Source organism: Neolamprologus brichardi, chromosome 9, assembly GCF_056152115.1.
Source record: "Neolamprologus brichardi isolate AB-2024 chromosome 9, ASM5615211v1, whole genome shotgun sequence".
Taxonomy (NCBI): domain Eukaryota; kingdom Metazoa; phylum Chordata; class Actinopteri; order Cichliformes; family Cichlidae; genus Neolamprologus; species Neolamprologus brichardi.
In genome coordinates, this window is record NC_142112.1 from 36,210,539 (window position 1) to 36,442,319 (window position 231,781).

At 41.4% G+C, this 231,781-nt stretch overlaps 10 protein-coding genes and 2 long non-coding RNA genes across 20 annotated transcripts; 6 read left to right on the forward strand and 6 right to left on the reverse strand.

Moving 5' to 3' along the window:
- Window positions 1-1,332: 1,332 nt before the first annotated feature.
- On the forward strand, window positions 1,333-25,617 carry LOC148101582 (uncharacterized). Its single transcript, XM_087846474.1, has 7 exons — window positions 1,333-1,585; window positions 2,682-2,787; window positions 4,248-4,844; window positions 5,827-6,052; window positions 7,481-7,860; window positions 23,723-24,319; window positions 25,310-25,617. Exons 2-7 carry the CDS (start codon window positions 2,770-2,772, stop codon window positions 25,385-25,387), a joined length of 1,896 nt encoding a protein of 631 aa, XP_087702600.1. The 5' UTR covers window positions 1,333-1,585; window positions 2,682-2,769; the 3' UTR covers window positions 25,388-25,617.
- Window positions 25,618-28,392: 2,775 nt separating this feature from the next.
- LOC148101583 (uncharacterized) lies at window positions 28,393-47,691 on the forward strand. 2 transcript variants are annotated; one of them, XM_087846476.1, is made up of 7 exons: window positions 28,393-28,620; window positions 30,487-30,592; window positions 32,097-32,861; window positions 33,870-34,298; window positions 35,313-35,909; window positions 44,489-45,085; window positions 46,770-47,691. In XM_087846476.1, exons 2-7 carry the CDS (start codon window positions 30,575-30,577, stop codon window positions 47,445-47,447), a joined length of 3,084 nt encoding a protein of 1,027 aa, XP_087702602.1. In that variant the 5' UTR covers window positions 28,393-28,620; window positions 30,487-30,574; the 3' UTR covers window positions 47,448-47,691. The 2 variants fall into 2 exon arrangements, with proteins under 2 accessions (XP_087702602.1, XP_087702601.1); XM_087846475.1 differs by lacking the exons at window positions 28,393-28,620; window positions 30,487-30,592; window positions 32,097-32,861; window positions 33,870-34,298; window positions 35,313-35,909 and adding exons at window positions 41,119-41,515; window positions 42,038-42,143.
- Window positions 47,692-60,788: 13,097 nt separating this feature from the next.
- LOC102783850 (phospholipase D1-like) lies at window positions 60,789-115,429 on the reverse strand. Of its 2 annotated transcripts, none has more exons than XM_087846482.1 (26): window positions 115,353-115,429; window positions 90,951-91,121; window positions 90,695-90,858; window positions 89,204-89,343; window positions 88,946-89,051; window positions 88,778-88,843; window positions 87,329-87,387; window positions 87,007-87,099; window positions 85,388-85,540; window positions 85,156-85,305; window positions 82,457-82,540; window positions 81,433-81,514; window positions 81,159-81,269; window positions 80,307-80,489; window positions 79,522-79,741; window positions 74,542-74,670; window positions 74,350-74,468; window positions 74,061-74,174; window positions 71,865-71,975; window positions 71,522-71,610; window positions 70,360-70,473; window positions 70,033-70,082; window positions 68,433-68,567; window positions 66,425-66,578; window positions 65,565-65,682; window positions 60,789-65,305 (listed from the first exon to the last, which is right to left on the reverse strand). In XM_087846482.1, exons 2-26 carry the CDS (start codon window positions 91,087-91,089, stop codon window positions 65,081-65,083), a joined length of 3,108 nt encoding a protein of 1,035 aa, XP_087702608.1. In that variant the 5' UTR covers window positions 91,090-91,121; window positions 115,353-115,429; the 3' UTR covers window positions 60,789-65,080. The 2 variants fall into 2 exon arrangements, with proteins under 2 accessions (XP_087702608.1, XP_087702606.1); XM_087846480.1 differs by lacking the exon at window positions 115,353-115,429 and adding an exon at window positions 100,676-100,913.
- A 15,389-nt stretch (window positions 115,430-130,818) lies between these two features.
- On the forward strand, window positions 130,819-146,370 carry LOC102779142 (uncharacterized). 4 transcript variants are annotated; one of them, XM_006807932.3, is made up of 9 exons: window positions 130,819-130,871; window positions 131,463-131,537; window positions 134,516-134,789; window positions 136,414-137,396; window positions 139,404-139,563; window positions 140,970-141,148; window positions 141,248-141,340; window positions 141,615-141,740; window positions 143,563-146,370. In XM_006807932.3, exons 3-9 carry the CDS (start codon window positions 134,524-134,526, stop codon window positions 144,009-144,011), a joined length of 2,256 nt encoding a protein of 751 aa, XP_006807995.2. In that variant the 5' UTR covers window positions 130,819-130,871; window positions 131,463-131,537; window positions 134,516-134,523; the 3' UTR covers window positions 144,012-146,370. The 4 variants fall into 4 exon arrangements, with proteins under 4 accessions (XP_006807995.2, XP_035771305.2, XP_087702609.1 ...); XM_035915412.2 differs by having other exon boundaries at window positions 134,519-134,789; XM_087846483.1 differs by lacking the exon at window positions 130,819-130,871 and having other exon boundaries at window positions 130,910-131,537.
- A 1,588-nt stretch (window positions 146,371-147,958) lies between these two features.
- On the forward strand, window positions 147,959-151,496 carry LOC148101584 (leucine-rich repeat-containing protein 34-like). The gene is made up of 10 exons (XM_087846485.1): window positions 147,959-148,081; window positions 148,801-148,907; window positions 149,005-149,069; window positions 149,158-149,244; window positions 149,483-149,611; window positions 149,688-149,783; window positions 149,854-150,008; window positions 150,091-150,246; window positions 150,879-151,005; window positions 151,090-151,496. Exons 1-10 carry the CDS (start codon window positions 147,975-147,977, stop codon window positions 151,264-151,266), a joined length of 1,206 nt encoding a protein of 401 aa, XP_087702611.1. The 5' UTR covers window positions 147,959-147,974; the 3' UTR covers window positions 151,267-151,496.
- A 6,706-nt stretch (window positions 151,497-158,202) lies between these two features.
- LOC148101585 (uncharacterized) lies at window positions 158,203-166,013 on the reverse strand. Its single transcript, XR_015719667.1, has 5 exons — window positions 165,701-166,013; window positions 160,849-160,954; window positions 160,558-160,667; window positions 159,323-159,466; window positions 158,203-159,062 (listed from the first exon to the last, which is right to left on the reverse strand). It is a non-coding gene; the product is annotated as an uncharacterized LOC148101585 (long non-coding RNA).
- A 655-nt stretch (window positions 166,014-166,668) lies between these two features.
- On the reverse strand, window positions 166,669-172,124 carry LOC148101586 (uncharacterized). The gene is made up of 3 exons (XR_015719579.1): window positions 172,027-172,124; window positions 167,224-167,367; window positions 166,669-166,963 (listed from the first exon to the last, which is right to left on the reverse strand). It is a non-coding gene; the product is annotated as an uncharacterized LOC148101586 (long non-coding RNA).
- Window positions 172,125-176,970: 4,846 nt separating this feature from the next.
- Window positions 176,971-184,854, reverse strand: lrrc31 (leucine rich repeat containing 31). The gene is made up of 10 exons (XM_087846510.1): window positions 184,601-184,854; window positions 181,889-182,086; window positions 181,137-181,280; window positions 180,733-180,900; window positions 180,360-180,524; window positions 179,009-179,191; window positions 178,733-178,900; window positions 178,490-178,654; window positions 178,205-178,360; window positions 176,971-177,944 (listed from the first exon to the last, which is right to left on the reverse strand). Exons 1-10 carry the CDS (start codon window positions 184,611-184,613, stop codon window positions 177,556-177,558), a joined length of 1,749 nt encoding a protein of 582 aa, XP_087702636.1. The 5' UTR covers window positions 184,614-184,854; the 3' UTR covers window positions 176,971-177,555.
- Window positions 184,855-186,135: 1,281 nt separating this feature from the next.
- On the reverse strand, window positions 186,136-194,003 carry eif2s3 (eukaryotic translation initiation factor 2, subunit 3 gamma). Its single transcript, XM_087846524.1, has 12 exons — window positions 193,898-194,003; window positions 192,791-192,854; window positions 192,585-192,712; window positions 190,852-190,973; window positions 190,566-190,660; window positions 190,156-190,314; window positions 189,524-189,658; window positions 189,348-189,442; window positions 189,110-189,254; window positions 186,897-187,066; window positions 186,635-186,807; window positions 186,136-186,526 (listed from the first exon to the last, which is right to left on the reverse strand). Exons 1-12 carry the CDS (start codon window positions 193,964-193,966, stop codon window positions 186,463-186,465), a joined length of 1,419 nt encoding a protein of 472 aa, XP_087702650.1. The 5' UTR covers window positions 193,967-194,003; the 3' UTR covers window positions 186,136-186,462.
- A 2,285-nt stretch (window positions 194,004-196,288) lies between these two features.
- On the forward strand, window positions 196,289-204,250 carry klhl15 (kelch-like family member 15). Of its 2 annotated transcripts, XM_006807929.3 has the most exons (10): window positions 196,471-196,510; window positions 197,526-197,613; window positions 199,179-199,287; window positions 199,588-199,726; window positions 199,819-200,007; window positions 200,097-200,321; window positions 202,472-202,633; window positions 202,763-202,972; window positions 203,170-203,360; window positions 203,448-204,250. In XM_006807929.3, exons 3-10 carry the CDS (start codon window positions 199,268-199,270, stop codon window positions 204,205-204,207), a joined length of 1,896 nt encoding a protein of 631 aa, XP_006807992.1. In that variant the 5' UTR covers window positions 196,471-196,510; window positions 197,526-197,613; window positions 199,179-199,267; the 3' UTR covers window positions 204,208-204,250. The 2 variants fall into 2 exon arrangements, with proteins under 2 accessions (XP_087702620.1, XP_006807992.1); XM_087846494.1 differs by lacking the exon at window positions 199,179-199,287 and having other exon boundaries at window positions 196,289-196,510.
- A 3,254-nt stretch (window positions 204,251-207,504) lies between these two features.
- On the forward strand, window positions 207,505-219,905 carry apoob (apolipoprotein O, b). 3 transcript variants are annotated; one of them, XM_087846544.1, is made up of 9 exons: window positions 207,505-207,649; window positions 210,224-210,334; window positions 210,515-210,640; window positions 211,609-211,641; window positions 213,504-213,558; window positions 213,664-213,759; window positions 214,747-214,838; window positions 219,029-219,118; window positions 219,202-219,905. In XM_087846544.1, exons 1-9 carry the CDS (start codon window positions 207,632-207,634, stop codon window positions 219,244-219,246), a joined length of 666 nt encoding a protein of 221 aa, XP_087702670.1. In that variant the 5' UTR covers window positions 207,505-207,631; the 3' UTR covers window positions 219,247-219,905. The 3 variants fall into 3 exon arrangements, with proteins under 3 accessions (XP_087702670.1, XP_087702668.1, XP_087702669.1); XM_087846542.1 differs by lacking the exon at window positions 207,505-207,649 and adding an exon at window positions 209,794-209,881; XM_087846543.1 differs by lacking the exon at window positions 207,505-207,649 and adding an exon at window positions 209,794-209,881 and having other exon boundaries at window positions 213,507-213,558.
- Window positions 219,906-226,866: 6,961 nt separating this feature from the next.
- LOC102777910 (diamine acetyltransferase 1-like) lies at window positions 226,867-229,669 on the reverse strand. Its single transcript, XM_006807928.3, has 6 exons — window positions 229,432-229,669; window positions 228,387-228,438; window positions 228,226-228,306; window positions 227,451-227,552; window positions 227,333-227,373; window positions 226,867-227,247 (listed from the first exon to the last, which is right to left on the reverse strand). Exons 1-6 carry the CDS (start codon window positions 229,492-229,494, stop codon window positions 227,071-227,073), a joined length of 516 nt encoding a protein of 171 aa, XP_006807991.1. The 5' UTR covers window positions 229,495-229,669; the 3' UTR covers window positions 226,867-227,070.
- Window positions 229,670-231,781: the final 2,112 nt, after the last annotated feature.

Here is a 231,781-nt window from a genome sequence, read left to right on the forward strand (position 1 = left end):
CCTTTGTTACTTTGGTCCCAGCTCTTTGCAGGTCATTCACCAGGTCCCCCCGTGTGGTTCTGGGATCTTTGCTCACCGTTCTCATGATCATTTTGACCCCACGGGATGAGATCTTGCGTGGAGCCCCAGATCGAGGGAGATTATCAGTGGTCTTGTATGTCTTCCATTTTCTGATGATTGCTCCCACAGTTGATTTTTTCACACCAAGCTGCTTGCCTATTGTAGATTCACTCTTCCCAGTCTGGTGCAGGTCTACAATTCTTTTCCTGGTGTCCTTCGAAAGCTCTTTGGTCTTGGCCATGGCGGAGTTTGGAGTCTGACTGGTTGAGGCTGTCGACAGGTGTCTTTTATACAGATGATGAGGTCAAACAGGTGCCATTTATACAGGTAACGAGTGGGGGACAGAAAAGCTTCTTACAGAAGACGTTACAGGTCTGTGAGAGCCAGGGATTTTCCTTGTTTCAGGTGACCAAATACTTATTTTCCACCCTGATTTACGAATAAATTCTTTACAAATCCTACCATGTGAATTCATGGATTTTTTTTTTCACATTCTGTCTCTCACAGTTGAAGTGTACCTCTGGTGCAAATTACTGACCTCTGTCATCATTTTAAGTGGGGGAACTTGCACAATCGGTGGCTGACTAAATACTTTTTTGCCCCACTGTATCTACATATGTAGATGTAGATGTTAAATTAAGAAGTCTAAAAAAAGCAAATGGTCTCCAAAGTTACTGTAGTTATTAGTTATACTGTGATTTATTTTGCAAATAAACTCTTTCGTGATAGCAACGCCAAGGTGCATTATTGATGGGGGGGGACACACATTTGGCAGCCGATGCCACACAACCTGATAGATTTTGTATCCCTCCATAACTTTTGCTGTGAATATGACATCGTCTCCAAAGTTACTGTACTTATTGGTTATACTGTGATTGATTTTGCAAATAAACTCATTCGTGATAGCTTCGCTACAAAGTGTAAACAGAGTGTAAATTCCCTGGAGAGCGACGTGTTTCCATGATCGCGTCTGGTTTTACAGTATTATAGTATCAAAGTCTTTTTCTAGACAAAGTATTCCCAGCAGGTTATTTCAGTGTACAGTTTAAGGTAAATCGTCTTCCACACGGCACATTACAATGTCACGAAACTAATATTAAATTCATCGAGTATGCTGTTTTCCAGCTTTTACTCTTTATTGCGTCGACTGCAGATCAGTGACAAGTAGCGTACAGAACGGAGCTGGGCAAGTGGCTCCTCCTACTTTGCACGCTCCCATGAATGGGGAAACAATTTTTGACAGGGGTAACTACTTTGGCACAACACCGGTACGGATCGGGTAGTGAAAACGCAGACGGAGCTACCGTTTATTCCTAAGCGAGTAAAAGAGTGAATTTGGATGATTAAACAAACTAAACCGACGTTTGGATCGATATCTGCATCGATCTGCCCACCCTTGTCTCCTGGGTCGTAGCTGAGATCAGCGTGAACCACGTGGGTCTCTGCTCCCTGATCTGTTTCCTGTGTTTGGAAAGAGTTCCAGCTTCATCACGGAGTTTCTCTCGGTTTGTGGGCTCATCTAAAGGTAAGCACCGAGCTAACTTTACTGTGAGTTCAGTTCATGTTGAGTTTAGCTCCTGAATGAGGTCTTCTGCTGCTCTCCTCGGTGGTTAATGTGCAGCTCTTGGTGATTTGGAAGAATCGTGTTTTTAATCATGTTGTGGATTGTATGTTGGGTTTGATTTCACTTTGTCTACAGAAGTTTTTCCCACCTGTGATCGTTCAGATTGATTTGTTGGGTTGACTTGAATCATGTGAAGGTTTAAAGCTGCACTTCCCCCAAAAAGAATAAAGTATAATCGTGAAGAATGTAAAAATGTCTTCCTGTGTCAAACACAGCTGCAGTCAAAGCAGGAAGGAAAGCACTGAAACCACTGATCAATGACCACGAGTACTGTGGGAAATATAAATGTTGTAATTTTAAATAAGTGCCATATTAATCAAGAGGTTATAGAAGGTTTAAACTGGAAGACATTTAAAGTAGTGTTTTGCTTGTAACTGCATACGTGCCTGTGCAGATTAGAACAGGATGTACTCAGGATGTGTCATATACGATCATGGGGCCTCACAACGAGAAACAGGAAACAGATGGAGACGAGAGAGTGTCGAAACCGTTAGTGAGGAACAAACATCAATAATATAAAAGGAGTTGCAGACAACTGCCGCGCATGTTATGTTATCTACTTACGCATGAAGGGGCGTGAACCCTGACATATAAAACTGTGTATTGAAGTGCTTCCTCTTTGAGATCTACTGGACTACGCTGAGGGTGGTGTCGTGTACATCTCCCACAGATGTGCTTACAGCCTTACCTGTATCATAACAAAGTGTATAAACCCCAATCCACCTTTAACATGGTCCTTCTCCCAAACCTTCAAATAGGACTTTCTGGCCCTGTCATAGTAAAGGGCTGCTTAGAATATTAGAGCCAATGTCACAAAGTTCCTCCTGAAGTATAAGTGAGTGAGAGAGTTTCCTCACTTTGCAGCACAACACGTCTCACAAGATTTCTATAACCAATCAGAGTAAAATTTGTACTTTGTGTTGTCAGATGAACATATGAGACACTTTGACTCTTCAGTGCAGTGTGGAGCCTAACAAAGATCTGTTTTGTGTCCCAGCTGATCAGCAGGAGGAGAAGAGTCTGACGGAGCAGCAGAGGAACATTTTCAGCTATCTGGACTCAGCTGAGTCACTACAGAGGAAACAATGAGCTCAACACAGAAGGTGAGGAAAATATCACAGTTTCACCAAATAATCAGTCACGTCTAAAACTCTCATACTCCCAACCTGTTATATGACTGTGTCGTATATTATGTTGTTTTTTAGAGACCACAGCACATGTTAAAATAAGGAAGGTTTATTCATCAAAATTATTAATAATCAAATGGACATAACAGTTTTTGTGAGAGTTTTACCCCTGATACTGCTGGATAAACAGAAACTCACTCAGGAACGAGGTCACACAGAGCTCAAGTTTTCACTCGAGGGAGGAAGCAGTTGTCTCCAACCCACTTCAACTTGCTTTCCCCCTGCAGGTTGTTTTTATTGGTTACACACATGAATATTCATAAAGCTTGTTGCTGTATTACCTATGAGAAACTACTATAACTGGTTACAAAGTGATTGTTCTGTGCAAGCGTGATTATACATTGTGTCAGCATCATGAGCTTCAGTTTAAATGAATCTCTGCTACACTTGATGTAATCTAACTGTGACATGAGCACCACAGTCACTGTGCACCAGTCACACACTGTTCTTTACTTTAAATCCATCACAGTTCAGCAAACTAACCTGTTTATCCTGCACTAACCTGCAGAGGATCTTCATGCAGTCTTTAAATAACACAGTTAATCTGCCTCAGATTGTTTTGCAGCATCTTTCACTATCTGAAAAAACATAATGTCACATGTACAGACCCAATGTCTGATTTCCACACATGAGGAGCTTTAATCTCCAGTTGATCAAATCCCACTGAGCAGTCCTTCCCTTTAAATCTAACCTCTCTTCTTCCTCTCCTGTCCTGTGTGTCTTATCTTTCTCCATCTCTGAGTGAAGTTAGCTCTCTTTCTTTTCTCTCCCTGTGATGTACAGCAGCTGGACCTTTAGCCAGCAACACACTGTGAGACAAACTGCACACAAACAGTTGTGTGTTTGCTGATGTTTGTTGATAGAAACGCTGCATTTGAAATTACCTGTTTGTTCAGGTGCTGTGCAAAAAAGAAAGAAGAACAACGTCTCACTTTAACTCCTGACTATGACTCACAGTTTTGCCTCTTTCATCTCTTTTTATGTTTCATACCCTGGTGATTAGTACATGATCAGGATTGTCTTTCATGTGTTACTTTTCAGGCTCAAATTGGTTTGATGTTTGAAACCAGAAGTGAAAAGTCTATTTTGAAAATATAATGAGTAGAAAGTCCTTCTTTTTCTGTAGGGAGTAAAAGTAAGGAAAAAAAAGAAAAATGATTTTAGAGTGTTTGAACAGTCATGAATTATTTTTAACACCAGGTTGGATGTAATGTGTTTCTACTACCAGCAGGTGGGGATAAGAGACCTTTAAGGTGTTTGGTGCCACACTCCACCTTCAGGTTTAAAAGTAGTGTTAATGGAGGGAGTTTGAAGGTTGAGTTTGTTCCACGACTGCATTTCACTCACTGAGTCTGTTTGTATCTCTGTCACTGCAGGACCAACATGGAGCGAGAAGTCAGTGCTCTCAGGAGGCCGACAAACCTCACAGAAGAAAAGGAGAGAAAACATACACCTGTGACGAGTGTGGGAAGGAGTTTACTCTGAAGGCTAATCTAAAACTTCATCAGGTCATCCACACTGGAGAGAAACCGTTCAGCTGTGACTTGTGTGGAAAGACTTTTTCCAGGAAGGGTTACCTAAAACATCACCAAGTCATCCACAGTGGAGTTAAAGCGTACAGCTGTGATCAGTGTGGCCAAGCTTTTACTCACAGTAGCTACTTACAGAGGCATCTAGTTACCCACTCTGGAATTAAGGCATACAGCTGTGACATCTGTGGGAAAACCTTCAGTCAGATAGGGCACCGAAATATACACCTACGCATTCACACCGGACATGATGTGTACTGCTGTGATCAGTGTGGCAAACAGTTTATAACAAACCAAATGTTACAATACCACATGTTTACCCACACTGAGGAGAGACCTTATAAATGTGACCTGTGTGAGAAGACTTTTAAAGCTCCACATTACCTGAGACGACACCAACAGATCCACACCAGAAAGAGACTCTCCAAGCGCAGTTACTGTGAGGTATGTATTTATATTGTTATCTTGTCATTTTAGCCTGACTGTTTGGAACAACTCTGCAAATCAAACTGTGTTAGCATGTTAGCAATTCTACCGCATGGAAAAGGTTGCATCTGAGGCGGCACAGTTAATCTGCCTCAGATTGTTTTGCAGCATGTTTCATAATCTGAAAAAAAAAACATAGTGCCACATGTACAGACCCAATATCTGATGTCAACACATGAGGACTTTCCTCACGTTGATCGAATCCCACTGAGCAGAACCTCTCTTCTTCCTCTCCTGTCCTGTGTGTCTTATCTTTCTCCATCTCTGAGTGAAGTTAGCTCTCTTTCTTTTCTCTCCCTGTGATGTACAGCAGCTGGACCTTTAGCCAGCAACACACTGTGAGACAAACTGCACGCAAACAGTTTGTGTTTGCTGATGTTTGTTGATAGAAACGCTGCATTTGAAATTACCTGTTTGTTCAGGTGCTGTGCAAAAAAGAAAGAAGAACAACGTCTCACTTTAACTCCTGACTATGATTCACAGTTTTGCCTCTTTCATCTCTTTTTATTTTTCATACCCTGGTGATTAGTACACGATCAGGATTGTCTTTCATGTGTTACTATTCAGGCTCAAATCAGTTTGATGTTTGATGCCCTTAGTGATGAAATAACTTCCCTCAAATTTCTCAAACCAAAAGTAAAAAGACTGTTTTGAAAATATAATGAGTAGAAAGTCATTTTTTTAATGTGGGGAGTAAAAGTAAGGAAAATAAGGAAAAATGATTTTAGAGTGTTTGAACAGTCATGAATTATTTTTAACACCAGGTTGGATGTAATGTGTTTCTACTACCAGCAGGTGGGGATAAGAGTCCTTTAAGGTGTTTGGTGCCACACTCCACCTTCAGGTTTAAAAGTAGTGTTAATGGAGGGAGTTTGAAGGTTGAGTTTGTTCCAAGACTGCATTTCACTCACTGCCTCTGTTTGTATCTCTGTCACTGCAGGACCAACATGGAGCGAGCAGTCAGCGCTCTCAGGAGGCCGACAAACCTCACAGAAGAAAGAGAGAGAAAAAACACACCTGTGACGAGTGTGGGAAGGGTTTTACTCTGAAGGCTAATCTAAAACGGCATCAGGTCATCCACACTGGAGAGAAACCGTTCAGCTGTGACTTGTGTGGAAAGACTTTTTCCTGGAAGGATACTCTAAAACATCACCAAGTCATCCACAGTGGAGTTAAAGCGTACAGCTGTGATCAGTGTGGCAAACAGTTTATAACCAACATGCAGTTACAACAACACATGTTTACCCACACTGAGGAGAGACCTTATAAATGTGACCTGTGTGAGAAGACTTTTAAAGCTCCACATTACCTGAGACGACACCAAGAGATCCACACCAGAAAGAGACTCTCCAAGCGCAGTTACTGTGAGGTATGTATTTATATTTTTATCTTGTCATTTTAGCCTGACTGTTTGGAACAACTCTGCAAATTTAACTGTGCTAACATGTTTGCAATTCTACTGCATGGAAAAGGCTGCATCTAAAGCGGCACAGTTAATCTGCCTCAGATTGTTTTGCAGCATGTTTCATAATCTGAAAAAAAAAACCATAATGCCACATGTACAGACCCAATATCTGATTTCAACACATGAGGACTTAAATATAAGCTTTAATCTAAAGTTGATCGAATCCCACTGAGCAGTCCTTCCCTTTAAATCTAACCTCTCTTCTTCCTCTCCTGTGTGTCTTATCTTTCTCCATCTCTGAGTGAAGTTAGCTCTCTTTCTTTTCTCTCCCTGTCATGTACAGCAGCTGGACCTTTAGCCAGCAACACATTGTGAGACAAACTGCACACAAACAGTTGTGTGTTTGCTGATGTTTGTTGATAGAAACGCTGCATTTGAAATTACCTGTTTGTTCAGGTGCTGTGCAAAAAAGAAAGAAGAACAACGTCTCACTTTAACTCAAGACTATGACTCACAGTTTTGCCTCTTTAATCTCTTTTTATGTTTCATGCCCTGATGATTAGTACATGATCAGGATTGTCTTTCATGTGTTACTATTCAGGCTCAAATCAGTTTGATGTTTGATGCCCTTAGTGATGAAATAACTCCCCTCAAATTCCTCCAACCAAAAGTAAAAAGTCTGTTTTGAAAATATAATAAGTAGAAAGTCTTTTTTTTCTGTGGGGAGTAAAAGTAAGGAAAACAAGGAAAAAATATTTTAGAGTGTTTAAACAGTCATGAATTATTTTTAACACCAGGTTGATTGTAATGCGTTTCTACTACCAGCAGGTGGGGATAAGAGACCTTTAATGTTTTGGTGCCACACTCCACCTTCAGTTTTAAGACTAGTGTTAATGGAGGGAGTTTGAAGGTTGAGTTTGTTCCAAGACTGCATTTCACTCACTGCCTCTGTTTGTATCTCTGTCACTGCAGGACCAACATGGAGCGAGAAGTCAGCGCTCTCAGGAGGCCGACAAACCTCACAAAAGAAAGAGAGAGAAAAAACACACCTGTGACGAGTGTGGGATGGGTTTTATTTGGAAGGCTGAACTAAAACGTCATCAGATCATCCACACTGGAGAGAGACCGTTCAGCTGTGACTTGTGTGGAAAGACTTTTTCCTGGAACCGTTCCCTAAAAAGACACCAAGTCATCCACAGTGGAGTTAAAGCGTACAGCTGTGATCAGTGTGGCAGAGCTTTTACTCTCAGTGGCAACTTACAGAGGCATCTAGTTACCCACTCTGGAATTAAGGCATACAGCTGTGACATTTGTGGGAAAACCTTCCGTTGGATAGGGCACCGAAATACACACCTACGCATTCACACTGGACATAATGTGTACTGCTGTGATCAGTGTGGAAAAAGGTTTTTAACAGACAAAAAGTTACAACGCCACATGTTTACCCACAGTGAGGAGAGACCTTATAAATGTGACCTGTGTGAGAAGACTTTTAAATCTCCACATTGCCTGAGACAACACCAAGAGATCCACACCAGAAAGAGACTCTCCAAGTGCAGTTACTGTGAGGTATGTATTTATATTTTTATCTTGTCATTTTAGCCTGACTGTTTGGAACAACTCTGCTCATTAAACTGTGTTAGCTAGGGGTGGGTTTTGATAATCGATTTACCGATTAAAATTGATTCTGGCTTGGATAACGTGATATCAATTTATTAAAATCCTGAATCAATTTTTTAATATAATTTTATTTTGCCCGAAACGCCCGGATCTCAGGTGAAACCTCACAAAATTTCGACAACCACCAAACAGTAAATGAGAGAAGGTACACGGATTCTGCACAAAGACGTAAACACAAAGCGCCGACCCGCAGATCAGAATCAGTGAGATGTCGCCTTTCTCACCCGACAGCACGGACACAGTCGGGGCTGAAAGCTTGCAGCTCACTGATTCTGATGTTTCGGGCAATTCTACTGCATGAAAAAGCAGCTCTGAGTGATTATTCAGATTTTCACTTCAATTATGATTTTTGTGTGTTTTTTATTTGCTCTTTATTTCAGGCGACGTTCAGGATAAAAATTGTGAAGGACTGACTTACACTGTCTTTGTGTCTTTGTTTAGAAGCAGAGCAACACAGATGGATCCAGTTCCCAACCCTGTCATCACTGTGGTGGTGGGAAAGTATTTCACTGTGACCTTTGTGGAAAAACTTTTAGTCACCAATACACCTTAAAAGTACATAAACGTAAACACACTGGAGACAAACTGAAATACTGCAAAGAATGTGGGAGAAGCTTCACCACATCAAGTGGATTAAAACGACATGAACTCATTCACAGTGGGGTTAAAAAGCACATCTGTGATCAGTGTGGGTCATCTTTCATTACTGCAAGTGGGCTTAAAACACACAAACAACTCCACACAGGAGAGAAACCATACAAGTGCAGACACTGTGACAAAAGCTTCTCACAATCATCTCTTCGTAGTCTTCATGAACGTACACACATGGAAGGAAACTACAGCTGTGACCAGTGTGACAAGAGCTTCAGGAATCTCAGTTCATACTCCAAACACAAACGATCCCACGTTACTAATAAACTGTTTCACTGTTACCAATGTGCCAAAACATTCACCTCATTGTCTGCTCTGTGCAAACATCAGCGTGATCACTCAGGGCTGAAATCACTCCCATCACTGGATCACAGTGAATCTAAACAGACAGAAAGATATTCTTCTGCTTTCAGGGTCAGACTCAAAACCCTTGAGATCAGGCTCCACAGAGTTCAGATTGAATCTCCTATAAAGATCTGATGAGGCAGCTATGAATGACAATGGTTCTCTAGTCTCATTTTAAGCTTTCTAAACTGTTCTGCTTCAGTGTTCATGTCGAGTGGTTCGCTTTGTTCCAGCAGTTGGATGAAGAATTCTGAGCTGTGATTTCATGTCCTGTATTTCAGAGTAAAGACTGAAGTGACAAATGGAAACATGTTTACAGTCAGAGTCAGATGAACTGTTTTCAGTGGCACAGACGGAGGTTTATCAGACGAGGAGACTTGGCTGTTCTCCACTCACACTGAACAGGGTTCCTGCAGCTTATTAAAAATCTGACCTGAAAGTTATGAAAAATTTCCTTGTAACACTGAGTTACTAGAATAGATATTTTAGAATAGATACAATATAGATATTTTTGGACAATCCCATAAAAAAAGCATGTAAGTGCCATCTGCTGTTTTATATTTGAGAAAAAAGGTTGAAAGATCTTTAAAATCTTTTATTTTTCCTTAAACTTGCTGTACGTATTAAAACTTTTGATTTTGTGTTTAAGATGTCGAAACAATTAATTTTGGGAATTCATTTTTTAAAGTTGTGGTTTCATTTGCTCAAAGTTCATCAATGTTTTCCTGATACAAGGTGGGATGGATCCATGCTTTTATGCTGTTTAAGACAAATTCTGAAAGCTGAACGTTGCAGAGATTGAGACCCATTAAGGTGTGTTCACACCGAACACGAATGATGCGACCAGAGCGTCAGGTTTACATGTAAAGTCAATGGAAAAGTTTGATGACGCATGATTGTGGGTCCTGCGAAAATTCAGAAGCAGACTTGCATCGCGAAAACGCATGAAACGCGCGTCAAAGTAGCACGACTGTATGGCAAGCCATAAGTGCCAAATATCGCCACTTTTCCAACCCGTATGGTTAAGAAATGGCGTAAAAAAATTCTGTTTAATTAGTCCAAACGCCATAACAAACTGCGTTCTGTCAGGACAAACGCCACTTTTTTACCTTGAACGCCCCATCTAAGTGGCAGAAAAAACACCGTTTGTATCTGTCTTTGAACGCCGTTTTTTACGTCACTCGGCAGACAACGCCGTTCAAAGAGACATAAAAATGGCGTTTTTTACGGTGTTCTGCGTCAGCTGTAACGGCGTTTAAAACAGCGTTTTATTGAAATTATGCAGGGCACTCCCCATGGTTCCCTCATCCAATTACTTTCAACTCATTTCACCAAATCAAAACGAGGAAGTGCAGACCACACTAATGCATCACCGATTCACCTTGCTGCTAAGTGATTGCCTATTCAGTACCAGTGCTTGTCACAGTATTCACTTGTATTATAATCCCACTATGCATTTGGATGTGTTTAAGGCATGATCAAGCAAACAAACGACAGAATGCTTTTTCTGAAACCTTAACTGTGTTACGTGTTATGGCAGCTCTGCTCATTTCTAAGCTTCTTTCTTATTTTCCTCTTTAGTTCTCTTAACCTTTAACTTATGTCTTAGCAATCAGATTCTGCCATCATGCATTACCGCTTCGTGCTAGTTATGTTGACTTTTCTCTTCTTTTGTCTCCACTTTTTTCACCCCTATTTGGATACCCGGCGCATGGCTGCTTTGTTTATGTTAGGGATCAGCTGTTAGCGTTGCACCCTGCAGCTGCTCTACCGGCAGACAGACCCGACATCCCCAGTGAGCTGAGGGTGAAGAGACGGGGGTGATTAGGGTTGCCAACCGTCCCTTGAAAAACAGAATCAACCCGTATTTAGAAACAAAAGTACACGTCCAGTATTGTGCTGAAAAGGGACGCACTTTGTCCCGTAATACAGTGAGAATCAAAAGTAGTCTATAACTTTTAATGGAATTAACGCTTTGTTTGAAAACATAATTCCCAGCCCCTCTCCTGCTTTGTGACCAATGAGCTGAAAGCACACTTATGACAATTCAGATTACCGCTTATCTCATTGGTCGAGGAAAGGTCGCTTGCGGAGAAAATACCATAAGACAACAGATGACCACAACAAGAAGCATGGACAACAGGGAAACAAACACCGACACTGCGGTGCAAGTCTCGGACGACAGTACACCTAAAGCTGGGCATACACTGTGCGATTTTTTTTCAGTCGCGTTATTCAGCTTCTGCTCAAACTGCACGATTGACTCGCAGGGGTTAGAAGTTCGTAGGTCACGATGCAGGGTCTCACACTATACGGCCCGATGCTCTGATGCGACCCGAGCGCTCACACTGTGCGTCCATAAAATGAAGGTTATAACAGAAAATCTGTCGCTCGCTCTCCCTCTCTGTTTTTCACTCACACAGACACACCACCACCATCAATTTTGCTAAATTGCTAATGAAAAACATTGATCAGGCAGCTGTGATTGAGCAGCAATGTCCATCCAACTATTTTCACGGTTGTTGTGGTCGTGATAATTTTGTGAGAACATCGAAAAGGCTCGGATGAGCTTTCCAAAGTTCTACAAGTGCCTCCATCGCTTGTATCCAGATCACACGCCGTGCTGCGCCGTCTTTTTCGCTGACATTTGTGTTTGCGCGTGCGCAGTGTGAGAAACTGCGGTGACACCCTCACGACCAAGCGATTGATGGTCGGGAGCTGGTCGTGAGGTGTTAATCGCTTCTCGTTACCCCACGTATACTACACGACGATGCACGACGCACGATGAAGGCCAAAATCAGGCCGATCACCAAATCGGTCGCACGACTCAAAAATCGGCTCAAAATGGGCCAAAAATCGCACAGTGTGAGCCCAGCATTAGACCAGCAATGTTGGTTCCCCTCCGAGGAAAAAAAAAAAAGGCTGCAAAAGTACGGTGAGGAATGGGAAAAGGAAAACACCTGGCTGGAAAAAGTGCACGATAACACCTATAAAGCGCACTGCACTGTGTGCCGGCGCACTTTTCCGTAGGCGTGGTTCTAATGGTGGGCACATGAAGAAAATGAGGGGCGTGAAATTTCGGGGAACCCTTAACCAATTTTTTGTCCACCAGGCCACGGCAGAAGCAGATATGGTATATAAACATTGGTTTGTTTGTTTTAAACCCCCTGGTTAAGGTTAATATGGGCATGTGCAGTGAATATCAGCGCTATGTGGCCAGAAGTGTGATAATATAATTTATTTTGTGTAATAAACAACTGCAAGGATAGATGATTACAATAAATAGATGACTAATACATAGATGAATAATGATGATGAGTTATGATGCGTAATTATCGTAACAAGCGGGTTTACAAACGGGAGCAGCGGATTAGCATTAGAAAAGCTGAAATAATGCCTCAACTGAAGCCAATTGCACTAAATGCACTTTATGTGCACTGTTACAAAAAAAATTTTCTTTCTATTGTTTTCTATTATTTTATATAATTTTAAGTTAAGCAGGACAGAGTTCTTTTAAAGAAAGATTTACTTATATTCTCAAAAGTTAAGCATGACAGGCTTCTGTTTAAGAAAGAGACCTGTTTTATTGTGTTAATGTTAAATCTAAAAATAAATGGCTAAATGATCATTTGTTTCCCATGTGTTCATATCACAAAGAATATGCATCTACTTAAATCAACTTCAAGTCAAATGGTTAAAAAAAATAATTTCACACGCACAAAAAAAAGAGCTAAAAAATTCACCACACTGGGAAGGGTGAAGACAATTGGGTTGCCCAGCCTTGGCCACGAGGTGTCCCATATTTATTTTTCAGGGAGTTGGCAACCCTAGGGGTGATGTCTCCCGAGAAGGACACCTTACACCCCATCTCTCCTTCCTGTAATCACTGTAAATGTGAAATCGCTCCCTGATATGATTGAGGAGCTAATGACGCTAACCCGGTCACAGTGGCAGTACCCCAGCACTGCCCGGCTTCCAGCTTCTGCGGGCGGACAAGACGAGAGACAGTGGTGAGAGGAAAGGAGGGGGACTGGCAGTGTAGGAGCCATAACTAAATGTATTGAATTTTGATGATCACTGGGTTTTCATTTGTTTGGTTGCTACGGTGATGTGTAATGGGAGTCACGTGGGTCCTAGCGGTGACATTAAGAGGGCGTTGTCAGTCTGTCATTCACTGGGTTTTGATTATGACAGAGAGGAGGGCTGGGTAGCCATAGTTTTTGTTGACCGCTGCACAACGAGTTTCCCCTTGTTGCATTAGAGCCTGTGATGTTTTAAGAGTCTGAATCAGGAGCCGATGACTAGTGATGGGCAGATGAAGCTTCATGAAGCACTGAAGCTTTTCATCCAATTGGTTCACCCCAGTGCAAAGCGTCTTGAAGCTTCATTTGCTCTAGTAGGACACCTACTGGACCTTAAACTATTAGTTGGCATGAATTTGAAGAGTGTGGCCTTTTGCACACAGCCTGTAAATGTCAACAACAAAAGGAGTGTGTAAAACATCTATATTGTAGTGATGGCAGTATACTGTGTATATTTATACTGGCAGTATGGAAAATGATTATTTGGAAATGCTTAAAATGGAAATGATCATTTACTGTGAGGTGAGGTGTGGTTGGGGTGTGGACAGTAGTTGTGCTTTTGTAACGTTGAGGTATGGACAGCTACACAGTCCTGCCTGTTCACATTTTATTCTGTAAAGACTAGATTTTCACTGATTTTATGGCCTTTTTAGTGGGGAGAACATAGCTAGGATTGAATGATTTAACTAAATCTTTTAAATCCTTTGTCCTCCACAATGCTAAATGGCTGGGAGTCCTCATCACCATGCTAACCAGGTCTTCATCTATTTGAGATTGTTCTCCTGAGGAAAGACAATAAAAACAAAGCACAAATATAAATATCACACACGTAACTTATTACAGTTGTATAATATTGTTATATCATTTAGTAACATTACTGCATGCTATATTATCATGGCATTTGATGGCTCACCTGGTTTTGCTCCACAATCAGTTTTCCCCCTATTCTCATGCAAAGCTCTGTAGTGCCTAAGCATGGATGAGGTGTTGTTGTTATATCCCAGCTCCCTGGCGCATGGCAAACACTTCACCTTGTACAAAAGTAAAGACAGCTTAACATAAGTTTTATTGCACCATCAGTATTATGAAAATACATCTTCTGTAGAAATTTACATACCTTGTTGGGAGGAATAAGATCAAAATGTTCCCACGCAGGGGAGGACATCCTCCTCTTCTTAGCTGGCTCCATTCTCTCCTGACTTTCTCTCCTCACTCTCATAAACCTCCAAACTGTCTCCAAACTCTCACTAACCGCAACTCTCCATCAAACACCCACATTTTGAATGAAGTCTGAGGGGTTTATATCGCTGTCATATCTCGCGGCAAAGTTCGAATCACTTCCTGAACCAGTCACGTGGTACAGCCGGGCAGCGAGGCTTCGGACGTCATCATTTTCAGCTCCTCCCACAAATGAAGCAAGCCTCGATACGCTCATCGCGGAAACGCCCCCTCCATTACTCGACACAAGCTTCGATACAGAACGTCACATCACTACCGATGACATTACTCTGTAAACTCTCAAAGTACTTTAATAAACAAGCAAACAATTCCACCTCTCGCATTATTGCGTAAAGTTGACAGCGCGTCAGGCAAATTGGCAGGCTCCGTCCCCGGCCTCTAGCGACTGTGGAAGTCGCTACATCTTTAGTCAACATAAAACGGCATTCTGGAGAAGCAAGCCGCAAGCAGGATCAAAGAAATCAGATCAAGGAACCTGAAAGACGCCAAGTAAGTGCAGCGCATCTGAATGAGTGAGCCAGCAGCACCGACACACCTGACGCAATTCTGAGGAGCGCAGGTAAGAATACCTGTGCATGTCTGGTTGTGGAAAAGGAAGCCACATTGCATTAGCGCTGAGATGTTTCAAGAGGAGACACTGAATGGAATGAATGTTGGTTAAACGTGCAACGTTTTTGCTTCGCTCTTGGATTGATGACTGCGCTGCGTCTTATTAATTATGCTGCTTGGATGACGTTCAAATGGACAATTAAAGTGCCGTTACGTTGAAAGGATTTTATGGTCAAAGTCTATTGTGGCTTCCAGTGGATATATGTTTTAATGGATGATCACTGAACTTTTAAATAAATTTAAAAAAAAAAAATCGAACAAACAAACGGGAAAATCATGAGTCAAACAGGTGGTGATGATTGTTCCTCTAATGATTTGGGGGGAAAGAGACAAAGAAAAATGACTGGAAAGGCATTGTTGAATAAAATCGAAAAATTACACGAAAAGAAGAACAGGAATAGGGAATTTAATTTAAACTTACATACAGTACAGACTTACAATGATCAGTATTATAATTATGTACAAATATATACAGATGCATCAAAGAATACAGCCAGTCAAACCGGGGTAGCATTTGTTGTCCCTGAAAAGGATCAATGGTGGACCGTCAGTACACACTGGAGAAATGCTTCCAGTACTGTCAGCTGTTCAGTGGGTAGAAGACATGTGACCGTTACAATCAGGCATTTGTTCAGACTGAAGTTCTTCATTGGACAGTTTACAGTGTAGCTGCTCAGAAAGTAGAGCAGATGTACTAACAGAGGTTCAGCAAACATTTAACAAAATACACATGATGGGACTTATAGTTGGCTTTTTATGGATTCCAGCTCACTATGGAGTCAGAGGAAATGAAACGACAGAGTTGTGAAGAAAGCCACAAAACATGGGTTAACTGACCAGGCTATTAACTTCTGTCAGACAGAGATAACGAGTATAATAAGGCAAGAAATAAAGGAAACATGACAAAAACAGTGGGAGGGAGAAAGAAATTTAAGGAGGGTAGGAGAAATGAGAAGGACAGGAAGGAGTAGGAGAGAGGAGGTGGTCATATCTGGAATAAGATTTGGACATATTGATTTGAACACTACTATTGGTGACTGTCAAACCTTTGAGTCGCTGAGAAGCTGAATAGGGGGATAATGTTGACACGCTCGCTGTTCAAAATGTCAGTTTACTGCAAAAGGGTTCAAGAAGTGAAAGTTTTCAGGCCTTATTCCAGTTTTGGGTGTCGACGTTCCACTCCACACCAGTTGGTGGCGGTAATGCACCATCTTGTTGTTTAACAACCGCCAAACAACAAGATGGTGCAAATAATATAACGAAGAAGAAGCCTGTTCCCCGATCATATGCCGTACACAGTTTGCACAGACGTTTCATCCAAAGCGAGTAAAGTAGTGAACTTAGAGGAGAGAAATAAACTAAAGTATCGATCATAAACCACTACCAACGTTTGGATCGATATCTGCATCGATCTGCCCACCCTTGTCTCCTGGATCGTCGCTGAGATCAGCGTGAACCACGTGGGTCTCTGCTCCCTGATCTGTTTCCTGTGTTTGGAAAGAGTTCCAGCTTCATCGCGGAGTTTCTCTCGGTTTGTGGGCTCATCTAAAGGTAAGCACCGAGCTAACTTTACTGTGAGTTCAGTTCATGTTGAGTTTAGCTCCTGAATGAGGTCTTCTGCTGCTCTCCTCGGTGTCTGTTCACAGTTTATTGTGAACACGTTGAGAGAAGAGTGAGAGAGTGTTTGGAGAAAAACACCAACTAATCATTAGCTCAGCATGCTGGGAGAAGTTGGAGCAGAAAAGTCTTTTCATTGTCCCTGCAGCTGTTTTTCTGCATGCACCAAACCTCTACAGCCTCATTTCTATTTGAAGTGATAACAGGAAATGGATGAGAGCGATCTGCTGCAGTATCAGAGTCAAAATAAACTTTATTGTCCAGCTGCTGTGGATGAACACATGAGAGGAAGTGAACTCCTACAAAGTCTCATTTTAATGAGTCTGGCTGCTGTAAAGTGATGCACAGGAAGATGTTAACAAAAACTAATGAAACAGAGATGAAAGTAAACAGTGTTCATATTTGAAAGCATAGAGAATAAAAATATATTGTGGTGGTTAATGTGCAGCAGAGTGTTGAATGTAATAATGTCTTCCTGTGTCAAACAGCTGCAGTCAAAGAAGGAAGGAAAGCTGGTTAAAAGTGTTGAGTTTAAAGGCCCCATCATTAATGTGCAGGTAGAGCTGACTAAGGCAGAGCAGTTTGGCCAAAAATATTTATCACGATATATATTTGAAAATTTGCGATAACGATATAATTGACGAGAGACAAAAGACTTTACATCTCCACAACTTGATTAGTTCCAGAAACCCCCCATCAATGTATTTTCACTTAAAAGGAAGCCCGATTATTAAGACATGTTTGTGCTAAAATATGTACTGTGCTTTCAATAATGTTGTATTAAAATACGCCAAATGTTTTTCTTTTAAGCACATTTTATATAAAACCTACTTACTAGTAGGCCGCCATTGTTATTTACTTCTCAACGCACTCTGTGAGGACGTCATACGGTTGCACCGCATCGAGTTTACAGTTAGCAGCGCACTGGAAATGGCTTCTGTTCAACCTTTCCAGTTTGAACCAGAGCAAACTGAGAGAGAGGATGAAAATAGTCAACGACTACTTAGTTTAGATGAAGATGAAAACAATCCATCAAACGTGGACGCGAGACTGAGGGAAACCTACTGGTGTCTATGCGGCTACTGCTTGCCAATGGCAACAGCGACTGAGAGCGTTTGTTGTAAAAGAGCTCAATTTTATGGCAGCGACTATCCACGGTATCGCATAACCGCATGATAAAATAAATCACGCAATATGGTTAAAAAAAAACAACATATTGTACTGTTTGATTTAGGAGTAATACTGTGTTTCTGGTGTGATAATTACTTATCTTCCCTTCCCCCCCAGCTGAGTCTGTAGGCTGGATAGTTTGTTAGGTATCTGCTAAACTATGTTTGTTTGTTTATCAATGACAAAGTGTCATCTAGCAACAAAACATCTGAACCTGTGATTTAAAAATTCTGCATTGTCAATACTTGATGTTATGAGAGGGTCTAACCACTAGGTGGCTACCTATTACCAGCAGACAACAAACTTCACTCGTTGAAGTCTTCAAGTAACAGAAAAATATATTATACTAATTCTACTCGCATGTTTATGCAAAAGGTTAAAAAAGGTCAAGGGACTTTTCTAAGGTCGATTGTGGCTCAAGAGTTGGCAGCTCGTCTTGTAATTGGAAGGTTGCCGGTTCAGACAGTCTCGGTCGTTGTGTCCTTGGGCAAGACACTTCACCCGTTGCCTGCTGGTGGTGGTCAGAGGGCCCGGTGGCGCCAGTGTCTGGTAGAGGTGGGAATCACCATACATCCCACGATACGATATTATTGCAATTTTTTAAAATACTTAGCGATATTCAGATTCTGTACATAAAGGTAAACTTTATCAATATTCAATTTATCTAATAACAAAGTCTCACACTCAGTCTTTCTCTCATTTCAGTTTTATTGTTGACAAACTTGAACGGTTTGTATTACAGTCTAGTCCAACTTAACTGAACGCAACCATCTGGTACAATTATAGCTATTCTGAACTATGCAATTTATGAAAACTATGCAGCCCATTCAGCAACTGAAGAATTTGAAAGTAAATTAAAACAAAATATAATTTTACATTAAATAAAAAAGTTTTAAACTTAATTAAAATAAAACATGTCTTAAATTAAAATAAGTAAACTGTCATGTTTATTGCTGCCAAAAAAAAAAGTTAAACACATTTGGACAGTGAAGGAATGTCAGGATTCTTGCTCAGAAAAAGGATCAACATGCTCTGAAGTCAGAGCATGTTCCAGTCCACGAAAAAAATTTTTGTAACAAAATATCGATTTCTGCTGTCCCTGTATCGATACATTATTAGCAAACAAAATATCACGATACTACACAGTATCGATTTTTTCCCCCACCCCTAGTGTCCGGAAGCCTCGCCTCTGTCAGTGCTCCCAGGGCAGCTGTGGCTACAATGTAGCTGACATCACCAGTGTGTGAATGTGTGTGTGAATGACTGAATGTGTAAAGTGCTTTGGAGTGCTTAGGGACTAGTAAAGCGCTATACAAATACAGGCCATTTACCATTTAAAAACATTAATAGAATTCTAATTTTTATTATACAGTGAAATTACGATATCATCATTTTTACAGATTCTCCATGCAACACAGTGCACCAACACTTTGAAGCCATATATAACACAAAGTGTATAAACCCCAATCCACCTTTAACATGGTCCTTCTCCCAAACCTTCAAATAGGACTTTCTGGCCCTGTCATAGTAAAGGGCTGCTTAGAATATTAGAGCCAATGTCACAAAGTTCCTCCTGAAGTATAAGTGAGTGAGAGAGTTTCCTCACGTTGCAGCACAACACGTCTCACAAGATTTCTACAAGCAATCAGAGTGAAATTTGTACTTTGTGTTGTCAGATGAACATATGAGACATTTTGACTCTTCAGTGCAGTGTGGAGCCTAACAAAGATCTGTTTTGTGTCCCAGCTGATCAGCAGGAGGAGAAGAGTCTGACGGAGCAGCAGAGGAACATTTTCAGCCATCTGGACTCAGCTGAGTCACTACAGAGGAAACAATGAGCTCAACACAGAAGGTGAGGAAAATATGGTCCTTTCTCAAATCTCAAGTATGATTTGTACAATTGGAACACCAGCATACTTGATGAGTTTTTTACTGAGGTTTTACTATTATAGCACAGTAAATAATAGGGGACCTATTATTTAACTGTGCTATAATATGTTATATGAGGCTTAACTTTAATCTCAGCCAAACTGATTTACTCAGAAACAATAAAACAATGAAATAAATCCAAGACACATATATATTATGTTTAACCTGCGGGGGTCTGAAAAAGGTTTGTGGGAGTCCGCTGTTCTCGCCGGGCTCAAATGATCCTCATCATCTATCGAGCTGGTGGGTAACAGACGTGTTCGAAAACATCTGAGCACTTTTGTAAATATGTGATGTCTTCACCCCTAAAGAACACATAAGTTTATTAGTAAAAGTTGAAGTACTGATTTAACTTCTTTACTCAAGCTAAAGTGAAAAAGTACGGGCTCTGAAATGTAATCAGAGTAAGAAAGTAAAAGTAGCTCCTTGAAGAACATTTTTACCACCTGTTTTTCTCCAAAGTTAACTGAACCTTGTGCTACATTAATGTAATAATAAAATAAGATTAGTAGATGAAATACAAACTATTTATTTCTAATAAAGGTGTTTGAATCAGTTAAGTGGAAAATAAAACATATGTATATTTTCTGTTGCCTACATTGTAGAGGGTGACTTTGCCTCTAAACAGGAACATGAGCAGGGAAGAGGTTGAAGTGGGATTGAGCAGGTGGGAACCCTAAAATCAGCTGTAGTGGTTCAGCGTGGGGAAAAGAATCACAGCCCCTCCCATGATTTAAATGCACTTTAGAACAGCACACAGAAACACTACATATGAGTGGGTGGCGAGAGGTATGGGGTCTTCACAGCCTGTTCTCTGTTCGCCATGAGGGGCCAGGAGGAGGAGTCGCCCATCTAGTCGGGGTCTGGGATGCTGGGCCTCTCTGCTGCTGCAGGACTGGGGACGGTCTGCTTGTCTCCACCCCAGGGCACAGGGCAGCATCTCCTGGGTCTGGGAGCAGGTTGCCCCTCTCTCGGTGATGGCACCTGGACCCGGGGTTACAGAGTGGGGGAGTGTTAGTGTGTGCACAGTGTATATTTGTGTTTGTCTCCACCTTGGGCGAGTGCTGAGTATTTTTATGGGTGTGCATGAAAGTGGGGATTCATGATTGTGCCTGTTTGCCTATGCTTATATGTCAAGTCGGGTCTTAACTCCACCTCTCTGGGAACATCTCAGGCACCCCAGGTGTGGTGGTCTAGGCGCTCAGCTGTGTACTGGCTCACTCCTGTTGGCTGCTTGGTGGTGCCTGGCACCTGTGGCTCGGTCGAGCCCCTTCCAAACATTTTCTTTGGCCTTGAGACAATATTTGATTTGATATACCTTTATTAGTCCCACAAGGAGAAATTTCATAAGGCTTTCGACCTATTGCACGCAATGGCGGCGCCATCTTACCCTCCGACCATACATAAATTACACAAAATATCACATGGGGAAGACAGGTCAGAGAGGTATAACAATGGAAAATGCACCACATGAGGAAAGATAAGGAGAAAAAAATAGTGAGAGGAATAGTGAGATTCCTGACACGCCCCACCCACCCATCACCTTCACTCAATACCAGGCTGAGATGCAAATGAGGAGACTTCACTCAACCAGACGGAGTGAGTCCCCGCGTCCTCAAGGCCTGTGCCCCCCAGCTGTGTGGAGTCTTTCATAAACTTTTTATGCTGAGTCTGAGTCTGCAGAAGGTACCAGTGATGTGGAAGACATCATGCCTCGTCCCTATTCCAAAGACGCCACGTCCCAGTGGCCCCCAGGATTACAGGCCCGTGGCACTGACCTCCCACATCATGAAGACCCTGGAAAGGCTCATCCTGGACCAGCTGCGACCCATAGTAAGACCACATCTGGATCCCCTTCAGTTTGCTTATCAGCCTCGTCTCGGAACAGAGGACGCCATCATCTACCTGTTCAATCGTGTCTACACCCATCTGGACCAGCCGGCGAGCACTGTGAGGGTTGTGTTTTTTGACTTTTCCAGTGCTTTCAACACCATCAGGCCAACCCTCCTGGGTGATAAGTTAACAGCAGGTGGATGCTTCTCTGGTGTCCTGGATTGTTGATTACCTGACAGGAAGACCACAATATGTACGTCTCCCACAGTGTGTGTCTGACAAGGTAATCAGCAACACAGGGGCACACAAGGGACTGTCCTCTCCCCCTTTCTCTTCACCCTCTACACCACAGACGTCAGCCACTGCACAGAGACCTCTATCTTCAGAAGTTTTCTGATGACTCTGGGGTGGTTGGATGCATCAGCAGGGATGATGAGACAGAGTACCGGGCTGTGGTCGACTCCTTTGTCATGTGGTGTGAGCAGAATCATCTGCAGCTCAACATAGCAAAGACCAAGGAACTGATAGTGGACTTCAGGAAGACCAGGAAACACTTGACCCCTGTTTCAATCCAGGGGGTCAGTGTTGACATTGTGGAGGACTATAAATACCTTGGAGTACACATTGACAATATACTGGACTGGGCTAAAAACACCACAGCACTTTACAGGAAGGGCCAGAGTCGTCTCTATTTTTTGAGGCGACTGAGGTCCTTCAATATCTGCCAGAAAATGCTCAGGATTTTCTACGAGTCTGTTGTGGCCAGTGCCATCCTCTATGCCAGGGGTGTCGAACTCCAGGCCTCGAGGGCCGGTGTCCTGCAGGTTTTAGATCTCACCCTGGGTCAACACACCTGAATCGCATGATTAGTTCGTTACCAGTCTCTGGAGAACTTCAAGACATGTTGAGGAGGTCATTTAGCCATTTCAATCAGCTGTGTTGGTTCAAGGACGCATCTAAAACCTGCAGGACACCGGCCCTCGAGGCCTGGAGTTCGACACCTGTGCTCTATGCTGTTGCATGCTGGGGGAGCAGGCTGAGGGTCGCAGATGCCAAGAGACTCGATAAACTGATCCGTAAGGCCAGTAATGTTGTGGGGATGGAGCTGGACTCCCTCAAGGTGGTGTCGGAGAGGTGGATGCTGTCCAAGATAAAGAAAATGTTGGATAACACCTCCCACCCACTCCATGACATGCTGGTCAGTCACAGGAGCACGTTCAGTGAAAGACTGAGATTACCGAAAAGCACCACTGAACGACACAGGAAATCATTCCTGCCTGTGGCCATCTCACTGTACAACTCCTCCACTTAACACACTGTTTACTGCAACAGCTACACCCTTCTTGCACATGTTCTTTTTCAGCTATTTAATAATAAGTGACTTTTATGTATATATATGCCTGTATATATTGTGCTATTCTTAGTTAGTGTATTGTCTGTCTTTGTTAATGTTTGTTTATAATAGAGCACTGTAACGAAAAATAATTTCCACTAGGGATCAATAAAGTATTCTGATTCTGACACCAACTGTCTGCCATCTATAATCCAGTTTTGAGAACCCTTCACAGACACCTTAACACCCACTCACATCCTGGGCCTTTTCACTTCAGGAAATCACATGATAGGGTGGAGTTAGGTTTCATAATAGATTCACTTGAAACCTTGGCTGACTGTGACCCACACCTGTTTTTACACCATGGCTGGTGTGATTAGGTAGAGGATCAATAGGGGGTCCATGACCCTTTTGGGGGACACTCACATTAGGTTTAAAATCTGGGACTCTCCACCATTTGACCCTAGAACTGAAGAAGATTCTGGGATGAGAGGTGAAACATCTTCAAGCAAGCTTGAACATGTTTGCCTTCCAAGCTCCTTAGAGTACGATGACCTGAATGACTAAGAACCTGTTAACTATTACAATGGATCTGTTGTCATTGAACAAACTAATATCAGGAACAGGAAATATAAAAAAGCATAGACCTGTAAACATTTTTTTACTATTATGAGTGTTTTAGCATGTTAGCATTAATATTTGTGTACAAGTGATGGGATGGGCATGATTTTACTGTTTGAACATCCATGAATTATTTTTAACACCAGGTTGGATGTAATGTGTTTCTACTACCAGCAGGTGGGGATAAAAGACCTTTAAGGTGTTTGGTGCCACACTCCACCTTCAGGTTTAAAACTAGTGTTAATGGAGGGAGTTTGAAGGTTCAGTTTGTTCCACGACTGCATTTCACTCACTGCCTCTGTTTGTATCTCTGTCACTGCAGGACCAACATGGAGCGAGAAGTCAGCGCTCTCAGGAGGCCGACAAACCTCGCAGAAGAAAGAGAGAGAACAAATACACCTGTGATGATTGTGGGAAGGGTTTTCCTGCTAAGTCTAAACTAAAACGTCATCAGGTCATCCACACTGGAGAGAAGCCGTACAGCTGTGAATTGTGTGAAAAGACTTTTTCCTGGAAGCGTTCCCTAAAATCACACCAACTCACCCACAGTGGAGTTAAAGCGTACAACTGTGATCAGTGTGGCAGAGCTTTTACTCACAGTTGCAACTTAAAGGCTCATCTAGTTACCCACTCTGGAATTAAAGCATACAGCTGTGACATCTGTGGGAAAACCTTCAGCCGGATGGAGAGCAGAAATATACACTTACGCATTCACACCAGACATGATGTGTACTGCTGTGATCAGTGTGGCAAACGCTGTACTACAGACACACACCTAAAACGCCACATGTTTACCCACACTGAGGAACAACCTCATAAATGTGACCTGTGTGAGAAGACTTTTAAATCTATACATTACCTAAGACGACACCAACAGATACACAACAGAAAGAGACTCTCCAAGTGCAGTTACTGTGAGGTATGTATTTTTATTTTTATCTCGTCATTTTAGCCTGACTGTTTGGAACAACTCTGCTCATTAAACTGTGTTAGCTAGGGGTGGGTTTTGATAATCAATTTATCGATTAAAATCGATTCTGGCTTGGATAACGTCATATCGATTCATTAAAATCCTGAATCGATTTTTTTTTAAATATAATTTTATTTTGCCCGAAACGCCCGACTCTCAGGTGAAGCCTCACAAAATTTCAACAACCACCAAACAACTCAAACAATAAATGAGAGCAGGAACACGGATTCTGCACAAAGACGTAAACACAAAGCGCGGAGCCGCCGACGGATCAGAATCAGTGAGATGTCGCCTTTCTCACCCGACGGCACGGACACAGTCGGGGTTGAAAGCCGACAGCTCGCAGATTCTAATGTTTCGGCGGGTCCGCGCTTTGTGTTCACTCCCTTTTTGCGGTGATTCTAAAGCTGTTAGTTTGATCTCCCTCCAAACAATATTGACCGAACCAGCAGCAAAAGAAGATCCAAACTACGCTTCACAAAAACATTGTCATGAATTCCCTCTGACTTTTTCTGTTTTGCTTCCACCACAATAAAATCACACTTCATGCACAGCTCTCTCTCTCTCTCTGTCTTTCTCTCTCTCTGTCTCTCTCTCTCTCTCTCTCTGTCTCTCTAACTGCACAGTTACAGTGTTATAAATGCAGTATTAAATTAGTATTATTGCAGTGTTACTTTAGTAATTTAGCACTTTGTTGATAGCCTTTAAACATAAGCATTGTAGTACTTCAGTGTTATTCAGATGTTACTGTAAACATAAATAAGTATTACTGTAGTATTATAATGGTAGTATTGTAGTTACTGCAGCCCAGTAAACTGAGTGTGTTAACTGAAACAGTAAAATGAATTGGACGTCTGCAGAAATGCTCTTTATTTCAGGCAACGTTCAGGATGAAAATGTTGAAGGACTGACTTGCACTGTCTTTGTGTCTTTGTTTAGAAGCAGAGCAACACAGATGGATCCAGTTCTCAACCCTGTCATCACTGTGGTGGGAAAGACTTTCAGTTTGCAAGCTGACCTAAAATGACATCAACATAAAGACACTGGAGATAAACTCACCTAGTGCAAAAATAGTGGGAAAGGCTTCACAAGTACATTAAAATGCCATGAAGTCATTCACAGTGGGATTAAAAAGCATCTCTGTGACCAGTGTGGGTCATCCTTCACTACTACGGGTCACCTTAAAACAAACAAACAAACAAACGTGTGCACAGGAGAGAAACCATACAAGTGCAGACACTGTGACAAAAGCTTCTCACTCCCAGGTAGTCAAAACTTTCATGAACGTGCACACATAGAAGGAAACTACAGCTCTGACCAGTAGGACAAGAGCTTCAGGAATCTCAGTTCATACTCTAGTTCTTCTCTTGGCTCTTGACAGAGGCGGTCGCACTTTCTCCTTCACCCTCTCCTTCTCGCTTATCTTTCCTGTTTGGCTTCTCATGTCCTTTGTATAGTCTCACGTATTCTCTAACCCTAAGAGAGTCGCATGTACACTGACACAGACCTACACTCATCCCCACTAGGGCTGGGCGATATGGCCTAAAATTCATATCGCGATATAATTTGAAGCATGTGCGGTAATGATATATATAGCGATATATTCTTTTCTTCTGTATAATGTATTTTCCACACTATAAGGTACACTTAAAATCCTTTAATTTTCTCAAAATTCGAGAGTGTGCCTTATGTATGAATTCTGGTTGTGCTAAATGACCTCGAACCGATTTTGGCGTGCAGAAATCTGTTAAAAATGTTTTAGTACAACTTTGGTAAGTCGCACTGCTTGATGGATTGTCAGAGCATTATGGCTGCCGTAGTGAGGAGCTTCACAGAGTAATCTGGGTCCAAAACTCCGTCCGCTTTAGGTCCCAAAGTCAAATGAACACTGAGAGTTAAAAACGGTCTAAATTCTTTCATCTTTAATAGAATCATCAGCGTTGCTGCTTTACCAGGTGTAACAATTAAGTTTAACATCCAGGCATCCATAAAAACCGAATTTATTAAATTTAACGGAGTTAGAAGTTAACAGGAAGTTAGTTCGCTAGTTTCCACCTAAACATGACATACCATGTTTTGACTGAGATTTTTGAAACTAATTAAAACGTACAGCTCTGCTACCACTTCCAACATAAATGAAGACAGAAAACTAAACAGCAGTGGCGTTTGTAGGGTTACTGAAGTTGGACTACCTGGTATATAATGTTGTGCTACGTGATTGCTAGCGACACAGCTATGTTAGCATAACATTAGCACAGTGAAGCTGGAGGATGAACGCCAACTTTTTTTCCACTCGATAAAAGTTAACGTGAGGGATTCTGGTGGTCAGGGACAAATGCAATCGCATTGCAGGATGCTATACACGGGCCAAACTTCAGTCAGGAGAACAACTGAGATTATTCATCCACAATACGAGGTTAGTTATTAATATACTGCAACAACATGGGAACAGAGCAGCTGCGAGAGAATTCAACATTAATGAATCAATGTTACGGAAGTGGAGGAAGCGCAGTTTTTGGCTTTCCCCATATTTCAAAAGTGCTTCATCTTTTTGCTGTGACTGTCCCCGGCATAATTTGCAGATGATAATGGTTTTAGCCGCTGCGATGCTTTCAACCAAAACAGGCGCAGCTTGATGACATCATCAACATGCGCTATCGCGATAGAGCGATATAGTCAAAATCTCTATCGCTGGCCAAATTTATATCGTTTCTATCGTATATCGTTTATATAGCCCACCCCTAATCCCCACCCCCACCACCTCCAAACACCTTCAAAGCTTATGTCTTCCGTGTTGTGATATGTGATGATTCATGTGCTATGTGCTGAGGTGGGTTTTTTTGGGTTCCCAAACTGATCTCCCTGTTAGAGCTCAGTCTGGGCGGAGTTCTTCTTTTCTCCTCATTTTTCCTCATGTTGTGCCTTTTCCATTGTTGTTCGGTTTGGGTCGCTGCCTGTGCGGAGGCAACTGTGTTAATCCCTGAATCCATCTACAATCTGGACATCACAGGTTCTGTACAGCATGAGGGTTAATAAAACCATACTCATATGAATGTGATGTGTAAATTGATTTATTCTTGTACCTCCATGCACCAGTGGCTGAATTCTTCACCCCAGTGAAGAGGTGATCGTTATCTCCTGATTTTAATGAATTGAGCGGTTTGCACTTTTGTCCCTACAACATATCATAAAAAAGTTAATTTTAAAAAAATCAATATTAGCTGTATGTAAACAGCAATAGATGAAAAACCACAGGACCCACCGTACAAGCTAGTTTATGAGCACTTTTTTGCAAAGATTATATTAATTAAAAAAAAAATAACCATATGAAAATGCCCAAAGCCTGACAACGCAACCACTACAAAAATGTAACTTTTGTACCACAAGATTTTCATTTAAAACGATATTCCTCTCCAGCATTAACTCCTGCTTTGTCTGCAATTGTTATGAGAAAAATGGAGTAAGAGAAAATTAAATGACAGTTGTGAAGAAAGCCACAAATAATGGGGTAGTTGACCTGGCTATTAACCTGTCTCAGACAGAGATGAAGAGTATCATAAGGCAAGAAACAAAGGAAACATGGCAAAAACAGTGGCAGGAAGAAAGGAGGAGACAATGGTTGAATATGATTTAAAGGAGTGTAGGAGAAATGAGAAGCACACGAAGGAGAGGAAGAGAGAGGAGGTGGTCATATCTGGAATAAGATCTGGACATACTGGTTTGAAATCTACACTATTCATGACAGGGAAACTTGATACAGGGAAATGTGATTCCTGTGGACGAGCGGAAACTAGAACATGTTATATTACACTGATTCAAAATCTCAGTGACATAAAACTGAAACTGGATCTTTTTGATTTACTGTAAAAAGACTCAAGAAGTGAAAGTTATCAGGCCTTATTCCAGGTTTTAAAAGAGAGTAAATTGTCCACCAGTTGGTGGCGGTAATACACTATTTTGGTGTTTGACAACCGCCAATAAACGTTGTAAAGAAGATGACTCGCCTTTCAGGATGACAGACGGAGCTATTTTTTCATCCAAAGCGAGTAAAATCCTGAATTTGGATGATAAAACAAACTAAACTACCGTTTGGATCGATATCTGCATCGATCTGCCCACCCTTGTCTCCTGGATCGTAGCTGAGATCAGCGTGAACCACGTGGGTCTCTGCTCCCTGATCTGTTTCCTGTGTTTGGAAAGAGTTCCAGCTTCATCACGGAGTTTCTCTCGGTTTGTGGGCTCATCTAAAGGTAAGCACCGAGCTAACTTTACTGTGAGTTCAGTTCATGTTGAGTTTAGCTCCTGAATGAGGTCTTCTGCTGCTCTCCTCGGTGTCTGTTCACAGTTTATTGTGAACACGTTGAGAGAAGAGTGAGAGAGTGTTTGGAGAAAAACACCAACTAATCATTAGCTCAGCATGCTGGGAGAAGTTGGAGCAGAAAAGTCTTTTCATTGTCCCTGCAGCTGTTTTTCTGCATGCACCAAACCTCTACAGCCTCATTTCTATTTGAAGTGATAACAGGAAATGGATGAGAGCGATCTGCTGCAGTATCAGGGTCACAATAAACTTTATTGTCCAGCTGCTGTGGATGAACACATGAGAGGAAGTGAACTCCTACAAAGTCTCATTTTAATGAGTCTGGCTGCTGTAAAGTGATGCACAGGAAGATGTTAACAAAAACTAATGAAACAGAGATGAAAGTAAACAGTGTTCATATTTGAAAGCACAGAGAATAAAAATATATTGTGGTGGTTAATGTGCAGCTCTTGGTGATTTGGGAGAATCATGTTTTTAATCATGTTGTGGATTGAATGTTGGGTTTTATTTTATTTTATCTACAGAAGTTTTTTTTCTCCTGTGATCGTTCAGATTGATTTGTTGGGTTGACTTGAATCATGTGAAGGTTTAAAGCTGCACTTCCCCCAAAAAGAATAAAGTATAATCGTGAAGAATGTAATAATGTCTTCCTGTGTCAAACACAGCTGCAGTCAAAGCAGGAAGGAAAGCACTGAAACCACTGATCAATGACCACGAGTACTGTGGAAAATATAAATGTTGTAATTTTAAATAAGTGCCATATTAATCAAGAGGTTATAGAAGGTTTAAACTGGAAGACATTTAAAGTAGTGTTTTGCTTGTAACTGCATACGTGCCTGTGCAGATTAGAACAGGATGTACTCAGGATGTGTCATATGCGATCATGGGGCCTCACAACGAGAAACAGGAAACAGATGGAGGTGAGAGATTGCTGAAACCGTTAGTGAGGAACAAACATCAATACTATAAAATGAGTTGCAGACAACTGCCGCGCATGTTATATTATCTGCTTACGCATGAAGGGGCGTGAACCCTGACATATAAAACTGTATATTGAAGTGCTTCCTCTTTGAGATCTACTGGACTACGCTGAGGGTGGTGTCGTGTAGATCTCCCACAGATGTGCTTAATAAATAATTGTTGTTGACTGGACAAGATCTGAGTAATGTTTTTTTGTTCTCAGCCCAACATCAAAGAATCGGGACAGTACCGTTCACAGAGAGTTGGGGAATGGCTGCACAGAATCAAACTTTTAGGAATGGAGGGACTGGGGGGCTGAAGGAGTTGAAAGTGTGGGGTGGGGGAGTAACAGGTCTGTCCCTGTTTGTGGAAACCACAGGAGGAACTGTTCAGGCTGTTGCTGGGTGTGAATTGTTGATGGAGTCTTTAAACTTGTAGTTGCTGTTTTCCAGACTGAAGCAGAGTCGTTAGCTGAAAACTGGTTTTAGAGGTTCATTCAGGACACCTTCTCAGGCTCTTACAGCCTTACCTGTATCATAACAAAGTGTATAAACCCCAATCCACCTTTAACATGGTCCTTCTCCCAAACCTTCAAATAGGACTTTCTGGCCCTGTCATAGTAAAGGGCTGCTTAGAATATTAGAGCCAATGTCACAAAGTTCCTCCTGAAGTATAAGTGAGTGAGAGAGTTTCCTCACTTTGCAGCACAACACGTCTCACAAGATTTCTACAAGCAATCAGAGTGAAATTTGTACTTTGTGTTGTCAGATGAACATATGAGACACTTTGACTCTTCAGTGCAGTGTGGAGCCTAACAAAGATCTGTTTTGTGTCCCAGCTGATCAGCAGGAGGAGAAGAGTCTGACGGAGCAGCAGAGGAACATTTTCAGCCATCTGGACTCAGCTGAGTCACTACAGAGGAAACAATGAGCTCAACACAGAAGGTGAGGAAAATATCACAGTTTCACCAAATAATCAGTCGCGTCTAAAACTCTCATATTCCCAACCTGTTATATCACTGTGTTGTATATTATGTTGTTTTTTAGAGACCACAGCACATGTTAAAATAAGGAAGGTTTATTCATCAAAATTATTAATAATCAAATGGACATAACAGTTTTTGTCAGTTTTACCCCTGATACTGCTGGATAAACAGAAACTCACTCAGGAACGAGGTCACACAGAGCTCAAGTTTTCACTCGCGAGGGGGAAGCAGTTGTCTCCAACCCACTTCAACTTGCTTTCCCCCTGCAGGTTGTTTTTATTGGTCACACACATGACTATGAGAAACTACTATAACTGGTTACAAAGTGATTGTGCTGTGCAAGTGTGATTATACATTGTGTGTGGTTATATGATGGGAGTGCAGCTCTCCCAGATTGTTGTTGGTAGAATCTGTTCTTCTCAAGGCTGCTTGTTCCTCTTATCAATGTCATGCACGTAGTCATATGTGTAGGTTACCTAGATAGCAAACAGAAGCATTCTAGCTTTCTAAATGGCATTGTGTAGCTTTTTAAATGGCAACCTGTAACACATACATTAAACCTAACAATTTTTTCAACACCCCAAAAAATACATGTTCAAAGCACCACAACAGCAGCCTGATATGAAACAGAAGCTGTCACCTGAGCTCTGTAGGGTGGGCAATTATAATGAAGCTCTTTATTATAATTTGTAGATTCAAGCTGCTCTTCATATTTTTGAAATATGCAAGCGTGATTATACATTGTGTCAGCATCATGAGCTTCAGTTTAAATGAATCTCTGCTGCACTTGATGTAATCTAACTGTGACATGAGCACCACAGTCACTGTGCACCAGTCACACACTGTTCTTTACTTTAAATCCATCACAGTTCAGCAAACTAACCTGTTTATCCTGCACTAACCTGCAGAGGATCTTCATGCAGTCTTTAAATAACACAGTTAATCTGCCTCAGATTGTTTTGCAGCATCTTTCACTATCTGAAAAAACATAATGTCACATATACAGACCCAACTGATTTCAACACATGAGGACTTACATGTAAGCTTTAATCTCCAGTTGATCAAATCCCACTGAGCAGTCCTTCCCTTTAAATCTAACCTCTCTTCTTCCTCTCCTGTGTGTCTTACCTTTCTCATCAGTTTGATGTTTGAAACCAAAAGTGAAAAGTCTATTTTGAAAATATAATGAGTAGAAAGTCCTTTTTTTCTGTGGGGAGTAAAAGTAAGGAAAATAAGAAAAAATGATTTTAGAGTGTTTAAACAGTCATGAATTATTTTCAACACCAGGTTGGATGTAATGTGTTTCTACTACCAGCAGGTGGGGATAAGAGACCTTTAAGGTGTTTGGTGCCACACTCCACCTTCAGGTTTAAAAGTAGTGTTAATGGAGGGAGTTTGAAGGTTGAGTTTGTTCCACGACTGCATTTCACTCACTGCCTCTGTTTGTATCTCTGTCACTGCAGGACCAACATGGAGCGAGAAGTCAGCGCTCTCAGGAGGCCGACAAACCTCACAGAAGAAAGGGAGAGAAAACATACACCTGTGACGAGTGTGGGAAGGATTTTACTGTGAAGGCTAAACTAAAACTTCATCAGGTCATCCACACTGGAGAGAGACCGTTCAGCTGTGACTTGTGTGGAAAGACTTTTTCCTGGAAGAGTGGCCTAAAACAACACCAACTCATCCACAGTGGAGTTAAAGCGTACACCTGTGATCAGTGTGGGAAGGATTTTACTGTGAAGGCTAAACTAAAACTTCATCAGGTCATCCACACTGGAGAGAGACCGTTCAGCTGTGACTTGTGTGGAAAGACTTTTTCCAGGAAGGATGCTCTAAAACATCACCAACTCATCCACAGTGGAGTTAAAGCGTACACCTGTGATCAGTGTGGCAGAGCTTTTACTCAAAGTAGCAGCTTAAGGAGGCATCTAGTTACCCACTCTCGGACTAAGGCATACTGCTGTGACATTTGTGGGAAAACCTTCAGTTGGATAGGGCACCGAAATAGACACCTGCGCATTCACACCGGACATGATGTGTACTGCTGTGATCAGTGTGGCAAACAGTTTATAACCAACACGCATTTACAACAACACATGTTTACCCACACTGAGGAGAGACCTTATAAATGTGACCTGTGTGAGAAGACTTTTAAATCTCCACATTACCTGAGACGACACCAACAGATCCACACCAGAAAGAGACTCTACAAGCGCATTTACTGTGAGGTATGTATTTATATTTTTATCTTGTCATTTTAGTCTGACTGTTTGGAACAACTCTGCAAATTAAACTGTGTTAGCATGTTAGCAATTCTACTGCATGGAAAAGGCTTCGTCTGAGGCACAGTTAATCTGCCTCAGATTGTTTTGCAGCATGTTTCATAATCTGAAAAAACATAATGTCACATGTACAGACCCAGTATCTGATGTCAACACATGAGGACTTGCATGTAAGCTTTAATCTCCAGTTGATCAAATTCCACTGAGCAGTCCTTCCCTTTAAATCTAACCTCTCTTCTTCCTCTCCTGTCCTGTGTGTCTTATCGTTCTCCATCTCTGAGTGAAGTTAGCTCTCTTTCTTTTCTCTCCCTGTGATGTACAGCAGCTGGACCTTTAGCCAGCAACACACTGTGAGACAAACTGCACACAAACAGTTTGTGTGTTTGCTGATGTTTGTTGATAGAAACGCTGGATTTGAAATTACCTGTTTGTTCAGGTGCTGTGCAAAAAAGAAAGAAGAACAACGTCTCACTTTAACTCCTGACTATGACTCACAGTTTTGCCTCTTTCATCTCTTTTTATGTTTCATACCCTGGTGATTAGTACACGATCAGGATTGTCTTTCATGTGTTACTTTTCAGGCTCAAATCTGTTCGATGTTTGATGCCCTTAGTGATGAAATAACTCCCCTCAAATTTCTCAAACCAAAAGTAAAAAGACTGTTTTGAAAGTGTATTGAGTAGTAAGGCATTTTTTTAATGTGGGGAGTAAAAGTAAGGAAAATAAGGAAAAATGATTTTAGAGTGTTTGAACAGTCATGAATTCTTTTTAACACCAGGTTGGATGTAATTTTTTTCTACTACCAGCAGGTGGGGATAAGAGACCTTTAAGGTGTTTGGTGCCACACTCCACCTTCAGGTTTAAAAGTAGTGTTAATGGAGGGAGTTTGAAGGTTGAGTTTGTTCCACGACTGCATTTCACTCACTGCCTCTGTTTGTATCTCTGTCACTGCAGGACCAACATGGAGCGAGAAGTCAGCGCTCTCAGGAGGCCGACAATCCTCACAGAATAAAGAGAGAGAAAAAACACACCTGTGACGAGTGTGGGAAGGGTTTTACTGTGAAGGCTAATCTAAAACAGCATCAGTTTATCCACACTGGAGAGAAACCGTTCAGCTGTGACTTGTGTGGAAAGACTTTTTCCTGGAAGGATACTCTAAAAACACACCAAGTCATCCACAGTGGAGTTAAAGCGTACAGCTGTGATCAGTGTGGCAAACATTTTATAACCAACGCGCATTTACAACAACACATGTTTACCCACACTGAGGAGAGACCTTATAAATGTGACCTGTGTGAGAAGACTTTTAAATCTCCACATTACCTGAGACGACACCAACAGATCCACACCAGAAAGAGACTCTACAAGCGCAGTTACTGTGAGGTATGTATTTATATTTTTATCTTGTCATTTTAGCCTGACTGTTTGGAACAACTCTGCTCATTAAACTGTGTTAGCATGTTAGCAATTCTACTGCATGGAAAAGGTTGCATCTGAGGCGGCACAGTTAATCTGCCTCAGATTGTTTTGCAGCATGTTTCATAATCTGAAAAAAAAAAACCATAATGCCACATGTACAGACCCAGTATCTGATTTCAACACATGAGGACTTACATGTAAGCTTTAATCTAAAGTTGATCGAATCCCACTGAGCAGTCCTTCCCTTTAAATCTAACCTCTCTTCTTCCTCTCCTGTCCTGTGTGTCTTATCTTTCTCCATCTCTGAGTGAAGTTAGCTCTCTTTCTTTTCTCTCCCTGTGATGTACAGCAGCTGGACCTTTAGCCAGCAACACACTGTGAGACAAACTGCACACAAACAGTTTGTGTTTGCTGATGTTTGTTGATAGAAACGCTGGATTTGAAATTACCTGTTTGTTCAGGTGCTGTGCATAAAAGAAAGAAGAACAACGTCTCACTTTAACTCCTGACTATGACTCACAGTTTTGCCTCTTTCATCTCTTTTTATGTTTCATACCCTGGTGATTAGTACACGATCAGGATTGTCTTTCATGTGATACTATTCAGGCTCAAATCAGTTTGATGTTTGATGCCCTTAGTGATGAAATAACTCCCCTCAAATTCCTCAAACCAAAAGTAAAAAGTCTGTTTTGAAAATATAATGAGTAGAAAGTCCTTTTTTTCTGTGGGGAGTAAAAGTAAGGAAAATAAGGAAAAATGATTTTAGAGTGTTTAAACAGTCATGAATTATTTTTAACACCAGGTTGGATGTAATGTGTTTCTACTACCAGCAGGTGGGGATAAGAGTCCTTTAAGGTGTTTGGTGCCACACTCCACCTTCAGGTTTAAAACTAGTGTTAATGGAGGGAGTTTGAAGGTTGAGTTTGTTCCACGACTGCATTTCACTCACTGCCTCTGTTTGTATCTCTGTCACTGCAGGACCAACATGGAGCAAGAAGTCAGCGCTCTCAGGAGGCCGACAAACCTCACAGAAGAAAGAGAGAGAAAAAACACACCTGTGACGAGTGTGGGATGGGTTTTACTGGGAAGGATTCACTAAAACAGCATCAGTTTATCCACACTGGAGAGAGACCGTTCAGCTGTGAACTGTGTGGAAAGACTTTTTCCTGGAAGAGTGCTCTAAAAAAACACCAAGTCATCCACAGTGGAGTTAAAGCGTACAGCTGTGATCAGTGTGGAAGAGCTTTTACTCACAGTAGCTACTTACAGAGTCATCTAGTTACCCACTCTGGGACTAAGGCATACAGCTGTGACATCTGTGGCAAAACTTTCAGCCAGATACGGGATCGAAATAGACACCTACGCATTCACACCGGACATGATGTGTACAGCTGTGATCAGTGTGGCAAACAGTTTATAACCAACACGCATTTACAACAACACATGTTTACCCACACTGAGGAGAGACCTTATAAATGTGACCTGTGTGCGAAGACTTTTAAATCTCCACATTGCCTGAGACGACACCAACAGATCCACACCAAAAAGAGACTCTCCAAGTGCAGTTACTGTGAGGTATGTATTTATATTGTTATCTTGTCATTTTAGCCTGACTGTTTGGAACAACTCTGCTCATTAAACTGTGTTAGCTAGGGGTGGGTTTTGATAATCGATTTACCGATCAAAATTGATTCTGGCTTGGATAACGTGATATCAATTTATTAAAATCCTGAATCGATTTTTTATCATAATTTTATTTTGCCCGAAACGCCCGGATCTCTGGTGAAACCTCACAAAATTTCGACAACCACCAAACAGTAAATAAGAGAAGGTACACGGATTCTGCACAAAGACGTAAACACAAAGCGCCGACCCGCAGATCAGAATCAGTGAGATGTCGCCTTTCTCACCCGACAGCACGGACACAGTCGGGGCTGAAAGCCGACAGCTCACTGATTCTGATGTTTCGGGCAATTCTACTGCATGAAAAAGCAGCTCTGAGTGATTATTCAGATTTTCATTTCAGTTATGATTTTTGTGTGTTTTTTATTTTCTCTTTATTTCAGGCGACGTTCAGGATAAAAATGTTGAAGGACTGACTTACACTGTCTTTGTGTCTTTGTTTAGAAGCAGAGCAACACAGATGGATCCAGTTCTCAACCCTGTCATCACTGTGGTGGTGGGAAAGACTTTCATTGTGACCTTTGTGGAAAAACTTTCAGTTGGCAACAAACCCTAAAAACACATCAACGTAAACACACTGTAGACAAACTGAAAAACTGCAAAGAATGTGGGAGAAGCTTCACCACATCAAGTGGATTAAAACAACATGAACTCATTCACAGTGGGGTTAAAAAGCACATTTGTGATCAGTGTGGGTCATCTTTCATTACTGCATGGAAGCTTAAAACACACAAACGAGTCCACACAGGAGAGAAACCATACAAGTGCAGACACTGTGACAAAAGCTTCTCACAATCATCTGTTCGTAGTCTTCATGAACGTACACACATGGAAGGAAACTACAGCTGTGACCAGTGTGACAAGAGCTTCAGGAATCTCAGTTCATACTCCAAACACAAACAATCCCACGTTACTAATAAACTGTTTCACTGTTACCAATGTGCCAAAACATTCACCTCATTGTCTGCTCTGTGCAAACATCAGCGTGATCACTCAGGGCTGAAATCACTCCCATCACAGTGAATCTGAAGAGACAGAAAGATCCTCTTCTGGTTTCAGGGTCAGACTCAAAACCCTTGAGATCAGGCTCCAAAGAGTTCAGAGTGAATCTCCTATAAAGATCTGATGAGGCAACTATGAATGAAAATGGTTCCCTAGTCTCATTTTAAGCTTTCTAAACTGTTCTGCTTCAGTGTTCGTGTCGAGTGGTTCGCTTTGTTCCAGCAGTTGGATGAAGAAGTTTGAGCTGTGATTTCATTTCCTGTATTTCAGAGTAAAGACTGAAGTGACAAATGGAAACATGTTTACAGTCAGAGTCAGATGAACTGTTTTCAGTGGCACAGATGGAGGTTTATCAGAGGAGGAGACTTGGCTGTTCTCCACTCACACTGAACAGGGTTCCTGCAGCTTATTAAAAATCTGACCTGAAAGTTATGAAAAATTTCCTTGTAACACTGAGTTACAGTAGGGGGGCTGCTCCGTAATCCAGTTCAATAACACATCTCCTGACATTAAACATAAGCTTATTTAATAACCTGGATCTCTTTTGTCCAGATTTTTATTCAGAGGCAGCAACCGTGGTAAGAATTGACCCGGATGTTTACAGATCTTAAAGTTTAGTATCAAGTTCATTTTCTTGTTGATGCAGAGAATTTAGATATTTTTGGACAATCCTATAAAAGATGCATGTAAGTGCCATCTGCTGTTTTATATTTGAGAAAAAAGGTTGAAAGATCTTTAAAATCTTTTATTTTTCCTTAAACTTGCTGTAGGTATTAAAACTTATGATTTTGTGTTTAAGATGTTGAAACAATTAATTTTGGGAATTCATTTTTTAAAGTTGTGGTTTCATTTGCTCAAAGTTCATCAATGTTTTCCTGATACAAGGTGTGATGGATCCATGCTTTTATGCTGTTTAAGACAAATTCAGAAAGCTGAATGTTGCAGAGATTGAGACCCATTAGACCAGGCAGCATTTTTCAATCTTCTATTGTCCTGAGCTGTGGCCTCAGTTTCACTGGAAGTTGAACCCAAGTACGGTGTTCAGCTGTGGACTGGTCCATGGACCCGCCTGTCCTCCAGGAACACAGGTACACATCCTGGACAAGGAGGAACGCCGGTTTGAGACCAGAGTCAAGGAGGCCATTTACGTGAAAAGGGAAAGACTCTGAATCAAGGAGGGGGCCTAAAGGTGCATTTATTTCCTTTGCAACGTCCATTTAAATTTCCATTTAAACACAGACAACAAGTAACTAGACTAAGCAAAGTAGGAAATGGTTTGCCCCTTCTCATCAGCAACACCTGGACAGAATTACCCTTGACCTTAAATAACCCCGTACCTACCTCTGTTATAACCAGTACATAAAATGAAATGCAACCCTCTAGTGGTGATAAAGACAGGGAAATAGGAAAAATGGCTCCTACACTCCAACTCCTAATTACATGAGGCAGAGGACATAGCAATTATCGACTTAAAGGAGCCATGATGAATTCGACTATTATGTGATAAGAACAAGTAGTCTGATGTCCTGTAATCATGATGACGCTAAAATTTAAGATACAATAAATAATATAAGTTTTTCACCATTCTCCTGTCACTCACCACCACTACTGGGTCCAGAGGACATCCTAGAACAGAACTGGCCCTTCTGATCAGCCTGTTCAGTCTCTTCCTGTCCCCAGCAGAGATGCTGCCGCCCCAGCAGGCCACACCGTAAAAGATGGCTGAGGCCACCACAGAGTCATATAAGGTCTTCAGGAGTGGGCCCTTCACTCCAAAAGACCTGAGTCTCTGCAGCAAGTACAGCCTGCTCTGCCCTTTCCTGTAGAGGGCGTCTGAATTATGAGACCTGTCCAGTTTATTGTTCAGATGAACACCAAGGTACCTGTAGATGTCCACAGCCTCAATGTCCATACCTTGGACCTCAGTGGTTGCAGTGGGGGATGTTAGTGCCTGCGGAAGTCTACCACCAACTCCTTGGTTTTACTAGTGTTGATCTGGAGGTAGTTCTGCTGGCACCAGTCAACAAAGCCTTTGGTCAGTTGTCTGTAATAATAATAATAATACATTTTATTTATAGGCGCCTTTCAGACCGTCAAGGTCAACTTACAGTAACATGTAAACAATACCATAAAAAACATAAGAAAAATGTATATATAGCAAACATGGTAGATAAAATTTAGACATAAACAGTCATAAAAGTATAAAAGCAAATATAAAAACTGAGCAGATCAGGTGTATGCAATTCTAAATAGATGATTTTTGAGTAGTGATTTAAAGGTGATGTACTTTTGTACTATACTCCTTGTCGTCCCCATCAGCGATGAGGCCGACTATTGCAGAGTCGTCAGAGAACTTCTGCAGGAAGCACTGGGTGGAGTTGTGGGAGAAGTCTGCAGTGTAGATGGTGAAGAGGAACGGTGCCAGAACGGTTCCCTGTGGGACCCCGTACTGCAGACGACCCTCTCCGACACACAGCCCTGAGTTCTCACATACTGTGGTCGGTCAGTAAGGTAGTCCAAAATCCAGGTGACTGACGATATCGTTGATACGAGACAAAATACTTTACAACTTTATTAGTGCAAAAAAAACCCATCAATGTATTTTCACATAAACAAGCAGCTGTTTTATGTGCATTACAGTTATATAAAAATTAACAGTGCAAATGCAAATTCCTTGCTGACAGTTTAACCAAAAGGCATTTCCAGTGGAAAATGGCCAACATATCTTCAGCATAACCATGTATAATATCCACAAAACTTAAAAGGAGGTTATACACTCACAATAGGGTAATATTATGTTGAAGCGCAGTTTTTATCACCCCGCGAGGCTCCTGCCTACGATAGCCGTAATGCTCCAACAATCCATCAAGCGGTTCGTAGCTTAGAAAAGTCGTAATAAAACATTTTCGAGCGCCGTGTACCACATAAAATCATTTCCAGGTCAGTAAACACACCCAGAATTCATACATCAGGCACACAGGATTATAAGTGGTACTGTCGATTTTCAGAAAAATCAAAAAAGGATTGATATTAAGTGTGCCGTATTTTCCAAAAAAACACGGTAATAATGACGGCCCGCTAGCATGCGCTACCAAAAATAGTGCTTTGTTGTGTATCTGAGGGACGAAAGCTAAACCAGTTCCACACCACTGAAGTTGCAGCATTTTTTTAAACCAGTTTTTGCTGCTAGGCAAACTGAAGTGGGTCCAGTGATGAGCTCGCCAGGCGCCGAAGTGGAGCCAGGACCAGCCGCTCCAGGGTCTTCAATGTTGTTCCTGGGATCTGCTTGAGCCAAATCTACTGATGCCACAGTAGATTTCACATTACACAAAAAGAAGAACAGGAATGGGGAATTTAATTTAAACTTACATACAGTACAGACTTACAATGATCAGTATTATAATTATGTACAAATATATACAGATGCATCAAAGAATACAGCCAGTCAAACCGGGGTAGCATTTGTTGTCCCTGAAAAGGATCAATGGTGGACCGTCAGTACACACTGGAGAAATGCTTCCAATACTGTCAGCTGTTCAGTGGGTAGAAGACATGTGACCGTTACAATCAGGCATTTGTTCAGACTGAAGCTCTTCATTGGCCAGTTTATAGTGTAGCTGCTCAGAAAGTAGAGCAGATGTACTAACAGAGGTTCAGCAAACATTTAACAAAATACACATGATGGGACTTATAGTTGCCTTTTTATGGATTCCAGCTCACTATGGAGTCAGAGGAAATGAAACGACAGAGTTGTGAAGAAAGCCACTAAACATGGGTTAACTAACCTGGCTATTAACTTCTGTCAGACAGAGATAACGAGTATAATAAGGCAAGAAATAAAGGAAACATGACAAAAACAGTGGGAGGGAGAAAGAAATTTAAGGAGGGTAGGAGAAATGAGAAGCACAGGAAGGAGTAGGAGAGAGGAGGTGGTCATATCTGGAATAAGATTTGGACATATTGATTTGAACACTACTATTGGTGACTGTCAAACCTTTGAGTTGCTGAGAAGCTGAATAGGGGGATAATGTTGACGCGCCTGCTGTTCAAAATGTAAGTTTACTGCAAAAGGGCTCAAGAAGTGAAAGTTTTCAGGCCTTATTCCAGTTTTGGGTGTCGACGTTCCACTCCACACCAGTTGGTGGCGGTAATGCACCATCTTGTTGTTTAACAACCGCCAAACAACAAAATGGTGCAAACAATATAAAGAAGAAGCCTGTTCCCCGATCATGTGCCGTACACAGTTTGCACAGACGGTTCATCCAAAGCGAGTAAAGTAGTGAACTTAGAGGAGAGAAATAAACTAAAGTATCGATCATAAACCACTACCAACGTTTGGATCGATATCTGCATCGATCTGCCCACCCTTGTCTCCTGGATCGTAGCTGAGATCAGCGTGAACCACGTGGGTCTCTGCTCCCTGATCTGTTTCCTGTGTTTGGAAAGAGTTCCAGCTTCATCACGGAGTTTCTCTCGGTTTGTGGGCTCATCTAAAGGTAAGCACCGAGCTAACTTTACTGTGAGTTCAGTTCATGTTGAGTTTAGCTCCTGAATGAGGTCTTCTGCTGCTCTCCTCGGTGTCTGTTCACAGTTTATTGTGAACACGTTGAGAGAAGAGTGAGAGAGTGTTTGGAGAAAAACACCAACTAATCATTAGCTCAGCATGCTGGGAGAAGTTGGAGCAGAAAAGTCTTTTCATTGTCCCTGCAGCTGTTTTTCTGCATGCACCAAACCTCTACAGCCTGATTTCTATTTGAAGTGATAACAGGAAATGGATGAGAGCGATCTGCTGCAGTATCAGGGTCACAATAAACTTTATTGTCCAGCTGCTGTGGATGAACACATGAGAGGAAGTGAACTCCTACAAAGTCTCATTTTAATGAGTCTGACTGCTGTAAAGTGATGCACAGCAAGACAAAACAAATTAACAAAAACTAATGAAACAGAGATGAACATATGAGACACTTTGACTCTTCAGTGCAGTGTGGAGCCTAACAAAGATCTGTTTTGTGTCCCAGCTGATCAGCAGGAGGAGAAGAGTCTGACGGAGCAGCAGAGGAACATTTTCAGCCATCTGGACTCAGCTGAGTCACTACAGAGGAAACAATGAGCTCAACGCAGAAGGTGAGGAAAATATGGCCCTTTCTCAAATCTCAAGTATGATTGTACAATTGGAACACCAGCATACTTGATGAGTTTTTTACTGAGTTTTTACTATTATAGCACAGTTAAATAATCGGGGACCTATTATTTAACTGTGCTATAATATGTTATGAGGCTTAACTTTAATCTCAGCCAAACCAATTTACTCAGGAACAATAAAACAATGAAATAAATCTAAGACACTTAAATATTATGTTTAACCTGCGGGGGTCTGAAAATGGTTTGTGGGAGTCCGCTGTTCTCGCCGGGCTCAAATGATCCTCGTCTGCTATCGAGCTGGTGGGTAACAGACGTGTTTGAAAACATCTGAGCACTTTTGTAAATATGTGATGTCTTCTTGCCTAAAGAACACATAAGTTTATTAGTAAAAGTTGAAGTACTGATTTAACTTCTTTACTCAAGATAAAGTGAAAAAGTACGGGCTCTGAAATTTAACCAGAGTAAGAAAGTAAAAGTAGCTCCTTGAAGAACATTTTTACCACCTGTTTTTCTCCAAAGTTAACTGAACCTTGTGCTACATTAATGTAATAATAAAATAAGATTAGTAAATGAAATACAAACTATTTATTTCTAATAAAGGTGTTTGAATCAGTTAAGTAGAAAATAAAGGAAAATAAAACATGTGTGTATTTTCTGTTGCCTACATTGTAGAGGGTGACTTTGCCTCTAAACAGGAACATGAGCAGGGAAGAGGTTAAAGTGGGATTGAGCAGGTGGGAACCCTAAAGTCAGCTGTAGTGGCGGTTAATACAAATGTTTGTTCTTTCTGTTTACAGATGACCACACACACCCATATACACACTCACACCCCCTTTACCTGCATGTGAATACTCTAATGCAATAGCCTCCCTACCAACGCTATACATCCTGTTGATGTCATCTGCCACCTCCTTATTAAAGTTATTTGAACTACATCACTGTGGAGTACCATTCCTTCTGACCGAGGACGACTCAGTTGAAGCGTGATCGGCAATCAGTGCAAACAGCGTGGGGAAAAGAATCACAGCCCCTCCCATGATTTAAATGCACTTTAGAACAGCACACAGAAACACTACATATGAGTGGGTGGCGAGAGGTATGGGGTCTTCACAGCCTGTTCTCTGTTCGCCATGAGGGGCCAGGAGGAGGAGTCGCCCATCTAGTCGGGGTCTGGGATGCTGGGCCTCTCTGCTGCTGCAGGACTGGGGACGGTCTGTTTGTCTCCACCCCAGGGCACAGGGCAGCATCTCCTGGGTCTGGGAGCAGATTGCCCCTCCGTGGGTGATGGCACCTGGACCCGGGGATACAGAGTGGGGGAGTGTTAGTGTGTGCACAGTGTATATTTGTGTTTGTCTCCACTTTGGGCGAGTGCTCAGTATTTTTATGGGTGTGCATGAAGGTGGGGATTCATGATTGTGCCTGTTTGCCTATGCTTGTATGTCAAGTCGGGTCTTAACTCCACCTCTCTGGGAACATCTCAGGCACCCCAGGTGTGGTGGTCTAGGCACTCAGCTGTGTACTGGCTCACTCCTGGTGGCTGCTTGGTGGTGCCTGGCACCCGTGGCTCGGTCGAGCCCCTTCCAAACATTTTCTTTGGCCTTCAGACAATAAATCTTATTATTATGGTGCCAAACTGGACAGGGAAAAAAACCCTCAGGAAATCACATGATAGGGTGGAGTTAAGTTTCATAATAGATTCACTTGAACCTTGGCTGACTGTGACCCACACCTGTTTTTACACCATGGCTGGTGTGATTAGGTAGAGGATCAATAGGGGATCCATGACCCTTTTGGGGGACACTCACATTAGGTTTAAAATCTGGGACTCTCCACCATTTGACCCTAGAACTGAAGAAGATTCTGGGATGAGAGGTGAAACGTCTTCAAGCAAGCTTGAACATGTTTGCCTTCCAAGCTCCTTAGAGTACGATGACCTGAATGACTAAGAACCTGTTAACTATTACAATGTTGTCATTGAACAAACTAATATCAGGAACAGGAAATATAAAAAAGCATAGACCTGTAAACATTTTTACTATTATGAGTGTTTTAGCATGTTAGCATTAATATTTGTGTACAAGTAGGAGGGATGGGCATGATTTTACTGTTTAAACAGTCATCCAACCTGGTCTTAATTATTTTTGACACCAGGTTGGATGTAATGTGTTTCTACTACCAGCAGGTGGGGATAAAAGACCTGTAAGGTGTTTGGTGCCACACTCCACCTTCAGGTTTAAAACTAGTGTTAATGGAGGGAGTTTGAAGGTGTCGTTTGTTCCACGACTGCATTTCACTCACTGCCTCTTTTTGTATCTCTGTCACTGCAGGACCAACATGGAGCGAGAAGTCAGCACTCTCAGAAGGCTGACAAACCTCACAGAAGAAAGGGAGAGAAAACATACACCTGTGATGAGTGTGGGAAGGATTTTACTGGGAAGTATAAACTAGAACGTCATCAGGTCATCCACACTGGAGAGAAACCGTACAGTTGTGATGAGTGTGGAAAGACTTTTTCCTGGGAGGATTCCCTAAAAGCACACCAAGTCATTCACAGTGGAGTTAAAGCGTACAGCTGTGATCAGTGTGGTAGAGTTTTTTCTCGCAAGAACAGCTTACAGCGGCATCTAGTTAGTCACTCTGGAATTAAGGCATACAGCTGTGAGATTTGTGGAAAAACCTTCAGCCGGCCGTTCAGCCGAACCATACACCTACGTATTCACACCAGACATGATGTGTACTGGTGTGATCAGTGTGGCAAACAGTTTATAACAGACACACAGTTACATGACCACATGTTTACCCACACTGAGGAGAGACCTTATAAATGTGATCTGTGTGAGAAGACTTTTAAAACTCCACGTTACCTGAGACGACACCAAGAGATCCACACCAGAAAGAGACTCTCCAAGCGCAGTTACTGTGAGGTATGTATTTATATTTTTATCTTGTCATTTTAGCCTGACTGTTTGGAACATCTCTGCAAATTAAACTGTGTTAGCATGTTAGCAATTCTACTGCAGGGAATAGCAGCTCTGAGTGATTTTATTCAGATTTTCATTTCAGTTATGATTTTTGTTTACACGATCATGAAAAACTAAAAGTGCTGAAAATAGATATTATGGTGTCATTTAATGTTCAGGTAGTTTGGTGCCTTATCATGGCATTAGGGCGGGACAATATGGCCCAAAAATATTTTTCACGATATATATTTGAAAATTTGCAATAACAACATAACTGATGATATAATTGACGTGAGACAAAATACTTTACAACTCCACAACATTATTAGTGAAAAAAAAGACATGAATTTATTTTGTATATAAAAATTTAATGTAATGCAAATTTCTTGCTAACATTTTAACCAAATGGCATTTCTAGTGGAAATTGGCTGACATATCCTCAGCATAACCATGTATAATATCCACAAAACTTTGTATCATAAAACTGAAGTGTGCCGTATTCTCTGGACCATAAGGTGCATTAAGCAAAACAAAACAGTCAGATAAGTCAAGCTTTACTCATCTCATTCTTCTTGCTTCCTCCACTTCCATACCATTGATTCATTAATGTTGAATTCTCTCGCAGCTGCTCTATTCCCATGTTTTTGTTTTTGTTTTTTTGTTGTTGTCTGAAGACCAACAAGGATACCCAATGGATTAATTTTGCCAAATGGATCATCATGGCATTGCCGTATTGGTCCATTTGATCGACCTTTGTTTTTATTATTTATTTTATTTTATTTTCAGTTGTTACAGACGGGACAGACATGAGTGAGGGATAGGAAAGGGAGAAAGAAAGAGGAAGGAAAAGAAAAACAGAAGGGGAGAGGGACAGTGAGAAAGGGGGAAAAAAATCTCCTGGATCACCTGTTGAGAGAAAAAGAATAGAAAACAAGCAAAAAAAACAAAACAAAGCAACATACTAAGTGAACTAAGTGTAAACAGCAGTAAATACTAAATATTGAATGTTGTTGTGCAGCACACAGGACAGACAGCGCTTTGAAGTAGCAGCCAAGAAAGGTGTGATTTAAGTCTACGAACAGTGAACACCCGTGTGCACACCTGTGTGGATCGGAGCGCTTGTATTCAAATGGTTTCCCCATGTAATGGTCTGCAAGAGGATGTAGAGAGCCATAGCCCTGTCCCCCAGGGCATGAAGCAGGCGAGGAGGAGATCCAGGCCCCAGACATCCAGAGGCCCCAGAGTGCGAGAGCCCAAGGAGGACCACTGGAGGGGCATCCGTGCCACCCTCATGGGAAGGGCTGAGGATCCCCAGACGAGGGGTCACCCAGTAGCCACCGGGCAGAAGCTAGAGGGGGCTGCACCGGCGTGCCCGCCGGCTCCGCCGGCAGCCAGCTGTGCCAGAGTGAACCGAGCCGCAGGTTCTAATGCGTGGCTGACAGCCTTGAGTTTGAAATCAGTTTCATAAGCATGTCTCTTAACAGGTGTCATTTTGGGTTCCTTATACACACAAAATACGGCAATATTATGTTAAAGCACAGTACGTATTACTCTGTAAGGCTCCTGACTACAGTAGCCGTAGTGCTCCAACAATCCATCAAGGATGCGGCTTCGTACTGTCTTACACTGTCTTTGTGTCTTTGTTTAGAAGCAGAGCGACACAGATGGATCCATTTCTCAACCCTGTCATCACTGTGGGAAAGACTTCCTCTGTGACCTTTGTGGGAAAACTTTCATTCTTCAGCGAAGCCTAATACTACATCAACGTAGACACACTGGAGAAAAACTGAAATACTGCAAAGAATGTGGGAGAGGCTTCCCCAAACCAAGTGACTTAAAACAACATGAACTGATTCACAGTGGGGTTAAAAAGCACCTCTGTGATCAGTGTGGGTCATCCTTCATTAGTGCTGGTAGCCTTAAAATACACAAACGTGTCCACACAGGAGAGAAACCGTACAAGTGCAGACACTGTGACAGAAGCTTCTCAAGTTCATCTGCTTGTAACAAGCATGAACGTACACACATGGAAGGAAACTACAGCTGTGACCAGTGTGACAAGAGCTTCAGGAATCTCAGTTCATACTCCGAACACAAACGATCCCACGTTACTAATAAACAGTTTCACTGTTACCAATGTGCCAAAACATTCACTTCATTATCTGCTCTGTGCAAACATCAGCGTGATCATCTGAAATCACTCACATCACTGGATCACAGTGAATCTGCAGAGACAGAAAGATCCTCTTCTGGTTTCAGGGTCAGACTCAAAACCCTTGAGATCAGGCTCCACAGAGTTCAGAGTGAATCTCCTGTAAAGATCTGATGAGGTAACTTTGAATGAAAATGTTCTGCTACTTAAATTTTGAGCTTTCTACACTGTTATGCTTCAGTGTTCGTGGCGAATGGTTTGCTTTGTTCCAGCAGTTGGATGAACAAAACTGTTGTCATGTTATCAAGTTTTTATTGCATGTGTTTTAAAACATGTTTTGCAGCTGTTTTCTTGTTCCGGTTGTGCTCTGAAATTCTGGAACAGTAAAATAAAAATTTAAAATGTTAAATAAACTGTTTGAGCCGTGATTACACTTCCTGTATTTATTGTAAGCAAAGGTGTGCCCTTACTGTGTCAATTAGTTCATTGTTGTGGAAGCAGGTAGGGATTCTCTGCCATTTTTGTTTCAATCCTTTTCTCCTGTTTTTGGCTAGACAGGGAGCTCTGCCATTTTATTTTGTTTTTTGTTAGAGAGTTCTTGGTTTGATTTGTTAGCTAAAAGGGTTGTTTTGTTTGTTGTTTTGGCCTTGGAGACCCTGAAGAAAAGACCTTCCCAGTGTTCATTTTTACTTTAGTAGTTTTGTGCAATAAATTGTGTTTAATAACATCTATTTTTCAGTAGTTTGTTTTCTTTTTTCACTTTGTGTTACCCCCCACCCCAGTCAACACTTCATTTTTAAGTGGGGCGTAACATAAGTGGGGGCTCATCCGGGATTAATTTTGAATATGGCACAGTTTAGCCTGGATGATTATATAGCTAAGCCTGCATTAGACCAGCTTGATGCATGTAGGAAGGAGGATTTATGTGCTGTTGCCGTGCATTATGTGGCTAAGTCCATGAAGAAGAGCGAGTTAAAGTCTCTTGTGGTCAGTGGGTTGGTTGGGAAAGGTGTCCCGGCATCCCTAGTGTCCTTTGGACGCGGACACTAGGGATGCCGCGTTGGTCGTTGAAACCTCTGATCAGCCTGAGGTTTGTGTTACCAACATTAACAGGCCGCTTACATTAGAGCAGGGGTCTCAAATCTAAATGAGCTGTGGGCCACTGCTGGCACTTTCATTACATTGGAGGGCCACTTTAGTGTTCAAGTAGTACATAAAAAAGACCAAACAAACAAGAAAACACCAACAAATATTTCCTAAAATGTAGTGTTTTGTTTAAAATATTGTATAATAAGACTAAACTGCAAACATGAACACAATTTTTTTTTCTCACTCTTAACTGAAGCCTTTCATTGAACTTCCTAATAAACAAACTGGTACTCTCTTTTTGGTAGACACATGGCACTAGCTTTACTGTCTGGGTGAACTTGGCGAACGAGAGACAGAGAGAGGCGTTGAAAGGCTGCGCCAATCGTACTTTATTGGTTCAGAGGAAAATAATAATTTTTGTAAGTATTTCTTCACGTTAATGTGCGAGCCGCAAGTATTTTTTAAAGTCATGGTTTCATTTGCTCAGATTTCCTGATACAAGGCAGGATGGATCCATGCCTTTATGTTATGTTTAAGACAAATTCCATCAGACCAGGCAACATTTTTCAATCTTCTGTTTTCCACTTTTGTTGATCTCATGTGAACAGTTTCCTGTTCTTTGCTGACAGAAGTTGCACCCAAGTGCGGTCTTCAGCTGTGGTCTGGTCCATGATCCCCCTGTCATCCAGGCCCAGCACCTGCTTTTTTCTGTCTCTCTCTGAATGGAAACTAGCTCATCTGTTTTTCAATGGGTCTCCAGCAGGCCAGGATTGCCAGGATTTATACATCAGGAAAACCAAAAACCTCTGGCCAAGCAGATGGCATAACACAGAAGAATCAGAATCAGAAAGGGTTTTATTGCCGGATGTTGAGCAGGTATTTAGTGCAAAACATACTGTCAGATAATGCTTAAATAAATAATAAAAAATAAAATTAAAAGTGCTAAGTAGATAGATATATACATGAGTGCAGGTGGTGATCAGTGCAAACATGGAGTGATGCAGTGAACACAGTGTAGGGTCATGTGTTAGTGGTGGGAACAGTCATATGGTTATTGTTCATGAGTCCAATAGCAGAGGGGAGGAGAAGGAGGAAGGGTAAATGTTTCGCCATTATACAATGTTGTGATTGCAGCCATTCCCCAACTCTCTGCGAATGGGACTCATGGCCATTGATCAGTGGGCTTTGATCAGTGGTTGCTGAACAATGGCTGTGACAATTTGCATATTAATGATCAAAGAACGGACCTCATAACATTGGTTGTTCACCTGCTTAAAAAAAGTTTCAAAAAGTTAGTTACATCAAGTTGTTCATTTATGAGGAACCATTCGGTGCGAGGCATATTTTTCCACTTTATCATTAAATTCATGAGGCAATGTTTCCCAGTTTAGTGACTGTTTCTCTAAAAGAACCATTAGCTCTAGTTTTGTAGGGATAAACTCAATAAAATGTTTCTGAAACTCAATAAACTGAATTTGCATACGCAGGGCACAAACATTCACCTTCCACATGTAGCAGGTAAAGTCACATCATTTGTCAGAAAAGTTGAGATGTGGCAGCAGTGAGTGAAAGGTGAAAATGTTGACTCAATTGTGAATTTAAAATTATTCAAGTAAGACACGAAACTGCAGAACAAAGTAATCTCATGCATGAAACAACACGTCCGGCCTTCAGAAACAATCCCAGAGAATACGACTGGGTCCGTGGCCCCTTCAACCCGTGCTGACATCAGCGCATCGTAGGAGGAACAGTTGATTGATCTCATCTCTGATTCATCAAAGAGGCTGCAGTTTAATTCAAAGACTCTGGCTGCATTTTGGATTGGAGTCGAGAAAGATTACCACTGCTGGGTAAAACTTCCTTCCTTCTGCCACATCCTACTTACTCTGCTTTTCTGCTGTGGCTTCAATCAAGACGAAATATCGATCAAAGCTGGACATTGAAAATTAAACAGAGTGGCAGTCTCAAAACTGAAACCCAGGTTTGAGAAGATCTGGAGCAACAGGCAGGCTCAAACCAGTTACTCAAAAATGTGAGGATTAAATTTGTTATTTTTGCACAACAATGTTGTTTGATTTTTCTTCTCAGTGAGTTGTTTATGTTTTTAAACCCATTTTGCACAGAGAGGCATTTTTTGAAAAATGTATTGATAGCAATGTTGAATATTCTTACACAGGAACAAAACCCAACTACACAAAAATAATGACACCATAAAGATGTTTTTTCTTTCTGTGATTTCAAAGACGTAGTTTATTGCAACCTGTAATTTATTGCAGTTTACTATTTTTTTTCCAATTGTTTACTAAATGTTTAAGGTGTGGAAGTTTGGGAACCACTGTGTTAAAAGCTGTGACACGACGAGGTAAAACAATGCACACAGAGCTCATCGTCCCAACAACAGCTCAATCTAACTAATGAGATGAGGAAACAAAGAACATAACCTTCCAAAATAAAACATGTGAAGTAACTGAATAAAGAAAATCCAGATTATGAATGAAGTAAATACAAAGGACTTGACACAGAGAGTGACAGAAGCTTAACTAAACAAAAAATAATGATTATAAACTAGTACAGAGCAAGATAGTAAAAACTAGCAGGACTCAAATTATATGTGCATTTAGAATTACAATGCTTGTTTCACTGACTTACTTGCCAAATAACCAAATTAATGATTTTCTTCAACATTAATTTCCTGTGTTGTTTGCAATAATGTTGAATTGTACTGTTAAATTTGTTTTGTTTCTCTTTGTTTATATTATATTAGTATAACCATTCATCATAATTTTATAATCTCTCTGATTGGAGTAGGCAGTATGCATACATTTGAATGCTTGTATACTCCATACATGCATGTATACATGTGCATGTAGGAACATAATTTCTTTATAATTTTCCATTACTTAACAGCATAAATTGATACTTTGTTGTTCATACCAGTTTTGTTTTGAGGTTCAAATCCTGAAAATTGTGCCTTCAATTGCATTTTAAAATCTTTGTAAGGTCGTCTCATTAAAAAGTGTTTCAGAGGCAAAGAAGCTAAAAACAATTGACAGCATCTTATAAAAACGCATGAAATTACAGTGTAAATGTAAGTAATTTATGTAGTTTGTAACTTCTAAATAAGTGCAAAAACTGGGTCACCCTCAGTACCATGCCATAACCTTACCATCTATTATAATAATTTACTATATTATAGAGTTGTTTGCATCATAACTGTGCTTCATTTTGGTGTGCACAATGAATTTTCCACTGCTTAAATATCAAATAACAGAATTTGTAACATATTTTCCACCACTATCATGAGTCTGAATGATTAGATGCAAACAACTTTGTTACCTAACACAGCATACCTGTTTTCAGCGACGTTTGAGGTTGAGGTTTATCAAATGAGGCGACTTGGCTATTTTCCAGATTGAAATTGCTCTTCGTGCAGGTGTTCTGTAGGAGTGGCAAAGTTAACTTGGCAAATGATCAAAAATCTCAAGTGTCAAAGAACCAGTTTTTCTGAAGCAGAACAAAGTTGAAAAGAGCAGAAAACTGAGGACATTTCTGATTTGGCTTTGGGATGTTGGAGGAGAAGCTGAAATCCAAACTACAGCTGAGGGTAAGTGCTGACAATGCTGCAGTCAGAGCGGTATCACAGTGTGTTTGTGTAAAGTTTGCTTCCTGTGATTCTCTTCTCTATCAGGAACCATTTTTGAAAGAAGAATGAAACTGTTATTATTAGTTTTATTGCCAGATTCACTAAAACTCGATCATCAGCCACACTTCAAATGCCAGAAAGGCCCAAAAGCCTGAGCTCATAAGTATGTATGAGATGGTTTATGTTACACAATTTGAAACTGGTTAAGTACAAACCTACTGAAACAGACTTTGGAGTATCAAAATGTTCTATAGTTAAATTACAGGATCAGAGATTCAAGATTTTTATTTGCCATTTGCGCAGAGCTCTCCAGGTCAAGTTACATTTTTACAAGATAAAAACAAAGCAACTAATGGATCAATCATAGTGTTTATGATATACAAAAACACTGTGCAGAGAGGGTGGTAATGCACTTCTTAGTACTGCATGCATAACATTGCACATTTTCACAAATCTGTTTCAGTGAGTATACTGCAACATCAGTCAGTGACTTAATCCCAATGTACATTTGAAGTGAGGTAGTGTTGTGTTATTTAAAGTGTTCAGTGTTTTTTGTTTTGCCATCAGTCGTACAGTGGCGGGGAGGAAGCTGAAAAACCTTGTTCTGTGTGTGACGATGCTGTGCGATCTGTTGTGTCTCACGTTGTATGTGCCGTTTTTGTGTCGGAGCAGAGGGTGAGCTGGATGGTGTGAGGAAGAAAGAAAGTAATTATTTCTGCAAATCTCATGTTTTCCAGCTAAATCTGTGACTTTTAACATCTTACGCACTAATGCGCATCAGTTTCTGTGGTGCAACAAATGGGTGAAGTTTGTGAACCACAGTTTTGTTTTGTTTGTTTTGCCGTTATTTGTGTTGGGCATTGTGGATCAGCACCTGCCCTCTTTGCTTAAAAAAGATCAAATCTCTTTATCTCTGGCTCTTTATAGCCTGATCCCACTTTCAGAGTCCAGAGTACAATGAAGCAAATTTAACTTTTCCAAGGTTTCTTTTAATAATAATAATGGATTGCATTTATATAGCACTTTTTGAGACCCTAAAAGCACTTTACAGTTGAACTATTCATTCACAAACTGGTGGAGGTAAGTTAGAGTTGTAGTCACAGATGCCCTAGGGCGATGGCCAACACCAGTGGGCAGCAAGACAAACACAGCTGGGGATCGAACCAGCAACCTTCTGGTTACAAGAGGAGCAGCTCAAGCCCCTGAACCACTTTTCCATAGATGGTTTTTCTGACCTGCCTTAATTTTGCTGTGCAGCTCCTTTTGTAATCTAGCTAACTCAGTTTTTGTCTGCTGCTCAGTGGGAACACTAAATTACAGCAGTTCAACAAGCTTTTCATGACCTGTGGTGCACTCCCACGCTTCTCTTATTTCTTTAAAAGTAAAACCTACACAGGTACACATCCACTCAAAATTTGTACAACAACTCTCCAAACTAGAGATGCATCTGAGTTGAGGTTAATCTGTTAGTTATTCTCCATACTGACTGATTAGTTGTTTGTTTGGTTTATATTTTGTGAAATAATGAAGAAGATGCATCAAAACCAAGTTGTTGTTTCACTGACACAAAGATAATGAAATTTTCTTGCTAAATCTGAACAACTGAGATGGTGAAACAGCAACATGTTGTTTTGGGGTTTTACTTTTTTTTTATTGAATTCAGCTGACAACATAGAATAAGGAGAAGAAGAAGAAGAACAACAATATTATATGAAAGATAGCCGTCCAACTTGCTTTTCCATGATCTCAGACTTCAGATTAAGTGGAAATATTTTGGGCTTATGAAACAAGACTTGTACTGGTATTCTAAGGATATTGCCTGAAAGTTTTAAAACAAGAACAATGTTTTCAACCGCTTGCAGCCAACAGGGGAAAAACTTAAAGTTGCTTCTAAGAGAATTTTGTATCAGTGAAAGACAAAAACCTACAACCAGGCGTTCGTGTTACCTGTGCAAAAGATGGTGACAACAACTTTTTCCAGCAATGTGATTGGAAAATATAAATGCTGGGAAAAAAGTAGAAATTCTTGTGGCTATAGGAAAATCATTATTGATTTCTAAAGCTGGACAAACATGAGGAATTCAAATGAGAACAGAGGAAAGAAAGGCAAGCTACGCTTAATTGTTCTGCACCTTTCAGACACGAGCTCGACATTCTTTACATAACCTGAGGTGGAAAATAATGATCTTACCTGGAAGAAGCACGAATGGGATGGATGGGATTTTTGTGAGAGTTTAGGCTTGAGTTTCCATGACAGCCTTCGCCTTAAGAGTATTATTTGTTTTGTTCTTTTTTTTTACTTCTCTGTCTGGAAAGTGGAGTTAGGGGCGTGGCCAACTGGATTAACACCTGTCCTAACCAGACCTGGACTGGCACCTTTTTAATGTAATCTTTTAGTTTGTTAGGGCCCGAGCAGTGAGAGCGCGAATTTTGCACACATGTCAGGTCTGGTGAAATATTTTGTATTTTAATGGTTTTACATATGAGCATTGGAAAATGGCTCTGGAGCGCCACCTATGCGTTGTTAAATGCAGCCCTACGAACACATCGATTGAGCTACATGAATGTATTTTGGCACACACGTGTATCATGCTGTGACGGACAAAAAAGTCAGTGGGACCACTGACGCAAACCCAACAGGAAGTCCGCCATGTTGGATTGAAGCTGACATTTTGGCTCAGTTGTTCCCATTTCCATGTCTCGTACTTTTGCGAACTCCTCCTTGGGATTTGATCGTATAAGCTTCATATTTGGACAGTGTCAACTACACACCTGGGCCATGTTAAATTGCAGAACTTTTGAGTTTTCGGGATACGGCGTGATCGTGGTGCCACAGCGAATTTCGATGATTCGCCATGAAAATCTTATTGCCTCTCACTCTGTCATACATTGTCCGATCTGGACCAAAGACCACACATATGATAAGGCTCCAGCCCTGAACATATTTCAACTGCCATATTTGACATCAAGAACAGCGCCACCTAGTGGGAACAGGAAATGCCATCTTTTCCTCTTTGGGGTACAGTATTGTGATGGGTGATATCTGCAGCCTCAAATTTCTCCAGGAAAGCCTTAAGGAGTTGGTCTTGGGTTACAGTGAAAACTGTGAATTTTCGCAAAAGGGTGTGACCCCAAAACCATGGCGAACTTTGATGTCTCGCCATGAAGAAATAAATTAGTATAACTCAAAGAAATCCAGTCTGATCAGTACCAGACTTTACAGGCATGACGTCAGACCCGCCCTGAACACATTGATGTGCCCATTGTCAGGAATACGCAGGGCACCACCTAGTGGCAACAGGAAATTTCATGTCTTTCACATTGATATACTGATTTTAACAGGTTCATCAGGTCCACCTCAAAAGCAGTGAATATTAACATCAGTCCCTCATGATGCTTCAGTGCGAAAATTGTGAGTTTAACCTGAACAGCGCACGCTGGTGGCAACGCAGTTCACCATGAAAGATGAAGTGGCTTTTGAGGGGCCTGGAAAGTTTAAAAGCTCTTGAAATTTGGCGCACACCTCCAATGTGATGAAGTCTTTCTTGTTATGTGATCATTTACATGGAATATTGGAAAATGGCTCCACAGTGCCCCCTACAAAATTTCAAAACATCAGCCCCTGCTCTGTGTTTCATCTATGAGTCTGAAACCTGGTAAGCTTAGGTAAGATATCAAGATGTACAAAAACGTCTCTTGGAGCAATATCCCAAATCCAACAGAAAGTCAGCCATTTTAAAATTAAAGTGTCATTTTCGCGACATTTTCCCCTCTTTTCAGGCCTCATACTTTGACGAACTCCTCCAAGGGATTTCATCAAAATGACGTGATCTCCGGTGCAGGGAATCTAAAGACTTTTGTGGTGTTAAATTGCGAAGCTTTTTACGTTTAGGGAAACGGTGTGGTCATGGCGGCACGTGGAGTTTCAATCACTCGCCAAAGAGCAGTAATCTGCTGTCACTCAAAAACACTATGCCCAGTATCTCCCAGACGTCGCAGGCATGGGAAATTTTAGCTCGTGGTTCTACGCATGAATTCCATCAATGTGACATCGGATCAGACGTGATGGGTGTAGGTGTTGGGTGTGGCTCGATGCGCCGGGGTGCGAGGGCCCTCATAACGCCTCTTACAGCTTTAATTATAAATGTAATGAAGAAAAATGGAGCATCTAAGAAATAACAATTTGCAACTGATGAAAATATAAAAATATCAAATAAATATAAAATTACTTTTGTATAGGCTCATGTTTACTTACAGTCATGTTTCCGACCACCTGTTTAAATTTTGTGTCTGAAGAAAACGTTGTCCAGGGTGAAAGCAGGTGTGGGAACTTAATTGTGCTGTCAGTGAAAATGAAACAGTTTCTACTTGCTTCTACCTGATGCATGACCAAAGAACTCTGCTCTTCATTCATCTGTGTAAAATGAAACTGACATTTTGTGTGTTGACTTTTTTTTTTAGTTTGTTAGCAGCTTGTAGTCTCTCATAGAGCAGTTCTGGCTGTTCAGCCCATATTTAACACCCCTGCTCTGAATCATTCAGTCACTGAGTGTGACGCTATCAGTGTGAAGTACTTAGCTGCCTTTGCTCAGTTATTCCTCTGTTTTTTTTTTCTATTTTTGCATTTAATATGTTAAATGCAAAAAATAGAAGGAAAAAAAAGAAGATAAAAAATACAGTTGTTGTTTTGGAGGTGGTTAGCACTGTTGTCTCACAGCAGGAATGTCCTGAGTGTGATTCCACTGGCTGGGTCCTCCTGTGTGGAGATGGCATGTTCTCCCCATGTGTCCAAAAACATGCATTTAGTGGGGTTAGGTTAATTGGTGATTCTAAATAATAATGAAAGGGCATTAATATAAAAAATATTAATAATAAACCAACAAAATGTTTTTTAAAATGAATAACTATATGGACGATGGTTGTCTCTTTCTATGCGTTAGCCCTGTGACAGTTTTGGATGGATGGATGTCATAAATCACACGGACGCAGCTTTATCTCAGAAATACTTAGATGCTATGCTGTAACTATAATTATTCGTGGAGCTCATGAGATGTTATGAATGTAATGAAGTGGTTCCACATTCTTACAGACTAAACCATCTGCCTACTTCCTCTAACAGTGAACAGTAGTTTTGCTCAGTTATTTATCTTCCTGATCTCATTCAGGTGCTTTGAACCAGTCAAAATGGCGCCCCGTGAAGGATACGAGGATGGAAACATCGCAGAGAAGCACATAGCAGAGACTGGAGCGACCAGCTGGTCCACATTCACAAAGCGTCCCATCAGCCGGTGCTTCAGTTATCACCGCAAACATACAGAGTGAGACAACATTTAACATTCAGCTGTTAGAGTGACACGAGAAGCTGGCTGTTCCGAACGTGGATCCGTACATGTGTAAAATCACTTAATACCAACCAGTCGTGAGAATAAATGCACTAAATGTAAAGGATGATTAAGAGCTGGTGGTCACAGTGCCCGTGCATGATGTCCTTGACTTTCTATTTGAAACTATCTGCAACTGACTATAGATTGATGCCAGCTGTATGTAGAAAATGTCCCAAAGAAGTAACATGGTGCAAACTGTTAAATATAGCTTATAACTTCTAAGTAATAAAACACAAACTTGTTTCAGTTCAGCACACTCCGAGGGCAGCTGCTAAATCCTCAACCCTCGAATGACTCTGACTTTATTGATCTTCTGTACTTTTACTGCAGCCAGGCTACATTTTTCTCTTTCAGCCAAAGTGACTGAGTGAATCTGTCTTTCAGTGATGAGCTACAGATGGATGCACCGAAGTTTCCCACAGCCAAGTTTCTGCTGATGAAACACAACTGCAACCAGGAGCTGATCGGATCTAAATTGGAGAATGAAATTGTGAAGTAAGCATGATTAAAGGTGCCTTAATTCCCTGTCTTTGTCTTGCTTTCTGATATCTTTATTGAGAAAATGCTAGCTGGTCTAAAATTAGAGGTAACTCCAAGTGTACAAAGCTCATGAAGCAAAACAACAACCAAACTCCAGCAAACACCAGGATCAAACAGGCACAAAGTCAAAGTAAAATAGGACGTGACCTAAAAAGGGCTTGAGGACAAGATTCAGTGTGACCCTGTGGGGAGACTAAAACATAATACAAAGAAAGAGATATAAATACAAATCTCAACCACTCTTAACTAATACAACAACTCAGTGCTGATGGCTGTTCCTCCCTGAGCCTGGTTCCAATGGAGGTTTCTTCCTGTTAAAAGGCAGTTTTTCCTTCCCCGCTGTCGCCAAGTGCTTGTTGTGATTTTCTTTAGGATAAATTACCTTTCAGTAGAAAGTCCTGTTGTGATTTAGCGCTGTATAAATAAACCTGTACTGAACTGAACTTTCTTCATTCTTTGGGTAGTTCACGTGTTTCCCTGTTGTTTTTCAGATTTTGTGCAATGCTAAGCTAACCGGCTTCTAGCTGGAACGTCATATTGACAAACTGCGTTGTGTAACAGTTTCAGTGCACTGTTTATAAATGCATGACTTCTTCTTTTTACAGACTTCTGTGTGTGAGGACAAACAGTAGAGGTTTTCTCACCAATTTATAGATTCCACCCTGAACCTTTGAAAAGACACGTAAGTTTACTTCCTCCTGATCACATTAAACCATGTTGTCTTTTTAATCATATATGCATAATTGAAATATATTTCACAGGTTATGCCTAAGATGAGGAATGAAATCCTTGAGAAGCTCGATCGATTCTTGTAAATCTCCTGCCAAACTCAGCGGGGCATGAAAAGCTAGACTGCCGTTACAGTTGCTGTAAAAAGTAACTAGAAAAAGACATAAATGCCAACAAAAATAAGAGGTTCAGTTTTGATTGTGTAGATTATATTTTTCTACATCTGTATTCTCAAGTGTCAAACGTGGATTTGAAACACATCCAAGAATTGGGCCTTAAAGGTTTATTTCACACTGTGAATGCAAAGATAGAACTGGACCTGTAGTTATTTAAAGCCTCTGTGTGGTTTATTTCCATAAAATATGTAAAAACCTGTGAAGTACTGCAGGTGTCTCTTTATGGTGGATAGTCTTTGATACCCAGGTCACGGTTTCCTACCAACAGATTGATTCCCATCATCTTTCCTTATAAGGCAGTGTTGGATGTTTGTTTGTTATGTGTTTTTCATTTCATGTCAACAAATTCCATAAGAAGATTTCTTTAATACTTCAGGTGATTGCTGTGAGTTTTATCAAACAGGGAGAATTTGTCAGTGCTCACTTTCACATCTGGAGTAATCCACATCTGAGTTTTTTGACATGATCAGCCCAGCGTCACAGAGGAGTGACAGTGTTTATGGGCTTCTTGTGGAATTTAAATTGTTGCCATCTGAACGTTTCCACTCTACTTATTTCACTGATATGCTGTTTTTCTTTCATAGAGTTTGTTTGTTCTTGTTGTGGATCCAGTTCAACTGATGTTTGTATTGCGCATCACAGTTTTGTTCCATTTGACGGGAGATTTTTAAAAAGCAGTCATGTAAATAAAAACATTTAAACTGGTGTGTGTCACAGTAGATTTGAGTAAAAAGAAACTAAAGCATTGGTTTGTAACAGGGACTCAATCTTAAATGAGCTGTGGGTCCCTGCTGGCCACTTTAGTGCTAAAGTAGTACAAACAAATAAGAAAACATCCAGAAATCCAAAAATGTAGTTTCGCTGTTTCTTTCATTTTAAATTGCAAATGTAAATGCAAATATTTTTCCTCACTCTTAACTGACGCCTTTCATTAAACTACCAAATAAACAAACTTGTATTTTGCCTTCATATTAAATCATGTTTTGCTTTTTAAAGAAGAACAACAAACAAATCTCCCTAACAAAAAAAGCAGCTTCAAGGGCCAAATTGCATTGTATTCCTTCACATACACGAGCCACAAGTAGGGGTGATTTTCTTTAGGATAAATTACCTTTCAGTAGAAAGTCCTGTTGTGATTTAGCGCTGTATAAATAAACCTGTACTGAACTGAACTTTCTTCATTGTTTGGTTAGTTCACGTGTTTCCCTGTTGCTTTCAGATTTTGTGCAATGCTAAGCTAACCGGCTTCTAGCTGGAGTTTCAAACCAGGAGTTTGAGACCCCTGGTTTGAAAGAAAGGATGTTTTTTTAAAGTAACACTTCCATCATGTGACAAAAGAAAGGCAGGGAAACAGAATGAAATGATTAATATTTAAACAAGTTTCCAAACATTTACCAATAAATGAAGCCATAAAACTACTCACATTAATTTCAGCATTTCATGTTATGAATTTAGCGTTTTTGTCAGTTTTAAAGACATTTATGCATTTTATAATTTTGAGAAATAGATGATGAGAATTTAAAAATGTATACCATGTTATTAAGAAATAAAAGGTGTTTTTAAAATTTATTTAAAATGTATTTTTCTACAGTGGCTTTCTTAGCTGGACGTTCCTGTTTTTCACAAACTTTAAACTTTCCATTTTAATTACAGGAAAAAAATGTTAATCTTTTATGAATAAAAATAAATTTTTAATTTCATTCAACAAAAAAGAACAATTGTGATATCATGAAAAAATATGTATTTCCATATAAGGGTTTAAATCCTAAAGAATTAGACTTTGATAATGAAAACATTTTAATATTTAACATCGTAGGTGCTGAACAGCCCATATAGATCCAGCACAGTGAGTGTGCCTCTGTGTAGATTGACAGAAAACTCTAAAGATGCTACTGAGCGACTTATACTAAGGAATCACTGAACAACACGATCAGATGCTTTTCAATGACTTGTTAACACCTCATTTATTTAATCCATCATTTCAAAAAGCAACACATGATGTGGTACTGCAGATCACTTTAAGGGGCTGCCACAAAGAAACAAACTGTGCAAATAGTGCATTTTTATAGAGATACAGCAAAAACAAAGGCAGACGAGAGAAAAGCTGAGATTCAAAGAACACGAGCAAACAGTCAGATTTCAGCCATATTTCTGTGTTTAAGTTGATTTATTTGAGCTCAGCCTTTTATATTTTAAGCTTCTGATTTAGATTTAATCTGATATCACAAAAGCTGAAAAGGTGAGGAGCTGAGAAAGCGCTGGACCAGGAGGTAGAAACAGAAAGAGCACACTTAAGGTCCAATTTCCAACAACATTAAAGTATCAGGTCTATCTTACAGACAGACACACCGATTAGCTTCAACAATGGCTTTAAAGAAAACCGTTCAGCTTATAAACTTCACACGTTTGTCCGTGACGGTTTAATGGCAACGAGCTGCTGTCATGCTGTCAGCTGCAGTCAGTAGAGATCCTTACACGTTTCAAATTTACAGCACAAAACAGCATCATGCAGAGGAACAGACCAACGAGGAAGACACTAATAGCGATGCTGCGTTCCAGATGTGTTAGAAGACCAGAAGATTCTGATGCATGAGGCTTCAATCATCAGAATCTGGTTAATCAGAAGGTATTTAACTGTAAATATTCCAAACCTGCAATAATATCTTTTGGCAACTTGAGGGGAGCAGAAACAAAGTACAAAGACAAAGCTGGTGGAATATCTTCTTGATAATGCACTTAAAGACACATTTTCTACAAGGTGAAGCCATGTTTGCATCCACAAAAGTCCTCTTTTAATCACCAGAAGTTAGGGTTGATTTGAGCAAGAAAAGGTTAAAACTGAAATTGTCTACTTTGACTGATTTATGTCAAAATCTGGGTAAATATCACCGTGACCATGTCAATGTCAAAGTCCACAAAGTCAATATGAAATCATGAAAGTCTTGTGGTCCGACTTCGTCGCACTTTACACCAAAGTGCAGTTCTGTTCCAAATAGGACCAACACTTAATCCAATTTCAAAGGAACGCCACAAGCATTGAAGGCTTTTGTTTGTTTGATTCTCCTCAGCTCTACACAGACTATCTAAGTAGCCGATCAGTATAGTGTTACATGCAGCAGCTGAACTGTAAGATGCAATTCTTAGAGTAGCTGGAGACCAAATATGCAGCTGAAAGAGTGAAAGTTTGACTTTTGGGGTGAATAGTTGATTCAGGACTGTGAAAATGTGACAGAAGCTACTCTTTTAGATCCCCCATGACTGTTAACACCGGATAAGTTAAAATGACTAAAAGGCAGAATGCAAATAGTATCACAGCCCACAGGCTAGATGTCCTGATCTAAGATAAGAGAGCTTTGATTGACTTCATGGTAGCAAAAACATGTGACTGCAGTGTCTCATGGTAGCAACGCTGCACACACAAGTTCACCAAGGGGAGATCTATCCAAGTACCACTGTTCAATCGTTCAGTCAACCAAACATTGGGAATCACCATCTGGAACAGTGACAGACTTTGGCATCATAACTTTCCAAATTAGATTTGATGGATATTCAGCAGGTGAACTCAGTAATGGACAATCATGTGTCTTTATTCCTGCTGCTTGTCTAAACTGGCAACAGTTTGCAGACACAGTCATCACAACAACTTACTAAAGTGGTAACATGTTGTTCTACCGCCCCCTGGTGGACATAAAACATCCACTATACCAGTAACAAACCAGTATTACCTGTTAATGCAAAGTTAGCCAATTCCGCTTTCTGACACAAAAGGAAATGCAGCAATGTAATAAACTCTTCATGCATGCTTCTCCAAATTAAATAGCTTTGTACAAGTCTATAATTTCCTAATAGTTTCCTGGAAATAGTGACACGTTGTTTGAATTGATCTCAATAACTGGAGTCTTTCTAAAAGTCAACCAATGAAAATAATTTATTACATCTAGAAAAATGTTCCCAATTACACACAAGTATTAAATTAATATTTATTATTATTTAAATCCCCCAATCACCAAGTTACAGTAGTGGTTTCCAGAAACTTATTATTAGGAAATTAGAAACCAGCAACATAGAGCTATATCAGTACAGCTGGTATAAACGTAGGTCACTTGAGGCTTAAGTCATGCAGAATCCACAGTATGAGGAATGTGTGTTAACATCAGCGTACAGTCCGTCATCTTTGGCACGTTTGAGTTCCTGTTTGACATAAATATTAAAAGCAGCCACATGAGACAAGTTTAAAAGGAAAACATGTGCAGAGACGCCCGACAGCTCGATCCGGCTCTTCATCCCCGCCTCTGCTCTGCTGGATTTAACGATTTAGTGTCTTTTGAAAGCAGAAGAGTCAGAGCTGGACGTTGCATAGTGTTGTTAGAGAACAGAGGCTCAAGCTGTGCTTAAAAAACAAACAAAAAAGGTAGAGTAATAGCTTCACGGTGACAGGGGAATTTCATTTTTTCCTGTAAACACGAGGCCTAGATTTTCAGGCACTGTAGAGTCCATCGCTCCCTCTGTTGCTGGTTTGTACGCCCATGTCTGTTGCTTCTGTATGTGCACATATGAGCTCTGGGAAGCTGTGGAGTCTCTCAGTCTTTGAACATTGTAAGGTTAGGTTCATAGATGTTACGTCACAGCTGACGCCATGCTGGAGGTGACGTTTACAAGGCTGTAAACAAAACTGTTGTATGTCTGTAACAAAGAGTCGATTCTGGTTTTTGGAGCTACTAAACAGAAAGTAACACACCAATGAGCCACAACATTGAGGTGGACTGGTCTGTCCGCTTCTGTCATAAATCAGATGGTGGATAGTCATGTTAAACATGGCTGAGCCCAAAACTCACACTGCTCCAAACCCTCCGTTTATAAAAATGTTTCCACTATTGGCTCTGTATGATGTCACAAAGTGGGGACAATCATAATGTGGTCACCCCAGGCTGTGAGAACAGAAGTCCTGGCAGTTTAAATGAATAACATTTATAATTTTGATGCAATTAAAGATTCTGCCCCAGGACCCTGGTATTTATCACGATTTCTGCAGACCAGGCTCATGCACATCTACATGCTACCACCCGTTGCAACAGCAGTGGTCTCCCCCACAAACAAAAACTGCCCATGACTTGAGGTCCATGCCCGACCCTAATGACTGTCCTTTAATAATGTGGGCTGCATTGATTGCTCTGCCTGCTCTGGCTCATCCTGCTGATGGTCGAACAGATTTTAGTGGAGTTTAGAAGTTTTGGCCTCTAGGCGGAGATCATGTTCCCAGGAAGGTTTTGCGTCATGTTTCATCATGCTGGGACGAGACCGCTGCTGTCAGGGAGTGTTGGTAACATAAAAGGGTGTATGCATTTAGTCTGCAACTATCTTTTAATGGGATGCCAGGACTCAAAGCTTCTCAGCAAAGCGCTGTTTTTTCACAAGATGTGATTCACTTCACCTGTCAGAAGGTTTAATGTTGTGGCTGCTTGATGTATGTTCAGGTGTGGTCTCGTATATTCGTTTAGAAACTGGAGCTTATTAGAGCTTTTTCAGATTAGTGTAACTCAAACAAATGTGGGTTTGAACAAACACACAAAAGCCTGCTTGCACAAAATTTGGGGAACTGACCGCATTTTAGTTCCTGCTTTATTGACATGAATATTCAGAAATATTTCTGCCTTAAGGGCAGACATTCCTCTAAAGCTGCAGCTTAAAGCTCATCACAGTAATTAGTAGGTGTTTCTAAATCATCTCTGATTTCTGTGATTTCCTTGTGTGACACAACCATTTTAAATGGTTTTGACCACACCTGTTTTCCTGTGGCACGCCTGTTGAGTAATCTATTTAAATCACATAAATTGTCTGTTGTCAATACATTTATTTATCATTTAAACTTCATGTATGATTTTATCTATGATTACTTCATTTTTCCAGTGTCTGCTCTCTGTGAACATGTCAGCATTCTTGACATGAGTCTGTGTGTTTGTGGAGAGTCTGAATCCAAATACTCACCACTGAGAACTCCTCGTGTAGCCGTGATCAGATTACAGTTTAAGAGTAAATGTCTCCTGAGAGTCTCAACTCAGGGAGGTGCTGTCTTGTTAACATGCAATCATGAGCTATAATCTATGGTGTGAAACAGATCATAACATTTAAAAAGCTCCAGCATGACCTCATCTGTTTCTGGTCAGAGCCCCGTCAGACCTCCAGAATGGCGTCAGAGTGTTTTCTATCCACCTTCCACTCAACGAACACAGACGTGCTCCCACTGCCTCAGGTCCAGACCTCCATGGGCACCATAGCCTCCTTGGAGCCGATGGGTGGAAGCAGGTTTTGTTCAGACAGGAACTGAAGAGGAAACTGAACGAGGAAGCCACGGATCTTCTTCAGCTCCTCCTGAGCCCGAGCCGGGTCCTCCTTGTCGAGGCCGGCCTTGGCCAGGTAGCCCTCCAACTCCATTATGTTACGGACGTCGCTGGATGGCAGACAGCGGAAAACCTGGAGGAGCAGGACAGAAACAAGAGATTGGAGCAATTTTTTAATGTCATTATTCAGGATCTATGACTGATTATGTATTTAAAGTATTCCTCCGTGACTGTGTGACAGCAAGTGGAAAAGTTCAGCTTTACCTTCAGCTGATATGCTTGTAATTTTAATATTGATTAAATCGTCCATTAAATAATAGAAAACTCATGTAAAAAATATATTTTATAAAAAGAAAGAAAAAGTTGAGCTGAATACAAACGAGTACACTCACCCGCTGGTAGATGGAGGCGTTGCGAGCGCTGGTGGACATCCAGACCTCCTTGTAGAAGTGATCGCTGATTGGATCCGAAACATCGATGGTGGGATCTGTGTAAGCGCCGAGGATCGTCCTGATGGACACAGGAGGAGGGTGAGACACACAATATAATAAGTAAAATCTTTACATTTCATCATATCATTAAACAACCAAGAGACTTAAAGGGTAGAAAGTGAATATAATAATCATACAAAATTTGCACATTTACTTCGAGACTAACTTGAAAAGAATTTAAAAGGCAAATAAGAACTATGTTTAAAAATGGATACAATATAGCGTAACTTAAAGCTTAAAGGCTGCACTTCAGTCACATCTGGATTGTTTAATTTCATGGATTGAACCAAATATTAAGAAGAAGTGACTCTGTTTGCACTATCACACCTCTTTTTATCTGTTCTGTGGTTTCTTTTTTCTTTTTGAAAGAAAACAATGTAACTAACTAATCAGGACCTAGATGTCAGTATGGATGCAGAAACTCAAGTCGTGCGTGATGTGAAGGGAAATTTCCAAACTGGCAGAGGTGTGCAGTCTGAGACTGTTTGAAATCTGCACCCAGTGAGAGGTGAAGAGCAGAATCCATGTCAGAAAACAAGGAGGTTAGGAGAGCAGCAATGCACTAATATTAAATGAATCTAAAAGAGGGCTTTTGCCTCAAACACGCTCCTTCAGGCTGGGACTGAACCTCCCATTCTGTCACCACTTTAGCGTTGGACAGCTGATTTGAGAATGTACGTTTCCAGTTATCATCATCATTAAATAATCAGTGTTTCTGTCAAATAAGCCTTTCTAATGTGTAATTGCACATTTTTCAGTACTTGAAGCACTCGAGCCGGAGCTGCAGGGCGTATTTTCCCGCCTTGTACGGCTTTCCGTCCATCACCGAGTCCACCATCTCCGAGTCCTCCACGATCACCGCCACCTCGCTGTCCCGCTTTCCCAGCATGCTCCGGTCGTTGATGTTGGCAGAACCTGAAGAAACAGAGGATCAAACCAGGCGTCAGGGGACAGAAGGCACCAGCAGGGGGCGCTGCAACACTGGATTTTAGACTGTTTATGTTTCTGCTGTTCAGGCTGTTTGCATCTCTCTCACAGCCAGAGTGTACTGGAGGTTTCTTCCTCCCCATTTTCACTTCACTTTATGTTAGAATCACATCCTAATCATAAGACCTGCAGCTAAACAAACACATTTCACTAAAACTACCACAAGACACTAAAAGACTTAATTACAATTAATTCAACAGGAGAGTTTTTTTTAATAAAAGTTTACTTTTACTTTCTTGTGCTAATTCAGCTTTTTAGGGAAATGTTCGTCTTTTAAATTTGTCTTTGTGGGTGTGGGCAAAATAAAAGCACCAACTTCCCATTTAAAAACAGAGAAAAACGCATTTATTCCTAAATTTACTTACGACGCAAACAGCAACAAAACAGTCAAGACATCAGCAACATATCCTGACAGTAGGATGCTGACACTGTTCAGTGGTTAAGAGTTACTACCAACTATCACCGAAACTTAGAGATGATTCACAGAAAAAAAGATCTTGAGATGAAGTTTGGAGATTGTTTGAAAGAGGAAGTTCTGCTCCCTCAGATTATCTCTTTATTCTTCTGTGGCCGAATATTTTTATTATTTTAACCATCACTTCCCCACATTGTCCACCAATATTTATAATACTGATGTCACCACACTATCAGATAATTCTGCCTTTGAAATCTACTGTACTAACTCTCCTCCCCATCACCACCACATCCGTCAACGACTCTCAGATTGTCCGTACACAGCACTCTGGGCCTTTCTTATGAAAACATCCGAGAAACTCAATCATTGCCTCCCAAATTAACCCATCAGAGTCTCATTTTATATCTCGATATATAAAAAAGTGGCTTTAGATGATGCCACTTGTGGCCACAAGTGGTGCCCTCCCACAGTGGGTTTAAAACCTGAACTAAAAACCTCGAGATTTTAATTTAAGCGCCTGAAACTTTCCACAGTAAGAAGGTAACATTTTTAAACAGCATCATTTAATATTAAAACAAACAAACAAAAATGTAATATCCTGCCTTTGGTTGTTTACATGAAATGATCCTGATGATTTTATAACACACAAACCCAGAAGTCAAATCTTTTTTCTTTTTTTTTTTGCCTGTCTCATTTGGTTCTTTAGTCGTCAGAATTGTTGTCTGAAGACCAACAAGGATACCCAATGGATTTATTTTGCCAAATGGATCATCATGGCATTGCCGTATTGGTCCATTTGACCTTAGTCGACAAGAAGTCAAATCTAAGGAATCGACTTCAGTAATTTCCTTAGATTCACTCATTTTTGTCTTTTACTTCAAACATTTATTTGCAAAAATAAGAAAACTTATTGTCTTTTACAGCTACTATGTCATGATATACTAACAGTGATCAAATTAATGTATAAATTATACTATTTATTGGAAATTTATAAGGAAATTCTGTAATTCTGAATTAAATGATTAAAACTCTTATAGTAATTTCCAAATAAAACTAGAGTTGTGGAAGCACGCGTCTTTAAATGAACTTATAAACCGAATAGATCATCAGCTTCCTGTAAAGCACTGCATCTTCCACTAACCTGCACAAAAGACAAGCTCTGATCAGAAACAGGTGTTTGATTTCATCTCTCCATCTTTGAAAACTGTCTTATCTTGTGGAAACTGAGTCGTGACTTTGTTTTGAACCATTTTTAAAAACATCTAAAATCTTCTGACACGTCTCACTCTGCAGCTCTCATTTCTCGCTTCTCTATTATACATGTTCAGGGTGGAATTTAATTCCTATACTCAGTTGAAGCTGCTCACCGATGACGACGGTGTTGTCGTCCGCGATGAGCATCTTGCTGTGGACATAGATGAGCTCAGTGACGAGCTTCCCCTCCAGATCAGTGTGAGTCCTCAGACCAGCGATGGAGATGTAGTTTATCCAGTTATCTCCCACTGCAAGCAAACGCCACACAGTTACAATCACATCATTATGTTTTTATCATTGAAACTGTATAGAAAGATCAGAAGATCCACAACGTCACCTAGTGTTTGCTCATAAAGAACTGACTGATGCGCTTCTCTGGCTGATACTATAGATTATTTATTAGGGGTGGGGGAAAAATCGATACTGTGTAGTATTGTGATATTTTGTTTGCTAATAATGTATGGATACAGGGACAGCAGAAATCAATATTTTGTTACAAATTTTTGCTCTGACTTCAGAGCATGTTGATCCTTTTTCTGAGCAAGAATCCTGACATTCCTTCACTGTCCAAATGTGTTTAACTTTTTTTATGGCAGCAATAAACATGACAGTTTACTTATTTTAATTTAAGACATGTTTTATTTTAATTAAGTTTAAAACTTTTTTATTTAATGTAAAATTATATTTTGTTTTAATTTACTTTCAAATTCTTCAGTTGCTGAAGGGGCTGCATAGTTTTCATAAACTGCAGAGTTCAGAATAGCTATAATTGTACCAGATGGTTGATTCAGTTAAGTTGGACTAGACTGTAATACAAACCGTTCAGTTTGTCAACAATAAAACTGAAATGAGAGAAAGACTGAGTGTGAGACTTTGATATTAGATAAAATGAATATTGATAAAGTTTACCTTTATGTACAGAATCTGAATATCGCAAAATATTTTAAAAAATTGCAATAATATCGTATCGTGCGTTAAGTATTGTGATAATATCGTATCGTTGGATGTCTGGTGATTCCCACCTCTATTATTTATCTTACAATATAAAAGTGTTAGTTGGTGATATACAAATGAAACTGAAGTGAGCGAGGGAACTATGAATAAAATGTTCAAATTGACTCAGGTAAGAGCTTCATTGCTACAACTACAATTTACAGGAAAACATTGCTGAAGTTACTGTAACTGTAACAATCTGCACTGTAACTGTAACAATCTACACTGTAACTGTAACAATCTGCACTGTAACTGTAACAATCTACACTGTAACTGTAACAATCTACACTGTAACTGTAACAATCTGCACTGTAACTGTAACAATCTGCACTGTAACTGGAATCCCATTTTAACACTGCGCTGCAATGACTTGAATGGTATGGACTGTTTCATTTTAGGGATAAAAGGAGTTTCTGGTTACTACACAAGTTAGGACGTAGATTTCCAGCAGAAGTATAAACCAAGCTTTAGGCATTACTGCACAAATATACACGATAAACAGGATTTGAGATTAAAAGTCTATCTAAGATTCAGCTGACTGTAAATAAACTGCTTTTTTCAGAACTTGAAGTTAATTTATTAACTTAACCCTACATATGTTAAAGGCTGTGACACAATGATGGAAAATACAGTGGATACAGTGCAAAGAGAGCTCATAGTCCCAACCAGAGCAGCTACGTGACACCCTGTAACTATCAGGGTGTTGCAGTGCTGACTTACTCTCTCTCTTGAGCTGGGAAATGATGGAGTGGTCTCCTCTGTTCATGGTCCTGCAGGGACAGAGAGACAGAGGAGGTTTAGCAGCAAGTCCACATTCCACACAACACAAGGCTCTGTGTGTGTCAGCATGGTTGAACAGGAAGCGCTGCCTGTTTACTCAAGAATGTGGGCGAGGAAAAAATGCTTCAACAAAAAAAGGAACGGAGTGAAGGCACACACACACACACACACACACGGCAGATATAACAGGTGTGTGTGTTAAAAGGTAAGGTGTGGCAGTGGTTTAACATGGCTCATTCTTTGTTACTTACAAAAACACACACACACCTGTAGTTGAAGTGCATGACAGCCTGGATGGCGCTGCCGCCTCCAGTGTTGATGTCTCCTTCAAAGCCCGGCAACAGCGGCGTCACCACATAAACGCGATACGTTTTACCCTCCCTAAAATCACACATAGAAAATCACAACATTTCAGTGTATTTATGAAGCTTTTCACAATATTTTAGACTCTTTTGTCTTTATTTGATGACGTCCAATGATTGGCAGCTTTTCCCTCAACTGCAGAGTTCGCTACCAGGCTTGACACCTCAGATGGTGATTAAACATCCATTAACTGTCCATCAATTTGGCAACCTTATCCGAGATGCCATCAAACAAAGATCAGTGCCTCCAGGACCAGAACATCCAAAATATCCAATAGCTTGGTAGAGGGTTATATTCGCGCTTGATTCATTAAAGGCTATTTTAATGAGCTCAGTAACTTGAGAGGAGGAAGAGGTACTTCAGTCCTTCTAAACATGACTATAAAATCAAAACAATCTTCTAAATAACTGTACAACAACAAGCAGTCCGTGAATTTTCCAGAATGGACATTGTTCTTGTGCACAACTTTGACTTTGAGCCCAGGAAGTTGGTGCAAAAACAGATGTGTCTTCTCAGAAGCATAAACTCAGATAAAAACGTGTCTATGCGGGTAAAAAAAACCACATCTGCTATAGTGTAAATACAAAGATTCGATTAAGAATTTGAACTTCAGAGTGTGGCCATTTTAAAGATCTTTAAATGAATTATGCATTAAATATGCTGCACATGTTTTCCTGCGTGTGCATCCACTAAAGCTGGAAGGTTCATCAAAAACCATCCTGGACTGTTTATAAACTGAAGCCACAGAGACGTCGGGGCAGGTTTGTGTTTCTGCAGGATGGAATAAACTCAAGTTCCCGCCGGCAAAACATCACAGAGAGGAGAACCATCGAAATGGAAAGTATCCAACGAGCTCTTCGACTGTGTCAGACCGAGTTCATCTGTTAAACATGTGGAAGGTACACAGAGCAACACAAACACTGTGTTTCCAGGAAATAATGTCACAATAAACCAGAGCGAGTGTCGAGTCCATCGGAGTGTTTTTACTCTAAACACACAGCAGCCACACAAACATCGACAAACTGTGAGTTCTTTCAGCGTTACGCTGTGTGCATTTGTGTTTTACCTGTACGCACGAATGATGCGCTCTGCAATCGCGTCTCCTATCTGGTTGAAAACATATTTGTTGTCGGCACAGCTGATGAAGAACTGATTCTGGGAGATAAAAACAGAAACATTCTTATATCCTGTACAAAGGTCATAAATATTTTCTGCGAAGTGCTCCTGTGGATATCAAAGCTTCATGCTGCATACGCAGTCCTGATTCTGCAAGAACATGAAGCCAAAATAAGGCTGAAGCTTTAAAAATCAAGTTGGTATCTTTCTATGTTGTAGCTTTTAGAAACAATTTCTACTTTTGTTGTTATACTTCTACTACAGGAAGGTGTTATATCTGTAAAAATGAAAACCTCTATGTAGATGAAGTGCTGGCTGTTCTTGATGACGTGGACGTAGGCATTGTGGATGGACTCTTCGTGGTATTTGATGCCAGCAGACCAATCTGAAGCTGAGCGCAGGATCTGAGGGAACACAGATTAGAGATGGGAACAAGTCACAGGACTCTGTTTCCTGTCACTCAGAGGAAACTTCACAGACAAGATTTATTACTTTTTTGTGTTTATTTCAGCTTCAGCTTAGTGATTGCTAAACATTTACAAAAAAAAGTTGGAAACTCTTCCTTGTGAACATGTTTCTATATTTGGTTATCAGCTAGTTGTATTCCCATTTATTCCCATATTTTGATTTTATTCTGCTTAATTTTTCCATGCTGGATAACCTGATGTGGGTTAGCAAATGAATTACAAACAAATAACTATGTGGGAAATTTATAACATTTCCCATGATTTTGTCTTTTTTATGTTTTGGGAACCTCTGAACTGTAACTCATAGGGATGGGTATCGAAACCCGGTTCTTGTTGAGAACCGGTTCCCACTGTTTCAATTCCTTGGAATTGTTTGCCATTTTTGCAAACGATTCCCTTATCGATTCCAGTCGCCCCGAATGACGTCACCACGTTGCGGAGCGTCATTTACCTGGCAGGAAACACGGCGCCCAAAAGTTTGATTATACTTTACGAGAACGGATGACAACGGGGCAACTTGCAAAGTAGATACTTCATGTTTTTAATTCCGCTCCGGACTCGTGAATCTCAACCCAGCAGCAGCGGTAACGTTTGCACGTCCTCTCCCGTTAATGCGGCAGGTAAATAATCAACTAACAGTGTATATTATGTTAGCGCGATCTGCCTTATTACAAACCTGCCATTACTGTGCATTTAGGTGACCATGATGAGACAGAGTCTGGCTCAGATGCTGGCAGTTCTCACTGCAGTCTACCGGTAGCGTCTCCTTTCAGGCCAGGATAGACGAATGTCACCGAGCAGTGACTCAGTTTGTGGTCAAAGGCTTGCACCCATTTGCCACAGCAGATGATTTTCAGTAAGTGAATGTGTTTAATTGTAGGCAGGGACATTACTGGATATTCTTGTGTAATTGCTACAGAATAATTTATGTTATACTTTGTTATTGCTACAGAAGAATATTTATTTTATTATTTTACATTTACAATTTTTTTTCCTGGGGACCCTGTGACACCCCATTGAAGAGCCGTAGGCTGTGGATCTCTCAAGATGTCACTGTTGGGTTTGTAAGGCCATGTTACTCCTAAATTTCTATCTTGTTCGAAGAGAAGATATAAAACAAAGTTCTAAGCTAATCGACCTTAGTGTTCTCCTTTTTTAAAAAGAATCGATAAGAGAATTGATAAAGAATCGAATCGTTAAACAGAATCGAAAATGGAATCGGAATCGTGAAAATCCTATCAATACCCATCCCTAGTAACTCAGATGATGTTTTGTTGGTTTGATTTGAGTGTGATCTTCAGCAGGTGCTGGGGCATTTTGCAGTTGAACGTGAAGCAGCTGGAATGAGAGTCAGCACCTCCAAGTCTGACCTTGTACAGTTTCCAAGTACGAGGTCTTGGTTCTCTGCCAGAAAACAGTGGATTTCTACCTCTGAGTTGGGGAAGAACCCCAAGCAAGGACAATAAAGATCTTATTCACAACTGATGTGATCCTAAACTGACCACAAGACAACGCAGTCAAACTCTACGAAGGTTATTTGAGATGAATCACTGAATATTATCTTCATGGAAATGAAAGGATTGGTGTGCAAAAGGAATCGTGTACAATTGTACGATCTACTGTACAATACAAAGCGCCTTGAGGCGGCTGCTGTTGTGATTTGGCGCTATATACATAAAACTGAATTGAATTGAATAGAAACATAATTGGACCTAAGACAGAGCTCTGGGGGACACCACAAAACAACATGTCAGTTCAAGTGGCAACGTTCTGGCCTAATAATCATAAAGCTCCTGTCTGAAAAGTGAGAAACAGGCTGATCTGGACACAACAAACGACATAATAATGTATATTACAGTATATAAACCAATGTTTGTAGCTTCAACTTTTTACAATTAATGTAAAACTAATTAATTCACCGAAGATTAAGGCACATAACTGACACCAGATGACTATTAGCTAAGCCAGCAAAAGTAACAACAACCCCAAAGTAGCCTACTTGGGGGTAGTACCTCTACTAACCTGTACTTTGGTGGGGATGCAGTTGGGGACTTGGTATCGCTGTTCTCCAGCTGTGGTGTGAGACTTGGGCAGCAGATATGGGTATGACAGGGAGCGGTACTTTGGCTTCACAAGCTGGTAATGCAACAGAAAAGAGATCTCATCAACTTTTTCTTCAACAGTCATGAAAATCAAGCAGACTTTGTTTAGTCCAGGTCAGTTCAACCAGGGATCACATCATTTTTGATCACAACTTTCCCAGTTCTGTCATTTTTATTCAGACTGAAGCAGCAGCAGCATGACCCCCAACCTTAGTGAAATTCCACCGCTGGATGAAGTGTCTGGCCACATCCCGAGCTGCTTTCCCATGAACCACTGAGGCGATGTCATGCCAAGGCATTCTGGGAGTTTTGTGCCTGTCTATGAAATCTAAAGAAGCAGAAACAGGAAGTTCAGACCTAAAGAAAAGCATCAAGAGTGAGACCATCAATGATGTGCTTACCATCGAAAGGCTTATCTAGCTGAATCCAGTCCTTGTGCACAAAGTTGCAGTAGTCTTTCCCGTGCCAGAATCGCGTGTTCCCATGCAACTCTCCGACCCCCGCAGGCTCATTTTGCACTGGGACAGAGGCTATAAAACAATTGATATTGATCAATTATCTATCATCAAAAGAAGACAATGAACTATTTCAGTGAGTTCACCCAACCTGGGTTCATTTTTGACCAGTTCTTATTATACTTATTTCAAACCATTATATGGTCAATATACAATGATAACAACGGTCTCTTCTTTGAGCATTTCAGTTTTCCTGATGTTGCACCTGTGCTGTTTAAACAACGCACCATTTTCAAACATGGTGGGATCTTCAAGGATACTGCTGCTGACAAAAATACACATCCAAGCACACACCACAGTTAAACTGTATATCAGAGATGGATGGCGTCAGCACGGTACGTGAGATTTATTGTCCAAAGTGATACAAATAAGGACCATACTTTAATAGTGGCCATGGATCAATAGAGGCCATAAACCGATCTGGAAAGTGTTTACTGAGGTCATAGATCAAATGAAAAGCACACTTTCATACAATCAAACAAAAAAAATCCAGCCATTTAAAAATAAGACTGGTTTAATACCTTTACATGAGCATTGGATTTTTATTAAATTATTAAATGTTGTTTATGTAGCGCCAATTAACAAAAGCAGTTCTTTCCAAGCTCACCTGAAGTCGTTTTATACGTTTTTATGTGGAGTAAAGATCCCACAAGTTGGACATGGACTCTTTTAACAAGCATGTAATGATTACATTAAAGAATAAAACCACCTAATTTAACACACATATCTCTTTAGGCGTAAACTGACAGTGCCAACAACACACATTCAGACACAGTAATAGATGATGTTTTTAATACTATATGTGTTAGTCTAATGTGGTTGTATGGGGTCTGCATTGACCTTCTGTGTTGTAAGTTATAATGGCTGCACAGCTATTAAGGATCAAATCAGCTTCTAAATGGTTTTTCTCCCTCTGCTTGCTTCTTACAGGCTTTGAGGCTCAGGACCAGCACAGCACACATTACATAAAAAATAATGTGATTTTTTTTAAGTAAGTTAGCACAAATCATTTTTTAATTTAGTAGAACTTGAAAGGATTATCAGAGGGTAAACATTTAGTATTGTGCCAGAAACATCTGGCTATTCTTAGTACTGTATACCTGCAATGGACGTTATCTTAAGTAAACTTCACTTTGTTTTTTGAGGCAATGAGTCTTTTTAAGTTCTGGGAACCAATTTAATTTTACAGTGCAGCTTATCTTAAAGAGCCATGGAGACTCTGTCAGTGATATATGGGTGTTGAAAATGCTTCAACAGCCATTTTAAAGACATGAAACAGCAGCTGGAAGGAGGACAGGATATAAACAGAGACTGAACTCCACTCACCCTGTTTGCACTACAATCACTTCACCTACCCGCCAGGCTGGAGGCTCATTTTAAAAACATATTCATACGGTCAACTGCGTCAGATGTGCAAACAAAGAGAAGAAGCAACAGCAGGGGTGATTTTTCTGCCCTTATTGTTTAATTTGCATCACGTTCCCTGTGATATGACATCAGCAGGATTAACGTAGATGAACGTGGCAAACAAACAAAATGCCTGCAGCAGCTGTTTTACTGCAGGAAGGAAACGCGCTCAGAAACGTGTTTGTTTAAAAAATAAATAAATGGAGTGAAAGTGATTACAGGCTGTGGTATATCATTAAAGGGAAAATCTGAAACAGGCCACAATCAGACTGAGCTGTGAGTTATTTAAGAGAAGGCTGATTCCTTATCATTAAACACGTTTTCACCCTCTGTGTGTTTTCTCCTTACTCCCCCATTTCTTAGCTTTTTTTGATGTTTCTGAATGTATTTATGTTCTCAGCTCACTGAGCATGCAGGTGCAATGGACTAGATAACAGCACTGAGTACCTTTGGTCGTTTGATCAAAACGTGTTATTACGTGCCCTTGCATACAGCCCCACAATGTTTCTGTTTCAATGTCTCTAATGCATACACCATGTATATAGTTCACTCACATATATGTATATATGTACACATACATATTGCTTTTGATTTTTCCCTCGTTGTATATTGTTTTCTCATTTCACTGTGCAAGAAACTGTACAACAGGGGTGTCAAACTCAAATACACAGTGGGCCAAAATTCAAAACTGGAACAAAGTCGCGGGCTAACGTTAATATTTATTGAAATATATTTATTCCTCCAGATATAAGAATGAATCTTTTCTTCTTTTTTTTTTAATTGACATTTTAGAATCACTATACAATACCATCATCTTCAGCTATCTGTCAGTACATATATTTTTTCTTTTTTTTCTATATTTAAACAACTAAAATATCCATACAATAAGAATGAAAGAAAAGGAAGAAAAGAAAAAGAAGCAAAACAGGAAACAACAAACAAAATAAATAAAAAATACATAAGGAAAAAGAAAAAAAAAATAAACAAATAAATGTAGGGAGTGTGTTTTTGTTTCCATTAATGTAACTAATATTTCCTCTAGTCTTCTAGTAGTTAACAAAGTCAAAATCTAAAGCAAAAGCAAAAACTGGCCTGTGTTTTTTAATGTAGTCCATCCATTTCTTCCATCGTGATACAAACAGGTCCCTCTTGTATGAATCTTTTTTATGGACTCAAACACGTTTTGCTGAAAAACTGAATATGGAACAAGCAAAGCTTAATACTAAACAATATATATATTAGCTGTATAATACCAGTAGGCCAGCTCTGATAGTAATTTGGTATGGCTTCGCGGGCCAAATGTAATTAGTCTACGGGCCAAATTTGGCCCGCGGGCCAGAGTTTGACACCTATGCTGTACAATGACAATAATGACAATAAAAAGCTCCAAGCCTAAGTCTCTCTAAGTCAGTCGATCAGGAACATTAAACTTTTAGACTTTTGAGTGAGATTTTTGTTTTGTTTAGAAAATCAATAGAACAAAAGTGTCCAAAAACTCATTAAAATAAAGAGAAAATAATTCCAAAGACTGAAAAGCCAGGACACACTGGAGGCTCTCAGGTATATATTATCGTAGAAGCGGGTTTTGATTACTTCCATTCTTCTATTCTGAGTTGCCATCTGAAGGTTTCCCATTCGTGGCCAGACCTTTTTCTCTACATGCCCAAATTATGAATCAAAACCCGACTATCCCACTGTAACGGGACTTATGGTTCACACAGAGGCCTGTTAGATGGAAGCATTAACCTCCTAGGACCTGGTGTCCACATATGTGGACATAACATTTTGGGTTATTTAGACTAAAATACTCAATTTTGCTCTACATGGGCCTGATATCCACTTACGAGGACATTGTACTGCTACTGTTCTATCAACATTTTAAATGAATATCCTCATATGTGGCTCTTATTTTTCTTAAAAACAAAAATAAGGTAAAAAAAAAAAAAAAAAAAAAAATCTGGTAATTCTTTGTTTTTACATTCATTGGGCCCCAATATCCCCAAATATCAAAGAGAAATTAAAAATGCATGTCGTGGAAGAGTTCGGGTCTTAGGAGGTTAAATCAGGTCTGTTAACGCTTGCTTGTTAGTGATAACTCATACAGTAGCGACTGCATTGGCACACTAAAATTTCTACTAATTGTTTTCCTGGTATAACATTTATTCTTTTGATTAAATGTCTTGTCTTAATTTAAGTTAAATAAAAGAATAGAAGCTTAGATTGACCTTTGACAAACAGAATCAAATGTCAGTCAGTCAAGCTCAAACCACAGCAAAGCACACTGCAAAACAGGCGATCTAGCAGCCACCCTGCTTCCAACTCACCAGCCTGGCACAGGCCGAGCGGTATGGCCACCCTCGGCTCTGACAGCCTGCCGGGGATCAGAGCCTGATGGCTGCTGATGCTGTCAGACCAACCTAAACGCAGCGCCCATGAAAACACACATCAAATCACCTTCTTCCCTCTAAGCAGGACCATTTGAGTTCATGTTAATTAATAACACCTCATTAACTACAGGTTAATTTCAGCTGTTCTTGATGCAGTTCTGACGGACACATAATACAAGAGACTGACGAGACCAAGGCAGATAAGAAAGCATCAGCACGAACGCCACCATCAAATATGATGAAAACAATGTAAGAAATGTTTTAATTTAACAAAAAGAGAGTAAAGAAACAGCTAACAAGAAAGAATGCATGTATTGATTTAATAAAGATAAACAGATAATAATAAATGTTTTTATTAAAGTAATAAAAAGAAAGGAAATAAAAATAAATCAAATAAAAGCAAGGAATAAATAAACCTAGTAAAAATTTACATTTTAAGATGAAATGTATTTAAAAGAAAGACAAAAAATAACCTAAACTAATAGTTTTAGATTCATTTGTCTTTAATTCCTGTTTTCTATTTCATTAAACTTTGCAAAGTTTTATGGGGGCAAAGCTGATGCTTTGATTATTGATGATTACCTCACTCTGTCACCTATCATCTTCCATAGGAATGTCATTCCCAAAATGGCATGAATCGTACACCAGTAGCACACAGTACTGTTTACCTAACCCATGTGTTGGCAACCTCCAACATCAAAAGAGCCATTTTAGATCATCCTATGAAACTACATTTAAAAAGAGCAGCATGTGATGGAGACATGGAGGCAGAAGATACCAATGTCATTAGCCGATAGAGTCCCATGTGGCTCACAGTCTCCCTAAGCTAACCTAAACAAATTGCATCTGTTTCATCAAAACCTTGTAAAAATACTGAAGGCAAGGATGAAAACACAATATAATTTAAGCGCCGGTAAGCAAAAACCTTTTATTTTTGCAGAGACACACACTCTGCACATAAAGTCGAGTAAGCAGTTTTTGTTTTTTTTAAAGTGAAAGTACACCCATGCACCCTGACATAAGCGTGTTCTGTGCATCTGCTGTGTTGTGCATGCACTTTTGCAAAACTCACACTCTTCGTGCTCCAGGTCGCTGTCGCTATCGGCGTGGGCCAGCCCGTGTTTCTGCAGGTGTCTTCTGATGCTCATCCTGGTCCTCCTCAACCTCCCGTGACTCTTTAGCCTTGGCTGGTCCATCGAGTCTGCCACAGTGAATACGCCTTTTCCGTTGCTCTGGGAAAACGTACCACTGCCGTTGGCTTGGGCAGCCACGCCGGGAGAGGCAGCTGCAGCCTAATAAACAGCAATAAAACAGATGTATTATCACTCTTGTACTGCTTTCTTTAATGTAAATCTGATCCAGTTAATTCAGTTAATTTATATTAATTATGACTATTGGGTTCAGTTTTAGATCATTTTCTTTCTGTTATTTTTGGGTTTTTAATATTTTTTATTAAGAAAGTTTTTAAAAAGTTATCCAGTTTATAGAAAGCTTGGTTAGAAGAAGACTTTGAGCAGCAGATCATTCTATCAGAAACATAAAAGTTGGAGTAGGCATGTGTGATATTGTGGCTAAGACTGTTATTAATTTGAGAGGCCCTAGAATGGATCCCTGGGGAACACCCTTGGTTATAAGGAGGTTAATTAGCACCTAATATCAGAACATGGGATGAGGGTTCTAAACACCTGTCTGGGTATGTTTCTGTGCAGGGTTTTCTCGTTGTGAGCAGAGCATTAAATCCTTTAGTCTATTTGAAAGAAACGAGATAAGTATCTGTGGAGAGTGATGATGGGAATTTAGGAGGTCTATGAAATGTTTTGATTCTTGCACAAAGTGACACTAAACTGAAGAAGTGACCTGCTCCAAGTGAGAGAGCGTCACACTCCCAACATCGGTGAGCCGGTGTTCCCTGTCATCCCAACGTCCATAAGCGAGGTCAATCCCACCCACAAAGGCCACCGACTGATCAATGACGATGATCTTCTCATGATGCGCCCACAGGTACACAGCGGAGGAGACGTGGTCTGGGTGGCGCATCACCTGGTGAACAAAATATCCCAAAATTTAGAGAAGAAATGCAACGTGTCAGCCATTATGAACCTGCAAAAGACCTTTACACTTGTGTACTTGTGTAACAGGGTCATAAATCACATTGTTATAATTACCCAAAATGTGTCCTAAACCCCCAAACTGTTCCTTTTATACCTGACTTTTAGGACCTCCAAGCCTGTAGTTATGTTCATTATCAGTTAGAGCCCCTCCTCATTCTTTTCTTCTTCTTCTTTGGTGCAACCCTATAAATACAGTGTACCCCTTTTGCCTCTCCCCTTTTCTACAATTCCCCTGTGGGAGAGGTTGGTGTCATTTCTTTCCCAACACTTTAAAACACACACATAATGCATATTTAGCCACCTGGATGTTTCTGATTGCGATTTTAGTTCAATTATTGTCACTATTAAGCCTGTTTTTTGTTAGATGTTATAAGTGTGTAGTATGTGTGTATCATAAATGAGATTTAGGTGCCATAAATGCTAGCATGAATATATACTCCTTGCTAGCTTGGAAGTTGCGGTGGGTTGAGCTAACCCTCTTCCCCACTGTTTGTATTTGGTCGTAGGAGCTGGAGTGGGCAAATTATTTACTTGGAGGTCTTTCTTTCTTTTACCTTTTTTAACAGACACAACGCAGAATCACACCGGTTACACTTGCCTTGATGTTGGGGTGGAGGCGCAGCAGCGTTCTCTTGCTGTATCCTGAGTTAATGCCCAGAGCTAACTCCACCTCCTTGTAGAGCATCACAAAGATTCGAACTCCTTGTTGCTGTGGGGGGAGAGCAGGGAAACAATGAATCAGGACACAACCTTAGATTTAGCTTTCGGATGAAATAAAAGAGGGAAAAATACTTTGTATTATTATCAATATGGAGAAATTGACATGGCAGCTCTACTTTTGCTATAAAAACTAAGAAAAATGTCCTTCTTACCGCTTTGCGTTTCAGTATGCAGTCGAGACGCCATCGGTTTCCTTCAACAACCGGCCTTTTCAAAAAGATCTCTGGACTCAGCCTGCGGGACGAAACAGGCCAAAAAGGTTTTTCCCCTCATTTCACTCTGACTGTTACACTTCCTCCTCCTTTCCTTTCATTCATCTTTTCTGTTCCTTCCTTTGCTTGTTTTCTGGTTTCCCTTTTCTCTTTCCTTAACCTTTCTATCCTTCCCTTGCTTCTTCTTTCCATTCCTTGTTTCTTTTCCTTTTCAATATTCATGCACAGATTATGTAAAAATAATCCTTCCTTTACTTCCTCCCTAGCTAATCCGGAAGACTTAAAACTGCGGATTGCGGCCTCCAGGATACTTGATTACACTTACACACTTAAAAACTGTACTTTTGAGTTAAAATATATATCTATAATTTTAATAAATGACAAATTAAAAAGGCATGAACATTTTTTTTGTATGGAAAAAATATCGAACCGAACCGTGAATTTTCGTTTTTGTTTTGTTTGTTAATCGTTGCACCCCTAATAAATAAATAAATAAAAATAAATAAACAAAATAAATAAATAAATAAATAAATATATATATATATATATATATATATATATATATATATATATATATATATATATATATATATATATATATATATATATATTTATTTATTTATTTTGTTTATTTATTTTTATTTATTTATTTATTTATTTATTTATTAGGGGTGCAACGATAAACAAACAAAACAAAAATTATATATATATATATATATATGTGTGCAAGTAAAATGTAGTATTTTTGTTTAGCGGTAAGACTGATTTATAAAAACAAATACTGTCTGTAGAGTTAATGGGTGTGTGTGTGTGTGTGTGTGTGTGTGTGTGTGTAAGTAACAGTAGCCGGACAGTAACTGATCTATTTGACCAGAAACCTCTCTTAGAGGTGACCGCCACATGCACTCAGTGCACTATGAAACACACACACAGACTCACAGCTCCGTGTGCGCTGAACACTCACCACCAGTCGGTGATAAAGATTTCCTCCTTGGCTTCTTCGAGAGCATTGGCCACATCCTCCATGTATGTTTTCCCGTTCACGTACCTTCAGAAGAACCACAAACAAACCCACAAATTACACTTCAATCATCGCCTTCTCAAAATGGGAAAATCAGTCCAAAACAGTTTTCTTTTAAATTTCATATTAAAAAGTACAAAAAAAATAAATAATTGAAGGAGCACAAGACATTCCCATTCAACACTTTCTTTATTTTCTTTCCTACTGTGAACAACAACACAGAAGGCATCAGAACTAGTTCACCACATATAAAATTATAAAATAAGTACAAAGGCTCCATCACCTGGATTCTTTTATTTTGAAAGTGTGCCCTTCATAAGCTGAATTGTCCTTCCTTTACTCTGAACTCCAACTCATTCCAAACTGTCTCAGCTGATTTTAACTTGGGGGATTATGAGTTATGCGTCGAGCCTGGAGGGGTTTCTAATCAGGGTCCTGATGAAGGGTCCCACTTATCTATAACCTGACTGGTCATCATGTTGCTGTAGGACAGGGGTGGGGCAACTCCAGGCCTCGAGGGCCGGTGTCCTGCAGGTTTTAGATATCAGCCTGGGTCAGCACAACTGAATCAAATGACTAGTTCACTATCAGGCCTCTGGAGAACTTCAAGACATGTTGAAGAGGTAATTTAGCCATTTAGATCAGCTGTGTGGGATCAAGGACACATCTAGAACCTGCAACCTTGAGGCCTGGAGTTCCCCACCCCTGCTGTAGGATGTTGTGGAAGCCATGCATGCTGAATTAAACTGCAACACTGTCCTCACAGACCTCCCTGGCATCATCACATCTCCTGCATGTAATTACCATCTGCCCACCTTCTCTGACAAAGACACAGCTGCGGCGGATGTGATGTCTGCTGCTTTAACTCGCTGAGATTGACTCTTATTTGAGTTGCTTTTATTTCTATTTGACTCGCGAGTGCTAACTTTTTTATTTTTGTAGGAGTGAATCAGGGGCAGAGTAGGAATAGAGTTTTTTCTTGTGCTATTTGAATTATAACCTGCGACGTGCACTTCTTGCCCTCCCTCCTCTTTGTTTCCTCTCCCTGTCACACCCTTCCTCATGTCCTTCCTCCAACTTCATTTCCTCGTTTTTTCTCTCTCTCTTGTGCACCAGGTGGGAAAACTTGCTGATTGCTCCGTCTTCTGTTTAACAGAGAATGGGAGCGTGTTCTCATCCCTCCTCAAACCCAGCTGTTCCAGCTTTCCCTGACCCCTGACCCTGTCTAAGAGACAAAACAGTTTCTGCAGGAGGCTGTAAACATGTTTACTTCTGCTGTAAAATTAGGCATTTTAACATGGGAGTCTGTAGGGAACTGACTCACTTTTGAAGCCAGCCCCAGTGGACATTAGAGGACCTGCAGTTATTGGAACTTGAGCACTAGGTTCATTTTTCAGCCTCCGAGGTTTCAGCTTTAGCCGTCCTCTGGTTTCATTGCAGTGTTTGATGCTTTTTGCTCTTGTTTGGACAGAAAGAAAAATGAAACAAACACTTCTCCTCTCACTTTTCAATCTGTCCATTGCCTGTTGAATCCTTATGCTCTTGACAGCAGGCACACACTCACTCACAGTGTGTCTCACAGATGGTATAGGGTTCCCCAGCGGGAGGACAGGTGATGAGCAGGTGAGTCTCACTTTCCCTTGCTTTGTGTCGGGTTACTCCAGCGCGAGACACACATTTGTGCATCTACCTTGTGAGGATTGCCTCTTACATAATGCTTTTTCTTTGTGTAACCTCGCAGCTACAGTCTTTAAATCTCTAAAAGTGGGTCATCACTTTCTATAAATGTCCTCATGTTTAAAGTCTAAACTTCAAAGCGGTTCCCACAAAGGCAGAAGTACACGAACACACACTAACCTGCACGCTGTGCCAGCTGGACCGGGTATCGTCTAGACTTTTTTTTAAAGTGATCCTGGGTCTGGTGATTGGCGCTAAAGTGCTTCAGTTTAAGGTTAAGAGGAAGATGTGAGGCTGTTTTTATCGCTTGTTAATAAATTAAAGAAGCTCAGCTCATACACAGATCAGCTCGTATCCATGAGTTTTACGTTGCCTGAATCATCAGCGTCACAGCAGTGAAGAAAAAACTGACCTGTATCCACATCCTGTTCGCTTGCTGTTAAGGAAACTGTGCTGTAATGCTTTATAATGGCAGTGGATTTTACCCGCTGTTATCCAGAAGTTCAGTTTAAATGGTGATGTGTTCACTTGCAGTTGAACTTTGCAGCCTTCACTCACTCTTTCACTTGAGAGCATCATTAAATAGCATTTTAACAGCTCTGCATTCACTTTCTGTAGCAGGCGCTGAGAGCTTTCCAGTTATGATGCACTTACCTATTGCAGCAGAATAGTGATGTGTGTTTTGGACGTATCCATTACTGAGGTTCTCTTATATTGTTTTGCTGCTTTTAAACTGAAGTAAACACAGAACAACAAAGAACTGAAATAAAGAAATCGTCTAAGAGTCTGTCGACAGGATCGGCCCGATGTACAGTCCAAAAATGTAGATCGGTGTATCCCTAACTTGGTCTAATGTGACTCAGGAACTGAAACTACTTTGACTAGAAGTGATCTGAATGTTAAATAACGGGTTTTAAGATGTCAAATGTGAGTGTAACTACAGCAGAAAGAGTAAGTGTGGTTACCATTTGGCAGGGATGTTCACTTCCACTCTAGCGAAAGATCCAAAGCGGTGATCTTTGAGGAAGGCTGAGCCATACTTCTGGACAAAGCCTTCGATGGACTGACCCCACCAGCGGGCATGTCTGTAGCTGTTGCACTTGAGCACCAAAGACCTGCACAAACACTACTTCAGTTTCTGATTTTCTTCAAGCCTTAAAATATTGAACATAAGCAGTAAAAATAGCCATCGCAGACCTGGAGAGACTGTCCACACGGACGCCGTGTTTGGTATCCGTGTCCTTGGAGTCCATCTTGATGCCAAACTCTTTGTCAAACAGCATTACAAAGGAGATGGCGCCTGAATCCATCTTCATGTACAGCAGAAACGAGTCCTTCACCACCAACCAGCTGCACACACACACAGGCAGTATTTTAAGTAACTTCCTTAAACACCATTTGGCTTATGTAAACATAATCGCTCCCCTTCAAAATAAAAAAAAATCCATAAATAAATAAAGCTGACGAGCTTCTTAGATTCAAAATGTTTATCTGTTATGATGGATCACAGCATTTTAAAAAGGTTAAATACCCTATTTGGCGTGGCACATATTTAACTGGTTAATCATCGCCTATGTCAACTCTTCCTACATGTAATGAACCAAGCAGGATGATTCAGGAAATCCCCTATGAAGCGCAACAAATACACAGAGCAATGTTTCTAATATTCTCATAACCTTCTGTTCACCCTTTCACACCCAGGGGTTCATGCAATTAGTTCCTATCCTTGCGTGATTGAGTGTGGATTTGCATTTAACTTGATGCACATCCTGGGAATAAGATCAAGGATTTAAATAAAAATAAAAGGTAAATTCTACTGTTTGCTAAAGAAAATGAATCTAAAGCTAAATGGAAAGAACTTTACTGCTTTTGAGTCAGTCAGCTGTGGCAACACTGATGATCCTAATCAAAGTTTCCTCTTGTTGTTTAGGGCAGCGATCTCCAACCTTTTTTGCGCCACGGACCGGTTTATGCCCGACAATATTTTCATGGACCGGCCTTTAAGGTGTCGCGGATAAATACAACAAAATAAAACTAGTACCGGTACCGAAAAAAAGAATTTCTTCATAACACACGTGAAAAGACCCAGGAAAACCGAGTAAACGATAAAAACGATAACAAAATAACGCTGAAAACCGATAAAAACCCTGAAAACTATACATTTCACACCTGAGCCTCAACTCTCGCGGCCCGGTACCAAACGACTCACGGACCGGTACCGGTACCGGTCCGAGGCCCAGGAGTTGGGGACCGCTAGTTTAGTGGACTTACCTGTTAACCCTTCTTTCCTGCCATTAATAAGAGGCTCTGTTAAAATGACGTGTCAGCATTTTACTCCGTATCCAAGGCATTAACGATTCTGAACTGCAGTTGTACAATTTGCAGACCGTTACAGTGTTTTTTAACTAATTTCAAGTATAAATCTAAGGAAGGTTTGTACAGATAAGGTTCCAGATAAGATAGCATAACTTAAACATTGCTTTAAATGCTTTATATTTAAATCTCATCTTCAGGACGTTTGTTTTGTCAGCTACATAGATAGATTCAAATGTTTTTCTTACACGAGTACTAACTTTTCACTTCAGAACCCCCAAGAATTGAACCCTTTCCTCAGATTAAACAGCCAATAAATACAGCATTTCATCTTCTGCATAGACGAGGTGATGCACCGGTAAAGATGTCTCTAAGCTTCCCCGTCATTTCCTGTTTTACCTAAGCTGCTGTGTATTTGTGGCATATCACAAGCGCACGTTGAAAATGACCAAGACTATTAAGGCGAAGCAAACATCCTGTAAGAATCCTGATTATTGACTGACCGTTTGGACCAGCGGTAGCACATTCTGCTGCGACCACAGCAGTTCATGCCGGGGATCCGATGGCCGCCGGATCTCTTCAGCACCATTCCCTCTCTAAAAGACAAAAGGACAGTTCATAATATGGAAAAATACTTAGAAAGGATTGGTTAGGAGAACCTTATTATACAAAGCAAGACAAGATTAAATATTTTGTCATTAACTTTAACCTGCACTCCCCACCTTCACCATCTTTGAGTAGAAATTTCAGAATTTCACTGGATATATTTCTTAAAGTGCAAGATTTCAGTGAAAAATTGACATATTGATAACAAATGATTCTTACAGTCCTTTTGGTCCCAGGTCGTGAATGAAAGACAATTGACTAACATCAATGAACTCCATCTGAAAATCAAGCAAAAATATTTATAAACTCACTTTCACAAGATTGTTGTCTACTTATCATCTTCTAAGTTGACCTGAAAAGGTCGTCAGTGTTTTCCAAAATATATTGAAACCTTTGAAGGTTAACTGTTATGCTTTTCTTTATTATATACAGTGTTACTACAGTGGATGTTCATATTAACCCTTTGAGACCTACCATAGAACCAAGTCCGCCAGAGCTTATATTATATTTTTACATGCTGTGGAGCCATTTTTGGGAGCATTTCAAGTTGCTATACATCAATACAACCATTATAGCCCAGATTTTAATAATATGTCTGCATTAAGTGCATAGTAATTACATAAATTGCAAAAAAGTGCAATAAACTACAAAAATGTAAAATCGTTTTTGTTTTTTTAACATATATTTCTAGTTAGAGAAATTTAAGAGGCTTATCCCTCAAAACTGTAAATACAAAAAAGTTGTACAAAATAGTTTCCCACCACAGGAAATTTATTTTAAGTGTCTTCATAGTATTATTTTTGAAATACACCAATTTTTATATACTGCAGGAAAAACGAAAATAAATATTATAGTGCAAATTTGCAAAAAAGCAGCATATGCATCAAAATAAACCATTTCCAGCAGTGCAATATGAGTCCTAAGCATCCCAGAAACGACACAGAAAGTCATAAAGTCAAAGATAACTTTTAAAAACACCAGTATAGGCTCATGAGGCCCTGATGGTAAAAAACTACATTTCCGCGAAAATGACATCACTTCCAGTTTTGGGCAGGTCATGGCGGACATGCGATAGTTTGTGCCGATGGACATAGGAAGTGTTAGGAACAGCTGATCGGATCAGCAAAGCGTGTTTCTGGAATATTGTGTTTTTGTTGCTGCAAGTGGTTTTTATGCAGTTTTTGCAAAGCTATATGTGGAAGGAAACTGTGACCGAGGACAAGCTGATGGCATAAGATGTAAGTACAACTCCTCCGGTTTCATATGCAAAAAAAATGATTGCGCTAGCTTACGTGGTTGCAGTGCTACCGGGATTTAAAAATAGTTACGCAAAACGGATCGTGCCCGCTCCGACCGGCTTTAAAGGGTTAATCATTGCCAAAGTTTTTGAAAATGAAGCTCAGACTCAGTTTCTTTCTTTCTTTTTTAACCCGGTCATGTTAGATAAAGAAGCCCTGCCCACTTCTTACTTAAACCTGTTTGCAAGATGTAGCCAATCAGAAGTTGGCTTAAAGGGGGTTGGACCTAAAACTGAGGAGCCAAGTTTAAGGTAAGAAGGATTATTTGGAACTGTGAATAATGCAAAGTGGCTCTGATAGAATCCAAAAACAAAAACATGGAGCTGAAAATGAGCAGAATGTAGTTACTTTGTAACTTTTGTGTCCTTACCGTAGCGTGGTAGTTCCTATACATCTGCATCGCTAGCACAGTATTCAAGTAATCTTCCAGTTGTTTCTAGATCAAGGAAACAATGAGAAATATTCAGTACAATTTAATATATGTAGTACATAAATCTGGTACCATAAAATTAAATATCGGCCATCAGGAGCAATTTACCCTTCGACTGGAAACTCCTCTGTCCAGTTCGCCATCGCCTCCTCTGGGGAGTTCTGGGATCTGGCTCACCTCACTCCTCAACGGTATGTTCCTCTTCACCGTGTGACTGCAGAGAGAGAATAAAATAAAGTTTTGTTAGAAGGCTGTGTGTTCAAATCCAAGAACATGCAGTGGAAATAAAGGCAGAAAAATGAGCTCTGCAAAGCACAGTGAAGATAAAATATGAACTGTGAGTAGGCACAGGAGGCACTGAGGTACCTGCGTGGAAGTGGAATCTTCATGAAGGTCTTGTATGTTCTCAGTTCTCTGTGGAGATCGATGAAGTGCTTCTCCTTCCTCTTCACCAACCATGTAAACTCTCCATGTTTCATCTCAATTTTATACACAGCTGGCATTGACTGCACACACAGCAGGGCCTCCAGTTATTTACATTCAGTGTTTATCATTTCAAAAAGCTCATCAAATAAATGGGATTAAAATAAAGTTTGGGATTTAGTCCAGAATTTTGACATCATTTCTTTTGTTTATGGTTGATAAACTGCCAACTTTTACTACGTTGTTGGAATCTTTAAGTAATCGAGTCACCTGGTTTCCCTTAAACACTGGAATAATGACTTTTTCTGCTTTATCCATGGCTGTAGATGCCATCTCAGCTGCTGCTACACCCAACCTCAGCTAAATCAAGTTACTAAAATTGACCTTTTCAGTGCATTTTTACTGCTGGTGCTTTTAAGAGCATTTTAATGGACAAATATTGTGCCTTGTTGGGAGGTAAAAACCATCACCTATGTTACAGTATTGGTAAGCAAAACTCTGGTACTCCGTTTCTTGCTTAGCCCTAATCAGCAGGTATCTGTGGCTGTATCCCAATTCAGGGTCTGCAGCCTTAAAGTACGCAGCCTCAACGATCCTCAAAGACCGCTAAGGCCGGAAGTGCGAGGCTTGTGAAATGGGACGGTCTAGCCTCCGTTGCGCTGCCCAGGTTGCCTAGCAACCATGATCTAACAGCTGGAAACGTTTCATACAGCTTTGTTTGACAGAAATGAAGGAGAAAATCTTTTGTTCATTTGTTTGTTTCTACATGAGCTTTGATCATTCTCTGTAAGATTAAGCTCAGCTATTGAACGGCGTATATTTTAAAGTAAAGGCTTTAAAACCAAGTTAGTACAAACGTCACTAATGTCACATAACTTTGCTGACATGTGGCCAACAGGAATGTTTTAATGTTCTTCGTTATTAAACATTTGCACATAAATAAGTGACATAATATTCAGTACTTACTTAAAGTTCACTCTTCGGGCGCCCCTCATCCGCCGTTTTTATCGGCAAAATTATCCACACCCACTGCTGCGCTATGCATTCTGGGATATGTTGGGCCACGAAGTCTACACCGCCACGTCCTTAAAATTCAGGGAAATGAAGGACGCATTTGAAGGCCGCATTTCGAGCAGCCTTCGAATTGGAGCAGCCTTCGAATTGGGACAGCCTTCGTCGCGTCGCGGTGACGTAATCGGCCTTAAAATGCGGCCTTTAAGGCTGCAGACCCTGAATTGGGATACAGCCACAGTCTGTGTTGCATCCATACAATATACAGATGCAGCTTGCTAACCATCTAGCTGCAACTTAGCACCCCATCCTCTTCTACAAATATAGTCCCTTCTGGCTCAAACTGTGACGTCACATGGCTACCTCCATGTTTCATGTATAGTGTATGGCTAAATGCATTTTTTCAAACAAAAAGCTCTTCACCTTGTTGACGCTCCTCTGCGAGGTGAGGTTGAAGCGGTCCTGAGCTGAGGTGAAACGCTCCACCTCCAGGATTTTGACAGTGATGGGAGAGGAAAGGTAGACTTTGGCCTCCGTCTCCTTGAAAGCCACTGTGTTGTAAATCTCTTTAAAAGGCAAACCCTCTGCTATTGAAAAAAATATAAACAGTTACACAAACAAATCGCTTACACAACAAGTAGAGAAACACCTGCACAGAGTGCAAAGTGATGGCAGGTACCAGGTGCGTTGTTGTCTGTCGTGTCATAATCTCCATCGCCTAAATCGAGATCGCGGGTGTCCAGATTGTCCATGATGTCGCTCATATCACTGGCAACCAGCTGCAGGGTGCTGGACGATGGCTCGATCTGCTGCAGCATGGCTAGCACTCAGTCTGGAGCCCGGGGCTCACCTGGACAGACAGGTGATGAGGGAATATGGTGGTTAAGTCAAAGGTAAGGAACAAAACGGGATGTGGTCATCTAGAGTAAAACAAATCAGAATGTGCCAATTAAACTTTTAGATTTTAAAAGATAAAAAGATAAAACTAGCTCTAAGAATCCTGTTCTGATGTGTTTTTAAAACTCTTTATCTGACATTAATTGCTTATTACAGACTTCAGGTTCAGTCGCTGTGGGGGAAAATAATCAGGAAGCCTTGAGTCTGGTCTGAATCCACAGAGAAACATTTGATCTCAGAGTCAACATGTAGCCGCTCGCTGCTTGTGCACTGAAAAGATACGTCAGGGTATCATTAACTGCAGCACAGCGACCAACATCAGAGCGCTCTAAACCCATTGCACTTCCTGTCTGACGGTCAGTTCAGTTCACTAAATGGATCGTTTCATATTGCCTGAAAAGAATTTCAGGTGAATTTCTTAATTGGAATTATGCAAAATTCCCGCTCCACATCCCAAATTTTGGATGAGTCATCCAGCCAACATGACAAGCTTCACCCACGCACAGCATTTCTCTTCACATTCATGTTTCTGGGTCAGTTTGTGTGAAAATCCTCTCCAGTGAATCCTCTTCATTCATGAGTGCACACGTGAACACCACTGACCCCTTTTTGTTCGTTTTTCCTTTTTTTCCCAACTCTTGCTCCGCATGCTAACACATACAATTGTACAGGGGAATATGTGCTTCCTGTGCTTCTCCTCTGTTAATCCTGATCTTTGGATTAGTGTCTTATGTGAGGTTAACTGCCGCAGTGGGAGAATAAAGGAGGAGGAGAATGGACCGGTAGGCTGTAGTACAAGAAAGGGGATTAAAGAGGAATCCAGGAAAAGAAAAGATTTGTATAGAGGTTTAAAAATGGATAAGAGCGCTTATAAGAAAGCACGAGAAAAGGTTTCTGAAGTAAAGCAATGCTTTACCGTGTGGCAATCCTGAAATCATGACTGACATCACTGATATAAACGTCCACATTATCATATCCAGGTTCCATCTACCTGCCGTTTGGAGCTGAGTAAAGCCCACTTAGATTAAAGCTGTAATGTTTAAAGATCTTTCGGGTGAAGTTTGAACTTCATTTTATCAGGTGATCAGCCTGTGGTCAGAGGATTGTTGCACAGTCTTGATGCATGCTCAATTATCCAGGGAAGGACATCCCGAAAGGTTGATTCTGTGCATTTGGATGTAATGCTACGTCCAGATGAACAGAATCAACCTTTTGGGATTGTCCCACAGATTTTTTTTGCAAACATTTTAACCGTTGGGTTTAGGTCACACGAATCAAAATCCGATATTTTCTCTCTTTTAGCTCAACGTTTGGTCTCCACCACATCCTCAGGCTGGTGTTCCCAAGGCAGAAGAGAAACATGATCTCCCCAGTGTGTTCTGGGTGTGCCTCGGCGCCTCCTTCTGAAATAACAAGGTGGTGTCCCGGACACATCTTAGTCAGACGGCGAAAACTGGCTCTTTTCAATTTCCCTGTTTATATATTTTTATATGATTCTACACAAAAAACTCAAGTTAGGTCATTATATGCTTTCAATGATTTATCGTCTTGATGCATTCTCAATCATCCAGGAATCTCCAAAAGTTGATTCTGTTCATCTGGACGTAGCGTTTTGTGGGAGAAACGTTTCGTCACTCATCCAAGTGACTTCTTCAGTCTCAGCTGACTGCAGGTTTCTTCAATCTTATAAACAGTACATTTGCATAATGACTGAAACCAGCCCACTGAAGGAACAATGGGCTGGGAGGTCTCAGTTAAATTGCAAATAATATGTTACTGATAAACTTCTTTATTATTGCAGAAAAGGTATTTTCTTTCAATCAAAGGAACCAAGGCGATGCTAACCAACTTCCTGACTGGCCTTCAAAAAACCCAAAACAAAACAAAACATTAAATAAACTGCAAAGAACTCCGGGTCCATGATTTCCTTCTTTTTTCTTTCTTCTCTTTTCTCTGTTCATAAACAACAATTTTACCAGTCGAATGATCTTAGATTTATGATATGTTTATTAATTGGATACCTTCAGATTGCAGAGGACTTCCTCTTTTAAATTTAACCTGAAGAAAGAAAAACATTTTTAATTGCCTTTCACCTCATCTCTGCTTATATTTTAACAGAAACATTGAACCAGTAATATCTCACATTTAGGTCCGTCAAGGTCTCTGGTGTGAAGCTTATTTGTAAAACTGTCATCATGTTTGACTAAAAACACGTCTATCTAAAGGTTTATTCTAAGAGGCAGCAGAAATACAGTCGATAATAAGATTGTTACTGTTCTCTGTTTAAAAAAATAAACCATGCAGGAGTCAGATTTCTGACTTTATGATGCAATTCCTGCCGGACAACTTCCAACAGCTCATTCTTAGGAAGAACATGGGTTATGTTTGGGTTTAGTCAGAACTGCTTTCACTTCCTGCGCCAACAAAACACCAAGAACAACCACACAAGCAGGAAAACCACACCCCGCTGAACGCCAAAGAGCATTTCTTTGCTTGCAATGTTTATTCACAGATAAAAAATCTGGCTAAATAACCGTTAATCCAACTCTCCCACAGCCACGCAAGCCATCACAGTTTACACACACACACACAAATCATGCATTTTAAAATAGATGATTTAATCCAAATCCTTTTTATTAAATTTGAGGATTTCACACAAAGCCCCCTATTAAACTATCCACAAATAAACAATAACAAAAAATAAACAGCAGCCAAGTACAGAACTAAAGCATGAAGGAGTTACATAATGATTTGCTATTCAAACTCCATCAGTACGTTGGAATTATCACTCCAGCCCTGTCCTTTGCATTTTTAGTTAGAAAAACTGTCTGAACAGCTGCTTTGCAAGCTTAGGAGAAATATGAGCAACGCTTCCTGTTTCATATTGAAAGTCTAGTAGTAAAGGGAAGGAAAGACGACGACTCACTGAAGTGTCATTTGCAGTTTCAGAAAGAACACAAACACAAACAGAAAAAACTGTACTGTCTGCCACTAAGCACTAACTTACTAAAGGAGAAGTTACCAACTTTGAAGTTACCAAGTTGGGTCATGCATGAGCCCGGAGGGGTGCAACTATAAAGCTAGATTTATGGGTTAATGAGATATGTCCAGTTTAAAGTCAGACTGGTTAGTGTCACAAAGTTGCTGGCTCTGTTTTTACCGAGCTAGATCACTATGGTAACTTATGCTGTACACATATCCCAGACTGGAGCAGGTTTCATTTAATTTTGGTTTAAAAATCACCCCAAAGTGCCAAATTTGTGCGAAATCCTATTTTTTCTGCTTGCAGAGTATGTTTTGTAAATGCAACATGTTGAGCAGTAACTTACTAATATCGCTGAACAATGCCCAGCTGCACAGTTAGAGCCGTCAAAACAGCTTAACTGACAGATATTAACCATTATTAATGAAACTGAGCAAATATAAAAAGAAATATTGTCAATAATGTTTGTGCCTGATATAAACAAGTCTCCAGTCGATCTCTGTGCAGCTGAGGTAAATAAAGATCCACTATTGGAGCATTTATGATCGCCCACATAAAGTTTTTAAGGACACTGAGATCATCGTGGATCATCAGTGTATTCTCAATGTGAAAATAGCTTTTTTCTAATTACTAAGATTGAATGGAGTTTTGTGGGTGTTTGTGGTCCTCTGCTGCTGTGATTTTCTACTGTAGTTGCAGATTTTTGTTTCTAATTTGTCGGTTTCATCCACCCAAACATTTCATCTCCAGTTTTAAAATATGTTGTAAAGAAAAAAATATTATAGTGTTATATAGTTATCAAACAATGGACTACAATAAAGGGCCGTGTCAGGTTTCTGAAACTGGAGGTTGTGAAGAGCATCGGTTCACTAAATCTGGACAGAAAACCTTCTGACAAACTTCATTTATGCTGAGACTGCAGACAGCAGGGTCACTGGGCTTTAAAAAGATGACTCCATGCTGTTGCCAACAATACAGATAGACTGGGGAATGTTTTCTTGGCACACTTTGGACACTTAATTTACCAGTAAATTGTGGTTTAATTGCCACGACATGAGTGTTTCTGCTGACTCTGTACAGGTTTTTTTATTGCCACAGTTTACCATCGTCTAATGGCTCCTTCCAACACGAAGTCAGAAGTCAAATTTTATGAACATGGAAATGCAATCAGTGACTTCCGTCTCAAGAGAAGACGTCTAATAAACTGCATGCATGTTGAGATATTATGTACTAATTATGTTCTAATAAGTTAATTAGCTTTCTCTTTAGCAGTCATGTACAGAATCACCTCTCACTTGTCAAATCTCATTAAAAAGATGGTGAAAAACGTTGTTTACTCAGCCCCAAAATAAGTATTTAATTTTGCTCATTTAAAGCAATGGTTCTCAAATCTTTTGTTAACCCTTACCCTCCTGAAGCCCCACTTTAGGAGCCATAAAAAGCTCACGCACAGCTCGCACAGGCTGAAAAGCTTGGTTCATTTATAGGGATGGGTACCGGTATCCGGCCGTCGTTCTTCTCGGGCGAGTAGCTTAATGTTGTTCGTGTGTAATTTACGTTGAGTAGGCTAACCATGTTATTAAATTAATGCATGTAAGGTGAACTAGCAAACACCGTCGTAGTTACATGCGGCTGTCTTCTTGTTTGATGGCAGATACATCCTTCACTCTGGCCATAAAGGCTAAAATGACCAAAGAAAAAGTGGTGGAAATTCATAGGGCAGTGACAAAATTTAAAGTCAAAGATCTCCATCCATTTTCAACGGTGGAGTCAAAGAAAAAAAAAAAAAAAGACGGCTAAAAATAAAAACATAAGAGGACAACGTTTGTGTTCTCCATTGTTTAAGCACGAGCACTGTTTCAAAAGTGGCACCGGTATCGGATAAAACCTAAACGATACCCATCCCTATTCATTTAGCACCAGTCACACAGGCCTGGAGACTGGTCTGCAACCATTTGGCAACCATTCGTTAGTAGAGAAAGTGTACCTGGGGGTTTAGCAGTCGCTGGGTTGCAAAAAGGTTCTGCCCCAAAAATCTTCTTACAATTTCTTTATGTGGAAGATGCCAACAAGCAGACAAGTCAACATCTTCCAAGCAAACTACCAACCACAGCACCCTGCTGGCAACTAAATTCACCCAGCAGCAGCCAGCAGACTACAGCAACAACTTGTCAACTGCTTAGGGAATACCTGCAGACAACAGAGGTTGCCAGAGGGTTGACAGCCAATCAGTAGGCCTCTGAGCTGTTTAATAAACTGGTTTAAAACCAACGTAAACAAAACGTCCAAATACGTTTCCTTGTCAGCACTTGTATTTAGCTATTAGATACTAACCTTTCACCCCAATAATTTAAAAAGCTTAAGAAGGTAGAGCATCATGATTCTACTAGTACATCCTGCATCTGTCTGTGGCAGACATTTACTACATTAGACTTTCCCCTTAGTACACTACTGAGTTAAAAAGTACACACTCTTGATTATATGTTCAGTTGCAAACTAAAAGCAAATTTCACGCAAATACTGTAGCCTTTACTGAACCGTAACACCACAAACAAAGAAATTACACAGTCCTCACAGAAAGATACACAAGCGCAGTACACTGCATGTATTATGCAAACGAGCTACGGAACAAAGATCGTGAGTGTTTCTGGGTTTTTTTCCTCCATCAGAGTCGGATTGAAAGTGTGAGGTGTGTCTCAAAAACAATAGCTGCTGGTGGAACCGGTGGTGCAGGGATGGAACAAGAGGGGAAGAAATAAAGGAGAGGTTAACTAAGGTGAGGAAAAGTGGCCTAAAGTCAGATTAAATCAATAATCTGAGGCGTGATGGCATAAAAGAAAAGGTTAGCCCAGAGATTTTACACTTAAATCAGAAATGGCTTCAGTTCTGCTAAATTTTTCATCCACTCTCATGTCTGTGCAGGAATAACGCAATAAGAAATCTTCACTTCTAAAAATTAAAGAGGAGCTGAAACTTGCACTGTGTGCCATTTCATTGCTCTTTTCAGTTTCTATATGAACTGAATCTGACATGTTCTGGGTTTGAAATATCCAGTAAAACAATCAACATCGAATTAACTCGCTGCGCTGGTTTCAAGATTATTAAAACGTTTTATTTTATGATGTTTAAACCTTAATTTTTCCATATCAGAATTAAAAAAAAGTTTTGGTTCAACTTTGACTATGGAGCCATTTAACAATCTTCATCTGAAAATAATACTCAGCACACAAGGAAAAAGTGACAGCATGTAAATCTGTTGAAATAAACTTGAACAGACAGTGAAACCCAGATTGTGCGGATTCATTTTTGTGTAATAGACTGACGTACCACCTGTTGTTGTACTGCTACCTATAGCACAGCATGTGTTACTTAATCACAGTAATATTATGTAGTTCAAAGGCTTATCACAGTTTCTCTTAAGTGGAAAATAAATGTCATAACACACATACAATATCACAATATGACTCATTCATGCTTTAAATACCTGCATTAATGCAGGTATTTGGGACACATTGTCTACAAGCCGTTTGGTTTATTTCTGCCAACATGCCAATGTTGCTAACATCAATGTTAGAAGTTAATTAAACGTACAGGTTTGCAGTCACACTGCAATTTAAAACCATGTTACACTGACATTTATCTGAAAGTGGCGGTAAATTTGAACAGTCCCAACTCCAAACCAAATAAAAAAATATAACATTTCATATCCCTGTCTCAGGGTGCTGGATTTGGGGCAAAACCATCCATTATTTACCTTTTATTGTAAGGACTTGTCTTGATGTCAGTGGTTTTTACATTATGTTTATAATTTTTTAGATATTAGATCATTTCTAAATTAAAGACAAGTATCAGATTACTTTTTAATAATGATTCCTATGATATTAATCATAATCATATTATATCTAAGAAGACCCACCTTAACCTCTTTGTTTTTCATGAAGTTATTTTAATGTTTTAAATACAGTTTATTGAAGAAGTGACACATTACATTAAATTAAAAAGATCTGAGTATTTTATTTCATGCAAACATATTCAGCAGTTCGAGAGTAATCTTATCTTTAATATGTAGTACTAGTTATGTCCATCTGACTATTATATTTCCTCAGTTTTTGCTCCAACTTTGGTCTCCTCCACCTCCTAAAAACAACATTACCAATAAGACTGGCTGCTTTCTTCCCCAGCTTGTCTGTACCTGCCTCCACCTGCAGATTTATAGCTTTTCTCTCTGTAGGTTAGAACTAAAAGTGAGCTCTGTGTTAATATAAGACTATAGATTAATGGGGCTTGCAGAATAAATCCTCTCCATTTAAGGCTGTTTTGTGAGGACATGCCCGGAGCTGCATTATAATAAATCTCAGAATCAGGGGAGGAAACTGGGCTTGAAGGCCCACTGTTGACCTTGGAAATAACAAAAGAGTATTTTAAATTGATTAATGCAGACAGTGTGTGTGTGGATGTGTGTATACATTATGTCTGGCCCACTGAGCACTCACATTAATTGGGTACAGTGTGGCCCATTACCCCCTTACAGCATCACTCGCCAGCCAGGTGGCAGGATGCTGAGCCCTCTCTCACACAAACACACTTTACTCAGACGATATAAGAGTGTTCTTTGTTATTTAAAATGATATCAGAATGTATCAGAGCTCTTATGCTAAAGAAAAATGTCAGGATTGCCTTAAATATTTGTTAACTGCACCCAGAAACTAGCCTGAACTTAAAGGAATTTCATAACAATTCAAATAAAGTTACTTTAAGTTGAATGAACCGTTAGTCGCATGGACAGATATTTAGGTTGTTTCTTTTTTGATGAATACAGTTAACTTATAACCTCCACTAAAGTCATTTTTTACCAAAGTTTGTACACTGACAGCTTCAGACAGTGAGATGCATGATGTCTGTACAAAGGCAGGGACTGAGTTCAGTCCCAACCTTCATCACGGTTTGCATTAGGATGAAAACAAGCCATTGGACCAAATCTAAACAAACACGGCATGTTTCTGTTGTGCCAAGTCATGATAAACAACAGTCTCTGGGGAGTTTAAATGTGCTTTAATCCTGCTTTCACGAACTGAGTTTAATGAAACGAGTGATTGCTCACCTTATCTTAAAGCCAGAAGAGAAGAAAAACACTTAAATAATAATGAGAAAAGGATTCAATAACTAAATAGTATAAAATAAGGACCTTAAATGTAAAATGAATGCAGGTAATTGGGGATGATATTATTTTTAGATTATATGTTGGAGAAGACAAGGAGTCAACTGCCTGTTCAGTAAGTGATGAGCTGGGTGGTCTGGACACACTAATTGTTCACAGCCACTCACCAGAGTCACACTGCTGATCAAACTGATTCAAACACCAACACAAACTTCACAGCTTTCCTCACTTTTCTATCACAAGTCCAGTCCCTCCACATTTTTTCTTGCTGTTTAGATTGATGCCTCTGTCAGCCCAAAAAGCACAGCTGCACAGACTAAAGATAAACCCAAATATATCATCACGCCGGTGGAAACATTTCAGAAGCTGCACCTGGTTTCCTCTTTGGACACAAGTGTTTCAGCTTCTTCAGTCTGACTTTCTCCTGCTTGTGCAAGCTCATCACTACTTTCACTGCTTCACCTGGAAGTAAACGTGTCTCCTTAAATAGAGAAACGGAGCTGCAGACGCCTGCTGGTTCATGAACCCAGTGGTAATTTTGCATACACACTTTAAGTGCAGGATAAGAGCATTTACACAAATATTAGTAAATAAAGGCCAATGAACATTTAGCCTGTGCAAAAAGTCTGTTATTTGCTGACATTAACCATCTGACTATTATCAATATGCACTTTTATTTCATTCATTCCACTTTTTTGCTACACCAATAAAGAAAACTGACTCAGTTTAAGACCCTTCAGCTGTGGAAACATCCACTGGCATCTGTTTATGGACTTGAATAGGACTTTTCTTCTCTAATTAAGCTCTCAAAGCACTTTCACCCAATCACACACACATTCATACTGCACTTTATTCCCTGATTCAGCACCTTCTGTAACATTCACACACTCTAATGAATGCATTCAGTTCAGTATCTTGCCAAAGGATGCATCTCCATGCAGACTAAAGAAGCCGAGCACTGAACCGTTGACTTTCCGATTAGGAAACGACGTTCAATTATTTGCTGATAAGAAGACTTTAGCCTCTGATATTAGTTAACAAAGCTTTATGAGCCAGTTATTGACATTCGGCCAACATGTGAGTGGATCTCTATGAAAAACTCTTGGATTGACTGTTTGCCAGCCTCTTACAGCGCTGGCTGTAGCGCAGATGCACACATACACTGATGCCTCAGCTGCTACTCAACCAAATCTGGTGCACTAGAAGTGCAATACAACACTGCTGCATCTGGGTGTAAAACTCATACAAAACATGCAACAAACAAAAAATGGAGAGGAAGCTGGCAACCAGAAACAGGCTGTTTGTGACAATAGGAGGATCCTGAGGAGCACGCACACATAAATGCCACAAAACAGCATCCACTGACCTGAGCCCGCGGAGGTCGAGGGACACCCATCATCATCTTTAACGTCTTTATAACCATCATCATCATCATCATGTCTTTTCTTCCCAGCGAGAAAACACACTTCCTCTCAGAAGAAGAAAAAAGAAGCTGCCACTTCACTTCTAAATCTGTTCACACGTTCATGCACACGCTCTCTGCGGTGTGCAGCACACACACACACACCTCCACACGATCCTGACAGCCAGTCTGCAGGTTGAGAGCAGAGTGCCACAACGAGGCAGACGGACAAGGGAGAGATTCAAGAGGGTGGGACAAAGGGGGGAGGGAAGAGATGGTATTGGCCAGAGGGACACTTGGTAGCCAATGAGAGGGCTGCTCTTATTCCAGTTTGCATTAAAGGGCCAAACAGTTAACATGAGAACCAAATTACATAATTTTCACGTTTTGCCTTCAATTCAGGCTACAGCTGAAAAAGTCCATCAGATTTTAATCAGACAGTTTTGTTTTAAATTGTTGACAATTAATTAATTGTTAGCTGTCTAAGCCTTTTTTAAAAGAAAAACAAAATTCAATCATAATTCAACAACGCAGCGTTTGATGAGAGCCAACTCTCTGTACTCTTCTCACTGAGCCAGAGTGAGAATGATAAGGAACCAGTGCAGGGGTGTTGAACTCCAGGCCTCGAGAGCCGGCGTCCTGCAGGTTTTAGATGTGTCCATGATCCATCACAGCTGATAAATGGCTAAATGACCTCCTCAACATGTCTTGAAGTTCTCCAGAGACCTGGTAATGAACTAATCATGTAATTCAGGTGTGTTGAACCAGGGTGTTAGCTAAAACCTGCAGGACACCGGCTCTCGAGGCCTGGAGTTGGCCACCCCTGAACCAGGAAGGGTGCTTATGAAGCTTTCTTTGTCATATGCTGTAGTTCTTTAAAGTCTGAACGCCTAAAATCACCACACCTAAATCTGCACTGCACAACCCATTATTGTGTTAAGACACACCTTGTTAACACAGGTTATAATATAATATCCAGCTCCACCCTTTTGACCTGAAAAACCCAGTTTTTACCAGAACACTGAGCTTTCAGAGAAATGAACCAGTTTAGGTTGAAGCTGTAGTTCTGCTGCTTTACAAAGCATTAACTGTCATGTTAAAGGCGATGGCTACACAACACACATGGATGTTTCTGCTGTAAATACATCTTAGGGTAGTGTGTGTGTGTCCTTTTCCAAAACTTCTGCCAGTCAATGAGTGTGCATTAGTAAGACATGCTAGTATTTTGGGGATGACACCAGCTTCACTGTATTCTTCCATTGTGAAAGAAATATGTGTGGGTTTGTAAAAAAATGTGTTTTTTCGACATCTTCAGAAGATAGCACAGACACCTGCACGGTCACATTTTTCTCTGAGTGAATGAGAAATAGTTTCAGGCTAAAAAATAATACAAATTCTTGAACTAAGTGAGAGTAAAGTTGAAAGGCGGAGCAGCTATCACCCGGAACAAGCAGTGACTCATTTTTGACATTCCAGAAAAGGACCAAAACATTCCGACTCCCACCCACATGTGAGCCACTGCAACACACGCACGCAGACGCACACACACACGCACGCAGACGCACACACACACGCACACACACGCACGCACACACACACACAAAGCTGGGCAGGAAGATGTATGAAGCCTGAGCCTAAATTGCAGCATTTCTCTATGGAGTCTGGTGCCTGTCACTTCCACCCCTGAAGGTACAAACTAGTCCTTAAAATTACGGTGCTTGTTATTAATTTCCTGCCTGCTGTATTTTATAATCTCACATCACTAATTAATATATTTTCGTCCTGAGTTTTTTTATGAGCTGATCAATATTTACTTAAAGCCCGAATGAGAAACAATGTTTTATCCAGATTAAAGTTAATGATTAAGAGTTTATAACCCAAAAGACATTCATAGATTATCCATCCATCCATTCGCTTCCGCTTATCCTTTTCAGGGGCGCTGGAGCCTATCCCAGCGGTCATAGGGCGAGAGGCGGGGTACACCCTGGACAGGTCGCCAGTCTGTCGCAGGGCCAACACACAGGGACAGACAACCATTCGCACTCACATTCACACCTAGTGACAATTTGAATTATCCAATTAACCTATCCCCACAAGCTGCATGTCTTTGGACGGTGGGAGGAAGCCGGAGTACCCGGAGGGAACCCACGCAAACACGGGGAGAACATGCCAACTCCACACAGAAAGACCCCGGCCTGCTGTTGGAATTGAACTCAGGACCTTCTTGCTGTGCAGCAACAGTGCTAACCACCGTGCCACCGTGCTGCCATTCATAGATTATCTTAAGAGAATTAGAGAATCAAGGGTACATAAAACATAGCTGACAGCAAACTAATGAATCAATGACACAATATTCTGAGTTTATACAGTGACATAGAGATAATCTAAAAGTAGTGGTACTAGGGCTGGGCCATATCATACTGCTCAGGTAATGTCAGCATAATGTTAGGCAATGATAAGAGAATGAAATATGGCGATAGAATATGGGTAAAACACGCATGCGTTTGTTTTCATACGCACATGGTGGAAAAAGCATTTCGGTGACGGAGAATGAGAAGAGCGAAAGCAGATCGTTGAATGAAACGGATGAACCAGAACTGGTTTGTAAAAATGTTGCAACTTCAGTGTGGAACCGGTTTAGCTTTCGTCCCTCAGATAAACAGCAAAGCACATTATTTGGTAGAGCATGCAAGCGGCCGTCGTTATTACCAAACTGATTTTACGTGGCACACGGCGCTCAAAAATCTGTCAAAAAATGTTTTAGTAAGACTTTGCTAAGCTACGAACCTGCACTGCTTGATGGATTGTTGGAGCATTATGGCTGCCGTAGTCGGGAGCCTCGCAGAGTGATGCGTGCTTCAACATATTACCGTACTGTGTGTGGATACATTTTGTGGATATTATACATGGTTATGCTGAGGATATGTCAGCCAGTTTCCACTGGAAATGCCTTTTGGTTAAACTGTCAGCAAGGAATTTGCACTGTTACATTTTTATATAACTTTAATGCACATAAAAAACAGCTGCTTGTTTAAGTGAAAATACATTGATGGTTTTTTTTGCACTAATAAAGTTGTGGAGTTGTAAAGCATTTTGTCCAGTGTCAATTATATCGTCAGTTATATCGTTATCGCAAATTTTCAAATGTATATCGTGATAAATATTTTTGGCCCTGCCCTAAGTGGTACTGCAACAAAATGATTCCTGTGCAGCCCGATAAGCATTTTCCGTCGCAGAATGATTATGAAGGACGCCACCAGCTGCACACAAGGTTGATTATTGCAGTCTCTAATTATTCTGTGTGTTTTTGGGGAGTTTTTAAGTTACAACGCTATGAAAAGATGGCAAGATGGATGCTACACTGACTCGCTGTACCATCTTGTGGATTAATATGGTATTACATGAGATTACAGCCCCGTCCCAGTTCAACTTTAGTCGATATCTCAGCAACACATAACATCACAGCCGCTGTTTCTTCACACTGTAATGGTATTTTAGGTCATGTAGATTTAGCCAAACAGAAAATGTTGACTTTAAGCCCTAAATTAGTAAACCATGACTTCAAACGTCAAACCATCTCTTTTTCATGAATTGTAATTTTGGTGACAGATAAAAAATTCTTATGAAAGTAGCTTTGAAATTAATTTTTAAAAAAAAGAAAATCAGCTGCAGTGTTAGTAGGATGGTGTTGAACGCTGGAAAGCGTGCAGCTATTTTAATCTCATCTTTTTAATAAGCATGTAGGGCGGCCGTTGCGCTGAAACACTTTCTTGCAGAGGTGTCATGTCAGCTGCTGAATTTGCAGAGCTAAAGAAGAAAAAAGTGAGAAAAGTCACAGGATCCTGTGAAATGATCTTGTGAAACCCAGGCCTCTGAAAACAGAAGAATGTTTGAATGTTTATGAACCAACAACAAGGTCCTAAAATAAGAAACCGACTGAACACAATCTGCCTTAAAAAGGTCATTAACAAGTTACATCAAAGGAAAACACCTGGCACGATAACAGGTCTGCGTGTAGAGCAGCATCTGCACCGCATGCTGCTATTTTCTGATACAGCTCAATGCTCCGACAGCTCGTCCTTGTAAAAGACGATCATTAGGCGACAACCGGCTCCACTATTCCTCTTAGCTGACACGGTGATGATGTTCCTGGCTGATCTTACAGGCCATTAAAGACACCCAGCTCCTCCCTGAAACACTCTGACGAAACACAGCCTTAACTTGTAGAGAGGCCAAAGCATACCTGAATTCATATCTGAGCAAAAACAGCCGCTTCTAATTTGACCGTTCAATTTGTTATTGCAAGATGAAAGAAATGTCAGCATGAGGGGTTTCCAGACAATAAGGCAGTTATTGTTTGTTTTGTAGGTGGTGGACAGTCTGCACTGGTGGTTAGCTACACACAAGGAAGTTACACATTTTCCCCTTATTAACATGTTCACTGTCACATAGAGCCATTAATGTGTCACACTCTCATAATTCCCACCAGCAACTGTACGAACAGGCCGGCGTTAACTTTGACAGATATTAGGAAGCACAAAAGGCCATCAAGACTACCAACAGGCTACAATGATGCTACATTTTTTTAAGGATCATATTATTTTAATTTAAAGACGATAACATCTCTTTCATATCCAAAATCCAGAATACTCATCACATATGTATGGGCATGTAATAATAATGATAATTCCAACAGGGCTTTAATAATTCACAGCTGTGTACCATGCAGGGTTTGGTTTGTCACTCCTTTTGAATTAACAATAAGACAATAACGGTATTTCATGTGCTGCAGCTGCCTTTGTTTTTTATTGCTTTTAATGGTTTTAAAGAACAAAATGTTGAAATAAGGCAGCAGTTCTTTTACTGACTTCCCAGCATGCATGTGGAAAGTTCTGTTTCAGGAATCAGAGCCTCTCAGCGGTCTAAAACAATGACCTGCTTAAGTGATTTCCTTCCACAATGCACACGCTATCCTGTAATTACTGAGTAGAGCTGCTGCAGGAAGCTCAGCTCCTCCATGACTCAGACACAAAACACACAAGGTAATAAAATCACACTGTTAACATACACAAACCCAGGATATGGTGATAATTACACTTTACTGAAAGGGGACTCAAAGGAAAGCTTTTAAAGTGCAGGAGAAACACAACTGTTCACTAAACGTGACGACAATGAAGACAACACGACAGTGACACTTAGTGGTCAGCTCTGACAGCTGCACCACCTGTCACACCGATCAGGTCTGCACACACCTGGGCAACATTTCCTTCTGGAAGGACAAAGATGGCATAAACACGGGGCCGCACATCATTGCACACATGTCCAGGACTGCACTGCTCTGTTATTATCAGCATGCTCTAAACACGGCATGAAAACCCGTCAGTTGCTCTACAAAGCAACAACAAGAGTATTAACAGGAACTACAAAGAGAGATCGAATTTCTTCCATATAAGCTTCTCTTCACTGCCTCCCCGTTAGACTCAGAACTGAATTTAAATTCTTCGTCAATCAGGAGACAGACACCTTTAAAGATTAGGTTTTCCTTTTCAAGTTAGGGCAGGTGACTTTATCCCTTAGTGATTCTGCCATAGGGTCAGACTGTTGGATGAATTCTCATCAAGTCCCCCACTGAGCACTTCACTCATTTTTATCTGCAACCCATGCATGAGTATCTATGCCAGGGGTAGGCAACTCCAGGCCTCGAGTGTCCTGGAGGTTTTAGATGTGTCCATGATCCATCACAGCTGATTTAAATGGCTAAATGACTCCTCAGCATTTCTTGAAGTTCACCAGAGGCCTGGTAATGAACTAATCATTTGATTCAGGTGTGTTAACCCAGGGTGCGATCTAAAACCTGCAGGACACCGGCACTCGAGGCCTGGAGTTGCCTACCCCTGATCTATGCTCTTCTTTTGTGGTCTGAAAAGAACAACTCGGGATCCCTGGGCTAGAAAACATCGCTGGGAAAAGAAACACGTCTTATTAGCCTGCAGCCAGTATGAAATAATGGATCTGAATTCTCCGATTATCTGAATGACCCTTAAATGTTGCAGCTTTTATCAGAATAACAGACAGTTTTAACCGGGCTGGACAGAACAGGAGGAACTGATATTGTGGACGTTTGTCTCAAAGGAGGTCAGATTTAAAACCACAAACTATGCAGGTTACAGCTTATCTGAATGTCCAATCTCTCTCTCTAGGTGAAGAGAGTCCCTTTTTTCTGTCCGTCTGTAGTTTCCATCATTTTCCACAGAAATCTGCGCAGCTTATGACTGTCTGCTGACTCAATTCCCCCTCTTAGGCAGCAAAAGACAGCGACATGTTAACCCTGCTTTCTTCACAGCCATCGGCTAAAAGCCAGACTTTAGAAACGTGTCCGTCCTGTCGTTCTTCTGTAAACTAAAGACAACACTCACATTTAAAGCAGGATAACCTGTTAATCTTCTGATAGAGTTGAGTTAAACAGCAGCACAGAGCCAGAGTCCATCAGTCGACTTGAGTTTTATTAACACGTCGTCCTCTTTTCCTGCTAAACGCTAAAAAACGAGTGAACGTGCACCTGTTTGCGCTGATTTAACAGAACACACTGGTAGGTGTGCACCATCTGATCACCATTATTACTTAAATAACTATCACTGTTTGATAAATGCTAAATGCTTAGAGCCAGAAAACAAACACACAAACAAACAAACAGCAGGCTGTCTGGTTTAGCGTTTGCTCTGGGCTGGTTTACGACCTCACTAAACTATTTCCTGGTGAGTTTATGATCGCTGTCACTAGATTTGAGTCTTATTAATCAGCGTGTTGTTTATTTTGCAAAATGTGGTCCCATTAGAGGCAAAAAGCATGTTAGAGCAGGGCATGCTCCACAGCACGCAGCATCAGATCCAGCTCGTTCTACTGAAATCTGATTTTTGAACATCTCCAACCGAGGACGTGATATATAGAGGGTGATATCTCTTTCTTTATCTCCTACAAAGTTGGGAGCGTGGAATTGTCCAAACTGTCTTGATATGCTGAAGCATTAAGAGTTCGTTTGGCTGAATCTAAGGGGCTGAGCCCAACATGTGAAAACAAACTCCCCCCTCAACCAAACGTTACATGTACCGGTCTCCTGGCAACCGCCAAACCCAGACTCATCCGTCAGATTGCCAAACAGAAAAGTGTGATTCATCACGTCAGAGAACGCGTCTCCGCTGCTCCAGAGTCCTGTAGCAACACGTTTTACATCACTGCATCATTGGTGATGTAAGACTTGGGTGCAGCTGCTCGGTCGTGGAAACTCTTGAGCTAATTGTGAAGCTTGGAGGTCTGCAGTGGTTGACTGCAGAAAGTTGGCGACCTCGAACCCACTCTGTGATTTCACGTAGCCCAGCACTTCGTGACTTCTGTCCCAGATGTTTGTAGAAGCAGTCTGCACGCCTACATGCTGGCTTTTCTACACCTGTGGCCATGAGAGTAATGGGAACACCTGAATTCAACTGTTTGGATGGGTGGAGGAAATACTTTTTGAACTGTAGCGTAGATTGTTTGAGCAACATTGTTGAGCTCAGATGAAGACAAACTGCATCTGAGCTCAAGGTTGCGACACACTTCCTTTTTCTCGCAGTAGAAATGTGTCGCTGAGAGTGTGTGCGTTTGTGTGTGTGTGAGTCTTATCGCTGGAGTAAGAACGAGTAGGAAAGACGCCCGATTTGTATCCGTCTCTTTCAGCATCAGAACACTCAGCATTTCTTTCTCGATAACATTTCTTGACGCCATCTTTCACATGATCATAATCTCCTGGCACAGATCGTGAGAGCTCACCGGCCAAACCAGTGGCACAACGGACTCTGTGTACAACTCAATTTACTAAGAGATGTCAGGCATCCAGCTGACACTCCCACAGCAAACTGAGTCACATTTCCAGTCAGAACTGAAGTGAAACAACTGGATTTCATCAGGATATCCAGCAAATGTATCCATTTGACAGAAAACTGCTCAGAAACTACAAGCCTGAGTAAATTTTGAGGCCAGTGATTCCTTTTATGACACCACCAAACATTTAAAGAGGACTTATTCTGCATTTTCTGTTGCACTGTTACAGATGCTCATATTAAAATGCCGGTTAAGAGCAGCGAGACTATAAAATCAGCAATAGAATAATAGTTAACAGATGCGTGTAACGTCTTCAAGCTTCTCCAGTTATTTTTAGTTAGCTATAGAAGGAGTGATGTCGAAGATAAAGGTCCAAAAATAGAAAGAAATCACCCGGCCAACAAAAAGCACCAGCTGAAACGTGCATACTTTTCCTGTTTGCGCAATGAAACGCTTGATGCATGTGCAGGTTCAGGAAACGTGTGCAGTTTCTGAGTTTGGATTCACGGGAGTTAAAGTCATGTTAGTAAAACACATGTAGCCCAAGCTCATCCTCCCATCATTTTATAAATCAAAAGCCTAAAAGATCTCACAGTTGTGTCGCATTACAAAGAAATCCTGCTGCACCTTTCTTTCACCTCACACTCAACAAATAATAAACCAGTGAAATTAGAGAACAAGCACAGAACAAGTAGAAGCAGAAGTTATTTGTGCACCACAGTAAATGTCTTGCATTGTTTAAAACAATACAAATAAATAAATGGAGATTTAATGCTGCATCTGTAGATGGAAAAACAGGAACTTTTTGGAAGTAATTGAATACTGACGATGAAAATATATCTCACTTTGTTATTTAATGGTTTAAGCATCACTTCGTCCTTTCTGAAGAACAGAATACAGTGAAAAAAATGGTTTTAATCTAGTGGCTCAGATTGGACTCTTCAGCGAGCTGGTTCAGCCACATATGAAGAACTAGCTGCTTAGCATGGACCAGTTAGTTTGTGCGTCTTGTCTTTGTATTGGTTAATAGTCAGAGTGAGGTTTACTGTTACACCTGCAGATACAGCATGAACACAAAAACAACAATCTGTTGGTCTGCCTGGGATGGAGTCAGATTCCCAGCTTGAGTTATTCTTTTAGTCGGCCAACAGCTACAGTTTCTAATAACGAGGTCAGTGCATGTACAAATACTCCCTGGGAGCCAAAAGCTCATTTTTCAGCCTCCTCTGAAAACTTTTTCCATGTCCGAGCTCTGAATGATGTCAGCGAGGGAGGTTATCCTGTACGTGGTAAACTCAGGCTGAGAAGCTCCACCCGTCTGTTGCTCAGACCTTCTACTACGAGGAGCTAAAACAGCCAGTTTCACACAGATCATAAACTGCATCAAGGCTCAGTATTAGATTAGAAAGGTTTATTCTGAATGTGAATCATGCAAAGCTACTCTAGTAGAGTCCACGAATGTAAACAGGGACCAGAAAATGAGCACTGGAAGAATAAAATATGGTAAATGGCCTGTATTTGTAAAGCGCTTTTCTAGTCCCTGAGGACCCCAAAGCACTTCACACTATATTCAGTCATCCACACATTCACACACTGGTGATGGCAGCTACATTGTAGCCACAGCTGCCCTGGGGCGCACTGACAGAGGCGAGGCTGCCGAACACTGGCACCACCGGGCCCTCGGTCTTGCCCAAGGACACAACAACCGAGCCGGGACTCGAACCGGCAACCTCCCGATTACAAGACGAACTGCCGCCAATACCCCCAAATCTTTTATTTTCTGTATGATATGCATCTAAAATAAAAGTACTCATTAAGGAGTGAACCTTTTTAAAAGGAGATCCTCCGGGTGACCTTCTGTGTTAACCTCCTCTCCCAGCCCAACTCAGTGATAGGTTAGAAGGTTTTCTGTTAAATATATGCTAGTGTAACTTATACTGCTTTTTTAAAATCATACGGCTTAAACACATTAATATAAAGAAGGTATTTTAAATGTTTTAATGGCACCGTCCCTCTATCCTCTCGTTTCCAGACTGCTGCTGGTTTGTTTAACACCTTCAGCTTTACCGAAAAGCTCAGCAGCAGATTAGCGTCAGGAGCTTCAGGCGGGTCTCTGATTTCTAACAGGTTTGCTCACGGCGTTGATTAAATCTTCTTCTGATGGCTGTCTCGACTGCAAACAGACACAGGCCACATTTTCCTTCACGGTGATTAGATTCTCCTGAAAACACCAAATAACTGCAGTTTGTGCGACTCCTGGCTATTCAGATTCGACTCGATGGCGCTGATGGGAGCAGAGACTTAATTCAAGTCGACGTCCTGAGGTGAAGCTCAAGCTTGCGACCTTTCAGCTACAAGATCATCTCTTTAACTCTGAGACACAGTCAAGGCACATTAATAAATCAGAATTTGTTTTGCTCCCGTCTCAGCAAATTCAGTGTGCTTTATTCAGAAAGAGACGTGACTAACTGTGACTTGACGGGCAGCTCTCCTTTAGGGATATCCTGCCTGATCGCCAAGTCCCTCTAGATCAGGGGTGTCAAACTCAAATACACAGTGGGACAAAATTCAAAACTGGAACAAAGTCGCGGGCTAACGTTAATATTTATTGAAATATATTTATTCCTCCAGATATAAGAATGAATCTTTTCTTATGGACTCAAACACGTTTTGCTGAAAAACTGAATATGGAACAAGCAAAGCTTAATACTAAACAATATATATATTAGCTGTATAAAACCAGTAGGCCAGCTCTAATAGTAATTTGGTATGGCTTCGCGGGCCAAATGTAATTAGGCTGCTGGCCAAATTTGGCCCACGGGCCAGAGTTTGTCACCTATGCTCTAGATGAAAGTCTCAACACTTGGCAGCCATGTTTAAAACATCTCTGAGCGGCTATTTGAAGCTTCGATCTAAATGAATCGTCTTTCCTCATTATCATATCCGTAACAAAGACACAAAGACTAAACTAGCTCTACCTCAAACAGATGCAGCAGTACTGATTTTAATACTTGAAGCATATTCACTTCTGTATTTGTTCAGGGCCTTTTGTTCCAGTGAAGAGACAACACGACGTTACTTGAGACCAGAGTGCTTCCAGCTCCGCATCGACAGTCTGCCCTGTGCGGCCATAAAGCGCACAGCCAGCTCCTTAAAGAAAGGCTTTGCCCAGTTTGGTGCGAAGGAGTGTAGTAGAGCTGTGACCAAAGACTGTATATAATAGATGGCTGCAGCCACTGTCACTTTACCCACTACCATATCTTATACTGAAGCCTTGGAGCACTTTGAGCTTTGTCATGTGGTTGTTCTCAAACCAAACGTGCTGAGAAAGGGCTCACAGGGCAGCCACGCTGTAAATCATACCGCGCTTTATCCTCCTCCATAACTCTAATGAGACCTTAACTACCAAAACAAGCATCACGATGTGTTAATAAGACTTTAAAATAGCAACTGAGGCCATAAACCCATAAGGAACATGTGTCCTGATGTCGTAAATCAAGTGAGAAGTTGGGTCATTTTATCATTGACTTCTATAGGATCTGACTTCTTTTTGCAAACAGAGGAGCCGACACTTTGCAGCAGCACAAACTCATTTTTAATATCACTGATGGATTTTTCAAATATTTAAATGACACACAAAGGTTTGTCAGCTATTTTGCAAGATATTTAAAGAAAAGCATAAAATTAAATTAAAATTATTTTAATTTATCTAAAAAATAATTAAAGACACAGAATTTTAAAAATAAATGTACTTTTTTTTTTAATTTAATTTGAAATAAATCAGAATATTGTTAAGTTGTGGGTTTCATTAAATAAACTAAAAAGAAAAACATAATACAAAGCCTCCCTTTAAAACACACCTGGGGGGTTGTATTAACAAAATAATACAAAACATTTAATAAACTGAAAAATGAGAAAGATTATTGGCCAATCAGCTGATCCATGTGTGTATATTTTGCGTGTTATCAGTTGTTTTATGTGCCAGATGTATTTGAACTTCAGCAGCTGTATCTTACTGCACTTTACTGTATCTGTCTTCAGTTCTGCAAAGTCATGACATTTAGCTACTGATAATATTGATTAAAGGCTGGACCAAACCCACCGCTCCCAGTGCCCCTTGAGCTCTGTATCAGCATGTGTGTGTGTGTTGGCTGGAAAAGCACACACGCCCACAAAGTCAATTAAGCACTCCCCACGCTGCGGCCTGTGTTTTGCTGGAAGCGCCAATAAACACAGGCTTATCCTACCTGCGTACGAGCCGGCCCTATTAATCAGCCTCGACAGTCTCCATGGAAGCGAGCGAGTCAACTCTGCTCCGTTTAAATCAGACCAACAAAAATAAAACCCTCCGACACACTGGAAGAGCAGGTCTGTGTGAAACAACACAACAAGAAAAGAAATCGCGTGTCACTTTTCCCGCACTTGTCTTCAGACTTCCTGCTTACACTTCCTGTCCATCTCATCGCATCCTAGCAGTGTCTCAACAAACCTCATCACTGACCTGAACTGTAACTTTGTTGCCCCACAACAATCTTGCAGCAGCAGCGGTGATGCAACTCTGTTAAAAGGAACTCTCTGCAGACTTTCTGAACTGTGAAACCTTAAACACTGGAATCTTTTAAAAACAGGAAGGTGATGGTGAACTTAAACGTTAAATTAACTATTTTGATTACGAACTACAGGTACTGTTTAAATACACTTAAATAACCAGGTGGGGTCATTTGTGACTTTTTGATGGTTCTGTTTGTTTAACACTGAATGTCATTTATGCATCAGTCACGTTCTGCAGCAGTAAATCTTTCTATTCCAGGTCCATCAGCAAACTATCACAATGCAGTCGTGAAAAGTGGAAACTTTAAAGCAATCTGAGTGAATAATGTCAAACTTCTTTACATGTAGATATTTTTGGAACACTAATGATCCAATTCCTATAAAAGTACCTTACAGCTGGCCTCATATATTTACCCACTTGCAGGTTAAAGAGAAAAAAGCTTATTATCTCAACTCAAATAGTTTCACCTGATATTCTGCTTCGTTTAGATACTATACAGTCACAATGCTGTGACACACTCACTCTGGACACAGCAACGCTGCTGAAAAAGTGCAGACTATATCAGACATGCAATCTGTTTGTAAAGTGATGACGTATCGACCCCGTTTCCTGCTTTGGATGAGCCTTTCGTCGTGTGTCTCTCATTTTTCTGAGCAAACATGAACTTCCAAAACCTGTTTAGCTATTCTCTGTGTTTTCAGCCTTTTAAAGGGATTATTTAAGAGCAGGATGTCTTTAAGTTTCTAAAAACTCATCATTTATATGACAGCATCAAATGTTTGAACGCTTTCAGTGTGGACGTTAAGCTTAGGATCAGGACTTTTTCATAATTCAAATCATGCAGCAACATATTAATGACGGAGCTCATGTTGCAGATGGACCTCAGACACTCTCTTGACTCGAGTTTGGTCATTTTTTAGGGACCTTTAACCTCTTCAGCCTTAGCTGTGCTAATATGTTTATCTCAGCCTAAATGTAGCTCTGTTAGCTGCATCACGTACACATAATCTGCCAACTACCATACCCAGAGCCCTTCTGCCTCTGTGTCCATCCAGCGTTACATACTTCAGTCAGAACACAGCATATCATCTTTAAAATCTACCTTCTTGCTTAGCTAAAGCTCATAAATCCTCGTTTTCATGCATCTCTGGATGTTAAACAGCAGGGAGCAAAGCCACACTCATTATTTTATTATAGCTGAACATGTTTAACGCTCAGGCGCCTCAGCGTTTGATAGATTTTGAGGGCTAATTGAGCATTTGGACTGGAAATGGTTAAAATGTTAACAAGCAGATCCTCACATTTAAGCAGGCGTTATCTAACACGACAGAGGCTGGCTCAACCCCAAAAAGAGAAATCTTTAAGTTTACACAACATAACCGGTTTGATTTCTCTGAGCATGCGTGTTTAAAGTGTGGAAGCTGTCCCTTAGGGTACCTAAAGCGCCAGCTGAGTGTGTGTGTGTGTGTGTGTGTGTGTGTGTGTGTGTGTGTGTGTGTGTGTTACAGTGCCACATAAGCTGTGGAAACAGACACGCAAACAAGAAGCAGAGAGCGCAAACTTTCGCGCTTTAACCAGGAAAATGGGCTCTGAAGGCGACTCAAAGGTAATTTTGCTTATTACAGGGTGCTGGGTGAGGATGGTGAGTTGTGTTACACACTGACTGCTATGGAGGAAGTGTTTCGCTGCAAAATAGATCTACGGCTGAAAAAGGAAGAAGCGCGCAGTGACAGGTCGGCGGAGTGACGCACCGACACGCCGCAGCTGCAGCAGCTGAGTCGCTCCTCGGTACTGGTCTGACCCGTTCCCCGTGCTTCCCTGAAAACGTTGCCTGAGCCCTCCTCCGGGCCAACGTTGCGCTCCGTGGATCTCCGCATTCGATTCAAGCGACACTGCGAGCAACACATGGCTCATATGTGCTCGCTGCCTCCCAGGGCAACCCGCTGATGATGTGCACGGGCACTGCGGTGAGGAGGACGGATGCCAAGACATGCCAAAAAATCCCAAAACAAAACAGCGCATCCACCCACGTCTACCCCGCGCTTCCACTCCACCACATCAAATTTTACGCGCAAAGCCACGGCTCCACTCTTTACGCGTTTACGCACCTGCGCGACCACATCAGGGGTAAACTTTGCCGACAGTCACAGATTTAATCTTACACACAAACATCTGGATGAGCCACAAACGGCACAGCTGGACCCCAAAACGAAGGCTGAGTGTTCGTCTTACCTCCTGATGTGATGTGAAGTGACGGCAGCCGGAGATCTGCTGTGGTGCCGCGAGCCGGTGACCAAAAACCACCAAAGTGCGAAGACCTGCGGCAAAGACTTACAAGACTTCCTGTTCAGTCCCTGTCAAAATAAAATCCGCACAGGCAGGACGGTGAGCGTTCTTCCATGTATTTCCAACTTGGTGACATAAAGCTACTATGGTAGTTCTATTAAAAAAATAAATACATCTAAAATAAAATACGAACTAAAGCTTGTTTTAATAACATTTCAAATAAATACAAATTTAAAAAAATAATTAGCAAAGCACAATTAAAGGACTCTATAATTAAATGAATAATCGATTGTTTTATTAAAAATAAACATAAAATAAAATAAAATAAAATAAAATAAACAGTAACATGATCAAGCTGAGGGGTTTGTTTTGACTCATCACACATGAGTCTGACTGTCAGTCTGCATACTTTACAGCCGGTATTGAATGTAAAAAGGTAAGAAGGTAAATGTGAGTCCTGAGATGACCCACTGGCAGGAAAGAAGGACCAAACACCAGCGTGTTGTCGTTTTGATTACTTTCTTTTCCTTTTAAAAGTAGCTAGTAATTAAGAATAATGTCATTTTTCTTTTGTCTCCAATTGTTGAGTATTTTAAGAAGCGACACACAGTGTTGCCTTTCGCTCAACTTCCAGTCTTCAGTTTGTCAGCACGTATTAAGATCTCTGAAGACACTGGAGTAAAACAGTGTAAACAGTAATAGACACTATTTAAAGTGCCACACTGAAGGTGTTTACAAGAACTTTACTTAATTTAAATCACTATTAAACTGAATTTACAAAGGTTACCTAAATATACTCAGATATATGTCTGCGTACTGATGAGTATGTTTGGGTCACATTCATCCACCAATCCATCCACCCATCCATCCACCCATCCATCTATATTTCAGTTTGTGCTGTTTTAAAATGCCAGTCTGGTGTTTGTGATGGAGAAATACATTTTTTGGCAACAGGAGTGGCACAGACTCAGTCAGAGAGAGCATTAAAAGGGACGTCAGGTTTAGGTGGCTTGCAGGTGTGCACAAATTATAGCAAAGGTTAAAGGAACTTAATTAGCATATCCTATATGAGATTTTCCTGCTTAAAATAAGAATATATCGAGTTGTTCACTTTTTTTGTGTTTTCAGTTTTGTGGAATGACGTCAAGGAAACAGCGTTCAAATTTATTTCTGACTTTACTTTGAAGAGCACACTGCGATACTTCCGGATCACGCAGTTTTTCTGTCTCTACCTTGATGAAGTTGATAAGACACAGTGGCTTCCTCTGTGAAACCACGCCTGAAAACCTCTGTAGCTCATTGCACTCAAGAACAAAAGTTACTTGCCGTGAATTTAGAAAAAAACAACAGACAAACTTCATCTAAAGACTGAAATATAGAAACAATGAAGAGTTACTCACAAACTGAAATGCTGACTTATTCATGCTGATTGCCACACATGCACTCTGCAGCTGGGCCACGTAATCTGTGTTTATGTGGGAGAAGAGGAGGAGGATAGGACAGAAACACAGTACTCATTTCTGGGTAACTGTGTTGTTCCTTCCCTTTTTTGGTTACGTCCCTTTATCTGTAGGATATGTGAGAAGTTTGGTCTCTGATGGTAATCAAATGTGCAAATACTCCCACGGGAAAGTGAGAGATTACTGCAGCTAGAGGGTTTGAGACCAGAGTTTCTGGGTAAAAAAGAAACTGATATCACCATTTTGTGGTGCAATGCCACATTTGTTGCACTCATATGTAGTTGGGGGCAAAGATTTGGACAGATGTTTACAGTTTTACTAAGTGTAGAACCAAATTAAAAGAATCATAAACATGTCTGTTTATACATGGCCACAGGGGGCAGACGTTTAAGCAGAAACTGGCCTTTCCCTGACCACCTCCTCCAGCTCCTCCAGGGGAACTCCAAGCCAGCCGAGAGACGCACCCTCAGACCTGAGGGTGTCCCTGAAAAGCCTCCCATGCTCCCCTCAGCTTTCTGGCCAGTGATATTATCTGACCAAATCATCTGATGTGTTTTGTTAATATGTTGAGACCACATCAGGTGGTCCTCATTCTGGAGAGAGCCCTGACCCCCTTTATATTGCATAAGGGAAAAAAAAACATTTAAGGGGCCACTGTTCTCCTGAAAGTGCTCCCATCTGACATGGGAGAGGCATAAAAATGTGTATACTGTAAATAAAAGTTGGACATGTATTCTTTCTAAAGTCCAGCTGTGGAAACTCTGCTGGATTCAAGTAAAAGTTAGATTTCACTCGATGGTGGGCTGGAGCTACTCTTCACCTGTTCTGTGATCTCAGTAAACTCAGTAAATATCAAGGTGCCTACGTGCATCTGCACACGTCAAATCTTTCTACACATTCAGATGACAAATCTCATATTTATCATTCATCTTATATTTAACCTCATTGATTCTGTTTACAGATAATACCACAAACATAAAAGATCATTAACGGGCCACAAGACGAGACCTCAAAACAAGGCAGGAGAAAAACCTCCAGAAACACAAACAAACAAAAAGTAAGAAAATTGGCAAACTTAAGGAAATGCCTGAAAACTCCCGTAGGTGTTGGGGGGGCAAACAGGGGTGTAGATATCATGGAAAGCGATTAACTGATTAACATCAGAAAACTGGAGTAAAATAACAAAGGGAGCGCAGGCTCAGCCAGAAACTGTTTATAAAGGAGGAGCTCGGGTGGAGGTGACTTACTAAATGGCTTAAAGGTGTGGAGCAATGGTAGGTGTAGGCTAAAGCACCTGAAATATTGTACCCTATAGGAGATTTGCCCTCCTGACTAAGGCTATGCTGGATCTGTTTACAGTTTGGATGCTTCCTGTTTTGTTTCTGTCATGAAGTTGACTTTTATTTTGACCGCTGTTACTCTTCATTTCCTGTTTTGCTTTTGCCTGCTTTTCCACCTCTGTTTCCCTGTCAGTCATCTCTGAGTACGTCAGTCGCTTCTGCACAGGGAGTTTGCTAATGAAATGTAGTATCTGCAGTCAAAATAGGAGCCGGTTGGCTTCTCTAATTACTGCAGATGGGCAGGTCAGTGCTTCCTTTATTACCTCCTTTAGCAGAGGACAGACTGGATCGAGCCACACCTGATAAGTCACACAGATCAATAAAATGTTAATTCACCATCTGTTTCCCATTTCATGCACTGACCTGCTGCTGAACTTTAAATGGATGAACTTTGAAATCAGCTTCTCGGTGAGGTGTTGTTTTGTGTGAATAAAGATTATTAGCTATTTTAAAAAATGCTTGAAGTCAATCTCATATTTGGTTTGACCAATTTGGTTTTTTCAGTGGTGCTCTGTATTATGAACTGCATGAAATGACACAGCAAGAACCCACTGTGCCCACTGTACAGTTGTTTTCCATTTGTATCCCTTTCTGTTTTAATATATATCACACTGTGTATCATCATAATTAAGTTTTGGCATAAAGGTGTGACATTGCTTCAGTCACAGAAAAGATAAGGACCTCAAGTGGTAGTGGGCTGCGAGCCACTTTGCATTAACTGAGCAAGCTAAGTCTCCTCTTTTTGAGTTGATAACGTTCTTTAATTCTATTATTTATGCACATGACAATAATTCAAATTCATGTATCTCAAATGCAGACTGCACAGCTTCTGATCAGGATATTTTCTGTCTCTGCTTTGATGTAGTTGAGTGGCTTCCTCTGCAAAACCACACTTGAACCTTTGCAGCTCTTTGCTCTGAAGAAGAAAAGTTGCCCAGCTTGAAAAACAATGACCATGTGACAGGAAAAAACTGTACGCACCTTAAACCCTCCGTCACATTCTTAACCTTCTGAGGTCTGTGTGGTACAGTCCTAACCCTGACTCTAACTAACACTTTCATCCAAAACATCCTTTTGCTACTCTCTAAATCTGCTGATTTAGAGCTCGGATGATTGAGGAGCCTGGTGTAAGAGGAGTCTGTCCTTGACCTCGTGATGTGAGCTAAAGCGATTAGGAGGAGACCCAGGAGGTGATTTCTCGACTACTGACTGGAGCCGTTGTCTTAACGTTCCTTTGTGCCCATTTTTTCTTTCCTCTGATTTCTAAACTGGTTTTCCAGCCTGTCAGACAGTTTGTCCAGTTGATGCCTGCGTATTTCTTAGTAATAGAGGAGTTTGGTAAAAGCTCACCTCTACATCTCTTTGGATTCATTTGCACTGGTTTGAGAGTAGGGTTTCTGTGAGCCAGTGGCTCTGGTGCTGTGCTTGGATCAGGATAATTGATGCGAAGTGTGTTTTATTGTGCTTCCTGCCTCTTCTGTTTATGCTCCAGACTGCAAACAATGCTGTTACATGATCTCGTTTCTGTGTGCAGGCAGGTAGTCTTGTCCCTTCTGAAAAGAAACTCCTCAGATCCTTATTTATTAGAAGACTCTGCAACTTGGTCTTGGATCCAAATCTGATCTCCATAACAACAAACCCTGGAAACAATAGGCGTGTATCTATTTGCACTGTAATATTCCAACACTGCTTCCTCCTCCCGCTGCATGCAGGATTCCCAGCCTCTGCGTCTATAAAATCCTGGTTGCAGCCCTGCAGTCTGTGGACAGACCTGCCACATGGCTCCACATCAGCAGCCTCCTGTCTCACACAAAGCCACTGTTATGGCTGCACTATAAACCCTAAGCTATCTCACATTCAAACTCTCCCTCTGTGTGCTCATTAATAACACACGCATTGACCTGAAGGCGTTTATTTGCCGTGCTGTGCAAACACCGGGCCTGTTATGCACAGGCTCATGCAAACACGCAGTGAATTAAACCACATTGGATTCTTCCTTCATAGCGAGCCTGTGGTGTGTTTATTTACCGGACGGTGTCATGATTTCTGGACCAGCTGCTGAAATATTTCTCTTTCGTGTCCAGCCTCGCTCGAGTCCCTCGTTCGCATTTGCAACTCAAACACCGCAACTGCAGGGACTGATAACCCATCAAATAATGCAAATTACATTTTCCTACTCATGCCGTTATTTGAATTGGTTACCTTCTAGGCACACTTACCTCCACTGTACATCGTGTGAAGCTGATAAATACATTTCGAGTGCTTTGCAGTGATGATCCAAGAAAACTTTGAACTGAATTGTTGAGAGAGAAGCGTCAGTCAGATCAAAATGAGACTGAGCGACTCGTCTATCTGCTGCACGTAGAGATCAATAATTAGCACTTATTCATTCTTCCAGTTGAGGAAATTGATTTTGCCAAATGGACACTCACCTGCTGGGCAACTATCGTGTTCTAACTGCATTAACATTCACATTAAAGGACGAACATTATCTCTAAGACAGCCTGAATGTATCTTGTTACTGGAAAGACGTTTGTTCTCCACCACGAGCAGTTTCTTCTTTTCCTTTTGCCTCTCGTAAATATTTTGTCAATTACTTTATTGTTTACTTCAGTAGAGCTTTGTGTGCTTTGCTTGAGTCTTTATTTTTCTGACGATAAATGTGAGGAGAGTTATTTCATATCACTGTTCACCTGCTGGACATCAAACTAATTTGAACATAAACTGGAGGCAACAGTAACACATAAGACAGGATGCTATCTCCTCCTGGACTATTGTGACTATTGTAAAGTGTAATATCTCTCATGCATGACTTTTCCTAACCTAGCGTGGTGATCTTGAGGACCTTTTACGTATTTTTAACTGAAGAGTTTACAATTTCTATCTTTCATATTCATATTTAAGTCAAAATAGAGATAGAGAATGATGTAAGAAAGGAAGGAGAGGAAGAGGAAGAAGATTTTATTCAAAGGTAAGGACTGCTCAGTGACGTTTGATTAACTAGAAATGTAAAGTTTGCATGTAATATCCTCATTCATTTTCATATCCCCGCTTTTTTTAGAGTTGTTGTTTTCCTTACAGTCGATCTATTGCTTACATGAACGTTCGTATTGTGAAACGTCTTGCAAAGCAAATATTGTCATGGTTGGCTGTGTGGCAGGCAGGCAAGCAGGAGTGGTGGACCCAAAATGCAGAACTCGGCTGTACCACGTGACTGGTTCAGGAAGTAGTTCGAACTTTGCCGCGAGCTATGACAGCGATATAAACACCTCGAACTTCATTCAAAATGTGGGTGTTTGATGGAGAGTTGCGGTTAGTGAGAGTTTGGAGACAGTTTGGAGGTTTATGAGAGTGAGGAGAGAAAGTCAGCAGAGAATGGAGCCAGCTAAGAAGAGGAGGATGTCCTCCCCTGTGTGGGAACATTTTGATCTTATTCCTCCCAACAAGGTATGTAAATTTCTACAGAAGATGTATTTTCATAATACTGATGGTGCAATAAAACTTATGTTAAGCTGTCTTTACTTTTGTACAAGGTGAAGTGTTTGCTATGTGCCAGGGAGCTGGGATATAACAACAACACCTCATCCATGCTTAGGCACTACAGAGCTTTGCATGAGAATAAGGGAACACCGATTGTGGAGCAAGACCAGGTGAGCCATCAAATGCCATGATAATATAGCATGCTGTAATGTTACTAAATGATATAACAATATTATACAACTGTAATAAGTGACATGTGTGATATTTATATTTGTGCTTTGTTTTTATTGTCTTTCCTCAGGAGAACAATCTCAAATAGATGAAGACCTGGTTAGCATGGTGATGAGGACTCCCAGCCATTTAGCATTGTGGAGGACAAAGGATTCAAAAGATTTGTTAAATCATTCAATCCTAATGTTCTCCCCACTAAAAAGGTCATAAAAGCAGTGAAAATTTAGTCTTTACAGAATAAAATGTGAACAGGCAGGACTGAGGCCTCAGTGTGTAGCTGTCCATACCTCAACGTTACAAAAGCACAACCACTGTCCACACCCCAACCACACCTCACCTCACAGTAAATGATCATTTCCATTTTAAGCATTTTCAAATAATCATTTTCCATACTGCCAGTATAAATATACACAGTATACTGCATCACTACAATATAGATGTTTTACACACTCGTTTTGTTGTTGACATTTACAGGCTGTGTGCAAAAGGCCACACTCTTCAAATTCATGCCAACTAATATTTTTACGTCCAGTAGGTGTCCTACTAGAGCAAATGAAGCTTCAAGACACTTGAGGTGAACCAATTGGATGAAAAGCTTCAGTGCTTCATGAAGCTTCATCTGCCCATCGTCTGAACAGAGGAACCGAGGACTGAAACAGTGGAAAAGAAATACTAAACTGGAGCAGGAGACTAAACACTAGAAACACGGAGGCAGAACACACAGCTAGTTGAGGGTACAGGAAAACACAGGGCTTATATACACAGGGGAGTAATCAGGGAATGGAAAACAGGAGGGAGACACAGCTGGGAGGGTTTGGGCTAACGAGACACGGGGAGCAAAGCGAGACACACTGAGATGAGGCACAACCTTTCACAATAAAACAGGAAACAAGAAACAGACACAGACTTGACACTGAACTGAACTTATACTAAACGAGAGACACAACCTAAGAACTAATCTCTCACATGACAAAAGGATCAGAATACAAACCATAATACAAAGGAATATAAGAACTGAAAATGCTGGGTCAGAATGACCCAGGACCGTGACAAATACAGGTATATTAACTTTGTAGTATTCAAAGGTTGCATTAAAAACTGGTGAGTTTAGTGCAGGATAAGCTGGTTACTGTGCAGTACTGTGATATAGTTTACGGTAATGCACTATGTTGGGCTGGTGCAGAGCAGCTGTGCGGATCATGCTCAGTAGAAGCAGACATCAAATGAAACTTAATGTGATGATGCTCATTCACTCACTGATTCCTGTCTTTAAACTAGCTTTCCACTGTCTGCAGGCAGCAGCTGTGACAGCTCGTGTCACTTCTGCTCATATTGAATTCAGTTGGCTAAATCCACAATGATCAAGGAAGGGAGCAGAAGCAGCTGCGCAGCTCAGCTGATCACAGCCTGCACACCACAGCTCCTACGACGGGAAAGGAATCATTTTCCCTCAGAAGTCCCTGAACTTGGCATAGACTCAAAACGATGCAGGAAGGCCCCAAAGAGTGCCAAGAAAATAATCCTACACCATTACACCTGCAACAGTCTGAACTGCTGATACAAGAAATGATGGATTCATGCTTTCATGCACCAAATTCTGACCTTAAAATCTGGACTTGCAGCAGAAATTGAGACTCATCATTTTCCAGCCCTCTGTTGTGAACCCGTGTGAACTGCAGCCTCAGCTCCTGTTCTCAGCTGACAGGAGTGGCACCCACTGTGGTCGTCTGCTGCTGCACGTCTGCTTACAGTTTTCACATGTTGTTGTTGATTGGATATCGAACACTTGTATATTGATTTCTTTTACTATATTTTATTAATATTTCGCTCTTTACTATTTTCTTTTCTACTGTACCATTCTGCTGAGTGACTGTCTTCTGCTTGTCAAATACATTTCATTGCAATGCTGACCCTGTGCTAACCTGCATGTGACAAATACAACTGAAAACTGATGAGATTGTTGCGTTGGGGTTGTATTGGAAGAGCATGAAGGCAGTACAGCTCATATCTGTGTGTTTGTTTATGTTCTTTATGTGTTTATGTCTGTTTATGTTCTTTATGTGTTTATGTTTGTTTATGTTCTTTATGTGTTTATGTTTGTTTATGTTCTTTATGTGTTTATGTCTGTTTATGTTCTTTATTTGTTTATGTTTGTTTATGTTCTTTATTTGTTTATGTTTGTTTATGTTCTTTATTTGTTTATGTTTGTTTATGTTCTTTATGTTCTTTATTGTTTATGTTTGTTTATGTTCTTTATTTGTTTATGTTTGTTTATGTTTGTTTATGTTCTTTATTTGTTTATGTTTGTTTATGTTCTTTATGTGTTTATGTTTGTTTATGTTCTTTATGTGTTTATGTTTGTTTATGTTCTTTATGTGTTTATGCTGTTTATGTTCTTTATGTGTTTATGTTTGTTTATGTTCTTTATGTGTTTATGTTTGTTTATGTTCTTTATGTGTTTATGTTTGTTTATGTTCTTTATGTGTTTATGTTTGTTTATGTTCTTTATTTGTTTATGTTTGTTTATGTTCTTTATTTGTTTATGTTTGTTTATGTTCTTTATGTTCTTTATTTGTTTATGTTTGTTTATGTTCTTTATGTGTTTATGTTTGTTTATGTTCTTTATTTGTTTATGTCTGTTTATGTTCTTTATTTGTTTATGTTTGTTTATGTTCTTTATGTGTTTATGTTTGTTTATGTTCTTTATTTGTTTATGTTTGTTTATGTTCTTTATTTGTTTATGTTTGTTTATGTTCTTTATGTTCTTTATTCGTTTATGTTTGTTTATGTTCTTTATTCGTTTATGTTTGTTTATGTTCTTTATTTGTTTATGTTTGTTTATGTTTTTTATTTGTTTATGTTTGTTTATGTTCTTTATGTGTTTATGTTTGTTTATGTTCTTTATTTGTTTATGTTTGTTTATGTTTGTTTATGTTCTTTATGTGTTTATGTTTGTTTATGTTCTTTATTTGTTTATGTTTGTTTATGTTCTTTATGTGTTTATGTTTGTTTATGTTCTTTATTTGTTTATGTTTGTTTATGTTTTTTATTTGTTTATGTTTGTTTATGTTCTTTATGTGTTTATGTTTGTTTATGTTCTTTATTTGTTTATGTTTGTTTATGTTCTTTATTTGTTTATGTTTGTTTATGTTCTTTATGTGTTTATGTTTGTTTATGTTCTTCATGTGTTTATGTTTGTTTATGTTCTTTATGTGTTTATGTTTGTTTATGTTTGTTTATGTTCTTTATGCTTTTATGTTTGTTTATGTTCTTTATGTGTTTTTTAACTAAAAAGTGGCAACAGCTGTCAGCTAACTGCAGAAAGAAAGTAGTACAAAGTATAAAATGTTACACCGAGCTGTTTCTGTTATTGTGTCTGTCCTGTTTTACATGAATGACACAAGACAGAGAAAGATCTCTGCAGAGCTTATTATTCAACAACTTCCTGCTTCAGTGTCTTTTTTCAGCATCACTTACCACAGATGTTAGCGACAGAGCACACGGCTCACGGACGCAGGTGGTGCGGGCGATGCAGGTGATGTCACATTCCAGGGAAGCCGAACGTTCCTGCAGATCCTGCATGAGGTGGAAGGAATGTTTATCTGTAATCCTCCAACATTTACATTAAACGTGTGGCGTAAAAATGTGGCTACGCTCTTAAAGGAGAATGACACACAGTACGTGGACTCAGACGCGCGTCTTTAGCGCACACTTCATGTTAACATGTATGTGGTCTGTGTAGATAACATGTGTTAAGCATAAATTACTACGATATTGATTGATACAGTGGTTCCATCAGGCCCTCCAACATGGGCTGGTAAAGTGGACTGGTACTTAACACTACTCTATTTGAGCACTCAAAGCACTTTCATACTGTAAGCTTCATTCAACCATCTATCATTCATGCATCAGGGGATAAAGCTGACCTTCCAATTAGTGGACAAGCCGCTCCACCTCCTGAGCCCCAGCTGAGTAACAAAAATGACCACACAGGACCATCGTGGTGCAGTACAGAGACAAAGTACACACAAAGATAACTTTTAAAAAAGTCCTTGACTGAATATTTAGAAGCTAACTGAAGAACAATTTTATTTTCTCTCTTTTTTACGAGTTGAAGGATTGGGTGTGTCGTTACTGAAAGTGGATGTTTTATAGGTTTGGTATTTAACTGTGTGACAACCTCAGCCCTCGCTTCTATCCCTCACACATTTTGGACTAAAATAAAAGGAAAATAGCTTTTTGATGTGTCAGTCGGAATTATTTTTTACATTTTAAAAGATGCACATTTCTGATAGCATAAAGAAAGAGTAATCACTGAGAGTGCATTAGATCTGGTGCATATATCAGTGCACAGGGTGCAGCCGTGCAGAGGTTTACACTGTCCTCTCACAGCGAGGTTTTTCTTTGGAACATCCTGGCGAGCCGAGGCCTTTCTGCATGGTTTGCATTTTCTGCCTGTCCCTGCGTGGATTCTCTCCGGACTTCCTCCCTCAATCCGGAGACATGCGTGCCAGGTTAAATGTTTCTAAACCGTGAGTGTGGGTGAGTGTGCGATGGACTGGTGACCTGTCCGGGGTGTGACAGCTGGGAAAGGATCCAGCTCTCTCTATGATTGAAAGGTGGATAAGCGGTTAAAGAAACAGAGAGATGCATTATATCCACTGCATGTGTTTTATAACGAAGTGAAGAAAATACAAAGAAACAGGATGTGAGCCCTGTTTCAAAGTGTGCATTATTTTTGATATATTTATCTTCCTGTATAGAAAAACATCCGAGGAATCATCGATCCACCTCTCCATCTTTGAATGGAAAGATTTTTAGGCGTTTTCATAAACATTAATAAAAAAAATATTTCTTTTTTTTTCTTTTTTATTGCTCAGACATCGTGTTTTTACCGAGTCCGCTTTTTGGCACATTTAAGCGGCACATAAACTTCTAATGAACTTTCATCTGTAACCATGATGTGGCCTCATGTGGACAGCCATTAGAGGAAGTTTGTGTGCCAGCAAGCGATAAATAATAATGCAGTAAAACTCAGCTGTATCGCTATAAAATGTCTTCATCAATGGCTTTCAAACGGTTTATGGGTGTAACTGTCGCCAGTACGAAAACATCAAGACCATAAAACAATGTTTCTGTCGTTCTTTCTTAACTACATGACTACTGTCAATTTATATTAAATCCATTTGTATAAGCTTTATTATTGTTGTCACAATAAATACATAAATGAATAAATACGTAAATAAATAAATAACGTTTTGAGTTCAAATCACCCTACTGTAGTTGAGCCTGCAGCGCCCCCTGGTGTGGAGGCATTTTAATGCAGTGCAGAAAGTGCTACTGTAGCTTTGTTATTATCAATAAAAATATAAAATATAATCCAAACTTCCTCTATTTCCTTTTTTCTGTGCATGAACATCAGGAATCGGAGCCATGAGACATTTTAAAATAATTTATCAGAGGTTTAACTTTAAAAATATTTATTCACTGTCCTCTGATGTCATTTAAATGAACGCATTTAATATTTGTATTTTACTACATGTGTCTGCCTCAACTGTTGCTCTGTGAGGTTTATACACAAAGTTATTGCGCTTTAGAGATGTGTAAAGATATGGATCTTTAGCTTTGGCTGCTGCTGAAGAACCCACACATTTGAAAATCTATCTGAAAATATTTGCTGCCAAAAACAATCATGTTTGAGGTCAGACTCGTGGGGAAAGCACTTCTCCACATTTAATACAGTCCACATTTGCCAGTTTGGGACATATTGCTTCAGGCTAGAATTTTTAATTAGCTGTCAACAAAAACAATAAACACACCTGCAGGATATTGTTTTAATGGCTAAAAGCAAGAAGAATATCACACGTGAGCAGAATAATGTGCCATAATTACCCAAGCAGGATAACAGCTCACAGCAGCCTGTTGGGCTGAAGCTGTTTTTCTCTGGAATAATCAGCTCCTTCACTCCATGCATGATGCATGATGAGTGCAAAACAGTGTTTTAGTGCCTGAGCTGCACACTGTTGCATACAGTTTATTCTTTTCCTGCACATTATTATGAAATTCCTGTGTCACTGAATATGATGTAGAGGAGGAATGAAGCTATCATTAATAGAGTGAAGTAAATATGGGAAGTTATATAAACATATAAGTAAATAAGAATTCTCATTAATTATGATTAATAGGTTTTCGTTTGTTTGTTTAGACCAACAGTTTATCTTATAAATGATAAAGAAAAGAAAGAACTTGGATCAAAAAGAAATAAGGAAAACAGCAATTTCTACATTTTATTAAGGTTTTGCTCATTGTTATTTTAATTGGATCACAAGCAGTTTTTTTCAAGGCCTCCAAATGTGATTAAGAGGAAATCTGAAGTAAGACTGTAGCTAAACATCAGTTTGATTATTTCCTAAACTATAAATTCAGTCATTTCTGAAATGACAGATTTCTTGAATAAACGTGAGTGCAAGCCAAACACTAAATAGCGCCAAACACTTGTATAAAACTAAATATCATATTGTTTTTATTTATTACTCTTATTATTTCACACCCTTCAGCCTCTCCAGCCACAAGACATAGCCAAGTCCACACCCACCCACACCCCACCTTGTGTGAAAAAGAGGTGAGGCAAGTCTTCAGGAGACAGAAGATCACGATGTTACCAGGCTGTGCTGATCAGCTGCCTCCCGTCTTCACACTGATCTTCGACAGATCCCTGGAGCTGTGTGAAGTCCCTGCTGTTTCAAACAAACCACAATTATCCCAGTCCCCAAGGAACCCTCTATCACAGGCCTGTGCCCCTCACGTCTGTAGTCATGAAATCCTTTGAGAGATTGATGTTGACCTACCTGCAACACATCACATGTCCCCTGCTCCACTCCTTTAGTTTACCTACTGGTCAAACAGTTCAGTGGATGATGGTGTCAACATAGGAGTGCACCTCAACACTGCAACACCTCGACTGCACGGTTACATGTCCTGGAGTCCTCTGCTCCAAACTCACTCGGCTCATTGTCCCAGCCTCCGTCTGTCAGTGGATCACAAACTTTCTGAATGACGGGAAGCAGCAGGTGAGACTGGGGAGAATCACATTTCAGGACTGTGTCCTCCCTCCTCGTCTCTTCTATTCAGTTTAATTCGTTGTTATTTCTACAGCAACAAATCACAACAAGATTTGCCTTTAAAATGCTTTATATTGTAAAGTAAAGGCCCAACAATAATACAAAGAAAACTGAGAAAACCCCAACAATCATATGACCCCCTACGAGCAATCGCTTTGGTGATAGTGGGAAGGAAAAACTCACTTTTAACAGGAAGAAACCTCGAGCAGGACCAGGCTCAGGGAGGGGCGGGGCCATCTGCTGCGACTAGTTGGGGTGAGAGAAGGAAGACAGGATAAAGACATGCTGTGGAAGAGAGACAGAGATTAATAACAAGTATGAGTCACTGCAGAGAGGTCTGTTAACACATCGCAAGAAAGGTGACTGAAGGAGAAACACCCAGTGCATCATGGGAATCTCCCAGCAGCCTCCCAGCAGCATAAGGAAGGATTCCCTTAGTTACGCTGCAATAAGTCTTCTCCCTCTACACAAATGATGACATCTTAGACCCATCTGTCAAAATTGTTAAGTTTCCAGATAGCAACCTGAAGTGGCCACCAGTATGGACACTATCATCAAAAGGAGAGGATTCACTTCCTGCTGCAGCTCAGGAGATGTTGATCCAGTTCTACTCTGCAATAATCCAGTCTGTTCTCTGCTCATCCATCGGTGTACGGTTTGGATCAGCCAGCAAACAGAAAAAGAGCAGACGACAACAGACAGTCAGGACTGCAGAAGAACCATTGCTCCTGACTTACCCTCGATTCACGATTTGTACAAAGCCAGAGCAAAGAAACTAGCAGACAACATCACTGCAGACCCATCACAACCTGGACACAACCTGTTCCAACTCTTCCCTCCGGTAGGCGCTACAGAGTACTGTACACCAAAACAAGCAGACATCTGTGCAGTTTCTTTCTGCAGGACATCTCTCTGACGAACACTTAAATCAGTCACACAGTGTCTGAACTTAAAAACTTCCACTATATCAAGTAGATATAGTGGAAGTCCATTATAGAAACATACATTATTTTAGACATATTTTATATGAAAAAATCTAAAGTTAGTCAGATGTTGGTGTGTTCACTTTTTCCATTTAAGAAAGTTTTTGTTCAGTATTTAATGAGTTTGAATTACTGTTATTTATTTATGGTTATTTCCTCGTGTGTTCCTTGGTCGACTGTTTAGATTAAAATGTTTCCCTCTTTGGGCTGTACACATCTGAACCTATATTTAAAATCCAAAATGAAAACATCATAAAAACGATATTTTACGCTTGAATGTACATATAGTTGAGTCATAAATAGGCTGCACACAAAATAATGTCTTGCTCATGTTGTAAGTAAAGCAGGAAAAAGTCGAATATATTATTATATGTTATCATTGCATATTATTATTGCTATTACTACGACATAATAGTAATGATATAATATGAAATATAAAAATACATGTGCATGACTGTTGACAGATAAATAGCCTACAGATACAGTCTACTTGGTAACACAGCTATGCTATTTATAAATATCAGCCAACAACAGCACTTTTGAACATTTCAAAATCAGTGTCGCTTAAAATTATTTTCTTATTTTCTAGGCAACTTTTTTATTGGCTTCGTATGTGTATATTTCGTATTCTATAGATTAAAGGGTTAAATATAAATGAAATGAAATCTTTTATTTTTTGCTATTACTGTAATTCCACATTACCGATAGTAACCCTCCCCAACTGTCGTCCTTTGTCGGGGAGCGACGGTGTCTATCTTGACCGAACCCAGTTTCTCTTTGATCAATATTGTCGTCTCGCGAGAACTTCGATGTCACGTGGATTATGGCTGAAGATCGCGGATATTAGAAGGTACTTTTCTGCTTTTATTTACTTTGTTGTGGGGTAAAATCGCGCATTTACGCAATTTGTTTATTGCAGCTCGAGACGTATGTGCATTAGCCGTCGCTAAAATAAGCATGTGCAGCTTTTTGTGGCCGCTTACGTCGGCACCGCCGGTACAAACCTTCGAAATAAGAGCACAATGTTTTGCGCGCTTTTTACCACTACGAAAACAGTTAGCTTCTGCTTCGTGAATGATCCGCTGTGGTTAAACACCCGTGGGCCTTGCTCTCCTGTTTGGAGGCTTCTACTACACCCAAAGTGCAGATAAGTCTGCGAAGAGACCTAAACGGCGAGCAGGAGTAAATTGAACCCAACGGCGACACCGCCGTTAGCTTTAGCCACAGCCCGAGGCCTGCTCAGGAAGCGGGCGGGAGCTTTTATTTTCCAAAACTGCTTCTTCATCTTACCTGCCAAGGCTGTAGATTCAGATCATTATACCTGTTCACAAGCTTTTATTATTTATGTTAGACGTCCACAAGTCCGTGTTTGGATTTTGAGCTGTTAATTAGACAATTAATATGCACCGCGGTTCGTTCTCACACTCTTTGTCATTAACAGGAGAGAAATCTACAAACCGAGAGCAAAGAGGAGGCGAAGCTGTGACTCTTCAGCAGCTCTGACACACTACTCACAGTAAGTTTTCACTCTGTTATCAAGTTTTAGAAATCCACGAGAAATCTGTGCTTTTATGTGCATTGACGTTTTTTTGTGATATGATTTAAATTTTGTGCAATTATTAACAATATTAGAAACATTACACTGGATTTCCAGCAGGTGAGTCATTAATATAAACCTGTAGGGGAGGTTTATTACGTTTATGAGGTGTTTGAGGCTCTTTGTGATGTGTTTAGTCGTTTTAGAATAATTCGAGGCCTCACACAGGTAGATATTAAATTAAAGCTTATTTATAAAAGTGCTTTTCACAGACAAGCAGTCACAAAATACTGTACACAAAAAACTAGGAATAAATACATTACTATATAATTGAAATTTAACATTAAAATGAATCAAAGTCTACTGGGAGCTTCTGTAAAGAGTATAAAATAGAAATAACTTGCTTAATAGAACTCGTTAATAGTCTGGTCATTGGTTTTTGGTTTTTGTTTAATTATTTATTTTTGTTGTTGTTGTATAGCTCAGATGTATCTAAGCCAGTAAACAGGACGTTACTGTAATCTAAAAAACACTGATTAATTTTCTCCAGTTCAGCCAAGGAGACTGTTTTTTTGTTACAATGTAGACATGTTCCTTATATAAAAGAAACTCTCAGGTAGAATTTGGTTAGTCTGATTTATCTCAAGAACAGTGCTGATTATTACTGATCAGAGGAGCTAATGTGTGTGTGAATGGGTGGATGATTGTGTATAGTGTAAAGCGCTTTACACTATACACAATACAGACCATTTACTGACCACGTAAGATCCTCAGATGTACACCGAGGAAGCGGAAGCTGCTCACTCTCTCCAGAGCAGCGCCGTTGATGGTGATGGAGGTGTGTACTTCTCTGCACCTCCGGAAGTCCACTATCAACTCCTTTGTTTTTGCAACGTTGAGGGTGAGATGGTTGTCTGTTGATGTTGGAGCTGTTAGTGGCCGTGCAGTCATGGGTGTAGAGTGAGTACAGGAGAGGGCTCAGTACACACCCCTGTGGAGCACCAGTGTTCAGTGTGATGGCGGATGAGGTGATGCTGCCCAGTCTGACCACTTGGCGTCTGTCAGACAAGAAGTTAAGGATCCAGCTGCAGAGGGAGCTGCTCAGTCCTAGATCCTGCAGTTTCCTGTCCAGCTTCGAGGCAACGATGGTATTGAATGCTGAGCTGTACTCTACAAACAGCATTCTCACATACGTGTCTCTCTTCTCCAGGTGTGACAGGGCAGTATGTAGTGTCAGGGCTATGGCATCATCAGTGGACCTGTTGTGGCGGTATGCGAACTGTAGATGGTCCAGTGAGTCGGGTAGTGCAGAGCAAACGAAGTCCCTGACCAGCTTCTCAAAGCATTTGCTCACGATGGGGGTCAGGGCTACAGGTCGCCAGTCGTGGAGATGGTGGAGGATTTGGGTACAGGGACGTTGGTGGCCATTTTGAAGCAGGCTGGGACGACAGACAGAGAGAGGGAGAGGTTGAAGATGTGTGTAAACACTCCAGCCAGCTGAGCCGCGCGTGACTTGAGGACGCGGCCGGGAATCCCGTCCGGACCAGTAGCTTTGCGTGCGTTCACCTTCCTGAAGCGCTTCCGCACATCCTCCTCAGACACAGTGTGCGCACTGATGTCATCCGCGGTGCGCAAATGTAACAGGGTCATAAATCACATTGTTATAATTACACAAAATGTGTTCTAAACCCCCAAACTGCTCCTTTTATACCTGACTTTTAGGACCTCCAAGCCTGTAGTTATGTTCATTATCAGTTAGAGCCCCTCCTCATTCTTTTCTTCTTCTTCTTTGGTGCAACCCTATAAATACAGTGTACCCCTTTTTCCTCTCCCCTTTTCTACAATTCCCCTGTGGGAGAGGTGGGTGTCATTTCTTTCCCAACACTGTAAAACACACATATAATTCATATTTAGCCACCTGGATGTTTCTGATTGTGATTTTAGTTCAATTATTGTCATTATTAAGCCTGTTTTTTGTTAGATGTTACAAGTGTGTAGTATGTGTGTATCATAAATGTGTTTTAGGCGCCATAAATGCTAGCATGAACATATACTTCTTGCTAGCTTGGAAGTTGTGGTGGGTTGAGCTAACCCTCTTCCCCACTGTTTGTATTTGGTCGTAGGAGCTGGAGTGGGCAAATTATTTACTTGGAGGCCTTTCTTTCTTTTACCTTTTTTATCAGACACAACGCAGAATCACACCGGTTACACACACTGTCCGGTCTCATGGTGTTCGCTGTGTCCAATCTAGTGTAGAATACCTATGTCCTCTGGAGTAGAAGGACCTGATGTTTTTGAAGACTGAAAGCTTTTTTCTTTCCCCAGTGAGCATAAATGTGATATTATTAGAAGTGGGGGGGGGGGGGTTCTAGCTTTTTTTTTTCCCCTGTATGCTATGAATGGATGAGCTAATATAACATCTAGCCTTACTGAAGTCGTCCCTTGATGTTCTCGGGTGTATGAGAACAATTCAAGGCCTCAAACAGGTAGTAAATACTATTCAGTCGATCTCTAAGGTCTAATAATTCAAACAACATTGGTTGCATTTACAAGCAACAGCTTTTTCCCCGCTTTGGCCTGTTTGATGGGTATTTAAGACACAGAAGCCACACCCACCGTACCAAGGCTCGCTTCATGTAAAGCTATAAAATAATTGGGCTTTTCATGGTTGACTCCACAAGTTTAGTCCATTTTGAGTGTTTATAATAATTTAGTAAAAATGTTAAAAATCTGTTATATTATATAAAAACAGGTTATTTTCCTTGGACTCGGTTAAAGCTATTTTTGGTGGACTGTGCGGAAAAAAACTCTGGATAAAAGTGTAGCTGCAGTAATTTGTTTACATTGTTCCTGGAGCTCAGTGGCTCAAACACAGGAGAAACGTCTCCCGTCATGCAAAGTTGTGTTTTCCCGTTGCTAATGCGTCAGTGATGAGGATCCCCTCGCCTGTTTTCCAGCAGCAGTGATGGCGCATGTCTTCAACCATGGGAAGCTGCTCCTGCAGCGCCTGCACCAGCAGCGGGAGATGGACTTTCTGTGTGACATCACCATAATGGTGAAGGACGTGGAGTTCAGGGCTCACCGTAACATCCTCGCTGCGTTCAGCGAGTATTTCTCCTCCCATGCTGAAAAGGGGGAAGAGATCACGACTTTGGACCCCGACAAGGTCAGCCGGTACTCGCTGGAGAAGCTCCTGGAGTTCGTCTACACGGGACACATGAACCTCAGCAGGTAAGCGTGCGGGTTTAGAAGCTAGCATCAGCCAAAACACGGATAGCATTTACGCAGGGTCATCCTGTACAGTTCTACATCTGGATACACAACAACCTGAGTGTTCAACATATGAACAGAATGACAGCAAAGTAGACTTGGATGTGACGAAGCTAACGTCAGATACACGTTATGGAAAGTAAATGTTAGTGAGACATCTTTGCTTTGTGCCTCTACCTGATTTACTGATGGCTAAAATGTGCTTATTATTAGTTGTTGTTGTGGCTCACATTAGCTCATTTAGGTTTTGTTTTTTTGTAATTAAGAAAGCTAGCTAAATAGTTTTTCAGACAGTACAGGGTTAAAGTTAGCACACAAGATACAGTTAGCCTGCTAGCTGCGTGAATAAGTTCTCGGTTGTTTTGTGGCGTTGAAGGCTTCTTCATCGCTGCAAATCAAGATGGCGGCTTCGTAGTATGGTGGCTTACCTGTTTGCCAACAAGCCAAAGATCTCAGGAGGACACAAAAAACTATTTATGAAAGCTGCAAAATCAAACGTGTGGTGCTTCACGCTGTGGAGATCTCTTTTGAATCAAGGACTGAAAGTAGCTTCTTCAAGACACGATGTTGCTTTGTTAGCTAGGAGAGTTTTGCTAAGTGAGACGTTTGCAGTTTGGTAATTTGAGCAGAGATCCTAGTTTGTTGACTGTAGTTTTTTCCTGCAGTCACTCCTTTTGACCGTATGTGTTAGCTCACGTTAGCTAACGTTAGCTAACGTGAGCTAACGTTAGCTAACGTTAGCTCACCTGCTTGGACAGGCAGACTGCTTGATTAAGCGCAGCACTGAGTTTGAGTTTTGCCTTGAGCCAGTTGTTTGATGATGTTGGTGATAAGTGGACTCCAGTGAGGGAAGCGATCCGTTCGTCATCGGTTTGTTGCTGATGGTTGGTCAGCTGTTTCAGGCTCTCGTTGCTAAGTAGCACTCTGCTGCATTATCGCCTTGTCCCACGTCAGGTGTCTGTACTCGCTCTCATCGGTTATTGTTTCAACCAGTTGCCTTGAAATTGACCGATTTTTCACTCCAGACTGACTTTTTGTGGTCACTGGTTGCCATGGCACTGTTAGATGCTTGTTCTGCGGACGCCCCTTTAAGGTATTCATACCTGACGTTTGGCTAGCTCTGTTGGATGGTGCTGTTGCCATAACAACAACAAGCAATAACTCACAAGGCGAGTGTTGCAACTCCAGGCCTGCAGGGCCGGTGTCCTGCAGGTTTTAGATGCGTCCTTGATGCCACACAGCTGATTTAAATGACTTCCTCAACATGTCTTAAGGTTCTTTAGAGCTCTGATAATGAACTAATCATTTGACTCAGGGGTGTTGACCCTGCAGGACACCGGCCCTCCAGGCCTGGAGTTGCCCACCGATTATTCTCTGGAGTGATCAACTTCTCCAACATTTTAGTGACATACTGCACAAGCAGCCACTTTAGTTTCTAAGGATATGTTTTTAGCGTGATTTCATTGGTTAATGCTGCAGTCAGTCCACGTGATGTTAGATTATGAGAAGGTCATAGGCGTGGGACACGTGTGAACTGAATTTTGAGTTGGTACTTTGAGTAAAATGTTTTTCTTTCTGGTTCCAGCACCCGACAAGCGGCCGTACGGCGAGCCGCCATCTTCTTAGGAATGACCGAGGCCACGAAATATCTGGAGGAGTTCCCTCACTGGTCTGAGCTCGGCGAAACGTCGCAGTCGGAGGCAGATAAAGAGACGGGTCTCTCGCCTCCCAGCCCCGCCTCCCCAAGCAGCCCCAACTCCCCAGTCCCACTATCCATAGTGTCTGTTGCGGGGGAATGGCAGGAGGAAGGTAAGGTCAGCAGAGAGCAGGAGGATGAGGGCAGAGATATGTTTGTGGAAGACGATGAAGAGTACACCCCGAGCACGCCAAGGAGCACCGGGAGAGTAGGGGGCAGGAAGAGAGGTAGAAAGCCTAAAAGTTTTGGCGACGAGCAGATGGAGGCGAGCAGCTCGGCTGACGGCACGCCCAAAATCTACAGCTACAGAGGGAGAGGGCGAGGGAGAGGCAGGGGCAGAGGCAGGGGGAGAGGAAGAGGAAGAGGGAGCTTAAAGAGTCAAGAACTCTATTTGGATGACTCTGATACGAGCGTGAAGGACTTTGGAGACACCTCAGCAGACTGGAGCCCCTCGCAGGGGGAAGAAGATGAGGAGGAGCCTGGGATGAAGAGGCCGAGGCTGAGCACCGGAGAGGGGAGGAGAGGGCGAGGCCGCGGGAGAGGGCGAGGCCGCGGGAGAGGCAGGGGCCGAAACAGGGGACAGACCGACGACGAGGAGGAGGAGGAGGCGGGGGATGACAGCATTGGCGGAGGCACGGAGGAGGAGGAGGCGGGGGAGGGAGTGGAAGAGGGCGAGATCGGGGAGATGGATGCGCTGGCTCTGGGCGAGATGTCGCTGTCGTGCACAGAGTGCAACAAACTGTTCAAAGACGTGAGCAGCCTGCGGCGCCACGAGAAGATCCACAAGGGGCTGAAGCCGTTCGCCTGCATCTTCTGCTCCAAAACCTTCAGGCAGGCGACGCAGCTGAAAACACACCTGCGCATACACACAGGTGAGCTCAGCACTGAGTGTCACGTGGTTTTGTTTCTGGGTTTGTGAAGACGTGAGGCTGCTACACACATTTTCATTTATAATTAAGTGTGTAAAGACAAGAAAATCCACCTGCGAGGTTCTTAGTCAGAATCAAACTTCGGTTACTTTGATTTGATTTGAATCTCGTTAACTTTAACCCCTAATCAGCAAACGGTTTTTTGTTTTGGGGTTTTTTTGCAAAATAAAACAAAACCTCAGTCACTGCTTTCAGACACCATTAAAATTTTAAAAGAAAAAACTTTTGACCCGTTCAGGCCTTTACAGTCGAAACATCTCCTGATGAGTTTCTGGGCTCAGATGCTACTGTGTAGTCTTACTTCCAACAGAGTCATGTTTATTGTTTTAAAAACAGGACTTCTTCCATCATTTATATACAGTTTTAATTAGTTTTTACCAATTGTTTGCTAGTTTAGTTTAGTTTTTATTTTTTTGAAAATCCTTAGTTTCAGTTTAGTTTTGATTAGTTTCAGTTATAGTTTTAGTTGTGTTTGCAATAATTAAGTGTAACAAAATCCCAGTTTCATCATATCAGTCATTCTGCTCATCCTTGGGTGTGTTGCTATTCCAGCTACCATAATGCACCCTGGACAGGTCGCCTGTCTGTCGCAGGGCTAACACGCAGAGACAGACAACTCACATTCCCACCTATGGGTTCTTTAAATAAATAAATAAATAAATAAATAAAGGCAGATGAACAACCATTGATACCAGGCAACTATAAAATGTATATCTTGGCCCCAATGAGACTATTAACTCTCGCAGCACCGGGTGTTCGTAATTTTGGTTCAAGTGAATTGATAAACTTTTTGAAGGTAATTGACTCACACAGTTGTGTAGATATCCCCGTCCTGTTGTCTCGGGATGCATCACGCTGCCTTGCCCGGGGTTAGCTTCTGTTTTCTGGGGATGAGGGTTGAGTGTGCTCCCTTACCTTCTCAAGCTAAGCTAGGTTAGCCTTCTTGTGTGAGCTTTTCAAGTGCACTTTAAGGTTTGTGGGATTTTTTTCCCTTTAGAAATGTCCCTCATAATTTGTCTGTTTCCACTACAAGACACTTGCTTTATCCAAAACACAGTCATATTCAAAGTAATCCCAAATTGGACTCTGGCTCCCGACTTTTCCTGACATGATTCTGCGCGTGGACGGAGCAGCAACACAGACGACTCGACTAACGTGCTGCCACCTGCTGGCATAATGAGACACAGCAAGAAAAAAATCTGGAAACTAAACTTCATTTTCACCCTTGACTATTGTATGACACGCACACATCAATGAAAACTAAACACATTTTTGCTATAAATTCAGTTAATTTTAGTTAGTTTTGTGAACACTCATTATAGTTTTAGTTAGTTTTCCTTTTTTTGTTTTTATTTTTATTTCCGTTAACGAAAATGTTTTTTCACTTCTAGTTTTCGTTATTTCGTTAGTTTTCGTTAACGATAATAACCTTGGTCTGTAACCCTACTGCATTGTTTCTAATCAATTCTCTGTAATTTCCTGTCACCTGACTCCGAGTGTGGATGCCTGTGTGCTGGTTTTATTCATAATTTCAGTGAAAACTTTGGTTGAAATCAGCTTGATAAACAGAAGAAAAGTTTCTTACACGTATTAAACATGTCAAACTGGCGCTCCGGTGCTTTTCTGTGACATTTGAATGCGTAAGACGTGTGCACGTCCTCTGCAGCAGAATCCTCCCTCTGTGTCACAGAGCTGTCCCATACTTTCTGCTTCCTGAGCTGCAAAAACAAGCTGCGGAAGCAGGAAGACAAACATAGGATGTTGAGCACAAGCACGAGTCTAAGTTTGGAACAGAAATGCATCGTATCGCTCAGCAAACCTTTGAGTTAAAATGAAAGTATGTGTGAAGACCGGTGTCTGTCACCAGATAAGTGGAAAACCTTTTAACCCATCAGCTGGCAGAGATAACGTAACACACGTATAACAAGCGTCCTTGTTTCTCTGTTGCAGGCGAGAAGCCGTTCAATTGTGCCGATTGTGACAAGTGTTTCGCTCAGAAGTGCCAGCTGGTCGCTCACCGCCGAATGCACCACGGCGAGGAGAAGCCGTACACCTGTGAGCGCTGCGGCTTCAAGTTTGCTACCTCGTCCAATTATAAAATACACATCAGGTACGTCAGTGTGGAAGGAGCTGAGGCCAGGAGGCCCAAGAGCATAGCTGGACTTTTTTTTTTTTTTTTTTTGGAAGGGTATAAATAATGAAAGGATTGGCCAATTGGTCATGATCGACTCTGGGCTGGACCAATTACAGCCGAGGAGGTCGGATGCACCCTCCCCCTTGTTTAGCAATTTTATAGGCCATCCATCGGCTTTGTTACTTCGGAAACATGGCTTAACAATTTCCAAGACGTAATCCGATAACAACCGATCTCTTTACCTGTCGGCTTCCCGTGGCTGTCATGCAACAGGTGTTGTGCCAAAAACTGATTTCCAATGTTTGCATGTATTTTTTATATGTAATATCTATGTTGGTAAATAGACTTCGGTGAACAGCCTTTACAAAGGGGCTATATATGGAATTAAAAAATTATCAGTTTTTTTCAAGTATCTTTACAACTCTGTGTTATTGTACTTACATTATAACCAATCCGCTCCTTTATCCCCACTTTAAATATTTTTACAGAACTATTGTAATATTTGAGCCATTTCTGCTGTCCAACTACTTCTTACAAAATAATTTCTAATGTTAATTAGACTTTTTTTTAACGGCATAAATAAAGGTTATGTAAAAGTCACTGCCAAAGACTGATTGCGGCTTCTACCTTGTTACACTAATGTTGTTTGTAGCTCAATATGACTTTATGTCATCCATGAGGGATGCATTTGACATATGTTTCACATATTATAGCCCAACAAGTTACTTATAGCAATTTAAATACGAGCAATCAGTTTTTGGCAGACAATCACTTTTTGGCACAACACCGGCTATTGCAGTTAATAATACAACAGTTTCTTGCCATTTTTTGTGTTTCTTTTTATCGCTGTGTAACTGAGTTCAATTGAAAGCCTGCATGCGCTAGTACCGCTTGCCACAAGTTCCCAGAATCCTTTGCGGTTTTACCCCTGAATGACGTCACATTTTTGGTGGGCCGGTCTCTAGGTATAATGCCCGGGCCGATTTTTTTGTCCCAGTCCAGCCCTGCCCAAGAGCCTGCGTATCTGCATGCAACCCACCTTCACTTGAGCTTTCCTTTTATTACACATGACTGACGTAACGAGTCAGCTGCTGGTCTGCTTCCACCGAGGAGCTAGTTAAAGATCTTTATTTTGCTCTCGCACACACGAGGGTGTTTACGAGTGGCACAACTAATAACATTAACCTATTGTAGGTTAAACTACCCAGTAGTTTCTATAGTAACAGTTCTGCTGGTCTGAGGGCCACTGAAGGAAAATGTGGTTGCTGGGTGTCACACGTGTGTAGGTGATTATTTGGTTCTCACCTTTGACTTTTTTAAGCACTTGTTGTTGTGAGTTGTTGCTCTATAAATAAAGTTAAATTTTCCCACGTTTCCCACAGACTGCACAGCGGGGAGAAACCGTACGTCTGTGACATCTGCGGCCAGGCGTTCGCTCAGTCCAGCACGCTGACGTACCACAAGCGACGACACACTGGGGAGAAACCGTACCAGTGCGACCTGTGTGGCATGTCCTTCTCTGTGTCTTCCTCTCTCATTGCCCACACACGTAAACACACTGGTGAGAGACGTGCAAATGAAAGGACACGCTGCTCTGGTTTCCTGCCGCACTGAGCAAATAGACTTTACAGACATTTTTCTGTATTTCTGTGCGTTTCAGGCGAGACTCCGTACAAATGTTCGCAGCCTAAATGCGACGCCAAATTTGTCACGTCATCTGAACTGAAGAAACACATGCGGCGACTTCACCCGGGTGAGTTTAAAGCTTTGTTTGTTACGCCAAACATTTCAGGAGTGGTTCGATGGGACTGAAAGTCACGAGTATCACACCAGGATCCTACTGCTAACTGCGGCTGTTTTCAGGAGAGCTCATAACCTAAAATGTGCTTTATTGACATAATGAATGAATGAAGTGAGTTATAAAGAGAAAGCTCTCAGCTCCACACAGTTTCTGACCAATCAGGGTATAAACAGAGCCAGAAACCGATTGGCTGCGGTATTTAAATGTGTTCTCGTGGTGTTTGCAGAGGGGAACAGCGGCGTGCAGTGCCTGCTCTGTGGAAACAGATTTGCCAGCGTGAAGAACATGATCAAACACCAGGACAAAGCTCACGCAGACGAGGTGCGGCAACACAAGGAGAGAGCCCGAGCCGGTGAGCTGTCAGCCTGTTTATTCAAACCCACTGTGTCTTAAAGTGCTGTTAAAGTTTAATTGAATAAGAGCCCTGAAAGTGTTTTGGGACGTGTTGATCTTCTTGCAGCTTCAGTCAGAAAAAACACGCCTCAGTATCACTGCATGATTCAGCCCTGAGGCTGGAAGCCCACATGTGTTTACATGTGCATCAGTATCCTGTTTCGCATTAGCTTTTTGAAGTTTCCGTGTCCTGTGCAATAAAGCAGGATGCTGCAGCATGTAAGCATCCCATTGTCTGCAGCGTGCAGGCTACCTGCAGAGGCACCACTGAGACCAGCAGCAGAAACTTCCTCTCTGGCAACAGAGGAAGTGCCTAATAGAGGAAGTGAATTCAGTGTCTTTTTTGGGGGGCGGGGGGTTGCTGACCAAGTCAACACATTAAAGGCATCAGTTTCTGGAGATTTTACATCTCTGTGCCTGTACGCTTCAGATATGTGGGGTTATTCTCCATCTTTAAACCAACGTGGCAGACTTCAGTATGTAGAGTCAGTGGAGAGTTTGAGGTCGAGCTGTGATCCCAGTGAAAGTGGAATAGTTGATAATCTGCCAGTGTAGATACAACAGGTGTTCCAGATTTATTAGCTCAAAGTCCAGCCCACTGGTGAAGGCAAAGTAAAGCAGACACACCAGAGCACAAGCTCAAAGTCAAACAGTGTTGTGAATCAGGACTATAAATCAAGCTTAACATGGGAGTGTTGGATCTGCCTTTAACCCTTTAAAACCGGTCGGAGCGGGCACGCTCTGTTTTGCGTAACTATTTTTAAATCCCGGTAGCTCTGCAACCACGTAAGCTAGCGCAATAATTTTTTTTGCATATGAAACCAGAGGAGTTGTACTTACATCTTATGCCATCAGCTTGTCCTCGGTCACAGTTTCCTTCCACATATAGCTTTGCAAAAACTGCATAAAAAGCGCTTGCAGCAACAAAAACATAATATTCCAGAAACACGCTTTACCGATCCGATCAGCTGTTCATAACACTTCCTACGTTGGATTAGACGTCAGCGCGAAGTATCGCATGTCCGCCATGACCTGCCCGAAACCGGAAGTGACGTCATTTTCGCAGAAATGTAGTTTTTTACCATCAGGGCCTCATGAGCCTATACTGGTGTTTTTAAAAGTTATGTTTGACTTTATGACTTTCTGTGTGGTTTCTGGGATGCTTAGGACTCATATTGCACTGCTGGAAATAGTTTATTTTGATGCAGATGCTGCTTTTTTGCAAATTTGCATTATAATATTTATTTTTGTTTTTCCTGCAGTGTATAAAAATTGGTGTATTTCAAAAATAAAACTATGAAGACACTCAAAATAAATTTCCTGTGGTGGGAAACTATTTTGTGCAACTTTTTTGTATTTACAGTTTTGAGGGATAAGCCTCTTAAATTTCTCTAACTAGAAATATATGTTAAAAAAACAAAAATTATTTTCAATTTTTTTGTAGTTTATTGCACTTTTTTGCAATTTATGTAATTACTATGCACTTAATGCATAAATATTATTAAAATTTAGGCTGTAATGGTTGTATTGATGTATAGCAACTTGAAATGCTCCCACAAATGGCTCCACAGCATGTAAACATATAATATAAGCTCTGGCGGACTTGGTTCTATGGTAGGTCTTAAAGGGTTAACAAGTGTGCAGTGCTTAAAGGCACAACAGCAAAGCTCCCAATTCTGCTTTGGGGCGTTTTAAAGAACAGGCAGTAAAACTGTTGTTTCCATGTTGTCTTCTGGCTGCTCAGCAGTGATTGTCTGACTGGGTTTTGTGTGTTTGAGCAGTGGTCCTGCTGTCCACCAGCCATCCCGTGGCCTTCGTCCAGAGCAAGCTCTCCCAGGAGAGCAAAGGTTTGGGCTCCATCCCCGAGGGCGAGCCGGCCAACCCCGAACCGGCCACTCCCAACCCCAAAGCCACCGACCCCGCCGCGGCCGCCTCCGACGTCGCCACCATTGACTCTGCTGCAACCGCGACCGCCGACAGCGTGACCGCCGACAGCGTCACGGACGCCGCCGCCATCATCCAGGACTTCAAGGCGGAGCCCACGCACACCCCTCTCACCACCGCAGAGCAGGTGACCTTCGACGCCGATCAGGAGCAGACCATCAACTCGGACACGCTCCACGCGCTGGTGGAGCAGCTGCGGCCGCCGCCTTCGCCCGCACAGACGCTGGAGCAGATTGTCATCATCAAGACGGTGGACAACATGGACAACATGCCCCCCCAGCAGTGAGGCCTGAGTAACACTGATCAGAACTAAACTTCAGTTTTAAACAGTCACTCGCTGATTGGCATGAAGTCAGTGCTCATGTTCAGGATAAAAAATCAACATTTGTAAAGATAATCTACAAGACGAAGACAATTTGGTCCAACTCGGGCTTTATTTTCATAGTTTTGACCATCATTTCAACCTGTGGTACAAACAGGAAGTGCGAGCAGTCGAGTTAGAAACTAACATCAAGGTTAGACAAAATATTTTGGACGACGGACGGCAAAATATAATCCAAACTTTATGTCGCCACATTCAGTTAAATCCAGTAGGACAGATGGTGATGGGAGCGTTTTCAGACTTTTTAAATAAATTAATCGCATTATGTGATTTTTATTTGTCAAAAAAGTCTCAAGCAGAATCCTCAAAGTCTTTTTTTGTCTTCCATACTTCCCAAAACCCAAAGACTTTCAGCTCTCTGTGACTTAAAATGGAGAAAAGCACCAAGTTCTGCATTTCAGAGGCTGAAACTAGAAACATGTGATGTGGTCACCACAATTTGTACGTGGAAAAACCAGAAAAATGATGCACCGGCGTGCACACATTTAATATTTTGCAATAATAAAAAAACTTTCCAGTATTTTTTTTTTAAATTGTGATGTATGAGAAACAGACGATCAGATTCACAGCTCATGGTCTGTTTTTTGGGTTATTATCAAAATCACTGAGATTCTAACATATTTACAGACGAGCGTTTCCACCAAATTAACACTGATGCAAAAAGCATCAAATGAAGCTATAACCCCCTCCTCCTCCTCCTCCTCCTCCTCCTCCTCCCAAAACATAAACCCTTAAAGAAGCAGCGAGGCTTCAGTTGAGTTGGTTTACTGGTCAAAACTATAAGAATAAAACCTGACCCAGTCATCCTTTTTAAAAATGCCCATATTTTTATTAGAAGTGAAATGAAATTCATGATCCAGCAGGACGATTTACAGCTGCTCCTCCTCAAACGGGTCATATGGCAAACAAAATGCAGTTTAACCGTGTCAGTGGGCCGATACTGTTGTGTGACGCCAGTCTTGAGCTTGAGATAAAAAGGAGTTGATGGAGATCTGAAAGAGGCTAAAAACAGATCAGTTATTTTTCTAATGAAGATTTTTGTTTCCTTGGCAGAGAGGAGGAACGAGCGGCAATAAAAGGCAGAATCAAATTATTATAACCTGAAGAATCCCACTAAGATTCTCTCTTTGTGTTCAGCAGTGATGTCATGATCAGCACTGATGATTTCATGCTGTTGTGCTTAAACCTGTTTCACTTCTTTGAATGACCTGCTAACTGTTCGTTGGAGTCGCAGTTAAACTACATTCTCCCTGTAAAATCCACTGTTTGGGTTTACCAGATGTAACCAGTTTTCTCCCAGCATTAACCAGCTGTACACATAAAGATAACCAGTTTGATTACTTGTGCTGTCTTTTCAATCAGCAGATGTCAGAATCAGGAGGGAAGGGAGGGGGAGAGAGCCCAATCAGCAGATCTGTACAATTTACCGTTGTTCAGATGTCTGACGTTCTGATCCAAGTTCCTCGTTTCACTTCCCAGCTTAATGGTGAAGTGTGTGAAAAAAGAAACTGATTCTACATTTTCTTCTACTGTAGAAAGTGAAGCTTCGATTCACAGCGACTGACCTGCTTCAAACCGCTTAAAGGTGCTTTTTGTAAAAACAGCCCGTTGTGTGAAGATGATTTACAAGTCCAAAGACGAGCGTGTTGGGTTACTGTGAGCGTGAATTGTTGTAGATCTGACCAGAAGAATGAGTTCAAGGGTATAAGCAGCAATGAAAAAAGGAGTTTCCTCCTATGGATTTCTGGGATCTCCATTAGAGAGAGGGCGATTAGCTCAGGGTAGGAGGAGTCAGTTTAGGTAGTTCAGCTTCCTCCTTTAGCGAGGTGTTTCAGGGCTGTCTGCTGGATTAAGTGGCTGGAAGAGGAAGGTCTCCTTAGACTGCAGACCCCACAACCGTGATCTGGATACACAGACGGATGGAAATCAACATCTTTGTATTTTGTGGCAGAGATGTCAGCTAAAGCAAGGCTGAGCCGTACTCCTGTAATACCACTTTGGACCACAAGGTGGAGCAGTGAGTCAGTATAGTGTCCTCTCTGTCACACTGACCTGGCTCGTTTGGTAGCTAAAAGACTCTGTAGTGTTTTTATAAAGCGAACAGAAACTTTAGATAAGCTAGAGGTCTGATCAGATATCATTTTAAACTTACACAGAAGAAGGTGGCGCTGTTTGGGGCGGATAACTGTGCTTCCTGGTGAAACACCACCTCCTGGTGGTGAACGTTTGCATTACACTTTTTGTTTCTTTTTCTTCTTTTTTTTTTACAAAAAGTACCTTTAAAGTCCTCTAACCTCACACAACATTTTCTCCGACGTGGATGTCGTGGCTGCAGTTTTTTGTTTGTTTGTTTTTTCTATTACAGCTTCCTTTTGTTTGATGGAGTAACGCTTGTGAAGAATAACTCTGATACAGTACAACTCCGTTTTAATAGTTAGCGTAGTGAATAGGAGCTTTGGTATCATAAGATGTAACATCTTTATTTATCAAGCAATAAATGTTCCACCCTGCAGTGATATGTGATAATGGTGGCTTCATTGATGTAATAGAGGCTCTTTTTATTCTTCTTTTTTCTTTTTTAAGTAAATCAGTTGTTTCAGTGTGAAAGAGTGAAAAAATGCATTTCTATTAACATGACCGTAGCTGTTTGTTTATTTCATTTGGTTTTTTTGTTTTAGGTAAAATGTCTGCATTACTTGTACAAATTTGTGAATTACATATACAAGTTCACTACTGTATGAAAAATGTACAACAGCAGCAGGAAAATAAAGACCGACAAAAAAGGGACAATCGGACTGCTGTTTGTCAGTTTATTATGACATTTTTACTTTTTTGTTCTTAATGTCACTGCAGATGTTTTTGTTGTTTTTCTCAAGCAGAATCACCTGTTTACAGGATGTAATTTGATTTATAATCTAATCAGTATGTTCTGAAAGCATCCACATTGCAATAAAACACAGTTACTGAGCAAAGTGTCTAGAACTCAGTGGATACTATTTAAGGAACTGCAGTTTCTTGTCATAAATAAATGTAATACTTATGATTGGTAATATATAAATAACACAAGTGCCCGATTAATTAAAAGTATTTTAGGAGTGAGGAAATAACTGGAATTGCTCAAAAATACTGTCTAGCAAAATAATGCAAATAATTTAGATTATACATTATATTCAGTGATGATTTTAAAATATTTCATGTAGCTTCTTAAAAACCACAGAACACTGACTTAAAGACAAACTGAGGACAATCCTTTAAAGGATTAATTTTTTAAAGTTTTATCGCAATATATTTCATATTTTAAAATACAAAAAATAGACTAAAGCTCAAAATTTGTTTCAATTCTTTTTGACTATTGACTTTTATTCATTTGTGTTCTTGTAAATGCATCCATTTTGTTTCCTAAAACATTTTATTTTCTTTTACATTTCACTAACTGATCATAAAGATAAAAGCTGTAATTAAATGTTTTGCCATTGATATTTCTTCTTAAAACGTTTAGTTTCTCTTAAATTTGAATTTGTGTTCTCCTGAATTTAAAATTGAAACTAATAAATTGGAAATATTCTTTTCTCTTAGAATGTTTATTTCTTGTTAATTAGCCATTTTCTATTATTTTTATGATTTTAAAGTTTTTTTCTTTTAATTCCACTCACATTCACCCATAATCTTTTTTTTTTTTTTGTTACATACTGTAATTGGTGACTGAGACGCAAAGCTACACGTTCATTTATTGTATTTCTTTAATATATTAACGTTCATCTTCTGTCAAAAATCCGCCTTACGTTAAAATTTCCCTCCCGTTACTTGTTTGTACCTCCGCGGCTGCCGTCCCTCGTGTTGCCATAGCGACTCAAACAGTATCTAGTGATGGCGGCCCAAAGCATGTCAGAGCTTTATAAAGCCGTGTGCGCTGAGAGAAAGGTAAAAGTGAATCCGTACGTTTCACAGTCATTGAAGAAGACGCCGTTAACGGGGTAAGCGTTTACACTTACCCCGGTCCCCAACCCCCAGGCCTCGGACCGGTTCCGGTCCGTGAGTCGTTTGGTACCGGGCCGCGAGAGTTGAGGCTCAGGTGTGAAATGTATAGTTTTCAGGGTTTTTATCGGTTTTCAGCGTTATTTTGTTACCGTTTTTATCGTTTACTCTGTTTTCCTGGGTCATTTCACTTGTGTTATGAATAAATCCTCCTTTTTTCGGTACCGGTACTAGTTTTATTTTGTTGTATTTATCTGCGACACCTTAAAGGCCGGTCTGTGAAAATATTGTCGGGCATAAACCGGTCCGTGGCGCAAAAAAGGTTGGAGACCGCTGCTTTAGGGCACCAAAAGTGAAGATTTTAGTGGGTTAATGTCACCGGTTAATACTACTGTGGACTTAAACACATTTAAATCTCTTAGTAAATTCACTCACTCACTTGGCACTTAGAATTATTTTATTACCACTTGATCCCCATGAAGTGTTTCATATTTCATACTAAGCACACCCAGTATTAAAATAACCAGGTGGTTAAAAAAGTGCTTGACCAGTTACCTGGTCAAATGTTGTGAAAATTATATATATATATATATATATATATAGAGAGAGAGAGAGAGAGAGAGATTTATAGATTTCAAATATCAGATTTTTAGAGATCTATTTGGGCCTCACAATTCTCTCTCTCTCTGCTGGCATGGAAAACTTGTCTGTGTGGCAGGAAGTTCACCCTAAAACTTCCAGGAAATGTCAGACAGGTTCAGAGACTCAGTGACGATGACGTCCTCGCTCTCTGTAAATGTCTCCGACATAACGAGCGTGTTACAGGTGAGCTGGCGGATTCAGGTGAACTGATTCAGACAAGGTGTGTTTAACTGTCTTTAACTACGCGTGTGTGTGTGTGTGTGTGTGTGTGAGTGACCAGGTCTTGATCTGAGCTACAACAACATAACAAATGAAGGAGTTGAACACCTTGCTAAGCTCCTGCAAGTAGGTAACAAAATGCAATGGGTGGATCATTTTCTGTAAGTAAAATGTTTCATGTTTGATGTATTTCGTGTTTGTTTTCTCTGAGCAGGAGGAGAAATCATCTCTGAGCTGTTTGGATTTAATGTTTAACGACATCCAGGCCAATGGAGCTCAAGTCCTCGCCAGCAGCCTGCAGGTTTAACACTTAATATGTTTATTCTTACTCTTCCCTTAGGAATTAGGTGCTTAACCTTTACTTAACCCCCACCCCCCATGAACTAAAATGAGCTCGATCCTGGCCAGACTCCTCTTCACTCATGAGATCCTTTTAGATTTTAGCAGAATTTATTTACAGTTGGATTTTCATTCCTTTTAATGTGGCTCCAACGTTTCTAATGTGGAAGCCACGTCCCCGCCTGTCGTTCTCTCTGCAGGGTAACAGCACCCTGCTCTCTCTCAGGCTGTCAGGTAACAAGCTCGGGAGAGGAGGAGGTTTGGAACTGGCCAGCGTGCTGCAGGAGAACTGCGCGCTGCAGGAGCTGGAAGTGGCCGACTGCGACCTGGTAGATGGGCTTCACTTTTTAAAAAGGTTTGGTGCTGACATCATTCTGTTTCTGAGAGTTTTCTCGATCCCTACAGGACACCAGCAGTATTATAGCGCTCGTCATCATGCTGAAGAAAAACAAGGCTCTTTGCTCTGTCGATATCAGCCGTCCGCTGCTCTTCAGCCATCAGGTACAAACACACACCAGGTATAAAACTCAGTGGGAGGCAGACTGATCTGAGCCAGCTCTTTGTGTCTCAGGAGGAGTGGGCAGTGCACTGCTCTAAGATGCTGGCAGTGAATAGCAGCCTGATGGAGCTCCACCTGGGGAGGATGGGGATGACCGACACTGGGATAGAGCAGCTCACTGAAGGCCTGGGGCGGAACCACAGCCTGCGCTACCTGGACCTGTGCAGGTAGGAAACGAGTCGAGCAGCCAGCAGAGGGCGCATTTCCTCCTCTTCATACCATACATCTGTCTTTCTTGGATTTCTGTAGCAACCGTGTGACCCGTGACGGTGCGTTTCATCTCGCCATGATGCTGAAGCAGAACAGGGCTTTGGAGATTTTAGATCTGTCATCCAATCAGATTGGAGATGGTGGAGCTGGGTACCTGAGCAAAGCCATCACCTGTCCACGCAGCACCCTCAAAGAGTGAGTCCTGCATCAACCCCAGAATCAACCACACTCCTTTGGTAAAGAGGTTGCCCAGTTTTGATACACATGGAGGTTTGCAGCAGAGACAGAATCACGTTTTCTGCTTATTTTAATGACTTTAGAAACCAGAAGCCTGATTGTTTGTTTTTTACATTGAGACAAAGTTTACACAGAAGGACTATATAGGGTCTTTTATAAAGTGACTTTCAGGGATTCAGGATCTCTGAAGAAAAACTATCAATTTTTATTACTTAGAGATTTTTCAACATCTAACAAGGACAGACGAGGACAAAGTTAAATTGACCTGATTTTTGCATAACTTTAAGAATTTGAATGTGAAGAGAAGAAAAGATCCATGAATGTAATGATTCAAAGGGTTCAAATATCTTTGAATTTATGAGCTTCAGTATATTTTTCGGACTGAGGAAAACAGAAAAAAGGTTAAGTATTCTGAAGAGCGTAAGATTATGAAAAAACTACAGATATGAAATATCCAGATTTTAGAGGCCCAAAGAGGTGAAGAGCAAAGCAGCAAACAGAGAAAGCTTTGTAAAGTAAACAGTTTTAGTTTCATCCTTTTTTAATCCTTTAATCTTGACCTGCTGTCACCAACCTGCGCTCTGTGCAAGGCTGTCTGTGTGCAGAAACAACATCACATCAGAGGGTCTGCTGTTGTTGGCTCAGGCTGTGAAATCCAGCAAGACTCTGACTCACATCTACATCTGGGGAAACCACCTGGAGGAGCCTGTATGCCAGGTACACCCCTCAGATGTCTGTTTCATCTTCTCCTCTAACATCCCATCGCCCCTCTAACAGATCCACACTCCCTCCCTGCTTCAGGCCTTCAAGGAGCTGATATCCAGCGGCCGGCTGCATCCAGAACAGACAGATGTAAGCCCCTATGAGGTGGATGGTCACGTGTTCCTCGCTGAGGTCTTCCAGAGTTTGAGGAAACCAGTTTACAACATCGACTGTAATGGTACAGATGTGCCTACAAAGACCTGCTGCAAGCCCTGATTCCACCGCACGTCATGGACAACTAAAAGATTATTTAAACTGCAAAGATTTAAGTTTATGAAAGTATTTTGTTTTGTAATTAGTGGCAATCATTTCTAATATTTTAAGACATTGACTTCTACTAGACCTCCTGAAATAATTACATCCATAAACAGACATGCTTGTTGCAGAAGAGAAATGTTCAATGTGTTGTGTGATCTTATATTTTTATATTTTAATAAATCTATTTGTGCAGAGTTTCTGTTGATGCTTAAAAAGCCTTAAAGAGTGCTGAAGTCATTCACAGCAAAAGATTGTTAACCCTCTACTTTACATGTCCATAAGAAACATGTCAGGTTGCTCGTTCAATGCAGCTCTGCCATAAAAGTAGGGATGGGGTCCTATTCATGTGTACATGGTGATCCTGTCAGGGTCCTTGGGGAGTATGAGGTCAGCCGGGGAGAAGTCGGACCTCTTCTTTCTTTGTCATAGATTCTGTTTCTGGTTTTTATGGACACATTCTAGCGATACCAGGTCGTTGAGGGTCTCCACTGTGGTTGCCTTTTTGCAGGCTTCGTGTCAGCTTCATCAAGTGGCGACCTCCAGGGTATACTGGGACAGTATCTGATCTAGGGGCGATTGTGGCTCAAGAGTTGGGAGTTCGCCTTGTGATCGGAAGGTTGCCGGTTCGAGCCCCGGCTCGGACAGTCTCGGTCATTGTGTCCTTGGCAAGACACTTCACCCCCGTTGCCTACTGGTGGTGGTCAGAGGGCCTGGTGGCGCCAGTGTCCGGCAGCCTCGCCTCGCCACAGCCACCCCCAGGGTGGCTGTGGCTACAATGTAGCTGCCATCACCAGTGTGTGAATGGGTGGATGACTGGTTGTGTAAAGCGCTTTGGGGTCCTTAGGGACTAGAAAAAGCGCTATACAAATACTTACCATTTACCATCTATGTTCCTACCTTCACTTATGGTTACAAGCTCTGGGTACTGACCAAAACAATGACATCACATATAAAACAATGAAAATGAGTTTCCTCTGATGGGTAACTGGGCTCTTTCTTAAAGGTAGGGTGAGCAGCTTGATCGACCAGAGTGAATTCGAGTTACTGCTCTGCCACATTCAAAGGAACCAGTTCTTTGGTTCAAGCATCTGACAAAGGCTTCTGCTGGGAGGAAGTAGGAAGCCCAGAACAGACTCGCAGGAGGGATTACATCTATTGGCTAGCATGAGAACGCCTTCGCGTTCCCCCGGGTAAGATTGGGCCCAGACTGCTGCCCCGTGACCAATAACAGATGAAAAAGAGGATCACAAATGAACCTCAACAGCCTTCCATATCACAGTTTCTGGACACTTGTGCCCGGCAATGCAGCATAAATCATCCACACTGCACTAAATTTACTGCGATAGTTATTTTGTTTTGTACTGTGGAAATCTCAGTACTTTTTGTCTGAACAGGAAGTTCTGCTTCTGCATTTTTCATTCAATGTTTATTCTTTTTTGGGGGGGGGGTTGTTTTTTTTGCCTGTCCCGTTTGGATCTTTAGCCATCAGAATTGTTGTCTGAAGGCCAAGAAAGATGCCAAGTGGATTTACTTTACCAAGTGGATCATCATGGCCTTGCCATATTGGTCCATTTGATTGACCTTTATTATAATTATGTATTTATTTTATTTGAAGTTAACCCTCAGTCTGAACTAGAACTGAATTTCTAGCAAGAAATAAACCTCTTAACTTACCATCTTGGCTCCTCTTTCACTATTTACCTCTATGTTAGTCCCTTCTAACCCCTAGACTAGCCTGGGGACGTAACAGCCATACTGAGCAGATCATTTCTTGTATGTGGGAAATGTTTGTGACACTGTTGTGACCTATTGTGATTAAATCGTAACTATATCTTGATTAAAGTATAATATAGGTGCAGTGCTGGTGTGCAGGGGTGTTATGTGCCTTGTGGGGGAGGCTGCAGACATGTTATAAATTGTTATGTCTATATCAAGCTTTTAGCCTAACAACAAGCAGAGATATGTGTGTATTTCTTAAAATCACTCTATATCTGCTTTAGAAAAATATCCCTTAATTCACCTGTGTTCACACACTTTGGTTTTCCAGTGCAGAGGAATGACAACAAAAGGAAAGACTTCACTGAGTGAAAAAGGATGAAGATCCAATGCAGCTGGTTTCAGGAGATAATGAAAAAGCCTGAACACCTTCTCTACAAAAACAGGGTGAGTTTAATGTTGTGATTGATTTAGTTTTTTGAAGATTTGTGTGTTACTTTAATTATAAAGTACTTATATTTCAACTGAACTTACAGCTCCACCTTCAATACTGTCATCCCACACAAACTCACTCACAAGCTGGCAACACTCGGCCTGCACCCCACCTTCTGTGACTGGCTACATGACTTTTTGACTGGCACGCCCCAGACCGTCAGGATCGGCAACAGGACTTCAGCCCGCATTAGGAAACAAACATCTGAGGGGTGTACCTGGCATACGGGCTCCTCCAGGTGGTTTCCCCAGATGTAGATGTGAGTCAGAGTGGAGCTGGATTTCACAGCCTGAGCCAACAACAGCAGACCCTCTGATGTGAGGGGCAGAGAAAAGCCACGTGGATAGGAGCTACTCTCCGAGCTAAGGTTAGCCACAGAGGGCATGGATGCAGACGAGCCCAGCCTCCTGAACATCCCGAAAGAGCTTCGTGACTTTAGGAAAGACAACAACAAACAACATGCACATATTAGACGAGGGTTAAGAAGAGTTGATGCTAGAATGGAAGAGGCAGAGGGGCGATTCGACGAGACTGAGACGGTGCTACAGTTGTTTATTTTATTCATAAACTTCACTATTTCATTAATTATTTCATGGTTTCTTTGCATCTTCATCTGTAGTACTTACACATCGGTGTATGTTCCTTGTGTTTGCTTACATTAAAATACCAGCACTAATGACCAGAGCATACAAATGCAGCTTTTCATATTTGACAATATATTTTGAAAGCACAAGACAAATCACAAACAGTTTTCAATGTAGGTTTGGTTTTTTATTTGGTTTTATTTTTCATTTCTATATTTGATGGTGATGTGATGCTGTATTACATGTTTTTAAGATTCAGTTGAATTTAATATTTGTAATATAGCATCAAATCACAACCGTCTCCTCAAGTTGCTTTATACTGTAAGATAGAGACCCTACAGTAGCAGCAAGAAAACCCCAATTAATTAATAATCCCTTATGAGCAAGCACTTGGCGACAGTGGGGAGGAAAAACTACCTGTAACAGGCAGAAACCTCCGGCAGAACCAGGCTCAGAAGGGACGGCCATCTGCCTCGGCCGGTGGGGGGTGATGGTAACGATAATACGAGGAGACACGATGAAGAATATTTCTCAGTCTAATTAAAGTCGAATGAAATAGTTTTAAAATAAAATATACCTCAGATGTTAACTCTGAGGCCAGACTGCTTTAAGATTTTAAAAGAGGTATTTGAAAAAAATCAAGATGACAATTTAGTCATCAGTACTGCCTTTAAAGCAGCAGCTGAACAAATTCTTAAAACCTTTTAACACTGCTGAAAAAAACCTGGCAAGTTTGGATTTCTTTGGAGGATTCATGAAGACACTTAGATTCTTTCTTATGATCTTCCTAATAATGTCGTCAAAAGATGAATCTTCTGACAACATTACATCGAAGAACTTGTCTGCAGATCCAAACTCCTTGATAAGACTATTAGCTGTGTCCTTGACTAACTTATTCATGTTATTATTAAGAATTTTTAGGTATTCGGTGCATCTATCTTCAGAAAGTACCAAATCTGTCAGACGGTTGATAACTAACTCTAATTTTTCTGGATCCAGAAGATTTCTGGCATTTTTGTGCAATTTTTCTGCGATTCTCGTGGCTACAAGACTGCTAAATTGTTTGGCAATGAGCTTAGCATGAATTGACACTAATGTTTCTGACAGTTCTTCCTCTGGGTTTTCAGAGGTTGCTGGCTGACTTTGACCCTCTGTGGGGTCAGTGTGAGACACTGATGCCTGATCACCGAGATTCATTGCTAGGTGCTTCAGAATAGTGTCGTCAAAAGATGAATCTTCTGATATCATTACATCGAAGAACTTGTCTGCAGATCCAGTCTCCTTGATAAGGCCTTCAGCTGTGGCCTTGACTAATTTAACCCTGTTATTTTTAAGAATTTCCAGGGATTCGATGCATCTCACTTTAGAAAGTACCAAATCTGTCAGACGGTTGATAACTAAGTCTAATTTTTCTGGATCCAGACGATTTCTGGTATTTTTGTGCAAATTTAGTGCGATTCTTGTGGCTAGAAGAGTACTAAATTGATCGGCAATGAGCTTAGCATAAATTGAAACTAATGTTTCTGACGGTTCTTCCTCTGGGTTTTCAGAGGTTGCTGGCTGACTTTGACCCTCTGTGGGGTCAGTGTCAGAGACTGATGCCTGATCACTGCTTGTATTTGAAACCAGGTCCGGGTCTTCTGCACTCACACAGACTGGCTGATTGGTGAGATCAGTAACTGGACTTGACCGTGATGTAAACAGTCTGTCGCTTGTTTCACCAGCATCTGGTCCAATCATAACGTCTTCCTTTGATGGGGTCAGCACTCTTACTATATCTTCCACGGCACCAGAAATTTTGTCATTTATAATAGTTTGGGTTAAAGTTTCATTCTCCAACCAGAAAAGAAGGTTTTGTAAGAACCTTTCCACTGAATCTTCTACGAGCACATATGGCACCTCAGGAGCAGAGGGTACATTACAGTCAACCTGTGAGATGTCAGACTCTGAGAGACTTTTACCCATTTGCATCGTGGGGGCTGGATATGTTGACTTGACATGGCCGTACACATTTTCTGTCAACTCCCTTGAAAACATCTCCTTACTTGTCAGGTCAAGGTGTCCTGCCTGGGTTAATTTACTAAACAGTTTATTCAGAACCGGCACAACTGTTGTAAATTTGAGCGGAGAAGAACTTTTAACTGTGATTCCTAAGGTTGGTGATTTTCTGGGAACTTCTGAGGGATTCATGTGTTCGCTTTTCCTGGAGTCAGCTCTCTCACTCTCCGGGGAGTTTGCCTGTTGTCTCTGAAAGGTCAAAAATCCTTTGCTTTTCTTCAAATGATCTTTCAGCTCACTGTTCATTTTTTCAAATTCCTTTTTAGCAAACCTGAAGAAGTGTTGTTTTACTTCATCTGGTTTCATAATTAGGGCGCATGATGCAAAAAAGTCTTTCACCTTTTTGATCACCAGGTCCACATCAAAAGCAGGCTTGGGTGAGCTACACTTCTCACTTAATGTGATATCTTCTGCATCAGGATACTCAATGTTAGCAATTAACACATTTACAATGTCAACTGCAGCTTTATCTGCATCATCTTCATCAAGTAAATAACTCAGATTGTTGAGGATTGTTTCAACATCACTTTGAGCTTTCTCCTCAGCTTCTGCAAACTCATCACTTTCTTTTTCCTCCACGGGTTGCAGTTCTATGTGACAGTCCTGGTCATCTTTACTTATCTCTCTGTCTGTACTCCACCTCATGAGAGCCATACTTATTTCTTTAATTGTTCCCATCTCAGAGAGCTTGGATTCAAGACTCTCATCACTTGAACTAAAGGAAGTGGGTAAAGCCCCCCTCATGAACAGGCCGCTCAGCTTACCTTTATAACTCTTCAGACATGAGAAAGCATGAGAAACCATGCATCTGAGGTTTTTTATGTTTGTTATTTTTCTGGTGACATAAATAGAATCCGGGTTTTCTGGGACTAGAACCCAACCCGAGTTGACTTTATTTGAGATCTCCTCCTCAATCATCTGTGTCAGCACCACAGCGCTTTCACACTCCTCATGGGTGACATTAAGAGCAGCAGCAAAGCTGGTTGAGAAAGAGTCTCCCAATACGGGGCTTATTTTTGTCACGGCTATGCTAAGGTATGTCTGGAATGATGCATCATTTAATTGGTCCTGACCTCCTACAAGTAAAGTTTTTATGGTGCTTGCACTAACTGACTGAATGACATCAGTAATCATATCAGCCAGTGCTACTTGGACATCGGAGTCCCAGATCCCATTTTCTATCAAGCGCCACTGTAATCCAGAGAGCCTATCGAAACACCCGCTGATAGCAGGTGAAAAAGGCTCTGAATTAATGGGGGTAGGGGTTCTAACACTGGATAAAGACATTGTCAATGACTTAGTTTCGCTACAATTACTTTGGAAATCCGTTTTCAGAAAGCTTTCAGAAAGGGAAGATCGCGGTCTGTACATTTAACGTACGACAACTAAAAATGCAAAATGCAAGATTCAGGTATAAAGCCGCTGTTTCACCCCTATTTAGGGACTCAAGTGGAGGTCACGTGCTGCAAGATCAAAGGCACGTACTGTGACATCAAAGCAGAAAGGAACTGAGCTGTGTGACGTCATGCCGCGAGCGTTCACCTACATGCGCGTGCACACAAGTGAGCGATCACTAATAAATCACAGACGCATCAACGTCGGTGTTGTCAAACTTTCAATCATACCTGCAGCCAGTTCTTTGAAGCTCTCAAATGGGTTGAACGGCGCCTGTTTTCCACCATCATCGCAGAGCATTCCTCCAGCAGGTCCAACGCCTGATTCAACAAAAGCCGCGACTCCGGCAGCTGTGCTCCGAAGCAGTTTGCTAATGTGATGGCTAACTAGCTAATGTGATGGCTAACTAGCTAATGTGATGGCTAACTAGCTAAAGAATCCTAACATATATGAGGTACTTAAAAAACAAAGGGAACGAAGGAGGAGAAGTGGAGACAGCGATCTGACTGATTGGTTCATCTGAGGCTCTCAGTGGTTCCCCGTCTCAGCGAGATTCACAACACTTCTTGCAACAAACTCCCGTAACCATGGTTACAGGAGGACGCTCTGTTTGTGGCGGTCATTATCATAGTATGACGTCACAAAGAGACGTTAATAAATATTAATTCATGCAATTTAAACACATTTTTTTTATTTTACTATTAAGGTGTATAATGGTTTAATATGGCACGACACCCTCGCTGATGTTGATGCCCAGGAATCTGAAGCAGCTGACTCTCTCCACCTCTGCTACTGCTGGTTTCCTGTAACCCACGATGAGCTCCTTGGTTTTGCTGATGTAAAGCACCAGGTTGTTGTCACGGCACCGTGATGTCACGCCTCTCACCGTGTCCTGCATGAAGTCTCATCTCCATCAGAAATGCAGTCAATGAGGAGATTAGACTTTATTGATCGACGGCAGGAAAATTTGTGCGTTACCTCAGCTCAGGTAGAGATAGCAGAAGAAAATCCAAAAATAGAAATAAAATATAAACAACTACAAAATAAATAAGATAATACACTATATACAACAGTAGCATACACAGTATGTGACTATGGATAGAGTGTTGTGGAAATGCAAGAAATAAATTTAATTATTCTTACTATTATTATTTAAGCAATAGATATCTAAAAGTATCTATAAGTATAGACATGTACTTGCACACACATCTACAGACTAAATATACACATGTATACATATACATACACATATACCTGCACACCAGGTAAATGTCCAGTGACTCATGACAGCGTGATTGAGGAGTTATAGAGTCTAACTGCTGTTGGGATCAATGATCTGTGAAAGTGCTCCTTCCTGCAGTGAGGGTGTTTTGGTCTCTGACAAGCTCACAGACTCATGCAGAGGATGATGTGGGTTGTTCGTGATGGATGTCAGCTTTACTAGCATTTTTAGCACACGATCAAAGTTTCTGTGGATGCTTGAAAAATCTTGAAGAACGTTGAATTCACTAAAGGTTTTAAAAATAATGCTGTAATCAGTTTCGTTACAGTTGCAGTGTTGTCGTCTGCTACTGTAGGCCACAGCAGCAGACGACAACACAGGTTGAGTAAGTGGGAGTGAGTGTTTTCAGACACAGAAGAACAACTTTAGATTAATCAAACGAAAATTTATACAATCAGCTTTCCAAATGTGAATATGTTTCAGTTGTCTGTGAGTAGGAACTCAACTCTAACAAACTATAAGTTTAGTTAACTACAACCAACTAACCAAGCTCCAGCAGGTCTGTAGCCGTCAGATCACAGTGAGCCAAACTGAGGCTCCTGCTGTCGGCTTTCTTCCCGAGTCTCTTCAGGAAAACACACACTCGACCCCAGCCGACGTCCCGCTCACTCTCTGCTGACGCTGCAAAGCCTGAAACACACGATACACACCCACAGGGCTTAGCATGTCACTGTAAACTGATTTTCCACAGTAAACTCTATTTTCTTGAGCTCTGTATTTTGTTTCTGAACCTCTGATTGTACACACCTTTTTTTAAAAAAAAAAAAAAAAGCTACTTTACAAAGCTTTCTCTGTTTGCTGCTTTGCTCTTCACCTCTCTGGCCCTCTAAAATCTGGATATTTCATATCTCTAGTTTTTTCATAATCTTACGCTCTTCAGAATACTTAACCTTTTTTCTGTTTTCCTCAGTCCGAAAAATATACTGAAGCTCATAAATTCAAAGATATTTGAACCCTTTGAATCATTACGTTCATGGATCTTTTCTTCTCTTCACATTCAAATTCTTAAAGTTATGCAAAAATCAGGTCAATTTAACTTTGTCCTCGTCTGTCCTTGTTAGATGTTGAAAAATCTCTAAGTAATAAAGATTGATCGTTTTTCTTCAGAGATCCTGAATCCCTGAAAGTTACTTTATAAAAGACCCTATATAGTCCTTCTGTGTAAACTTTGTCTCAATGTAAAAAACAAACAATCAGGCTTCTGGTTTCTAAAGTCATTAAAATAAGCAGAAAACGTGATTCTGTCTCTGCTGCAAACCTCCATGTGTATCAAAACTGGGCAACCTCTTTTCCAAAAATACAAAAATAACCATAGTAATTATAATAATGTGGCTATATTTTCTTCTCTAGTGATGTAAAAGTTACCAAACTGGATAAAATCTGCTCATTTTTGTTATCAGGGACCTAAAAATCCTTATTATAGGAGAAATTATTCCCACTTCCTGGTGCTTTGATTCTCTAAAGCAGTGGTGGGGACCTCCACAGACTTGCAGCTATAGCAAGTTTTTATTTTTCGATAAATCACAGAGTAATGGAGCTGTAAAGGCAGGTTTCATCACAGCAGAGGATTTCATTTAATGTGCATTCTTTAGGTTTATATCTGCAACCAGAACTACTCAGACTGCATTGTGAGGCGGCTGTGCACGACCTGCATTTATGTTAAATTAAAGTACTTAATGCGAGCATGATTTCCCTGTGTGGATATGAATGAAACGCTGTACCGGTGTCCAGCACTGGGGGCCAGTTCCTGATGTCCATCGTGGCCATGGCCTCTTTGGAGCGCAGCAGCTTACAGATGACGGCGGTGGTCATCACACGCCGAGTGACTCACCTGCACAATTAGAAAGAGAAAGACAGAAGAAGAAATTAAGCTCTTTTTTTCCCCCCAGAGGAGATCAGAAGTCAGCCAGAGCCATACGAGTCTGGAATTAGCTGGGAGCGAGAGCTTGAGCCCTGGAGGTCTGACTAAAAGAGAAACCGCATCGGTTTAACAGACAAATTAAGAGTCTGACCTCGACAATCATCTTAACAGTGGGCAGGGTGGTGGAGATGTTCTGAGGGTGAGGCGGTCCTGTGTGGTCTGAGCTCTCCACTGCAAACCTCGGACAGGAACAGAAACTGCAAGACAGACATAAACACTTCTTTACACACACTTTGATGGCCTAACCTCTGTGTTTTTTACATTAATGTGTTTACGTGTGATGTACATGACTATTGTGCATCTGACTCAGTGTTTGATATTGTAAAGCAAAGTCAATAACAGCAAAAATTTTATATTTTACTTTTTATTTCTGTCGCCCTCCTGCATCAATCCCAGAATCACCCACACCCTTTACCACATTTGCTTACTTTAGAGACTCCAGACACCAGGAAGTGGGAGTAATTTCTCTTATAATAAGATACGGTAATCTTTCTGATAATAGGTGAGATTGCTTTTAAATATGGAAACGAGGGTAGTCACAAGAAGTTTGAGAGGCACAACTCAGACAGAAGAGGAGACAGAGAAAAGCCACGTGGATAGGAGCTACTCTCCGAGCTAAGGTTAGCCACAGAGGGCATGGATGCAGACGAGCCCAGCCTCCTGAACATCCCGAAAGAGCTTCGTGACTTTAGGAAAGACAACAACAAACAACATGCACATATTAGACGAGGGTTAAGAAGAGTTGATGCTAGAATGGAAGAGGCAGAGGGGCGATTCGACGAGACTGAGACGGTGCTACAGTTGTTTATTTTATTCATAAACTTCACTATTTCATTAATTATTTCATGGTTTCTTTGCATCTTCATCTGTAGTACTTACACATCGGTGTATGCTCCTTGTGTTTGCTTACATTAAAATACCAGCACTAATGACCAGAGCATACAAATGCAGCTTTTCATATTTGACAATATATTTTGAAAGCACAAGACAAATCACAAACAGTTTTCAATGTAGGTTTGGTTTTTTATTTGGTTTTATTTTTCATTTCTATATTTGATGGTGATGTGATGCTATATTACATGTTTTTAAGATTCAGTTGAATTTAATATTTGTAATATAGCATCAAATCACAACCGTCTCCTCAAGTTGCTTTATACTGTAAGATAGAGACCCTACAGCAGCAGCAAGAAAACCCCAATTAATTAATAATCCCTTATGAGCAAGCACTTGGCGACAGTGGGGAGGAAAAACTACCTGTAACAGGCAGAAACCTCCGGCAGAACCAGGCTCAGAAGGGACGGCCATCTGCCTCGGCCGGTGGGGGGTGATGGTAACGATAATACGAGGAGACACGATGAAGAATATTTCTCAGTCTAATTAAAGTCGAATGAAATAGTTTTAAAATAAAATATACCTCAGATGTTAACTCTGAGGCCAGACTGCTTTAAGATTTTAAAAGAGGTATTTGAAAAAAATCAAGATGACAATTTAGTCATCAGTACTGCCTTTAAAGCAGCAGCTGAACAAATTCTTAAAAGCTTTTAACACTGCTGAAAAAAACCTGGCAAGTTTGGATTTCTTTGGAGGATTCATGAAGACACTTAGATTCTTTCTTATGATCTTCCTAATAATGTCGTCAAAAGATGAATCTTCTGACAACATTACATCGAAGAACTTGTCTGCAGATCCAAACTCCTTGATAAGACTATTAGCTGTGTCCTTGACTAACTTATTCATGTTATTATTAAGAATTTTTAGGTATTCGGTGCATCTATCTTCAGAAAGTACCAAATCTGTCAGACGGTTGATAACTAACTCTAATTTTTCTGGATCCAGAAGATTTCTGGCATTTTTGTGCAATTTTTCTGCGATTCTCGTGGCTACAAGACTGCTAAATTGATTGGCAATGAGCTTAGCATGAATTGACACCAATGTTTCTGACAGTTCTTCCTCTGGGTTTTCAGAGGTTGCTGGCTGACTTTGACCCTCTGTGGGGTCAGTGTGAGACACTGATGCCTGATCACCGAGATTCATTGCTAGGTGCTTCAGAATAGTGTCGTCAAAAGATGAATCTTCTGATATCATTACATCGAAGAACTTGTCTGCAGATCCAAACTCCTTGATAAGACTATTAGCTGTGTCCTTGACTAACTTATTCATGTTATTATTAAGAATTTTTAGGTATTCGGTGCATCTATCTTCAGAAAGTACCAAATCTGTCAGACGGTTGATAACTAACTCTAATTTTTCTGGATCCAGAAGTTTTCTGGCATTTTTGTGCAATTTTTCTGCGATTCTTGTGGCTACAAGACTGCTAAATTGTTTGGCAATTAGCCTATCATCGGGTGACACTAATGTTTCTGACAGTTCTTCCTCTGGGTTTTCAGAGGTTGCTGGCTGACTTTGACCCTCTGTGGGTTCTGTGTCAGAGACTGATGCCTGATCACCGAGATTCATTGCTAGGTGCTTCAGAATAGTGTCGTCAAAAGATGAATCTTCTGATATCATTACATCGAAGAACTTGTCTGCAGATCCAAACTCCTTGATAAGGACTTCAGCTGTGGCCTTGACTAATTTAACCCTGTTATTTTTAAGAATTTCCAGGGATTCGATGCATCTCACTTTAGAAAGTACCAAATCTGTCAGATGGTTGATAACTAAGTCTAATTTTTCTGGATCCAGAAGATTTCTGGTATTTTTGTGCAAATTTAGTGCGATTCTTGTGGCTAGAAGAGTACTAAATTGATCGGCAATGAGCTTAGCATAAATTGAAACTAATGTTTCTGACGGTTCTTCCTCTGGGTTTTCAGAGGTTGCTGGCTGACTTTGACCCTCTGTGGGGTCAGTGTCAGAGACTGATGCCTGATCACTGCTTGTATTTGAAACCAGGTCCGGGTCTTCTGCACTCACACAGACTGGCTGATTGGTGAGATCAGTAACTGGACTTGACTGTGATGTAAACAGTCTGTCGCTTGTTTCACCAGCATCTGGTCCAATCATAACGTCTTCCTTTGATGGGGTCAGCACTCTTACTATATCTTCCACGGCACCAGAAATTTTGTCATTTATAATAGTTTGGGTTAAAGTTTCATTCTCCAACCAGAAAAGAAGGTTTTGTAAGAACCTTTCCACTGAATCTTCTACGAGCACATATGGCACCTCAGGAGCAGAGGGTACATTACAGTCAACCTGTGAGATGTCAGACTCTGAGAGACTTTTACCCATTTGCATCGTGGGGGCTGGATATGTTGACTCGACATGGCCGTACACATTTTCTGTCAACTCCCTTGAAAACATCTCCTTACTTGTCAGGCCAAGGTGTCCTGCCTGGGTTAATTTACTAAACAGTTTATTCAGAACCGGCACAACTGTTGTAAATTTGAGCGGAGAAGAACTTTTAACTGTGATTCCTAAGGTTGGTGATTTTCTGGGAACTTCTGAGGGATTCATGTGTTCGCTTTTCCTGGAGTCAGCTCTCTCACTCTCCGGGGAGTTTGCCTGTTGTCTCTGAAAAGTCAAAAATCCTTTGCTTTTCTTCAAATGATCTTTCAGCTCACTGTTCATTTTTTCAAATTCCTTTTTAGCAAACCTGAAGAAGTGTTGTTTTACTTCATCTGGTTTCATAATTAGGGCGCATGATGCAAAAAAGTCTTTCACCTTTTTGATCACCAGGTCCACATCAAAAGCAGGCTTGGGTGAGCTACACTTCTCACTTAATGTGATATCTTCTGCATCAGGATACTCAATGTTAGCAATTAACACATTTACAATGTCAACTGCAGCTTTATCTGCATCATCTTCATCAAGTAAATAACTCAGATTGTTGAGGATTGTTTCAACATCACTTTGAGCTTTCTCCTCAGCTTCTGCAAACTCATCACTTTCTTTTTCCTCCACGGGTTGCAGTTCTATGTGACAGTCCTGGTCATCTTTACTTATCTCTCTGTCTGTACTCCACCTCATGAGAGCCATACTTATTTCTTTAATTGTTCCCATCTCAGAGAGCTTGGATTCAAGACTCTCATCACTTGAACTAAAGGAAGTGGGTAAAGCCCCCCTCATGAACAGGCCGCTCAGCTTACCTTTATAACTCTTCAGACATGAGAAAGCATGAGAAACCATGCATCTGAGGTTTTTTATGTTTGTTATTTTTCTGGTGACATAAATAGAATCCGGGTTTTCTGGGACTAGAACCCAACCCGAGTTGACTTTATTTGAGATCTCCTCCTCAATCATCTGTGTCAGCACCACAGCGCTTTCACACTCCTCATGGGTGACATTAAGAGCAGCAGCAAAGCTGGTTGAGAAAGAGTCTCCCAATACGGGGCTTATTTTTGTCACGGCTATGCTAAGGTATGTCTGGAATGATGCATCATTTAATTGGTCCTGACCTCCTACAAGTAAAGTTTTTATGGTGCTTGCACTAACTGACTGAATGACATCAGTAATCATATCAGCCAGCGCTACTTGGACATCGGAGTCCCAGATCCCATTTTCTATCAAGCGCCACTGTAATCCAGAGAGCCTATCGAAACACCCGCTGATAGCAGGTGAAAAAGGCTCTGAATTAATGGGGGTAGGGGTTCTAACACTGGATAAAGACATTGTCAATGACTTAGTTTCGCTACAATTACTTTGGAAATCCGTTTTCAGAAAGCTTTCAGAAAGGGAAGATCGCGGTCTGTACATTTAACGTACGACAACTAAAAATGCAAAATGCAAGATTCAGGTATAAAGCCGCTGTTTCACCCCTATTTAGGGACTCAAGTGGAGGTCACGTGCTGCAAGATCAAAGGCACGTACTGTGACGTCAAAGCAGAAAGGAACTGAGCTGTGTGACGTCGTGCCGCGAGCGTTCACCTACATGCGCGTGCACACAAGTGAGCGATCACTAATAAATCACAGACGCATCAACGTCGGTGTTGTCAAACTTTCAATCATACCTGCAGCCAGTTCTTTGAAGCTCTCAAATGGGTTGAATGGCGCCTGTTTTCCACCATCATCGCAGAGCATTCCTCCAGCAGGTCCAACGCCTGATTCAACAAAAGCCGCGACTCCGGCAGCTGTGCTGCGAAGCAGTTTGCTAATGTGATGGCTAACTAGCTAATGTGATGGCTAACTAGCTAACGAGATGGCTAACTAGCTAAAGAATCCTAACATATATGAGGTACTTAAAAAACAAAGGGAACGAAGGAGGAGAAGTGGAGACAGCGATCTGACTGACTGGTTCATCTGAGGCTCTCAGTGGTTCCCCGTCTCAGCGAGATTCACAACACTTCTTGCAACAAACTCCCGTAACCATGGTTACAGGAGGACGCTCTGTTTGTGGCGGTCATTATCATAGTATGACGTCACAAAGAGACGTTAATAAATATTAAAACACATTTTTTATTTTACTATTAAGGTGTATAATGGTTTAATATGGCACGACACCCTCGCTGATGTTGATGCCCAGGAATCTGAAGCAGCTGACTCTCTCCACCTCTGCTACTGCTGGTTTCCTGTAACCCACGATGAGCTCCTTGGTTTTGCTGATGTAAAGCACCAGGTTGTTGTCACGGCACCGTGATGTCACGCCTCTCACCGTGTCCTGCATGAAGTCTCATCTCCATCAGAAATGCAGTCAATGAGGAGATTAGATTTTATTGATCGACGGCAGGAATATTTGTGCGTTACCTCAGCTCAGGTAGAGATAGCAGAAGAAAATCCAAAAATAGAAATAAAATATAAACAACTACAAAATAAATAAGATAATACACTATATACAACAGTAGCATACACAGTATGTGACTATGGATAGAGTGTTGTGGAAATGCAAGAAATAAATTTAATTATTCTTACTATTATTATTTAAGCAATAGATATCTAAAAGTATCTATAAGTATAGACATGTACTTGCACACACATCTACAGACTAAATATACAAATGTATACATATACATACACATATACCTGCACACCAGGTAAATGTCCAGTGACTCATGACAGCGTGATTGAGGAGTTATAGAGTCTAACTGCTGTTGGGATCAATGATCTGTGAAAGTGCTCCTTCCTGCAGTGAGGGTGTTTTGGTCTCTGACAAGCTCACAGACTCATGCAGAGGATGATGTGGGTTGTTCGTGATGGATGTCAGCTTTACTAGCATTTTTAGCACCCGATCAAAGTTTCTGTGGATGCTTGAAAAATCTTGAAGAACGTTGAATTCACTAAAGGTTTTAAAAATAATGCTGTAATCAGTTTCGTTACAGTTGCAGTGTTGTCGTCTGCTACTGTAGGCCACAGCAGCAGACGACAACACAGGTTGAGTAAGTGGGAGTGAGTGTTTTCAGACACAGAAGAACAATTTTAGATTAATCAAACGAAAATTTATACAATCAGCTTTCCAAATGTGAATATGTTTCAGTTGTCTGTGAGTAGGAACTCAACTCTAACAAACTATAAGTTTAGTTAACTACAACCAACTAACCAAGCTCCAGCAGGTCTGTAGCCGTCAGATCACAGTGAGCCAAACTGAGGCTCCTGCTGTCGGCTTTCTTCCCGAGTCTCTTCAGGAAAACACACACTCGACCCCAGCCGACGTCCCGCTCACTCTCTGCTGACGCTGCAAAGCCTGAAACACACGATACACACCCACAGGGCTTAGCATGTCACTGTTAACTGATTTTCCACAGTAAACTCTATTTTCTTGAGCTCTGTATTTTGTTTCTGAACCTCTGATTTTACACACCTTTAAGAAAAAAAAAAAAAAAGCTACTTTACAAAGCTTTCTCTGTTTGCTGCTTTGCTCTTCACCTCTCTGGGCCTCTAAAATCCCACATTACCATCCCACTTTGGATGGAGCAGCTCTCATTTCTAGAAATATCGACAAATTTATTAAACCCCTCAAAATATGACTATCCAGAGTTGGGACCAGGAAGCAGAGTTGCAGTCTTACACGCCTCTCTGCAGCTTCTCTCCTCCTGCTACCCCCCCAAAAACCGATCTCCATAGAGACTGTGTCTGCTTCCAAAAAGACAAAAAACAAACTAAAAACCAGCAACAAACAACTTAAACATTTACAAAGAAAGAATAATACAGTATCCACATCTGAACCAAAGAGTAAAACAGTGAAATGTGGATTATTAAATATTAGGTCTCTCTCCTCCAAGTCTCTGTTAGTACATGACTTAATAATTGATCAACAAATTGATTTACTCTGCCTTACAGAAACCTGGTTGCAGCAGGATGATTATGTTAGTTTAAATGAATCAACACCCCCGAGTCATTCTAACTGCCAGAAATCTCGAAGCACAGGCCGAGGGGGCGGTGTGGCAGCAATTTTTCACACCAGTCTATTAATTAACATTGTCCACCCCAGCTGTGAAACTCAGAAACCAGTCTTACTTGTTATCATCTATCGTCCACCTGGGCCTTACACAGAGTTTCTGTCTGATTTCTCAGACTTTATATCTGATTTAGTTCTGAGCTCAGATAAAATAATTATTGTGGGTGATTTTAACATCCATGTTGATGCTAAAAATGACAGCCTCAACATGGCATTTAATCTGTTGTTAGACTCAATTGGTTTCTCTCAAAATGTAAAAGAACCCACCCACCACTTTAATCACACTCTAGATCTTGTTTTAACATATGGCATAGAAACTGAACATTTAACAGTGTTTCCTGAAAACCCTCTCCTGTCTGATCATTTCTTGATAACATTTACATTTACAATAATTGATTACGCAGCAGTGGAGAGTGGACTTTATCAAAGTAGATGTCTTTCTGAAAGCGCTGTAACTAAGTTTAAGAATATAATCCAGCCACTGTTATCATCGTCAATGCCCTGTACCAACACAGAGCAGAGCAGCTATCTGAACGCTACCCCAACAGAGGTCGATTATCTTGTTAATAATTTCACCTCCTCACTACGTACGACTCTGGATACTGTAGCTCCAGTGAAAACTAAGGTCTCTAATCAGAAGTACCTGACCCCGTGGTATAATTCTCAAACATGTACCCTAAAGCAGATGACTCGTAATCTGGAGAGGAAATGGCGTGTCACAAATTTAGAGGATCATCATTTAGCCTGGAGAAATAGTTTGTTGCTTTATAAGAAAGCCCTCCGCAAAGCCAGAACAGCTTACTACTCATCACTGATTGAAGAAAATAAGAACCCCAGGTTTCTCTTCAGCACTGTAGCCAGGCTGACAAAAAGTCAGAGCTCTTTTGAGCCAACCATCCCTTTAACGTTAACTAGTGATGACTTCATGAACTTCTTCACAAATAAAATTTTTATCATTAGAGAAAAAATTACCAATAATCATCCCACAGATGTAATATTATCTACAGCTACTCTTAGTTCCATTGATGTTAAGTTAGACTCTTTTTCTCCAATCGATCTTTCTGAGTTAACTTCAATAATTACTTCCTCCAAACCATCAACGTGTCTTTTAGACCCCATTCCTACAAAACTGCTCAAAGAAGTCCTGCCATTGATTAATTCTTCGATCTTATATATGATCAACCTATCTCTAATAATCGGCTATGTACCACAGGCCTTCAAGGTGGCTGCAGTTAAACCTTTACTCAAAAAGCCATCTCTAGACCCAGCAGTCTTAGCTAATTATAGGCCAATCTCCAACCTTCCTTTCATATCAAAAATCCTTGAAAGAGTAGTTGTCAAACAGCTAACAGATCATCTGCAGAGGAATGGTTTATTTGAAGAGTTTCAGTCAGGTTTCAGAGTTCATCACAGCACAGAAACAGCTTTAGTGAAGGTTACAAATGATCTTCTTATGGCCTCTGACAGTGGACTCATCTCTGTGCTTGTCCTTCTTGACCTTAGTGCAGCATTCGATACTGTTGACCATAATATCCTGTTAGAGCGATTAGAACATGCTGTAGGTATTACAGGTATTGCACTGCAGTGGTTTGTATCATATCTATCTAATAGACTCCAATTTGTGCATGTAAATGGAGAGTCCTCTTCACACACTGAGGTTAATTATGGAGTTCCACAGGGTTCAGTGCTAGGACCAATTCTGTTTACATTATACATGCTTCCCCTAGGCAGCATCATTAGAAGACATAGCATACATTTTCACTGCTATGCAGATGACACCCAGCTCTATCTGTCCATGAAGCCAGATAACACACACCAATTAGTTAAACTGCAGGAATGTCTTAAAGACATAAAGACTTGGATGGCCACTAACTTTCTGCTTCTTAACTCAGATAAAACTCAGGTCATTGTACTCGGCGCTGAAAAGCTTAGAAATATGGTATCTAACCAGATTCTTACTCTGGATGGCATTACCTTGGCCTCCAGTAACACTGTGAGGAACCTTGGAGTCATTTTTGACCAGGATATGTCCTTCAACGCACATATTAAACAAATATGTAAGACTGCTTTCTTCCATTTGCGCAACATCTCTAAAATTAGAAATATCCTGTCTCAGAGTGACGCTGAAAAACTAGTTCATGCATTTATTACTTCCAGGCTGGACTACTGCAATTCATTATTATCAGGATGTCCAAAAAACTCACTGAAAAGCCTTCAGTTAATCCAAAATGCTGCAGCAAGAGTACTGACAGGGACTAGAAAGAGAGAGCATATTTCTCCTGTTTTGGCTTCCCTTCATTGGCTTCCTGTTAAATCCAGAATTGAATTCAAAATCCTGCTCCTCACATACAAGGTCTTAAATAATCAGGCCCCATCTTATCTTAATGACCTTGTAGTACCATATTACCCTATTAGAGCACTTCGCTCTCGCTCTGCAGGCCTACTTGTTGTTCCTAGAGTATTTAAAAGTAGAATGGGAGGGAGAGCCTTCAGTTTTCAGGCCCCTCTTCTGTGGAACCAGCTTCCAGTTTGGATTCAGGAGACAGACACTATCTCTACTTTTAAGATTAGGCTTCAAACTTTCCTTTTTGCTAAACCATATAGTTAGGGCTGGACCAGGTGACCCTGAATCCTCCCTTAGTTATGCTGCAATAGATGTAGACTGCCGGGGGATTCCCATGATGCATTGAGTTTTTCCTTTCCAGTCACCTTTCTCACTCACTATGTGTTAACAGACCTCTCTGTATTGAATCATACCTGTTATTAATCTCTGTCTCTCTTCCACAGCATGTCTTTTATCCTGTCTTCCTTCTCTCACCCCAACCGGTCGCAGCAGATGGCCCCGCCCCTCCCTGAGCCTGGTTCTGCCAGAGGTTTCTTCCTGTTAAAAGGGAGTTTTTCCTTCCCACTGTCGCCAAAGTGCTGCTCATAGGGGGTCATATGATTGTTGGGCTTTTCTCTGTATCTATGAAGCGCCTTGAGGCGACATTTGTTGTGATTTGGCGCTATATACATAAAATTGAATTGAATTGAATTGAATTAAAATCTGGATATTTCATATCTGTAGTTTTTTCATAATCTTACGCTCTTCAGAATACTTAACCTTTTTTCTGTTTTCCTCAGTCCGAAAAATATATTGAAGCACATAAATTCAAAGATATTTGAACCCTTTGAATCATTACATTCATGGATCTTTTCTTCTCTTCACATTCAAATTCTTAAAGTTATGCAAAAATCAGGTCAATTTAACTTTGTCCTCGTCTGTCCTTGTTAGATGTTGAAAAATCTCTAAGTAATAAAAATTGATAGATTTTCTTCAGAGATCCTGAATCCCTGAAAGTTACTTTATAAAAGACCCTATATAGTCCTTCTGTGTAAACTTTGTCTCAATGTAAAAAACAAACAATCAGGCTTCTGGTTTCTAAAGTCATTAAAATGTCATTAAAATAAGCAGAAAATGTGATTCTGTCTCTGCTGCAAACCTCCATGTGTATCAAAACTGGGCAACCTCTTTACCAAAAATACAAAAATAACCATAGTAATTATGATAATGTGGCTATATTTTCTTCTCTAGTGATGTAAAAGTTACCAAACTGGATAAAATCTGCTCATTTTTGTTATCAGGGACCTAAAAATCCTTATTATAGGAGAAATTATTCCCACTTCCTGGTGCTTTGATTCTCTAAAGCAGTGGTGGGGACCTCCACAGACTTGCAGCTACAGCAAGTTTTTATTTTTCGATAAATCACAGAGTAATGGAGCTGTAAAGGCAGGTTTCATCACAGCAGAGGATTTCATTTAATGTGCATTCTTTAGGTTTTTATCTGCAACCAGAACTACTCAGACTGCATTGTGAGGCGGCTGTGCACGACCTGCATTTATGTTAAATTAAAGTACTTAATGCGAGCGTGATTTCCCTGTGTGGATATGAATGAAACGCTGTACCGGTGTCCAGCACTGGGGGCCAGTTCCTGATGTCCATCGTGGCCATGGCCTCTTTGGAGCGCAGCAGCTTACAGATGATGGCGGTGGTCATCACACGCCGAGTGACTCACCTGCACAATTAGAAAGAGAAAGACAGAAGAAGAAATTAAGCTCTTTTTTCCCCCCAGAGGAGATCAGAAGTCAGCCAGAGCCATACGAGTCTGGAATTAGCTGGGAGCGAGAGCTTGAACCTTGGAGGTCTGACTGAAAGAGAAACCGCATCGGTTTAACAGACAAATTAAGAGTCTGACCTCGACAATCATCTTAACAGTGGGCAGGGTGGTGGAGATGTTCTGAGGGTGAGGCGGTCCTGTGTGGTCTGAGCTCTCCACTGCAAACCTCGGACAGGAACAGAAACTGCAAGACAGACATAAACACTTCTTTTACACACACTTTGATGGCCTAACCTCTGTGTTTTTTACATTAATGTGTTTACGTGTGATGTACATGACTATTGTGCATCTGACTCAGTGTTTGATATTGTAAAGCAAAGTCAATAACAGCAAAAATTTAATATTTTACTTTTTATTTCTGTCGCCCTCCTGCATCAATCCCAGAATCACCCACACCCTTTACCACATTTGCTTACTTTAGAGACTCCAGACACCAGGAAGTGGGAGTAATTTCTCTTATAATAAGATACGGTAATCTTTCTGATAATAGGTGAGATTGCTTTTAAATATGGAAACGAGGGTAGTCACAAGAAGTTTGAGAGGCACAACTCAGACAGAAGAGGAGACAGAGAAAAGCCACGTGGATAGGAGCTACTCTCCGAGCTAAGGTTAGCCACAGAGGGCACGGATGCAGACGAGCCCAGCCTCCTGAACATCCCGAAAGAGCTTCGTGACTTTAGGAAAGACAACAACAAACAACATGCACATATTAGACGAGGGTTAAGAAGAGTTGATGCTAGAATGGAAGAGGCAGAGGGGCGATTCGACGAGACTGAGACGGTGCTACAGTTGTTTATTTTATTCATAAACTTCACTATTTCATTAATTATTTCATGGTTTCTTTGCATCTTCATCTGTAGTACTTACACATCGGTGTATGCTCCTTGTGTTTGCTTACATTAAAATACCAGCACTAATGACCAGAGCATACAAATGCAGCTTTTCATATTTGACAATATATTTTGAAAGCACAAGACAAATCACAAACAGTTTTCAATGTAGGTTTGGTTTTTTATTTGGTTTTATTTTTCAATTCTATATTTGATGGTGATGTGATGCTATATTACATGTTTTTAAGATTCAGTTGAATTTAATATTTGTAATATAGCATCAAATCACAACCGTCTCCTCAAGTTGCTTTATACTGTAAGATAGAGACCCTACAGTAGCAGCAAGAAAACCCCAATTAATTAATAATCCCTTATGAGCAAGCACTTGGCGACAGTGGGGAGGAAAAACTACCTGTAACAGGCAGAAACCTCCGGCAGAACCAGGCTCAGAAGGGACGGCCATCTGCCTCGGCCGGTGGGGGGTGATGGTAACGATAATACGAGGAGACACGATGAAGAATATTTCTCAGTCTAATTAAAGTCGAATGAAATAGTTTTAAAATAAAATATACCTCAGATGTTAACTCTGAGGCCAGACTGCTTTAAGATTTTAAAAGAGGTATTTGAAAAAAATCAAGATGACAATTTAGTCATCAGTACTGCCTTTAAAGCAGCTTCTTAAAAGCTTTTAACACTGCTGAAAAAAACCTGGCAAGTTTGGATTTCTTTGGAGGATTCATGAAGACACTTAGATTCTTTCTTATGATCTTCCTAATAATGTCGTCAAAAGATGAATCTTCTGACAACATTACATCGAAGAACTTGTCTGCAGATCCAAACTCCTTGATAAGACCTTTAGCTGTGTCCTTGGCTAACTTATTCATGTTATTTTTAAGAATTTCCAGGGATTCGATGTATCTCATTTCAGAAAGTACCAAATCTGTCAGATGGTTGATAACCAACTCTAATTTTTCTCGATCCAGAAGATTTCTGGCATTTTTGTGCAAATTTCGTGCGATTCTTGTGGCTAGAAGAGGACTAAATAGGTTGGAAATGAGCTTAGCATGAATTGACACTAATGTTTCTGACAGTTCTTCCTCTGGGTTTTCAGAGGTTGCTGGCTGACTTTGACCCTCTGTGGGTTCAGTGTCAGAGACTGATGCCTGATTACCGAGATTCCTTGCTAGGTGCTTCAGAATAGTGTCGTCAAAAGATGAATCTTCTGATATCATTACATCGAAGAACTTGTCTGCAGATCCAAACTCCTTGATAAGGCCTTCAGCTGTGGCCTTGACTAATTTAACCCTGTTATTTTTAAGAATTTCCATGGATTCGGTGCATCTCACTTCAGAAAGTACCAAATCTGTCAGATGGTTGATAACTAACTCTAATTTTTCTGGATCCAGAAGATCTCTGGTATTTTTGTGCAAATTTAGTGCGATTCTTGTGGCTAGAAGAGTACTAAATTGATTGGCAATGAGCTTAGCATGAATTGACACTAATGTTTCTGACAGTTCTTCCTCTGGGTTTTCAGAGGTTGCTGGCTGACTTTGACCCTCTGTGGGTTCAGTGTGAGACACTGATGCCTGATCACCGAGATTCATTGCTAGGTGCTTCAGAATAGTGTCGTCAAAAGATGAATCTTCTGATATCATTACATCGAAGAACTTGTCTGCAGATCCAAACTCCTTGATAAGGCCTTCAGCTGTGGCCTTGACTAATTTAACCCTGTTATTTTTAAGAATTTCCAGGGATTCGGTGCATCTATCTTCAGAAAGTACCAAATCTGTCAGATGGTTGATAACTAAGTCTAATTTTTCTGGATCCAGAAGATTTCTGGTATTTTTGTGCAAATTTAGTGCGATTCTTGTGGCTAGAAGAGTACTAAATTGATTGGCAATGAGCTTAGCATGAATTGACACTAATGTTTCTGACAGTTCTTCCTCTGGGTTTTCAGAGGTTGCTGGCTGACTTTGACCCTCTGTGGGGTCAGTGTCAGAGACTGATGCCTGATTACCGAGATTCATTGCTAGGTGCTTCAGAATAGTGTCGTCAAAAGATGAATCTTCTGAAATCATTACATCGAAGAACTTGTCTGCAGATCCAAACTCCTTGATAAGGCCTTCAGCTGTGGCCTTGACTAATTTAACCCTGTTATTTTTAAGAATTTCCAGGGATTCGGTGCATCTATCTTCAGAAAGTACCAACTCTGTCAGATGGTTGATAACTAAGTCTAATTTTTCTGGATCCAGAAGATTTCTGGTATTTTTGTGCAAATTTAATGCGATTCTTGTGGCTAGAAGAGTACTAAATTGATCGGCAATGAGCTTAGCATGAATTGAAACTAATGTTTCTGACAGTTCTTCCTCTGGGTTTTCAGAGGTTGCTGGCTGACTTTGACCCTCTGTGGGGTCGGTGTCAGAGACTGATGCCTGATCACTGCTTGTATTTGAATTAATGGGGGTAGGGGTTCTAACAGTGGATAAAGACATTGTCAATGACTTACTTTCGCTACAATTACTTTGGAAATCCGTTTTCAGAAAGCTTTCAGAAAGGGAAGATCGCGGTCTGTACATTTAACGTACGACAACTAAAAATGCAAAATGCAAGATTCAGGTATAAAGCCGCTGTTTCACCCCTATTTAGGGACTCAAGTGGAGGTCACGTGCTGCAAGATCAAAGGCACGTACTGTGACATCAAAGCAGAAAGGAACTGAGCTGTGTGACGTCATGCCGCGAGCGTTCACCTACATGCGCGTGCACACAAGTGAGCGATCACTAATAAATCACAGACGCATCAACGTCGGTGTTGTCAAACTTTCAATCATACCTGCAGCCAGTTCTTTGAAGCTCTCAAATGGGTTGAACGGCGGCTGTTTTCCACCATCATCGCAGAGCATTCCTCCAGCAGGTCCAACGCCTGATTCAACAAAAGCCGCGATTCCGGCAGCTGTGCTCCGAAGCAGTTTGCTAATGTGATGGCTAACTAGCTAATGTGATGGCTAACTAGCTAATGTGATGGCTAACTAGCTAAAGAATCCTAACATATATGAGGTACTTAAAAAACAAAGGGAACGAAGGAGGAGGAGGAGAAGTGGAGACATCGATCTGACTGATTGGTTCATCTGAGGCTCTCAGTGGGTGCATGTGCATGTAACTACAGGTGCATGTAACTACAGGTGCATGTAACTACAGGTGCATGTAACTACAGAGATAAACCACACAGTTTATCCCTGTGGAAAGAAAATTACCACCATGAAGCAGCCAAAAAGACGACAACAAAGTTACAGTGGGGACAGACCCTTTAGCTGTGACCAGTGTGGGAAGTCTTTTAATCAAATTAGTCACTTAAAAACACATCAGCTCATCCATGCTGGAGTTAGACCATTCAGCTGTGGCGAGTGTGGAAAGTCTCAGACTGTGACAAGCGACTCGCCTACACGACCACATAGTTCGCTCTTTCTAACAGTTTTTTATCCGGTTGCTTGTTCGTACACTACTCGGTTGCTTTTCAGCTGCAACCCCACACACAACAACAACCTCAGGTCCCGATACGTCTTATGCAGGGGAGGCGTGATGAACTGATGGAGCTGCAGTCTGTCAGCCTCCCCTGCAGCTGCGCCACAAACCACTCCCCGCTGCACAGACCCCATCTGGGAAACTGGTTCCAGAGCCTGAGCATTGTGTTGAAGCAAGCTACATTGTATCTAATCAGTATCTCTGATTCTGTTCCCATGTCCCGATTGTAATCAAACGGCAACGAAAAGCATTAAACCGTCTGTCAGCTGAGTTGTTGTGGCATGAATGTTCATCATGAATTGTTGAAAGATTGTAGCAACAAAGTCTTTTAAGTATTTTTGTAATGGCTGAACGCAGTTTTTGCACAATTGAAAACGAGTGGGAGATGTAACAAAGGTGAATCTTTATTTAGGCTGTTGTCTGACTGCAGAATTACAAAGTCCATGAAATGAGGAGCCAAGTGCAGAATGATAAAGTTCATGAGATTAAAAAGCAAATTAATTCCACTGTCCTTCATAAACAGAAGACACCACCATTTAAACACAAAAAGCCAACAAAACAGGTGATCAATGACAATGAGAGAGGAGAGGGACGTAAAACTAAACATGAAATGTTTCTGACAGTTGACCGCCAAAATAAAATGGGAGATATCCAGTGTGAATATCGAACTCAACAGGGAAACAGACACAGGGATAAACCCCACGGAATAAAGACTCCAAACATGCTCAAGAATAAAAGAAGAGTATTAAACGATACCGTAAACACCTAACAAAGAATTCAACATTGTAAAACTCAAGGTCAGTCCCGGAGGACCCGTCCCAGCTGGTCACATTGTACAAATGTTTGGACAAATTTACTTGTAATCAGAAGGTTTTTCAGACCTGATTGCGTTTTTCTTCCCTAGTGCTCTTTTGAAATCTCTGTGATGATTTTTAATTTGAGATCAGATAACTCAGGCTTTCTGCTCCCTACTCCTCAGGCTGACTCTCTTCCAGGCTCTCCTGACTGTTCCCTTTACATGCTGATGATGTGTCTTGTAAATCTGGATCCCATTCCAGCAGGACGCTCCTCTTCTTCAGACAGTACCTCAGCTGCTCTCCCTCCTGACAGTCAGCTGTCCACCTCTGCACGGCCAGTCGAGCCAGCGCCGGCATTTGAGGCAGAGCTCGGAGCAGAGCGGGCAGCCAGGCTGAGCACGGAGCAGAGGTTGAAGGTCGCAAACTGACATCCACGTCTTCCAGAGAGCCCAGACCTCCTGCTGCAAACAGACTGCACCAACCGTTGTCTCCCACCGAGCTGTTGTAGGACAGATCCAGTGCACGGAGTGAGGAGAGACAGCCCCGTCTGCACACGGCAGCTGCACAGAGGAAGAGGACCCATTGATAACTGATCACTTTATGCCTGTTCACTTTACTGTTTTGTTCACAATGTTTCTGATGGAGACAAAAATAACACGACAACGTTTTATACGACAGCTACAGATGCTGAAAGCATGAAATAAATGAAAGAAATATCAATTTCCTTCAGGCTTTACTTGTCTTTATATACATTTATGTAGCCTAATGATCCACTACAGACCAGAAAAGAAAAAGTATAATGTCATTGTGTGTTAGTTACCCAGATGTTGCATGTCATCAGTAGTGAGCTCGCAGCTGCAAAGACGGAGCTCGCTGACGACTGATGGCTGCAGAGCATCCAGCAGGAGCGCCAAGTGACCGCCAACCACTTTACACCAGGAAATATCCACCGTGCGCAGATAGGGCACCGCCAGGGCTGATGCATAAACACAAAGTTTCACCATTTCAGGCTAGAGGGTGGAAGAGGTATTCAGGGAGAATGACTTGAAGGAAAACTTCTACAACTAAACAAGTGTGTGTGTGTGTGTGTGTGTGTGTGTGTTACCCAGAGCAGTGAAGGACTCGTTGCTCAGGTAGCAGCTGTTGAATGGCAGCCGCCTCATTTGTGTCACAGGGAGGGCGGAGACCAGCGAGTGGACCACGCCTCCCACTTCCTTATTGGATGACACATCAAGCTCCGTCAGTGCAGTGAGAGAGGGCAGCACCTGGACTGAAAAACAACGAGTCACATGACTGCTGCAGCGTGCATGTGATTACTGTCCGGCAGGTGAGATTCGTAGCAACTCACTCAGAGCCTCTAGATCATCTCGCGTGAGGCAACACAGGTGGAGGTCGAGTCTCTCCAGGTGTGTGACGTGAGCCAGGTGAAAGGTGAGGCGGCTCAGTCCACCAGCTAGAAGTTTGTTACAGGACAGGTCCAGCTCTCCCACAGAGGGGAGGCAACGGAGTGAACCACCTGCAGACAACCAGAGGTGTGGTTTTTTTTAAATTTACCCCTCCGAGACTCTTATAGGACATAAAACAAAAGTAGCAATAAAAAGGAAAAATCCAGAGATCTTTGTACCGAGAGCATCAAGGCTGTCAGGCGTTAGACCGCAGGCCTGCAGTCGAAGCGTGGTGAGGGAGGTGGCGTGAGAGAGAGAGCTGACCAATTCCCTGAAGCCACCAGTGTCCACTTCCTGTGTGAGCTGAGCATTACAAGAGACGTCCAGCACACAGAGTCTGGGCAGAGCAGCCACCATTCCTCCTGAGAGATTTATGAACAGGAAAACCTCATCCATACAAATGTATCAACGAAGAGACAGCAAAAAAACAGACAAGAAAATAATAAAACACCAACTGTTAACTGTTAAAATGGATCCAAACTGCTGCTCCTTATGTTCTCTTCTATAATATAACTATACATCTAACTAATAATGAGGTCGGTGTAGGTAAACTAATCTTCAGCCCGCTTTAGGCACTCAGATTCAGTCTTTTTACCCTTGAGTCTTTGGCTACGTCCACACGTACACGGGTATTTTTGAAAACGGAGATTTAAATAATCCCGTCCACAGGTAAAGGCAGAAATGAAGGAAAACGCTGCTAGGAACATGCCAAAGCAGCAGGTGGCGATATATTCCTAACCGTGTAGAAATGTTGGCCAATCAGAAGTCTAGAAGCCTCGGTGGGAAATAGTAAACAAGGATGGGGCATAGAAGCAGAACCGAGTCATATGTGTGGAGGGACAGTAACTGTGTGTGTATATGTAAGCATTTAAACACTGCAGAGACAATTAACAGTAACAGTATTGTAGAAATTCATTTCACCGAAACAATAACGTGGCGCACAGTGTGATGTCAAAAAAGGCGCACACCTTTGACGCTGCGTTTTCTGCATTTTCTCCGTTTTTCTCGTCCACACGTAAATGCAAAAACTGAGTTTTCAAAAATATCCACCCTGGCAGGCGTTTTTAAAAAATTTTCAGTGTTTCGTTTTCAGTGACCAAAAACGCCGTTTACGTGTGGACGAAAGGTGCAAACGCATAGAAAAATCTGCGTTTTCAAAAATACCCGGGTACGTGTGGACGTAGACTTTATCATCTCACAGAGAGAGGATATTCCTTATATGGTCATCGTTACCTCATAAAGTAAACAGAGTTCAGATAAATTAGCTAAAGCTATCCTCTCAAGACAGAATTTTTTTTCTGTGAGTTAGTTTGAAATTTCTCTGTGAGCCAGTAAATCAAAATGAATGATCAAAGCTGTAAAACTGAGGGCTTATGCACAGTGGATGAACTGTAGGGGTGAAGCACAGCCCAATATAAGATAAAGAAGGATTATTTTGAATATAAATCACGAAAAGCTACTCTATTCTATTCTACTTGAGGAATAAATCTATGGAGCTCGAAATGTGCTCCATAGATTTGAAGTTACTACCCAGCACTGTAGCATCGGCCGCAGTGAGCTGACAGGCCACCAGGTGGAGCTCCCTCAGTGATGGGTGAAGGTTCCCCAGCAGGCCTTGCAGACCACCGCCCCCAACGCCGCTGTTCCAGGACAAATCAAGAACTTCCAGAGCAGGGATGTAGCTGAGAGCTTCACCTGCACAAAACACGGAAAAATCCAACGACATGTGATGAGACAAAAGTTTTTCTGTCAAGGCAAGAGTGTGAACCATTCAGCAAAGCCTCATGGGAGCTGTAGTGAGGAAGGAAATCAAGCAAAAATAACTTGATTGCATAAAGAGGTTGTTCTGTTATAGCTATAAATAAGAATAAATAAAGCAGAGTGTCTGCACTGAAAATCCCACCAAGAGCAACGACGTCTTCGCTATTTAGCCTGCAGCTGCAGAGCCTCAGCGTCCTGACCTCGCCCACGTGTTGCAGATGAGACGTCAGAGCCGTCAGGGATCCACCGATCAACTCGTTCCAGGAGATGTCCATCTCTTCCACCTGGGGGAGGAACTGCAGCAACGTTGCTGAGAAGAAACGGCAAGAAAAACATCTGTCTGCCTTTCTGCCAGCTGACGCCTTACAATGAAGTCACATTACTTTATTCAGACTTAATTTTAGATGCTCCGCCTCTTGAAATGAAGCTGCATCAACTAACTGTCTGCTGGGCTCCGTTGCGTTTGTGCCTTTGGGAGTATTTTTAATGCAGTTATCTGACAGATACCATGTCCGTCTTGTGTGACAGGTATGTGCGTTTTTGTACCAAGCTCCAGCAGGTCTGTAGCCGTCAGATCACAGTGAGCCAAACTGAGGCTCCTGCTGTCGGCTTTCTTCCCGAGTCTCTTCAGGAAAACACACACTCGACCCCAGCCGACGTCCCGCTCACTCTCTGCTGACGCTGCAAAGCCTGAAACACACGATACACACCCACAGGGCTTAGCATGTCACTGTAAACTGATTTTCCACAGTAAACTCTATTTTCTTGAGCTCTGTATTTTGTTTCTGAACCTCTGATTTTACACACCTTTTTTTAAAAAAAATAAATAAAGCAACCTCTTTACGCTTTCCTCTCTAAAAACTAGGACATGTTTGAAATACTAGGATTTTTCTCTCTTTTAAATGATCTTTTAAGTCACTTTCTCTTAAAAAGACTGCAGTACTGTGAATACAGAATGGTTGCTTCTCCTAAACAGACTGGTTCTTAAACAGCTTTTCTAGTTGAGCAATTAAAGTGCTTCATTTTTTTCTTCACGTAAAGGCTTTCTATCTGACATTTACACTCCAATGGATGCAATCGGAGCGCAGCTTGGGGTTAGCATCTATCCCGAGGATATTTGGCATGCAGACCGGAGCAGTCAGGGCTCAAACCACCAACCTTCTGATGAGTAGATGTCCTGCTCTACCTTTCGACCTACAGCTGCCCCAGACTCCTGGGGCCCTCAGTGTAACCTTCAACTAAACACCCATTAAAAAAAATCTAAGTTAAAATCTCGTGCTGCTTTGAACAGTACAAACCTGAGTTCGGTCCTCTGTCCTCTTTCATCTCAGATTCTCCGTCCTCGGGGATCCCCGGCCGGTCCGAGGTCCACGACAGGAAGCGTCCTAACGGCTTCCTGTCTGTGGCGGTGCGCTTCCTGCGGATCTGACTCATGATCACATCAAGAGGGGAACCTTTCCACCTGCTGCCACTGCCGTCCCGCCCCCGCTGACCATCTAATCAATGATAGGAGGAGAGAAAAGTTGAGTCTCGTCAAAAGTCACAGTTTGACATTTGTGATTATTTAAGGGATGAGCGATGGATGGGGTTAGCTATAAATCCTGTGGTGTATGGACTGGTTCAAGCGACATACCTGTCCCTATAAAAACACTGAACCGCCTCTTCAGATACCAAATTAAATTACCAATTCAAAACGAAGAGAAATCATCATCATTACAGTGGTTTTGATTCCTATGTGCATATTTACAGGTTTATTAAATTATAATTAATGTGAAAATATCTATTTATGACTTGCAGGGTCAGAAAGTAGAGACGTATTCTGTTCTTCCTTATTTTCTGTCACATGTATCCTGTTCCTGTGTTAAACCTGCTGATAAAGAGGTCGGTGTGTGTAAAGTAACACCTGAGGGCCAAAAGTTCACACTGATCCAAAAACACTCAGTTTCGCACAGTTTTTTCAACTCTCTCTCTGTATGATGTAATAGAGAGGAGATACGCAGATACAGAAGCTTCACCCATTTCCAGCTTACGAGCAGGAGCCAATCAGAAGTAAGCTGGCTTGAAGGGGGAGGGGTTTAATTGGTTTTGTTATAGATAGCCAATGAACTGATGCGTTCACCAAAGCCCAGTAAAGGCTAAAGAAGGGTTATTTTGAGCTGCCAGTCATGCCAAACTACTCTAGTGTAGTGGAATAAAAAATTGTGCTGGAAGCAGAATTGGTCCAACTTAAATATGAAGTAAGAACAAGTAAAAACAGGGATACTGAAAGTATGCAGCGTGGTGCAGGTGTGCGCAAGTGTTTGAATGCACTACCCGCTTATATGAGCCTCTTCACTAAGTTTTCAGTTGCTGTCTTATTTGCTCCTTTAGGAGTCCCCACAGAGGATCTGGATATCCGCTGGTTTTACTTTAGATATGTAAGTTTAATTTGATGCTGAATTTTTTTGTAGTAGAGCTGAAGGATTATGACTTTGACTTAGTACAGAATCTACCACTGCTACTTACAGTGTTGGGAAGGTTACTTTTAAAATGTATTCCACTACAGATTACAGAACACATGCCCCAAAATGTATTTTGTAACGTATTCCGTTACGTTACTCAATGAGAATAACGTATTCTGAATACTTTTGATTATTTAATATATTATGCTGTTTAGAACTACATGAATGTGATTTATTACTGTTACTGAAGGTCCGCAGCTCCGAACCGTAGTAAAGGGACCTCTGGCTAATACCTCGGTTCCGTGTAGGTTCGTAGCTGAAAACTAGCTTTACTTTGTTGTCTGGGTCAACTTTGCTAGCGAGAGACAGAGAGAGGCGTTGAAAGGCTGCTCCAACAGAACTTATTGTTTCGGAGGAAAACACGAACACGGTGTACAGTCGAGTCTTAATAGCTTACTTACAACTGGGCTCGTCAGGCTCTCTTCTTGGCTGCAGTGGTTATTATAATATTTACATGCTTCTAGCTCTGGTTTCTGCTCAATGATAACTCATACTTTTCCACTCTCCTTTTTCTCCCTCCTCGCGCTCACAGGCACATAACGTGTATGGCAGTCCATTCTCCCTGCAGCACGGACTACACTGCCCATGAGGCTACATTCTTTAGGGCTATACCTGTAGCATTCTGCCTATTAGCTTAGCACAACAACAACAAAAAAAGGCCTCTCTCACCCAGGAAACACGCAGTCGCAAAGAGAGCGCGCTCACCATGTAACCATGGCAACCGTAACGCTGCCGCCTGGAACAACAGAACGTAGCTGTCAAACAAAACCCAAACAGTCCTGACCCGCCACAATATGAAACAGGGAAGTACCGCCGTGTAATCTATTTATTTCAACAAAGTAACTGTATTCTAAATACCACCTTTTTAAACGGTAACTGTAACGGAATACAGTTACTCATATTTTGTATTTTAAATACGTAACGGCGGTACATGTATTCCGTTACTCCCCAACACTGGCTACTTGTTTCTACACTAAAACAGTTTATCGATACAAAAACTGCAGACAATTTTCATGCAGTGCGTGTGTAGTGAAGCACAGAGCTAACTATTTAAAAGAATACATGAATGAATATCTTTATTGTCATTGTCGCTTGAACAGCTAATTTAAAACAAACATGCTGCCTCCAACTCGTAACAATAATCCCGGGAAAGCACCTGCCTAACATAGTGTTGAAACAAGGTGTTACTATTTATTATACTGCTTAGGAAAAAGCTCGCAAATGGCCTGAAATGGTCAGAGTACTGAGATTAAACATTAACTTTTTGGTAATTAGCTATACCTTCCTGTATTGCCGGTCCTGTTAAACTAGTCAATGCTTAAAACTTTGGCACATAAAAATAACCCTGCAGTGAAATTAGAGCCATGAAAAACCTCCAACGAGCTAGTTTAGGTGTTTGAATCAGCAGCAATAAAAGATGGATTCAGAGGAAGAATTATAAGCTTTCAGGATAAAAATCAGGGTTTGTGGTTTAATTGTTGATGTACTGAACAGCAGAAGTCCTCTTACCTGCAGACTCCATAATCTGAAGACAAAACACAAACAAACTATTGAAAATATAATAGATATATATCGGGTGTGTTTTTATGAGTCAGTCGTGACTCGCTGACGGTCAGTTTGGAGAAAAACATAACAAGAAAAAACAAACAAACAAACGACTCTCCCTAAACTCTGCACTGAGTCTGAATCACCCCCGCAGGATCCATAAAGTCCAACAATTCGGCGTTTTCCTCAATCACTCCTTCTACTCCTCTCTGCGCTGAGACAGAGAGACTGCCACCTGCGTGACGTCACGTCCCGTGCTCGTCAGGTGGATCAACCCGGAAGCGCGACACCACCTTCGGTAAATTGTTGGCATAGAAGCCATTAAAATGCAAATATTTATACACAGACCGTGGAGGTCAGTTTGAGAATATTTTGAAAATAAAAGCATACAATACAAAAATATAAACATTTAAAATTTTAAAAGGGAGTTTGTTCAAGTTCAAAAACTACTAAAAATAAATCATAGAGGTCTATGTATTCGTATATGCTGATATCCATCTTTTGCTAGGTGTTTGCGTTATAATTAGATCAAATGGCCTAATTATACTTGGTAAACTTGTAACTGGAATGATGTCATTTCTGATCCGTTTATATTACCCGCATCTTTGGGAATATAAACCTTATATAAACCCAGCTTTTATAATGTGGTAACATTAAAAAAAAAAAAAGTAGTCGTTTAGAAGAATTATTAAAGCCGAATTAACCATGAACAGATTTTTTTTGATCTGCAACACGACGTGTGCAGAAAAGTATCACTGAACTACTGCTAACCTTAAAAAAAACCTTTAAAACTTAAAGATTCTTAGGCGAGGTCTGAGCGTCCCATGATGCATTGCCTCAATACGGCATTGCACATCGCCTCCTAATTATATAAAAGTAATTCATCATTGTATGGAATATACTACTGTTAGGTTTTAAAGGGTATTTTAAGCAATTCTAACATCTGTAGCATCTGCACTGAGGCGGGAGGTCGACCCGTTCAGAACTCGCTTGACAATGATTAAGATTTTAGGATTTCTATACAGATGAACAAATTCCCGCAATTCATCAGCGCGATTAAAGGTTCAAAGCATTAAGAAACTGTTCATATTTATTCTGCATAGTTTGTATTGCTTTTAAACTAACTCCCACACGTTTTCCAACGCTTTTTGACCTAGGGGGGTATTTTCAACCCCTGACGGCAATTTCAAAGGGCAAAATGACGTTTCATTTTTAAATTTAATTCGGACCTCTAACAGCCATTCATACAATGAATGGACCAGTGTCTACTTTTAATAGTTTGTTGTTGTTGTTTTTTTAAATTTGTAAGCTCTCTGGGACGACACAAAGTTTTTAATTTTATTATCACATAAAACAAAGAAAAGGGGGACAATCAAAAATCTTTAAAAAGAAAAAAAAAGCATTTTTATTTTATTTTTATTACAATTTGGTCAAAATTAAAACTTATCCACTAAGTAGTTTCCCTGTAACAGCAAGAATGATGCTCAAAGACGACCTGGTTCCTTCCAAATTGATTTTATTCCACCTGTAATCTGAGGTTAGTACAGATCATCTCCAAACAGACTCCTGGTTTCTGGAGTTTTGTTACGACAGTCTGAAGCGCCTCCTCCCTTCCTGAGTCCTCCTTCATCTCCAGCAGGAAGCAGAAGTTCAGAGCTCGACCTTCGCGTGTCGCTGCAGAGGAAGAGGAGCAGAGCGAGGAAGCGTCTTCAAACCGCCGATATGTCCGTGTTCATTTCCCCTCCCTCCTCCGTGTGGGGAACAAATAAAAAAAAAAAAAAAACAGAAAAGAAGAGAAGAGTGTGGTGGCCATGCGTTTGATAGTTTCAGTCGTCATCCACTGTGGGTGTGATGGTCACGCCTCTCCTGATTTGTCCCCAACCAATCAGACTGCAAGGAAGACAGAGAGAGAGAGTTACACATCAGGAGGCGTGTCTCTGACACTGCAGCCAGAAACATCTGTGCAAACACCACACACATCTCCGCCCTCGCTCTTACCGCCAGTGTTTCTCCACACGTCTGCTCAGAGCGATCTTCTCTCCGACCTCTGTGCACACCGGGTTAGTCAGCACGATTTTGGCCAGATCAGCTTTGACCGCACTGACACGGCCGCCTGTCGACAGCGAGCCGATGTTCACCATCAGCACCTCGTTCTTGGACAGTTTCTGAACCTGCAGGTCAGGAAGACAGTCGGGCTGTTAATACCAAAGTCTGAGAAGCTCACACATCTTTTCTCCCTTTCCCACAAGGCATTGCTCACCTTAGCAGCCTTCTTGTCTCCCTCCGTGCGGACTCCAAGCAGCCTCCTGAGCAGGAAATAGGAGATCTCAAGCTCAGTGAAGATCTCCGGGAGCGCTCCGACGGCGCCTAGCACCTGACCGACCATACGATCTGCTCGGCACAGCGTCGGGTCGATTTTGGTACCCACACCTGCACAAAACACATAGTTTACTCACGACTTCTCCACCATTTGGCTTGGTGCTGTAGTGACCAACTCATAAACATGATGAAGGGGATGGTGGTAAGTTTTGGGAGGACCAGGTCAAAGCTTAACACCGTTTCCATGCGGGGAGAGTAAGTGAAGGCGGTGAGGAGCTACAAATACCTGGGTGTTCACCTGGACTGGTGATGTAGCACCAAGGCTGTTTACTGTGAAGAACAGATATAACTCTACTTCCTGAGGAAACATTTCTTTTAAAAAAAATACAGCACTTTTTGTTGCGGCCATCTTTTGGCGCAGCATCACAGCCGGTGACACCAGGAAGCCAAACAGGACAGTTCAGGTCAAACAGCTCGAGAGAGTTTATCAGCAGGAGGCTCCTTAGACTCTCTGGTAGTAAGAACAGATGCAGGACCGCCGTTTCTTAATTCAGTTTTTTATATTTGTTATCTTTTATCTTGTAGTATTGCAGCTTGCGTGTGTGTGTACTCTGGCTTTTATTTATAAAATGTTGTGTGTTTTTAATAATCTGTATTTGCAGTACTGCAGTCTTTTTAAGAGGTTTAATAAAATAAACAGACCTAACTAACCAACACCAAAAGATAGGAAATCAACCCACCAACCAAGACAACCCAAACCTAACTAACACTACCTCTAATAACCAACCGACTATAACCCAACCCAACTCTAACCCTCCAAACCCAAAAGAAAACCAAACAATTAACAACCAACCAAAACAACCTAGTAGGGCTGATCCATATCATACCATTCACGATAATACCGGTGTAATGTTGGGCAACCATAAGAAAATGAAATATTGCGATAGAATATGGGTAAAACGTGCATGTGCACTGCCTTTGTTTACATACGCACATGGCAGTGACGCAGAATGAGAAGAGCGAAAGTGGATCGTTGAATGAACCAGAACTGGTTTGTTAAAATGCTGCAACTTCAGTGGTGTGGAACTGGTTTAGCTTTCGTCCCTCAGATACACAACAAAGCACTATTTTTGGTAGCGCATGCTAGCGGGCCGTCGTTATTACCGTGTTGTTTGGAAAATACGGCACACTTAAAATCAATCCTTTGATTTTTCTGAAAGTCGACAGAGCCCCTTATAATCCCGTGTGTCTTATGTATGAACTCTGGTTTTGTTTACTGACCTCAAAACGATTTTATGTGCACGGCGCTCGAAAATCTGTCAAATGTTTCAGTACGACTTTGCTAAGCTCTGAAGCCGCACCGCTTGATGGATTGTCGGAGCATTACGGCTATCGTAGGAGGAGCCTCGCGGAGTGATACGTACTGTGCTTCAACATAATGTTACTGTATTGTGTGTGTTTAACCTCTTTTTAAGTTTTGTGGATATTACACATGGTTATGCTGAGGATATGTCGGCCAGTTTCCACTGGAAACGCCTTTTGGTTGAACTGTCAGCAATGAATTTGCATTTACACTGTTAAATTTTTATAACTTTAATGCACATAAAACAGCTGCTTGTTTAAGTGAAAATACATTATTAGTGCAAAAAACCCATCAAAGTTGTGGAGTTGTAAAGTATTTTGTCTCGTGTCAGTTATATCGTTATTGCAAATTTTCAAATGTATATCGTGATAAATATTTTTGGTCATATCGCCCTGCTCTACAAACTAACCTTTACCAAACCAATAAAAACAACCATCCAATCAACAAGCCTACCTCCTAACCAACCAATTAAAACAAACCAACCACCACAAACTCTACCAGTACCATCTAAAAACCAACCAATTAAAATACAACAAAAAGAAAAAACCTCAACCTACATATCTGCCCAATGAAATCAAACCCAACCTACCACCTATAGCCTACACCAGCATTCCTGTCAAGTAAAAAGAAGCCAGAGATTAAACTCGACTCTTTCCCCCTGTTTTCTCACATATGTAATTGTTTGAATGTCTGAAACATGCATCTCTCACTATGATCACCAGCTTCTCTCTTTACAGCATAAAACTGTATTTACAGTGCAGTCAGGTAACAGAGCACAGAGTGCCTCTTACCGATGAGGCCTCCGGGAGCAGCGTACTGCAGATCGTTGTGCTCGGCGAACAGAGAGACGATCTTTGAGAAGATGGGTTTGCACATCAGCTTTCCCTCCTGGTCTTTGGACACAATACCTGGCCGCACCTCGATCTCCTGACCCACCTGGACACGCAGAGAAAGGCAGAGCAGAGTAAGGCGTTTGTCACTTCACACTGCTTCGAATCACCAATAATGTACTGATAAATACACTCTTACCTTGAGTACACCCTTAAGGATACTTCCTCCGGCCACACCTCCTTTCAGGTCGTCGACCTCACAGCCGGGTTTGTTCACATCAAAGGATCGAATGACTGAAACACAAAACACACAGAACATTAAAAAACAAAACACTTACATAAAAGAATCAATGTTTGCGTTTTTACTCGTCTTACCAATGAGTCTGGGCTCGGATGTGAAATCTCTGATGGGCACGGGGATCTTTTTGACGATGTACTCACAAACCACCTCGATGTTGTACTTCAGCTGGGCTGAGATGGGAATGATGGGAGCGCCCTCGGCCACTGTGCCTGCAGGAGGAACATTAAAAGCATTTTCACTCCAGAGTTCATCTAATTGTGTTTATGCTGCAGAGCGCTGCGTGGCAACGGAAAGAAAACCCTCAAACACACATACAAAAAATAAATAAATCCTTCATTTGGTCTTTCAAACCTTAAATGGGAGTGAAACTTAACTTAAAAAAATATATATCTTTGACATATATGTACAACAGAACTCACGCAGAGTTCGGCCAGTGTAAATTCTGTAAACCCTGGTTAAATATCGAAGTGTTTAAAGCTCCAGTGGGTCATATTCTGAGTGCGAGGGTGTATCATTTTAACTTTTTAATTATTCTATCATAAAAACCACACATGCATGCATGTTATATTAAAGGTTGCAGTGTTTCCTTTCCAGAAGTTAAAGTCTGGGAACCAACGGTGGTAAAATAAGAAGGCTAAGTTGATGCTAAACCGTCACACCTGAAATTCTAGAAATGGGCTACAAAATCTTTAAAGGGCTGACTGACCCTGCACGAAGGCCAGGATCTGCTCGTACTGCTCTTTCGCCTGGCTCTCCTTCACCAGGTCAATCTTGTTCTGCAGGATGAGGATGTGCTTCAGCTTCATGATCTCAATGGCGGCCAGATGCTCTGATGTCTGGGGCTGGGGACACGACTCGTTCCCAGCTGGCAGTTGAAGAGGACACAAAAACACAACGAGACAATTTTAATGTTTGGGGTCAGAGACGAACACGACGCTGACTTTCTAATGTCATTAATCCTGGTAAAAGCACGGTCTGTTATATCCACCTCCTCTTTATCTGAACAAGGATAAGTTACCTGATTAGAGCCACTACAAAGCCATTAAGGGGAAATGTGATAAAGACGAAACACTCTTTCGTAACACCGCAGCTTAATCAAAGTTTTCAGAGACCCACCAATCAGCAGGAGAGCTGCGTCCATAACGGCTGCTCCGTTCAACATAGTTGCCATCAAAATGTCGTGACCGGGACAGTCCACGAACGACACGTGTCTGTGAGGAAGAAGACAGCCAACATTTTACTTTATTTCTATTGTGCTCAAACATTCAATTTCTTCTCCAGAACAGAAAAGATCCCGAAAACATTTAGTTCACCATCAAAAAGTTGTTTTTTGTTTGAAGATTCAGAGGTTCAGCCTCTGCATAAATGATAAAATGCTTTGCCTGTTCCTATCCGGTCTTACCTGACCAGTTTGAAGTTGCCCTTGGTGCCACTGATGTCTGTGGGAAACTCGTCTGGAGTGCTGCTGCCACATGACCTGTAGCACTCTGGCCGGGGACAGCTGGGATCATCCAGCTTGTAGACCTACGACGTGTGGAAGAGAAGCAAAAAGGTGAACTCCTCATCAGCATCTGTGAACCGGCGTTCATTCAGGAGGGGGCAGAGCTACGTTTGAGATATTCAGCACACACAGCAGCTGCAGTTTTTATTGTGTTTAGCACTCAGTTTCACGTGACTACAAATACGATCTTTGTTTTGACTTCTTCTCTGTGACTCAAGCTCAAAGCTAAAAGGAACAACAACAGCACAACCAACAGTTCTTCCATATGTTCTACGCTGCCCCCTGGTGTCAACATGTAGAGAAACCCTTGGAAATCACCAAATTCAGCAAAATTATAAAGCAGAAAATTTCATCAGGGTGTCATTTGCTTACGCATATTTAGCATTTATACCATTTACACCTAGATGTTTTCCAAATAAGCAAACTAACACTCCATGATTGAGCTGATCATTGATCAGGTTTAAGCATTACTCACAGACCTAGATATCAGCTGGCAACCCCCCACCAACCAGTGGTCAATAAGGAAAATAAAGTGTATTCCTCATTATAAACCACCAAATTTGAGCACTTACTGGAGGACTGCAGACCAGAATGTAGGCCTATGTGACGGGGGCTTTTCTCACCCACCAAAGGCTCGTTTTAAGGCATGAAAACCGTGACATGTAGAAGGAGGTCTGCAGATTTCAATCCTACCCAACACGTTCTCCCACAGCGTCACATTTTACGCTAGGTGACAAATCGTCAACATATTACATTTTCAGCTACCCACCACGTTCCTAAATGACGACCTCGGAAAAATGAGGAAATATGAGAACCGTATGGACTCAATCTACACATGTTCGCTCTTTTTCTTCAAATCGCTTAGAAACACGCTATTTAACATCATTAAAGTCCTGGTTAAGCTCAGGAAAAAGGTTATGGTTAGGGCTAGGGATAAGGTTAGGTTTAGGGCTGGAACGTCTATTACCGCAGGAGCGTCATTGCACTGGATTTCGCCCATAACCCGCCACGTACCATAAGAACGCCGAAGGTCTCCTTTCGCGTTCCTCAGGAACGCCGCGGGACGTGACAAAACGTCGGCATGTTACGCCTCGGGAGTGAGAACGGGCTGTCCTACCAGTCCGCAGAGTTTAATCACCAATACTTTGGACCCGATTATACCCGTCGTTTCAGCAGGTCACGCACCTCTCGCTGTGGGTATCCTGGGATATTAAGTCAAACTCCAACTTAAACCCTTAAACTCTGAACCAACAAAAAGGCCTCTGAACAAGCCAAAAGTTCGATTTCATACAGAATGTCATCATTTTAACTGAGTAAAACAAAGCAGTTCTTTCAAAGATGGTGTTAGACTTTGAGATAAATGGCTTTAATCACTCCCAACCTGGAGAAACTGGGACCCACAATCAGCATTCTTACAGGCTTTCTCTTATCACAGACATTTATGCAAACGCACTGTTCCCTGTGGAAACAATTTGGATTGACAATAAAGTTAAATGTTTGTATTTGTAGCCTGTAGACGGGGAAGCTCACGTTTGAAAGAGTGAATCCTGAACGTACAAACTTCCACTGCTCTTTAATCTCAAACATTGAGGTCCAAAAATAACACAAACATCTGAGAAAATACACTCCCTCACCTTAGCGTTGGCATATCCAAGCTTGATGGTGATGTTCCTCTCCAGCTCATTCTTGAACCTGACTGTGTGCACGCCAGAAATAGCTTTCACTACTGTGGACTTTCCGTGGGCCACGTGACCGATGGTGCCTAAGAGAGAAGAAGGCGGAGGTCAAAACGTCTATCAAACTCTACAGAGACGTCAATCCGGTCAGCTGTCTCCCATACCGATATTGATGGTGGCCTGTCTGCTGATGATCTCCGGAGAGAGAGGTGTCAAGGTCGACACGTCCTGACAAAGAGAACAATTCAGGTTAATGACTCGTAATGCCAGGACCGACTGCATCAGAGCGAGCGGCGTGCTTAATCCCAAAGAACAACGAGGGGCAGCAGCTCACAGGAGGAAACAAAACCACCCGGGATTGTTCTCATAAAGCAACACAGAACAGCAACAATCCCTCAAGTACTCTACTTTACCAACATTATAACAGAAATCACTGGGAATTTTATTGTAGGAGTGTCTAAAGAAGCAGAGTTTCAGGTGATGACTGTGTCTGGTAACAAAGAGTTTGATGGCGACTACAATGTGTGAAGAGCACGAAAACAGGATTGTTTTAATGGACCAGGCCCTGATTACAGGTAAACAATAAGGTTTTGTTTCCCCTGTAGGACACATGCAGCACTACACGCAGTGTTTTTGTTCTCATCTCGTTAAGTCACAACTAACGAGAACTTATGTTGAACAAAGACTGATGTTATTTAGTATAAACACACGAAAAACACGCGGAAAGTCGTATCTTTGACCCACATTTTTTTGGTACCAATTTCCATTTATATAAAAGGTGAGAATATGAGCTACAACAATGTAAATCCAATGAGTTGGAATGAAAGCTTTACAAGCTCAGTGATGGTCTCTTTTTACAGCTTGGACTAACAAGAAGGATGCAAGTTTATAAAGGTGTTTTTATGCCGGACTAAACATTAAGAACCATTTTCTAGATTCTAGCAAAGATGTTGCTAACTCCGTGGAGCTAACTAAAATTAAACCGGGATAAACAGGCTTCAATAACGCTGATAACTATGAATATCAAATAAGTCTTTTAACGTGTGAATCGTGTTAAATGTGGCTGAAATAACGCTGTATTTCGGGCTGGAAGTGCAACGGGTCTGAGCTTTCCGCCCAGCCTGGGCCCTTGCGTCATGTGCCGGGTGGCGCAGCACCGGCATCCGTTACAATTCTCCCGGCCTTCTGTGACCGTTTTACCGAAACAACAGGCCACCGACAGCCGCCAACGTAAAACCACACTGTTGTAAGCACGATATACAAACACTTACCAGAGTACTGAGGTCCTGTTTGGCCAAGTGAGGCTGACCGAGCGTTGTGCCTGACTCGTCGCCCGCCATCTTGAAAGAAAAGGGAATGAATAAGGAGGCCCGGCCGAATGCCTGATCTATCGATTAAAGCTGCACTCCTCTTCGCCTAAAATGTTTTCCGACAAAATTAATTTTACTGCCTGGAAGCCTGGAAGAATTTATTACAGCTTTAGAAGCAGATGTGCGGTATGGGTTTTTTTTAGCGGTAACTTCCAGGTATAATTTTAAACTTAAGCGATCCGCCCAAGTAAAAGTGTAGTTGGGTCCTTTCTCGAGGGCTGATGCAACAACCGGAGCGGCTCTCAGTTTCTGCTGTAAATTTAAACCAGTTTAATAACCGCACACTGCTGCTGTTCGTATCTCATCAACAGCTGCTCATCAGGGAAACGGACATGCGTCCCAAATTTATAGTCCTCTTTTAATGAAAGAAGTGTACGTTCATCCATGTGACGGGTCCGTCGCGATTTAGTTACGTCATCTGACTAACGTTTTGTAGTTCTGGCTGTTTGGTCTATCTGAGTAGGATTACTATTATTTTATAGTAGTTCGGTTAAGTTAAAATAAATTAATTAATTAAATGCCATAAAACCTGATTTGGGGAGACGTTAGTTAGGCTATAGCAATTATGGTTAAAATATAATTCACTCATTATTTAGGCTGTGAAAACATCAGGTAATGATGACCCCCTGAACACCCACTTCCAGGGTGAAGGTAAAAGGGGCTTTCTAGGTAATTTTGAGCATCTTTGTGGTCGTTTTGTATTTATTCAAATGAAATATTAAAGTTACATTAAAGTTTTCTTTTTCATGTTTTTTTAATTGTTAGAAAAGCAAAATCGTGCTGGGATGCTAACTTTTCGTTTTTCCAGAAAAGTACAGAACAGGGGCGATTCTAGGATTCTAATTTTTAGGTGGGTCAGCTTCTAATCATAATTTCATGTATGCAGTGCCTTGTAATTATTATTAATGGAATATGCTGTTTGCAAACGTAATCAGCCCTTTTCACAAACCTCAGTTCAGTTGGATACACGTTAGTTCATCATCATCAAGTACATAAAGAAGTATTATTCAGTAGAGACACTGAAAAATTAGCCTGCCACTCCATAGACCTGTACACGAAGCAAACTGCTAATAGAGTTGTTTTATATTAAAGAAAAGAAACACAATCCCTCCCTTTGTTATACAGACTCAGCATCATGTACCCAGATTTCAGGAGTGGAGAATAGATTTGTAGTCCGTCACATCTGTGCAGTGGCAGCCATCCTGTTCAGCCTTGTTTAGAGTGACACAGTGTGAATCCTGTAAAATAACATTCATATCAATATGTTCTGTTTAGGATGTCCGCTGGCATTTTTAAGTGTCCCACTGGAAAACACACAAAGCCTCAGTGAAGTACATGAAAAACTACTCTGTGAAAAATAACTTTTGTTTTTCCAGCTAACTTCACTATTTGCTCCCTCATTTCTCCTGTTCATGTACAACCTCTCTGTCCTCTCTCTCCATCCTCCTCACTCAACTAGAAAATAACAAAAATATATTCCTATAAAAATGATTATAAGACACGCCTGTTTCTATTTGCTCTCTCTCTCTGGTGTCTTCATTCCTGCTCTCCATTTTAGTCAAAGCGTGTTTTAAATCTGCATCACTGATTTGTGTCATTAAATTAGATCTGCTCTTTCATCCCCAACAACAAAGTCTTATTTAAGCGATCAAATATTAGTACTGTTAATATAGTTATTGTAGGGGCGCTCTGAACTCGCCTACGGCCCAGATTCGGTGCACATGTATGTACAGATTCCTGTGTGATAGATGAAACGCTGTGATTAACGCCATTCACAGAGTGGATTCCCCACTCTGCGTGAATGGTACTCATGGTCATTGATCAACGATCATCACAATTTGCATGTTAATGATGAGGAAAGTGACACCAAGTTTCAGTCCTTATGCAGATGCATTGTTTAGAAGATCAGGAAACCCCGCAGTCCGCTGATGAGTGAAAACACGACGTCCAGATGAACAAAGTGAACTTTCTGGGAATTCTTTACCTGGATGATTGAGGACTGACCATTTGTACATTTATGTGAGTGCATTATTCATATGAAAGTGTGTAGCGTAGTTATTTTATTTTCAATGTTTAGCATCTCTTTAAAAACAAAATCATTTTAAGTGTTTTTGTGCTTTTTTTTCTCTTCGTGCGTGGTTTGAGTAAGTTAGCCATCATCGCAAACCGGGTATGTTTAGGGATTTTTTTCTTTCTCGTTGGAGTGATTCCTCTTGGTAAATACACGATCTTTGATGCAGCGCCGCACTACGCCCTTCAGTTCCGCCCAAAAGGGAAATGACGCCGGTGCAGAAAATGGCGTCCGCAGAGCCTGTGGTCCGCTGTGGCTTTTTACCCGTTTAATTTAGCTCCGTGTGGGGGGTCTGTGCGATTGGCAGATGGACGCTGATGCCAACATGGCAGTGCAACGCTGCCACCCGCTTTCTTGATCTCGGAATCGAACTCGCAACTTGATGTCCGACGGAGCCAGAGCTGGCTGGTCGAAGAGGGGTTGTGGAGATTCGCACCGCCGAGGTGAGACGGCTGGATTTAGGCTAAGCTAAAGCGGCTCCGCCGGTCTAAGCAGCTGTCGGAGCCCCTGTAGCTCCAACTCGGAGTCGTGACAGCGAGTTTAGCCAAACACGGAGCGAAATATCCGCTCAGTTTGCGACAGTTTCCTCCTTTATCTTCCACAAATGTACGCCGCCATGTTCCGTCAGTACAGCCGAGTGTGGGGACCGTTATCCGCCAGCGTTAGCCTTTGTTTTGGAGCTCCAGTCGCGGCTCGGAGCAAGCTGTCCCCCCGCTGCTGTTTGAAGAAGTAAACACGGAAACCGAGGGCAGTTTAAACCGCGTGTTGATGCAGATTTAACACGTTAGCGGGAGGTTTATTTTGGTGACAAGTGTGCGGATGTTTTCTTTTTCACCTGGAGGCAGACCCAGGTGAGGTCAGCACCGGGTGAGAGAGATGAAAACGAGGCTAGACCGACTCAGCGAGCTGCTTTCTGTTGCCTACATCCCGTTTTCACTGAAAGCAGTGCTGACAGGACTAATCAGCTATAGTGCCAAACAAGCTTAAACAAAGCCTCAACTTTCGTTAACAATTTAGCCTTAACACACATTTCCAGCTCCGCTAGAGTAGCTTAGCATGATCCTCATTTCTCAGAGGCGGAAGAGTTTTGGCATATTCACAAAAGCATTGATATAATAAAAAATCTCAATCTTCATAATTAAAACATGTCAAACTGGGACACACACGTGAGACCTGACTTGGAGAGCAGGTTGAGAGAAACACCTCTCACATAAACTAATGTATCTGTTCAGTACTTGTCGCTTTAACGTTGGATTTTCCTTTAAATTGTCACAGGTGAAACTCTTACCAAAGAGCCAGTAAATTAAATATCCCTGTAAACTGCCGAGGATGTGTGTTTTACAGCACTTCTGTGCATGAGAGCTGTGATTTACAAGCCCCTGAACGCACCGTGGACTGTCTTCCTCTTCATCTAAGCCTTCTTTGTCTCTGAGAGCATCTTCTTCTGTCTCCCGTCAGAACCAGGCAAGCACAAACACAGGAAATGCGAGCGGCCCCTTAGCGCTCAGCCGTCGAAGCCTGTGATTGTTCGCCCGGGCTCCAAAAGGTACGTCAAACACGCAGAACTCCACCATAAATATACATTTTTATCTCCACTCCGCCCTCCTCCAGACCATCTGCCTCATTTCGGCCCGCTGACTTTTAGGATGTGATGGGGGGAGGGCGAGGGGTCAAAGGTTAAAGTCTTGGATCCTTAAATTTAGCTATGATACCAGTGATTTTTAATGCTTTAGAAGTAATAGAAGTTATTCTATCAGATTTATTTCCACTTCTTCATGTACAGACGATGAAAAATCAACAATACTTGTAGTTAACTGAAATACCGAACTAGTAATAGTGATTCGATGGGTTATTTCCCACGTTTCTTTCCCATACACGCTGTTATTCCTGTCACCCATAGCTTCCATCTCACTGAATCTCTTCCATGTCTCGTTTTCATTTGTTTCTTAAGTATTCGAGTTTAATTAGATTTTTATTTTGGTTGTTAAATTCCAGTTTATTACAGTCTGGGTGGTTTTAAATTCAGGGGTTATTTTGGTTTAACCTCTTGAAAACAATAACTTTATATCTGACGCCTGAGCTTTTACCATCTGTGTCTTCAGACAATCTCATATTTAGACTTAAGTTCGGACCCAAAAAGCTACATCAGGGTATCGTTTGATTGCGCCGCGCGTCAGCAGCAGGAGAGCTGACGTAGCACAGAAGCTAAAAGCAGCATCTTCTCCTGTTCGGTCTGTGAGGAGGTCGCATGTAGTGAAACTGAGAGCAGAGGAAGTAGAAACAGGCACGTGTGCATCACTAGTCAACTAGACCTTTAAAAGGTGATGCTCTTGCTAGTCGGCCAGTAAGCGAATTATTAACGTAGCGACCGTTAGCTGTGGTTCTAAAGAGTTTACGACGCCACCAGCTGGAGGTGCTGGTCTCGTCCCGTGATTGTTGTCATGAAGTTATCAGAGTCTGACGGCAAAATCTTGAAGGATGATCAGCAGGTAAATGGCCTGTATTTATATAGTGCTTTACTAGTCCCTAAGGACCCTAAAGCGCTTTACACATCCAGTCATCCACCCATTCACACACTGGTGATGGCAGCTACATTGTAGCCACCCTGGGGAGCACTGACAGAGGCGAGGCTGCCGAACACTGGCGCCACCGGGCCCTCTGACCACCACCAGTAGGCAACGGGTGAAGTGTCTTGCCCAAGGACACAACGACCGAGACTGTCGGAGCCGGGGCTCGAACCGGCAACCTTCCGATTACAAGACAAACTGCCAACTCTTGAGCCACGATCGCCCCCAGGTAACCAACAGAATCCTAAATACAACTGATTTCCATGCCAGCCTGTTCCTGAGCTGAATAACCTCCAAGATTTCCCCCCAAAAAACAAACTGCAGGCTGTAATAAACTGGAATCCTCTTTCAATCCCACCATCATTTTACCTCCATTCAACTTGTATTCATATTTTTTGTATCATGATGAGTAAACACATGTATATGAACACTAAACTGCTGACATGAGTGTGGAGACTAAAAGGATGATTTCTGATTGTAAATCATGTTTCTGGTGCAAGTTTGCAGGAGTTCACGCTTTAACTGTGTTGGCTTTGTCGTCCAGGTGATTGACGCTCAGAAAAGGGACTTTGTTAGCATCTGCTGGACACAAGGGGCACTGTCCTCTGATTGGCTCGGACAACCCCCTCTGACATGCCCGTGGCCAATCAGAGGTGAGTGTGCTGCGTGTGTGTTTACGTTCTCGGATGAGCACGCGTGAGTTTCTGTGTGTTTGTGTTGTGCGTGTGAAGGGTTTCCTCTCTTCTCCGTCAGCTGGTGCGCGGCGGCTGACGTGCGAAGCTTTTTAACATCTCTTTAAATGACCTTCCAGCTCCTCGCTCGCTGTTTCTCAGCACCTTTGTGTCCTTGGAGAGACGTCTCTTCTCTGTGTGTTTTCGTGTGGTTGTTATTTCCTCACGGTTCATCCCTTTCTCCTTGTTCACGCTTCTCTTCTGGCTCGCTCGCGCCTTCAGGTGTGTTATGTCGGGGGCGGATGTGGAGGTGTACCTGTCTCAGGTGCACGATGGGAGCGTGTCGTCGGGCTTCAGGGCGCTGTACGAGGAGCGTCTGCTGCTGGACGTCACGCTGTTGATCGAGGAGCACCACTTCCAGGTACGCAACTACAGCACGTGTCACACGATGCTCCGTTTAAAGGATGAGGGTTTGGTCTTTGACCCCGTTTGGTTTGCTCCTCCCACTTTCAGGCCCACAAGGCGCTGCTGGCCACCCAGAGCGACTACTTCCGGGTCATGTTCACGGCAGACATGAGGGAGCGGGACCAGGACAAGATCCACATGAAGGGGCTGACGGCTGCTGGGTTCGGCCACATTCTCCGCTTCATGTACTACGGCTCGCTGGAGCTCAGCATGCCCACGGTGCAGGAGATCCTGCAGGTAACACGCGCGCAGTTCAACGGAGCTCCTCGTGAGCCTCAAAATTCAATCCGCCGTCGCTTTAAGAACGCGTCTTCCTCTCCCCGCAGGCGGCCATGTACGTCCAGCTGACGGAGGCGGTGGAGTTCTGCTGCTCCTTCCTGCTGGCTAAGATCTGCCTCGAGAACTGCGCCGAGGTCATGCGTCTCCTGGAGGACTTCAGCGTGGGCGTGGAGGGCGTCCAGGAGCAGCTCGACAACTTCCTGCTCGAAAACTTTGTCCCACTCATGAGCCGACCCGACTTCCTGTCCTACCTCAGCCTCGAGAGACTGCAGGTTCGATTAAACGAGCACAGATTTGATATATATTTTATTATACGTCACGCTTTTCTTTGTTATGAAGTCTGAGAAATAGTTGTTAAAGCGACAGTTTGACAAAGAAAGACGTTTCTAAACGGATAAAATGATCGACTATGTGTCGAATCTTTATTTATATAAAGATTCTGGAACTAAACTAAACTGTTTGACTTCTTTCTGATTTAAAAAATTCATCTGAAAATGTGTGTTTACTCTTCTTAATTTGCACTCCTGTGCAGGCATCCTCACACCTTTAATAGCAGTGTGTTTTATTGACGGTCTTGGGCTGTGTCTGACTCCCGGTGCATGTTTTAAAGAAAACTGCAAATACATTAGTGAGGTACAAATAGCCCAGACTGCAAGAGAAATGTTTCCCGGAGGGTTCGGGAAAAGGCGATGAGCAAATTAAAGGCACATTTGTTGTTCTCAGTACTCATAAAATGTATTTTACGCAGCAGCTGTTGGTAAATATCAACGAGAGAGTTTAGCTGGTGGATAAATCTCACCCTTAAAGTCAAACGAATCCAAAGTAAAGCCTCCACCGTCCTGTTTAAGTCCTTTTTTTAACCTTCTCGTTCCTGTTATGTGTTAATTCGTGCAGATGTCAGTAAAGTCATGTAGCCAGCTTTAATAAGGAGGTGGAAACATAACCTGAACTCATTCTTATGAAGTGTTAGTTAATCTGAAACAAAGCAGCAAACACAGAGTGTGCAGCTGGGATCACAGCCTCTCTCTGAGCTGACGGTGCAGAGACGTATGTGGAGAATAAGAAGTTCTCCCTGAGAGGCAGAGAAGGTGTAAGAAAGAGACGGGAGAGGAAGATTATTACTTTGAGATGTAGCAGCTGCTCAGTGACATTTGATAGAATAGAAATTTAAAGCTTACCTGTAATCTTAGGTTTAGACCTGCAGAGTAGGGCTGCCACAAACGATTATTTTGATAGTCGACTAGTCACCGATTATTTTTGCGATTAGTCGACTAATCAGATCGTCATCCATTGGACGTAAAACGTGCAGCTTATTGCACCAGCAGCATCTGCTCTTATATAACTATCATTAGCTTACAGCTGTAAGTGTTTAAGGTATGTGCTAACTAAAAATAAAGACAAGATGATAGTTTATTAAATTTTAATGAAATTTGCAGATTGTTTCGGTGAAGTTTAATAAACTCCTTGCTATCTAAAATATAACAGGACACCGGAGTATATTCTCGAGCATCTCACACTTCTGATAATCAGCTGTCTGCTTGACGTTTATTCAGCTGTGTAAAAACTATAACTTTAATCTCAGCCAAACCGATTTACTCAGGAACAAATAAAATACTAAAAAAAGCCAAACAACAACATTTTTAAGTTATCTAAGTGACTTATATATGTTTAACCTGAGTAGCGAAAGATAGCAGTGGGTTTGAAAATTATTTGCCGGGAGTCCGGTGTTCTCACGGCTCTAGTTAGCCTAGCCCCCGGCTAGCTATCGAGCTAGTGGCTAACAGACGTCTCCGAAAACGTCGGAGCGCTTTTGAAAATATGTGGTGTCTTGATAAACTGAGCAGATATTTGAGGTTTACACAGCTACATTCTCCCCTGAAAATATGTTAAACGTTTATTTTGTGACCCAGAAAGAATAATAAGAGTAATATTAAAACTAACTAGCTGCCGCCATTGTTGGAAACTGAGCTGGGCTGCTACTTCTTCTTCTTCTTCTTCGGGGTTTAACGGCAGCTGGCATCCTTGTACATGCAGTGCTGCCATCTTCTGTTTCAGTCCGTTATTACACTCTTAAATCCTACTACTTATTCCTGTGTCTTTTGTGATCTTACAAAGCTTCAAACGACGCGTCGACTATTAAATAAATCGTCGACGTAATCGTGGCAGCCCTACTGCAGAGACTCAAGCACATGCACAGGTCTCTGATGGGATGGATTTTCTGTTTTGGGAGTAATATTTTGAAAATGCTCCAGAGATGCCTTAATGTTTTCTGCTGTATTGCATTTTCTCATCTGCACTGTTTTCTCTAGTTGCTGTGGATTGATCTCTTGTGGTCTCTGTAGTGTTTGTGGAAGTTTGCAGGGCTTAAATTTGGGGGCAAATATTTAAAAGTGACAACAAACCTCCTGTTTGTCTGATCCAGGCGTACTTGAACAGCGACGCTCTGAGTCGCTTCCCAGAAATCGAGCTTTACGAAGCAGTGCAGGCGTGGCTGCGGCACGACCGGCGGCGCTGGAGGCACACGGACACCATCGTGCAGTCCATCCGCTTCTGTCTCATGACCCCGGCCAACATCTTCGAGAAGGTGAGCGCTGCTTTCTGACCGATGGGGACGGTCACCTTCAGTTTTTTGAGCTTCGTCGCTCAACGCAGGTCACTGTAGCGACGTTAAGCCTACAGCCAGCCCCATAATTCACAGCTTTCCTCCACTCAGGTGAAGACGTCGGAGTTCTACCGTTACTCCAGGCAGCTGCGGCAGGAGGTCGATCAGGCTCTCAGCTACTTTCATGATGTCAACCAGCAGCCTCTGGTGGAGACGCGCTCCAACCGCATCCGCTCCGTCCGCCCGCAGACGGCCGTGTTCAGGGGAATGATTGGCCACAGCATGGTCAACAGCAAGATCCTCCTGCTGCAGCGTCCAAAGGTAGCCGCTCGTTTACCTACATGGAAGGAAGCGTACACTTTTTGTGCGCTTCCTGTCCGACACGTCTATCTTGCCTCCCTTTCTGAGCGCTCCTCGTCCCATCGGCTGTTGGGGAGAATATCTCCGAGTTGCCTCGCTGATCCTCCTTTAAAGTTCAGGATGGAGTGTTTGGATCTAACTGGTTAACTGTGTCTCAGGTGTGGTGGGAGCTGGAGGGACCTCAGGTGCCGCTGCGACCCGACTGCCTGGCCATCGTCAACAACTTCGCCTTCCTGCTGGGCGGAGAGGAGCTGGGGCCCGACGGTGAATTTCACGCCTCCTCTAAAGTGTACCGCTACGACCCTCGACAGAACTCGTGGCTACGCATGGCGGACATGTCTGTGCCCAGGTGAGAGAACTCCGAGGTCACGGCTGCATAGCGAGGAGCCGATTTCCTCGCCGACCTTCTTCTGAGTTGTTTGTTTGTCGTTCGCAGGTCAGAGTTCGCCGTGGGCGTCATTGGAAAGTTTATTTACGCCGTGGCGGGCCGCACGCGAGACGAGACCTTCTACTCCACGGAGCGATACGACATCACAGAGGACCGCTGGGAGTTCGTGGACCCGTACCCCGTCAACAAGTACGGCCACGAGGGAACCGTCCTGAACGGGAAACTGTACATCACGGGCGGCATCACCTCCTCCTCCACCTCCAAACAGGTGTGCGTGTTCGATCCGGGCCGGGAAGCAGGAGGTGGGGGCGGAGGGGGGAGCGCGGGCGGGTCGGACTCACACAGGACACGCGCTGGCCGCGGCCCGCTGCTGCCCGGCACCCACGCCAGCTGCTGGGAGAACAAATCTAAAATGAACTACGCCCGCTGCTTCCACAAGATGATCTCTCACAACGGGAAGCTGTACGTGTTCGGAGGCGTGTGCGTGATCCTGCGGGCGTCCTTCGAGTCGCAGGGCTGCCCGTCCACGGAGGTGTACAACCCAGAGACTGACGAGTGGACCATCCTCGCCTCCATGCCCATCGGGCGCAGCGGTCACGGGGTGGCGGTGCTGGACAGGCAGATCATGGTGCTGGGCGGTCTGTGTTACAACGGCCATTACAGTGACTCCATCCTCACGTTCGACCCAGAGGAAAACAAGTGGAAGGAGGACGAGTATCCCAGGATGCCTTGCAAACTGGACGGTCTGCAGGTGTGCAGTCTGCACTTCCCAGAGTACGTGCTAGAGCACGTGAGACGCTGCAGCTGAGGTCTGCTCCACCGCACGCCTCCTTTTATAGAAACGCACCGTCACGGACTGAAGTTTCCTGCTGAGGGGTGGGGGGGCGGGATCAGGTGTTTACAGGTGGGAGACTACAGGCTTTTAAACTGGAGACCAGCACTTACCTTAAGGTGAGGAAAATGGCTGGGGCCATAGCGTTGCTCTTCCTAAACGAAGGAAGCAGCAGTCAAAGCGTGGCGCGTGAGACGCCACCCGTGAACATTTTTAGCTTTCTCAGAAAATACAGGAAAAAGTAATCGTAAGGAAAGAAAAATGGTTTCATTCTGCCGGTTTATGTTCGGACTATGGTCAGCTTCCTGTTCTACTTCTCACCTTCTGTATTTAGGCGCTCCGGTCAGGCTTACCGCAGAAACGCACTGGAAGCGCCCGATTCTGACGCACCAGTCGAACAAACCTGCACCACAAATCCTACTTGAATTAGGTTCGTTTCTTTTGAAGCCATCTGTTAGTGAGTGATTATATCAAACACTGGAAAATGCCCTATAAATATATAACAACAAACATACAGTCGGGTGTAGAAACAAGCTGTAACACTGTATACACTGTAGTGTAGTCATTTTAGAGCCTCTCCAAATATACAACTGTAGACGCTTTAACCTGCTAACGGCTATCAGCTGTTATAAATCCGCTTCCAGTGCGTTCCAGCTTTCAGTCCTAATTCAGCTCTTTGCTCCCAGATATCATCAAACTATGCTCATGTTCATCCAGCACAGCATCACTGTCCTCCTCTTCCTTCCTCTGTCTCACAGTTTGAGAGTAAATGTATCCTGACAGTGATGATGATGATGGACTCACACAGCTTTACTCACTCTCATCTACATTCCCTGCACTTTATTGGTTGTTATTGTGTGCAAACGCACAATTTTTCCCTCCCAGCGGCTGAATGTGCTGTAATGCTGGAGACGCGTGTCTGAAATTAACTTTATGGCTGACAAGTCAAGACTGACTAAACGAGTTGAAACATTTGAGAAACAATGGACCTCATGCAAGAACATTTTAATGCATTATGCTGATGATAAAGGACCAGAAACGATTATAAAACCATTAACCAGAGTGATGTTGTCAGAAGTACTGTTAGCTGTATGAAAAATGAGTTTTGAGGCTGAATATCAAACTCTGAAGTAGTTTTCTTGTTAAGCATAAAAATTGACATAATTGTACCCACTCAACATTTAAAATACAGTGCACCCTGTCTTAGAACAATACTCCGTTTTAACCTCTTTGAGAAACAATAGCTCGTTTATTACCCTTACAGCCAAGTTTCTGCCACTTACCAAATACATTTGAATATATGACTTAAGGGTCACATGAAATTTCTTAATGCTGTTGAGATCTGCTAAGCTTACTGGTATAACTACAATCCGGTTTAGCTAAGGCTAGCTCTGACAATATTAGCTGGTGTATCAGCACCTAGCATTATATCCTACTGAGTTAAGTAGTACATTTAACTGTTGTTTTGTAATGCATATTACAGTTGCATCATTGGTGATTTTTAAAGACACTTTAAATTACAACTTGCATGAAAATACCAAAAATAAGAGAATATCTATTCAGATTTATGCAAACTAGCATTAGCCACAGTTTGACTGACTTTTATCTCTTTCTGTTCTAAACTGGTTTAGCTGCAGTCAAATGATCTTTAAACTCATTAAAATGAATGGTAATTTCCAGATGACAAATAGGAGAATATTTATACCTATCTCTATTCAGGCTTTAAGGTTAGCTGCTATTACAACAGCAGCTAGCTTTTTACTGTTTAAGCCCCCATAACCTTAGCAGTGCTAACTACCTAGTTAACCATCTATGGAACCTACTAAAAGCTGCTTAGTGTTCGCAGGAGTTTAGCTCCTATAACTTTATTATGAACTTATTAAAATGGTCTCTGTAACATATTAAATATCAAACTAAACAACCAAAATGTTAGTCTTAGACAGCAACACAGGGTTTTAACTTTAGCTAAGATTAGCCTCGGCTAACTGAAGATGGCCATCTGCCTTTGGCTGTCTAATTGGTTTTCTTTCCAAAGCTGTAAATGTATTTATCACTTACAGTGGGGAAAAAAGTAGTTTAAGAAAGATGAACCATAAAAATAAGTCCAAAAGTAAATTTTCTGTTTTACAGCATTGCCAAACTAATTGGTGTTAGCTTGAGACGTGGTTTGTTTCAATTGTGTCATTTCTATGGAAGGTTGTTTCTACAACTTGAAGGGAGAAAATCCTATAAAAATGAATATAAATCTGTATTTTTGGTCATCCCGAAACTTACTGAATATTTATTACTTAAATCTTCAAGTTTGGTATCACAACATTTTTGACTTGCTTAAAAGTAACTTAAAAATGTCTAACTTGGACATTTAGACAAAATTTCAAGATACCGAAGTGAAATTTTGTTGCAAGTTGAAATTTTTACTTTGTTCAATCCGGCAGTTTCTTGTTTTGTTTTTTTTTGTTTTGTTTTGTTGTTTGTTTGTTTTTTTGGTTGGTTTTTTTTGGTTGGTTTTTTTGTTTTGTTTTGTTTTTCAGGGGTAAAAATAAGCTTCCATAGATTGCACATCTCACAATGAAGAATAATGAAATACAGAAGTAGTAAAATATATTGTTATATTTAAATATTTATAATTAATAAAAAAAGATCTTTACGCGAAAGTAGCTGTGGCTAACTCAGACTCTAACTGTAGCTTTGTAGTTACTATGCTTTTGTTTATAATCTATTCCATGAAATTGAGGTAGCAATGACCACAAAGGGAAAATTAGATGGCAGCCATGATGGCTACCCTTATCGGGAGTTTAGCTAACAGTAAGACTTAGCTTTAGCATTAGTAAGGTGACCCATGGCTTTTTCAGCAGCTAGCTTTCTCCTGAGTTTAGCAATCTGGTTTGCTGCAAAAATACACTTTTTCTAGCCGTTTGTTGTAAATGTAAATTTAAAAAGCTATTTTCTTAACAAAGGACACACTTATATTGCACATTTTTGTATATACAATGAAAAAGATCAAATCAAAACCATGACAGCTGATCATATATGTATTTAATGTCTTGATTTACTGTTCGCACCCCAAAGATTCTTTCAAATCTGCTTCTATTCGTATTAGAGGTTCTTGCTTCAGGTTCATTGTTTCTTTGGTCGGTTTACACACTTCATATTTTATCTCTGCAGACAAGATCTGTGTTTCGATGTAAGCTGCAAACACTGGAGGTCAGTATAACCAAAGCATTAAGCTGTGAAAGAATCAAACAGTTACCAGCCAGTGTTTAAATGACTTGCACCAGTGGTGTGTTCATTTCAGACATTAAAGGTTTCGCCTTCCCCAGCTGATGCAAACTCCGTCTTTGTAGCTTGCACGTCTCAGCAGTGGGACGCCTCGATCCTGCAGCCCAGTAAGCCGTGCTCGATGACCAGCTCCGTGCTTGTATTGTTTTTATTTTTGTCTTTTTTGTTTTCATGAGCCAACTGTGAAAAAGGGCTAGAGCACACACTGATGCAGTTTTGTCTGTTAGCTGTATATTTAAGTTATTTATTTTCTACAGGTATTGCTTTTCACTGAGCTATGCAGTAACAGTTGTAGGATTATTTATTATGACGAGACTTCATCATAAGACGTGTTGTTTTCAGGTCGTACCTCATCGTCTGTCCTTATTTCATACTCGGGCCGTCTGTCTTCTCTGCATGTGGCTCATCGACGGATGCTCTGAGAGGTTTTTCTTTCAGTCTTAAGGCGTACTTTAAGTATTGCAGCACCTTTGCATTTTCCTGTATGCAAGTACTCAGAGTGTCATACTTCGCGTTCCTCTTCTTGTAGCAGCGTCAGGCTGTCCACAAATCTCTCGAGTCCTGAGCTGCAGCTTTAACAGTCTCTGCAAAGCCACTTTGGTTTCTTTGGTGGGGACATAATCCCCAAATGGTTGAAAATCTTCCCCCACCTACACGCCTCTGCAGCAGGCGAGAGGCGTGTCCCTGCAGTAGATAATTTACGTCGCATTTCATCTCTTTGTTGACATTTCAAAAGCTCGAGTCAGCAGATTTAGGACATTTTTGCTGCAGAGGTTAATGTTTTGTTTTTTTTTAAATCAGCTAGACGTTGCAGCCATATCTCTGTACCAACAAGTCATTTAACAACTGATTTGGACACTTTAACCCAATCAAACTCCGTTAAAAATTGAAGTTGAAGACCAAACAATAACACAAAATAAACTTGTTTTGCTTTTAAGTTCTGTAAACAGTTCAGTGCTTCAGATGTTTTAAAACTCTTGTGCTCTCTTTACTTTAGCTCAGCGCTTCTCAAACTGTGGGGCAGGCCCCACTGATGGGCCACAGAGACACCGCATGAAGGGCAAGGATGATGAGAAGCAAAATAGGAAGTGATTCTAAGCCGAATAAAATATTTTTTGTAAGCAAATAAAACGGCGTAGATCGATTGAATTTCAAATTGGGTCCCTTTCTACTGTTAGTGATTTTAAGGACCTCCTAAATTTAAGTGCATGGTTCTGCTGTCTTAACTGAGGCAGGAAAATGAATCTTTTCATTAACTGCTCCTCCCTTCACATCTCCTCCGTGTCCCTATACTCTGCAGCTGATACCTTAAACGTCATGTGCCACTGCAGTCCGCTCGCTGCTCTTCCTCTTCTTCCTCCTTCTCTCATGTCGCCATTTGAAGAAGAAACTTGTAACCAATAAAGTACTACTGTCCCAATTCGAGGCACATCCAGTCATAGCGCAGCATCCTTTAGTCCACCAGTCTGTCAGTAGGAAAACAGAGTAGAGGATTAAAAAAAGGCATACCTTGCTACAACGACTGTATCTGAAAAAGAAAGTAAAATCAGATTAACATATCTTATAATCTGAGTAGAAACTCTTTGGAAATGATTTGTAACTTCTTTCCAGAAATAAATGTTCATATTGGTCAACTTTCACCTGCATTTGTGCTTTTATGACTCTGTTTACTTTGTCTACATGACATTTCCCCCATTACAGGTTAATGAAGCCAGTTGAAGAATGAAAATGAATTAAAACCTGCATGCAGGTTTATTATAATTATTATAAAAAAAATCCATACAATATGCAAATATCAGCTGATATTTGTATGTACACAATTATAACTGAAGTTGTTTATTTACTTTACAATGTTTCAGCTGAGGCTGACAGAAAAAATGGATGTAAATACATGTGATTATTAAAATATATCAGTCACAACATAAAATTAGGAACTAACTGGAGAAGTGGGCGTCCCAGAAGCTCAACCTGTATCAGTCCTTGAGATAAGTTTAGTATTTTACCCCCACTTGTTATTTATCTTGAAGTCGTTCTATATTTTCAGTTCAACACATAAGGACAGAAAGTAAGAGACTTGGGTGGAGTGAGCTTATCGAGTGCTGGCACCTGCTGAGATGCTGTTTCCCTGATTCCCCCACCCATTAATATTTTATTTTGTTTATTTTTTTACATTATTACTTTTAAATGTTGTTATTTTTGTTTTACTTAGTTTTATTTTATTCGATTTTATTGTACCTAAATTAATTCAAATATTTTTAATATGTTTATGTCTATCGTAGGCTCCTGGAGCATTACGCATGCGCCTCTTTCCTCTGGCTTGCCGTAGAAAAGCGAAAGTCATCCAATACGGAGCATGTCATATGCTAGATTGGTGAGTTTTATTCATCGTGTTCATCGTTTGTCACACGTAAAGTCATCCCGTTTTAAGTACTGTCTCTATGTTGTCGAAACTTGAGGTTTTAAAAACAAAACGACAATGAAAAGTCAGTTAAACGATGCTAGGCTAATTGAAAGCTAACCTTAGCATTGTGTTAGCTCCTCCGTATAACAAACAGCCATTAATCATGAGGAGACACCGAAACTCCTTTTTGTGTTTCTGTTTTGTTGTATTATATCTGAATTCGTGTTAAATACGTGTAACTGACACCCCAGAGTCATCCACTGTATCACTGCGTGTCTAACCGGTGTGTTTACTATGCTTGTTTGCCGCCAGGTGTCGCTATGTGCCGCGGCTCCGGGGCTGGCGGCCCTGCTGGGCGGCTCGGTGCTGGCTGCAGGTGAGGGGAAGAAGAAGAGCAGCCAGCCGCCTCTGAGCATCGAGGAGGTGGGTTCAGACAGAGCCTTTCTAAAGACTTTGTCTTACTTTGTTTGTGACTTTGTTTACATCATGTTTATGACGTAGTGCACACAGCCACAGAGGTCTGGATCAGAGTCAGAGCTGACCCTGGAGGGACAGCATCTACATCGCAGAGCTTCAGAAGGTCACATTCTGTATTTGTTTCAGCTGCCGTCTCTGTACACCAGCCCTGAAGCAGCGGTGGCCCAGTACGTAGAGCCAGAGGCCGGGCCGGTGGAGCAGAGGGTGGCCTCACTGAGGAAATGGGCAGAACCATACACGAGCCAGTGTCAGGTTTGTTTACCTAACCTCAGGTGGAAAACTCAAGAAAAACAGAAAATTAGTCAACCTTATGATGAACATGGACATCTGTCCAAAGCAAGCAGCACTTTACATATTAAATTATATTTGACCTATAAGTACAGATTTTATTTACTTTCAGACTGTGGCAGATCAGTTCTTATAGATTTTTGTGCTGATGATGTGTTTCTGGAAGAGAAGCTGTCACGCGGCCTAAGCTGTTGTGCTCCTGTTGTTCTCGACAGTCTCCACGAGCCTGTGGCTTTCTTTCTAATAAAGGACATTGTGGGATCCTTTTTTCTTCCTCTCTGCCACTGTTGCAGAAACATTCCCACTGAATCCAAACAGCTCGTGTTGCCTCAGAGGAGGCGGCATTTCTGTTTCTGTGAGGTTTGTGGCCTTGAGGTGAAGACGTGCAACAAAGACATGACGACCAGTAACTGGTTGCTTCCAGAGAGACGCCTGGGAACTTGTCTTTGAAATTTCTTTGCTTTCTGTTCTCCTTTCGTTGATCTTTTTCTTGGTTTTCTTTCTGTTTTTCTCTCCCTTCCTCTTGTTGTTCTTTTTTCTTTCTACCGCCGTGCTTCCTCACCTTTAAGCCTTCCAACCATCCTCCTTTCTTTCTGTCCTTCTGTTCTTCCTTTCCTACTGACATCCATCCTTCCTTCCAGTCATCATTCCTTCCTTCCTCCTTTCTTACCAGCTGTGCTTCCTGGCTTCCTTACTTCTGTCCTTCCATTCCTTACATCCATGATCCTGCTATCTTTCACCCATCATTCCTTCCATCAGTCCTTATATCCATCCTTCATTAACCTCGTCTCTCCTTCCATTATTCTTCATGTGACACAGGAAATAATCAAACCATCAGACAGAAGCAGTTTGTCTCTGTTCTGTAGTTGTTGGTAAATAGTAAAACGCTCCATTAACAAGTGAAATTTATGTGTGTCTCTTGTTTTTTGCAGGAAACTGGCCGAGCTGCTTTGGAGAAAGTGGAGGTGAGTAAATGCTGGAACTTGAGCTGAAATATTCACAGCATGCACAGTAAGTATAATATCACATTTGGCCCTTATGAGCAGTGTTGGTCAAGTTACTTGAAAAAAGTAATCAGTTACTAATTACTGATTACTTATTTTCAAAAGTAATTAATTACTTAGTTACTTTTTAAAAACACGATTTACAACCTGAATAGGTGATAAAGCGATAGATCTTTCAGCCCAATTCTACTTTTTCTACATAATCCATCATTCAAAATGTAATCAAATGGAAAAGTCTCTTTTTAAAACTTGTTTTATTAGTTTTAATCTTTTAACTTTATGCATCAAGCAAAAATTAATTATCTGCAACATTCTCTGACTGGAAGAAATTTGTTTAACATTTAAACCTATTTTCTGCACATTCCAGCACATAAAATAAAATATTTTTTTTGTGTGTTTACACTCAGTCTTAAAAATAGATGCGAGTAAAACACAGCAGAAAATAAATAAAGTCAAAGACTAGCGGTCCTGTTGCTCTATTTTCACCTGTAAAGCAGGAGTGGGGTAGGCGGAGGTTTACCCTGGTGCAGGTGTGCAGCGGTCAGTGGAAGAATCCGCGAGTTTCTCTGTGAGTTTCCCATTACGTCGTAGCTACTCGGTGCTTGCTCGGAAGTTTAGGGTTTTTTTCGCTGTAAAAAGAAGTTTTCTTCCCACGCACAACGGACACTAATGTTTTTGTCACTTTTTATGGAATCAAACTCAAAGTAAGGTCAGTACTTCCACGCTTTAAACGCTGCACGCTCATACTCTCTCTGCACTCGATATATGATCCATTGTTGATCTGCACACAGCTGTTGTCACGAACGTCGCACTCGTTTACGTCACTGTCATGAGACATTCTCGCAAAAAATCACGGTTTTAGTAACGCAGTAACGCAGCGTTCCTACGGGAAAGTAACGGTAATCTAATTACCATTTTTGCAATAGTAATCCCTTACTTTACTCGTTACTTGAAAAAAGTAATCGGATTACAGTAACGCGTTACAAGTAACGCGTTACTGCCCATCTCTGGTTATGAGAGATAAAAATATACCCAAAACCAGCCTGAGGAGGATTTGGGCCTCGTGTTTAGGATTGTATCTTTTTCTTGGATCCTTGTAACTTCTTACAATCTGACAAATACCAGACATTATGACACAAAGACCAACGCTGAAAACAACGAGACAAACATGATAAAAGAATCAAATTTTAAAAGGAAACATGGATATAAAGGTCAGAACAGCATGTCGTGGAGAACGTCGGCTCTGTAGGTGAACGTGTGAAGAGTTAAATAGCTGTTAAAAACAAAACTATCAAATCAATTTATTTATATAGCACTTTTCACAGGATAAAAACCACAAAGCGCTTCACAGTAATATAAAACATATAAAATACATTAATAATAAAACACAGCACAAATCTAATTAAATGCCAATCTAAATAAATGAGTCTTAAGCTGCTTTTTAAAAGAATAAATACAATCAAGGCAACGTAATGATGGAGGGAGAGACTTCCACAACCTGGGGGCCGCCGCTCTAAAAGATCTATCACCTCTGGTTTTAAAACAAGTTCGTGGGACTACCAACAGCCTTTGATTAGAAGATCTCAGGCTGCGTGAGGGAGCGTGGGGTTCTAAAAGATCAGAAATGTAAGCAGGGGCATCACAATTCAAAGCTTTAAAAGTCAGTACCAAGATTTTAAAATGAATTCTGAAATGTGGAAGCCAGTGTAATGAGCGTAACACTGGTGTAATGTGCTCTCTTTTTCCTGTCTTAGTTAAAAGCCTTAGTTCAAACTCTTGTGTGTCTTTTCTTTGTGGTCCTCCTGATGATCTTTGGACCTCAGCAGGTGTACCAGAGGGTGGAGCCCGTCATCGGCACATCAGTAACGACAGTCACAGGTGAGGAAACGCTCGTCACTTTCATCAGCTGTTTAACGAAGGCGTGTGTGGCAGCCTGTTTGTGTTTGAACATTACATTTAAAGCTCCGTCACTCTGTCCTTCAGACGTGTACCAGTTCCTCAGCGACCCTCCTCCTGACCTCTACCCCAGTGTGGCGGTGGTGGGTTTCTCCGGCTTCCTGGGACTTTATTTGGCCAAAGGTAACGTGGGAACATCGGCTCTTTCTCACTGATGAATCGCGTCAGAGGGACCGATAACGAGTGTTACAGTTTAGGTTTTTACAAATGTGTCTAAAGCGACCTTGACAAAGCGCCGTCTCTTCACATTTTTCTCCGTGTTTTGCTGCTGATACATTTGGAGCCCTGCAGCTCCCGGCAGGCTTGGAGACGTGTTAATCTAAAGCTGTTAGATCGTGTTTCATGTGGCTGCTCACAAACTTATGAATGTTATTAAAGTGGATCTCCTCTGCTCGTGTCCAGCTCCATATTTTTATCCGTGGACTCTGCCGGAGAACAAAATAATCCTCGTTCATGTAGGCGTGCTTTTCCACACTTAAATGTTTCGTTCGTTTAAATCAAACTCCGTTTCCCCCCTTGGTGTTGTTCATTTGTGTAGATGTAAGCACGGTGGTCTCACTCAGGTGAGGACCAAACAGACCCTCTGCAGGAGGATGTGGTCTCGGTCCAGACAAACGACAGTGCGTTTGATTTAAACAGCTTCCTGTAGGCAGACTGCAGGGCGTCCTGCACACTGCAAACCCGAAATCAATGTCATGTTGGTCAATATACATTTAATGTTGTGTTATACACAAGTAATACAGCTCATTCATAAAGTCCCAGACACAAAGCATCGTTTTGTCTCTTTGATCTTATTTTTAATTTTAAAAAAAAGGTTTTGGGTCTCGGTTAGTTAATGTTTACCTCCTGCAGCTGTGATCTCGTAGTTACATAAAGAAGATCAACATTATAAAGAACATCTATACTGTATTTTTATGTGTTTGCACACACACACACACACACACACACACACAGTCATGCATTTACTCTGTAAACGCTGGATTAGTAGCTGCTCTGTCTTTGAAGATATTCAGTGACCCAGTAAAAAGTGTGTACAGGTAACGAGGAACAGAACAAAAGGTGACTGACTCTTTCTCTCCCCCTCTCCCCCCTCCCTCCCTCCCCCCACAGGCTCCAGGCTGAAGCGTCTGGTGTTCCCAGTTGGCCTCATGGCCCTGAGCGCCTCCATGTTTTACCCTCAGCAGGCTGCGACCGTGTTGAAGGTGTGTGTTTATGTGCTGACACACAGCAGAACAGTGTCTGAGTGTGACTGTGTGTGACAAAAACATAGACTGTATCTAAAAGATGGTCACAAACACCCCGATTGGCTTCTTGTAGCCTCAACTCGGACGTCTCAGCCTCGTCCATGATGCTTTTTCGGAGCCAGGAGTGTCGGCACTGCAGATGGATCACACAGATGCTAATTAGAGCTGATAGGGGAGGATTGTAGCTCCTGGATCACTCAGTCTCTCGCCTGGTCTTTTCTGGTTGATTTAAGTCTCTGACTGTCCTCGTGTCCAGAGGCGAACATCTGCCCACGCCACGTACTGTTAAAACATGATAAATATGATAAAAACAGTTCTGTCTGCTAGCTTACGGAGCTGCTTGGTGAATATAAAAAGCTGTTTCACACTGAGGAACAACTGTTGCTGCGTTTACTGAATCAGTGTGAACGCTTCACCTGATGTAGATAAAAACATTCAAACTCAGGTTTAGTTTTCTGTAATCTTGCCCACAGTGCTGACACGCAGTCAGGAAACAGCTGCCAGCTTGTTTCAGTTATTTTAATTTTTAGCCACAAATAAATTTGTTCCACCGAGGAAATTAACCTCCTGACTTTCTAAACGTTATCAGCACAGCTCTGACGGACGAATCCCAGATGAAATCTTTCCAGGGATCATTCGTAAACACGTTGTGCGTTTGATCTGTGACGCGTTTCCCGTTCGGAAAGGGTTGTGTTTCCGTGCAGGAAGCCCGGGCTGTGAATTGTGTTTCTAATTTCCACTTGGGTGGTTTTAATCACTTTGTTTCCTTCACACGAACGAGACAGAGGCACGCCCGGGCAGATGCACACAGCTGTAACATATGCAGAAGTGAAACGGAGGCACGGTGAGGATGTGAAAACATCTGATCTCACGACTTAAAAGAAGTGTGTCAGAGTCCACTCAGGAGATATCTGTAGTGTTTCCAGTGATGTTCAGATTCATGAAAACCTGATGCTGAGCTTTAAAATCAGAAATGAAAACAGGAAACCAGGACTGTGATGTCACCGCTGACCATACAGCCATGTCACTTTTTACACTGGCCGGTCTGCTGCTTCCTCCTCGGTGATGCAGGTTGTGTCGCCGGGCAGAAAAAGTCTCCGTGTCAGCGCTCGTATCAGATCAGAAGAAGTTTAAACAGAAAGCAAAGCGACCGCAAAGTTGTCTCCAGAAAGTCACGTCGTTATTTCAAGCTGCTGCAGCGTCTCGCTGATTAAAATACAAACAAGAGGAGCGCGACCAATCAAAACCACCGACCCGGATGTTTTTATTTTGCCTCCACAGTGATTTATACGTCACACAGCAAGTGAACCATCCCTGGTTCGATCCTGGAAGGAGACGCAGATCCCTTTGGGGCTGCGTTAGGAAGTAAAAACTCTTTTTGTCTCACGTACATGCTTCAGATCAACAAACAAAAGGCAGTTTTTAAATGATGATTTAATTTATTAAGGAAAAAATATCCTAAAGATCTCAAAAAGCAACTCATCAATTCACCATCTAAAGTCACTGACAGCTATCAGTCCAGTTACAAAGGCTTTGAGATTCCAGTAAACCACTGGGAGAGCTATCATACCTTCCCAGTAGTGGCCAGTCTGCCTGACTCCATGAGGTCACAATAGAACCCAGAACAACATCCAAAGAACTGCAGGCCTCACTTAAGGTCAGAGTTCATCATTCAACGATAAGAAAGACACTGGTGGGGGGGAAATGGCATCTATGGGAGAGATCCAAGACAAGAAGCACTGCTGACCAAACAGAACGGCTCACAAATGTCTAAAATATAGTTTTAAAAAAAAGAAAAAACGTCTGAATGACCCCCAACAAAAATATTCTGTGGACTGACAAAGTTGAACTTTGTGTCCTGTAGTGTTGGGTGAAGAGAACATCACCATAACAGTCAAACACAGTGGTAGTGTGATGGGTCGGGCCTGCTTTGCCGCTTCAGGTCCTGGACGACTTGCTGTAATTGATGAAACCGTGAATTCTGATGTGTACCAGAAAGTCCTGAAGGAGAATGTCCGACCAGCAGTTCCAACCCTGAAGCTCAGGAGCTCTTTGGTTCTGCAGCAGGACGGTGAGCAAGTCAAATTTATATAGTATATTTAAAACAACACATGTTGTACAATTAAGATAACCAAAGAAATAAAAACATAAGGAGACATGATAAAAGTTAAAAAGAATCATAAAATTAGAAGATTTGAGTAAGAAGTAAGATAAATAAAAGTAGTACAAACTCCTTCTGATTTAAAAGCCATGGAGTAAAAGTGGACTTTCAGACGGGTTTTGAAAGTGTCCAATGATGTGAACGAACAGTCACAGCAAAGGCCCGGTGTCCTCTGTGTTTAATCTGGACCTTGGACAGCTAAGAGCCTCTGATCCACAGGCCTCAGTGATCTTGCAAAACATCAGAAAGGTACGAGTGTGCAAACCCACGCAACGCCTTAAAAACACATAATAAAATCTTAAAATGAATTCTAAAGCTAACTGGCAGCCAGTGCAAGGATGCCAGTACGGGAGATATGTGGTCTCGGCTGCGTGTGCCAGTTAGTAACCGCGCTGCAGTCGACTGACTCATGACACCGGAGTAAAAACGATTACAAAAGATGGCATGGACAGCTCTCTCAAAGTCTCTCAAACAGAGCTTCACTTCAGTAAGTAGTCAAAGGTGAAAGAAGCTGGACTTGGTGACAGCATTAATCTGTTTATCAAACGTTAGAGTCAAATGAAAGTTTTGGACTGAAATCCAACTGAGATCATTGGTGTGACCTTAAACAGGCTGTTTATGCTCAAACGTCCTCCAGTGTGGTTGAATTTACACAATTCTGCAGAGAAGAGTGGACCAAGTTTGTCCACGTCACTGTGGTCGTCCACAGTGACGTGGACAAACTCACTGAGTTATCACAGAGGCTGACTGCAGTTCTTGCAGCTGAAGGTGGGACAGCCGGTTATTAGTGTAAGGAGCTTGGAAAGAAAAGCGTCTGGACTTGTTTAAGTTGCTTGAAGACGTTTCACCTCTGATCCAAGAAGCTTCAGACGCTTTTCTGTCCAAGCTCCTTAGACTACGATGACCTGGATGACTGAGAAGCTTCACAGACACACGACCGGTTGTTAGGGCCGCGTAGGATTGGTTGACTTTTTTCCCTTAATAAATAAAATTATCATTTAAAAACTGCCTTTTGTATTAACTCAGCTTTTCTTATCTGACTAATATTAAAATTCATTTGCTGATCTGAATGTGCACGTGTGACAAATATATCTTTTTTAAATCAGGAAGTGGGCAAACACTTTGTGTCGTCATGGTTCTTTCTGTGCACGAAGTCTTTTTAAAAAGTCTGGTTTTATTTTGATTTCAGTTAAAAGTAATGTTTCCCTCTAGCTTTGGTTTAAGTTCACTGTAATAACGTCGGTGTAGCCTCTGAATCAGATGTGAAGTCTTCTCTCCTTCCTGAGTTGCAGTGCCTGTAACATTTGTTAAATATTAACCAAAGGACGACATGATGAGCTCAGTTTCGCTGCTAATGGCAGAGAGTTCAATCATGCTCAGCTCGACACCAGAAGCTTAAATTGAAATCCCCACTTTTGGAATTTACTTATAATTCAAGGAAATGCTCTTTTTCTGAGTTCAGTGATAATGATGGGGGCGCCATCATGGCTGAGCAGGTGACGCTTACATCAGAGGCTCGAGTCCCGGACCATTTCCTGTGTGGGCCTGCCCACTCTGCTGTCCGGTAAAGGCTGAAGCCTGGAAATAAATCATTAATAAATTAATGAATCATTCGTATTACAATTAAATTTCATATTCTTGTTATCGATCGTGGCTCAAGAGTTGGAAGGTTGCCGGTTCGAGCCCCAGCTTGGACAGTCTCGGTCGTTGTGTCCTTGGGCAAAACACTTCACCCGTTGCCTACTGGTGGTGGTCAGAGGGCCCGGTGGCGCCAGTGTCCTCGCCTCACCTCTGTCAGTGCACTTCAGGGCAGCTGTGGCTACACTGTAGCTGCCATCACCAGTGTGTGAATGACTGAATGTTGTGTAAAGCGCTGTACAAAAACAGGCCGTTTATAATTCTAACAAAATTCAGCAGCGACCAAACGTCAGCGTCAGAGATCCTTTTCTATCTGTGCGTCTGCGTTTAGCTGATGTGTTTCCTGCAGGCGAGTCGAGACTCGGCGTACACCTGGACTCAGCAGGGCCGCGCCGCTCTGGAGACTCTGTGGAAAAATCCACCGTTTGGCAAGAAGGAGGTGAGTCTGCGGCGGATGCTTTTCATGTGTTCGCTTTGCTGTTTTCATCACCTGATGGTTTTTTTGTGTGTGTGTTTGTGAAGCCTGAGAAGAAAGAGCAAACGAAGGGCAGCAACACGAGCAGCTGAAGACGGCGAGCCGCTAACACCTGTGGACCTCCCCGAGCTGACGGTCGTTACATGTGAGCTTCACTTTGAATCTTTCCAATAACACCTCCGCCTCTTCCCAGAAGCGGTTCGGCTCATTGCACTGGACGCCTCCTCCTCTTCCTCCTCTGTAAACATTCCTTCTTTCTCCTTCGATGACTTCAGCTCCTCCGGTTTAACAGAACAGGTCACAGTGTCACCTTTCAAAACACTTCCTCGTACGTTAACGTCCCATTCTGCTACACAGACCCACTAAACTCTGCCCGATCAGTCGTTAAGACTCATTTTTATTCATATCTGTCAGGATTTTCTTCTTCTTTTCTCCTATTTTGAAGCAAACTGAATATTTTGACTGTTTGAAGAGCTGGGATTGACTTCTTTCTTTAGTTTTTACTATTTATGTCAGTGAACTTAGACGGCATATATCCCAGAGCTTTGCCTCTGTCCTCTGGAGGAGGATGTAAACGAATGAAGTCGCCCCCGATGTAGTATTCAGGTCACACTGTGATTCTTATAATCCTGATTTAATGCAGTGTTAATGTGTGCACCCATCTTCAGGTATTAATGAACTGCATAATATCCATGTCTAACATTGTACTGTATATATTATGTGTAATTAAATCCAGCATTTAACACTAAAACTGCATTTATTTTTCTCTTTTGATAGTTACTCATTAAAATTACATATTTAAATTATTGTTATTATGTGATTACATCTTTAAATCTCACCTGTATGTTGTAGTAAAGAAAAATAGATCTCACTGTTTTCACAAAGACAACGCTGAACGGTGCAGTTCCTCTAACGTCCACTAGAGGCTGGGCCTAAAGGTTAGTCACCTCTCATGGATTCCCATGCACATCTGTACCACATCTGTACATTTAATTGCTTTATAGAAACTGTCCAGAGGTGATTTTATTTTAATAAGTTATCCGTTTGGCTGCTGGTGAAACTTAAAGTGAACAGCTGTCACTTGCAGCTCCACGTAAATTAGCGGCTTCGCCTCCACCGACAGAAGCACAACAGAAAAACCAAGAGGACGACCTGGACGTTGTCCAGCGCTGTTCTTTCTCACACCGTTGGTGCTGGGAGGTTAAAGACCAGCTAATGCCCACAGTGGCCGTATGGGATGTTTGAGTTCTCACTCTAAAATTAAACTCCGGAGGAAACTATTACTGGACGAGTTTCCTGTTTCCCGGCCGTCTGTTTCTGATCCTTTGATGTTTGAGCGTTCAGGCTGCAGACTCGTCAGCATGTTTAGCAGGGATGCTGAACAATCAAAGGCCTCGGATCAAAGTTTACATTTCTGTCTAAAATCAGCTCTGTGCTTCCTGCTGCTCGGGGCGGCTCCATAAAATGTGACGAATATAAAACTGAAGCAGTTCCATATTTATTCATACAGAGAATAATCATTTTGATTGCTTTCGATTGCAGTTCTTTTTATGCAAAAGCTTTAAACAAATTAATGTTTCCCTCAAAATCTGACTTGAAATACATCAAATCGACCTTGTATTTTTGAGTGGATTCTAGTTTTTGCAGTTACGTAAAACCAGCAACACAAACCCTCAAAAACAAACATGTCGGGTTGATTTCAAAACCATCACTGACCACAGTGCTGCGCGAGTTCTTGAGAAATATGTTTTTCTGTTTTATGAGAAACGCAAACATGAGCTTCGACTTTCTGTGAAGTCGAAGCTCATGTTTGCTCAATTCAAAGTGAGCAGGTCAGATATGAAGCTGTAGACTCACAGAGCCAATAAAAGCTGGTTTTATTGCTACGCTAACTTTGGTATTTATAACTGAGGCATGCAAAACTTTACCTCAGTACTTTTTTATATTTTCAAAATTACAGGTAATGAAAAAACACGATGCTTTTAGCATTTTTAAGTCCCGTCGATATCTACATGAAATTTTCAAGGCTAAAAATTTGCAGCCAAATTTGCAGCTTCAGGTCACAGGTGTTGAACTCCAGGCCTCGAGGGCCTGGAGGTTTTAGATGTGTCCTTGATCCAACACAGCTGATTTAAATGGCTAAATGAGCTCTTCGACATGTTTTGAAGTTCTCCAGAGGCCTGCTAATGAACTGATCATGTGATTCAGGTGTGTTGATCTAAAGCCTGCAGGACACCGGCCCTCGAGGCCTGGAGTTCTCCACCCCTGGGTTAAAGCATAGGAAAGATCCCAGCCCTGATTCCTTCTGTGTCTCATTACTTTTCTATCACTGTTGTATTTTAACACTCATGATTGCAGCTCACGGCTCAGATTCACAGTTTAGATACTTTAAATCGATCAAAGCTCCTTTTTCCAGATTTGGTTGCTTTTTTCACCCAATTTCTCCTTGAAAACGAAGCGTTTGGACATTGATGCCTGAAAAGAAACTGAAACTGACAGACTGTGAAACATTCGTGTGTCATGCAGAGGCTCACACCCTGCAAGAAAACAGGAAAACCTCGAGCAGTGTCAAAACAGTACTGCAACTGATAAGAGGCTTTGTTACTGATGAGATTAAAGGACACTGAGCTGTGCAGCCAGTAATGACCGTGAGAAACACGCCCGTGATCCAGTACAGCAGGGTCCCCAATCCCAGTCCACGAGGGCAGGTCCCTGCAGGTTTTAGATGTGTCCTTGATCCATCACAGCTGATTTAAATGGATAAATTAGCTCCTCAACATGTCCTGAAGTTCTCCAGAGGCCTGGTGTGTTGACCCAGGGTGATCTAAAACCTGCAGGACACCGGCCCTCATGGACTGGGATTGGGGACCCTGCAGTACAGCTTACATGTTGCATGATGTGTTAAGTTGTTTACGCACATCTGAATAAGAATGAAGGAACTCAAAGCTGAGAAAGAAGAGAGAAAGCACAAACAGCAGCACAGCCGCTTCCTGTTTGTCTGACGCATGCTGGGTTTTTATTTCAGCTCATGCTTGTTAGAAATCAGATGATTTGGCTTCTTGAAAGTGCCGTGTTGTTTTTTCTGACAAAGAGGAAACCTGCATGAACCCAGAGCTGCGTCACATGTTCAGACGGATTAAAGGAAGCCAGAGACGAATACAAAGAAAGCAGATGTCAGTTAAAGTGCAGAGACTCTGAAAATGTGTGTTTTAGTCTCATTAGCTTCGAGTGAGGCTCTCTCCACCTGTAACCCTCGTGTTTAGTATACGTGTGTTTTTAAATGCTGAACTAGCTTTTTCATATTGTTTCAGAGTACAGAGCACAAACTTGTGTGTCAGTGTGTTAGTTTAGCGTCAGGGTTTGTGGTTGATTCACTTCAGCAGCTGATTAGATGAGACAAAAGCAGACGAGGACAAAGAGACGACCTGTCGGCTCAGGTCACAACGATCCCTCGTCCTCACACATCCTGTTTTATTTTGGACTTTTGTTTTCCTCGTTCTGCCCTTATTAGTTTCAATTAGCCCTGTGTTTACACTCGTCGCTTCGTATCAGCTTTTAGATCTGTTTTACCTCAGCGCTCACTTCCTCGCGCTTCGCCGTCTGTGATATTTATACAACTCCTTTGTGTTTCATTTCAGGACTTCTGAAACCCTTCAGAGGATCTATTTTCCCGGTGGAATCGTAGCAACAGACCATAAATCCACAGTTTCCAGCTGATAGTCACAGACCTGTTCTGGTTCCCTTACTTCCTGTACAGTTACAGTACAGTCACATGATGAAGTCAGTGTTTGTACTGCAGTGAGCTGAAAGGTTCATGCTGCTCTGAAGGTTACATTTCAGACATGTGAGCTGCTTTTTATCATTTTATCAGATGTAACCACATAGTTCTTGTTGCTTAAACTTAAATTAGTTTTATGACGAGTAGTTCACAGCATCACTGCTATGATAACACTAATTATATTTATTATGAGACACTGGAGGGCAAACGTTGTGGTGTTCAGGAGCTGTGTGCAGGAGGAGGTCAGTAGAGTAGCGGTGCAACAGACGCTGCTCTGTTGGAGGGAGTCAGCGCTCATGTGCAGGGTGTGATTGAATGATTTGGGCTTTAAATCCCACACAGCAGCACATAAAGTGTAATTACACACAGCTGCGTGGTTTCAATCCGCCCGGTGATGAGGGCGCGCCTTCTCAAACCAGGCGGCTGGAAGTGAAGCTGGAAAAATCAAGAGACTCTGAGATGGAAAAGAAGTCAAAACTATTCAGGGGGAAGTTTTCTCCTCTCCTTTTATGCTCCTTACACTCTGCTTCCCAAACAAACCTCCCTTTAAAGGCCCAGAGTCTGAGACTTTGAGGAAACCGGCCCGCGGAGTTAAATGACCTCACCGCACAGACATTCTGGAAAACTGCGTGCTGCTGTGTCAGCGGGTTTTAAATGATGTCAGAGGGTTTTCCAGACTTCTCATGATATCAGCACAAGTCTGAATCCAGCCAGCTAAGACATCTCGTGGGGTTATATTCAGTAACATAAACAAAACAAACCACAAAGAGGAGCCCTGAAGCACAGCACCTGTGCAGCTAAGCTTTAAAAACAGTGCATTTATCCACACAAGGATCCTTATGTTGATGCATATGAAAAGCAAAGGTGGGAAGTTTCTCAGATTCACCTGATTTTAGATGGACTTGATCATAAATGCAGCCCCGGAGGCCTGACGGGCGTCACGGATAAATTCACTGACCTGCAGAAGCATTTCCTCCACCTGATGAAAGCTTAACCAGAAATATCGTTTAATAAATCAGCGTAAACGAGACTGATGAGCTCAGTTGTTAAAACAGCACAGAGGAAGCTCTGAAGCAGGACCTGCAGCCATAATCAGAGGAGACGCTGAACCTGTGCTGACAGGCGAACAGTAACTCTGCAGACAGATAACCGTCTGTTTCCGTCCGCGAGGTTAAACTTTACGACACGACTGTTTTTCATCATTCACTGTTTCGTTATCAGGTCCCTACATCTTTATGGCAACGAGATTCCTTCTGGAACAATCTCCAGTTATGATAAGAGCTACAGAAAACTATTAAAACATACGTAAAGCCACAGGAGTTCACAGTCCAGCCTTTGACTGTTTTATGAGTCAAACGAGGCTCCACAAAAACATCTGATAAACTGAAACCGGAGGATGTGTGGACACACTGGGCTTCAGTAACAGTGTGTACTGTTTGTGTTTGCAGGAGCTCCATTCACATTAAAACACTATTTTTTGAACTGCAGGTTTTATCTTGCACAAACAAGAACAAAAAACCTGAATTCATTTTTTAATCTCAGAGTTTTGCTTGCAAACGTTTCCCAGAAGCACAGCAGCATCGACATGACTGCAGAGCTGCAAACCTGTGTGTAAAAGCTTTAAGTGCAAACAGGTGAAATACAGTAAACAAGGCAAGAACAGGCGGATTCATTCTAACGAGCTTTAAAGTCAATGTTTGGTGTGACTGCTGTCATCCAGCTCAGCTGAACTCTCCTTAAGAGCTCTAAAGAAGAAGGCAGCTGGACTTTGTTAGGTTAGTGAAGACGATCGCTGCTAATCCAGGAGGCTTCTTCCGTTCTGATCGTGTGTGTCATCACCACGGCGTGGAAAGAAACCGCTGCTGCCACCCACGATGCAGTCTCGAGATCCCGTCACACCTGGCCTCAGGACCCACGCCTGTCTCCACACCCATCATCAACGACCACCTCCAGATGGGACGCTTTTGTTTTTAGAACTGAAGAAGAAAGTTTAAAGAAGTCCACTTTCTTTCTTTTCTCAGGTCTGTGGGACGACAATGACCTGGGTGAGAAGCTGCACAGTCGTGCTCTCCTGCAGCTCTGTACTGTTCAGGAATAATTCTCCGGGCTGCTTCAAGGACATTAAAACGTCTGCCCGGCCTTTTGGTCCCACGCTGCTTCAGTAATGTTGATGTGGCTTCTGGGAAGGCCGTGCTATGACTCTGCTCTAGCACGTTCAAGTATGCTTTCAGTGCCCTGGCATTCAGGGGTCAAGCTGAAAAGTAAATCTGTTGTGAATCACATGTTCCAAGATGGTGTCGTACGGTGGGTCAGGTTACCATGGTGCTTTTCTGTGTTCATAATTTCATTCATCTCTTACTGGCTGACATTAAGCTCCCAGTGACAGAGCCGCCACAGTTTTGCTCCCCAAATATTTAAACGTTAGATTCATCTCTGGATCAGACCCGTTTGCTCTCGTTTCTTAAGGACATGTGGTTCATATGTCGTGTAGTTTACAGCCATCAGCTCTTTAATCACCTTGTTAATGCAAATACAATTTTATTCTGGTCAAATATTCAGCTTTTGCATTTTTCAGTCTTAAAACAGGGAAACCAACGTGTTTGTGACCAGAGATGGGCAGTAACGCGTGACTGTAATCAGATTACTTTTTTCAAGTAACGAGTAAAGTAAGGGATTACTATTGCAAAAACGGTAATTAGATTACCGTTACTTTCCCGTTGGAACGCTGCGTTACTGCGTTACTAAAACTGATTTTTTTTGCGAGAGTGTCTCATGACAGTGACGTAAGCGAGTGCCACGTTCGTGACAACAGCTGTGTGCAGATCAACAATGGATCATATATCGAGTGCAGAGAGAGTATGAGCGTGCAGCGTTTAAAGCGTGGAAGTACTGACCTTACTTTGAGTTTGATTCCATAAAAAGTGACAAAAACATTAGTGTCCATTGTGCGTGGGAAGAAAAGTAGTTGCCAAAAAAACCCCTAAACTTCCAAACAAGCACCGAGTAGCTACGACGTAATGGGAAACTCACAGAGAAACTCGCGGATTCTTCCACTGACCGCTGCACACCTGCACCAGGGTAAACCTCCGCCTACCCCACTCCTGCTTTACAGGTGAAAATAGAGCAACAGGACCGCTAGTCTTTGACTTTATTTATTTTCTGCTGTGTTTTACTTGCATCTATTTGAAAGACTGAGTGTAAACACACAAAATATTTTATTTTATGTGCTGGAATGTGCAGAAAATAGGTTTAAATGTTAAATTAATTTCTTCCAGTCAGAGAATGTTGCAGATAATTAAATTTTTGCTTGATGCATAAAGTTAAAAGATTAAAACTAATAAAACAAGTTTTAAAAAGAGACTTTTCCATTTGATTACATTTTGTATGATGATTATGCAGAAAAAGTAGAATTGGGCTGAAAGATCTATCACTTTATCACCTATTCAGGTTGTAAATCGTGTTTTTAAAAACTAATTAATTACTTTTGAAAATAAGTAATCAGTAAAGTAACAGGATTACTTTTTTGGGGAAGTAATCAGTAATTAGTTACTGATTACTTTTTTAAGTAACTTGACCAACACTGACAGGCTGCTAGTAACAGTTGTGTGTTGACGACACTGATCCAGCCCTCAAGTTAGTTTCTTTTTTTTCTTTTTCAAAAAAAAAAAAAAAAAAGTAGAGTTGTAGGTCTTTGTTTGGTGGCCTGAGTGGCAAAAGAAAGACGTTCTGTAAAGGTCGGCGCCACAGACTGGATGAGTGACTAAAAACCAGGAGAACTTTTAACGTCAGAATCTTCCTTTGATTCAACAGAAGGACACGAGTGACTCCTGCACTGTGACCTGTTAAAGTTTTAATGAGTTTGAATTCTGTGAATGAAACTATGAATTCAAGTGCAATCAAAGGCAAGTATGTAATCAACAGAAGAATGACACAGTTGTGCGATTAGCAGTTTTTATTTAAAGCTAAAAGTGATTTTAAGATTGAATAAAGACGAGTAACTCTGTGACAGATTAGACAAAAGCCTCACTAAGACTACGAACTACATGCAGGTTAAATGCACCAGGTTACTGCGATAAATGCTGCGTTTCAAAGCTGAACTCTTCTGAAAAGCCGAGGCGCGTCTGCTCGGTCGGGCCTCTTATTCCTCAGATGGAGCGGCCATCTTGACGAGGCTGTCCTTGTCGAACCTGAAGAGCCTCCAGCCCTCCTCCTGAGAGAGGTCCTCGGCACCGCGGCGCTTGTAGAACTGGACCGACGGCTCGTTGTTCTCCGCCACCACGAACATCATGCCGGTGCAGCGCGTCTTCATCGCCAGCTGCAAGAGGATTGAGAGGAGTTTAGGTTGGTGCGCTCAAAAGAGCCGCCAAAGTCAGGATGCACTTTAGTTCGTAAACACTCACATTACTGAGGTGCCGCAGGATCCCTGACCCGATGCCCAGCCCTGCAGAAAGGAACAAGTCAGGCCATCAATGAAGCTGCAGAGCAGCAGTGAATGTAAACAGATGGAGATGTTTTTACCTCTGTACTCATCCATCACATAGAACTCCTCCAGGTAGAGCTGCTTGCCCACCCAGGGGTCGTACGTGAAGTAGTACATGGCGAAACCCACCACCTTGGGATCTGCAGGGAGAACCAGACCAACATGTTAGGCTGTTAGAAACCAGACATCTCATTCTTGAGATTATGTGGATAAAATATATGCAGAGCAAATAAAAGCAGGGCTGATGTTTCATGTTTTGGGAATAACACCAGGCTTAGAAGCTGTGGAGGAAAAATCTTGTTTAAGATGTGAACAAAGAGACAGTTGGGCAAAAATAAATAAATGCAACACCAGGAATGGCTCCATGCAGGAAAACTTCTGCTTTAACCTTCAACTTTCTTCTTGCGGGAAATCTGCCAGAACTTTCTCGGCCTAATCAGACCGTTTACGAGCGTCTGCGCTACAGTCACTGGGAATGTGTCCAGATGGTGCCTCAGGTGATGAGGTGCTGCAGGTCAGGCACAAACTGTACTTCTCAATGGAAGCTACGTCGTGAAGAACAATGCATTCATTAAATAAACGTGTTCAGGGGGATTAACACCTGCAGGCGAGCGTCTGACTCTCGGCCTGTATTTACAAAACCAGGATGCACACCCTGTGGAAACGCTGCGTCTCAGCAGACTGTGGGAAACATTTACTCTCCTTATCAGGTGACCTGATAACCTGAAGGTTCCTGAGGGAAACTATTTAAGCCTCAGGCTGAAAACCTCCAAGTGTTTTTGCTCCAGAAAGAGGATCCGTGGAGTTTCGTACCTTCACTGCTCTTCTCTCCTTGGATCTCAGTGATGATGCAATGGTAAAACGGGGTGTCACCGAAGCCATCCTCAAGGAGCTCTACAGGCAAACACAACCTTTAATTATTTACACAACAGAGCAGGAGTCTTTTATTCATGTGCAGGTGACTTTAAACTCACCTTTCTCAGTCAGTGTCACCTGGTGCTCCATCTCCTCGTATTTTGCAAGTTCCTGGAACAACAATGGAATGATGTCATTCGTAGTGCGACACAGCGCTCCTGATGCCGTTTCATTTTTATTTAGTCCATAATCCTGTTTGTTTTGAGCTCAAGTTCTTTAACAAGCAAAGTGTATTGCAGCACTGCAGCTTATCCAGTATTCTAACATTTTATTGTGCGACAAGACATTTATTAAGGAAGAACACAAACGAATCATTGTAATAATTGGTCAGCATCATTATGGTGATTAAGATGTTTAGATCTTTTCCATCAATCTTTTTTATTCAATGTGAATGAATGAGCAAATTCACAAGAAACGAATTGACATTAAGGTCATTAAAAGGACCAGAAAAGAGGGAGGTTGAAAACAAAAAAAACAAACAAAAAACCACTTTTCTTTTTACAATTGTAAGGGAAAAATTATTTAAAATGGCTTTACACGCCAAAAAGTTAAGTGGAATTAACTAGAAGGAGCCAATTTTATTTATTTTTTAAAGCCAAGTTTACAAGTAAAGTCGATAAGGTCCTTTAAAGGTTTATTGTGTAAACTGAAAATGACGTGAACTTTAAATTAGAGGCCTCCTAAACGCCCTGATGCTAAATATAGGCTCCACCAGTTTCCAGATCAAACCGGCACCCTCTCTGGGGTTTTACAGATGTCAGCTTGTTTTGTTTTTCTCCACTGTAATAACATTTCTGCGTCGGGGTCAGCTATGGTACGGACTCCGCGTCAGACGGACCATATTTAGACACCCGGCCGCTCTGAGTCATCTGACGGTAAAGAGAGGCCTCCGGCTCTGACCTCATACTCGGACATCCTCCGGAAAGCTCACACCTGCCGATGTTTCGCTAGTTAACGGATTTCCACAGCTAACGGATATTGCAACACGTAACAGTTCCCTTTAGCTCATTTTCGACCGCTATGTTGAATTCCTGCTCGTTTCATATCAAATTAATTACGTTTATCCCCATAACGGTATTTGTTTTTTTAATCCCACAGGCCTACCTTCACCAGTCGTAATATATCAGGCACGTCTCGGGGTTCAGCTTTTCGTAATTTATACTCCATTTTCTTCTTTTACTTTTTTTCCCTTTCGTCAGAAGTCCTCTGTATGTAAATTGGAAGATTAGGTGTTTCTTCATTCGCCTCGCAGTGGCTTTTCCCCCACAGTCAGCCTCTGGTCCGGACGCGCTCGTCGAGATAAAACATTCAGTACGACTGGCCCTCGGCTGGGTCGCTGCCGCTCTACTGTGCTCCCTTTGTTTATGTCAGGGCTTTTATAGCCGGCTCGCGCTGCAGTATAATTGGTCGGCTCACTCAAGTATCGGATTTCTGACAAATCAGCGACACCCTCTGGTCACTTTTTTGTCCAATCGGGGTACAAAGAACGGTCACATGTGGGGGTCTGTTTTTATTCTGTCATATGTTTTTGATGGAGAAAAGGACCTGGGAAAGTGTTTTTATTCTTTAGTTAAACAATGTTGAACTAATGTTGAACTAATGTTGAACTAATGTTTAACAGTCAAACAATGTGCTAAATATTTAACACATTAAACAAAAGAGTAACTTAACTGTAACTGTATCTGAAGTTCAGAAAACAACATCAGTTTTGCCCCAGAGATAAGATAAGAAGCACATAGATTAGTTTGGCACCAAATAGTTACGTAACAGATAAACAATTAAATGAAGAAATATTGTTTTTACAGTATTTAAAACAAAAATGTTCTACTATAGAAAAATGAAGAACATTATCATAAATACAGGACACTCTGGGCAATAATAATAATAATAATAATGAATAATGGATTGGATTTATATAGCGCTTTACAATGCCACTATTCATTCACTCTCACATTCACACACTGGTGGAGGCAGCTACAGTTGTAGCCACAGCTGCCCTGGGGCAGACTGACAATAAGCTACTTTTCTGTGATTCTACACATTTATGATGTAGAAAACTGAGACACATTGTTGAAATTGTCCTTCCTTTTCTTTTAAGATATGTCAAGGATGAAATATTTAGTTGTGTGTCTTTACACTGACAGAAAGACATTGCTGTTCTACAAGGAAGTGAAGCCACTCAGCAGGGATCTATTTGGGCAGTTGTTGTGAAGGTTTGTCTACTTGATTTTAAAGGTCTTTGTGGAAAAAAAGAACCACATTTATGGAAACACCAGTTTTTCACGTTTCTTTTTTCCTCCAGGAGGTTTAATTTGAACTCACAATGCTCCAGAACAGACTTCAGTTCAGGTCTCTCCCATAATGCCTCTGTCTGCCCACACAAGTGGAATTTTCCACCACCAGCAGACTCTACATATTCATGTGCAGAGTAGAGCGTGTGTAATGATTAGGTGTGGTTAGATGCTTTGCAGACAGTCGTAGCATTGATGTACTGGGGGGAACAATGATCCTCTGAGCACAGGTGAAAGGCCACCCCCACCCCTGCAACTGTAACTGAGACTGAAATTGATGCAATACAAGACATTTAATGTTCCTAACAGTGTATAACGTGGTTGTTTTCATGTCTCTTTATAGTTGCTTTATTTATGACGCTTCTTATACTTTTTTTTCTTCTCATATATTTTGCCGTTGTTGTTCATTCACTTGTAGAAGACGGATCAGAACGTTTGCCTGTCCAGAAAAGTGTTCAGCTTAAAAAACAACAACAACTAAGGGGAAGGTGTGCCTCAGGAGTATCTCGTGAAAACCAGACATTTTTAACCCTTCTGTTATGTTTGTCTCCAAGGTGAAGGAATGACGTGTGGGTCAGCTTGGGCATGTTTAGTTATCCAAAACAACAAAACCCCACAGAATAAACATTGTTCATATCTCATTATTAACTCCATCACTAACTATTTCAGTCATTATTTGATGTAGTTGTGTTCTTTACTGCTCACAGATCATGGTTCGATGAGGATATATGACTTTTCTTTTTTCATAAAAAGTGTTTTTACATTTTTTAAGTACAGTGTTGAATAATGGTAGTTGCCAGCTTGTCTCTCTCTCTCTCTCCCATCTAACACTGCTTGTCTCTCGATGATCAAATCAGATGACTCTGGAAAAAATATGAAGTCTCCATCACTGTAAAATGTAATATTGTGTTTAGTTAAAAATATTAAATAGGCTGAACTCAGTTTTTATCAATTTGTTATTAGAACTAGATTTTAATAAGTTACCAGTGCATTTTATGAAAAAACGCTGATAAACTCAATTTACTTGAGTTGTCTTAACTTACGGTGTGTTCACACCGAACAAGATGGACGCGAACAAAAACGCCCCAAACGCCCCTAATTTGACGCGTGCACATTCGCGCCTCAACAAGTGTCCAAGAAAAATCCATCGTTAATATATGTTT

Excerpts from the sequence above, each read along its gene's own strand:
- LOC102779142 (XM_006807932.3), top strand. The coding sequence starts at position 134,524 with ATGGCGCATGTCTTCAACCATGGGAAGCTGCTCCTGCAGCGCCTGCAC. Across the intron at positions 134,790-136,413 it reads GGACACATGAACCTCAGCAG|CACCCGACAAGCGGCCGTAC; the intron begins GTAAGCGTGCGG and ends TTCTGGTTCCAG. Across the intron at positions 137,397-139,403 it reads ACACCTGCGCATACACACAG|GCGAGAAGCCGTTCAATTGT; the intron begins GTGAGCTCAGCA and ends TCTCTGTTGCAG.
- LOC102777910 (XM_006807928.3), bottom strand. The coding sequence starts at position 229,494 with ATGGAGTATAAATTACGAAAAGCTGAACCCCGAGACGTGCCTGATATA. Across the intron at positions 227,553-228,225 it reads AGGAGAGAAGAGCAGTGAAG|ATCCCAAGGTGGTGGGTTTC; the intron begins GTACGAAACTCC and ends TTCTCCCTGCAG. Across the intron at positions 227,374-227,450 it reads TGTGATGGATGAGTACAGAG|GGCTGGGCATCGGGTCAGGG; the intron begins GTAAAAACATCT and ends TCCTTTCTGCAG.
- apoob (XM_087846544.1), top strand. Across the intron at positions 211,642-213,503 it reads CTGCTTTGGAGAAAGTGGAG|CAGGTGTACCAGAGGGTGGA; the intron begins GTGAGTAAATGC and ends TTTGGACCTCAG. Across the intron at positions 214,839-219,028 it reads AGGCTGCGACCGTGTTGAAG|GCGAGTCGAGACTCGGCGTA; the intron begins GTGTGTGTTTAT and ends TGTTTCCTGCAG.
- LOC148101584 (XM_087846485.1), top strand. The coding sequence starts at position 147,975 with ATGGCGGCCCAAAGCATGTCAGAGCTTTATAAAGCCGTGTGCGCTGAG. Across the intron at positions 149,070-149,157 it reads ACCTTGCTAAGCTCCTGCAA|GAGGAGAAATCATCTCTGAG; the intron begins GTAGGTAACAAA and ends TTCTCTGAGCAG. Across the intron at positions 151,006-151,089 it reads TGGAGGAGCCTGTATGCCAG|GCCTTCAAGGAGCTGATATC; the intron begins GTACACCCCTCA and ends TCCCTGCTTCAG.
- klhl15 (XM_087846494.1), top strand. The coding sequence starts at position 196,450 with ATGTCCGACGGAGCCAGAGCTGGCTGGTCGAAGAGGGGTTGTGGAGAT. Across the intron at positions 200,008-200,096 it reads CGGTGCAGGAGATCCTGCAG|GCGGCCATGTACGTCCAGCT; the intron begins GTAACACGCGCG and ends CTCTCCCCGCAG. Across the intron at positions 202,973-203,169 it reads TCCTGCTGCAGCGTCCAAAG|GTGTGGTGGGAGCTGGAGGG; the intron begins GTAGCCGCTCGT and ends ACTGTGTCTCAG.
- LOC148101582 (XM_087846474.1), top strand. Across the intron at positions 4,845-5,826 it reads CCAAGCGCAGTTACTGTGAG|GACCAACATGGAGCGAGCAG; the intron begins GTATGTATTTAT and ends CTGTCACTGCAG. Across the intron at positions 7,861-23,722 it reads CCAAGTGCAGTTACTGTGAG|GACCAACATGGAGCGAGAAG; the intron begins GTATGTATTTAT and ends CTGTCACTGCAG.
- eif2s3 (XM_087846524.1), bottom strand. The coding sequence starts at position 193,966 with ATGGCGGGCGACGAGTCAGGCACAACGCTCGGTCAGCCTCACTTGGCC. Across the intron at positions 186,808-186,896 it reads GAGACAAGAAGGCTGCTAAG|GTTCAGAAACTGTCCAAGAA; the intron begins GTGAGCAATGCC and ends CCTGACCTGCAG. Across the intron at positions 186,527-186,634 it reads CGTGTGGAGAAACACTGGCG|TCTGATTGGTTGGGGACAAA; the intron begins GTAAGAGCGAGG and ends TCTTCCTTGCAG.
- LOC102783850 (XM_087846482.1), bottom strand. The coding sequence starts at position 91,089 with ATGCTGCAGCAGATCGAGCCATCGTCCAGCACCCTGCAGCTGGTTGCC. Across the intron at positions 81,515-82,456 it reads ATCTTTATCACCGACTGGTG|GCTGAGTCCAGAGATCTTTT; the intron begins GTGAGTGTTCAG and ends TTCGTCCCGCAG. Across the intron at positions 66,579-68,432 it reads CGACAACACCGTCGTCATCG|GTTCTGCCAACATCAACGAC; the intron begins GTGAGCAGCTTC and ends CTGTTTCTTCAG.
- LOC148101583 (XM_087846476.1), top strand. Across the intron at positions 32,862-33,869 it reads ACAAGCGCATTTACTGTGAG|GACCAACATGGAGCGAGAAG; the intron begins GTATGTATTTAT and ends CTGTCACTGCAG. Across the intron at positions 35,910-44,488 it reads CCAAGTGCAGTTACTGTGAG|GACCAACATGGAGCGAGAAG; the intron begins GTATGTATTTAT and ends CTGTCACTGCAG.
- lrrc31 (XM_087846510.1), bottom strand. Across the intron at positions 179,192-180,359 it reads GGCCGATGCTACAGTGCTGG|GAGGAATGGTGGCTGCTCTG; the intron begins GTAGTAACTTCA and ends TAAATCTCTCAG. Across the intron at positions 178,901-179,008 it reads TGACAGCCTTGATGCTCTCG|GTGGTTCACTCCGTTGCCTC; the intron begins GTACAAAGATCT and ends GGTTGTCTGCAG.